Source organism: Notamacropus eugenii, chromosome 3 (genome assembly GCF_028372415.1).
Source record: "Notamacropus eugenii isolate mMacEug1 chromosome 3, mMacEug1.pri_v2, whole genome shotgun sequence".
Classification (NCBI taxonomy): domain Eukaryota; kingdom Metazoa; phylum Chordata; class Mammalia; order Diprotodontia; family Macropodidae; genus Notamacropus; species Notamacropus eugenii.
In genome coordinates, this window is record NC_092874.1 from 340,979,895 (window position 1) to 341,223,687 (window position 243,793).

Below are 243,793 nucleotides of genomic sequence, written 5' to 3' on the forward strand. Positions count from 1 at the left end.
TGGAAGAGAGAAGTAACATATATTGAATTCTTCATTAGGCTCTCTCTGAGTTATCTTGTGCCCAAAGCAAGTGGGTCAGTGTCTATTATACTTTATCTGTTCATTCCTCTGTCTTAAGGTCAGAATCTACCTAAGTTCTCTGATCCAGATGAAATTTATCCTAATTTTTAAAGGGCTTCAGGACAGATTATACAACTGATCTCTCCCTAAACTGTTAACAATGTTTAATAATCACCAACAGTCAGGAAATTCTTCTTAATATAAAACCTAAATCCCTAGTGCTTCTGCATAAGGCAGTTTTCTCTTGTTTTGTATTTGAGGCAAATGCATAACTATGCCCTGGATACTTGAAAGGTATTAAGTAATACACTGTGGCTTTTCAGTAAATGTGATGAACAATAACAAACATTCAAGGAGTCTATGACCATTATCACTATTAGCCTTTTGTTGATCTAAGTTTGGTATGTACTTGACTAGATGAAAGGAACAGGAACATGGCTCAGCATCTGCTTGACTAAGTCTACCAGATAGGGCAGAGTACCAGTGAGAAGGAGGCAGAATTTTACAATAGAAAGTACCCTAACTCAAGTATCAGAGGACTTAGATTCAAATCCCACTGATGAGTGTCAGAAAAGATACAGGAACCCAAAGACTAGAGTTACCTGTGTGGACCAGTTAGAAAGAATTCATGGACTCAAGCATTCTCGAAGTCAAGGTGGTACAGATTTATTATGATTTTCAGCAAACAAGAGTTTTTAGGGAACCTGCAACCTTAGAGGCATAGTTAAAGTTTATATAGGACATTCTATAGTAAAATATGTGCCAAATATGCTAACTAGGTGATTCAGGGTGGGATTAGGGAGTGGTTAAGGAGTGGTTAGTTCTTAAAGTATCTACTGCACAGGTATTTTACCCAGAGTTCATCAGGAAATGGTCCAAGGAGGGGCTACAGGAAGGTGTGGTTTTAGGCCCAAAACATCACTAAGAAGTCAACTAGAGGTCAGGGTTGACTGAGAAATACCCAAGCTGCTCCCATCAATGTCTTGTTAGAGAAGATAAATATAAGTGAGTATACACATCTAAATCTAGGATACATATGATTGGTGAGTAGTAAATATCTTTATGACCCAGTGCACAGCCAGTTCATCCAGTACACAGCTGATTCAAATTAGTAGATTCTGTAGGTGCAGCTGGCTCCTATATCAGGAAGAGAGATCTGGGGCAGACTGTCCTTGGATTGGGGAAAAACTTTTGGCACTTACTGTGTGAGTGACCTTGGGCAAATCATTTAGCCTTCCGGAGCCTTGGTTTGATCCTCCATAAAATGAGGGAGTTGGAGTAAATGGAGTCTGAGATCCCATCTCGCTTCAGCTCTATGATCATGTTTCCATGCTATATAGAAAACCCTAAATTGCCAGGATTTAAAGTCAATTCTTATATTTCACAGCCCTCTCCACAATGTAAATCTGGGAAGCTGAGGCTGACATGAACAATCTCATGGCAATTTAATGATTTTTTGCTTCTTCAAATAATTCATCTCACCTCTTCCTTTGCAAAGGCCCTATTTTTTAACATAAGATACAAAGCTATTGACTTCATATATGAGTCATAACAATTGTCATCTCTCCACAAAGCAAAAGATAATAAAGGACATATTAAATTCAGGAGAAATCATATTTATTCAGAGGCATTATATGTCCACATTTCCTTTTGGTAGGTAATATCGTAATACAACAGCCTATGCTTCCTTGGACTGGTAGAGGTAAACATGATTCCTAGAGCTTCCCAAAATAAAACCCCCTTCTCTAGTCTGGTTTCTTTGACAGTCCAAGAAGCTAGGAAACCCTAGTGTGTGAAAGGAAGATAAAAGAAGACCTGGAAGGAAGGAGGATATCCAATTTGTCCTTTTCAAGGAAGGAAGGAAGGAAGGAAGGAAGGAAGGAAGGAAGGAAGGAAGGAAGGAAGGAAGGAAGGAAGGAAGGAAGGAAGGAAGAAAAAGAAAGGAAGAAAGAAAGGAGGAAGGAAAAAGAAAGGGATAGAAGCTCTGAATATCTAATATATTCCCTTAGGTACATCAGGCACAGTCTACAGAGCACAAAGCAGTGGGTACCAAATGTGCTAACAGAATTTTAAATCATTACAGTTTTTTTAAAGAAATTCACATTTAAGAAAAAAAAATCAAACTAAACATTACTACAGAAAAGTTATCCCTAGAGAGAGCTCTTATCCAGATCTATAAATCATTCTGTCAATTAGTGCTTTAATTCTTCAAAATTTCTCAAGCTTCTTCATATCCTGCAGCCCTCATAATTTATTAAGCCATCCCATACTCCATAGTTCTGTTTTTTTATGAATACGAATGCTATGTATGTGTCTTTGCCTGTGTGCACATCTGTGTGTGTGCACTTGCCCATGAATTGAAAATAACTCCTAAAGATGTGATGAACAGAAAAACCCCAATTTCCATATAAAAGAAGAAAGCAATAATCTTCAAATATCCACACTTATGAAGCAGATAAATTAGTAATTATCTTCATTAAAGGATGGATTCTTCATTTTACAAAAAGATTTGCTGCAGCATTCTTCTAAATAAAGAGCTCCCCTGAAGCCTTTAAAAGTATGCTTCAATTTACAGAAATTCAAGCTACTCATAACTTTGCAGAAACACATCTGTTGCACAAAGCGAAGAACCCCTTTACTGCATCAGGGTGACAATCACAGAAAACATGTTGGCAAGCAGGAGGCCAACAAAAACTGATTGCAATTTGCTGGAAATAGATCATTTGATTAAAGGAGGGTTCATGACTGAACCCAAGACACCCATCAACACCATTTGTTTGATTTTCTGAACAAAATGCCAAGCGAGAAGGCAAGGGTTTAAAGACAATAGAAATGTATCTATCTAGGTTGCCCTCAACAGAAAATGCACATCAGGTCCTAAGCCTTTAAAATTCATCTTTCATTCCACCTTTCATGGTACACTAAATGTACCCAGATGAAGTGAAATTCGTTTTTGCAAAATACCAGTTTTGTCTTTTGATAGAAATTCTGAACTTCATTATGAAGACTGACCACATGGATTAGTTCACCTTGAAAGTAAACTCTTATACATATGCATGCTTGTTTTCTCTTTATGACACAGATTCCACTCAGTCAACTAGTATGTGTCAGTCACAGGGGACACAAAGATAAAAATCAAACCATCCTTGCCTTCAAGGACACTATTCCCCCATCAGTGGAACCAATGTATTTATGTGTAAATTAATATAAAATAAATAGCATGCAAATGCAAAGTAATGGGGGGAAGAAAAAAGAAATAAAGAGAGAAAGAAAGAAAAAGAAAGGAAGGAAGGAAGAAAAACCACATACACATCAAAATATTCCTAGAAGCACTTTTTATAGTAACAAAGAACTGGAAGTAAATCAATTGGGGAATTACTAAACAAGTTGTGGTAGACTAGTATGATGGAGTGTTGGTAGACTCTAAGTAATGATGGGCAACTCGGTAGTATATAGAGTGCCTGGAGTCATCTTTTTAAGGTCAAATCTGGCCTCAGACACTTACTAGCTTTGTGACCCTGGACAAGGGTCACTTAACCCTGTTTGCCTCAGTTTCTCATATGTACAATGAGCAGGAAATAGAAATGGCAAGCCTCTCCAGTGTCTTTGCCAAGAAAACCCCAAATGGGGTCATGACACAAGTCAGACATGACTGAAATGACTGAAAAACAATAAGTAATGATGATGTCATGAATACAGAGAAGTATAGAAAGACTTACTTGAATTGATGCAAAGTGAAGTAAACAGGCAAGAAAGCAGTGTACATCAAGATTACAAGATTAGAGTGTAAATGAAAGGAATAACAACAAAAAATAGAAACTAAATGTTACAAAATTACAAAGAACAGTCTTGGTGCCAAACAAGAAATATAAGAAGATACCCTTCCCTACTGCACTGGAGAGGTAAGGGTTCCATGGGTATGGAAGACTGTATATATTGTGTGATTTTTTTCAATGTACTGATCAGTTTTGTTGATTTCTTTTCCTGCCTTTTCTTTTAAAAATTATCTTGGGGGGGAGGTGCTTTATGGAATGGGTCTCTGGAGTAGAACTTACAGACTGGCTTAGAGTAATTATCAATAGTTACAGTTTCTCTTTCCCTCCCAGTTTGATTTTGTTATTTTTTTCTTTTGCTCATTAAAAGGGTCATTCCCTGATTACTTCTTAAAGAGGACTACTCACTCAATGGGCATTACCTCCGTAGAAGTGAGCACGTCAAAAGGCCTAACCTAAAAAAGCCAAGGTTTCCCATTGCATCCTGGGCCATCTCCAGTCATCCTGATGAATATATCTGGTCACTGGATCCAGATGGCTCTGGAGGAGAAGTGAGGCTGGTGACCTGCACAGCCCTCCCTCACTCAAAACAAAGTCAAGTGCAAGTCATGTCATCATTTCTCTGATGTCATGGTCTTCTTTGGAAATGGATGAACACAACAACAACAGTCTTTGGAGTGGGAAAAACAGGGAGGGTTGTTGGGAAAATTTTGTTGTGAAAACAAAATATATCTCTACAGTTTATTTTTTAAAAAAGGAGTGAGAATATCCATCTTTTGTATTCCTTCCTTTTCCTGTCTACCAAACATAGAAAAAGTTTCTGAGCCTTTCCATGGGTCTGTGTGGATGGAGCTGGTAATCTTCCACCATGGAGGACATGATAAACCATAAGCACATAGCCTAAAATATATGTGAACTTAAGCCTGAGTTTTGGTCTCCTAGTTGTCACTCCTATTTTATTTCTTTGCCTAATTACAGGTTGCCTAAAATCAATCCTGAGATGGGCATTTCCAGTTATGGAGGCCACTTGATGAATTTGGGAAGTGCTGAGCTCCCAGATCCTCAGTTGACATTAAATACTGAATTCACCCCCTATATTTGGCAAGCAGTATCTAATTTGGTCCCCAGCCAAATGTCTATGGATTTGTTAATCCACACTTGTGATTTCTCTTCATATATAGCCTTCAAGTTTCTCAGGAACTCCCACTATCTCACAAGGCTCTGCTGGTAAATCCAGCATAATTTTTTCTGGTGATGATTAGTCTCCACACAGGTCTTAAGCTATCCAAGCTGCTGTCTGTAGGCAGGACACAAGGATTGCTCAGGTTTGCATAGGTCAATTCTGGGACATGTATGAGGCAGCTTACCAATACTTGAAAGTATGTTCACATTACTCTTCAAAGAAATCACATATCTAGAGTTGGAAGTTACATTAGAAGCCATTGAAAACAACACCTTTGTTTTATACATGAGAAAACTAAAACTCAGAGGACTTAAGTGTTTCAGTGTCACAGTATGAGTAGGGGCATTATGGATCCTGAAACAACTTTATTTTTCACACACAAACACATACACACACACTTCTATGCCTCTTCTTTACATATGTGTGGGGAATAAAATTGTCCAAACTACAATAAAAGATACTGAGGCAGAGCTCTAAACCCATGGCACTTTATTAAAAGATCCATCATCCCCTCTAACAAAGTGGATCTCAGATCTTCCTTATGATCTAAGGTGCCCCCTTCTTCCAGGACCTTGTATTTATAGAATTTGGTACCCAAGTATGCAAAAGAGACATGATAAAATATAGCATCTCATTAGTTGCTAGTCCTTGCTCTTGAGAGCCAAAAAAGACATTAGCAGGGGTACCATAGATTGGGTGAAGCATGGGCATCTCCACTAAGTGTTCATAAGATGGTCACCTGCTCATGTTGGACAAAAGAAAATGTTCCAGAGGTACAAAAATAAATTGGAGGACTTTCCATGTAATTGAGTCACCTTCACCACACTGGGCTTGGTCACCATGGCAAGGAAAAACAAGGGTGGCAGACTTGTAACTAGTTTCCTCTGATTACACAAGTGATCTTACAATCTGCAGCTCACGGCTCTGGGACCTAATATACAGAACTTATAGTCACTACCCCTATGGAATCATATCAAGCTGATTGATACTCATTGGAGTACAGTAGAAGACCAAATGAATTATTTCTCATATTTGTTCAAGTGAGCTTATCCAAATGAATTATTTCTCATATTTGCTCAAGGAAGTTTATTTTTTAAAAAAACCCTAGAAAATGCCTTAGATTTTGAATATTCTTTGGATATGGTTAAGTCAGGAGAGCTTATATGTTTTCTAGGTGTTCTGCTCACATCTTGGTACAATACTATGTGATCCACATACTTGATAGATACTCTACAAAACTGGCATTTGTCCATCAAAAGCTTTAGGACATTTTTCTGTAATTGATCCAAATGCTTCCATTAGCCTTTCCTTGTGTTCTTCCAGGATCTTCCCAAAGACAATATCAAGTAGACACACCAACACTAGCAAGTAGTCTCTGTCTGCTTTATTCATCAGTCTTTGGAAAGAGGCAGGTGTCTTCAAGTTACCTTGAGACAAACCCTCAAACTACTAAAATCTAGCTGAAAAAGTTAAAGCTGTCTTTCCCTGTCTTCTTCTGTCTTAAGAATCTGGAAATAACCAGCACATATCTATTACTAAGAACCACTGGCTACCGGGATATCTTGAATTTTTCTAATGACAAATTATGCTATTTTGTTTCTTTGGTTAAAAGTCTGTAGTCTATTTATATGCATATTTTTCCATTCTTTTTCATTACTATCACTGTAGGTGATACTGGCTTTTTGAACCCTGTGATGATGACAATGACTAGTAAATTTTTGAGATAATCTCTGAGATCGATGGAGGAATCTTTCTAGATTGTTCCTCTGACTGCCAAAGACACAGAAAAGGTTAAGAACCCCATGTTCTAGAGGCCATATAGGTATTTCCTTCAAAATTTCTCATAAATGCCTGGAACATAATGATCATTTTGCCAAACTCTCTAGGAGAGTAGGACAGTCCAAAACTTTAGTCTTTCCCATCACCTCCCATCTGGAGTCCCATGCATTCAAGTACAAAAGACTCATTAGGAAATTCTGATGAGGTCATGCAAATCACTTTCAGAAAATGAAGCATACACCTTCCCTGATCCATCTTCTTTTCTCAAAGCTGGCCCTGTGGTTCTCAGCTTGTGTCCCATCATTGTGCATGTGATCTCCCTATGGGAATCTTTTACATAGTTGTAACAGAAGAATGTTCTGCTTTTCTGGCTTTCTCCTAATGACAGTGTTAACATGTTGGGCTGGTTTGGCATCCACTCCTCTGTTTCATTACATTTGTAGATGTAATACATCTTCTTTTGGATTCACTTCACACCATATTTTCTTCCAGTTTCTTCAGATGACTCTCCACTTGTGTGACTGTTCTTCAGTTTAATTTCTTTAGACCATGAATGAGTTTCCTGAGGTTGATGGGGTTGCATATCTATAAGAATGCACCTCTTGTCAGGACTTTTGCATTAACTTATGTGCTTTCACATGTCGTTGCTGTTGTTGTTTTATAATTTCTCCCATGTCCAATGTCACTGCTTCACTACATTATCATTTAGAGATACCATCAAATCAATCCAGATGGTTAGTCCTTTGGCTACTTGATTCCATAGGCTCATATCTTTGTCTTTTTAGGAATAACCATTCATTTCTGTAATAGGTGTCTGTCCCACCAATGCCAAAAATATCCAGCAGTAGTGAAAGGTCTGCTTCTTACCCTAAAAGATGATGGCAGCAGCCAGTGGTAGCTACCTACCATTCTCCAGGACCTTTCTCAGGTAGACCCCATCTAACATTCTCATCTGCAAGCTCCAAACTCTTGGAAAGGGCTTGTTTTCTATTTTCCTTCTGCCATATCTTTTTTTTTTTTATTTTAAGGTCAGCACATCTGCCAAGTCAGTCCTGGCCAAGAATAACTTCACCAGGACTCAAGGAGTTGAATCTTAGGGGTGGGAATAGATTTCCATCCTGATCAGCAGGACATGCATTTACAGATTCCTCTCTCCTTGGCAACTTGAAAGTGTGCTACAAAAGGATGACCAAAATCTGGTACCAGAGAATCAGAACTGATGAGGAACCTAATAATAGGCCCTAGACTATGTCAAGGAAAAGCTCATCAAAGCCCTTTGAAACCTGTCAGGGGTGAGGAAGAGACACCTGCAGTGTGACTTTTTAGCAGTCACATTCAGTTCATCCTCTATAAACACAAAGAGCTCTGGGACATTCTGCCAGTCTCCTGTTGTGACTATGTTTCAATGTGTGTTTTTGGAATGAAAATATATCTCCAGTACTTAATTTCAAAAGTTTGGAGAAAAAATACACCTCTTGTTATTGTGTTCACTTTATTCACTGGTCACCCTCTTCCGAACATCCGTCGAAAGCCCTGAATACTGCACTGACAGCCTTTCAAGTCTGTGGGATTCACAGCATGGAAGTAAAACCAAAGGACAAATGCAACTATTCACATAGACTTCTGCACTGTGAACACATTTGTATCTGACTAGCATGTGATGGATCTCACCATTTTTCTGCCAACTTACTGAGAAGCCCTGTGAGGTTTTGGTTTTGTTTGTTTCTTTTAGAAATTTAGAAAATTTTAGAAATTTCTAAATTCTAAGTTTACCATAACAACGTAGTTATTATTTCTGTCTTATTTCTTTCTTTAGTAAATCTTAATACCTTTTGTTCTTGCACATTTTCCTTTCCCTTCCCTTTTCCCTCTCAGAGAGCCATCTCTTAAAATAAAGAATTTCTAAAGGAAAGAGGAAAAAAACACTTAACAAAACTAACCAATCTATTGAAAAAAGTTTCACGTCTGTATGCAGTGTTCCATTCCCCTGGACTGGAACTTTATTTTCATGAAGAAACAAGGGAGAATGTATTCTCATATCTCTTTTTTGGGGACAAGCTTGGTCTTTATAATTTTGCAACATGCATTTTACATTTTTTTGTTATAATTGTCATTTCAATTTACATTTTGGCAATTATCATGCACAGTGTTTTCTTAGTTCTACTTATTTCTCTTTGAATCAATTCATATGAGTCTTTTCATGAGTCTCTGCATTCATCATATTCATTTCTTATAGCATGATAGCATTCCATTACATTCATGGATCACAGTTGTTTTAGTCATTCCTCAAGCAATGGGTATGTAATTTGTTTCCAGCTTAGGGCTGCTAAAATGGGCCACTATAAATACTTTGGTGCATATGGGACCTTTCTTTTCATTGGAGTAGATGATATCTTTGGAATATATATCCAGCAGTGGAATCTCTGGGTCAGAGGGTATAGACAATTTAGTAATTTTCTTCAACATTCCATATTTCTCTCAAAAATGATTGTACTAATTCACATTTCTACCAGAAATGCTTCACATATATTTAAATTCAACTGAGAGCAGAGACTTTGTAACCATCCTCTCAGCACCTCAGCATAATGACATATGAGAAAACAATGTTATATTACTAATGTCATGAAGTCACTGTACCAGGAAAACATGGTTTTGGAATAACAACAAGGGAATAAGTTGTAATCTCAAGTTTTATTTTAGTTATCATGCATCACTCTAATCATGTCACTCCTCTACTTAAAAACCTTCTGTGGCTCCCTATTGCCTATCAAATAAAGCATACATTCATGGATTGGAATTGAGGTTCTTCACAATCCAGCTCTAATCCAACTTTCCAATTTTATCTCAGACTATTCATTTTCATACTCTACTTTTCAGACAAATCATTCTTTTTCAATCTTATCCTGTCTCTATGGCTTTGCTCCACGTGCTTGGAATGTACTCCTCCTCAATTTCATTTTTCCCTTCCCTTCTTATATGAGTAATCAATTGATCAATCAACAAGCATTTATTAAGTACCTGCTATTATTATCAGCCAGGTATCAAGCTAAGTGTTTCATTTACAAAGACAAAAATAAATCATCCTCTGCCATCAAGTACCTTATGTTCTTTTGGGTGATACAATGTGTGTATACATATATGTGAAGATAGATGATAGAATATATGCCAGAAAATATAACTACTCACTTTTCCTTATCTAGGATGCCTCATCTCCCATCTCTGCCTTTTCATTGGTTGTCCTTCATGCCTAGAATTCTTTCCTTCTTCACTTGCTTTTGGAAGTCCTGACTTTCTTTAAGAATCAGTTCAATCATTTCCTTCTGTATAAACCCTTTAGCTCTAAAGTTACCTTTTTATCTATTCTATATGTTTAATTACATACATGATGTCTCAGAACGTAAGCTCCTTGAGGGCAGAGACTGCTTTCACCCTTTCTTTGTATATCCATCACTTAGCATAGTGCCTGTTACGTAGTTACCAGTGTTTAATAAACGCTTGTTTATTTATCCTCCTGGAATCTCACCTACCATGCTGTCTTTCTCCTATATATTTATCATATCTTATCTCTTAATATTTATAACTCAAATGTCTATTTATAACAAACATGTCAGGTTCTAATTGAGGGATTCTCAATGATGAATTCCTTCATATGACCCATGTGTTGCCTTTATCCAAAAAATTTCTCACTGTCTGTCACTTTAGAAACCTCTGAATTTGGTTTTTATGAGGTTAGCTGACTTTCTAGCAACCAAGAAACATTTTACACATAAATAAAATACATCTAAAAATATAACTGGGATTCAGCCCTAAGTCTGTTACAAAGGACCATATTCACAACATTATTAGAAAATGAATTAGAAAATTACTATAGCATGAATCCACAATTTCTCTCACAAGGACCATCCCCTCTGAGCCCTGGTCCACTTTAGTTCTGCTTTCCCCTTGGAGCACTGTCTTGCTTACTCTGCTCCCGAATGGCCAGTCTCTGTCCTTCAGCCCCTCATCTGAAAAGTCTAGTCAAGTCCCTATCAGTGAAAGCCTGCCTCCACTCAGAAAGTATCGGGAATAAGCCAAATAAACTAGCATTTCCACAACTGCCACTGCCACCACTGGTCATTACTCACAAATGCCTCTCACTGTTTCCATATGTATAGCTCCTCCCCCCAACAATCTTTCCTTTCCTCCAATCAGCATTGGTTCTTTGTACAGCCTCCCATGTGTTTTTAGCCCATAGCATTTTGGAAAATGTCTTTTTTCCTTTCCATATAATGCATGTATCCTCTTGCCTCAAGGGGCAAAAAGAAACAAGGACCAATAAAAACACAAGCACATGCCAGCCAAAATGTTGGTTTGTTTGTTTTGTCACATGTCTTAGCCCCCTTATTGGACTCACTGCTTTGAAGGTAGGACATTGTCTTATTTCATTTTTGTATCTGCAAAACTGGTCTATACTGTACAACAGCAGTAACACCTTGCGTATGGGGGGGACTTAAAGTATCTTTGAGGTGAAATAATCATTCTAGTTTATCTAGTCAAAATCCTTCATTTTATAGGTGATAAAAGAATCCCAGAAAATTTGGTCACTCAGCTAGCAAGTGACATAGCAATTATTGGAACCTATATTTATTGATTTAGTTAATGAACACTAATCACTCCACTATACCATGTTGCCTTCACTACTCTCAAACAAGTTTTTTTTTAAAAAAAGAAAGAGTAAATGCTGAAAGGCAAAATGGCTCATAATAAACCTAAAACACTTAAATTCAAATCATTGAAACTAATTTCAAATCTTAACTCTGCTACTCACTACCTCTGTGATCCTGAGTAGGTCACAACCTCTCTGGGGTCACAAAATCTTATATTTCTACAAGAGCTTAGTGCTGAAAGGGACTTTTGATGTTATTTTACAGATAAGGAAAGTCTCAAAGACATTAACTAGCTTACCTAGGATCACACATAAGTGACAGTGACAAGGCCCAGTTCTCTGACCCCAAATCCAGTGCTCTTTCCCTTACGCTGAGTCACAGGTCCCTAATCTAAAAAATAAGTTGGTTAGCCTCGGTGATCTCTAAAGGTCCCTTCCAGCTTACATCCTTCCATTCCATGGCAAGAAAACAGATTGATGATAAACTATGCATAAGATCTTTTTTTCTTTTAAAAGCATCACACTTCCAAATATATTTTCTCTCACTTTATTTGAGCTTTTTTTGTTGTTGTTGTTGGAAAAGGGAAGCAGATGCTTTGAGAGCAGGAAGGTTAGCAAAGCAAACTAACACTTTTTCTTTGTTTAGCTTGGAAGTAAAATACTTTCCCTAGGGAAATTGAGCCAACTGCTGAGACATAAGCAAACCTGAATGTGTTTTTTTAAATAAAGTTTTATTGATATCTTTTGTTTACATCTACAGAATTTCTCCCAATACCCCTTCTTTACTCCTCCCACAGGGCTATCCCATATAACAAATAACATTTTTTAAGAAAAAAAAAAGAGAAAGAAGAGGGGAAATATCAGCAAAACCAATCAACACATCAAAAAATCTGAAAATATGTGCAGTCTTCCATACTTGTATACATCCTTCCTCTGCAAAAGAATGGATGGGAGTGTCTCCTAGTATCTTTCTCTTAGGATATTCTTGTTCTTGGTAATTTTGCAACATTCAAATAATTGTTTTGTGGTTGTTCTTTACATGATTATAGTCTGTGTGTGTTGTTTAGCTGACTCTAGCTCATGTCTTTCCAGTGGATGTGGTTTTGATGCCAAGGGATCATTTCAAGTCGTCAAGAATTCCATACACTCAAGGTCTTAACTCAATATTAAGGGAATCAGAGCATTACAAAAGCATATTTTAGTCAAAGTCTGTGCATGAGAATGTTAACAGTTAAAAAGATTAGTAGAAAAGTACATATTACACATAAACATTTTATTTAAAATTGCTGGTGTGTATCACCTTTAAATATGGGACTTGGTTATTATTATTTGCAGATTTTTTGATAGCTTTATTTTTCATAAATTAAGTGTGAAGAATTCATGGCATGTGAGTCTCAGAAAACACCTACCTTCCATATCAGACCATGACTAAGGGCATACTGATACCAGGTGTGGGCATAATCAAATTGCAAATTTACCAAGAGGTAAATAAACCACTTTTAAAGGTTGACTCCAACAACACAAAGTTAATTTCAACAGATATCTACTGAGTATCTCCCCATGTACTATGCATTACAAGGAACACAGATGAGTAATACATTCTACTTGAAACCAAGGACTTTGGTTCTACCAGTATGAAAAGACAACAAATATCACTTACAGAACTAATAGAACTTATTTATAGTGGATTTTCAAAAGGAAGTTTGTTCTGTTATCTTAGGGATGTGTGCATGTGTATACGTGCAGAGAATTTTTGAAATTTTAAAAAATAATACACAAAATCTTTGTGTATCTCTGGATTGGACCTTTCCTGGAGACCAAGTGGGCAGTTACTTTTCTCAAACTTTTCAAATAGGGTTGGGAAAGGAACAGTTACTTCTGAAAATTTTGTCCAGTTGTTAGCGCTATGGAGTTTTGCCTAGAATATTCTATGACAGCAGTCCAGTCTGGATATTGTGGCATCTCCCAAGTCATCGTTAGGGATCAGATTTAAAAAATCTTTGGATAATTCAGCTTTCTAGAATGCATCAATGCATCTCTTCTCTTTTCTTCAACTTTCCAATTCTACACCTGGCATATTTTGATGTTTCTAAATTCTCGAAACTTAAATATTAATAAGATTTTAACAGATTTGTAAGCCCAGGGTACAGCCCCAGTCTTTTGATTACTTAATCCTTCCATATTTGTGCTATCTTTGAGAATCATAGATGCAAAACTCTAAGGAAACCTAGAGACCTTCTAATCTAAAACTTTCCTTTTATAGACAGGGGAAACAGATCCAAAGAGGTAAGTGATTTTCCCAAGGTCACACAGATAGCAAGTAAGAAAAGCAGGAAGCAAACTCAACTCCTGCAACACTGAATCCAGAATCCTCTCCATTGTACCATCCTGCCTCCAATCTTTAACTTCAAGTCTCATGGACCTATAGCATTTTAGGAACTTGACACAATCTTAGAGATTGACACCTTCATTTTACAAATCTATACTGTGCCATTCTCATTAGCACTTCTAATTAACTTCTCCTGGTTTTTCTCCTACCTGCGTGTTCTTCATGAGGTTCCTTCATTGGATCATCATCTATATCACATCCATTAATTGTGAGTATATCTGAAACTCCTGTTGTGAGCCCTCTTCTCTTTCCTTTCTATGATCCATCACTTGGTGACCTCATCATCTCCCATGCGTTCAAAAATCATCTCAATGCATGTGACTCCCAAAACTATGTTTTCTATCTCTAATGCTTCCCCCACTACCCAGTACGGGATAAAGAGAGTGAGGGGGTGTATACACACATAATTTAAAGTTTGATCTGCATTACTAACACTTTCTTAATTATAGACAATTAACAAAACAATATATCAAACCTGATTTGAAGGACTGAGTTAAATTCACACTGAAAAATAACAATTGGTACTCCCAAGCCAGTTAGAGCTAGTTCCAGCACATCTGTGTTTTATCTGGTAAAAATAAGACATTCTGAATCAGCCTACTATCATTAAAAGCATAAATGTGTGACCAATGCTGTCACAAAATGAAACTTTATAAAAATTATCTCTTGGTTCAAGAAATCCACATATAACTAAGATCAATATAAAATCTTCTGTTTGGCAATTAAAATTTTTCCTAATTGGTTTCCTCCTACATTTCCGGTTATCTTTCAAATTTCTCACATCCATACCCTGTAGGCATACTAGCCTATTCAATAATTACTAATGATAGTATTTAGATAGCATTTTAACATTTAAAAACAATTTTACATTTGATTCCCACAACAACTCTGTGAAGTAGGTGTTATTACTAGCCGTATTTTGTGGATGAGGAAACAGAGGCTGAAAAAAAGTTAGTGACTTGTCCAGGATCTCACAGGTAAGTTTCTTAATACATAAATTGTTTCATCTCACCTCTCTATGCCCTTGCATTGACTGTCTCTCAACGCCTTGAATGTTCTCCTTCTTAGAATCCCTGACTTCTTTCGAAACAATTCAGCTGACAACTCCCTAAGGTCAAACCCAGCTTATGCAGAAGTCTTTTCTAGATTCTTCCAGCTATTTATTTTTACCTTCCCCTCTAAGTTTAATTTGTATTCTACTTTATCGATATCTGTATCTACTCTCTCTCTCTGTCTCTGTCTCTCTCTGTCTCTCTCTCTTTGTCTCTCTCTCTCTGTCTCTCTTTCTATGTGTGTGTGTGTGTGTGTGTGTGTGTGTACACACACACACACACACACACATTCTCCCCCATGAAAATGTATGTTCCAGGGAATGTTTTCACTTATTCTTTGTATCTCAAGCACTTAGACCAATACCCAACAAATTATAAGTGCTTAATAAATGTTCATTAATTTATTGATTAAAGATCAATTTACATTATAATTACTCCTATCAGAGCCCAATGAAGCCATCCTGAATCCATATTTATTTCAATGCTTCTCACTGAAGTTCTAGAGCGGGATGAATACCTTCAGAGACATTAACCAGCACCAAAAAGCAAATAAAACCCCCTGCATTCCTCTGTGTATATGTATATGTGTTCATCTGTGTGGGTATCAATGTCTCTGCCTCTTGTCAAGAAGTTACCTCTATTTATCAGTGCAAAATGTTTGGAATTAGATATCTATTGTTCAACTTTTTTTTTTACTTTTGGCTAGATTTTCAGTAATACCTAAGGGTTCTGTTTTGGACACACACAGAAACGTATAATTTTTACAAGTGGACATTGTCTCAAATACACTAGCTTACACTTTATTGTTCAGTAGATTTTCACTCAAAGAGTTACTCTCTACAGGCTTAACCAACTCAACCAAAAGACATGTCAATTCTGTACTCTTAGGCTATTTTCTATAAAATCAGCAGCTATAACAGCTGTTCCAAAAGCCATGGGCTCTTTATTAACACAGCAAGGCTTCAACTCAATTCAGGATATGTAACTAGGAAGATAACAGAATAAGCCAGTCCTTCAGAAAAATAATCCAGCTCTCAAAGTAACAAGTAACATCATATTTATTTATAAATATACGTATTCAAATGAATAAGCAATGTCTCATTTATATATGCATACGTGTATATATGTATATAACATATTGCTTATTAATTTTAGGGTTAAGTTATTATTCTGAGGACTGATGTATTTTGAGATGTATAGATATAGATATGCATGTATATAAGAAGCATGTAATGTGGATACATAAAGCATACATATATGTGATATTTTGTTTATTAATTGGAGGGTTTACTTGTTACACATGCATGTGTGTATATTACACATAAAATATATAGATGCAAAACCCAATTTTTTAGCTGAGCTTTGGGCATTTTGCATTCTCATAATTGGTAGAGAGAATGTTAATACAATGCTATGTGACTGTGAGGGTAAAGTTTATACTAGAACTTTGGAGAGACATTCTGTATGGTGTTTTGGAGAGGGTATGTATGGTACTAGACTTTTTTAGGAACTGATTTCAGGCACATGAAAAGGGAGACAGACTTTGGAAGCAGTAGAGATATACAGAAATGTCTTCTACATGTCCCAGATTTCCACTTTGCCTCCATAAAGACTTTGGAGAATATCTCTATCTGTGCGTGCATATGTGTGTGTGTGTGTGTGTGTGTATGTCTTTCAGTTTAGATATCTTTGCTCCCAGTGAGATACCTCATTTATTCTGTGTCTTTCCCAATTAATTCTAATCTGTGTAATTTCTTTGATTTCAATTTGCTATACTCTCTTAGATAAATGAGTTTGCTTGTTATTTGTGGTGGTCTTCTCTGTAATTAACATTTGAAGAGAAGTCAAACTGGAAAGTATAAATTGAGGGCTCACCATGACTCCTTTTAAGAGCAACCAGGAAAGAAATAGGAGAGGGGGATGCTGTTGTAGCCATAGCTTGGCAATATATAGGAGGTCAATAGATATAATTCTAGTCCTGTACCCCTACCACCCTAGGTATTAAATTCCAATGCCTTTCTATTGCTTCCAGGAGCAAATATAAAATGCTCTGACTGGTACTCAAAGTTCTTTATGACCTAGCCCCTCCTAACTTTACAGTCTTATACCTTACTCCATGACATGTACTTTTTGATCCAGTGACACTGGTCTCCTGGATGTTCCACAAACAAGACATTCTATTTCTCAGTTCCAGCATTCTGTCTAGTCATCTCCCATGCCAGAATGCTTTCCCTCCTCCATTCCAATTATTGACCTCCTTGCCTTTCCTTTAGTCCTTACTAAAATCCTACTTTCTACAGGAAGACTCCTCCAACCTTAATTGTAGTGCCTTCCCTCTGTTAATTATTTCCTACTTATCCTGTATATAGCTTGTTTTGTATATATTTATGTGTTGTCTCCCTCATTAGACTTGTAAACTGCTTGAGGCCAGAGACTGTCTTTTGACTCTTTTTGTATCCCCAGTACTTAGCAGAGTGCCTGACACATAGTAGGTGCTTAATCAATGTTTATTGATTGATTGACTGAATGAGCACCAAGCCTCATGGCCCTTCTCTTGCACCACTCAAGGTAGAGGTTGCAGTCTCCCTTGGAGTGGGATAGGTAAGATTCCAGAAATATCTGTCCATATCTCTCTGAAAGTAGCATTCAGAGACATATTCAGAGAGACATACATATTTTCCATTGGTAGCAAATCCATGGACAACACATATCTAAGCCAAATATAAAGTAATTAAAATTGTAGCAGAAAAATAAGGTAAACACCACACAATTCAAGTTTTCTCAAATAAGAGTGTTGAGTGAAGAGCCTAACTATCCTATATAATAACTACCCCATGCCCTGCCAACCAATCAAAACAATCTCAATTTCAAAATCTGGCTGTGGTAGCTTCTATGATAACTTGTGGTAACTTACTTTTAGCAGAAAGTAAATCTGAACTTCCATACCCAGTCCCTAAATGAAGGTTCAGAAGATTTTTTTTAAATGACATTTTCCTGTCTTCAAGAAATTTATAATCTAATAGGGTGTTAATATGTGCATACAAATAGGTGTAATAGAAGATAGAATGTGAAGGTCACAGAGATCCACACAAACACCTAGAAAAATTTAGCACAGGAAAAATTATTTTCAGTTGAGAAGATGAGAGAAGGCTCCACATAGGAGATGATATTTAAACTGGGCCTTGAAGGAAGAAATCTTAGGTAAATCATTTTACCTCTGTCAATCACTATTTCTTCACCTGTAATGTGAGGGTATTGAACGATGTAATCTCCAAGGTATCTTCTAGCACTAAATTCCTTGAACCTAAGAAAATACAGGATGGAGTGGAGGTTTGAGGCACAAAGCTCTATACTACTAAGCCTGATATGCTCTTGAAATCCTAACTTCAATCTATACTTCCTACTCAAAGTGAGGTAGAGAAAGGAGGTGATAGAAGCATGTCCTGGCCAGCGATAACCGCTTTTGACAAGCTGTCAAAACAACTTAAATTCACAGGAATGAACAGATATAAGAAGGCTGAAGATAAGACTCCTAATTTCAGCTTTGCTTTTACAGTCTTTGTGACCTTGGATCTTCCCAGGAAGAATCAAAGTCATTGGATATGGGTATCACATCCAAAAAAAACAGTGTTTCTCATGAAGTAAGTAGAATTACATCATCCATTAGTCCATGGAAATGTTAAGTTAATTAAACCAACATCAAGGCAGTGCCTGATGTTTGTGGTGTACTTGGTTCTGGCTCTGCCTTATCCATACTTCCATCTATTATGTGACAGGCAATGTGCTAAGCTCCTCAAAAATATTTGATTTGATCCTTACAACCACTTTGGGAGTTTATACTATCTCCATCTTATCAATGAGGAAATTGAGGCAAAGGGAGGTTGTGACTTGGCCAAGGTCATGTAGCTTATTAAGTATCTGAGGTCAGATTTGATCTCAGCTCTTCCTGATCTGTGCAGCAGCAAGCACCCTGACACATCCAGGATGGCCTGCTAGCACAGATTCTTAGAGCTGTTTTTCTAAAAGGAAAGCAATTTTTGAGGGGTCAACAACAACAATCACATATATCAATAGAGAAAAGGCAAGCAAAGAAATAAAGACCAACAGACAGGGCTTCTGTCTGACCATAAACAATACATATATCACAGATCAACAGACAGATCCAACTGTCTGACCATTACATATATACTTAGTTACCAGGGAGAAAAACACCAGCATCTGGGTTTTCAAAGCCTGGGGATTAGTGGGGGAGCTCCTTAACAACTACCCGGAGTCTCATCTGGCATGTGGACCTTCTTCCAAAGAGAAAACCCCCAAAACAAAACCTCACCTCAGAGTATATGCACACTTTTCAGAGCCAGTGCCTCATTAACAGTTAACAAAAGGTGTGGGCCTTCCTATAAAACAAGCATCCCCTAATCAAACTTTCCTTAATGGGCTCCGCCTGGGGCCTATTAATGGGCAGAGAGGATCTTAAATCCCATTGTTACAGTTCATCCTTTACTCCATCCATTACTCCATCTACTGCATCACCTAGCTGCCATATACCAGAAGGAATTCTTTTTCTTAATAATATTTTTCCCCAATTACAAGTCAAGACAATTTTTAGCATTCGTTTTCACAAGATTTGGGGTTCCAAAGTTTTCTTCCTTCCTCCCCTCCTCTCTTCCTGAACTGGTAGGCAATTTGATATAGGTTAGCATGTGCTAACATGTAAGACATATTTCCATATTAGTAACAGTTGTGAAAGAGGAAACATCAAAAGGGAAAAAACACACAAAAAAATAAAGTAATTGAAAAAGTATACTTCAATCTGCATTCAAAGTCCATCTGGGGACAGCATTTTCCTTCATGAGTCCTTTGTAGTTGCCTTGGCTCATTGTGTTGCTAAAAAGAACTGAGTCACTCCTACATTCATACAACATTTATCAGTGAATTCCTAGAGGGGTGTGGCATGTGGCACCCTAAAATAATTACAATAGTAATATCACAGATCACAGACCCCCATAACAGATATAATAATAATCAAAAAATTTGAAATATTGTGAGAATAACCAAAACATGACACAAAGACATCATGAGCTTATGATATTAGAAAAATGATACTAATAAACTTGCTCAATGTGGGATTGCTACAAATTTTCAATTTGTAAAAACAAAAAAAACCCATAATATCTGTGAAGCAATAAAGTGAGACACAATAAAATAAAGTATGCCTGAGTAAGCCCAACCATTCAACCCTGAATGAATGAAACATTTATTGTGTTTACAATGTGCCTACTAAACCCTGGGGATACAAATAGAAAAAACAAGACTTTCAAGGAGCTCACATGCTAATTGGGGATGACGATAAAGAAAACAAAGTTTATCTTCAGAGCAGATGGAGAGGCCCCGGAGTCCTAAAGTTTCCATAGCAGGGAGGTTGGCAAAGTCTAGTGGTCTTTGGGTTACGTCATCAGATTTCATCCAAACCACATAAGCAATCATGTAGTCTATAGGGGTTCCGGACTCTGAAGCCAAAGGAGTAGGTAAGGAGGAAAGAGAAGTGAGGAAGGGTGCCCACAGTGGGAGTTTTCCCTCCACCCAAATGTGCAGAAATGATACTATATTTTCTTCATTTCTTCCGGCAATGGCTTTCAGAATAGTTGCTTCAGTTTTTTCCCTTTCATTTGGTAATTGGAACAACTGGTGTTATAGTGCTGATTCTCTATACCAATGATTTCGGCACAGTCATGTAGAGTCACATCACTGCTACCTGCTTTAAGTGCCTCTGTGTATGTGTATATTGTTTGACACACATGTCCACATATGTGTGCATATATGAGTTGGCACACATGTGTACATATGTATATGTATGTGTCTTGTCTCCCCACCAAGAATATAAGGTCCACAAGTGCATGAATATATTTTATACTTATTCTGTGTTCTCAGCATTACTGAGTAAATAGCAAGTATTTAATAAATATTTGTTAGTGTGGTTTTTTTTTTAAAGTATCCTTTGTGACTTACTTTTATAGTTTATAAATATTAGTCATTTCATGTGGCAGATGCCTATATGGGTGTGTATTTTACTAAATAAGGATTAAGATATTCAAGAAATGTGTTACTTTTCTTTAATATTATAAAAAATCTATTATTTCACCAGTTTAGGTACTCCCTGTAACAATTTAAATCATAATCTTTCCAAAGTTCAGTAGATGATTTCATTAGCTACTGTAAAAATTTACCTATAAAATTTATTACCTGGCAACTCGTCAGATGGAGCAGCTAGGTGGATATCACTGGGCTTGGAATCAAGAAGACTCATCTTCATGAGTTCAAATCTATCCTCAGACACTTACTAGCTGTATGACTCTGGGCAAGTGACTTAACCCTGTTTGCCTCAGTTACCTTATATGTAAAATGAGCTGGAAAAGGAAATGGCAAACCACTCCAGTGTCCTTGCCAAGAAAAACCTAAATGGGGCCACAAAGAGTCAGATGCTACTGAAATGACTGAACAACAACATCTCTAGCAACAACTAGTCTGGCTAAAAACCTTTCTGAATTTATCTAGTTTTTTTCTTACGTAACAAACACAATCCAGTGTCAGACTTATACTCAAATCCTTTACATTTTTGCATGTCTGACTACATACACTGGCATAACACTTAAGAAACCAGTATTACCTTCATACAACAATGAGGTATCGGAATAAAATGTTAGAGGGTAGTACATACTGTTACATCTAACTATATTATATATAAATATTTAATTAATGTATATATGCATCATGATATTATGGAGAAATGCATGAAGATAAATGTGGGCATACATATATAGATATATACATATATCTTCATATCTAAATCTATATCTATTCTGTAAATAGATGTAGAACTAAAAGTAGTGAAAGAGTGAGAATTGGAGATAATAGAGGTAGACATGAGAAGAGATAGAAGTAGAATCATGTGAGGATGGAGATGTGGTTATATAGAAGATCTCAATTAGAAGATTAACTAAAAATTCATCTCCAGGTTAGCCACCAGGTAACGAATTTTCTTGGACTAGGTGATATCATCTACTTAGGTGTAGAAACATTGTAAAATATTGGTTCAGGGAGTCCTTACCTTAGTAAAACTACAGATCTTTTGTAGTATTAAAGGCAAAGTCATGTATATGCTTCTTCAACACTTTTTAGTTTGCATGTATGTATATAACATCAACACGTGAAAGAAGATGGAATACTTAGATTTATGTCCTGCCTCTAACATATAATGACTGTGTGACAATGGGCAAGTCACTTTATCCCTCAGGCAGCTCTTTCAAACCATGAGTTACAAATGAGCTGCTGTTCTAGATAATTAGAAGTCTCCACGGTGGGGAGGTAGGTGGTACAGTGGATTGAGTTGCAAGACCTAGAGTCAGGAAGCCCTGAGCTAAAAATGAAGCCTCTTACTAGCTCTGTGACCCTGGGGAAATCACTTATCCTCTATTTTCCTCAGTTTCATCATCTGTAAAATAAGAGTAATAATAGCACCTACTTCACAGGGTAGTTGTGAGGATGAAATGAGGTAATATTTGTAAAGTACTTGGCACAGTGCCTAGAACATGGTAAACACTATATAAATGTATAAAAGCTATTATTACTATAATAATTATTCCTCACGCCACATGGTGTTCATAAGCCATCATTCTGACACTGTTCAATAAGAAGAGGCCTCCATCTCAGGCACATCATCTACTCCCACTAGATAGAAATGCTGAGGAGCCCTTGAGCTCTCTATGACTGGATGACTTTTAATCACTCAGCCATCTAGAATGTGTGCATTATTGTGAATTTCCCTCATCAGAATTAGCTCTTCAACAAACCCTGTGTCTTCCCTGTACTTGCTACACTTCAGTGAGTCTCAGTTACAAAACCTTGGCCTAATGGAGGCAATTGCCCACAATGGTTGACAAGAATTGCCTCAGTACTGCATACGGCACTTTGTTTTTTGTATAGAATTAAGAAAAAACAATACACAAATTAAAACAATACATACTAAAACATTCACCACTCACTTGTGCATGCACAGGTCTTCCCAGACTCAGTGTACTTACATAGTACACAAGCTGCTTTGAACTCAGGAGTTCTAGAAAATGCACCATTCAGTTTGCTTGACTCTCCCATCCTTTCCTCCTTTGAATAGGCAATGGAGTGTTCACAACATAACACAATTTCAAATCAGTGCTGACCTCAGGCATCCAGCAAGGCCAATCATCAAGTGAACACATAGGAATTTTGCAAAAATTCTGGACCTCATCTAACAAAAGGTGTTGAGTTGAAATCTGGTATGAATTGGAACTTCCAAAGGCCAGCAGTTTTCTTTTCAGTGTCCTGTCTCTGGCCCAGACCTCTATGGAGTTCCCATCAGGGAGCAAGCATCTAGTGCTGAACATTCCTATGGTGAACATCTTTTTGCCATCTTTAGCAAGGTTTCATATCTGAGATCTATTTACAGTGATGCTTCTCCTTTTCAGTGGATCAAGGCCCTTCATGATGTATAGGGAAATGATCTCTTTCCACTCTGTACACATTTATTTGTACCTTCTCGCAAGTGCTATGCCTGTAATGGACTTAAGGGAATTGGCCCTTCATCTAGACACAGGTAGAGAACTTTTAACTTTGGCATGGAAAATATCCCACATTAAAAAGTTTGATTCTGTGTATGTATAGAAACATATAAAATTGCATGCTGTCATGGGGAGGGGTAGGGAAGGAGAGAAAATCTAAGATTTATGGAAGTGATTTTAGAAAACTGAAAACAAATTTTAAAAATTTTTTAAAAAGAAAAAAATGTTTGATTCTAAAAGCAAAATCTTGCCTCAGCTTCCTTTGCAAATGAGAACTCTAGCATGTCTGCACTTCATCTGTTGCTTCATGTCATCCCTGGTGTACTCAGTATTATAGCAATTTTTCTACAATAATCCTCCACTACTGGGTAAGGATTGTAGGTCAGTTTCCATGTACTGCCTCTAACTAATTTCAGGAGATATTTTTGAATGGTCAAATAAGTTTGAAAAGTCACAGAGCACATTAATAGAGTTCTGACCTCATTATAGACTATTTTATAGCCCCCCAGCTCTTTTATTTTATCCATCAAAATCCTCTAACATCTTGATCTATAAACATGACTCTTTAAATATCAGTAATTCCCTATGAATGTTAACACCCATAGGATGACATATAGTACTTCTCAAGTACTGTTCTTATATTTCCACAATATTGAAGCATAATCATAATAATTAACCATTAATCAAAAGGAAAATGTATTAACTGATTAATTTCTAATTACATATATAGTTTAACCAAAGTTCCAAAATACTTTATGTGGAGCAAAAAGTATAGTAAATATCTAAATTAGTAGCAATAACAGACTGTTTGCACACTCAGACAACAACATGACAGGATGTATGGTAGCATCACCAAATAATAGGAATTCATATGCAGATACAGCATAGAATTGTAATAGATTCAAAATAGTGAAAACTGGTACATGACAAGGGAAAGAAAAACAAAATAATACAAAAGACATTAGGTCAAAAAATTTAAAAAGTATTCAAAATAAAAATCCAACTGTCAACCTTAGAGAGAGGGCAAAAAAAATTAGCATAGAATTAAATAAAAGAGCACATTGAAAGAGAATAAAATTATGCTTCAAATTTTTATATCATTCAAATATAGATTAAAAGTCTTCTCAAAAGTAACAAATTATTTAAATAAAATCAACTTTAACCATAAAATTTTCAAGAAAAAACTGAAGAAAGATAAAAATGAAATTTTAAAAAATAAGACTACTAAAACTCTTGAGAGAGACAGACACATAGAAAAATATCAATAGTATATATGTGTGTGTGTGTGTGTGTGTGTGTGTGTGTGTGTGTGTTTTTTAATCCCATAGACAACATCCCACAAGAAATAGGGGCCAGGCATTTAGCTCAGCAAAAAAATAGCTAATCCCTCCTGGATGGACTCTACATTCAAAATATAGACATATTCACACTTTCCCAACTCCTTTCAGCTCACCATGAGTGTGACTTTCCCTTAGTCAGCACAGGAATAGTCCAGCCAGAGCACAATGTGTGAGGTGAACCTTGGCTGAAGAGTCCTCCTACTAACCAAGGTTCTTTCTTGATCACCACTGTTTAACTTGTTCGTGTCCAAAGTCAACTGTGAGGTCTGGATTCATAGGATTTTTTTTACTAGTTTTAGAGAGTTTATAAAATGATTTTAAAATCAATATTAATAAGATTCTTCCTCTTTTAGGTCAAAGCACCCAGCCAAGATAGAAGCCTGGCAATGGGAACCAAGGGTTCCCAACCCATTCTTTTTTAATCTCTTTATTATATATCAGTCATTTCTGAAGTATACAACCAAGGAGTTCAGATCTCTTCTATGTCTAAAGTAGCACTCATTAAGTCAAAATATGTAAACACCTTTAAATGGACCAGGAATTTATTTTCCCAATAATAAAGCAAGATTGTCTTTTTCTACAAGAGAGGTGTGAGGTCAGAAAGCATCACCACCATCATCCATCTTAGCAGAATTAAGCAGGCTCACTTTCTTGTCTTGGTCCCAGGTGGCATCCCTATGGTTTAGCCCTTAATTATATTAACATTATCAAAAGCTGTAATAGCCAGTGTCTCCCTTCACCTCCTCTCCACATTGAAAGCCAAAACTCCTAACTGCTCACAGCTGCTGCACTAGCCTCCATCCCCAAAACTCCTTGCGCCCCATCCAACATGAACAGGAGCTTTGTCAGCCATAAAACTCTGTTCTGAACTACAGAATATCACTTACCAGCATGTGATTTTTGCACATTCTAGAGATACAAGTTACACATTGCATTGTCATTTTCACTTTCCCTGAAACTAAAAGATGTTTTCAATATTGATGAAGCTAATTGCTAAACATAGGAGCCAGTGTTGCATGGTAGATTAAAAGATGGACTTGAAGTCATTCTTACTTGGGTTAAATCATATTACATACATATTAGCTATGGATCCCTGGGAAAGTCATTTAACCACTCAGTGGCTGAGGAAACTAGGACCATAAATGGTAAAGTAGCTGCCAATCTGTATCAGTAGAATTGGTAGAGAGTTCCCTAACTGGGAGTTCCCTATATTGATAAAATCACTGGTCCGGATTTTTTCTAAGCTTTTTTTGGTTTTTAACTATGAAGAATGTTGTTTGCTCTGAGCAATGAGAAATGACGACCCAAGGCAATAGCAGGAAATATTGAGCCAAAGATAATGCTTGTATGTGTCTGAAGACATAGATTCTATCTTTGTGACCTTGAACTTTCCTGAATTTCAGTTTCCTCTGTAACATGAGAGAATTGAATTCTACCACTTGGTCTGTTTCCAGTTCTAGACCTATAATCTGTGCTCTGATGAACCTATTAACTGAAAATAATTGTATTTGCTCACTGATGGAGAAGGGGGAAAATGCCTAGGTGAATATTCACACTAAAATGCTTAAGGGGAAAGCATTTTGAATTGAAACTACTATGTAGCAAAAGTCAATAAATCTTCATTGTATTACTCTTCAAACTATATGCATTTTCTCACCAAAACTGTTAAAATATCTGAGCTCTGAAAGCAGAGACTATGTGGTGTGCACACACAGCATGCTTTGTACACAATAGACAATAGATTATTTTTGAATAGCGATGACAAAGATGATGATAATTGATGAGGACAGACAATCTGGCTTTAAGCCCATTTTATTGGCAGTTATGAAGCAAAGAAATACATCTTTCTGAGTATTCAGAATGCCTAACTGAAAAAATAATGAGGTTCACTCCACTTGAAGGAGGCAGGGTAGCTTAAGAGCCTTAGGCATCCTTGGAAGCCTGTATGCAGGGAAAGGGGAAATAGTTCCTCGTCTACCAAATAAATGGGCAAATAGACACATAGGATGCATGAGTTATGAAACCTCTACACTGAGATGTCTGCCAGGAACACTACACTGGCTGCTCTATCTCAACATGCTCTGTTGAAACCAGTCACTGTGACTTTACCTTTTCCTGTCTCCCAGTAACCACTTAGAGAACTAGTTCTTCCCTCCTGTTAGACATACCATTCTTCTGTACTCCCAGAAAGAGGCAAATTCAGTGTTCTCTTCTGTACAAAAGAAAGACTCTAACTCATAATACATTCATTATGTGTCCTCTCCCCATTTCAGAGGCACATGGAGAAGGACAGAAAATGGCTTCAATGTGGTCTAAATGTTCTTCCAGTATTCATATACAACATTTGTAAACTTCATAAATTTTTGCTTGCAAGGCTAGTCCTAAGTAGCCTATTACTCCCTCTAAGTCACTATTCCATTGGATAATGGAATAATTCCATTAGATAATTCCATGGATAATTGCCATCCAGTGAAAAATGGACAATGTTTTATGATTGTGTGGTCAGCCAGCTAGGTTTTACATTTGTCACGGTTGTTTAGTCATTTCAGTCATGTCTTATTCTTTGTGACCCAATTAGGGATTTTCTTGGCAGAAATACTGGAGGGGTTTGCCATGTCCTTTTCCTCCTCATTTTACAGATAAGGAAACTGAGATAAACAAGGTTAAGTGATTTGCCCAGGGTCACACAGCTAATTAGGTCAGATTTGGACTCGGGAACATCAGTCTTTTTTACTTCAGATCTGGCACTTTATTCATTGCCCCACCTAGTTGCCCATAGGCTTTACACAGTCATGTATAACTGAGAAAGATAATATAACATACAATTTAGTTATAAGGTAAGAGAGAGATGTGATTCTGCATCCCTACCCTGGCCTCATACACTATCTCAATTGATATAGTAACTTAGAATGCCTAGAATTTAATCGTGTGGTTTTAATGAGATGTCAAATTAACTGGAAAAGATAAATATATGCCCTGTTCTCTTTGTGAGATGTAAATGTCACTCTGATTGGATCAAAAGGGGAATTGTATGACCGAGCAAATGAATTGGCCACATGTCTGAGTGATTTAGATGTCTAAGCCCTAGATGAATCTCAATAGTTTACATTCAAGTGTTGGGGACGTTTAAAACTGGGGGCTACATCTATAGGAGAAATTCCTGCAAAGGATCATTAGTCACTTTCTCTTTCTTCCCTCCTCCCACATGTCAGCCATGGAGCTTTGAAGGGGAACTATTGAACTACCGGAAAAGACTACATCCAGCTAGGAGGAGAAATACATTCCAGACAAATTCTAAATGTGAATACAGACAGTGACCCAAGGAGGAAGCAACTTGAAGGTTATAGTCGTTGGAAATGAAGAGTTCCAGCTGTGTAGAGGAGCTGACCAGCATTAAGAGTTGCCCTACAGTACTGGGAGTTGTTAAGTTACCTTAGGCACATGTGTATCCTACAAGAGAGGCTCATACTTTAAGTTTGAGCCTGATCTTTTCCTAGACACTGAATTTGTGGGAAGTGAGCCCCAGATTTAAGGAAGGGGGAGTAGCTTCAGGGAATATTGTATAATTACTGTTATTGTTATGCCTTTTACATAAATGACTTTAATAAGAGCAAATTGAGTTCATTGGTTGATTGTTACTAGGAAGTATATTGGAGAGGGTTTATGAGTTGTAGTTGTAACTGGGCTTTGCTTATACCCAGATGAAGGTGTCCAGTAGAAAATGACAGGGACTTGCTTCTGTAAAGAGACAATCTGTATTGTCACATATGGATGACTTCATTTTTGCCTATATACCAGCTTCTTTCCATTAGCTGTATGAGTAGAACAGGCTGCATCTTTAAAACTATCAGACTGAGGCAGTCTTGCTCTCTCTTTCCAGTAACATACAAGGGTTCAGCTTATGTTTACCCAAAGCATGGGTACCATGCACTAAGTGGGTGAAGGGGAGGGACAACACGGGAAGGGTCACCTTACCCCTCTTGCTTTAGGTCCCATGTCCCCAAGAAATGGGTATGGGGTTTTGATCTGTTTAGTTTTTCCTTTCAGTTCTAGCCACCAGAAGGGGATTCTCTAGACTCTCGCAAAAGCTCCAGTCAGAGTAATATTGGAGTTAGTCTTCAAAGCCAGATATTGCTGCCAACCCAGCACAGAAGCCCTGAAAAGTCAAAGTACTAGGATATAAGGTAAGAAGGGGAGAGGGGAACAGGAGTATCTTTGGGCTTGAACTTGGTGCCGCTGTACTATGTAGGAATTGAGCTAAACTGTGAACCTAAACTCTCTCCTATTGATCAGAGACTGAGATAGGGTAGAGAGGTTATGTTTCTCATGTGTCAGGGATGAAATGCTTGAATATTTGTTTTCGTTATACTTTCGAAGTAAATATTCCTTTTTAAAGCTAATCTGAATAGGTAGTTAAATGGAACCAGGCTACTGAAGGTCCTTTAACATTCAGAGAACATAATAAATGAGGGGAATTTAGATCACTTCTGGAACACCATAGAGATTAAATGACTTGCCCTGTCACACAGCCAATGCATGTCCAGTCATCATCATCATAGCATTTATATAGCACCTAATATGTTCATTGTGTTAAGCACTTTACAAGTATAATTTCATTTGATCCTTTCAACAATCCTGGGAGATAAATACTAGCATTATTGCCATTTTACAATTTAAGAAACTGTGGCAAAAAAAGTCAAGAATAAATAACTTATCCAAGATCATATAACTAATAAGTGTCTGAGGTTAGATTTGAATTCAGGTCTTCCTAACTCCAAGTCCAGTACTCTATCCAGCACACCACCTCTTGCTGCTTGCTGTTCAGTAGTATCTGATTCTTCATGACCCTGTGGACCTATACTATCCATAGGGTTTTCTTGGCAAAGGTATTTAAATGGTTTACCATTTCCTTCTCCAGTAGATTAAGACAAACAGAGGTTAAGTAACTTGCCCAGGGTCACACAGGTAGTAGCAGCCTCCAGGATATCACTTAGCTACTTTTTAAAAGCAGTACTTGAACCCAGGCCTTTATGGTAGTAAGGTCAATTCTCTCCTATGCCATGCTGCCTCATTGTATGTATGTATGCATGTGTGTGTGTGCATATGTATATATATATATATATATATATATATATATATATATGGTAATAATATATATACATATATATGATAAAATACAATACATATAATGATAATATATACATATATATGTATTGCATATGTATACTCACATATTAAAAATTGAACTGTTCAACAACATTACAATTCAAACCAAAATGTAAATAAAAATCAAAGTCACTAATGTACTTTTTGAACATATTATATGTAATTCTCATAGCATTTGTTGTGGTCGATCTCCCCTGTATCTACTTTAAACAGGAAAAAAAAATGATTTCTACTCCAGTACTTTGGTTTAAGCTTAAAGGGGAGAAGAGATGGGCAGTGGGAAAGGCAACAAGCGTTTATTAAGCACCTATGATGTGCCAGGCAATGTCAGAAGTACTTTTTACCAATATGAGGCACCTAGCTGCCTTTAATTTTTCATTAGAAAACATGATTAGTCTACGTGAATGTATTTTTCACAGTGCCTTTGGCTGCCTTGCACATCAAGGAAAAATTTATCTCATAATTAACTTGGACATTGAAGCTGGAGATTGTCTAAAAGTCAATTTGCATTGAATTGTCTTTAATCTCCTTATTAGACCTCCAGATCACACCAGACTTGTGGAAGTTTATCTCCCCAACCCCCTACTTACATTTGAAAACATATTCATGATACAGTAGAACAGTGATTCTACTTGTAGGGAGAAGGTCTCAAATGCAGGCTCTGCCACTGTATAAATTTAGGCAAGTCATAAAGAACTACAGTTTCCTCATACACAAAATGATCAGGTGATCTCTAAGTTCCTTTCCTGTTCTGATATCCTATGATCCTGTAAAGAACCATTTTCAAATGGGGAAAGAATTGTAACTAGCATTTTTATGCATAGGACAAATTTCACAAAACATGCCCAAGGCAAACTTTACAAAATAGGCCAGGAACCTTCAAATCAATTTTTGAGGGTACAGAGACAAATATCTTGGAACATAGACTAGTAGGAGTCAGGAAAGAAAATCACCTAGGGTACAACATGGACAAAAGCATCTGATGGTTTCCTACTTTAATTAATTATTCTTGCTAACTAGGAGCTAGGGTTGTAAGTATTATTATCACCCTAAAAATGTCAGTGTCCTTGGATAAATCCCCAGTCATCCTGCCCTAGTTTCAGTTCTACAAAGATACTTAATAGTTTCTTTACAGACTAAAATAACTTTTCAGTATATAGAAAGACTGTTTACTTTAAAGACAGAGCCAGCATGTGAAGAAATGCAGATGGACAACCTTTATTTGTCCAATTGCCTTTTGCTCTAGTTTTTTTTTTCTCTAAATAATGAATTGTTGACTATCTTGGCTTCCCGAAAAAGGAAAGCAGCGCTTCCTGAAACAACCCAAAGTTCAAAACCTATATAAGAAAAAAAATGACTATATTTTAACACCCACTTTCCTGATTTCCTGGTCAGGTAAAAGATGAGAGTAATGGAGGAGGCCAGTAAATGTTGCTTGCTATAATATCAACTACCTTTTATTTCCAATGTTAATTCCATAATTACTTTCCTGCCCATTGCCCTCTGTGAAGAGGTACAATCATGACATAGGTTTTCTTTCTTTTTATCCTTTCCTTGTTCATTCTGGGGTCTTGTGACAACAACTGGGAATGAGAAGATTTACCTTTTGTGTACCCATGGATCCATTTCAGCAAGACAATTTCCAGCTTTTCCCAGTGTGAATGTGCAGGCAGGCTAAGAGACTTTGATTTTTATATTTTTAATATTCAGTACTTCAGACAACCTTCCCAGTCCATGGGGCATCACATATAGCCTACCTCATGTTTTGTCAACAGTTTTCAATCATTCATTTAAAATTTAATTATAACCCACTCTAGTACAAGTCAGACTACCAAAAGACAATGAAAGCTGTCAGGTTTTGTACCTCTTGTCTCTGTCAAATCATTAAAAAGGGAGATGCTTAAGAGCTTGGAAGAGAGGAAAGATGAGAAGAAGGCTGTTAATTTACAAACAGGGTTTGAAATAAAAGACTAAGTCCCCATGTCAGTCCTTGAACCAGCCAAGCATTAGTATTGAAAACTTGTTTTGATTCCATTAAGAACTTTCTCCAGTGGAAAATATATCATGAAAAGAAAAATATACAAAACATCAATTTTTAACAACAAACAAAGAAATTGTATTTTTGTGGCTGTTTCTTGGCAGAATGAATAAAGAAATACTTATGTTTTAATAATAAAAGTGAAGAAGTTTCTTTCTAAAAGGTTTTGGCTCCTAAATGAAGTAAATTTTTAGTGGTGGGCAGCCTAGTAAGCAAAGCTTCCCTGATTGGCCATTTTCTGTTCTTTTCAGTGACCCAGATCATTTAAGGGATAACCTGCAGCTGAACTACATGGAAAAGCTCCTGGTAAAAGATATCTATGGGAGGACAGGAAATTTGGGCAGAGATTCAGCTGCAAAGATAAAAGTCTCCAAATACACATATGATAATAGCTTGGGAATGTGAGCGCAACAGTGCCCCCAAATGACTGCAAAAGGGATTTCTTCTGCTTAGCCCTGACAACTTTGAAACTACTGGAGTATATTTTTGGTGTGTCAATGTTACAACAATGTGAAAAAGTGTTACATTTTCTGCTTGATATATTCATTCCCACTGGCTTGCATTTGTAAATTAAGATTTGGATGATCTCCAAACAACACAGAATAATGTTAGAGGAGGAAGGAAGTAAAGGGAGGAGGAGGGGGTGGGAAAGGTTACAAACAATTGGCATTTCTCTTTATGTTTTACACTTGTTTAACAGGTTATAATCAATACCGTGACTGACGCTGTATCAGTTACAGTTTGTTTGAGGCTGGTGCCAGTCCTGGGAAAACCAGCCTCTCCAGGAGGATGCTTTAGGTAGCTTAAGGAAATACAAGTCCTTTGCCTCTTTGAAAGCCATACCTGTATTTCATTAAGAAAGAACTCTAGCCTGTCTTTGAGGAGGAAGGACAAAGAACAACCTACATTTCATGATTGGTCTCTAAGACAAATCACTCAATTTCTCTTTTTATCAGTTTTCCTCCTCAGTAAAATGGGGATAGAAATGCTTGCCCCTTCCCTACCACCTGGAAGTTAAGGAGGCTGTGTTGGATGCTATCTTAAAAAGAGGCAGCATGGCATCATGGGTAAGGCACTGGCCTTGAAGTTGGGACATTTGTGTTCAGTTTCCCTCTCTCACCCATACTGACTGTTGGTATGACTGTAACCTCAGTTAAGTCACAGTTTCTCAGTGCTCTAAGCAATTCTCTAAGACTGAACACTGGGAAGATGTCATCCTGCATTAGTAAAGGAAGTTCCCTCACCTGTAAGTTCTATATCAGTGAAATTGCAGGTACAATCCCTATCCTTAAGACAGGAGTTATATAAATGTTTGGTGGATTAGGATTATTCACCTGAATTTCATCTGAGTGTTGTAGGGTTACTAACATCTAAGACTGGTTTTTAACCTGGGGTCTATAAACATTTTTTTTAAACTTTTGATAACTATATTTCAATATAATTGGTTTCCTTTTAATCCTATGCATTTTTTATGAACTTTAAAATATTCTTCTGAGAACGGAATTATAGGTTTCACCAACCTGTTTTGAGGATATGCAACCCAAAGTAAGCACCCCTGGGCTAAGGGGTGCCTACCAAGAGCAAAGTTTTTGGAGGCACACCTATTCTACTAGTTCTATACTGCCCACGGCTCCATGACTGGGCTTGGGATCCAAGCAAAAAACAAAAATGACATGAAAGAAATTATTAACTGAAGGCAATAATTTTCTTCTCTTGGATCCAAAAACCATGCAAGTGATTTAAGCAGTAGTTTTCTATATGACTATTAAAAAAACTGCAACCAATGTCTTTCTCTACAGTTTCTTACTAAACAAAATGGCACAGACTGTATTCCTCCCAAGTCTCTCATAGGTTTCAGGCTCCTTATTAAATATGTTCTTTTACCATTAAAAATATATGTGTAAGTTTACTTATTTATGGGGCAGCCTACTAGTCATGTGAAAGCGAAAGCAGCATTAACTTAATGCCTTTTTACATTAGACTCAAAATTTATTAAAAGCCCCGACAAGAAGAAGGCTTGACAGGATTGGGAGAATAACAAACCTGACTCTTCTGAAATATTCCCAAAGAGGATGAAGGGGTAGGGAAAACAGTTACTAAAAACAAATTGGGGTGGGGGTGAAATCTCTCATTTCCCAAAGAACTTTGGACTGTGTTTGTGAAAACTTCAAAGAAACAAAGCATCCTAATAAAAGCAGCGAGTTTCAAACATATAAAACCTTCTGGCTTTTACATTCCTTGTCAGAGACGCTGCCCCATGGAAGCTAAGTCAATTGTGATTGCTTGTGTAAAGTAGGAATACACACACGCACACATACACACACACATACACACACAACAACAACAACTGTGCTTTTTGTAACATGGTGTTAACAAAACACAATTGTTTTATTTTTTTCTACTTTTGGAAGGAAGCAAACACTCTCTTATTTACCTACTGCTCTTTGTAGCTGTCAAATAGAAATACTTTAAGTGCCACCTTCTGGCCATCTGACTCCATTACACTGGCCTACTTCCTTAGGAGGCCTGATTTTACTCAAACCTCATGAATTTAATTCGATTCCATTTAATTCAGCAAGTATTGATGAAGTAAAGTACATATCCAGACCTGAATGACCAGAAAATGAGGGTGGAGCAGTCACACCAGTGAGAACAAGGTAACATACATAAAGTGCTTTAGGAACCTTAACACACTATATGAATGCCAACTATTCTCATTATAGTGGATTATTATAGAAATAGTTATAGCGGGACAGATGGAGAATTGCATTAATATCCACAAAATATTAAAAGAAACAGGCAAAAGCCCCCAATAGATAAATAAACTATGGAGGATTCACAGAAAGATGTAGACAAAAATTATACATGACAAGCAGTCATGATTAGGTTTTGATCTGTACCAGTAGAAAAAAAAGGATTACACAAATCAGTGATTTGGAAAATCTCCAAAGGATGGAAATAATTAGAACATGTTTACATAGGTTATACCAAAAGTCTTCATGCAGTTTGAACCTTAAAAACAGCAGGTTTCCATATGGTCATTATGAGAACTAGTAAATATCTTTCTCTACAGCTTCTTAGTTAAAAAATGGCCCAAACTGAGCCTCTCATAAGTTTCTCAAAGGTTTTCAGGCTTCTTATTAAACGTTCTTTTACCATTAAAAATATATGTGTGCAAGTTTACTTTTTTATGAGGCAGCCTACTAGTTGTGTAAAAGCTACATTAATTTAACCTTCAAATTGCACTAAGACTTGGGACACTGTATATATCACTTTAAAGTTTGCAAAAATTATTATCTACATTATCATATTTATTTGAGCTTTATAATAACTCTAAGTATTACCATCTCCATTTTGCAAAGGAAGAAATTGCAATAACTTCCCTGGCACACATTTATAGCTAATAAATATCAGAGGTAAGATGTGAGCCCCAGTCCTCTTGATATAAAGTCTAATCTACCCATTGTTACACACGTTCTCAAAGAACCATAGAATTTGAGGTCTGGTATGGATGGATTTGTTGTTTGCACTTAAGAAGCTAGTAAGGAAAGTCTTAGATCTCTTACCTGAGCCTTACTTTCCTTACCTAGAAAAAAATAATGGATCTGCAAGATCCCTCCCGGTTCTGAAATGCTACAATTCTACATTTTCAAGCTTTCTATTGGGTTCTCCATGTGGCCAGATCAAAAGAGTTAAGAGATTAATTATGTCATCTGCTTGCCTCCCAAAGCAAGAGTGACTGACAACAATACAAACCATGTTTGCATTTACATCTATACTTATAAGGACCCCATCCCTTCCCCAACACACATGTACTCATTTCACAAAGAAAGATCTTATATTTCCTTGGACTACAGAGGGAAAAGAGAAAATAAGAGTGCTAACTGAGGAAAAAATTGCTTCCTACCTAGAAATCTCATACCAGAGAAAAGATAGCAAAAAATCCCTAGCTACTGTGTAAGATTTCCCTAGCCAAGGTGCTACAATATACAAAGTAAAAACAAGGGACTTTGGATTCCAGTGCTCAGCTGAACAGACTATTTGCCACACTTGTGCTGCTGTTGTCATTTCTGTTGCTGAAATCAGATACAAAATGGGAAGAAGAGGCACTCTCAGATGTTAATAAGAAAGCCATATTTAGCCATCCAGAAAATCCTAGGATAAGGCAAGAATTGTTAACCAAAAGCAAAAGGTGTATCTTTGTTTTGTCTCCCTAAAAGCGTCAGCACATACAGAACATGAGCAAGGAATGATAAGGAGGAGGAAAGATATTTTTAAAATGTCATGGAGGAAATATTTCAGAATGGAAAATTGCTAGTTACTATGAGGAAGTATACACATACACACACACATACACACTCATACATGCATGCATACATACATACAAACATATGTCTAGTTCTGATCTAAGAAACATTTGGCTTCCTGAAGAGCAAAGCTATTAAGGCTTTTATTTTTCCAAAACCATTGTGAACATCCATAGAGTTGACGTCAGCAAGCTCCAAAGGGAATTTCTGCCAGTCCTCACTGAGCATAGTAATACAAGAACCATCATGGCCTGGAATCCCCAATGGGAGGAAAAGGAAAGATGTTAGTAGGGATCCTCTGGGTTTTGTCAGAAAGGAAAAACTTGGATCCCCCAAAGGCAAGAAGGCATTTGTTTAAAAGAAAAATATGTAGATGGACTTCATACCCAAGAAAGTCAGCCAATGATGGAAGACACAAGCTTCTGACCATATGTAATATATGAATGTATTTTTAAACAGAAGTTGTGATTAAAAGTCTTCACAATTATAGGGTGGATTTGACTACATAAAATAAAAATTTGAAAATATACTCTTTCCTATAGTCCCTGACTTTTCCTAGAAATAAAAACTTATATTACTAATTCCCAATATTGGATCACAACCCAAATTATGTCCACTGTTTCCTCACAAAAAGATGGGCTCACCCAACTTTGTGCTATCTGTTTAGTGGGGAGACATTAGGGCAGCATAGTTAGAAAGTGCAATGAAAGCTAACAAGAGAAGCTTACCCTTTGGTCACTTGAAAGCAGTAGGCACAAGATCTTAGCACTAACCTCCATGCTGCTAGAAGATAATTAGAAATAGGGGAAATAGACACTAAGACTGGGATTAGAGAGTGGAGAACCAGTCATGATATTCTGTGAGTACCAAATAATTATGTGAAAAGGACAACGCAAAGAAAGAAACAGGTATGGTTTGAAGGAATGATCAAGGCAGCAAAAATCCAGCAGGTAAGTCCTTGGGAATTCTCATATGCATTTATTTAACTGCTAATAAATGTAAACACCCGTAATTAGGTTCCAAAAATCAGTTGCACAGATATAGGATGGAAGAGGAGAAAAAGTGTGATAACAATTCTTGTGGAAAAGACTTGAAGTTTTAAGTTGATTGCAGGCACCCCATGAACCAGCAGATTCGGACATTCCTGCTGCCAAGAAAAAATACTTTGATGCACAATTGGACTGCATTTATAGTAGTGTGTCATTCACAACAAGGGAGACAATAGTCCCACTATCTCTGCACTGACTACAATAGACTTTGAGTTTTGACATTATATACGACGTTCGTTAAACATTCAAATGCATCCAGAAGAGAAATTGATAACTTCATTGTGAAAGTGGACAAAGAAAAGATACGAAAAACTGTATTGGAAAATATGCTTTAGGATCAAGAAATGAAAGGACCAAAAAATTATGGAATACTTAGATGTCTTGCACCTATGCATCATAAATACTGTCTTCAGAAAAATTTAAAATGAGAGATGGCTGTATCACACATTCAATGATGGTTTTGTAATTCAAGCTTCCAACTAAGCATGAGGTGTTTTGGACACTGCTAGTTTGCAGATGGAGATGGGACTCCAGATTGGTGGAGAGATACTGAGGCAATGCTGTGGCTATGCTATATGCCTATATAAAAAGGCAGTGTTGATGGCAGAGTTTCTTGGGGAAGATACATGTGTGGTTTGAGAGACTCTTCAGGAGAGACAACTGGAAAGAAACAGAGACTTTGGAAACAGGAGACAAATGGGAAAAGCCAACTCTTCAACATGTGTCTGATTTCCAGCTTTCCTCTATAGACATTTCAGACTTTCCCTTGAGTGAAATTGGGCCATCTTCCTTGGTTTCATCTTGCTCTGAGCTAAAATAACTCTCTTTATATTATCTGATATAATGTAATTTATATCATTTCCTCAATTTTTGTTTGCTATTTGCTTGAATAGATTAGTCAAACTAATCTTACTATTTGCTAATTGTGATGATCATTTGTATAAAGAGCATTTAGTAGGAAGGGGCTAAGCATGAAGGTAAGAACTTGGGGACATCCCCCTCTTGCAAGTTACCATGGAAGTCACCTTTGTTCTGACTCTACTGTACATGTATGCCAACAATATTTGAGGGGGCAGAGATAAAATTCTAGTTTGATACCTCTCTTGGAGATTGGTAAGGCAAGGAGCAAGTATACAGTCACAGATTTTAACTGCAATGTCTCTTCAAGGTTGACTACATTTTTCAAACCACATTTAGGGAAATCCATACGAATACATCTAACTTCCATAGCAACAAAAAAATCTTATATTGTAAAAAATAAAGGTGACTATATCTTTAAAAATATGAAAAGAATGAATACAGACATGGAAATCATTTCAGAAGTAATTCTAAGATCATTGATTACAACAATAGTAAAAGCAAGCAACAAATTAAGAGGAAAGGCTAAATTTGAGATGTTTACAACACCTTTGAATAAACTTGTTTAAACAAATTGTCAACTCTAGAAAATGGGAAATGGATAAAAGTAAAGATATTAACTCCAGCAAAAAAAAAAAAATCTGAAGAAGTCCAAACTACTTCAGTCATTAAATATTTTATTACCTTTCCAACCAGAAAGCCATTACAGCTAAAGGTAGATATAAGCTTATTTGCAAAATGTGAAAGTAGAAAATGATATGAAAATGAGTTGAAAATATCACTTCACAAAGCAGTACAAGGAAAGAGAAAGGAGATTTGCAGAAAATTTATCATAAGAGGCTAAGTCAGAACAGTGAGTATTCTGAGAATATTTGCAGATGAAATTAGGAGGGGGGAAAAGACAACCAAAATGAAATGGAAAAAACAATGCGCCTGCATTTCTACAGTAACCTCTTTTCTACTATTATCAGTGATAATAGTAGAACCACCACATTTAAATTCGCTACACTATTAGAGCAGTTTTCTTAAAGATGATCTGAGGGTTTGAATTGATTGTTGGTCAGAGATTCTGACAATAACACTAAGGAAAATAATTTGAGAAAAGCACCCGGGCCTGACCAAATACATAAGGAAGAAATTCATGCTAGAAATGACACCATGTTAAAGTCCTCAGAGAACAGTTCTCAAAGTACTGCAGAGAAAGTGTTTCCAAACATATGGAAAGGATATCGGAAAATAATTTTCACCCTAAAAAAAGGTGAATGAGAAGACCTCAGCAACTGCTGACCTATGTTTCTTCTTTCTCATTTCTAGAAAATCTTTGTGAGAATTGTCTTTCTAAGCATCAACATTATCCTCAATCAAAATATGAAAAGGTTACAAGAGAAGGCTTTCATAGATAATTTTCCATAACAGCTATCTGTAGTTACACAGCTGACCGAAAAGCACAGAGAATGTAAAACCTCACTGTTTGTGGTTTATTTATTTTAATTCAATTAAATTTAACAAATGTATTAGATGGTTACTGTATAATAGACACTGATTTTTATAAAACACCTGTCTTCAGAAAGCAAAATGGAACCTGAAAGGTACTTCTCTTTTACCTGTATCAAAATCATATAAGATATATTAGTCATGACTGAAGAGATAACTTTGTCCAGCAAACCACTGAGTATCAACTTCTAACCTAACTTAAAAGGTAAGAAAGGTATAGGTAGATGTAGATGCAAGTGCACATGTCGATATAGAATATGACCTCCTTGAGAGCAAGGACTGTCTTAGCAGATGCTTAATAAATGTTTATTGACTGACTGACTGAGATGTAATGATAGACATAAATTTAGAAACTTGTAGTCCTTTATGGTTATGAACAGATCATCACATATGAAGAACAAAGCACTGCAAAGAACAAGAGTAAGAAAACATCAAGGAAATCTATGATCGAAAAATAAGATAAGCAGATCACATGTGGAAGGTGAAGAATAACAAATGGACAGTCTGAGCGCCCAACATCAGAAAAAAGTAAGGAGGATCCCCAGAGCACTGGATGAACACCCTACTCCCACCCAATGGCAAATTTATGGGAGGACATGAACAAGAGTCACACAGGATGGACAGACGTGAATGGTCTGGGTTCTGCATTGTTGAAGGCAACATCCAAATCAATGACATCACAGAACTACTTGAGCATTTTAGTATACATAACTACCTAAAATGTTTGTCAGTTTCCCATAAAGCTCAAACAAAAGAAGCATTCCAAATTCGTTGTGGAGATCTCTGAACGCTCTTTCAGAAGTGACATGGAACAAATTGCTTCTGACCTTGGAACACTGTAGTCTCCTTTGTGAAATTCACAGCAATGAGGAAGAGATTGGCTTAATCATCCATACCTTGGAAACAAAAGAAGAATTGGATGAAAAATGCATATTTCTCAGCTAGATGAGAAGCATATTAGATTAGTCCATCAATATGTGCGTTTTAGACAATCACTATAGTAGGAAAGGGGCTCAAACAGGATCACATTTGGAAAATTGCACAGAAATTATCCTCCTTAAGTCTGACCACGTCTAGCCATATCTCCCATACACACACCACCACCATTCAATAAATTCCAATTGTTCCTCCACCTGCAGGACCAAATATGAAATCCTTTATTTGGATTTTAAAGCACTCCACAACCTGGCTCTTTCCTACCTTTCCAGTCTTCTTGTATTTTCCTATTCTCCACATCACTTCAATCTAGAGATACTGGCTTCCTTATATATAATAATCCATCTTCCAAACTTGGTCATTTTCACTGGCTGACTTCCATGCCTAGAACACAATCCCTCCTTATCTCTGCCTCCTGGAGTGGATTTATTTGAGTGTTATCAGAATAAGAACAATTTAAGTGTGAATATGTCCGCCTATTTCTGGCAAAGTCTGGATTCCCTAATACTAGAGTGCTATATTTGAAATGGCTCAAACAAAGAATGACATTTCACTTTTGCAGTTTGATAGCACCTTGACTATTGAGGGATCATTCATTTAGTTACCCCACCTCTCTAGAACATTTATAAAAAGCAAGAAAGAAGCAAAAAAATGGCCTCTGAGTGATCAAAATAAATGCTCAAAATCAATTCTTTAATCTCTTCTTAAAGGAATGTCCCAGAGTATCTCACTAATAGTCTATCTATTCTTGTGCTTATTCCCAACACAACTCTTAAAATTTAGCTTAAAAAAATCTAATCTCTAAGTTCACAAAATATTAGAAACAACAATCTACAATGGAGTTGTCAGGCTACTGCAGTTCATCTCTCTTGGTTTCAGTTTCCTCATCTGTAAAATGAGGGGATTGGATTGAAAAAGGCCTAAGGTCCTCATTCTGCTAAATCATCCTATATTTACCTTTACACAGGCAGTCACTAATTCCTAAAACTCACTCCCTTCTCATCTCCATCTCTTGAAATCTCTAACTTCTTTCAAGCCTCAGCTATGGCCACCTCATACAAGAAGTCTTTCCTTATCACCCTTTATGTGGGGTTTTCCATTTAGCTTCAAATAGTCAGGTATATGCTTATATGTTTGCATGTTGTATCCTCCCCATTAGAAAAATTCTGGAGAGCAGGGACTATTTTCCATTTTTTTAAATTACTCAAACCTACTAGCAAAGTACTTTGCATATAGTAGGCACTTAAAAAGTATTGTTCACCTTGGATTGGACTGGATTACATTGTTGGATTTATCCTATGATGCTAAATGACAATCTGACAGGAAGGCAAGGGGCAGAACTATATGGAACAGTTCTAAGAACTAAAAACAACAGTTTAGGACCATTTAGTAAATGGTTGTCATGCTAGAATTTATGATTTGTAAGACTTATAAAGAGGATGATGGACAATTATAAGGATCACCTCATAAAGCCCAGAGAAACAGAAGAAGGTAGGGTCAGTTTAAAGAAAACTTGGCAAGATATCCAATTAAGCAAAGTTATCCCAAGGGTATCCAGGGATGAAAATGGAAGGAAAACTACAAATAGAAAAAAAAGTGGTGGGGAGAGAGAGGGAGAATTGGAAAAAAAAAAAACTTTTTAACAAACTTTTCTGCATCAATGACAATGGAACCTTAAACTGTAATATCACTGACCTAGATGTACTTATAAAGAGAGTAGAAATGCCATCTGAGAAGACAAAGACAGGAAAAATAGCTAAATTAGACCAAGTTTATATTGAAGACACCCACAATGGAGGCAGTATAGTTGTGTATGTTTTGAGAGACCAATATATAAGGTATATGAATGAGAAAAATGACAAAAATATTGAAATAAAGTGTTGGAACTTATTAATACTGAGTAAAGGTGACCAGGAAAACATCATTTGTTAGTGACCAAATGCATCTTCTTCCATTTATACAAAATCTTTTGAGAAGTAATTCTGTTGTGGCTGTATTCTGTCATTGATCTCAAAGAGGACCATGACATTAGGAAGGTGATGCCATGACATGCAAATGAATTGGATTTAAACAAGGGAGTGCTGTACAAAGTCACCAGCCTCACTCTCTCCTCTGGAGCCATCTGGGTCCAGTGTTGAAAGAATCCTCATTGACAATATTAATAAGAAATAAGCTGACTTCCACCAGAGAGCATTCCACAATGGACCATATCTTTTATGTCTCACAGTGATCTGAAAAATCTAGAAAACATAAGACTCTATTATTTGTATTCTCTGTTGGTTTTGAAAAAAGTCTATGATTCTGCAGAGAAAAGAAGAATGCTTTATTACAGGGTCATTTACAAGAAGGTATCTTCCTCAGTCATTTCAGTTGCATTCAACTCATTATGAACCTGTTTCGTCTTTTCTTGGCAAAGATACTGGAGCAGATTGCCATTTCCTTTTCCAGCTCATTTTTACCTATGAGAAAAGTGAGGCAAACAGGGTTAAGTGACTTCCCAGGGTCACACAGCTAGTAAGTATCTGAGGTCATATTTGAATTCAGATCTTCCCAGCTCTAGGCCAGGTGACCTAGCAGCCTTAAATAATGAATCAAGCCCTGATTTGCAGTTGCTGATTTCAGAGGTGTGAATGTTCACACTGAAAGTTTTACAGTCTCTCCTTGATTGGAGCAGATTCTAGCATACCCTGGCATCTGTCCAAGTGTGCACCTTGCTGGATGCCCACTGATTTTTTCTTTGCTTTCAATGCATTCAAGTTACCTTTGGCTCAAATTTTGGGCCCTGGAGATTCTTTATCTTGAATGTAAGGACTGGGACTGGACCTGTGATTTCATTGATGTAGGGAAGTGTCAAATGAGCAAATTCCTTTTCCAAGGTAGACCAGAACCTTCTCCGCAATTTATAGAGTTACTTGCCTACAGAAATAATTGTCTGGCACACTGAGGTGTAAAATGACTTTCTCAAAGGTTGATTGTGTATGTCTGACTCTTTGTGATCCCATTTGGGATTTTCTTTGGCAAAGATACTGGACTCCAAACATTCCTTCTCCAGCTCACTGCACAGATGAGGAAACGAGGCACACACAATTAAGTGACTTGCCCAGGGTCACACAGCTAGTAAATGTCTGAGGACATATTTGAACTCAAGATGATGTCTTCCTATCTTTAGGCCTGGCACTCTAGCCACTGAACCACCAAGCTGCTTCCAACAGTCTTCCCTTTATACAGTAAAACTCATTCAAGATTTCTTGGAAGTCATAATAAAATAATTAACTTTTTAAAATCCTTCTGTAACAATAAACATCAGACAAGGCATAAGCCAGGAAGATGTTTGCTCCCCAAAGGGATTTGTCACTGTGATGGAGGAAATGCAGTGCAGAGTTTAGATCAAAGAGGAATTCTCTGTGGATTGAGAGGTCTTCAAAATTTTCCTCTTAATAGATGATGCTGTGTTGATTGCATCAAGACCCAAGCTATTATAAAACCTTCCAGAAGAGATCCATAACATCCAAAAAATTTAGCCTGTTCATCCATAGATAGGTGGCACAGTGAATAAAACACCCAGGAAGTCAAGAAGACCTGAATTCAAGTGTGGCCTCAGATACTAGCTGTGTAAGCCTAGGTAAGTCACTCAACCCCATTCATCTCAGTTTCCTCATCTGTAAAATGAGCTAGAAAAGAAAATGGCAAACCATTCCAGTGTCTTTGCCAAGAAAACCCCAAATAGGGTCACAAAGAGTCAGACATGACTGAAACAACTAAATAATTACAACATGCACATGGTAAAAGCCAAATGGGAAACCAATGTCTATTGCCTAGATTTCAGTTTGCATTTGGACACGCAAGCTCTAGAGTCTGTCCAGTAATGTGTATAACTGAGACAAATGGTACAAAGGGACAATGAATCAGGCCAAGAGGAGGTGAGTAGGTTAGATTGAGTTAGACAAATTTCAAAGGTCATGTAGTGTCCCCAAGCTTCCTGTGAAAATGAAGACCCATCTTTTACTAACATTCTACCAAATCTGATATTTGAAAAGTTCTTGGCACAGTGTCTGGCATAGAGTAGGTATTTAATAAAATGCTTGTTCCCTTCCCTTTCTCTACCACTGTTACATACAGCAATGTGACATGGAATACCAGTTCCTGAGAAAGAACTAAAAATGTGGTTCACATGGAGGGCTATGGAATTGTGTATAATGAAAATAAACATGCACATGCCTAACCTGGTGAGGATATAACATACAATCATGAGAAACTAAAAAAATCAAATTAAATCAAACCAAGTATCAAAAACACCATCACAGAATTATATGATAGTAAGAGAAGACAGACTCGTCACAAATCAATAACAAGGGATAACGGGTGGACAGGATAGCCAATGTGCTCCATTGGCATCTTTGCAACATAGGGAGAAAGTGAGAAAGGTCTCCAGCACATGCTGGTAGAGCCCCCATCTCGAACTTCTGGATGGATCTGAATAAAAACTACACAGGATGTCCAGGTCCATCTGCATCATTGGAGGAAGCTATCAATATGAAGAAAGTATCAACATTAAATAGATCTCTGATCTGTTTCACTATAAAATAAGAAGGATCTTAAATCATCAAGAAAGGTTTAATTTGCTTTTAGTATACTTCATAAGCAAAGTAGTAAGCTGTAAGGAGTGTGATACATTTTACAAAAATTTTCATCCATAACAATTAAAATTAAATAAGTTTTGGGTGCAGAAAGGGATAAGCTTATCTGGAAAATTCGGTTGGGTTAAATACCTCATTCCTCCACAATGCCAGGTAAATGAAGTGTTATATAAATATACATTTATGGAGCAAATTAAACATGAACTCTTGCCTGTCAATCTGGATCCTGTTTCCCACCTCAGGCTGATAGCCTGAGGGTAATAATATCTCCTGAAATTGGAAGGCACATTGTCCCAAAAGTGTCCCTTAAGCCATAATAACAGGATGCATTTCTCTCACCTCCTTACATTTTTATAACTCCAAAAGCTAATGTATTTATTTCCCTTACACTTTCCTCACTTGTAACAAAGAGGAGCAATTTTCTCCATAACAGAGACACATTCCACAAATTCCAATGACCAATAATGGGAATAAAATGGGATATTAGTTGTAAAGTCAATTTTAGCATCCATGAGAGAAAATCCAGAACTTTGCTGCTCTCTGAATATTCAGTCCAGATATTTAATGAATAACTGTTCATACATACAAACACACACATGTGAAAATGTGTTGGGGTGTCTGTCTGGTTGAAAAACACTACAAAAGGATCCAATGACTACAAAATGCTGATGGAGTGTGAGGATTTTTTTTTTTTTTGAGTTGGCCTCAAATACATTTCATCCAAGATCTTTTTCAGGGCCAATATTGGGGTAACTACAGGCTTAGTCTAGTTTCATTTAGCTGAATCTAGTCTTTCCTCCTCTCCCTGCACAGCAAAGTTTCACATGGCATTGAGTTGAAGCATTGTTCCACAAGAAAAAGCTTTCAAAGTACTCCTTTTTGAATGGGCATAAAGTGCCTATTGAAATGAAGGATGCCCTTTTTGTGGTGGGCCTGAACTTGCCTTCATTTTCTCTTGCCCTCTGCCCACATTTCCCAGAGGTGTGGACAGTAGATCGGGCTAAGGAAATGTCATCCGGCAGTTTTTGTGAAAATGAAATTTGAGAAAATTGCGTGATGCATACAGGACTCATTGTTGGCATCCTGGTTTACTGGAATAGTAAGGGTTCTCTCCTGAGAACACATGAGATACAGAGAGTGCAAAAACAAAACTCCAAAAATGTCAAGGAGGGTAAGAGAAATTTGAGGTGTTACAGAGAGGTCATGTTACAACATATTCCATTTAATCGAGAGGCTTTAAAGGCCTATTTAAAACAGGACCCCAGGTATTTGCATACTTTCCCTTTGGCCTTAGGCTCCCTTGAGGAGGTTCGTAAGAGTGTGCTAATCTTAAGAAAGTTTTAATATTACATTTTTTTCCTCATAGGGCTTAGACTGAAAAGAACTTTAAAGAACATTTTATAGATGAGAAAACTGAGACCCTAAGACTTCCTAAAGTCCAACTACCAGTAGATAGTAATGTGTGTGCTCATCCTTCATTGCCGAAGAAGACCATGCCATCAGAGAAATAATGACATGACTTGCACTTGACTTTGTTTTGAGTGAGGGAGGGCTGTGCAGGTCAACAGCCTCACTTCTTCTCCAGAGCCATCTGAATCCAGTGACCAGATATTCATCAGGATGACTGATGATGACCCAGGAGAGACAACTGGGATTAAGTGAGTTGCCCAAGGTCACACAGCTAGTGAGTGTCAAGTGTCTGAGGTGAGATTTGAACTCAGGTCCTCCTGATTCCTGCACTGGTGTTCTATCCACTGAACCACCTAGCTGCCCCAAGATAGTAATGAAAAAGTCAATTAATTAATAAGCATTTTTAAGCACTTATATGTGGTAGGCAAGGTGCTAGATATTGTAGTAAAGTACATACATAAATCAATTCCTGCCCTCAACAAAGTTCCATTCTATAGAAAGAGGCATTATATACATGCTTAGATATGAACAAAATAGATAACTGGGCCAAGATTCAAATACAGGGCTCCAACTTCCACATCAAAGGTTCTTTTTATGATACTATTATTTGTCCATTTATTATTAATTTTTAATTGAAAAATGTTTTCACACCACTTAAGTTGGATTCTTCTCTTGCCTGAGTCTTTTGAATATTAATCATTTCTGTAAATGCAGTTCTACCTTTTTTTCTTGTCCTATCAGGAAATACAAGACTGTCTCAATGATCTGACATATGTAAATATTGTTCATCTCTAATACACTAATAGACTACTCATCCCTAGTTAATTTTGCTGGACACAAATAGTTGAGAGAATCTTGTGACTATAAATGTGGTAACCTTTCAATTGAGAGGCAGCCTAGAACAGTGGCCAGAAGGGAAAGAAGTGAAAGGAACAAGCATTTATTAAGGCTCTTTTATGTGTCAGACACTGTGATAAGCACTTTACAAATATCATTTCATTTGATCCCCACAACAACCCTGGGAGGTAGGTTCTTTATTATCCCCATTTTTGAGTTGAGGCAACTCAAGCAGACAGGTTTAGTAGCTTAATCAGGGACACAAAGCTAGTAAATGTCTCAGGGAGGATTCGAACTTGGGTCTTCCTGACTCCAAGCCCCGCACTCTCTCCATTGTGCCACCTAGCTGCCTTAGAAAGAGGAACCTGGATTTAAGCACTGTGTAACCATTGGGGTCCCAAAGGAACAGTCTAAGATTATAAATTGCAGAGAAGGTTGTTTATCTTCATTGGTTTCTCTCATCACCTGTAAGTAACTAAGTAGCCATCCTAGATGACAGTGTTGGACTTGGAGTCCTGAGTTTGAATATTACCTTAGATATTTACTAGCTGTGTAACTGTGGACAAGTCATTTAATCTCTTTCAGGCTTAGTTTCCTCATCTGTACAATGGGGATGATAATAATAACCTATACATAGCAATAACATATACATATACAACCCAGGATTTTTGTGAAGATCAAAATAAGATAATATATGTAAAATGCTTTACACCCTATAAAAACTCCTCCTGGTAGATTCCTTATACCAATGAAATCAACACACACACACACACACACACACACACACACACACACACTCCTACTTTTTTATTTGCAAATATGGAAGATAATTGGATCATGAATACACAATCACTAGGCAATAGGTGCCTCCACTGAAGTGTTACTCTTCACCATGGTAGCTCTGGGTTCTCTAAGATTGTGCCAGTGGAATTCAAACTCTGACTCCTTTCATGATGAGCAAACATGTCTGTATGTCTATTATAAGAGGATCAACCTAAAGATGAGGTGAATTCAGACAGGCTCCTTACCAGAAAGCTGACCTCCCAGTGAAAATTGTTTGGTCCACAGAAACTCCTAAAACTAAGCACTAAGGGGTAGAGATCTTCCAATCCACGCTAATGATTTGGAGCAGCCACAACAATAAAATGGCATGTCCTTGAAGTATAGCAAGGAGCAACAAATAATACAGTCCAACAGTCATTTGTATTTGATTGCAAACTTTCATGACCAAATTCAGTGTGGGCAAGTCTGGTATTTTGGAATTTTTAAGAAGGAATGCAGTGGGAAGAATATTGAACTTAGACTCAGAAGTCCTTGGTTCATATCCCAGTTCTCTATTATTTATTACCATTATAACTTTCATTAAAAATGATTGAAACTGATAACACACTGGTAAAGATTTAGCAACTGACTCAAAAAAATGCACATCGCACACTTTTAAACTTAAATTGCATTATTAATATTTCCCTCATCACTTTCCTAAGTTTAGAGAATCCACAAAATAATAAATCAAGCCCATAATTATAGCATTTGTCCATTTTCCAGATGATAATCTAACACAGTGTGGATCAACTCAGTTTAACAATAGAAGCATTTGCTCAACATGTATGCCATGTTCATCAAGAAAATGGACAATCCCTGAGATAGAGGACATAAAAGTTTACAATGCTAGAATTTCTTTCTTTCCCTTTGGCCTTAGTCTCTCTGCAGAGGTGGATAAAAATGTGTTATTCTTAAGAAAGCTTTAATATTACATTTTTTCCCTCATAGGAATTAGAACCAAAAAGAACCTTAGAAAACATTTTGTAGATGAGAAAACTGAGATGCTCAAGGTCCAACTACCAGAAAACAGGAATGAAGCAGTAGGGTTTTCTTCATTCTTAACCTCCTTGTCAGTTTTCTATAAGTGTACCCACTTTCCTCCACAGATAATAAGTACGTTGATGGGACAGTGTCATCCAGGTTTGTGTGTGAATTGTCAGGTATTTATTATTCCTATATTTGATTTAATATGGGAATACCTCTAATATTGTTATTGTAATTTATTTTTGCCTAATTGCTAAGCAAATGGTTGTGTCATTATTGGGAGTAACTGGTTTTACATAAACGAAAGTAGCAAAAATGATAAATAAGGAAAGTGCATACCTCTTCAACAGAGTTATCCCTAGGTACTACTAAGATATTTTAAGTGTAACTTGGCATGCCACTGTGAAAGCAGGTTGAATTGAGCCAGGCCAGAGAAAGCAGTGTGAGTCACTATACCATGAAGAGCCACGTCATCACACCTTACATATATAGATACAAACGGCTTTCCTTTTGTCTTTGTGTCCTCCAGGGCCTGTTGGAGTGCCTGGTGCATGATAGATGCTTGCAGAATTTAATTTGATCGAATTGAAATGAACTGGATTATTTTGCTTCCCCTCTGAGTCCTTGCCCTTACCCCACCCTAGGTAAGACTGCCAGAAAGTGTCATATCAAAGACTTCTTTCTCCTATTTCTCTGGCTTCCTTTCCCTGTGGCTCTCAGTTTGGCACTCCACCACAATGTAAGCACCGACTTGCCAGCTCCTGGGTTTGGGGCACAGAATACTTCCAAGCTATAAGGTGAAAGGTGTTGGTGAAGAAAGTGTCAGTTTGTTCCGCAGGAAGGGAAAAAAAAACCTAACTGTGTATATTGTAAAGCAGCAGCTCATTTAAGACTTCTTAAACATACTTTTTAAAAAATCTTCTAAATTCTTTATGTAATAACCCGAAAATCTGCCTTAATTTAACTGCACAAAGCTTCTCCAAATAAATTCATTAAATACACCAACCATGACCTATGATTTTGCTCTGAGAGCTTAGACTCCAGCATAGTCCTCCACTTTCTAAAGAGCTCTAATGTAGAAAAGACAAATAAGAAATGGCAGTCAATAAGATACGACAAAAGCATCCAACTAAATATGCCAAGCTAATAATAATTCTTTTAGAAAGGCAAGGAAGCCCAGAGTTATTTTTACCCCCATGAAAAGAAGTCCATATTTTTAAATAATGAGAAAATGCACCACATGAAAACTGCTGAAAAAAATTTAAATAACAGCTCAGACTCAGGCCCAGACCCAGAATATACATTTAATCTAATGGGAAGGCATGTTGGAGAAAAATAATTACCTATCACTTTTACTGTAAACCTATATACATATGCACACACACACACACACACACACACACACACAGAGGAAAAAAAATGAGAATTCTCATTGGAGGAAGTTTCAAAACCCAGGTTAATTAATTGTGCCCTGATTATAAAACCAACACATACACATTTTGTGGGTCTTCTCTTTTTTAAGTGGCAATTCAATTGTGTTATATTTAGTTTGGAGAAGGTTGGCAATCATGGGCAAAAAAAGAATATCTCTTAGAACAATGGTACCAGGTGCTAACAAATGCATTTATACTTGCTATTTGTGATTTAATTCTGTTCACAAATAAATTTACATAGGGAAACAAAAAAAAAGGAAAGGAAAGGAAAGATAAGGAGGTACCAAAAGACCAAGAAAAGAAAAAGGGGGTTCATTTTTTCAGTAAAGAAAAGAATGTGTGGAGTCATAAATATAGTACCATATTCTATCTGCATGTTTCAAACTTTATAGAATATTGCAGTTGTGTAAGGCCTGACCTTTTTGACACAGATTTAGAGCTGGAAAAGAACAACCTCCTCTAATCCCAGCATTTTGCATACAATCCTTGTGTCAGAGGCTCCCTCTATTTTTTTCCTTTTTTATTATTTTATTTTTTCCAATTACATAGAAAAAGAAACAACATTCATTTTCTAATTGTGAGTTCCAAATTTTCTACTTCATTGAGAAGGAAAGTAATTTGATATAGATTATACATGCACAATCATGGAAAACACATTTTCATATTAGTTATGTTGTAAAAGAAAAGAGACCTCCTCTCCCCCTACAAAAAAAAGCTTTAAAAAGTATGCTTTGATCTGTATTCAGACCTCCATCAGTTCTTTCTCTGGAGGTGGATAGTATTTTTATCACAGGTTCTTAGGAATTGTCTTGGATCATTGTATTCTTGAGAATAGCTAAGTCATTCACAGTTGATCATCAGTATTACTGTTACTATGTGAACTATTCCATGCTCCCCTAACTTGCCTGTGGTAGTACTCTTTATGTACCTATTTTGACCTTATCTTGGTATACAGTGTGAGATGTTAGTCTATACCCAGTTTCTGCCAAAGTATTTTCCAGTTTTCCCAGCAATTTTTGTCAAATACTGAGTTCTTGTCCCAAAAGCTTGGATCATTATCTTTAATGAAATCATTTATTGTTTCTATGATTTATTCTCTGACTCACTCATTCTTTAGGATTATTTAATTTCCAATTAATTTTTAATCTATGTTTCCATGGTACTTTATTGTAATTGTTATTGCATTATGGGGGGGGGGGGAGCAGCGAGGTGTTGCAGTGGCTAGAGCATCAGTGCAGGAGTCAGGAGGATCTGAGTTCAAATCTCCCCTCAGACCCTTGACACTCACTAGCTGTGTGACCTTGGGCAACTCACTTAACCCCAATTGCCTCATCCTGGGTCATCTCCAGTTATCCTGATGAATATCTGGTCACTGGATTCAGATGGCTCTGGAGGAGAAGTGAGGCTGTTGACCTGCACAGCCCTCCCTCACTCAAAACAAAGTCAAGTGCAAGTCGTCATTACTTCTCTGATGGTGTGGTCTTCTTCAGCAACAAAGGATGAATACAGCTAATACAGCTGTGTATTAGCAGAGACTAGTCAGTCATATAAGCTTTCTGAATTTCAGCTTCCCCCTCTCTAAAATGAGGGTTTTGGGGGAAAGTAATAGGATAAAGGAATAAGCATTTCTATAGTGCCTACTGCATAACACAAGTACTGTGCTAAAATATCACCTACCTCACAGAATTATCATGAGAATTACATGGGCTAATATATATAAAGAGCTTCATGAACTTTAAAGCACTGCATTGATGTAAGCTATTATTATCATTAATATTACAATAATTCCCACAAGGGCAGGTGAGCAAGGTTATTCACATCAATCTTAGTTGTTTAGTCAAACACCTCAGGGCCCACCCAGGCTACTATATTCCAGAAAAAAATTCAGTCACCACTGCCTACAGTAGTAGACAACTGACAGCCAGTACTAGAACTCAAGCCTCCTGACTCCTAGTTCAAAGTACTTTTCACTATACTAGGATGCTTCCTCGAGCTAATTTTTTTTCAATCTGCAATGTCTGAGTACAAACATATCTTTTAAGGGTCATTTTCAAGGATGGTCCCATTTGCAAAAAGACAGATCAAGCCTTGTGTGAGACAGGCTAATTGCCTGTTTACCTTTGGTTGTGGTTAGATAAATATGGAAGCCATGAGAAACCACGTTATTATGATGAAAACAGCCTATAACATATATATATACATAAACACATGTATATATGCACATGTACATGTACATCACTAAACTCTGCCTGCCTCAGTTTCCTCATCTTGAAAATGAGCCTGAGAAGGAAATGGCAAACCATTCCACTATCTTCCCCAAGAAAACCCCAAATGGGATTATGAAGAGTTGGACGTGACTAAAATGACTGAATAACAAAAAATGAATATATATACGTATATATATATATACACACATATATATACATGTGTGTGCGTAGACATACATATCTATGTGCACATATATGTGCATGTAGCTGTACATGCTTTCTATAGCTCTTAAATAATATAATAATATAATTCAGATCATAAGTGATGAAATATTAAGTAGATGAGAAAGTATTCTAGAGTATTGGGCCACATTCTACTTTATCATTTTGCAATTAATCACTTCATTTCTAGACAGCACCTAGAACATCATACAACTCAATAAATTCGTATTAAGTAACAAGTAATTTTAATGATGTTAAAGAGGATTATGTAGAAGCATGGTTTAACTGAACACATATTTTAATGCTGCCTTTCATATTCACCCAACAAATAGTAGTATAGCTTTCCATTTTGATCAAGATTTTTAGGGAGCATATTAAGTGCTTGTAATAAACGATTAGGTCAGAAGTTACATTTGCAAGAAGCCACCAGCCTCTTCAGCATTCAGAGCCACAAAGCTAAACAGAATAGCAGCCTGCAGATGATTTTTGTCAGGCTACAGTCAGGTTTCTTAAGCTATATTGACCTTTTCTGGGTAAAGTGTGAGATTTCATTGGCAATGGGGTACTACAAAAATTGAAAATATATTCTGAAGATAAACCATTTTTATCAAATTTGAGTTTGTATGAATAAAGTCATAGAAAATCTGCCCAGTCTTTAGAAAGACAGGTCACATCTTTTCATCCAGACATGGTAAATGGGCTGACTAAACAATACACATTCTAACATTCAATCAGGTCACCAAACAGGGATTTCTCTTAGTCATTCTTTAGTTATGAAATTTACAAGTTAGAAGGAATTTCCTAAAACACCTAATCCAACCCCCTTGTTCAAAGTCATTTGTTGGCATTTAGATAATTTCCTTTTCTCCTGAAGATAAAGAATGACAGACAATACAACAGAATAGTGATGGTCAGAAGAGCCAGTCAGAAGTTAATCAAATGCAAAAAAAAAAAAAGCTTCTGTAAGATAATCCTATATTTTTTCAGGACAATCAACTGCCTTGCTTATATAAAATTGACCTTTTTTTTAATTGACACATCCCATATTGTAGAAATCTCAGGTACTCTACAGATAAAAATTAATGTTATACTACCAAAAGCCAGATCCCTAATTACTCTGGTTCCACATGAGTGAGACCTCAATGAAGTGTGTAGATGTTTCTTAATCCCATCATAACAAGTCCTTGCTTTGAAAATCCTGAGGTGCCATGGATGAATTCTGTTGCAGAATCTTCAGTAAGGCACCCTGCTAAGACTAATTCTCAACTGTGAACAGAAAGACCAAACTGTCTTTGCATTATTGACAAAGATCTCAACTTGTTATTTCTTCCACTGAAAAGTAGATAGAGAGTAAAATAACCTTTTCTTCCAGGCACAAAGAAAATATGTCTATCCTTGAAAAAGGGAAAGTTAGACATTTCTAAAAGAGAACTAAGCAAACTGTTTCAAGGCAAAACTCTGAATATTTTCATTCAAACAGCTCCAAAATGAAATCCAACCCACATTTTTTCTCCTATTCAGCTCTAGGCTCAACTCATCATCTACTTGCTGTGACAATCCAAGATATATGTAACAAGCTCCCTAAATGATCCATCTAATTACATGCATATCATAATATGGACAATAAATATTCTTCACATACTTAGTTTTTCCTGTGTAGATAGTTAGGACAAAGTTTCAAGAAATTACGAATTTCATTTAGGAGACTGCAATGTTACCAGGTCTTGATATAATCAATACAATCATCCAAAAATGGGATTATCCAAGGATCTCTCCTTCTCACTTCTTCCATTTGTACTCTATCATATACATCCTCAATGACATTGGTATATGCACACTTGCAAAAATGATTTGTCTAATTCCTCATTGAATATTTATCTCTAGAGATAAATAACAACTTCTCATACCTAAAAATTTTGTTATATAGTCATAACTGAACCCAAAAGCAGCAAGAGAACTCTTTTATTCTCTCATAGATGATTTGTTATCATACTTCTTCCTCACAATGCTGTTCCAGATCTTCTCTCCTTAAGCCTCCTATACCAATCTGTCACCTACCCTCTCAGTATTGTACTTTGTTTCATTCTTTATGGAGAAAATTGAAATTTGCCATGAGCTTCCTCTTCTTTCTTACTGGATATATCAAAAATTCTTTACATCAGCCCCTGTGGTCTCTTTTACTTTAACCTCTGATGAATAGATGTCATCAGAGCCCATACTTGCTTATATCTTTGATCTCAGTCTCAACTCCTGCAGCAGATTGCATCTATAATCACTCTCCTCATCTTCAATCTCTCTCCATCTACTTATTCACTCCCAGATGTCTACAAACACACATATCTGAAAATCAAAAAAGATGTAAGCAAAATTGAAAGCTAAAAGCCACGAAGTTGATAAATTAAACCAGGAGCTGTTTTTAACCTAATAAAACAAATGAATAAAACAAACAAACTGTTCCATAATCTAATTTTTAAAAGAGGGAAATACAAATTGCTAACATTAAATGTTTTTAAAAAATTAAAAATTCATAAAGTTAAAAAGAAATAAAGGAAATTATTAGAAACTTATGTTGCCTAATTATATGCTAAAATGGTCATTTAAATGAAATGGATGAATATTTACAAAAACATGAAATATCCACAGGGACAGAAATGATAGGGAATTTTAAATAACCTAAATACAGAAAAGGAAATTGAAAAAGCCATAAATTAAATTAAACACACACACACATTAAACACACACACACACACACACACACACACATACATAATGAGTTGGACTAGCAGTTGTGTGTTAATTAATGGTGACAAAGTAATTAAATTTGTTGATATACAATAAACCTTGCAAAATGTTCACTTCTTTAAAAAAAAAACTTTATATAATACATTCTGTTCCTGAAATTGCCTGTTTTACATTCTTTGGCACTATGGTCATAAGATTTTGACATATGTTATTTAATTCCTTGTCATTAAACCACACATTACATTAGATATTAAGTGCACTTTTTTCTAACATTTTTCCAAATCTAGATTTGGAAAAAACCCTTTTCAATGGGGTTTTAATCAATTGTCCTCTCAGCCTTTTAACAAAGTTAAAGTTGGTTCAATATCATTCATCTAAGATCAGGAAAGAGTAAATACAAAAGAGACAAAGCAAGTGGCTGTCAGGTGGGCCACCCCATATACTACATTATAATAGGCAGCCATGCCTAAGATTAACTCTTCTAATATATGTAGTTTGGTCATCCAAGCTTAAAATTAATTGACCAGTAGTTACCCTTAAGAGATCTACAGGGCAAGAAGTAGTCAGACAATCTTGTGGTCCAAGGATTTTAGACTTTTCATCTGTAGTAATTATTAATCACAAATATTTTGATTGGGAATAGACAAGCTAGAACTTGTACAGATTCCAAATGTTCCAGTGCACAATTCCATATCCTTTCATCTAGGCAAAGTCCCCATAAGCAAATAAGCAACTAAACCTCAAATGAACAAGAAGATTAGAAGTCAAGGTAAATTCTAACAGGACCTAAGTTTTATACTGAGATAAATCTAGGTAATTTGACAGATGAGGATCAGCTTACTGAAATTGGAGCTGGATACACATTCTTCTGGAGCAGCTGCAAGGAAGGGGAGCACTGTGAAGCTGGCAAAGGTTTTGCAATCTAAACCAATCTAGTCAACATGCACGAATGCCTACCAAAAGGAGGGAAGAACAGGTTTACAAAAATGTGATTGCCACTTGCAGAGAAGTGTCATGCCACCATCATTAGTGCCTATGCTCCCACCATGACAAAACCTGATAGGGTCAAAGAAAAATTTTTGAAGACCTGGGGACTGTTATCATCAATGTGCTGAAAAAGGACAAGCTTATTATTCTGGGTGACTTTAAGGCAAGATTCAGCACAGACTACTAGATAAATCAGAGAGCCTTTGGAAGGAATAGTCTGAAACAGCAATAGCAATGGTCACTTACTACTGAAGACTTATACATCTCATGACCTCATCACCAATATTGTCTTCTGTTTACCTGAACACAATAAAATTTGATGGATGCGCTCTTGCAGCAAACATTAGTATTTAATAGATTATGTCACTGTAAGGAGAAGAGACAGACAAGATGTGAGAATGATAAAGGTGATGTGTGACTCAGAGTGCTGGACTGATCATAGACTTATCCTCTCCACACTAAATATTCACATTCAACAAAAGTAGTGGCCCCAAGGCAAGACTATCAGAAGACTTGATGTCAACAGATTAGGCAGTTTTTCCCAGTAGGAAGAATTCTTTGCTAAATTGGAGGGAAAGCTGAGCCAAGACACAGTTGGCAATTTTGCGTTCATCCTTCATTGCCGAAGAAGACCATGCCATCGGAGAAATGATGACATGACTTGCACTTGACTTTGTTTTGAGTAAGGGAGGGCTGTAAAGGTCACCAGTCTCATTTCTCCTCCAGAGCCATCTGAATCCAGTGACCAGATATTCATCAGGATGACTGGTGATGACCCAGGATGAGGCAATTGGCGTTGAGTAACTTGCCCAAGGTCACACAGCTAGTGAGCATCAAGTGTCTGAGGTGAGATTTGAACTTAGGTCCTCCTGACTTGTACTCTATCTACTGCACCACCTCGCTGCCCCAACAGTTGGCAACAGTGGAACAGAAAAGGAATAGGCAACTTTCAGAGACTTGGTGTACTGCACTGCATTTACTCACCTGGGCAAGAACACTTATAAAAATCAAGGTTGGTTCGACAAAAATGATGGGATGATTCAGAAGCTACTAAACAAAAAGTGAGAACTCCACAGGGCTTACCAGCAGAAAAGTTCATCCATTTCTAAGAAGGCAGCATTTAACTCCATCAAAACTAAAGTGCAAGCACAACTTAGAGAGATGTAAGATTCTTGACTGAGTAAGAAAGTAGATAAAATTCAGTTTTATGTTGATAGCAATAATTCAAAGCACTTTTATGATGTCCTGAAGGCTACATATGGGCCTATGATGCACATCAACTACTCAGTGCTGATGGAACTATATTGATTATTGATAAGGATATGATCCTAGAGTGGGCTGAACACTTCCATAGTGTTCTTAATAGATTATCTTCAGTGAACGCTGAAATCATTGAACATATACCTCAGGTTGAAGTCAATCCCTTTCTAGCCAAACTTCCAGCTGAAGAAGTGTTGAATGCCATTCAGTTCCTCTTGTGTGGGAAAGCTTTTGTGGGAGATTTACAAGGAAGGAGGTCTACTGCTTATACAAAGAATGAAATTTTCTGGGTTATAAGGCAAGAGGAGGTTATCCCTCAGGACTTTAAGGGTGCCTCCATTGTCCATCTCTATAAAGAAATAGATTGTCCTGTGACAGTCATAAAGGGGTCTGTCTCTTAGTCATTGCTATCAAGATTCTTGCCAGAGTACTCCTTAATAAGCTTATCTTTCATTTGGAAAATGATCATGTACCTATGAACCATTTTGGCTTCAGAAAGGACTGGGGAATGATCTATATATTTATATAGTGTTTGCTGCCCAACAGCTCCAGGAGAAATGTCACAAGCAGAACAGAGGTCTGTATACAATGTTCGTTGATCAGTTGTGAAGGCTTGTAGAGAATTGTGGCAAAATTTAGGTGCCTGGAGAAGTTCTTCAGTATTATGTGTCAGATTCATGACAGATGTTTGCCCCAGTTCTAGACAGAGGACAATGATTTCCCAGTCATCAATGTAGTGAAACAAGGATGTAGGCTTCTCCCATGCTTTTTAACATGATGTTTTCAGCAATGTTGTCAGATGCCTTCAATGAGTACCAAAACAGCACCAAGGTCAGCTACCACACTAATGATAAATTCTTTAACTTGAAAAAGCTGCAAGCTAAGACTAAAGTGTGTGGAGAGTTGGCACATGATTTTTCTTCATATAATTGTGCACTCAGTATTACCTCTAAAGCTGAGATGCAACAAAGTAGATCAGTTCTCTGCTTCTTGTGCTAATTTGGACCTAACAATTTACACCGGGAAAAGAGAGGTTCTCCACCAGCCAGCACCACACCATTCATATGTGGAACTATTGGTTACAGCAAATGAAAAAAATTTGAATACTGTGGATAAGTTCACTTACATTGGTGGTATACTTTCCTGGAATGTGTACGTAGATGATGAGGTTGATACATGAATGACCAAAACTAGCTCAGTGTCTGGGAGGCTCCAAAGGAAAGTGTGGGAGAGAAAAGGTATTAGACTCCCTACCAAATTGAACATTTAGAGAGCCAATGTGTTGACGTCACTGCTGTATGCCTATGAAACCTAGATAGCATATCAGTGACATTCCAGGAAACTGAATTCCATTTGAATCATCTTAAGAAAATTCTGACGATTACTTGGCAAGATAAGGTACCAAACACTGAGGTACTTTATGAAGCTGTAATGGCAATTTAAATGAGAAGATTATTTCCCATTCATTAATAGGCCCATGTGACCTGCCTAGGTCACATAGAAGTATGAGTCACATGAGTCTGAGTCACATGGAACCTGTGGTGGGAGGAGTTTGCTGAATGGGTAGAACCGGAAGAGGCAGATCTAGAGCAGAACTGAGAATAAATTGGTCAGAGTCTAGTCAGAGCTAGGAAGGATGTAGGCAAGCAGGCAACTGGCTAGTGGGAGTAAAAGAGCTTGTTTGTGATTTTGTTTAAGGGAGCCTGCTTATGATTTGTTTAATGGAGCTGGTTTGTGGGAAACCTAGCAGAGGGAAGGCTTGGGGATAGTGTTGTCCTCTGCATTTTTATTGTGTATAGACATTTGTTATTATGATGGATTTGGCTTTCTGGTGACTGAATAAATGTTTTGGTTCTGTCTTCCATGTGGAAAGTCTGCTGTATTTCATGATTCAGAATTATGCCAAGATATTCATAGCCACCATAGGCATTGTGAATATTGCATTAGCACTACAAAAGCTAAACTGCCAAGTATTCAAACTCTATTGCAAAGAGTGCAACTCTGATGGTCTGGCCACAGTGTTCAAATGCCAAATGTACTTTTGCCTAAAAGACTATTTTACAGAGAACTCATGCAAGGCAGGTGCTCACATGGCAATGAGAATAAGGACACTCTCAACGTCTCTATGAAGAACTTCAGAATCAATTGTGAGTCATGGGATATACTGGCACAGGACCATCCAGCATGGTGTGCCCACATGAAAGAAGTCACTATGTTCTATTAGTAAAGCAGAATTGCAGTAGTTCAAAAGAAACATTACATAAAAAATAGCAAGCAGGATGACTTCAGAAAAACCTGGAAAGACTTACATGAACTGATGCATAGTAAAATGAACAGAACCAGGAGAACATTGTAAACAGTAACAACAATATTGTTCGAAGAAAAATTGTGAATGACTTGTCTATTCTCAGCAATACATGAGCCAAGACAATCCCAAAAGACTAATGATGAAGCAAACTATCTGCCTCCAGAGAAAGAACTGATATTGTTTGAATACAGACTGATGCATGCTATTTTTCACTTTCTTTCATTTTTTTTTATTCTAATCTTCTTGTATAAACTAACCAATATGGAAATGTTTTACATAATTGTACATGTATAACCTATATCTGGTTGCTTACCAGCTCAGGGAAGGGAAGAGAAATAGAGGGAGGTATAGAACTTGGAACTCAAACTTTAAATGACAATAAACATAAACTCATGAGTTCCACAAATTTAGAATTATCTCTACTCCAAATGTTCTTATGGACTATTTGTGCCTAGCCTATGATAGAGTTTTCAAGTTCATATTATTCTGGTCAGCCACAATTAGACACATTGTACTTTGACTTCAACCTAGTGATGTCATTTTGTTCCTCTTTGAAATGAAATCAATAACCAGCCAACCAGATTTCAAGTCAGAAAAACTCAACTTCTAATCCTTCCCCAGACACTTACACACACATATATAAAAACACACACATATATAAAAACATATGTATAAACATACATATACATGCATACCTATAGGCAAATTTCACTACTGTAGACTCCAGCAACATTAACCATATTAACAAGGGCTTTTCAGTACCACCGTAGAGATATTCCTGTAAAGTTATTCTCATGTTGAGATAGCAGTTGTTCATATTTAGTAACCCAGTTGTACAGTAATCAGAGTTCAAAATCTGGTCCATATTACAGTTCAATCCCTAGAGCACAGCTCTAATCAAGGCCATAAGCAGCATCTAGTGGTCACATAATTGAGCTTTGTGTAAAATACTTCTCAAAAGCTAGTTCTGTCATGGCCAAATCAAACTACTCGCAATGTAAGTAAACAGGAGCAAGGTTCTAGTGAGTGAACTCTTGTGCATATGGGCCATCCAAAATGAAGGAGCTGTTTATAGTTGTCCACAATTAGGTCCAGTTTCAAAAGTATAACAGTATGAAACAGGAAAAGCAGTGATAAACCTATTGGGGCTGAAACACAGGCACTCTAAGCAGGAAGAACAATTGACTATATAGCCTACACAGAGTGTCTCATCACCAAGGGAATCATTTATCTGTTGTTTAAGTAGCTTCTTCACAATTTAAACTGTCTGTTCTAGAAATTTCATAGGTTGTTCATCTCAATTATTCAAACATATCCTTACTTTGTAGATGAACAATTGTTTCGCCACTGTTTATTTCTCAATTTTACCTCAACAACTACTTCTCAATGGAGATTAAAAATAGTAAAAAATAAATAATAGCATTTCACATGTCATTAAGTTATTCTTAAGACTTAAAGGGTATGTGTTAATGAAAATGAACATTTCTATCCTGGTTGCCACTGGTTTTCTTTAGAGTGTTATTTTGTATTGATGGCAAAAGCTTTCATTTTTGCTGAGATGAAGACAGAGCATACAATAAGTAGCTGCAAAGAAAAATAAACATATGTATGTATACATATATGGATGCACACATACACATATATGTGTGTACATTCAATATATGTGTGTATACACTATATATATATATATGTATGTATATATGAAATATCTAATCATTTGAGTCACTTTCCAGGGCAGTATTTAAAGATACAGTTGATGTCTCTTTCACCATAGTCAACTGTACCTTACAGAATCTGATAGTGCCCATAATCTCATAAGGTATGTTAGGAAAACAAGATTACCTACCTTTATGGAGCTGTTGAAAAGGACTTGATCTTGGCTCATTTCTGTTATAATACCATTTGATTCTATTTTGGATCCTTGGTTCTTCTCTGACACATACAATATGTGTTTTTGATTTTTCTCTTATAACATCTTTGAATTGTCACTTCTCTCTACATCAAGGAAAGAACAAGGTAATACCTATGCTTCAACTGTTACAGATAAAGGACATGTGATACATGTTAAGATTTAGAACACACGATAATTTTATAACTATTAAAATCATTGCAATATTTGTAACTAGAAACATTCATTTGAATAGCCTAGGTAATTAACTGGGAAATGTTAATAAGCCCTTTAATTGCTCATATGCTTTGTTGACTGAAGCACAGGTGTGATCAAAGAGAGGACTGATGGATTTCAGATCATATTGAATATTTGGATAATACCTGAACAACAACAGACTGGTTTTTTTTTTCAAATGCTGTAAAATATTAAAGTTAAAGATTTTCTTCCTCAGGCCTGAAATCTCTACTCCGGGCCAACAAAGAAAGGAACTCTCTGGAAGCTTGCTCATACCCCAGACCACCAACACTGCTATTGAATGTCAGGACCTTGGAGCCACAGGTCCCACTTGAAAAGATATTTCTTCTAGAAGTGAGTATCAAAACAGAGGAGTAACTTCTTCCTGACCTGAAAAATGAGATAAAACAATGCAGTACTGATAACCTCAGAGACAGCTAACTCCAGCAAGTATCTTTCTGGTCATCAGGGGGCAGCTAGATGGTGCAGTGGATAGGGCACCAGTGCAGGAGTCAGGAGGACTTGAGTTCAAATCTCACCTCACACACTTGACACTCAGTAGCTGTGTAACCTTGGACAAGTCACTCAACCCCACTTGCCTCATTCTGGGTTATCTCCAGCCATCCTGATGAATATCTGGTCCCTGGATTCAGAAAAATAAGACAGTCCCTGATCTCAAGAAAATCACATTTTAATGGGAGAGGTGATATATACAGAAAGTTCCAGCTGCAAGTGAGATGGAAAGGCTCCATGGTCCTTCGGGTGCAACAGCAAAGTAGATGGTAACCCCCATTATCTAATGTCATTTTCATTGATAAAATCATATCAATTTTTTATGTTGAACTATTTAACAGTCCCAAAGACTTTGATAATCAGAACTTTCTGAGTCTTCAGTAGCTGCGGCTGCATACTTCAGAAAGACTTTGCATAATAAGCATGATATGTACAAAAGATGAATGTTTTCAATGTCTTTCATATTACATTACAGCTATAAAACTACCCCAATGTCTTATATTATTAATGTTTACACAGCAATAACTACATCACACTTTAAACTGTGCACAGTGAAATTGACTCTCTAAGGTAGGACATTTGGGGAACTATAATTTGATTTGTTCAGTTTAAATCCAGGTAAAAGTGTTTACACTGCTGAGTTGATAGTCTTTTGCACAGGGGAAAATACCAACAGCTGTCCACAAAGAATGATGCCTGACACATTCAGGTATTATAGTTGTTAAGGAAACATAGAGAGGGCCTTATGAAGGCCACCAGGATTCTCTCAGTTCTGCACTGTGCTCGTCCTTCCTGAGCAAAAAAAGTTTCCCATCCGTGAGATTATACATCTAGCTCTTACATCCCTTGAGTAATGTGGAGTTGTAAATTATAAGTTTGTCATTGCAAATTATTTTCTAACCTTTCCTTGGGATCGAAAGAAATTTTTGTTTCACCTTGCTATGTGAAAGGTCAGTCTGCACTTTTCATATCCTGACCAGGTAGGAATTTCTTCTGTCATAGTGATGTCCCACTTCTCCTCTTTTAGTAAATTGGTCTGACTAGTGAATGTCTTATGACAAGTTCCATTTCCATTATGCATCCCTGACCTGTCAAGAATGGGAATACTAGGTTGAATTTTTACTTATAAGATTCAATTCTTACTGAATTTGTACTAAAATTTAATTGATCAAGGATATCAATGTAAAACTCATTAAAGAGAAATAGGAGGTAAACTAGGACTAGTTTGGAGTCAATTAACACTGATGTCGACATTTGTACCAAGTCCATGATACCTTAGTCCTGTCCTCCCTACAAATTCATGCTTTATACACCATGACTGAAAAGAGACATGATTAAATTGAAACAAATGAGGACTGTTGATTGCCTTAAATAACTTCTATCAGTTCATGAGCAATGTTCAGTCCCCTTGTCCAGGCCCATCTCTTCCAGACAGTGTCAAGAAACCAAGTCACAAATATAACCCAAGAGACTGTATACTAAGGACCAAGTCACAAATACAACCTGAAAGATTGTGTTCTACAGGACCTTATCTAAGAATGTGGAGCCTGAGTGCTTGCCAATCTCTACCAAAAGACTCACCACCTGCTCCTCAAAACTTAGTCAACATACTATGAAAGCATATTTTTAAACCACCTTTTTAGTTTTTCTAGAAATATTAAAAAACACTTTCTCTAGTCCAAAACTGTTTTCACAGAAGAATAAAGATGAGGGCTTTCCTTTGAAACAGATGAATGAAATTTAACTCTTTTAAGGTATAATTGCCTCCCCACCACCTGGAGTGATTGGTGTCAGGTTCAACCTAAACAGAGTGTCTGTTCTCTTGAAATTCAAGATTAAGATGATGGTCACAAGAAGAACTCTTCAGGAAAGGTGGTCCTGGAAGAAACTGAGTAGTGACTATTCTGAAATGTTAATCCCAAATCATATCATAAAATATGAAGACTCCTACAACTTTTAACTGAAATCGTCTTAGGACAAAAAATCATGTTGGATAAGGGGCTACGCCAGTTTCAACATCTCTCTCTCCAACTAGAAATGGCTATATATATAAATAATTATTTCTGGTAGATGACCCTAAATCACCAACTATGTTTTTAATAACAACTTATTTTTCTTGTGACCCAACTCCACGTTGGCTGCATATAGCTTTTACCCATTCTATAGGTCTCACTATGGTTTCAGCATCATGTGACCTTTGAGATAAAGCATCTATAACCATATTTTTCTTCCTTGGCCAATAGTTAATGCTAAATTCATAACTGGCTAATGCTCCCACCTATCCCTGGCAAGAAGCATCTAAATTGGAACTGGTCAAAATATAAGTTAATGGATTATAATCAATTCATACTTGTAATTTAGTTCCACACATGTAACTTTTTAGTGATTTAGTAATAGCACACTTCAAAATCAAAAATGAGTTTAAAAATAAGATGGAGAGTCTTACTCTCCCAAATTCTTTTATGGCACATGCAGTTGGTTTCTGATACCCATAATTACAAAAACCAATACAGGACTGCTACCAGATTCTCTTGGCCAGCACCTGTATGCAGAGGCTTTTACTGCTCTACCTGGCTCAGTCTGGTACAAGCATGAGGCAATTAACCAAGCTTTTAAAGCTCTTGAAAATATTTTGTGGATTTTAAGACAATTCAACTTTTCTTGCCCTTAGTCCTTTGATATCTTTATAATCATGTAAGCATGAAAGGAGTCATGCAGTATTTTAGAACTGAAGCACAGTTTTTAATGAATTTGTGACAAAAATCACCAAATCCTTGGGAAAATACTTAATTTCAAATATTTTTTTGAAGTTGGTTCTGATGAATAACTACACTGAAGAGATGGTTGGTGGGTCAGAGTTACAATGGCCATGTTAACACCAACTCTTCTTTAAGAATCTTCTAGCTTACTTTGATGCATCCCAAATGTGAGTAGTCTTTGTCACTCAATTTACCAAGTTACAGCACTTTATTAGGCTAGTTTAATGGTACTTTGTTCAGCTGTCTTTGACAGTCATCCTCACCTCTATGAATCTGGATAGCATGAACACATAAGCAAATGATAAAGAGATACGTACTTTTTAGTGACCCAGCGTGATCTTCTTTCCTGGTCTCATAGATATTTCTCAATACTGATCCCCTAGACTTCAGTTTCTAATAATAATGATATAATAAGAATAGCTAACATTTATAAACCAGTTACTAGATGCCAGTCACTATGCAAAGCACTTTACAATTAATATCCCATTTCATCCTCATGACAACCCTGGGAGGCAGGCACTGTTATGATCCCATTTTACAGTTGAACAACTGATGCAAACAGAGATGCAAACTGATGCCCAGGGTGGCAAAACTAGTAAGTATCAGAGACTGGATTTGAACCCAAGTCTTTCTGACTCCAGGCATGGCATTCTATCTGCTGTACCACCTAGTTCATCATTCCTAGCTTCTGGAACACTAAAGTTGTAATATCCTTATGAGTGTATCCAACTTGAATATGATCACCTTCTTAAAAATTGTAACAGAATGTAGTTCTGCCCTTTCAGTTGTTTTATGAGGACGGCATTCTTATATTACTCTATTATAGTCTCCATTCCCTTGTTGGTTTATCTTTCCAAGAAGAATTTTGTCCATGGGTCTTCCTGTCACTAGTTTGGTGTGTGAGCGTATGAATTCATGCTTTTGACTCCATCAACAATGGAACCCTTTTGTTTAATGTCCACAGTCCGACACATGAGACAATGTTCTTATGATGCTTGGGGCTGAGTTTTCTGGGGATGGGTTATCTAGAGTAACCTCTCCTAATTACTTAATCATTTTCATCTAATCTACCAAATCATCATATGCCCATAGCTATTTTTGTGCTATGAGAGTCTTTAGGGAGACCCTTAATCAATCCAATCTCAAAGTCCTTTAATCACTTGTGATCATGTCTGCTCTCTCAGGGAGAACTATTCTTCCAGCTAGTCTTAGTAGGTGGCTGTACACATATATCAAGAAGGAGGACAGCAATTTCTCTTTTGAGATGAATTAAATTGCTAAAGTTAGCAAATGCCATCTTAGCAATTAGGCCAAGACTACATACAGAACCACTTGAGTTTTCAAATTTGCAAGTATTCTTGACACGTCATTACAGAATTTCTTTTTCTCAGATACTTCTTTTCTTGGGTATTCAAAAGCTGATCATCTGACACTTTCCATCTTATCCTTCTGAAATGCCTGCCTTAGTGGTTCTAGTATGCACTCATCCCAGGCCTTTACTGAGCCTTCCTGGAGGATAAAGATTAATCCTCTGAAAAGTTCCATATCTTGGACCTGTAGATGTTTGTCAGCTATAAGATATTTAGTCTTGGTCCTGCATATAGGGGAGGCTTCTCTGTACAACTCAGGGTGTCAAGTACTTACTCACCTCATGCACAGATGACTCTGGGGAACTAGCACTTGACTTTTATTTCTTGCATAGGGAATATGATTTAGTATCACATACAAATAAGGCCTCTATTTCTGGTTGAAAGAATCTTGCATCAGTTTCCTTCACAGATGAAGTTTATAAGTCTGCCTCTAAACCAGTTTGGTAAGATACCCTCTTAGTTCATTTAGGCTGCAGATTTCCAAAAGAAATCCTCTTCTCAGAGGTTGGCAAACCAATTCCCAGTACTTTTCCCTATGGGATTTTTATAAAGAATTTTTGAATTATCAAATGGGTTTAGTAATTCACACAGCATTTTCTTAGTGGACTTTTTTGGTATTATTTTGCAAAAAGTATTTTACACTGTTTTGGCTCTTTTACAGTTTTCTTCAATACTTTAATAATATCTGCAGCTTCTTGTAAGACTCTAGTCAACATATAAGGAATTCCCTATAAATCTTAATGCCTTTTACATGCTAATATATTTCCCATACAGTTTCCATATTTTCAAAAGACTGATCTATAATGGCAGCATCTAAGTATGCAATAAAGCAGTTGTAAGCATTAAATATGCATTAGACATTTAAGCATGAGTTATATGTACTAACACAGTGAAGCAATTTATTGTGTAGTGCATATTTAGGGCATAATCAATAAAGTATGCAATTAATAATGACACAAGGCCACAATGATATACCAACAATTGAAATATAAGGAAATCATATTATTAAAATAAAAATCCCAGGCACAGAAGAATGGATTCAGCAAATAAATACTTTTGGCATTATTGGCAGCATTGAATAACAGACTTCCACATTTATATTCATTACATGAATGCAGCAGATTGAGTGACAGAGGAAAACACATATGAAAGGCTAAAAACAAAAACAATATGAGAAAACCAAAAATAGATAGGGGTCCGCTTTTTCAAATAAGGCTACAAAACTTTAATGAAAAAGGAGTAAAAATGGCTTTAAAAGAAAAGGCAGCTGTATATCAAATATTTAAGATCCAAAATCCCCAATTACCAGCCCCCTCCCCCAAAAAAATCAGAAAGAAAAGGTGAACTAACTTCAGCTCAATATTCAAAAGTACTTAAAGAAAAGTGAGCATACTGCATGTCCATGTGTAGTTGTAAGTGTTTGTGCATGTATAAATCAAAAAAAGAAAATACCTGAGAGACAGCATGGGACCATGGATTTGGAGTCAGAAGATATGAATTCAAATTCTTCCTATCATCATTGCGTCCTTGAGATCTCTCCAGACCTTAATTTCAGAATCTATAAAATCAGACAGTTGGATTAGATGATCTTTGTGTCCCCTTCTAGCTTTAAGTCTATGATTCTATAACTCAAGTTCCAGTTCACATGAAATTAACAGAAAATCACTCCCTCACTCCCATTCCAGTACTGGGTATAGTAGGTGCAGCTATGTCACTGACCTCAATCCCATTCAAACAGTCACACAATATCACCTGTTAACAAGGAATAGGTGAGGTAGGAACAGAGTTTTATGATAGGAATAATTATAATGCATCTGTTTTTAACTAGGACATTTCCAAACAAAGTGGAGCCCTTGGGATACTATATAACACTCCATTTATGCCCTGTTAGTGTCTATCATCATGCCCACCAATTTACCAACAATAACATTCTCTCTAGACTATTTCCCCAAACTTGTACTTATCCTCACTGGTTGGGCCCCATAATTATTCTCTGATAATTTTCAGGGATCTAGGGGTAAGCCTTGGCTTCACTTCTAACATGTAGCTCACTAGCCCCAACCACTATGCATTCTATTAACAATCATCCAGTAATTGTGGTTTAGCAAAGATATTTACAGTAAGAACCAGTGGTACAAAACATTCTCATAAAAACTTGAACTTCCCATACAAGTCCATGGGAAGAGTGGATTCATACTTACTTATATACTTACAGTGCAATAGTAGTGAGTCATATGTGAAGGATATATGTGAGACAAAGAGATAACTCACAACTCCCGGTACTGGAAATTCTTTCTCTTATCTTGAGCTCCTAGCTGACAATTGTCTCCACTATGAGGGGTCACACTCTCCCTTGAGTTGCCTGATGACTATCTCAGATGACTGTCATTTTGTATCCAAGACTGCTCACAGTATATGTCTCTCTCAAGGCTGAATACATTGACTGCTTCTTAGTTTTGATGACAATATGGCCAATGAGATTGAGAATAGGAGTGTATCAATTCCTCTAGACTCATGCCCATCTCTAACTCCTACCTTTCATGCCTTCTTGTATAAGCTGCAAATATCTGTCTCCTCAATACCCAAATCACCAATTCCCCAATTGACTAATAGCCAAACTTATCTTTATTATTATTTTTAATTTTAATTTTATTTTATTAATATTATAATTTTATTTTATTTTATTTATTTTATTTTATTTTATTTATTTTAATTTTAATTTATTAATATTATAATAATATTATAATTTATATAATAATAATAATAATAACAATAATTTAATATTATTTTTATATACAGGACCAGAAACATATCTGGTTCTCTCAACTAACCATAAGATGTTTCCTGTGTGGTGTCAGCTGTGTTTCTTGACATCAGGCAGATGGGATCCTAATGGATAGAGTTGGACTTGGAGTCCGGAAGATCTTAGTTTGAATTGTTCCAAGAAAAGCAACTTTGCCTCAGAAATTTACTAACTAGGTGACCCTGTGCAATTCACTTAGCCTTTTGGCCTCAGTTTCTTCATCTTTAAAAATGGAGGTAATAATAACACCTATATCACAGGGTTGTTGTAAAGATCAAATGAGATAAAGGTACTTGGTAAACTTTAAATCATTATGCAAATACTAGATTATTGTTATTATTATTAATATCCAAAGCCTAAAATTTTCTCAAACTGATAAAGGAATTATTCACACCTTGCAGTAGGGTTAAAATTTGTTAACTCCCAGTTTACTTTTTGTAATTACAATCTGAACCCTTGATTGACTGATTCTTTCATTCAATCAAAAAGTTATTCATACCTGATAAAGGTAAGAGAGCATAAGGCATCTCATTTATGCATTAAAACTTCAGCAACACTTTACACTGATTAAACTAATAAACAAAAAATGGGGGAAATCACATTCCTGCTCATTTGCACAAGGATGGAAGGAGTTGAAGAGAGACAGCCCTTAATACTTAGGAAAATCACCTCCCCTCTGTGAACCTCAGTTTCCTTAGCAGTAAGTTAGGAAATTGGGTTAGATGATTTCTAATGTCTTTTTTTCAGCTATAGCAAATTCTGGTTCTATGCTGCCTCCTACAGTTTTTAGAAGCTTCATAGCATCATCTGGTTTACTAAATGCTTCCATCCTCTTGTACTTTTCATACTCCAATGATCTTTTTACATTTTTTCCATGTAGCACCATTTAATTTAGCAAATATTTCAAGAAGAAATTAAGTTCTAATGTATCTAACTAAGTTTTTCTTTGGGGACCCTAATATTTGTGGGTAGGGAGTGATTTAAACACAGAGATAGGGATTATATATATATATATATATATATATATATATATATATATATATATATATATATATATATATATATATATATATATATATATATATATATATATATATACACATATATATATATGTATATCATCAGACTGTGGTATGCCATACTGTTTATGTTACCATTATGCTATCATTATGGATTGTTTTGTAACTAACAAAATAAGATAATCAGAATATTTTCACATCTTCATATTATAAATCTGAGTGGTTTGCAGAAATATAATCACTTGATATGATTTCATAAATAACATTTGCATAATAAGAGCTCAAATAATTTATTTTTAATTTCTCATGCAAGCTGATTAATGATTCAAAGATTCAATAAAAGTTGATGATTTGCTTGGTTTTAGAGATGAAAAAAGGAACTGGATACTTCTCTGCAGTTTGTAAAGGCTGTAATCAAAACTGAAACACCAAAGAGGACTGGATAAAGTACCATCTGCAGCTGTAAGCAGTTCTTTTCAGTCAGCTTCTTCTTTCAGAGAAGTCTTCTGAAGCCTATTAAATACCTTTTCACCCCAATTTTAATGTATCTTCTACATAAAGCTAGCTAATTCCCCAATTCTACAATGGACCGTTCCCAGTAAATTGATTTAGAAGGGAATGGAAGCAAAAAGAAAGGAGGTGAAAATGAAGAAATGCTTCTCCCCTTCAGGTCTTTATGATCTGAAAGTCAAAGTTGGGCTTTCCCAAATTACATCCCACAAAGACCCTATGGTGCTATGAGTGTGAAGCAGTGTTTCATGTACGCTCAAGGATAAACACAACTAATTCTGCCCACTTTGTCCTATTACCTCTTTGCCCTATTATTATTTCTTTTTCTGGATTCTAAGACAACCAGATGGGTATATTTGGGGAATTATTTAGTCTAAAGTCTTTCTCAGGAATTAGCTCAAAACTCTACCACTGAATTATAGGATTGAGCAAATATCACTATTTATTGAGAAAGGTGAATAGGTTTTTGTTTTTTATCCTTTTTTTCTAATTTGATAAAGTGCTTTGTGTCTTCCCAAATTAATCTTCTTCCAGTATAATGCTCCAGGTAACACTTAGAACATAAGTACTCAAATGGTACTCCACATCAGGATATGGATTCACATTCAAAATTATATTCAATCACAGGATTCAGGGAGCCTAGGTAGCGTGATAATATCTGTCACAGTGTCTCAGTAAGAAAGCAGTAAAATGGGCTTGTCTAGTATCTCAAATCCATTCCCTTTTTAAAGCAAGTATAACATCTGACTCAGTTATTAAATACTCTCTATGGCTTATCATTTCCATGTCCCCGTAGGATACCACTTTCTAATATCTTCTCTCAGGTTAGGTTAAGCCTTCTCATCCTTCTACCTAGGACAACCCATTAGTAGTTCTATCTTAACTACTCAGCCAGAGACAGGAATACAGAATAAAAGTCCAGAAGGAGCAATGGAGGAGTGAAAATTACGGGGTTTTTTTTAAACATCTTTAAATTTAAGTTTGTTATTTCACTCCAGAGGTAACATAATGCATAATATTTATGGCAGGCTTTCTTTTGTCTTTTCTTACTTAGGACATGGAGGGGGAAAGAGGGAAGAGGTAGAAAGGAGACAAAATAAATGCTTAATAATTGAAAACATAATTTTAATAAATCAGTGCATAGTGCAAGAATCGGTGTTTCTTTGCTCATTAATATAATATTGATCTAAGATGTATGTAATGAAAAGTTTTCAAATTATAGAGACTTGGGAAAATGATTAAAAATCATGTGAAATGGGATAAGGTACATATCATCCCTGTTGTCCTAGCTGACAAAAGCAAGTCAGATAGACACTCTGAGACCATCATGCCTCATATTATGATATGGATTTTGTCATCATTTCCCAGTAAAAAGAAAGCAGGATGCTACACTATGTTTAAGATGCTGCCTGCTAGAGAATGTTGCTGAATTTCAATGGGATTTTGAAATCCATCAACTAAAGACTGACATATAATAGAAACTGGCTAATTCCCTTGAGGGGGAAAAATGACTTTGATGAATTACTATATTTTTTTCAACTCAATGCAATAAGTTGAAATAAAAATTTAAGGCTACTGAATCAATTGCACTTTGTGATTTAATGTAGTATAAGCTTGACTGTTAGCATAATGCAAGTTATATATAATGAAAATTTTAATTGCTAATAAAGAAACTCATCGTAACAGCCAGTACCTTTTATTTTTAGTTGGAAATTATTATGAGATGGTGGACCTTACTAAAAGTTTTAGATATCTGCAATCATTAATATAGCATTTTAATTGAACTATTATCTTAGAATTAAAGTTAGGATGAGGCAGATCATTTCTGCAGTGTTTATGGAAATTTTTTTCTTTTTGGCTAATGCCAATGATTTTGGCAATATGGGAGATTCCCGAGATAGAAATTCCCTCCACTGAAGCTAATCACCAGCTCCTCTATAACTTACAAGAGAGTTGTCTCAGGCACTAAGTGGCCACAGTTATATAGCTAGTATGTGCCAAAGGCAGGACTTTGATGGAAGTCTTCTTGACTCCAGGAGAAGCTATGTGTATGTGTATATATGTGTGTGTACAAATATATGTAGACATATACACACACACACACATATATATATATATATATATGAAACTTATAGTGTGGGAATTATTCTTGAAATTTTCAATGGTTATTCTGTTTTCTTTTGATAATTCATTATTATCATTTTTAAAAACCATTCTTGTTTTGTTTAATAGAGTTCAAATAGTAATAGTTCTAGAATAAATCACTTTACTGGTATTTTTAAAAATTTAATGTTTTTCAAAGTATTGCATATGTGAATAAAAGGATTGCTTTTTATAAATTATCAAAAAATATATAAGAATGTAAGCTCATCTTCTACAGGCTCCCTGAATGCATACTTGGTATAATTATACCAGCAGACAAGACTGCAGGATAATATGTACCTCATCCTATTTCCAAATCATGATTTCTTCTGCTTTGTCTCTACATCTTGAAATTTTTTCATACTCTACAGTTTCAAGATCACAATTAATTGGTATGATGACATTAAATGTTATTTTTAAGTTTTTCCAGATCACTGTCATGTGTAGGAGACTGTAGCCAAAAGTTTGTTATATCTAATGGTTCCTATAATGTATAGGTTGAGTCCTCAAGGATATTTTGAGATCTATTTTTGTAGTATGGGAATTGCAGTCTGTCAGTCCATGAAATGGTAAGATTCTGATATATAATTCTAACTACTAAATAATCTCTTTCTAGGAATTCAGGTAGTAAATTTTCTGCCTATACTACTATATTGCCTAGTTTCTACCATTTTCCTTGCAAAATCTACATTGAATGCTTCCATGTCAGTAACTTGTTGGCCAAACTCATGTCACCCATGAGGGGCCTCTTGATTCCACTCTTGTAACTTAGACATTTCATAGATTCCATCTAGAGGATAAGTTTTATGTGCAATAAATCTAATGTTTTGTTACCAGCCTTTACTTTCATTTGGTGAAATGGTCTGTTTGTCAAAATGTATTTTTGTAGGTTTTAGGTCAGTTTGTCATATGATCAGAGAGTTATCAATCTTATGCATCCTTTTTTCATAAGGAAGCATTCATCTTTTTAAAGCTTTCTTTCTAGATAAGGCCTCATAATTATTTAAGATTTTACATTGTTTTTGTTAGGAAATATTCTAAATGTATATGTATATATTTAACTTACATATATGTAAGTTATAATCAAATAAATTTAATAAGATTGATATTGCAAAGGTGTCCATTGCTTTAATTATTTGCTGGATGTGTCCCTTCAGACTAAAAAATGACTTTTCAAAATTCCATTCTAGTATGCCCATCTCCTTTTCAAATTTACTCAAGATATCAGCACTGTTTTTGTCATTTTTTTGTCATTTGTTCTATTGTAGGTAATAGGCATTTTTTGTTAAGTATAGGTATTCAGTGCCTCCAGTTTCTTCAGTTTTTCCCTTTTCAGATTTAGGGTTCCTGTTGAGGGTCATAACTTCTCAATTTCCATAAATTTTATCTTATGAGATTAGGAAAGAAGTTATTTCTTATGATACCCTTAAACTGAAATACAATGCACTTGTGTGATTTGGAGCTAAAACTGTCATTGGCAACAAATGATACGAAGGCTTTGGTAGCAAGATGTTTGCAATTTTGTAATGATACACTAAAGCATTCCTATCTTCAGCCCAATTCCCCTGTGTTTCACAGTTCCTTCCAGGCCTTCACTGCTTGCCTTAGTGGTCTCTTAGTAAACCTTAAACCTAGTGCACTCTGAAGCCCATACATTGTACTACAATAAGCCCCTGCCCAAACTCCATTTAATGGCCCTTTTCTAGACCCTCCTGGCTTTGGAGTGATTATCAATAGTAACAGTTGTTCTTTCCCTCCCAGCTTGATTTATTTATTTTTTCTTTGGCTCATTAAAGGGGTCATTCCCTCACTATTTCTTAAAGAGGTCTATTCACTGAATGGGCATTACCTCACTCTAAGTGAGTACCTGAATAGAACAAGGTCTCCCATTGTATCCTGGGCCTTCTCCAGTCTTCCTGATGAATATCTGGTCATTGGATCCAGATGGCTTAGGAGGAGAAAGTGAGGCTGGTGACCTTGTACAACCCTCACTCACTCAAAACAAAGTCAACTGCAAGTCATGTCATCATTTCTCTGATGTCATGATCTTCTTAAAAAACAAAGGATGTTCCCAAGAGGAGATAAAAGGCATTTGTTCTCATATTCTTTGTAAAATCATTTTCTATGCATCCTTTCTCCCTGCACCCCTTACCCACCTAGAATCCTTCACAACTGGCTTTTTAAAACTGATTATCTGAACAAATTTTTTTTTTCCGTAGGACATATCCACCTTTCATAATATATTTTGAGACATTTAAAAAACTGTGGTTTGAAAAGATAGCATGCATCTTTAAATGGCATCTAGGAAATGAGTTTGTAAAGTTTAAAATGAAAATTATACATTTTAGTCTGTGAAGCAACTGAATTTTAGCAGATATTAAAAAAGCAGCATCACATGTCAAAATATGCTATTTGAAACTTTTATTTTAGAAAGAAACTACTGTTTAGGGCTCAGTGCTTCAAAGGAACAAGCATATAAAAAATTTCCCCATGTTCCTATAAATATCAGAACAATGGGATATCTGTAAATGTACTTCCAATTTTAGTTAGAAGTTATGAGTTAATACTAAACAAACAGGATATTTATAAAATCATCAATAGAAAAAAAAATTCCCAAAGGCTCCATAAATGCCATGGAATCAATTAAAATGACTCTAACATAAAACACTGAATTTTGTTTTATTTAATTTGGAAAATTAATGAAATAGTAATAATTTTATAGAGTATATTGATTAATTTAAAAAATACTTTAAGATGTAAAAAAAAGTAAAGGATGAACATAGACAGTACTGAGTACTTTGCTTTATATCAACTTGGCTGGCATTCACTTTCTTTGCTCTCCCTTTGCCCCATAATAAATTGGGTGATAGATTGGTCTTTAAAGTAATAGAATTATTATTAAGCAATTAACAAATATGTCTTAATATCCTATTATACTCTATGCACTATGCTAAGTAAGCATTGGGGATAAAACAAGAGTATGCAAAAGTCAATCTTTGCCCTTGAGAAACTTACAATCTAATGGGGGAAACAATACGCAAACAAATACATCCCAAGTAAGCCATGTACAGGATAAACAGGAAATAACTGAAAGAGAGAAAAGTCTTGGAATTAAAAAGGCTTAGTGGAGGTTTTTCCATAGAAGGTCAATTTTAGTTGAAAAGGAAGCCAGGGAGGTTATTATCAGTTTGGTTTTGTTATTTGATATAAGTAACTCCCAGTGAGGAAAGTCCAGTTCTACAAGTCAATACCATCAAAGGCTTTACAACTTATATCTTTAGAGTCACAATTGAGAGGTACCATATCTGTGTGTCTCAGAGAAGGGACTCAAACCCAGGTCTTGTTGACTCTGAAATAAGCTATACACTATGGTGATGATAAAGATGATGTTAATAATAGCCAGCATTTATATAGTGCTTTAAGATTTGCAAAGCACTTGACAAATATCTCTTTTGATCCTGAGACATAGGTGCTGTTATGAAGACACTGAGGCAGAGGTTAAGCGACTTCATTAGATTGTAAATTCTTTGAGGGCAGAAGATTGACTTTTTATTAATTGTATCTCCTGTACTTAGCACAGTACTTGGCATGTAGTAGGCACTTGATAAATGTTTATTTGATTGGACTTAATCAGGGTCAGAAGTCATGTTAGAACTCAGGCGTTCCTGACTCCAAGGCTGGCATTATAGCCACTGTACCACCAGCTGCGTCACTATACCATGCTGTCCATAATACACAAGAATTTGGTCATATTTTTCCATAATTTCCCAGCTTCTTTTCAAATTTTCTAAAAAATTCCTTTTTACAATGCACTTGTTCTAATTCCTGCATTGTTCAGAAGTATTTTCATCATGAAAGGAAAACACAGAACATGAGATTTGCATAGGAGGGCTGCTACCTCTGCATGTTCTTTTATAAATCATAAAAACAGTTTTTCCTGAGTTTCACTTTTTTAGGATAACTCGACATTAATGTCAAGTAATTCTGGTACAACATCAGACGTCAAGCTCTCAAAATCCTTCTAGTTCTATTTTAAACTGACTATTTTGACAGCTCTAATTGTGGAATATAGAAATGCCAGCCAGGAAGCTGTCTCTCAAAAGACTATCTTACAGAACAAACCTTATTAAATGTTAAACATGAGCATTAGGAATATCATGCATTTTACATAGGATAGTTTGGTTTCAACATGATTTCCTCATTGGAGTCACTGGTCAGTCAGCTCCTTGCTACTGAATTGTTTGAATTATTCATCAGGGATTTTCTTGTCAAAATCAGTAAGTTAACTGGAGCAAGCTGTCTACAGGAAAGCCCTGTCACAACATACGAATTTATTTTTCTGAATTAAAGTCTGATGATAATCACGTGGAGTAGCTTAAGAAATGAAAATTAATTTTCCTCATTAAAAAAAGAAAACCACGATGAAGCTTTTATGCCCTTCCGATAGGGATCTGCCACGTGGTAAGAGCAATAATTTGAGCTCAAGACGACAAATTGGATTTTGTTTCCTACACAGAGAGAGAAACGTGGTTTCTAAAAAGATAAATTACAGAATTAATTGCAAAACCACTAGGACTGAAGAAAGCACTTTAATCTGGACAAATGTGTATAAAATGTCATAGCATCCTGCATCCTAAAAAGTGGTTAAACAGACATGATAAAAAGGCAACACTTAAACCTCCTGACACTTACTACTGTAATTAAAAGAATATAATAAGGTCTGGGAATATAGGATTACCTTTCAACCTTCATAGAAGCCCTCTATAAAAACAAAGAGAGAATTAACTAGATGCCTGGGATTTTTTCTCCACTCTGATCTCTTTCTATAGCTTTCTTTTCTGCTGCATCCAGAGGGTGAAGACCCCACTTTACCCATAGCACAGATGCCATGAACTTAACCAGTGAACTTGTTCTTAAACAGTTAATAATCTTCTTCTGTTCCCTCTTTGTTACATCAGCTCCAAGAAATGGAGTAAAATCATACTTTTGGAAGAAAAAGCTAATCTGACTGTTAGTAACTAACTGAACTGGGGCAAAGGTGACCCATCTCTACCCTTGGAAAAAATCATCCGTAGGGAGTTGGAGTCATATGCAGAGTGCCTAGAAACCTCCTATTCCTCCCACACACACATAAATTCTTTCAATTGAAGTTGGTGAGCTTGGAAGTGGGGTGAAATATAACCTAACCGGTGGTGGTATTACACATATAATACTTCAGCAGAGATATATAGATTGTTCATCATATTGATAAACAGTGGTTAAAGTTATTTATTTATGTATTTAATGTCTTTCATTTTAACAGAAGCTCCATGAGGTCAAGGAAAAAATGATGGGTTAGAGGTATGAAGTGAGATATGCATTCTCAGACATTGTCAATGTGTTGAATTGTTTTGCTTAACCATGCCCTTTTCACCTTATCATATTTAATATACTTTATCCTCAAAACTATTTCTTCCTGGCTAAAAAAAAAAAAATAGAAAAATGTAGTAGAAAATGCTATATACATATACACACAAAAAATGTGTATATATATATATGTGTATGTATCTCATATGTATGTGTGATATATGCACATGTATGTGTGTAAATATATGTATACACATATATGTATATATATATACACGTGTGTGTGTGTATATACATATATATGTGTAAAGATACAGAGGCAAATGAACATAGTAACACGGTATTTGATAAACCCAAATAAATACTCCCACTTACTGGGTGAAGATCACACTATTCAACAAAGTTGTTGGGAAAAGCCAAAAAAATAGTTTCCCCAAAGTTGTTGTTACTGTTGCTGTTCGTCCTTCATTCTCGAGGGAGGACCATGACATCAGGGAGGTGAGATGTCATGATTGCAAATGAATTGGATCTAAGTGAGGGAAGGCTGTGCCAAGTCACCAGCCTCACTCTCTCCTCCAGATCCATGTGGGTCCAGTGGCAAGATATAGATCAAGACACCTGGAGATGGTCCTGGATGCAGTGGGAGACCTTAGCTTTTTTAAGCTAGAGTCTTCCCCAGGACTCAGTTTGTCTGAAGCATTACCCAGTCAGTGATTAAGGCTAGGTAAAAAATGAGGTAAAGAATGACCCCTTTTACCTGGTCAGGAAAAAAAATCAATCTGGGAGGTGAAGACTTTCAAGGAAGGTTTCTGGGCAAAATAGAAACAATTGACATTTACACTCACTCTGAGCCATCAGAATTCGAACAATGTGAAGCTTTGGGAGGGGTGGACCAAAATTAAACTTAGGCCAACACCTCACACTATAAATAATAGCTTTCAAATGGTTATGTGACTTAGACATAAAACAAATAAAAAAATTAAAGGAACAGGGAAGGGAATACTTTCTACATCTACAACTAGGGGAATAATGTTAATCAAACACGGGATTTTAAAAATCACAGAAGAATAAAAGGTCAATTTTGACTACTTAAAATTGAAAAACTTTTGCTTTTCAATTAAGAGCAATGCATGTAAAATTAGGAAGGAAAGAGTTAACTATGAAAAAGTTTTTACAGCAAAATTTGAGTTTTAAGGAGGACAAATAGTAGTTATACAAAGTTTTAAAAAAGGAGAAAGATGTCAATGAAAAATACCTAAAAACACAGGACAGAAGAGATTTTGGAGGGAGACAAACAGGACAGCTTTTGAATATTTATTTTTTATTGTTTTATATGTATTTATATTGTTGATATTTGTCAAGTTCAGAATAAAGCAAAATTAAGATTAGGATATTGAAAAAATAAAAAATATACTCCTGTAAAAAATATATTATTCTTCTACAAAAAGCATTTTCCCTCCATTGTGCTTTAAACTTTTTTGGGAGGTGGTGGTGCTTAAAAACACAGATAGTAGAATGTAGGACTTACAAGATATAATAAATAAGATTTCTCTCCATTTTATGGCACACAAATTTTTCTAATCCATCTTCACAGAACCATAAAAAAAGATGCCAGATCTTTAAAAGGAAGAAAACCTTCTATGATGCCACTAGTTAAGAGTAGCATCCCTGAAAATATGTCTAGAAAATTCTTATGTGTCCAGGATATTTGGGGGAGTGAGTTCTGTTTAATTGCAACCTTTAATGTAACATATATATTCTTGTATTAATATGATCTATCATATTTATGACTTTCCTAATATTCACTCATCTCATAAACTCCCATGAGTTGAAATGTAAGTGATTTCAAAGATGTTGTTGTAGCTTTTTTGCTAGGATTTTGCATTGTTTTTATATTAATATTCACTAAAAATATTACTCTGTAATTTTCACTCACTCTTTTATCTCTCTGGTTTAGGCTTCAAGATTAGATTGGTTTCATAAAAGGAATTTGGGAGGATTCCTTCTTTCCCTGTTTGCAAACAATGTCATCCTTTGAATGCCTGATGGAAATCACTTTTAAATCTATCTGGTCCTAGTTATGGTTTAGTTTTTTGCTTTGGATTTTCATTTATGGCTCTGTCAGTCTTTTTTAGAGATTTAGTCATTTAAATTCTCTATTTCTTATATTCCTAATATAGGTATTGATGTTTTTGTAAATATTCATATACTTAATCTAAATTGTTAATTTTATTAGAATGTAAACGGGAAAACAATTTCTGATATTCCTTTATTTCATCTTTACTTGTTTTGGATTATTTTCACTTTTGGTATTAGCAATTTGATTTTCCTCTTTCATTTAAAAAGATAGTTGACTTTATTTTTTAAAAAAGGCAACTCCTACTTCTATTTATCTATCTTATGGGATTTTTGTTTTTAATTTTTTTCATCTCTTTAATCTTCAGATTTTTTTTATATTGGTGTTTAGATAAGGTTTTTTCCTTGTTGTTTTTCTAATATTTTAGTTGCATTCCCAATTCATTGATCTGTTCTCTCTTTTCTTGATGTTTTAGAGGTATAAATTTTCTGCTAAAGACATATTTGTCTGTCTCCCAAAACTTTTGATCTATGCTTTTTTGTATTTTCTGTGGGTTTTTTATGCTGTACACTATGATTAGTATTTGTAAAGGTGCTATATATAATTAAGAAATATATGTATTCCTTTATGTAATCACAAGAGAGCTATCATATCTAACTTTTCTAAAATTCTGTTCAGGTTCCTAAATTCTTTCTTGTTTATCTTTTTGCTAGATTTCTCTAGGTTTGGAAGAAGTATATGACCATTAAAATCTAAATGTATAGTTATGTCTATGATTTGATTTATTTTCATGTAAATACATGCTATGCCATTTGAGGTATGTGAGTGTGTATGTGTGCATGTGGTATGTGTGTGTATATATATATGTATATGTATACACACATATATATATACACACATATATACATATGAAATTAATTCATTATCTATAATGCCTTTAAGGATAATATATTTTCCCTGTTTATCTGTTTTAACCATGTCTATTTTTTCTGTTGCCTTGCCTGAGATCATGATGGCTATCCCTACTCTTTTTTAAATCACCTAAATCTTAATAGATTTAGCCCTAGATTCTTCCTTATTTTAACTTTCTGGGAAGCTTAATGTCCGAAGGGTTGTGATCATACAAAATATGAAGGTCCTAACCCCACTCTCACTTGCATAGGCAGGCCTGATCTTCAGAAGGCAGTTAACTTCATCTCCCATGGTTCTAGGAGTAACTGATAACCATGCTTAGGATAATTCCTTTATTGCTATCAACTTGACGTCCCATTCCATTGTATTCTTCCCAATATTAATGATCAGTTAATATCTCTTTAATATAATTGATAACATTTACTGGCTCCCTACTATTAACTTAACCAGTTCATTTCTCCTCAATATCAATTAACCAATAAAAACAATTAGCTTTTACAGCAGGATATTTACTGAAAAGCTATATTTTAAAACTGCAAATACATCCCTTTCCCCCAAAATCAAACTCTCCCTTACATTACCTTGATATCTCAAATTAGTGGGTTCAAACTTAAATTGATTACTACAGTGCATTTACCTCCATAAAGTTTATGTTTGAATAAGGCAATACCTAAGGGATGGAGCCACTCCCTTGTCCTTGGGTCATAGCATTTTGGTACTGGTTCTCTGCTGATCTAGGTTAAGCAGACCATTCTTCAGAACTATGTGGACATACTAGGCTCAGTTGCCATCAAAGTCTTGTATGAAGTTCACTTCCTGGACTTATGGTGGTACACTTTTCTGACCTTTCAATACTCAGACTATCAAAGGCACTTCTAATGCTCCTTCATCCAAGATACAACAAAGACAGGAAAGTAGCCACACCATATGTCAGCCTGGGTAGAAAGAATAAATTGTTGATAGGCATTCTCTCTCTCTCTCTCTCTCTCTCTCTCTCTCTCTCTCTCTCTCTCTCTCTCTCTCTCTCTCTCTCTCTTTCTCTCCCTCACTCCCTCCTCCCTTTTCTCACCTGGAAGCCCTATATGGTTACATACCTCAATTACCACCAGAAAAAAGAGAGGTAATTTGACTACTTCATGCTTTTTCCATGTACCTTCAGTTCTGGCTCAACACACAAACAGAATGTCTTTTCTTCACCAGTGAGTCAGTCAATCAATAAACATTTATAAAGTACTTACAATGTGCCAGGCACCTTACTTAGCACTGAGAATACAAAAAGAAGCAAAAGACTGCCCTCAAGGAACTTAAAATCTAATAGAGGATAAAATAAGCAAATAGAAATGAACAAACAAGCTATATACAGGATAAATAGTAAATAACTTTAAAAGGGGAGGGATTAAGATTAACAGGTATTGGAAAATGCTTCCTGTAGGAGATGGGATTTAAATTGAAAGAAACCAGGGAAGCCAAGAGATGGAGATGAGAAGGGAGAACACTGCAGGCATGAGGGATGGTTAGAGAAAATGTCCAGAGCTGGTATAATATACAGACAGCAAACAATCAAAGTGGAGAGCTAGGCCCCTCCATTCCTGTCATCACAAATTTTAAGAAGCAGGCCCATCGGGAGCCAAGATGGTGGAGGAGAAAGACGCACATACACATAGCTCCGAACCCGCAACCCATAGAACATCTGTATAAAGTAACTCACGGCAAAGTCTGGAGCAGTGAGGCAACAGAACAGTGGAGCGAAGGAGATTTCTGTTCCAGAGGGACCTGCAAGCCTCTCGCAAAAGGTCCATCGCGCTTCAGACGCGGAGCCCAGCCCAGACCTGCCGCGGCCGCGGCACTGAGAGGAACAGATCCAAGCAGGCTTCAGGGATGGGATCTCCAGCAGCCACGCAGGTCCTTCCACCCACAGGTGACGGGGGTTGGTGAGAGGGTCTCTTTGGTGGGTGGAGAGGGGAGTGGGGTGCCCCCATAACTCAGGCCCCCTCGGGAGGCAGAAGCTGAGGCAGCAGCAGACCAGGGCTCCCCAAGCACGCAGGAGCCTGGATCCATTGTTGAATGTCTGTGCATGAACCCCATGAGGGAACTGAGCCTGAGAGGCGGCCCTGCCCCAACCTGAGCACCTGAAGTTAATCTCACACTGAAGAGCAGCCCTGCCCCCGCCCAAAGCCCTGAGGCTGGAAGCAGCATATGAATCTCAGACCCCAAACACTGGCTGGGAGGATCAGGAGGCGAGGTGGGTGTGAGGAGAATATTCAGAGGTCAAGTCACTGGCTGGGAAAATGCCCAGAAAAGGGAAAAGAAATAAGACTATAGAAGGTTACTTTCTTGGTGAACAGGTATTTCCTCCCTTCCTTTCTGATGAGGAAGAACAATGCTTACCATCAGGCAAAGACACAGAAGTCAAGGCTTCTGTGTCCCAGCCCACCCAGTGGGCTCAGGCCATGGAAGAGCTCAAAAAGAATTTTGAAAATCAAGTTAGAGAGGTGGAGGAAAAGCTGGGAAGAGAAATGAGAGACATGAAGTCAAAGCATGAACAGCAGGTCAGCACCCTGCTAAAGGAGACCCCAAAAAATGCTGAAGAAAATAACACCTTGAAAAATAGGCTAACTCAATTGGCAAAAGAGGGTCAAAAAGCCAATGAGGAGAAGAAGGCTTTCAAAAGCAGAATTAGCCAAATGGAAAAGGAGATTCAAAAGCTCACTGAAGAAAATAGTTCTTTCAAAATTAGAATGGAACAGATGGAGGCTAATGACTTTATGAGAAACCAAGAAATCACAAAACAAAACCAAAAGAATGAAAAAATGGAAGATCATGTGAAATATCTCATTGGAAAAACAACTGATCTGGAAAATAGATCCAGGAGAGACAATTTAAAAATTATGGGACTACCTGAAAGCCATGATCAAAAAAAGAGCCTAGACATCATCTTTCATGAAATTATCAAGGAAAACTGCCCTGAGATTCTAGAACCAGAGGGCAAAATAAATATTCGAGGAATCCACAGAACACTACCTGAAAGAGTTCCAAAAAGAGAAACTCCTAGGAAGATTGTGGCCAAATTCCAGAGTTCCCAGGTCAAGGAGAAAATATTGCAAGCAGCTAGAAAGAAACAATTCAAGTATTGTGGAAATACAATCAGGATAACACAAGATCTAGCAGCTTCTACATTAAGGGATCGAAGGGCATGGAACAGGATATTCCAGAAGTCAAAGGAACTAGGACTAAAACCAAGAATCACCTACCCAGCAAAACTGAGTATAATACTTCAGGGGAAAAATTGGTCTTTCAATGAAATAGAGGATTTTCAAGCATTCTTGATGAAAAGACCAGAGCTGAAAAGGAAATTTGACTTTCAAACACAAGAATCAAGAGAAGCATGAAAAGGTGAACAGCAAAGAGAAGTCATAAGGGACTTACTAAAGTTGAACTGTTTACATTCCTACATGGAAAGACAATATTTGTAACTCTTGCAACTTTTCAGTATCTGGGTACTGGGTGGGATTACACACACATACATGCACACACGCACACACACATAGAGACAGAGTGCACAGAGTGAATTGAAGAGGATGGGATCATATCTTAAAAAAATGAAATCAAGCAGTGAGAGAGAAATATATTGGGAGGAGAAAGGGAGAAATGGAATGGGGCAAATTATCTCTCATAAAAGAGGCAAGCAAAAGACTTATTAGTGGAGGGATAAAGAGGGGAGGTGAGAGAAAAACATGAAGTTTACTCTCATCACATTCCACTAAAGGAAAGAATAAAATGCACACTCATTTTGGTATGAAAATCTATCTTACAATACAGGAAAGTGGGGGATAAGGGGATAAGCAGGGTAGGGGGGATGATGGAAGGGAGGGCATGGGGAGGAGGGAGCAATTTGAGGTCGACACTCATGGGGAGGAATAGGATCAAAAGAGAATAGAAGAAATGGGGGACTGGATAGGGTGGAGGGAAATATAGTTAGTCTTATACAACACAACTATTATGGAAGTCATTTGCAAAACTACACAGATTTGGCCTATATTGAATTGCTTGCCTTCCAAAGGGAAGGGGTGGGGAGGGAGGGAGGAAAAGAAGTTGGAACTCAAAGTGTTAGGATCAACTGTTGAATAATGTTCTTGCCACTAGGAAATAAGAAATACAGGTAAAGGGGTATAGAAAGTCATCTGGCTCTACAGGACAAAAGAGAAGACGGAGACAAGGGCAGAGAGGGATGATAGAAGAGAGAGCAGATTGGTCATAGGGGCAATTAGAATGCTTGGTGTTTGGGGGGGGAGGGGATAAAAGGGGAGAAAATTTGTAACCCAAAATTTTGTGAAAATGAATGTTAAAAGTTAAATAAATAAATTAAAAAAAAAGAAGAAGAAGCAGGCCCATCAAACATCTGAATCAGTCACCAGCAAAGGTTCCCAGGTCCCCATTATAAAGTTTCCTATTACATTTCTTTAGTCTCTTCTAATTGCTCAAATTCTCTTGATCTTGTTTTCATTACAAAGTTTGTGCTAGGCTCTACTCTTTTCACCGGAAAAGTTTGAAAACCCTGTATTCCATTAAAGTCCCATTTTGTCCTTTTAAATATTATACACAGTTTGACAAGGTAGAGTGTTCTAATCTTTATGGCTGTATCTTTTTTCTTTGATTTAAAGATGTAGACTTTGGCTATGGCATTTCTGGGTCATAAGTTTCAGTTTGAGGTTTCTTTTTTTATAGTTGTATTTATTTATTTTTAGATTTCAACATTCATTTCGACAAAATTTTGAGTTCCAATTTTTCTCCCCATCTCTCCTCTCCCTCCACCCTATAACACCTTGCATTCTGATTACCCCTTCCCTCCATCAGTCCTCCTTTCTATCCCACTCTTCCCTTATCCCCATCTTCTCTCTTTTCTTGTAGGGCAAGATAGATTTCTATACCCCATTCCCTGTATTTCTTTTTCCCAGTTATATGCAAAAACAATTTTTAACATTCGTTCCCAAAACTCTGAGTTCCAACTTCTCTCCCTTCCTCCCTCCCCACCCATTCCCACTGAGAAGGCAAGCAATTTAATACAGGCTATATAAGTGTTGTTTTGCAAAAGATTTCCATAATAGTCATGTTGTGTAAGATCAACTGTATTTCCCTCCATCCTACCCTGTCCCCTATTTATTCTATTCTCTCATTTGATCTTGTCCCTTCCCAAAAGTGTTTATTTCTAATTACTCCTTTCTCCTATTTGCTCTCCCTTCTATCATCCTCCTCATCCTACTTGTCCCCTTCTCCCATACTTTCCTGTAGTGTAAGCTAGATATTCATACCAAATTGAGTGAGCATGTTAATCCCTCCTTAAGCCACATGTGAAGAGTGCAAGATTCACTTTTCCCCTCTCACCTCCTCCCTTTTCTCCTCCATTGAAAAAGATTTTTATTATCTCTTTTATGAGTGATAATTTGTCCCATTCCATTTCTCCCTTTCTCCTCCCAATATATTCCTCTCTCACCCCTTAATTTTATTTTCTATAGATATCATCCCTTCTGATTCAAACTCAGCCTGTGCTGTGTGTGTGTGTGTGTGTGTGTGTGTGTGTGTGTGTGTGTGTAATCCCTCTACCTACCCAAATACTGAGAAAAGTCTCAAGAGTTACAAATATTATCTTTTCATGTAGGAAGGTAAACAGTTCAGTTTTAGAAAGTCCTTTATGATTTCTCTTCCTTGTTTATCTTTTCATGCTCCTCTTGATTCTTGTGTTTGAAAGTCAAATTTTCTATTCATCTCTGGTCTTTTCATCAAGAATGCTTGAAAGTCTTCTGTATCATTGAATGACCATTTTTCCACTGAAGTATTATATTCAGTTTTACTGGCTAGGTGATTCTTGGTTTTAATCCCAGTTCCTTTGACATCTAGAATATCCTATTCCAAGCACTTTGATCCCTTAATATAGAAGCTGCCAGATTCTGTGTTATCCTGATTGTATTTCCACAATACTCAAATTGCTTCTTTCTAGCTGCTTGCAATATTTTCTCCTTGACCTGGAAACTCTGAAATTTGGCCACAATATTCCTAGGAGTTTCTCATTTTGGATCTCTTTCAGTAAGTGATCAGTGGATTCTTTCAGTATTTATTTTGCCCTCAGGTTCTAGAATATCAGGGCAGTTTTCCTTGATAATTTCATGAAAGACAATGTGTAGGCTATTTTTTTGATCATGGCTTTCAGGTAGTTCCATAATTTTTAAATTGTCTCTCCTGGATCTACTTTCCAAGTCAGCTGTTTTTCCAATGAGATATTTTTGCATTGTCTTCTATATTTTCATTCCTTGAAGAACTGTTTTTTTCAGTGAACTTTTGAACCTCCTTTTCCATTTGGCTGAGGTTTCTTTCAGTAAGTGATTGGTGTATTCTTTCTATTTCAATTTTATTCTCTGGTTCTAAGAGATCTGGGTAAGTTTCTTTTATGATTACTTGAAATTGTCTATTCAGGCTTTCTTGGTTGTGGTTTTCAGGAAATCTGGTGCTTCTTAAGTTGTCTCTCCTTGACTTGTTTTCCCATTCAGTTGTTGTTGATAGTAAATAACTCATGTTTTTGTTCTATTTTTCATTCTTTCTTTTGTTCTACTATTTCTTGTTGTCTCATTCAGTCTCTGAGGTCTGATTGTTCCATTTTATTTTTCAGAAAGTCAACTGCTTCGTTAAAGTTTCCACAATCTGTTCTGTTATTTATTCTTTTTTCAAATTTTCTTGCAGAACACTTATTTCAATTGTAATTCCATGGTTTAAATCCCTTTCTTCATTTCTAGAGCCAGTCTTGTAATTGTTGCCAAGCCATTTTCCTCTGTGGCTCCTCTTAACCCATACTACTTCTTCATTCTGTTCCCTTATGTTTACTCATTTTTCCCCAGGCAGTTTCTCTCAGCACTTGCAGATTTAAATTCAATTAAACAGGGTTTTTGCTATATTCTCTGATTTTGTCCATCTCCCTACTAGCTTCTGGAAAAGAGTGGAGAGAGGAATTTAACCATTTCTCTTTGTCTTCATCATTTTTTAGGTGACATGAGGGCTCCTCTGAACCCCTGCATGTTACCCCCTTAATAGGAAATGGGAGATGAGCTTACAAAGACAGATGCTCACATTTTTCATGGGATGATGGTGAAAGACAAAGTTCAGGGTGCTGATGTTTTGTCCCCATACTACTCTTCCAAGTCGAGTAGTGGATGAGTGGAGCAATACATAGGGATTTTGGATGAACTACTGCAGGCTTCTCTGGACTGGACTGGGAGTTAGGGAGGAGAAAGAGGGTGCTCACTTTCTCCAGACTACTGGGTCGTCCTCCATGATAAACTGTGATCCATAAAATGGACCACAGGTTTTAAAGCTCTTCTACAGAAAATCATGTCATACAGCCCTCTCATTTTATAAATAAGGGAACTGAGGGTTCAAAAAGGGAAGTGGCTTGCCCTAAGTTATATATATTCTAAGTAGCAGAGCTAGAATTGAAATCTAAGTCTTCTGACTCCAAATTCATTGTTTACTTAATTACATGAAGCAGCTTCTCTTTGAGAATTAAAATAATTGACTGCATTTTACCTTCATCAGCATTCCCTAATAGTATCCCTTTTTTAAAAAGTGGAAGTTTAAAGTTTCATTGATAAGCAGAATACTTTATCCTGGAAAATCACTATTAAAAATTACTAATGCTTAATTTTAAACTATTTAACCACCACTATTTTCCATTATAAAAGATATGTATAATATATTCTAATTAAAAATTATGACTAGCAGTTCTCTTGTGCTGAATGATTTCATTATATCCAAATGAAACAGCAAGTTATAGTATAATTTTGCCTAACATTTAACCAAATGAAAAAAGTACTTCCCACTTTCCCCCCCAACCATTTAATAGGGTTATTCTTTTTCCAAATGTAATTTGTTCTGAATGCAAATTTATTTCTACTAATCATTATTTTTCCACTTTTCAACAAATGAGTTTCCCTTTTCTCAGGGACAATTCAAAATTGCTGATGGTATCTGTTATGTTGTTATTAACTACTTAAAGGTATAAAATTTGCACAGTGCAATGCTTATTCATACATAACTTAAAACAACAAAGACTAAGTAATTAACCATTGGTAGAATTTAAATCCCTGAGTGTCCTTCCAACAAATTAAATACTCTAACTTGATAAATTAACAAACTTTGGTTTTGTTTTTATTTTAATTGCAGAAAAGGATTATATTAATGAATGAAGTCTGGGTTTAACTATATACAATTAAATGTACATTTAAAAATACATGTGAATTTACATGCAGAACTGTGTTTTATAGACACTAGAAATAAAACAACATAGAAAAATTAAAGCATCCCAACATAATCTCAAGCAGGGGGGTGGGTTACATGTCAACCAAGATGGGGGTTTATTTATACTCTGGAAACATCTCCAAACAAAGGAATTATGCAACAGAAATCCAATAATTAGAGATAAATCTGTGAGCTAAAAAGACAGAACTGTCTGAAGGGTAAAAATTATAAGAATTAACATTGAGAGCATTAAAATTCTTAAAATACTCACTCAATAATCAGTCCTTCACATCATTCTTACTTCAGGACAGCAGCACAAAGTCTCACAGGACTCTGCCCTAGGACAAAGAATGCTGCTGCTAAAGGAACTCTAACCAAATCTCTCTCTGTACTTTCCCCATCTTTCTAGAAGCAGCAATCTTCTAGAAGATTCTAGAAGAATCTTGCCACACAAAAAAGGGAAGAAATCAAAAAGGGAAAATAAGTGGATTGAAACTCCAGGGGAACTGAGAGAAATAGGACTGGAAATTCATATAATATCAATATATCACCCTGGTGATTATTCAAGGCAGTAATCCCCACAACAGCTTCAGTGATTCTCAGTGGAAATCTAAAAATGACTCAAAAAAACCTCAGAATGTCTCAAAAGGGAAATAAAACATAAAACAGGAAATCAGTAGTTAATTTAGGTGAGAAATCAGAGCTTTCAACACAGAAAACAGAGCATTTAACTCAGCATTAAAGAATACAATTAGCAAAGTAGAAAAATAAAATTGAACCTATGGATGAAGAATCTCTCTAAAGAAGTGAAAGATTAATAGATTTGGAATTCAAAATTAGTGACATAGTAGGAACTTTGTGAGAAAAGAAACAAAATAGCAAATAAATTCTAAACAGAAAAAAACAACTAACTTTGCATGAAAGTACAAAAACAGTTCAACAATCAGAAGTCTCCCAGAAGAACACAATTAATTTGAAAAAAACTAAATACTATAATACAAGGTATAAATTAATAAAACCATCCAGAACTTCTGAGTATAGACAATAAAGTACTGATTGTGAAAATATACAGATTGCTGCCAGAACAAAATTCCTCAATTCAAATTTCAGGTTACATAATGGTTACTTTAACAGTTTCAGTGACAATTAATTTTGAAAGTAGCTAAGAGAAAAACCTTTAAATATGAAGACAAGACAATTTGAATAACACAGAATTATTCTTCAGTTACAAGAAATCAGAGGAGGAGGTGGAGTCAAGATGGAGGAGTGAGAGCAACTACTCACCTAAGCTCTTAGACAAACTCCTTCAGATACCTCTAAAAAGAGAATCTGACCAAATTTTGGAGGTGCAGAATCCAATAGGAGACAGACTATGGCAGATTCACAGACCAGGACAGACTGGAAGGTTGACGGGAAGGCTCTGTTCCATGGGAGCGAGCCCACAGCACACAGTGCAGCGCCTCCCGCCACGACATGGCCAGCCAAGCAGGAAAGCCCCAGGGCAGCCTTAGGCAACATTAGCATGGCACAGTGGCAGCCCAGGGCAGGAGACCAGCAGAGCCAAGTGAATGACAGCCGCTGAGCCCCAGGTGACAGTGACTGAGCCACAGTTACTCCTGAGACTTTCAACCCACAGATTAAATATCTGTAAATCACTTACTTGAACTTCCAGGAGCCAAAATGGTGAAGTGGTCAGTAAATACTCTCTCCCCCTCCCCTTATCGACCTCGAAAGAACCATAAAATATTTCCCCAGAAAAATCCTGGATCAGTGGGATCAACAGAAGGGGCAAACTGTCTCGTAGCACCTGAGGCTAGGAAAATCACTAAGGAATATTCCTCTTACTGTGGCAGAGGTGAACTGGAAGGAGAAGAGCCCCAGGGGGGTGTAAACTCACACTAGGACCCAGGTATACCTCAGCACTCCAGGGGAAATGGGAAGACAATAGTGCAGCCAGATCACCAAGATCTGAGCTTGCCTTTGCTCTAGCTCAGCTGAGGAGAGCACCATGAGCAGACCATCCCTCCCTCACATTTAACAAGTTAGCTCCAGGGTTAATGTGGAGAAACAAAAAACAAAAAGAATGAAAGGCACCTGCCCTTTGCTTTCTCACACCAGCAGCTCAACACCAGGTTCTCCAGCTTCGAACTGAAAGAACCAGAGGCCACAACACACAAAGTCTCACTATCATGAGCAAGAAGCAAAGCAGGAAGGAAAGACCGTAGAACCTTTCTATGGGGACAAGGACCAAAACACAAATACCAAAGAGGTCAGTATTGAGACCCTACTCCCATCTGAAACTTCAAAAGGGACTATGAACTGCTTACATGCACAAACAACTCTGCTGGAACAGCTGAAAAAGGAAATAGAAGAGAAACTGGCCAACGATTTTAAAAGTATGAAAAAAGAATTCTATGAAAAGAACAGTTTTTTAAAAAGGAAAATTGAACAAATGGAACAGGAAGCACAAAACCTAACTGGAAAAATTAGACAAATGGAAAAGGAAGAACAAAACCTAACTGGGAAAACTGGACAAATGGAAAAGGAAGTACAAAAATGAACTGGAGAAAATAAATTCCTTAAAAGGAACAAGTGGACAGGTGGAAAAGGAGATGCAAAAGTTAACTAAAGAAAACAATTTGATGAAAATTAGAATTGGGCAAATAGAAGCTAATGACTCTATGAAACATCAAGAATCAATCAAACAAAATTTAAAGAATGAAAAGATAGAAGAAAATATAAAATATCTAGTTGGAAAAACAACTGACTTAGAAAATAGATCCAGGAGAGAAAATTTAAGAATTATTTGCCTACCAGAAAACCATGATGAAAAAAAGTCTGGACAATGTCTTCCAAGAAATCATCAAGGAAAATTCTGAGAAGTGCTAGATTCAGAGGGCAAAATTGTCATCAAAATAATCCACGATTCATCTTCCAAAAGGGATCCCAAACAAAAATACCAAGAAATATTGTTGCCAAATTCCAGAACTATCAAGTGAAGGAGAAAATGCTACAGGAAGCCAGAAAGAAATCATTCAAATATCAAGGACTTACAATAAGGATCACACAGGACCTTGCAGCTTCTACATTAAAAGATCAAATGAATTAGAATATGATATTCCATAAGGCAAAGGAGCTGGGATTACAACTAAGGATCAATTACCCAGCAAAGTTCAGCATAACATTTCAGGCAAAGAGATGGACATTCAACAAAATAAGGGATTTCCAGACCTTCCTGAAAAAACGACCAGAACTCAATGGAAAATTCGATCTTCAAATGCAGGTTGCAAGAGAGGCACAATAAAGGTAAACAGGGGAGAAGAAAAACTTGTTACTCAGTTTGGGCAAACTGTTTACCTCCCTATAAGGGAAGATGATACTTGTTAATCTTGAGAATTGCACATCTATTATGAAGTATAAAAGGGATATACATAGATAGAGGGAACAAGTATAAAGAAAATGAAGTGATGATAAAAATGTGATTCAAGCATGGAAAGGGATTGTAACAGGAGATGTGAAAAGGAGGAAGCAGAAAATGATAAATTACATCACAGGGAGAAGTGCAAAATCATACTATAGTAGGGGGGATGATCACTGTTTGAGAGGTACTCTCATCTGATTTGGTTCAAGGAGGGAACAATAAACTTAATTAAGTATATAAATATAACTAGTTCTATAGGGAGTGGGAGGGGAGGGGGAAGAAAGAGGAGGGGAAGCTTAAAGGGAAGGAAGAAGTAGGAAGAGTAAAGGGGAGTAAAATGGAGGGGGGCTGAAAGAAGAAAGGGAAGACTGCGGGAGGTAGTGGTCAAAAGTTAAAACTCTATTGAGGAGATAAAGGGAGACAGGAGAAATAAAAGCACAAATGGTGGGAAAGAGGATAAAAGGAAAAACACAGATTGTAGTAATAACAGTTAATGTGAATAGAATGAACTGTCCCATAAAATAGAGATGGATAACAAAATGAATTAAAAGCCATAATCCAACAATATGTTGTTTACAAGAAACATATTTGAAATGAGGGTATACACACAGGGTAAAGATAAAAGGTTGGAGCAGAATATGTTGTGCTTCAGCTGATGTAAGAAAAGCAGGGGTAGCAATCCTAATCTCAGACAAAGCAAAAGCAGAAATAGATCTAATCAAAAGAGATAAGGAAGGAAACAATATCCTGCCTTTTAAGGCACCATCGACAATGAAGCAATATCATTACTAAACATGTATGCTCCAAGTGGTATACCATCCAAATCTTAGAGGAGAGGTTAGGGGAGTTGCAGGAAGAAATACACAGAAAAACTATACTATTGGGGGACTTCAACCTCCCCCTCTCTGAATTTGATAAATCTAACCTTAAAATAAACAAGAAAGAAGTTAAGGAGGTGAATAACACTCTGGATAAGATAGATATGATAGATCTCTAGAGAAAACTGAATGGGGATAGAAAGGAATATACATTTTTCTCAGGGGTATATGGCACATATACAAAAACTGACCACGTTCCAGGGCATAAAAATCTCACAATCCAGTGCAGAAAGGCAGAGATAGCCAATGTATCCTCCTCAGATCATAATGCAATAAAAATTATATGTAATAACAGGCCATGAAAAGATAAACCAAAAAATTAATTGGAAATTAAAGAATCTAATCCTAAAGAAGGAGTGGGTTAACAACAAATCACAGAAACAATCAACAACTTCACTCAATAGAATGACAATAATGAGATAACCTACCAAATCTTATGAGATACTGCAAAAGCAGTTCTCAGGGGAAGTTTTATATCTTTGAATGCCTACATGAACAAAATAGAGAGAGAGGAGATCAATGACTTGGGTAGGTAGCTGAAAAAGCTATAAAAAGAACAAATTGAAAATCCCCAAGTAAATACCAAATGAGAAATACTGCAAACCAAAGGAGAGATCAATAAAATTGAAATTAGGAAAACTATTGAACTAACAAATAAAACTAATAGTTGGTTTTATGAAAAAATTAATAAAATTGATAAACTTTTGGTCAATTTGATTTTAAAAAGGAAAGATGAAAACCAAATTGCCAATATCAAAAATGAAAGGGGTGAACTCACCTCGAATGAGAAGGAAATTAAAACAATAATTAGAAATTACTTTGCCCAACTCTGTGCCCATAAATTCGACAATCTAAATGAGATGGATGAGTATTTTAAAAAATATAAATTGCCCAGATTAACAGAAGAGGAAGTTGAATACTTAAACAATCCCATCTCAGAAAAAGAAATTGAACAAGCCATCAGTGAACACCCTAGGAAAAAATCTCCAGGGCCAGATGGATTTACAAGTGAATTCTATGAAACATTTAAAGAACAGTTAATTCCAATATTATATAGACTATCTGGGAAAATTGGGGAAGTACTCCCAAATTCTTTTTATGATACAAATATAGTTTTGATACCTAAACTAGGAAGAGACAAAACAGAGAAAGAAAATTACAGACCAATTTCTCTAATGAATATAGATGCAAAAATTTTAAATAAGATTTTAGCAAAAAGAATACAGCAACTTATCATTAGAATAATACATTATGATCAGGTAGGATTCATACCAGGAATACAGGACTTGTTCAATATTAGGAAAACTATTAGCATTATTGATCACATCAACAACAAAACTAACAGAAACCACATGATTATCTCAATAGATGCAGAAAAAGCTTTTGACAAAATACAATACCCATTCCTATTAAAACACTGGAGAGCATAGGAATAAAGGGAACTTTCCACAAAATAATAAGCAGTATCTACCTAAAAACTTCAGCAAACATTATATGCAATGAAGATAAGCTGGATGCATTTCCAATAAGATCAGGGGTGAAACAAGGATGTCCATCATCGCCACTATTATTCAATATGGTACTAGAAATGTTAGCTATAGCAATTAGAGAAGAAAAAAAATGGAAGGAATTAGGCAAAGAAGAAACTACGTTATCACTCTTTGCACATGACATGATGATACGCTTAGAGAATTCCGGAGATTCAAGTAAAAAACTACTTGAAATAATAAACAACTTTGACAAAGTTTCAGGTTACAAAATAAACCCACACAAATCTTCTGCATTTCTATATATTAGTATCAAAATCCAACAGCAAGAGATAGAAAGAGAAATCCCATTTAAAGCTAGGGTAGACACCATAAAATATTTGGGAGTTTACCTGCCAAAACAAACTGAGGGACTATAGTGTACACAATTACAAGACACTTTTCTCACAATTAGAGTCAGATCTAAGTAATGCTTAGTTGCTAGTGGGTAGGCCAAGCCAATATAATAAAAATGACAATTCTACTTAAATTAATTTACTTATTTAGTGCCATACCAATCAAACTATCAGGTAATTGTTTTCTAGAGATGGAAAAAATAATATCAAAATTCCTCTGGAAGAACAAGAGGTCCAGAATAGCAAGGGGACTAATGAAAAGAAATGATAGAGAAGATGTCCTAGTGCTACCAGATCTCAAATAGTATTATAAAGCAGCAATTATAAAAACCACTTGAGGTTGGCTAAGAAACAGAAGGGTAGACCATTGGAATAGGCTAGGTACTCAAGACACAGTAGGCAATGAATATAGTAATCTATTGTTTGATAAACCCAAGGACTCCAGCTTCTGGGATAAGAACTAACTGTTTGACAAAAATTGCTGGGAAAACTAGATAACAGTGTGGTGGAAACTAGGCATAGACCAATGCCTGACACCATACACAAGAATAAAGTCCAAATGGGTACACGATCTAGGTATAAAGATTGATACTATGGACAAAATGGTGGAGCAAGAAATGGTGTATTTATCAGATTTATGGAGAAGGCAAGAATTTTTTACTAAAGAAGAGATAGAAAGCATTATGAAGTACAAGATGGATAATTTTGATTACATTAAACTGAAAAGTTTTTGCACAACCAAACTCAATGCAACCAAGATTCAGAGGCATGCAGAAAACTAGAAAAGAATTTTTGAAGCTAGTGTCTGTGATAAAGGCCTTATTTCTAGAAAATATAGAGAACTGAGTCAAATGTACAAAAATACAAGTCATTCCTCAATTGATAAATGGTCAAAGGACATGAATAGGCAGTTTTCAGAGGAATAAATTAAAGATATCTATAGTCATATGAAAAAATGCTCTAAATCACTATTAATTAGAGAGATGCAAATCAGAACAACTCTGAAGTACCACATCACACCTATCAGATTGGCTAACATGACAAAACAGGAAGATAAATGTTGGAGAGGATGTGGGAGAGTTGGAACACTAATTCATTATTGGTGGAGCTGTGAACTGATCCAACCATTCTGGAGGGTGGCTTGGAACTATGCCCAAAGGGCTACAAAAATATGCATACCCTTTGGCCCAGCAATATCACTTCTAGTACTGTATCCCCAAGAGATCATAAAAATGGGAAAGGGTATCACATGTACAAAAATATTTATAGCAGCATTCTTTGTGGTGGACAAAAACTTGAAATCAAGGAGATGCCCATCAGCTACAACCCAAATGACATACCTGCAATTCTTTATGAACAAAGGAAATTCAACAACAAAAATATGTGCTTCAGGCATCTAAAAAGATGCAGTGAACATATTATTTTATTAGAGTGATCAGAATTTTCACTAAGATGGAAGCAATCATGTGAGAACCAGCAAGAACATGTTTCTGCGAAAAGACAGAAAATAAAATGAAGAGATCAGAAACTACAATGACTAAGAATATAATAAGTTTCATAAGTAATTTGTCTTAAATGTTTTATTAATGGACTTAGGGAAAGGAGAAAATAAAGGACAATATCAGATGTACCCCTCTCAAGTTCATCTTGAACACCAAAAGGGGATATTCATTTTTATTTTCTATGGTCAAAAGTGGGAGAAAGGAGCTGTAGAAGAAAATGGAAGACCACAATGGAGGAACTGAAACCAGCAGGATAGGTGGAGGAGATCTTGCTCCAGAGAGTAGAAACAAAGAGAATTCTGATAGCTGAAGAAATATGAACATGTGGGAGGATATGAGGACCTTGTGATCAGTTTAATCTGGGGAAGGTATGCATATTCAGAGGCCACTTTCTCTGGAAGACTGGTGTACTTCTATGAGCAATTTTATATCCCTCCCTTAGGAGAGGAATATGAATGCTCTTATGGGCAGCTGGCATCCACAGTAGTGGGGAAAGTAGATCCAGAGATGGGAATACATGACCATGAGGATGGAGACTTGTCATAGATAGGTTAGGGGAAGGAGCTGTGACAAAAGATTAGAAACTACTATTATGGAACTTTGCTTCCTTCTGTTATTGCTTCCTGAACAAATCAATATTTCCAAGAATAAGGAGTACTGGGGGGGGGGGGGGGGAGAAAGGAAGATAGAACAAAATTCATAAAGACAATTACAGGCATTTGATAGAAACATGAACTCAAATCATATTTTTCAGAAGGTTTAACCCCATGAGAGATGCAAAGAAAATAGAGAAGGAATATGCATAGACCTCAAAATCATAGCTCTACATCTGAATTTACAATATCTAGGCATCTATGTGGCTCAGTAGATAGAGCATTAGCCCTGGAGTCAGGAAGACCTGAGTTAAAATCCAGCCTCACACACTTACTAGCCATGTGACCCTGGGCAAGTCACTTAACCCCTATTGCCTCCAAAACCAAAAAAACAACAAAAATTAACAATAGCAAGAAAACTCAATAGGGAAAACTATATTATTCTTTAAGGAACCACAGAGAATGAACCAATGTCAATAACAAAATAAACTTATACATACCAACTTGCATGTCATCTAACTTCATAAACAAAATTAAAAGCAAATATATAAACAGAGCTGGAAAAAAATAACAGAAAGAGAAAAAATAAAATATATAACACAACAAATTGTTGGACAATTTAGAGCTGAAAAACTTATGGAATCTTCTAAACAGAAACACTAAAGAATATACTTTTCTCTCAGTATCATATGAAATCTTTACCAAAAAAAAAAAAAAGACCAATGTGCTAGGGCGCCAAGAAAAAATAAATCAGTGTGAAAAAGTAGAAATACTAAATATATAGCTTAAAGATCACATAGAAAATACAAAACAAAAAGATAAATAAATGAGTACTTAATTATGATATCCTTAATAAAAAAGAGGGTCAAAAAACTATAGACTATTGCAATAATGATTATCATGATAACTATATACCCAAATTTCTGGGATGCAACTAAAGTAGTCCACAGGGAAAAAAAAAATCTCTAAAAATTATAAATTAATAAAATGGCAAAAGAGAGAACTGATTAACTGAATATGAAATTTAAAAATAAACTAAAAACAAATCAAAATAACTACAAAAGAGGAAATTTCAAAAACAAAAAAGAGATAAATTGGAAGTCAAAAATACTATTGAAGTAATAAACAAAACTAAAATCTGGTTTTTTGAAGAGCAAAAAAAAAAGAGTTAATTTGCCTTTAGCTAACCTAATTAAAATGAAGGAAAAATAACTTCTGAAATAAAAATTTAATAAGCAAAAACACAACAGACAAAAATGGAAATAAAACTAGTTATCAGAACCTCTCATATATAATTATATACCAGCAAAATTGAGTATTTAAAAGAAATAGAAAAAGATCTATAATGAGCTATAAAGCTATAAAGATCTATAAATCTATAAAGATCTATAAAATGCCAAAAATTTTTAAATATGAAATATAGATCTTAAACAATATAATTCCAAAAGAGAAAATTTAACTAGTTGTAAAAGACCTCCCAAAGGTGAGGGAAGAGGAAAAACCTGGTTTAGATGGTTTTACAGATAAATTCTATTAAACTTTTAAAAACAACAATAAAAATTATTCTCAAAAATTGAGAAAGAAAGTACTGTATCAAAGTCCTTTTGTGACAGAAATATATTTTTTAAATCTTAAATTAAGATAGGACAAAATTTAGAAAGGAGGAAACAAAAAAGTAAAGAAAGAAAATTTCTAAGAGACCTATAGATCAGTATAGTTGATTAATAGTAATTCAAAACATTTTTGAGGAAAATATTATAGCTCTGTGTGTGTGTGTTGTGTATACGCATGTGTGTGCATGCACTATGAAGAAGGGAGCATCTTTGTTTTATCCCTATACCTATTGAGGAAGCTTCTAGTATTTCCTTACAATGCTAGCTTCTAGTTTTAGACAGATACTTCTATCATATTTTTTAAAAGGTCCCTCTATGATTATACTTTGTAAGATTTTTTTAGCACAAATGTTGTACTTTATCAAAGGTTTTTTTCTTTATCTGTTAATATAATTATATGATCTTAGATGATTTTGCTTTTAAAATGATTAATCCATAAATTATTTGTTGAATAATGTTGAACTCTCTGTTATCCTTAATATAAAGTCCAAGTAGGAGGGCCTGGAGACTACAATCACTCCTCAACATAAAAACTATGTAAATCTAATAAATAACAATTTACTCCAGCTATCTTCAGTTTTAAACTTCTTAAAGGCAAGGTCACTAGTATTAAGTAACCACAGGCAGTTTAGTCTGTCATCTCCCAGGGATGATGAGGGATCATTTCTTCTTAAGAAGTCATCCTTGCTCATTATTGCTGATGCATCATGAAGGAGCATCACCAGAAGCAATTAAATTAGTCTCATCTTCCTCTGCACTATCCATTATCATTTTAAGGAGACTATTCTGAACCAATGCTACTATCAACATTCACTCATTAAACATTTACTAAGTGCCTACTATGTGCCAAGCACTGTACTTAAGTGCTTGAGATACAAAAAAGAGAAAGGAAAAAGGAAGGAAGGAAGGAAGTCTCTGCCCTCAAAGAGTTTACAATCTAATGGGGAAGACTATACAACACACACACACACACACACACACACACACACACACACACAATCTGAAAAGGAAGGAGGGGAGAAGGTACTCAACATTGGAGCATGGTAGAGAAGTTAATCAGAGAATTCCCAAAGTATTACAGTCACATAAGAAAAGAGGAGATATTTGAACTCTCTCCTTAAATGGAGGTTTGGAGTTCCGGATAGTACTAAGGAAGAGTAAGATGGGTGATGAGGTCTTATAGGATGATAAGCTTATCTCAATAATGAACTTCCTGGGGCATGATGGAGAAATCAGTCAGAGAAGTCCCAAGGTAGCAGTTTGAGAATGTGGTATAAGCACCTTCCTCATGGCAGTTCTGTTTAGGAATATTCTAGAAAGGGAATGGAAACTTGGGATCTGTGATACTAACCTGCCACATTGGTGGCTACAGAGACAGTACAGATTGCTATCTTCTACAATCTACCCAGTGCTAGAATGTTCCTTCATACTGGTTCCATACTAATCATTGGGAGCAAGAAGAAGGTATAAAGGTACTTGGGCTATCAATGGTGGCACAGCAGATAGAATACTGGACTTGGAGTTAGGAAAACCTGAATTCAGGCCTTACATACTTACTAGTTGTGTAACCATGGGTTCATTTTCCAAGGTCTTTTGTATGTTGAAACTTAATAGAGAAAAAAACTCATTTCTAAAACAAATTAACCACCAAAACACTGTTGCACAAATCAATTACAGGCTCACACAGAGTCATATGAGGATCTGGGCATTTAGACAACAAATTCACAGACTTTGTACCAAAAAAAAAAAAAACCCTTGAAAATATTCATGACACATGGGACAGTGACAAATCCTCAGACACTGTACAAGCCAAAATGAAATATACCTGGATTTATACCAGGCCTAACTTTCTTTCAATTTGAATTTTCCTTTCACTAGTGCTCTGTCTTCTCTATATTCAAGGGAAAAGATTATTTTCATTTTATTTTCTCTCTCCTCTGATACTACCCTGTCTGTTCCTTCTTGGAGCTATCCTAAATTCAGCACAATGCTCTGCTGAACTTTATTTATGTTGGGTCACTATTTCCTATAAGTCTTCATTTTGTGGAGGAATGATCTTGCCTGAGTTGAAGTAACCCTTAGGAACTCTTCCAACCTGAAATTGGATCTTCCCTCACTTTTTCCTATTTAACCTTTCACAACATCCCATTAAGAATTCATTTCCCAGACTTAGCAGCTGGTGAAAATTTTATGTTAGTCCAAGATGTTATGGTGATGTATAAAGTCTAGGAATTCAAAAAATAATCACAGCTATGTTCAGTCATTCAGTCACGTCCAACTCTTCAAGACCCCTATGGACCATAGCACAACAGACCCTTCTATCTTTCACTCTCTCTTGAAGTTTGTCCAAGTTCATGTTCATTGTTTCTATGTTACTATCTATTCATCTCATCCTCTCTCATTCCCTTTGCCTTCATTCTTTCTCAACATTATGCTCTCTTCCAGTGAGTCCTATCTTTTCATTATGTGGCCAAAATCTTTAAGCTTCAGCTTTAGTATTTGACCTTCTAGTGAACAGCCTGAATTAATCTTTAAGTACTGACTGATTTGACTTCCTTGCTACCCAAGTTTTAGGCAGGTTTTATTGCAAGAATACAAAGGCTGAGGATACAATCATATTAGTTATCAAATAATTCCAGGTCTCAATATTGCTCTATTTGGAGTATGAAGCAAGTTGTGCTAATTAAGTGGTGCTCTGCATTATTTGAGACAATCCAGATCTACATCACTCATTCTTACCTCTTTGAATCAAAAATTTTTTACTTCAGAGGAAGGGATAAAATGTTCTAGTTTGGGAAATAGGTGGAAACACTTTCTTATGTAATTGTAATCTCATAGCCATCTTGTGTGGGAACTTTCTTGTAAGGGAATTGGAATTTGAGGTTTGTGCCTACTGGTCTGTAGAGAGTACACAGACTTCAATCCTTCAGACCTCCACGAGAAATCCAGATACTTATTTTGTGAAAGGGTGTATTAAACCAGACTGCATCTTACCTTGTACAGATGAGTTCCCTTCAGATTCAAGTGGATTTTATACCTTCTAAAGGATATATAACTCTGAATAGGCTCATTTGCTCCTTATAAAGAATGTGAAATTTTACATAATTCTAAGAAAGCAGCTGAGCCTCAAGCAGAAATGTTGGACTTACCTGCTAGGGCATAGATTGTCTTTTATCTTTTCCCCACCCATTCATTTGCATAGACCAATGGAAAAAACTTGTATAGTCTTTTAAAGAGTTGTTTGATGATGATAAGGTAAATGGCCATTGACTGGCTGTGGCCTAGCCTAGAGGTGGGGAACCTGTGGCCTTGAGGCCACATTTGGCCTTCTAGATCCTTGGGTGCCACCTTTTGACTGAATCTAAGTTTTACAAAATAAATCCTTTTATTAAGGGGATTTGTTCTGAGAAGTTTGGATTCAATCAAAGGGCCACACTTGAGGACCTAGAGAGCCACATATGGCCTTGAGGTTGCAGGTTCCCCACTCCTGAAGCCTATAGAGATAAAAGTTTTAAGATATAAAACGGAGAGTCACTGTAAATTAGGGCAAGGTCTCTTGCAGAGGGAATTCACCCCTATACCAAGAGGAAGTGCCAACAGGAAAGGCTAAGCAAAAGGGAACTAGCTTCCCAAAACAACCAAGTTCTCCTGTCTCCTGCCCAGGAAATGGGAGGCCTAAGAGGCAAGTCCTTAAAGAAGCAGAGCTGAAAAGATTTCTGCTATGGGTCTCTGTTCTCTTTGAGAGTTCACTGGTACCCCAGGTGAGTCTGTGACACCTGACTGAGCAAAGAAAAGTTAGAATAGCTATGGTATTGCTGAAATCCCCTAAATTACAGACTCAGAAGTAATATTCTGCAATTTTCACCCTCTAGGCTCCCTCAGGAGAAACTGAAGTCTTTTCACCTTGGAAATAGGGGGATTTTACCTTCTTTTGCTTTAAATATTTCCTTTGGTTTTTTATAAACAATGGCATTTGCTAGTGTGGGTGTTTACTGGAGATGCATTTGGTAGGAAGCGATAGAGAGGAGCATCCCTAAAGAGAAGAATTTTACATTGAGGTATTTTGCATGAGTTCTAAATCTGGTTAGGGGCTCAGATCTAAAAAACAGTGAGATTATTACAGATACTTTTGCTATGGCTTCCCAGAGGGAGGAAAAAGTATTAATACTGGAAAACCATTCCCCTCCCTGCTGTGCTTCTGATTTTACAGACCTCATTGCTAGAGCTGCAATCTCACCCAGTCACTTCCATCAGTCCCGCCCCTTCTTGAAATAGTAAATTCCTTCTGGGATCTCTATTTTGAAGAGGGACGCAACCCAGTCAATCTTCATTCTCCTGCTGGCCATACTTCGGATTTTCCAGATTTCATTATCAAGGCTCTGCAGTCTAACCCTGAAGTACTCATCTCTAGCCTTCTCAAACTAGAATATTCTTCTGACAAGCCAGTTCCATTTTCTCATTTGTGAGTTCTCCCAGGGTCTCCTTTCAGAGGAGGGACCCAGGCAGCCCAAACCATTCCTTTCTCAGGTGTGCTTCTGAAATTCAACACCCTGCCCTTAAACTAGGTACCTACAGGATCCCCTTACCCACCTTCCAGCTTACTTTTGTAAACAGTCCTCTCACTGCTTTGCAAACTCCTTGATGGCAGGTACGATTTCTTTTTGCTTATACTTATATCCTTAACTTTAACACAGTGAATGAAACAAGGGTAAATGCTTAATAAATGCTTCTTGCCTTGTGCTGCCTTGTTATTTAAGCAATGAGTAAGTAGTAGACGGAGGGGAACAAAGAATGTGGTTGAGCCACCCTGCTCATCACATCATCCCATCAGTGCTACATTAACATTCTCCAAGTCTTCAGAATAGGGCTTTGAACATAGCAGCAGTCAATATCTAAATACCGAGTGATTTGATTGATTAACTGCTACAAAGTTATAGCTTTAGATTTGAAGCATACATTACAAAAGGAACTTTTTCCTAGTCTGTCTCTCATGATCCAGAAAGAAAATGTCTTGAGACACAAGCTATAACTGTTAAACAATAAAAATCACTTACTAAACTACTAAGGCAGGGATAGGCAATCTATGGCCACAGGTGGTCCTCTAGGTCCTTGGGTGCAACCTTTTGACAAGTTTTACAGAATAAGTCCTTTTATTAAGGGGATTTGTTCTGTGAAGTTTGGATTCAGTCACAGTGCCGCACTTTAGAACCTATAGGGCTACCTGTGACCTTGAGGCCACAGGTTCCCCACCCCTAGACTAGGAGAAGGGGTACAAGCATTTAAAGTCATCTTTTATTAAGTGCCTACTATGTGCCAGGCACTGTGCTAAGTGCTTTATAAATATTATCTCATTTGATCCTTACAACTCAGGGAAATCAGTGTTATTATCTCCATTTTATAGATGAGGAAACTGAAGCAGATAGAGGTCAAGTGATGCGCCCAAGGAAGTATCTGAGGCTGGATTTTAACTTGGGTCTTCCTGATCCAAGGCCAGAGCTCTGGTGCCATCCAGCATCCTTATTTATTACTATAAATTACTGCATGATTAACTTATTTTAGATAATGGCACCTAGTGTAATGGAAGTAAGAATACCTGTCTTGGAATACCAACAAGCTACAAGCTCTCTAAGGATAGTAATATATATACCCTTCTTATATAACAGGATTGTTATAAGGCTCAAATAAGATAATGTATATGACTATAAAGACTATACAAATGTAAGAGAAATTCTGGAGCCACCTTTTATTTCAACTTGAAAAACAATCTCAAGATGACTTTAATAACACCTGTGCTGGTACAAAACCAGAAAATTTTTCTTCATTTTAACCATCAACCAATCAATAAGTATTTATTAAGTAGTTACTATGGAAAGAAAGGAAAAGTGAAAATGATCCATGTTCTCAAGGAGTTTACATGTCAATAAAGTAGAAAATAAGTGCTTAAAAAGGTATTTACAAGATTTTGGGAAGATACCAAGTAACCTTAGAGAGGAGGACACTAACATGGGATGGGGTTGAGGGATGATCCATCAAGAAAGACTTTCTGAAAACTAAGATGTTTAAGCTGAGTCCTGAAAAAGTCCTGAAAAAGCCAGAGATTCGAAGAGGTGTAGGAGAGGAAGAAGGGAGAACAGCCAGGTATGTGAGAGCCTGTGCAAAGGCACAGTGATGATGCTGTGCAGGAGAGACAGTAAGGAGGCCAGTTTGGCTTGATCACAAAGTATGTGGAGAGGAGTAATGTATAAGAAGGGTGCAAGGAGAGGAAAACTGTAAAAAGTCTTAAATGTCAAACAGAAAAGTATCTATTTGATCCCAAAAGTAATGGGGAGGCACTAGAGTTTATTGAGTGAATGACATGGCCAGATTTGTGCTTTAGGAAAATCAATTTGGCATCAATGAATAGGACAGGTTGGAATGGGATTGGAAGGATAGAAAATCCTTGCCAATAACAGGGTAGTTCATAATATGAGTGGGTTTAGGGGAAAAGGTAATAAGTTGCTTTGGATTTGTTAAGTTTGAGATACCTACCAGAAGACATCCAGCTCAAAATGTCCAATAGATAAGTTGGTGATATGGGACTGGAGTTCAGGATTGAGGCTGGATCTATAGAGCTGGGAATCAAATTATTCCCAAATGGGAATGAGATGATAATTATTTCCATGGGAGCTGTGGTGTCAGAGTATAGAGAGAAGAGATAAAGTCCCAAGAGAGAACATAAGAAGGGTGAAGGGAAAGGGAATAATCATTTATACAATGCCTATCACATGCCAGGTATTATGCTAAGCACTTTACAAATATTATCTCATGTGATCCTTACAACAACCCTGGAAGGTACTATTATTAGTTACTATTGTGACCCCCTTTTTAACACTGAAGATACTGAAGCTGAGAGGTTAAGTGACTTGCCCAAGGTCAAACAGTTAATAAATGTCTAGGTCCAGATATTAACTCAGATCATCCCAACTCCAGGCCCAGAACTCTATCCACACTGAGTCATCTCAAGGGAGAGCAGTGTCATGAAAAATCAGTGCCTGCAGATTTAAGAAAAGTAGAAAACTTCTTTTGGTACATTAAAATTTCTAATGGCAAATAAAGCACCAAAACCCAGGGAGGGGAAAATATCCAAGGAAGAAGGTAGTCAACTATGTCAAATGCTGCAAAGAAATCAAGGATGAAAACTGAGAAAGGGCATTAGATTTGGCCAGTAGGAAGTCATTGGTCATTCTGGGGAAACCATTTTTAGTTGAACCTTGAGACTGTAAGCCAGGCTGCAAAGTGTTTAACAGAGAATGAAAGGAAACAAAATGGAGACCACTTTAAAACTTTTTCCCCAAGGAGGTTAGCTGAGGACAGAAGAGATATATGAAAGGTTAGTAATTAACAGGGATAGTAGATATAATGGGGACTTTTAAGCATGGGGAGACTTGGATGTTTTTGTAAGTAATAGGGAAAGACCCAGTAGATAGAGATTGAAGAACAGATATGGAAAAGGGATGATAATGGGGAAAATATGCTAGAGATGTTTGGAAGAGATAAGATAAATGATACTTGAACAGGATTGGCTTTGGCAAGATGGTCCACCTCTTTATCTGACTAAAGTGAAAAAGAAGTGGGAGATGATGTCAGGGGAATGTGGCATGAAAAGAAGAGGAAGGGGGCAGGTCATGGAGAGGAAGATCTTGAGTCACATTTGAAAAAAGAGGGACAACTCCCTAGGAATTAGTAGATCAGGGTCTAGATTGAGTGGGTGATAAATTTGCATAGTCCTCAGAGGAGGAGAGGACTGAACATTTTATTAACTAGAAAAAAATTTGAGATCATGCTGAAATGCTTAAGGTTACTGATAATTTAAAGGTGTTTTTTTTAAAACAACGATTAAGAAAATTAGTCTGGAAGTATAATGCCTCTCATGTTTAAACATATTTGACACTCAAAATTTCAGAATTGGAAGGGATTTCAGTGACCATTTAATATAATTCACATATTGAAAAAAATCCTTCTACAATCAACCAAACAACAAACAATCAAACAAAACAAAATTCATGATTAAGTGAGGAGGAACACACACTACTATACACCGTGGAATCCTAGTATTTTTTCTTAAATGGCATTTCCATTTATTATGGATTTTTATAATGTCTTTAATCCATCCTATGACAAAAACCTATAGACCTGAATAAGGGGGTAAAAATTATATATACCTTTTAATTCATTTACCAATTCCCAGAAAGTGACTTATCTACTTATCTAGTGGATAAGTCCATATTCTCTGGTGTGTTTTTTTTTTAATGTGAAGATTTGTGGCCCTTTAGAATATTATCAGAAACCAATAAAATGATATAGCAATATTCAGAAAGCATATATGTGTACCATTTTTGTCTTTGACAAAATATTAGATCAAAATAGGACTATATTAGTGGCAAATAGTGACAGCTATCTGACACAGGAAAAGTAATTAAAATAAAGTAAAATATAGGCCTTTAAAAAAACTTCCAAATACAATAATGAGACAATAAAATACATTTCATATACTCTATATTTATATGCCTTCATAATAAAGTATATAATCCTAGAGCTCTATTAATTTAAATGCCCAGTGTAAGGAAGACCATTGGAAAAATCTACAAATAGCAAAGCAATTCTACGGACCCAAGCACTAATAATCAAGCTTATTCATAACTTGCAAAAATAAGGAAACAATGTTGTTTTATTTTCAAAATTCACATACCTTTGCATATGACTTGAGTTAAATATAAATGTGCACACAAACATTTCTTCTAATGGCCTATTCTCTTAGATTTTTTTAAAAAATTGATCTTTTATATTCCAATGATCCTAATGATATTCCATTACAATGGCACATACAATACTATATGTTTTTTATCCAGCTTTTGTTACATATGAAAATTTCAACAAAAAATTTCAACAAAACATGGCTTATTGTCAGTCAACAAATCTGTCTAAGAACTATGAAAAAAAGAAACTTTCTCATTGAGAATGATTGCAACTGAAAATATACATTAATTTTCAAAACTATGTGAAACCCTAAAATATGAAATTACAGTATCTCCTATAAGTAAGTACTTAAATCCCACTATTGTGTCCAAGTTTAGCAAGAAAATGAATTTTCCTTACTCTGTTATAATTTTTATTAAAATAAAAATGCACAGATTTTAATATGCTGTAATTTACTTAATTGTTTCTTTTTAAGCTACTGACTAACATCTATAAAGTTCCTGTACAAAAGTGAAAAATTGATGCAGGCCTTTACTACTGCAGAATCTTAACCAAATATTACATAGTGTCTTAAACAATACTGTCTTAGTTGTAACAATTTTCCTCTCTTTATAAAGGGTAGTTCCTTGAATGGACACTGTTAATCTAGACTAGCAATTAACTATTTTTCATTATAGGACTTGCAAAAACTAATAGACATTTTTGAAAAATAAAATCATGCCTTTTAATGTTATTGTCACATTAAAAAAACTATTTGTTTCATTTCCCAACTCTGGGCAAGATTTTGGTATAATTTCTCTCGGTTCTTTTGTTGAGTCAGTCAGCAACTTAAAGAGCTGTTTCTAGGTTAAAAAATGAGCTTGGTGTTGTAAGTTGCAATTGAATATGCATCCTAACACCACAAAGATAATTTCCCTAAATTTTAACACTATTCATTAAGAGCTCCATTTTTCTTAGTTTGCGTTTATTCTTTGGCATGGGTTTAGGATATAGACCATTTTTCAAGAGGTGTTCTTTGCTGAGACGAATCTGAGCACCATGCTGAAGCTGGAAAGAACACAAAGCTTGAAGAGGTCGAAGCAATGTCTGGTGGAGAGAAAGAAAATGAAAAAGCCTTTAAATATGGGCATTACAAAAGTCATTGTATCTATACTTTTTCTAGCAATGGTTAAAATTACTCTTTTATATTGTTATTGATTCTTATACTTCTAATACTAGCACTAATAAATACTCTGACAAATAGATTTTTTATTTGCTATAATAATTTATAGGATAATTCATTCCCTATGTATCACTAGGGGAAAATTTTAGATTACTTCACAAGATAGAATAAAGGATATTCCCCTAAAGATATTGGAATTTAAATTTATTTTTACCTAATATTCTAGACAAAGGGGGGAAAAAAATCTCTTCAATCATCTATAATCTGTCTCAGTGATTCTAGACCTAGCACTCATCCACTGAGCCTCCAAGGAGTCAGGAAGACCTGAGTACAAATCTGATCTGGATACTTACTAGTTGCATGACCCTGAGCAAGTCACTTAAACTCTGCTTGCCTTAATCCACTGGAGAAGGAAATGGCAAACCACCCTAGTAAACCTTTGCCAAGAAATCCTAGTATGGTCCATGGGATCACGAAGAGTTAAACCCAACAATAATAAAAATCACCAAGGGTATGGAACAAATTAAACTGTAGCATTCTAAATTACTAGAATATATCAGACTATAAATTCTATAAGTACGTATGTCTTGGAATCCTCCAGCTATTAAGTTAAGAGCTGTAAGGAGTTCCTAACCTTTTTTGTGTATGTTATGGACCCCTTTGGCAATCTCATTAAGCTACGGACCTCTTCTCAGAATAATATTTTTAAATGTATATATTAAAATATGTTGATTTGCAAAGGAAATAATATTAAAGTACAATTACAACAAATCAAAATAATAAAAAGCCAAGTTGATGACAACCCTCCTTCCAAGGCCAAATGAGATAGGTATTCTATTAGGTATGATTGTAAAGTAGCAAAATGTAAAGAAAGTGTAAAAACATTTCTGGACTCGAACACAACAGAACATGCTGTGAATACTGCCAACACAACAAAAGCGTAACCAAATGAGAAACAGTCTGAATACCACTAACATACTGAAAGATGTAACAGTTATGTCAAGACAGGCGACCGAATCTCTAGCTTCCCTGAAAAACTGGAAAGCAGAAAAGAGAAAAGAGAAGGCATTGTGCTAGGCACCTAGGAAACAAGTATAAAAAAATGAAACGATATCTACTCACAACAAGCTTACATTGTAATGGGAGAGACAACAAATACATAGAAAATACACCTAGCATAAATATAAAGTTAACAAATGTAAATGTATACACAATAGTCAAATGTAAAGTAATTTGGGGTAGAGGGCACCAGCAGAGGAGGGAGTCAGGAAAGGCTTAATGTGGATCTTAATTAAGCCTCTTAAAGGAAAAGCAGGCAAATTCATTCCAGGCAAATGGAAGGGTCAGTGCAAAAGCATGAAGACAAGAGATGAAGTGTCACGTATAAGGAAAGAGGAGATTGACAATTCAGCTGGATCACAGGGGGCAGGAGGATAATAACGTCTAAAGAAGCTAGAAAGATAGGTTAGAAGCAGGGAATATTTTAAGATTTAAAAAACTAAATAGAGGAATTTATATTTTCTCCTAGAGACAATAAAAAGCCATCATGGTTAGCTGAGTCACATGATTATATCTGACCTTCAGGAAAATTACTTTGGCAGCAGTATGAAGGGGGACTACCTCTGGGAGACCCTTGAGAGGCAGGGAGATCAATTAGGTGACTACTGTAATAATTTAGGTAAGAGTGGGTAGGGTCTTGAACTAAAGTGGTAGCTGTATAAGTAGAGAGAAAGGGCCAGATCTGAGGTAGAAACAGTAAGATCTGGCAACTCTACCTCTGTGGAGTGAGGAAGAGTGAAACGAACAGGATACTGCCTTAATTATGAACCTGGAAGACAAGAAGGATGATACAGCCTTCTACAGAAATACAGAAGTAGGCAATTGGTCATATAGTAATTAATTTCAGGGAAGAGACTGCAACTAGATATAGATACCTAAAAATCATTTCCATGGTTAAACTCATGGAAGCAGAAGAAGTTACCTTGGGATTACAGAAGGAAAAAAGAAAAGGGTTCAAGATGGAACCTGAAGGAACATCTGCAGATAGAGGTTGTGTTTTGAATGATGAGCCAACAAAGTGGACTGAGAAGTCATACAGGTAGGAGGAAAAATGACAGAGAACAGTGTCACAAAAACCTAGAGAGGAGAGAGTTTCCAGGAAGAAAGGATCTTTAACAATGGTCAACAAGATCAAATCCACGAGATAGGTTAAGAAGGCTTAGGATTGAGAAAAGACAATCAGACTTGGCAATTAAGAGAACATTTGTAACTTTGGAGACAGCAAATTTAACTGAGCACCCACAGGACAGAGATTGCCTTTGAACCTTTTCCTAGCCACGCATTTGTATAGACCAACAGGAGAATATATCAAATTTAACAACAAAAGTATGTTGGAGTCAGCTCTAACAAGTTAAATGTAAAATTTTCACTATGAGTATTTACACCTGAGAAACTGGCAATTCTTACAAACCATAGCTTGATTTATTATTCTGTTAATTCTCTAGATTTAAAAATGTATTAGTAATACAGATTAAAATTAAAAGTGCATGTACATACTTTTTCCCCCCAGAGAGCACAGTTGTTAAATATTTACCAGCACATCCCTGTATTGCTCTATAAAGACTGCTTGTGCTCAGCAGAAAAGAGTGAAGTAGAAAGCTCAGGGAACTAAGTCATCACTAGGCTGGAGGTCTGGGAACTAGAGGCTAATAACCAGGCTAATAATAAACATTCATACAGCGCTTTAAGGTTTGCAAGGTGCTTTACATCTATTACCTCATTTGAGCCTCACAACACCCCTGAATATGTATAGATAGATAGATAGATAGATAGATAGATAGATAGATAGATAGATAGATAGATAGATGAATATATCTATATATTTATGTATATACGAATTGTATAATATATACACACATACATACATGTATAACCTATGACAACATAAAAAATATATCAAATATAAAATTCTCTGGCTTTTAAACTCTTCTCTAGAGCAAAGAACATACAAAAACAATAAACCCTTTTCTAGTTTTTTTGTTTTAATACCTTACTTTTCTCTGAATACTTTAAGATCCAGTAGCACCAGCCTCTTTGCTAATTCTCACACAAGACATTTCATCTCCCGACTGGGAATTTTCACTGCTTGTTCCTGTGCCTGGTGTGCTTTTCCTCCTTGTCTCTACTTCCTAATTTCTTTGGCTCCCTTTAAGAATCAGTTGTTATCCTAGAGCTAGATGGCTTAGTAGAGAGAGCTCTGGGCCCAAAGTCAAAAAGACCTGAGTTCAAAACCAACCTCAGACACAGTAGCTTTTTGTGACCCTTAGCAGGTCATTCTGTTTGCTTTAATTTGCTGGAGAAGGAAATACAAACCACTCCAGAATCTTTGTCAAGAAAAGCCCATGAACAGTATGGTCCCATGGGGTCATGAACAGTCAGACACAACTGAACAACAAGAAATATCCCACCTTTTTTAAGAAGCCTTTCCCAGTTTACCTTAATGTTAGTACTTTCCCTTTAAGATTATCTCCAGTTTACTTGAATGTTATCTTCCCCATTAGGTGGTGAGTTCCTTGAAGTCAGGGACTGTTTTGAAAGTTTGGGGCTTTTTTTGACCTTTCTTTGTATTCCTAGCACTAGCACAGTACCTAACTCTGGAGTAGATATTTAATAAATGCATGTTATTTAGTCTGTTGACTTGACTTGAAACAAAAAATAAAAACCAGAGAACCATGAACTCAAAAACCATTGGATGGATAGTGTGTGGTTATGGCCTAGTCTACAGAGAGGAAGATCTGGAAAATATAATGGATGGTCAATATAAGTTAAGATGAGTTCCCCTATTACTGAAGTGATCCAACCATCAACCAGGAAACATTGAAAAAAGGACAGACAGCCTTCTGCTTTCCTACTTCCTACCCCATAGCTGAGTGCCTAAGGGAGCAGATCTAGGGAGACTTCTACCAGTTTTAGTCTAACAGTCTTTGCTCTTTCTGAAAGTTTCTAGCAGAACCCCAGCATACACTGAAGCTGGAGGTAGCAGATATGTCTATCACAGGTCAAGCCCAAGGGACTGAGTGAACTGATCTATTTAGCAGAAATGCTGTATGTGCCCTGTGAGGAGAGGCCTCACTGAGCCTTGCCCTGTGCGATTCACTCAGCAATGAACTTCCCCTGGACTCTACAAAGAATGAAAGAACCCTGAGGCCCTATAGTCTGCAGTGAGGAGTTGAATTTGGTGACATGTGCTTGCCTATCATTATACTTTAAGTTTGTACCCACTCTCCCCATGGACATAGTCCATAAATATGGGAGAGTGTGCCCCTGGTTTGGGAGGAAATGCTTTGTAACTAGAATTCCTGCTATGCCATTGAGCATACTGGCATAATTATTAATATTATTTCACTGTAAGACTTCATGAATTATAGTTGTAGAAGTTTAGAAAACTTTTAGAAGAAGTTTTTGAAGTTTAGAATTCCACAGGGTTACCCCTAGAGCCTGAGGAAGTAGTCACTTAGGGCAGTAACCCAAAAAGGAAGTTACGTTGAAACATGGAGACATAGAGTACAAACCCTAGATCCCAAGGTAGCAGCTGACTTCTGAGGATGCAACCTGTGTCTTCAAGCTGTTTATCCTTCATTTTTGAAGAGGTCCAATAACATCACAGGGTGATGGGTGATGTCTTGACTTGTGAATGAATTGGTTTTAAGTAAGGCAGAGCTGTACGAAGTTATCAGCTTCATTCTCTCCTCCAGAGTCATCAAATCCAATGGCAAGACAAAAATCAAGACAGCTGGTGACTGGGACCCTATGGAGAATCTTGGTGTCTTCCATGTCTGACCAAGGTGTAAATCCTGTTTCAGCTGCCTTCTTGGGCACTGGATCCATCCATTCTGCTGGGGAAGTTTTCACATGCTTGGGACAGAGATCCTTCTAACTCAACAACAGGTTTGAGGCCTATAGGTTATTCTCAACCTGATTTAACATATCTGCCAAGATGGTTTTACCAGGGTGTTGCCACTGTGTATACTACAGCTTCTGGGAGCCACAGGTGAGAACTAGGTAGCAGTTAGGTAGATGAACACCAAAGGTAGATGAACAGCTCTGAAAAGCCTAGGCAAGCCTCACACCCTGAACACTCCATACACTCCCATAAAAGTTGGATAAGTAGCCAAAAAAGAAGTGCTACAAATCAAAATGATAATGCTTCCTTCATTAACATACAGATAGAATGCTATATTATCCAAATTACCAAAGGGACAGTAAATAGCTAGTAAAAATAATTACAAAAACAATTTGGAGAAGCAAAATATCTAAAATCTCCAGGGAAACGAAGAAGAAAAGAAAGAAGGGGGAAAGATCTCAAATCATAACACAAAGTGATAGGTATGAAAACAATTTGCGACTACTAGTAAGAAGTTTTTAACGTTGATCAATGTAATATATTAGACAAGGAAGAATTAGTCCCCACATGCCAGCCTGTTCTCAATCCGTCATTTGCATTCTGGTTTTACTTTCCTCCTTTCTCAGTCTTGATCAACATTATCCTTTTCTTTTGGATATCTTGCCCCTTACCCATTATCCTTTGCCTTTCTTTTTTTCAGACAGTCAGTCAGTCACGCTTGCCAAACAAACCCCAACCAAAGATTAGCTCAGTAATCTGTCTTTGCTGCTCTAAATTACATGCTGCTGGACACTCCTAGTAAAAGCCATCCTGTGTGTCTTTTTTTTTTGACAGAGAAAACTAAAATGTGTCGCCTTCATCTCTGTTTTCTTGCTGTCCTTTCACTTTTTAATGCTTTGCAATCCGGCTTCTCAGTTTACCACTCAAAATGAAGTGCTGTTTCCAAGGTTATAATAATCTTTGATTTTCCATTTTTTTTTCTTTTAAATTAGAGGCAAGGTGGGGTAGGCGGGAGAGAAAATAAATGCTTCTTAAGTGAAAAAAAGTTTTTAAAAAAAATTCAATTCAATGGCCTTTTCTCAGGCTTCATTCTACTTATCTGTCATCACTTGGCTTTCTGACATTGTTTTCTACTGGTTTTTCTATTTGACTGCTTGTTTATAGCTTCTTTCACTAGTTCAGCATCTAAGTTCTGATCCTAATGTGTTCCATGTCCTCTCCAATAGGTTTAATTACCACCTCTATGAAAATAATAGTTAAATCTTTATTTCCAGCCCAAAATTTTCTCCTTAACTTCAAGCTCACAATACCAACTGCCTGTTGTTCATTTCCACTTGGATGTGCTATAGGCAACTCAAGCTCAACATCTCTACAATAAATCTCATCACATCCTTCTCCTCAACTCTCACCTGCCACCAAGATTCTCTATTTCAGTTGAAAACATTACCAGTCACCCGAGTTACAAACCCGGAGTCAACTTGAACTCTTGCCTCACTCAGTTGCCAAGTTTTCTCTATTCTACTTCCCCAACACTTCTCAATCTGCCCCCTTCTTTCTACTCACACCATGTCTACTCTTCAATCAACACACATTTATGAAGTTCCTATTATGTGTCAGGCATTGTCACCAGCAAGTCTTAGTTAACACTATTACTATTGTCATGGCCATCTAATTGGTTCCCCTGACTCTACAGTCACTCTTCTGCTATTTCATAACTTTCAATGTTTCCCTCTAGGATAAACCACAAAATCCTCAGTCTGACAATTAAAACCCTTCACCATCTGGATCAACTTTTCTAGTCTTACTTCATATTACTACATTCATTCAGTCATACCAGTCACTTTAGTCCCCATTCTTTTCTAGTCAGTTATTTCAGTCATGTCTAACTCTTCATGACCCCTTTTGGGGTTTTCTCAGCAAAGATACTGGAATAGTTTGCCAGTATTTTACTTCTTCAGGTCATTTTACAGACGAGGAAACTAAGGCAAATGGGGTTATATGATTTCCCCAGGGTCACACAACCGGTAAATGTCTAAAGCCAAATTTTAACTCAGGTCTTCCTGACTCCAGGCTTGGTGCTCTAGCCACTGTACCACCTAGATGTCCCTAGTCTCCATTTACAATATTCAATTTGCTACTTCCATGTCATTGAACCCTCTCCTCATCTCAACTAGAATTTCTAGGTTTGTCAAAGTACAACTGGGGTTGCACTTCCTCTCAAGAGATGTTTCCTGTTCATTCTCTCTCCTTCTTGAAATTACTTTGTGTATATATCTATATCTTTATGTATGTATACATATATATGTACAAATATCTTTTTGTATTTATTTATGTGTAGGCATATAGGTATATATTATGTAAAAAACATGTTCTCTTCTTCCATTGTAGAAAGTAGGCTCTTTAAGGGAAAGTAACATTATACTACTGCATTAATAACCAATGATTAACTTGTAATTCACCCTTTTTTCTCCTATTTTTGTCAGAACCCCACTCCAGAAAAGGACAGGCAGTCTCTGAAGGGGATGACCAAATAATGTGATTACTCCTAGCCCCCAAGACATCTGCTCATTAGGTACATTGGGTTGGGTTCCACTCAAATGGGACCCTAGTTGTTTAAACAGGACCCAGTTTGAGTTAGATTTTCCTCCAAGGGAGTATGAGCTTTGTCCTTGTTCACTTCATTAAAGTTTGGGGCGACCTGGTCTACACAGGGGAGAATAAGCCAATGAAAAACTGAATGAGATGGTTTATGGTTTTCTGGTTAAGACTTCTAGCAACTCATATCCCTTAGGAATCAGAGAGGGGCATGATGGGCCATCTTCTCCCCTTCCCAAAGATAGGGAGGAGCTGAGAACTCATAGCCAACCTCCTCATTAAAACGTCCACCAGTCAGAATTGCCACATGAGGTCCTGATGATATACTGTCAAGTAAATCAGAAGAAGACACATCTATGTATAAAAGTCTCAGACAGCTCTCACTCAAGGACTTTGGTTCAAAGGCTGGCACAGATTTGATCTGTCTTTTATTATCACATGCCCCTATTAATATTATGCTCTGGGAAAGGACCCCATGTTACCATTGGTTAAATTTCCCTTGTGACATCTTTGAAGGAGGAGACTACTTTATTTTTGTCTTTATATAGCCAGGGCTTAGCAGTGCTTGTCTCATAGCTGATATTTTAATAGATATTTAATGAATTTTTAAGAAGGAATCTTTTGAAAACAAAAAAGATAAAATGGTACAATTTGAGATAGAGAAAAAATCCCTAAATTTACTTATTCAGGGATCTCTGGGGCACATTTGTCAATTTTACATGCCTATGAGAAGGGCTTGTCAATTGTTTCTGGAAGTGCAAGGACAGGAAATCATTTTGCTGTAAACACCTAGAGTTTGCTGAGTAGTATAGCTTTAGGGGATAGCTGCTTGATTTTCTGGCTGCATCTGCATGTAATTTTGTCTAAAACAGAAATTTCTCTCCACTATAGCCTGGCAGAAAACACATTCTTATGTACTCTTCCAAGATCTAATGGATCTAAGCTAAATAAGAATTCTTTTTTTCCACTAAGAAGACAAGTTTCTTCAGTTCCATTTAATATTTTGCTAAATCAACTTTGTCAAATTTATCATATAGTTTTGGTAAAATAAAAGGTTAAGGACTTCACAAAAATTAGAAAACAGTCACTGCTGCCTAACCACTCCTTGTTCTGCTCCTGACTTTCTGGACTTCAAAACTATGTCTCTGCTGCTATCTCATCCTGGAACTTCCCTCAGTGCCTGGGTCCCCTTGAAACATCCAAGTATGCCTGTGGTCTTCTTACCCTAGAATCTCCCTCCACTAGATCTGCCCCTTCCTCCAAACTGCCAATTCCTCCATTTTGTGGAGAGGCCCAGGCCTTCAGTCCTCTCCTGGCTTTGTTCCAGGCAGAGACCTAACCCTAACCCTCTCCTTTAGAGCCTGACGCATCCCAGCCCTCCCTATGGCTGCGCTGCCTGACTCCTTCCTTCCCTCCCTGTCTCCCACTGCATCAGGGCCATCTCCAGTTGTCCTGATCAATATCTTGCCACTGGACCTGAATGGTTCTGGAAGAGAGAATAAGGCCAGTGAGTCTGCACAACCCTGACTCACTTAAAATTAATTCATTTGCAAGTCATGACATCATCTTCCCTATGTCATGGCCCTCTTCAAGAATGAAGGACAAACAGCAAGAGCTTTTGCTTCTGACTTTTCAGATTTCAAAACCATACCTCTCACAGGGACACATTCATCCTCACCTCCTTCCCCCCAGGACCTCTCCCTGCTTTTCAACTCCTTTTTGTGTATTTTCTTTCCCATAAGAATTTGGTTCCTTGAGGGCAGTTACTTTCTTTTTGCTTGTACTTTTATCCCCAATAAAATGCTGGCACATTGTTAAGTGCTTAAAAAATGCTTCCTTCCTTTGCCCCTCCTTCCAAAGAATATTTTAATACCTCAAACAATATAATAGAATAAAACTTTTAATAACACAGAAATATTTTGGATATGGTGCATACTTGTGGGAGGGGCACAATGGTTAACTAAATTAGATAAAGTTGAATAGTTACATAGCAAAAATAGGGCACCCTGTGTAGATTATAGGAAGTTCCATATGGCCTTGTTAGAGTATGACACATTCCTTGACTAGATCATTTATATTTAAGTAGAGCTTTACAAATGATAGCTCATTGATCTAATAACAAGAAAGCTGAAAATTAAATAAGATATAAGAAGAAGAGCAAATTTAAGAAAGTTATAATGAATCTAAAAAAAAAAAAAAAAAGCAACCTCATTAGCTAATCTGGCAACTATAGGGAAGGTTGCGCCCAGAAACGCACACTAAAATTTTAAGGTATACATACGGTCATACTTCTCAGCAAGTTTTTGAGAAGCACAGTAGCTCCAATGTTATTTAATATGCTTTATTTCAACTATACTCAAGGAATCAACAAGGAATTGGAAGTTGGTACTTTTCAGATAGGAGAAAAACTTCCTTCTAAACAAGCTATAAATGGTGAAAAACATCCTTGAGATATTCACTTAAGACACACTTTAAGCTCATGATTGTTTCTGAAAGGGCTAAATGAGATTATGGATTGCTTTAGAGAATGACATGACTGATTCTGTACTGGGTGTGAAAAACCTCAACTAGAAACTGTTATTCCGTTCATTCAGCACAGATCCTGTGATACTATATGTCATTCATCGTATTCTTCAAAGTTGGGAAAATACTTAAATTTCTACACAAGATGGTTTTGATCTTTTACTTCCACAAATACTGTTGCCCAGAAACATAAAACTCGATGTCATGTGGAGCTGTATTTTGGTTGTTGTTTCTGTTTTTTCTTAAAGGCAGGGTATTTGGGCAATGGCAGTGAGAAGATAGAAACTGTTGCCAGCAGCTCATGTCACACTCTCACACTAGCTCTGCCTGCAGCCTGCACCCCTGCTGCTGTTGGAGAATGTTCCATCACAACAGTGGTGGAAAGCTTGCCTTCCTGGGTGCAAAGAGGAAAAAGAGAAAGCCTGGGAGATGAGTGTGCAAAACAGCAGGAGAACCTATTAGAATATATGATCTGAAGGGAAGGGAATAAACATTTATATAGCACCTACTACATTTTAGGCACTGTTCTAAACACTTTTACAAATATTTCATTTGGTTTTCACAACAACCCTGTGAAGTAGGTGTCATTATTATATCCATTTTGCCGTTGAGAAAAATGAGGCAGAGGTGAAATGACCTGCCCAGGGTCACAGTGTAAGTGTCTGAGGCTGGGTATAAACTCAGGTCAGCCTGAGACAGGGTTTTACCTGATGTACCACCTAGCTGTCCCTTGCCCACTACATTGGCAAGGTCATGAAGGACCACCACAACTGATATAACAACTCTATGTAGCTGCTGACAATGTCACCAGGTACCATCTACCTTCTTCACTGGCAATTTATATAGCAAAGTCTTTCAGCATCTGTCGTCTCTATGATATTGCACAGATGAAAAAACTAAGTCTGATAGGGTATGTTTCGTTTCTTCTTTTATTTATTAGGATATCACTGGCAGAGTGCTGGAAAGTGAGCAAAATTCAATGAGAGCTTTTATCATTGAGTAATTATTGCTAGCTGTACCAGGTATCCCATCACAAAAAAAGGGACAGAAATGAAAATGTGCTGATAAAACTGAGAAACAAAATACAGGCAATCTGAATTTATAATTGTATAGCACATTTTGAACTAATTACTTCTCAATCAATTTACACTTCTGACAAATGAGACTAAAGCTTTTATTAAATTACCAGACATAGCCTTCAAATAGAATACAGTAATGTACATGGCTAATATGGTCCATAAAAATATGAGTTAACACTAGATGCTTCTAAATAGTAAAAAATGTAGCAATAATGATCATATCACTAAGTACTAAAATGTCTATTCTGTGTCAAAGTAGAGAAAAAATCATATTTTATAATTCTTTAAGGGACTCAATTTTCTCTTTTCTACATTTTAAGTATGCTAGTATGTCCTCTGTCTTCTTGAAATATGTTTACAATAGGTTTTAGGCATCAAAAAAGATTGTGCTAGCATAAATAGCTTTTTAAAAACTAAGTGTAAAAATACAAAGCTTAAAAATGTACATCATAAAAAAACTTGGTGGATCATTATTTGGTCCTGGTAAATATTATCTAGACAATCATCAAGATTTCTGGATGTATGAAAATTAAAAAGATGATTACGTTTTAATTTTGGCATGTTTTCCTAGCATTTCTCTTGGTCACTACCAACTACAAAATCTCTATCAGTCTTTTTTTTTCCATACTCTAAACAATGTGGATAAAATACATGGACAACCTATAAAATGCTCAAAAAAATAGATCAAAATGAAATATGTATTTGTTGCAAATGTCATAATTCTTAAAAGAGAGATTAACAGAAAACTGACGTGAGCCAACCTGGAAAATACCAACAAGCAGAAGAAAAATTTTCATAAAAAGTTCAATGTAATATTTTGTTATTTGAGTATATTTTAATATGCTACAAGAACTACTTGCATAGCTCAATATAAAGTAATTAAAATGTATGGAAAAGCATTAGCAATCACAGGACTTTCTACCTTTTTACTCTATATCAAAAAGTGTGTAGTAGAAAGAGGTCTACACTCTGAGTCAAAGATATGGATTCAAGTCCTAAGCTTTCTCCTTTTACTAGTTGTGTAACTGGGAAAATCACTTAACCTCTCTGAGCCTCGGTTTAATTATATGCAAAATGAAATAATCCTATTTGCATTCCTATCTCACAGGTTGCTGGAGCGATTGATTTTACAAACTGTAAGGAACAATAAAGATGTGTTATTTCATCTATTACTTAGGTTATAAGTGCAATGGATTCTTTTCACATTTTCACAAAAATATAACAATTACATTGGATTAGTCCAATGTCCATTCTTTAGTCAAAACATAATTTTCTCCAAGGTACCTCTTGAATGTGATCATTTTTCTCCAAGATAGCAAGTGCAACAGCTGCACATTCTAGTGTAGAGAGGCACCTATTAGTTGGTTGTGTCCGAATCACATATTGACTAGAAACACTGGTTTTCAATTGCACCTGAAAGCAAAACATAAAGAAATTTAATTTTAAAATTACATACTTTTAAAATAGTCATTTTTGTGTCTTATTCATCATGCCACTAATATTTATTTACCCTGACAAAACATTCTTCTAGTATACAACATGGGACTTTTCATAACCTTAATTATATCATAATATCAAAAATGATGCTTTTTGTTAATATAGCATATTTCCAATATACAGATAATCTTGAATGCTTCAAAATTCAAATGATTGCAATACTCTTATGAAATACATATCATCTAACTCTTTGTTAAATTTAAACCATCTATGTCAAAAGCAGAGATCCAGGAAGGTTTTGCTTGATTCAATTCATAGATAGGTATAAGCCTATAATGACTTCTTAATATAAGACGATATGTTGAACACTGGGGACAGAAAGATGAGAAAGTCATTATCTTTGACTTCAAGGTAACCATATTTGGAGGAAACAAGATAGGGATGCAAATAACTATAACACAAATTACAAAGTAAAAAGCTTAGGAAGGGTGCCATGGGACAAAGTGCCATATGGGGTGGGACAAGTGGAGTTAGGGTAGAAAGAAATCAGGAAAATTAAAAGTAGCAGCATCTGTCTTAAGCCTTAAAAGGCACAAAGAATTTTGGAAAAGTTGGAGTCAATATAGCAAATAGCTCTTTCGACAGAAATGAAGAAATTATGGCCTGGAGTTGTAAGATAAGACTGAAATGGTAGGGTGAAGTAGATTGTGGAGTGCCTTAAGTTCCAGGATAAGGAATTTGGTCTTTATTCATTGGACAAAGGAAAAGAAGGAAGGAAAGAAAGAAGGAAAGAAAGAAGGAAAGAAGGAAGGAAGGAAGGAAGGAAGGAAGGAAGGAAGGAAGGAAGGAAGGAAGGAAGGAAGGAAGGAAGGAAGGAAGGAAGGGAGGAAGGGAGGGAGGGAGGGAGGGAGGGAGGGAGGGAAATTGAAAAGGGAAGGCAGGAACTTTTATTAAGCTCTATATGCTTAATGTGTTACCTGATAGTGCTACAAACACAGAAATGAGATAGTCCCTATCCTCAGGGACCTTAGATTCTAAATGGAGAAACAACACATTTAGGGGAGTGATGACCAGAGAGAAGACAGGATCTAAGGGATAGCGAAATGATTCAGTCAATTGCCACACCCTTTCCAGGAACCAGGTAGTACAGTAGAACTGCTCCATGACTGAGCCCAGAATAAGGCAGTGTGTGGGAGTTGTTGCTGTTGTTGATAGGGAGGACCAGTGACACGGCATGTTGAATTTGCTTTAAGTAAGGAAGAATTGTGCAAAATTATCCTTATTCTCTCTTCCAGAGTCATTGAAGTCCAGCAGTGAGACAAAAGTCAGGACGGCTGGCAATGGGTGATGGCTCAAGGTGTTGGGGATGACCTTGGCTTCTTTGACGTCTGACCAAGCACCAAATGCCTCATAGCTTCTGCTTCAGCTGCCTTCATGGCTACTGGAACAAATTGTTCTCATTTACCCATTCAACCAAAGAAGTCTTCACATGCTTTTAGTTAATATTGCATATTTCCAATACACAGATAATTCTGAATGCTTCAAAATCCAAAGTTTCACAGACATTCCCATAACTCACTGGCAGGTTTGAGGCTTGTCAGTTACCTTCAACCTGCTCTAGCACCTCTTCTAAGATGGTTTTCCTTGGGTTTTTCTTTGGCTTCTTGGAGCCAAGGCGAGAGTTGGGTGAAAGGTGGACACCAAGGGTGGAAAAGCAGCCCTGAAAAGGGCTTGGCAGGCCCTCACACAAGAGGTACTCATCTTCTCTGTACCCCCCAGTGTGTGGGAGTAAGTATGAGGCAGCAGAATAGATGGTAGGATGACTAATGGGTTTGCGCTCATTTAGTTACCAATGTGACTCAGGGCAGAAATTCCAAAGCTGAATGAATTAACTCTTCCAAGGACTAGGGGGCTTTTTTCTAGTGATTTGGTCCATTCTGGAGGTGATATCTTAATTTTGGAGAAACAAGGCAGCAGGTGAGCGGATGGTAATATAGGCAGGGTTGAAAGCTAGATGGGATAGGCAGCATGGCCTGGTCTGTCAATCTGAGGCTTTCTGGATATACTGAGCTACTTGAGTTTATGTTCACTCACCATTCAAGAAAGGATCTACTGAGAGACTAACAGAGTTGTCCAGAAGAATGTTAATGAAAGATCTGAGAATCAGATCTTTGACAAATGAGAGGGATTGCTTTCCACATATGTCACAGCACTATGCTTTTCCTTTGCACTCATCTCACAGTCCCTCGAGTCATACTTCCTAATGTACAGACTTTTCTTTATACCAGATTACAAATTCCCTGAAAGGAAATTTTATACTTTACATATAAAGAGAGACACAGGTTTAAATCTCATTTCTGACACTTAACGAAGCCTTACCATGGGCAACTCACTTAATCTCTCTGAGTCTCAGTTTCCTCATCTGTAAAATGGGATAAAGGGAATTGTGGTAGCTACCTCAAAGGTTCATTTTGATGGCCAAATAACTTAACATAAATAAAGCACTTTGTAAACCTTAAAGAATCAAATGTCATCTGCTATTATTATCATTAATTACACTGCTATATTATTTATGCCACCAAAGTCCAGCATATTACCTCATATGTAGCTGGTTGAACGGATGAATGAAAACCACTAAAGGTTTTTGAGCAAGGCAATGATATGACAAGAGCTGTGAAATAGAAAGATTACTCTGTATGTTAACAGATCAGAGCAAGTAGAAAATAAAGGCAGGGATAGTTTAATTAATTTAATAAGATAATTTAACTTCTGAATCATGTCACCAACAAGATGGACAATGAGACACTTTCTGTAATCCTCATAACCTCTGAAACCTACCTCTCCAAAACAGAAATTGTATGCCAGAGATCAAGCAAATTTGGCTGTCTCCACAATCTAAGACTTCAAGAAATGTAATGAGATAAAAACTGAATGAACTAACAGCAGAGAAGGCTAGCTTCTAACCATTAACTTATTCACTCAACATCCCTTCTCTCACCAGCCACCATGCTCAAGCATAAGTCAACCCACAAACTTGCAATAGAATTCAAATCTGTCTTGCCCTTCTCCCTGTACTGAAAAGAAAAAGAAAGGAAGGAAGGAAGGAAGGAAGGAAGGAAGGAAGGAAGGAAGGAAGGAAGGAAGGAAGGAAGGAAGGAAGGAAGGAAAAAAGCACAGAAGCTTATTCTAATTCAGACTGCATTTTGGAGAACTGAGAAACAGATGGAAGTGGGGCAGGATGCTAACAGGTACGGTGCTTCATTGGGCCTGAGGGAAAGGAGACTGACATCCATCTAGGGCCAGTTTTGTCGTCCCCAGAAGTCACTTGGGAATGTGAATTCCCCAGCATGAAGATGGCTGAACCAGCTTTGAGTTAACTGTGATCAAAGGAGAAGGAATCAGAAAATGAGTAAGAGGGGAACGTAAGAAAAACATAAAGAAAAAAAGACCGAAATTATCAGGAGGAAGAAAACTCAGTTATTGATGAACAATGGGGAATTAATAAGGGAATATGGCCTCCAGTTCATCTAAATGAGCCCAAATGTCTATAAATAAATATTGCAAGAGAAAAGAAAATGATTCATCCACAGAGGAGAAAAGGATCCTGTGAATTCCCAAGAAAGCATGGAGAGCAGGATGTTCCCAAATTGTCTAAAAACAAAACAAGAATGATGAAAGCAGAATTTATGACCTGAACAGCATTAAGCAACCAGAAGACTAGAAAACCTTGACTTTGTGATGGCGAGCCTCATCAAGAAACAAAGAAGTGACAAGCTTTTGGGGTGCAAACACCCCGAAGTGAAGCATGATCTGGAAGAAGAGAAGCGAAGCCACAAAGTTAAATGAAAACATGACTTCCATACAAGCAACATATATTGTTATTAAAGAAAGGATTCCCAGAGACAACTTAAGAGTCATGGGCCTCCCAGAAGAACAAGACTAGTCAAAAAACTTGAGCATGATGATGCAAGAAATGATACAAGAAAATTGCCCCAAACTTCTGAATCCAGGAAACAAGAGTACCAAGTGAAAGATTCCACAGATTGCCTGTAGGAAAAATAAAACAAAATGAAATGAAACTATGCTCCAACACAAAGAAACATTTAACAATTCCAATGACAAATTCTGCAACTAGGAGACTTTCAAACACAAAAGAAAGAAAACTCGAATAGTACAAGACTATTCTATACCCACCAGAAACAGCAGGAGGAAACAGAATAATGTGTTCTGAAGAGCAAAGGAGTTCGACATGTAAGCTAAGGTGACATAGCCTGCACAACTAACAATTAATGGGAAAAAAAAAATGGATTTCTAATTCTTTTTAAAGTGGAATTCAAAACATTCCTACAAAGAAAACTAGACCTGAACAATTTTTTTTTGCAAATAACACAGACAACAAAAATACAAAAAAGGCAAAGAAATAAAGCAACCAAGGAAGGCAAAGATAAAACTACTTAGCTCAGGAAAAAAGGGGGGAGGCCCAAAAAGAGAAAGACACTTATGGGGTCAACAACAAAATAACAGAAAAATCATTGAGGTTCTTGTTTTTTTTCTAAAAATACACAGAGACAAGGGTGAAAAGAGAATGCAAATGGAAGGGATAGTGAAGAAACAAGCCTTTAACATCATGGACTGAATGTCACAACACATTGCCTACAGGTGAATCAATGTTTTCGGAGGCTTTTGATTTCATTTTGTGGGACTAAGGTTGTTGTGTTCGTCCTTGGTTTTGAAGAGGACCATGACATCAGAGACATGATGGCATGACTTGCACTTGACTTTGTTTTGAGGGAGGGAGGGCTGTGCAGGTCACCACTTTCACTTTCTCCTCCTGAGTCATCTGGACCCAGTGACTAGATATTCATCAGGATGACTGGAGACAGCCCAGGATTCAATGGGAGACCTTTTAGGCTAAGGCCTTTTCAGGTACCCATTTAAAGTGAGGTAATGCCCATTCAATGAATAGGCCTCTTTTAAAAGTAGTCAGAGGGATGGCCCCTTTAATAGAAGAGAAAAAAAATTAATAAATAGAGAAATCCCACTGGGAGGGTCTCTTCTCTGTGGGACTAACCCACAAAAAGAGAGGCCATAAAAAGGAAGGGGGAAGAAGAAAAGAAAACAGAATATGTACCCTAATCAAGTCAAAGTTTAACAATGAAAGAGGATCTACTGGAGAAAAGGTGACAAAGCAAAGGGAGGGATTGAAATGGGGGAAAGAAAGGAGGAAAGAAAAGTGGGAAGAAGGCTTCCAAGGGGGAACAGAGATATTTTATAAACAGAAATGGAGACCTTAAAACGTGTATAATTTGCAGAGATTTGGTGCTCAGACCACTCATCTCACCTGAGGAGAAGGAGAATAAGAGCTCCTTGGAGCAACTGGCAGCCAGAATAATGGGAAGTCATCAACCAAGAGAGGAGATTTAATGGAAAATTTTTTCAAATGGAAAATTATCCTGGGGAATAGTCAAGGAAAAACAAGAATGAACTGTTCCATCAGGGACATAGGAAAATTTCTACTATGAGATAAAATTTCTGTTACTTGCAGAAATCGGTATTTCTAAGAATGAGGCACAACAAAAAAGTTCTATAAGATCTACAAAATAAACAAATAAAAAAAATTAGAGAAAAATGGAGGAAAATAGAAACCTAACTCTACAGATTAAACAGATCAATAAAATGGAAAAACAATGACAAATTGGATAAGAAAACCAAAACCCACAATCTGTTCCTTAAAAGAAAGACATGTTAAAACAGCAACAGACACAAAATAAAAATGAGAAGCTGGAACAAAATTTACCATATATCAGGTGAATCCAAAAAGCAAGAGTTGCTGTTGTGCTATTAGATAAAGCAAAATTAAACACAATATAAGAGAGATAAGCAAGGAAAACTGCATTATATTATAAGAAACCATAGATAAGAAATTAACATCAATATTAAACATATGTGTTAAAAATGTCATAAAGGAAATTCATAAAGGAAAATTAGCTGAATTACAAGAAGACACAGACAATAATACAATAATGGTGGATTTTAATGCCCCATCACAATTTTTAATAAATCCAAGAAAAAGAAAAATATAAAATTGAACAAATAGTTGGAAAAACTGAATCTAAAAGACATAGAAGCTTCTAAAAAAAGACTGCTAAAGAATATATGTATATATATATATACATATACTTTTATATATATATACTTTTATATACATAGAACTTTTATAAAAACTGACCACATATTCTAGCACAAAGATATTGCAAATAAATGGGAAAAGGCAGAAATACATCCTTTATAGACATTAAAGCAATAAAAATAGTAATCAGTTCAGGGAACACAAGATATAATTATAAGTCTATATAAGAGATAATGAGGGCCTGAATTAGAGTAGCCACAACAGAATGGAAAGGAGAAAAATAGGATGTTCCAAAAATTTAAGACATTTAGAATACCAGAGATAGAAGACTGAAGAAAGAAGGATCTGTCAGGTGGTGGGGATAAAAGTTAGATTACAAAAGGTAACAAAGTGGTTAGGAGTGAGTACAGATCAATTTTTTACAATTGACATTGAAGGGGAAGGATGACATGGAATGGCAACTTGTGGCTACTGAATTTGGGGCAAAGATTTTTCAACTGGAGGAATCTAAAGTTGGTAAGGTGAAAGGAAGCTGAAGAGGAAAAAGATTAAAGACGAATGAGAGAGGGGGGATTTCTGGTAGGTCAAGGTTTTGGAAGAATTGCAGAAGAACATGATTTAGTGAATACAGCTATAAACTTAAAGTCAGAAGAACAAATGTCTAATTCTGTCACTGATAATCCATATGATGTCGGGCAAGTCCTTTCATGTCCCTGAGTCTTAGTTTCCACGTAAAAAAAAAATTAGATTAGGTAATTTCTAACTTCTCTTCCATCTCTAATATTCTGATACACAACTGATTTTTAGTTCTGTCTTTCTAACTAGACCATAATAACATCTTATTTATATAGTTCTTTTAAGTTTTACAAAGCACTTTTTCTGCAATAGGTATATGAGGAAGGTAGTATAAGAACTATTAACTCCATTGTAGAGATGATAAATCTGTGCTTCAGAGAGGGTTTGACTTATCTATGATCACCCAGCAAATGGATATTGATAATCTGGAAAGAATCCAAAGAAGACTGAAGAGGATGGTGAAAGACCATGAAAGCATGCCATATGGCTAAAGGAATTAGAAACCTTTATACTAGAGAAGACTTATGAGGAAATGATAATTTTCAAGTATTTGAAGAGCTGCTTTGTGGAAGAAAGATTATCAAAGAATCAGCAAGCATTTGTTAAATGCCTACTTTAGTAATTGTGTATTGTGTAAAGCACTAGTGATACATAGAGAAAAGCAAATAATCTTGCTTTCAGGGAGCTTACATTTTAATAGTGGAGACAATGTATACATATAGAGGTCTGAGATAAAATAAGCACCTCTTTGGACTTCTCTATCATGCCTTTCTTGTCCAGGAAACTTGCTGTTGGGGAATTCATTATCCTGCAAGATTGAATCCTCTTGATACTCACTTCTCATTAGTATCCTCTGACCCTCTATTTGAACTCTTTGGTTGGAAAACAGCATCATCTCTTCATCTTCTCCTGAGCTAAGTCACCCTCTTGCATTCCTCTGGACTTGGCCATCATGTCCATCTTATATAATTTTCAGCTTCTCTTTCGTGAATTCTCATCCCCCATTAAATTGTAGGCTTCTTAGGGGAAGGGATTGTTGTTTTTAATTACTATCTGTATCTCTACGACTTATCACAGTGCCTGGCACATAGTAGGCACTTTTGTTTTCTGATTTGAATGTAACACAATATTATTACATCATAAGAAATGGCAGAAGATAAAAGTATTCACTAATCTTTTTAAGGAGAGTGAGAGGGAAAAGTTCTTTAATTTATTTCTGATTTTGAATTAAAGAAAGCTCATCTGAGATGAATCAAGATTTTCTTTCCTTCTAAGGTTTGAAACTATTTTTCATTTACATTAAATAATAAAACATTTATAATGAATAAGATTAGGCTCTGGAATGAATATATTATTTCTTCTAAGCATATTTAGCCTTGCTATGTTCTTATTATTAAAATTAGTTTATATATCAATTGGTGCAGGTAACACCAAAAAATAGTTCAGAAATGATAGGCGAAAGGAGAAAATCACCCTGTGGATTTAAATTGCTAAGGATAGTCTTAAAAAGTTAAATCCACAAGTCAATCTTTAAGAGACAACTACAGTCTCTAGAGGCTCTGAAAGTTAAGGGTGTAGATTCCATAGCATTCCTACATGCCTAGAAGCATATTCAATTCTACCTTTAAATGCCATTTCCATTCCTTCATTGGGAAATTTATATTAGTGCTATGATTAAAAAAGAAAAAAAAGATCATGAAACAAGTAAAGTTCACATTTTAGAATAAATTTGGCTATTTATTAAAATGATTCTATTTATCGGTTGACTTTCATTTCTCATTTTTAGCTTACAGCAGACTTCTCTTTCAGTATTTTTGCCATTACACCACAGCTCTTCCTTGGGTTTTAAGGAAATTCAAGTAGAAAAAAAGCATGACATCAAAAGTCTTTAGGCTAGTTTCACAAAGCATTTGAGAAGGGTACAGGAATAAGATGTTAGCATTCAAACCCATGGCATGAAGTAAGGATCTAATTTATGAGGAGAAGAGAAGAATACATTAAAAACAAGTCATATTACTGACATGTTCAGCAATATAAATGTAAGACTCTCTATTTTTTCTGCTCTGTTTCTTTACTCTTTCAACCGCACATATGCTTTAAAGAGAAGCACATGAAAGAAGTAGCTGAGGCTGTACTCCTCTGGACTTTACCACCCTGTCACAAGAACTGCATCATCCTACAAGTTCACTTCCACCCCAGAAACCCTACTTCATCCCTGTTCCCTGCTCCTAGATAGCCTCCCTCTAACTGGAGAAGACAGAGATGGAGAACTCCTCCTAGAACTTCTATTTACGGAAGGAATCCAAGCCAACCATCTCCTCATTGTTAGATTTTAACTTGCGTCTTTTTTTTCTCCCTCCATATTTTCTGAGGAACATGAATTCAATTCCATTCAGCTTATATTTATTAAGGGCTTATTATGTACAAGGCATTGTGTTAGGTGCTGAAACACCTCCTATGTCCACTAACATTCCACTGAGCTAACAGAAACAATTTATGGCTCCCACAGCCACTCCCCCAATCCTCCAGCCCCACCAGAAAGCCACCAAACCAAAAGGAATGACTAGTCAGTCAACTTCCTACTCCATGATCTCAATTAGAAAACAGAATGCAACACTATGTTATTTACAAGAAACACACATGAATCATAAGGATTTACACAGTTAAAGATAAAGGACTAGAGGAGAATCTGTTATACTTCAAGTGAATTCAGAAAAGTAGATTTAGTGATGATGATCTCAGAAAAGCAAACAGTAAAAATAGACATAATTAAAAGAGGTCACCAAAGTAACTACATTATGGATAAAAGTACTATAGATGAGGAAATAATTTCAGTTCTTAATACACATGCATTAAATGGCATAGCATCTAAATATTAAAGAAAAAGTTAACTAATTATAGGGAGAAATTGATAGTAAAACTATACAGGAACCTTAACATGCTTCTTTCAGGTCTACAAAAAATTTAACAAAATAATAAATAAGGAAAAAGTTAAGAACCTGAAGAAAACTGTAGAAACAATAGTGTTTATAAAAAAGGATTTTAAGGAATATAAACACATACACACACATAATATGTGCAGATACTCATATATTATCAGATAGGCATGACACCTTTACAAAAATAGATGATGTACTAGAGAATAAAAAACTCAAAAACAAATGTAGAAAACCATAAACAGTAAACACATCCCTTATTGACAAAAAAAGTAATGAAACTATAATCAATAAAATAATCTGCAAGAGGCTGTAAAGAGTATACAAATTTCATAGCAATGTGTCAGAGAATATGAGAGGAATGAACAACCTTGCCCAGGCTGACAGTGAATAAGTTTTCCTCTGGAGACAGCTAGGTTTCCATGAGTTTTCAGTGTTGTGTAAATGAAAAAGACTTAGGTTAAACAGGAGTTTGCTCCTATAGAGCAGGAGTTTGCAGAGCACACAGAAAAAGGGACAAAGAGAAGTCAAGAGGATCTGGGGAATGGTTAGGTTAGATAGGATTGCATGCAGGGAAGAAAAGAAGTAAAAAAATCAATAAAGTTAAAAGCACACCAGATCTCCATATGAGCAAAATTTTATCTCAAAAAAAAAATATATTGATCTCAAAGACAGGATGTTTAGAGATAACATAAGGATCATAGGACTCCCAGAAGAAGATGGTAAATCAGAGAACCTGAACACTATCATGCGAGAAATAATACAAGAAAAATGTCCCCAAATTCTGGATATGAAAATATAGACAACAGAAGACCAAAAAACATTCTCCAAAAGAAAAGCATCCAAAAGATACATTACACACAGTTCTCAAAAGAATTGCAAGTTACTCACAACCACATGAAAGAATGCTCCAAAAGAATGCTGATGAAAAGTGCAAGAAAAGGTAGCATAGTAGAGGGGTTTTTGCTATGACAGACAATAACTCTGAATTACAGTGATTCAAGGAGCATGTGATAGCAACTTGCTAGTCAAAGAATAAAGGAAACATTAGTTCCTCATGGTAATCAAGGGAATAGTTCAATATTGAGCACTTTATTTGAGGGGTTCAATTCAAAGTAGGGTTGAAAAGGTTGATGGTAATGATTATTGGACAGATCAAATGATGGAAGCAGTTATTAATCCCGAATACACAAATTCTGGCAACTATTTTACCATTCTGACACAACTGCCAATAATCCTTCAGAAACAGCCTGGTACCAGGGGCAAGAAGAGCACAGGAATACAAATTAGAACTGTGAGGGCCTTATAGTCAGTCAGTCAATTTGTCCAACCTCTTCATTTGACAAAAAAGGTCCTAAGCAATTAAGTGACTTGCCCAAAGATCACACATATGGTAAGTAAGAGAGCCAGAATTAGAACTGACATCCTCTGACTCCAAAACAAGCTCTCTTCCCACTATATTTCATTGCTGGCTAAGAAGACAATGTTATGAGGGAAGCATCTAGTCTCAGGAAGCAAGTAATACCTGAACTTTAACATTTTTTATCCCAGTGCCAATGAGGAATAGGGCATTAGTGTTGATTTGCACTTCCTCTCTCTTCAGCAGCCGTGGCCCTCCAATATATGTTGGTGACAGAAGCTAGAGTAGATGCTGCTTCTCTGACTAATGATGACAGCCAAGAAGCAGAGCCATATAATCAACGAGAAAGGCTGAGGGTAGGCATAGTGTGGAGAATGAAGAGGAACTGATGTCAAGGAAGCAGCACCTCCATGGGCCTTTATTAGAGGAAGGAGATTCAGTAGAATTTTGTAGGATGCCCTAGGAACCTAAGTGGAAGCTACCATTTGCAAGAGAAAATGTATTGTAAACTCCAGAGTTACAAACAAAAATGTGAAATATTCATAAATGCTAGGTCTGGAAAAGCTAAATTTATAGTTAAACTATTTAACAAAAAGTAAGTTATAGATTTTTTTTTTTGCCAACATAAGGTAGCTAGTAACTTCTAAATAAACGTCAGGACAAAAAAAATAACAGTTCTAAAATAACAACTGACGTGGTACAATGCAAAAAACACTAGCTCTAGACTCAAAGGAACTGAGTTCAAATTCTACCTCTGACACTACCCATTTGACTTTCTTCAAGTCATTTAATCTCTGAGTTCATATAATTACCAACATCAAAAAGTTAAAAAAAAATACTTATTTAAATAGTGACTATAATAGCAAGAAGATACAGGCTCTTCAACCAATGTAATCTTTGACATACATTGCTTAGAATAAAACTGTTATTAAGAGTTTTTGAAATTTAGAAAGGACCTTAAAGATCTATTCTAATTTCTCATTTGACAGATGAGAAAACTAAGGAAAAGAATGTTGGTTGACTAGAACCTTGTAATGTTAATTATGTTAATGAGAGTTAAAGATCTACCTCACTGGTTAATGGGCTCACCCATTACGGGAAGTTTGATTAGGGAAGATTTGTTTTGTAAGAAGGCCCACATTTTTTGTTAATTTCTAATGAGGTACTGGTTCTCAAGGGTTGTGATGTCCTCTGGCTTTGAAAAGTGTATATGTACTCTGAGGTGAGGTTTTGTTTTGGGGCTTACTCATTGGAAGTGTTTGTCCAGATGAGATTCTAGGTAAGTGCTAAGGAGCACCCTCCCTTTGAAAACCCAGAGGCTGGTGCTTTTCTCTCTAGTAACTATGTAGTATATAATGGTCAGACAGTTGGATCTGTCTGTTTATCTGTGATGTATGTACTGCTTATGGTTAGACAGTTGGAAGCCCTGTCTGTTGGTCTTAATTTCTCTGTTTATATTTTCTCTGAAGTTCAGGGTCCTGACTTTTTCTCCTGAATAAAGTGAATGATATATGTGCTTGAATAATTGTTGATCCCTCAATAATTGTCTTTCCTTTTAGAAAAGCAGATCAAAGAACCTGTGCAGCAGGCCCTCCTGTGTATGCCAGGGTCCTTGCTGCTACAAACCTGAATCTCTGACTTCCAAATACAAAAGGTTCTTTCACTATTTTGTGTTGTTCAGGATTAAAGGCTTCTTTTATTTCAGCCAGAATTATCAGCCTGGGAGAGCTATGGGGAGCGCATGATCCCAAACTTGGAAATAAATATGCAGGATTCTTTAAGTGACAAAAATAAACCTTATTGCAATAACTTTTACATATTGCAGGAGGATTTTCTGTTGCAAAATATGAAATTCTGAAGTTGTTCATGTTCTGGAAAAATGAATACCAAATTAATTTTCTCATTTCCATTCAATCATTCAATTATTCTTACTGAAGAGTATATGGTTCGCAAATTTTGTTGAAATTATTTCTGTTAAAGCTACCTGACACTGCTCATCAAGAATGAAAAATAAATTGATTATAAAATATCTAATTCTCATCTAATCTTTTCAGGGAAAAGTTTCTATTATAAGAACTACTTGCTTCTTACAGGATTTCATCTCATTTTCCAAAATGTAAACACTGATGCTCTTATCTCTAAGACTTTTTAACAGGTTCTTTTGTTAGAGAAGAAAAATTCAACCAGTCCAAAACTTATTACAACATTGAAATTTATATTAAGAACATAAATAAGTCCTCTCAAACATCAAGACTGTAATTTTGAGTGACATTTTTAGAGTTCTTTTCTTTGCCAAAAAACATTCCAAAGGAAATAAATGTCATGCAACTTTATTAAATGTATAGGCATAAAAAAAAAAAGTGGATGTTGCAAAAACCTTTAGCAACCTGTTCTTCTTACTAGGTTCTAATGTTCATTCTACTTCACAGATGGAGAGAACATGAATATACAAAAAACTAGACCAAGAAATCTAGATAGATAACATACTAAAAATATCTCCTCTATCATGTACATTTCTGAAACATTTATTACATAAGACAAATTAGAGATATTAGCTGTTCAACATGCAAAAACACTCACAGGTGTTCTGTGTGCATAGAACTATTTATAATTTTCTTTTACTTAACAGATAATAAGGGAGCTTGTAGGTACTTCTACCGAATGGCTATGATAGCATTCTTACAGTTAGTTACATTTTCTAACACAACTCTAGAGTGCCTCACTGGAAGAAATGTGTCAGAGACTCCCATGCCATTGGGGGAAGGAAGAATTCCAGGAAAACTGTTCCTCAGGAAGACAGGGCTATATCGCCATAGCAACACCTCTTCACAGTTCTATCTCCCAGCAACAGGACATGCCTTGCTTCTCTTGTATTTCAGATTCCAAAGTCTTACACTTGGTCTAAAAACTTGTCATTTGATCCAGAAACTCTACCTCTTCTCTTTAAGACCCTGATCTAGGAACCTGTCATTGTGTAGAAACTCCTCGGGTCCAGAAGTTCTGATCCTGAAATGATCAGTCACTGCTTCTCCGTGGGGCGGGGGTTGTCTTTTGTGGGTACTGTCATCTGGTTCCTAAACCTACTGCTTATTTCTCTAGTGGAGCGTCATCACTCTTTTATGAGACTGCCCAAGGCCAACATACCTGGGAACTAATAAAATACACTCTTTTGTTAGAAAAATCAATACCACAAAAATAAATTAATTAAGCTTATACCTAAAGGCACCAGAAAAGAAGCAAAGCAAGAGTACAAAGGAAAGGTGTTTCAGGTTTTTGGTTGTTTTTTTTTAGGGAGAGATTATTAAGAGTTATGAGCAGAAATTAAAAAAGAAAATGAAAAAATATATATTTATATATAGGTTAATAAACAATTAAACACCACATGTTCATTAAGCACCTAATGTATGTCAGACAGGGGCACCTAGATGGCATAGGAGATAGAGTACCAGGCCTGAGTCAGGAAGAATTCTCTGCCTGGATTCAAATCTGGCCTCAGCTACTTAGTAGTCATATGACCCAGGGCAAGTCATTTTATCCTGTTTACTTAATTTAACTCATCTGTAAAATGACCTGGAGAAGAAAATGGCAAACCAGTTCAGCATCCTGGCCAAGAAAACCCCAAATGGGGTAATGAAGACTTGGGCACAACTGAAAATGACTGAATAACAAAATATGTCAGACACTGTGAAAGGCATAGACATAAAAGCAAGGTAATCCTCTCAAGAAGCTTGTTTTACTGGAGGTATAAAACATGTTCAGAGACAGATGCAAAATAATACAAAAAATAAATACAAAGTGACTAGGAGAGGGTGATAACAACTGGGGGAAATCAGTAAAGGCTATCTGGAAGGAGGCAGCACTTAAGTCATGTTTCACTAACAATATCATTTTAATGCTACCTAACCACCATTAATAACAATAATTCTACAGGACTGGTTATTTTGACTCAGTGCACCAATACCTCAGCATACCAATATATATGGAAAAACCTATCTGCTGAAAGACAGAAATTCCTCAGTGACTGTGTACTAGAATCTCTGAGGGCCATGAGATTGAGAACAATAAGATGTCCCTTCCTCAGTAATGTGAGGAAAAGGAAAACTGAAATCTTAAGAGAGAAGTGTGCTAAGGGGCAGTCATCAAAGAGGTAATGAGGAAAGAAATGACAAATGAGATGTGATGTGAGGGTGATGTGAGACAACAACAGAGTCACTAAGAATAACTAAGAAAATATGGGACTAAGAAAATATTAGGTGACTCCTTTAGGCGCAGAAAATGTACACTTTAGAATGTTTACTTTTGTGGAATTCAATTTTTTTTTCAATTTTAGGGAATTTATTTCAAGGGTGTTGAAGTTAAGGTATTTATCCATTTGGGTTCTTTGGATTCTCCACAGGGAATAAAACATAGCACAATGTTCTACACATAGTTGGTACTCAATATATTTACTCATTAGGTGAGACTTAAAATCAAAAATTAAGTTAAATGGAATATTTCTTAAAAAGAACAAAAATTTAAGAGAAAAGGTCGGTAGGATAGATGCTATAGGATAGTTATTTCCAAAGTAAGAGTTTGGAATTATAATGCACAAGTGTAGGGTCAGAAAAGAGTTAGAAATTGTACTTTGCTCCTTTCCTCTTCATGTGGGTGAAATATCGTTATATATGTTGCTTTGCTGAAGCTCTTTCTTTGAGAATTCTTTGTCATGAATGACAGCTTCCTATGCCAGGAAGAGAGGAAGAATGTATTCACAAATAAAGATGATAGAACAACAAAATACATTAATACAATTTTAAGAGGTTAAAAGAATTTGCTAGACAATGATGTGTTTGGGATAACAAGAATAAGCATTTTGAACTTTAATAATTTTTTATGGGCTCTAAAAGGCTTTTTTTCCCCTATATAGTTGGGCTAGAGTAAATGTCCATTAAGAAATGGAGAAAGGGAGAACCTTAACTAATTATAATGAATTAGAAGACTGGATTAAAGAGACATTTTTAATAAATGTTTTAAAATTAAGGTGATTTTTTTAAAAAGTAAAACAAATATGCCATATTTATATTATGCCAAATGTTCATCTCCAGTCAGAAAATTCATCTGTACAAACAAAGTCATCTCTTTATATTTTGTTCAATCTTAAAGAATCTATTTAGGCAGGTAAATGAATAAGCTTTCAAAATTGGAACAAAGGGTTCTATGTCTGGGTTAGGAAATGAGTTTCTGCTAACTCAGAAGTTTGTGCCGATAGAAAATGTTTTTGTTTTTTCTTTAACTTACTGTGCCTTTTTCATTTTTCTTGTCTTTAGTTACAGATTTATCACCTTCAAAACAGGCTCTCTGAAAGTGAGCATGGCAGGGGAAAAAAATGTAGACTAGGACAGATTTCATTACTCTGAAATTAAATCACTACAAATTCATGGCAAACTGTAATTGACATCAGATTTTCCATTTCTAAAGAATACCATCAGACAGAAAAATAGTTCAAATCACTGTTTGTCCTTACAATTTCACATTTAATAAAAAGAGAAAAGAAAAAATAATTTCATTTCAAAGACAATGACAGGCCCTTTGTAAAAATAATTATTGAGAAAATAAAAATGAATACCTGGTCTTCATGGGAATCTTCTTTTCATGGGTCATAGATAATGCATTACTACAAAGTAAAGTTAATGAAAATGTTACTATTTCCAAGTGAAAAGAAAGATCATGGAGAAATCCAAATCAAGACCAGGATCCAGTAAAAAGGATCTGAGAAAGATCGATGCTAACACTATACATACACACAAGTAAACTCAAGAGTTGCACAAAAAGACTACTGGATTATTCAGCATGAGTTCTCCTAAACAGAGCTAAAAATAGTCAGACAGAATTTTTACATAGGTGTGAAATTCTGGGAACAGTGAAAAAAGATGAATCAATGTTACAGGCAGTAATCCTAAACCTGAAGCCAGATGCTGACCCTAACCCATCAAATTTTTAAGCATCTCTCATAGGTAGTGATCTACACAAGGAGACAAGGCCTGGTAACACACTCCTTGGAACACTAAGGGCACTAGTGACAAAAAAGCTGTGAAGGCCTGAAATCAATATGATCTTCAATATCCTGACTGAAAAATGTTAGAAACACAGCAAGAGACAGAAACAACTCCCTATTGGAGATCATGAGAGGAAAAAACAGCGTCTAGATAATGCCATATCCATAGTGGACAATCAGGAAACTGAGGCAGAAGTCAGGAATTGAGGCAGAAGGTAGAGCTTGACACCATCCACCAAACTGTTCCATCTAGTTTAGCATGGTGTTGAATATAGATTAAAGAAGAGCCAGGACAAAACAAGGAGTATCCAATCTATTCAAGAGTGCCAGAAAAGACTGGTCCAGTCCCCAAATCAAAACCCAAAGAATGAGGCTAAAAATATGAGGAACAAAGAAAACACTTAATACTATGAAAAACTACTATGGATAAGAGAAGACCAAAAGGTAAACACAAAGAAGGGATAACATACCTCATAACAATTATAAGTAGAAGCTAAGAGTTTAAAAAAAAAACTTAACTACAAAAAATACAGAAAATTCTAGAAAAAAATGGAGCAAAAGCTAGAACATGAAATTTTAAAGAAAATTACAGTGCAGAAAATAAAAAATTAATAGAATAAGAAAAAAGAAAAAAGTATGAAAAGTTATGATGGCAGGAAATACATAATTAGCAATCATGAAATTAAGGGAAATGCATAATTAATAAACGTAAATAGAGTAGGAGAGTACATGTATACAAGAAACACATGAAACAGAAAGTTTCATATAGATTCAAAATGAGAGGTTAGCACAGAATTTATGTTTCCGATAAATTCAAAAAAGCAAAAATCAAGCACAGAAATCAAGATTTCAGACAAGGCAATAGTGAAAATAGACACAGTTAAAGAGATAATCAGGGAAAGTATAGCATGCTAAAGACACCACAGATAATGAAATAATATCAATACCTTACAAATGATAGTTGTTACTTAAAATATATGTACCAAATGGAATGTACTTAAACACTTGGAAGAAAAGTTAACCAAATTCTAGGAAGAAACAAAAAGCAAAATATAATAGCCAAGGACCTCAATATGCCCCATTTAACAACAACAACAAAAAAGATATGTGAGAAATAAGATAAAATGTGAAGATATTTGGAATTAAAATGAATACTTGTATTTCAGAGAACTTCATAACACTTTTACAAAAATTAATCATCTGCCTGAGCATTAAACCACAAAAAACAAAGACCTAATCAGAAATATTAAATATATCCTTTACTGATCCAAATACAATAAAATATTCAAAAAAAAAATATTTGAAGAAAAGATTTAAAATTAAATAGTCTTTAATGGTTACATTCATACTGTTGGGGGTGTATGCTCAGTTTTCACGTGGACAGTGTCGGGCAGGTAAAAGTGAGGACTTCTAAACCTCTGAGTTCTCACGAGGCCCCCCCAGGGAACAGCTGGGGATTGAGGCGTGAAACATGGGCTATCTTGTGTATTTCCACCTCTTTTCAGTGGGAAACTTGCTGGGGAGAGCATCCCACCCTTGAGATTGGTCCATGGTCTGAGCACACCTGTTGTTAATTAGCTAGGGGCTGAGAGCACGCACAGTATTCATGTGCAAACTATGCGGCGGGAGAGCTTAAGTAGGCACAGGAAAGCTGGAATGCTCTCTTCTTGCTGTGGGGCCCTTAGAGGGAAGAGGGTCCCTCCCCTCTTCCGCTCCCATCCTCTTGCTGTATGATCCTTGCCCCTTGGGAGGAGGAGGATTCCTCTCTCCTGACGAAGAATTTCACCCTACATATGGATATGTAACTAAGACCCTGAATAAAGCCTAACCCTTGTTTGACTCTGGAAAGTCTCTTCTCTCAATACGTTTATCCGGCTGATCACCTAAGACCTGCAAAAGGTAAGAAGACTCAGGTAGCTCATTGGCCTCTAGGCCGAACATCATACACCTCTTTTATATGGAATATTACATTGTAGCTGGACTCGCAGATTTTGGAAAAGAATTTTTTTGACTCTTCCTTCTGATTTTTGTTGGTAATTTACAGAAAGAATGATTTTTTTTTTTTAGTTTATATTCTACAACTTTAATGAAGTTATTATTTCATTTTTTTAAGTTGACTTTCTTAGGGAATAAGAAAAATTAGGAAGGAGCCGCAGCTGTATTAGATCTCAAACTATCCATAAAGCAGTAATCATTAAAACTGTCTAGTACTAGTTTAAAAAGAAAAGAGAATTTGATTAGCAGAACAGCTTAGACACAGGAGCATAGAAAAACATAGAAACATAGTGTCACTTGCAAAGGATATTTACTTCAAAGAAATAACTAAAAGATAAATGTTTCCTCCTACATTTCTATGGCATACTCCCCTTTATATCACCGTGGTCTCTGGATGGCATAAACTCAGCTTAGCTCAATACCTACATAGCATTGGTTCCAAAATGTTCATGTCCCAACACAGCCTCTTTGATGCATGAATCCTCGTCTCAGCTTCCACTGGGTGGGACACTTGAAGATCTTCCCAAAGATCATTTCTTGTTCCTCTAGGCATCAATATTGAGCTGGCTGTAACACCAGATCTGGATTGTGATTCTTGGATTCCTATTATTTACTTTTCCAGCCTTTCAAAATTCCCAAAGTTGGAGTCTCCACTCCACTCACCTGATATCAAGAGCTATGCCACCAACATCCTCCAGAAGGTAATGAGGCAAACAGACAACAGCTGAGGCTGTATGCCTTTTAAAATGCTCTTGTACTAAATCAAAGAGCATCCTTTTCAAAACATTAGACAACCAGAACCATTTAGAGAATATCTATGCATGCTCCACAATCTGTCTCTCTAAGGCACTTCCCTTATATGACATCACAGTTCTCCCAGAAACAGACATTCAGATGCTGCTGGTATACTGTGAATGTACCAGCTACTCCCATTAAACTTTATATGGAGAAAAATCCTTGTTTTTATACTTTATGAGATCAATATATTAAAAAGGAAAATTTCTAAAAATAAAATGTTCCTAATATTGCCGTTTGATCAACTTATATTTTAGAAAGGAATATCTAAAAGATCAATATTTCATGAAGCACTGTTCTTTTAATAATTAATGAAGAAGAAAATATCTATAAAACTTTAGTGAAGAGAATAAGACTCTAGAGAATAAGGTCATGAAACAAAAAAAATTTAATTACATGTACTGTCAGAGTCATTTAATTTTAATTACCTATCAACATTAAAAATTGGAAAACAGCAGAAGGAAAATGAAATATTTCATGTCATACAAGTGTTATCTGTTCACCGACATACTTTGAAGCCTACAGATTACTTTTGTTCTCAATGGTTTTATTACTTATTAATCACATTATATGAATATATCCACTGAAAAGAATTAGGAGTTGTTGTAGAGGGTAATGTTTAGAAAAATATGCAAAAGAAATTGGAATATAAATCTTTAACTAATTTCCTCAAAAACAAAAGTATTCCAAATTAATATATAAAGTATCCTTATATAAACTACTATAAAACAAAAGCTACCTTGTCCCAAACAACTTACCAAAATATATCCGCATTTAACATGAGATTGTTATTGTCTAGATGTTATTATTATTAGTCTTGATTCAAAACAGAAATGATGAAACAACAAATAATATTAAAAAGTTTTAGATTTCAGACTGTCAACTAGCCAAAACATACACTCAGAAAGATATTTCTGGAATTTGGAAGCTGAGACCCTTTAGGTGGAGAGAAAACATAATAGTGGAAATAAATATTTTCAAGGATGATTTTATTTAAATATGGAGATAGTTTTCAATTGAAGTAAATTTCCTTGCCCAAAACCAACGGTCAGAGTTTAAATCTTCAAAGATAGACCCCAAACCATTTTCCTGGAACCTAGAATGTAAGTTACATGGCTTGACTTTCATCTGCCTTAACTGATATGTTCTATTTTATCTAGTGAAAACCAAGATTATTGTCAGACACAAATAAGACTCTTTATTATAAACCTTTTTAGAGTGTGTGGCAATGGAATAGGAGACAGACAGAACAGAGACAGAAAAGTCAGAACTAACTTATCTATAACCCAAAATATAGATATTTTTAGAATTTTTAGAATTATAATTTTTAAAAGTCCTCCTGTCAGATAAGTCTTAGTCATTATATTAAATAGGATTAACCAAAGCTTCTATTTTCTGTTTCATACACTAAGTATGGAAACTATTTCAAAGGCTCATTTCCTTAGCAATTAAATTATTGGACTTGTCTAATATTTTGGAAACAAAAATAAAGTCAATATTTCTATATTTTTAATTTATTAAGTATTATTATAAGTATTAAGTATTATTAAGTAAAACTTTTAGGAAGTTTAAGGAACTATTATTCATCAAGGATTTTTTGCTATTGTGCTGAACAGAGTATAATTCTTAAGAGTTAGAAGAAAACTTATTTCAACCAGTCCAAATCACACCTGAACAAAAATCCCACTCTATAACAGCCTATAATATGGCACCTGGCATATTTCAGTTAGAGCTAATTGTTAAACAGGGTTTTTTTTAAATTATTAAATAGAATCTAAATCTCTTTCTGCAACTTCTATTCATTATTCCTAGTTCTCTCTTCTGAGGCCAAAGACAAAAAATTCCTATCCCCTTTCCCTGTGACTGCCCTTCAAATACCTAAACACATATATAATATTTCTTGTAAGTTTTCTCTTTTCCAGGTTAACACTCTCAAATTCTTCAATCAATCTTTAAATATCATGGCCTTCTGTTCTCTCCATTGAACATGCTCCAACATGTTCAGAACCCCTCCTACAATGCGGTACCAACAACTGAGATGTTCCAGCTGCATTACTGACAAAGGCAGAGTAAGTAAAGTGACTGTCCCTCATTTCAGGCACTCTGCCTGCCTTAAGGCAACCAAGGACAATGGAAGCTTTTTCGGCTACTGTGTCACATTACTGACTCATGGGATGGAGAAAATATCTTATCCTTTGCCTCCATAAGTTAAATCATGTGAACAGGTGGTGTCACCACTAAAAAGTATAGCGTGAACAGAAGAGGCGGGATAGAACTTTGGTGCACATCCTAAGGTAAGTAAGTAAGGTAAGTAAGGGAGGGATATGGCTGATGATCCACCAAAGACCAAGAAGGAAGGATCAGATGAGTAAGTGGAGAACCCAGAGAAGAGCGTCATGAAAACACAAAAAAGAGAGTATGTAGGAAGAGAGGGTAATCAACAGAGATGGCAAAAAGGATGACTGGGTTACTTGGTATATGGAAATGTTTCTCTCTCTCTCTCTCTCCCTCTCTCTCTCTCTCTCTCTCTCTCTCTCTCTCTCTCTCTCTCTCTCTCTCTCTCAAATTCAGAATAAAAATAAATAAACTTGGTCAGGGAAAAAAGCAGCAAAAGAACCATTTGACTTAGCAATTATGAGATTGCAGAAATCATTGATAACTTTGTGGATCCAGGGATATCTGAGTTCAAACATGGTTTCAGATGTTTATTACATATATATTAGTTACATGACAAGTCAAATAACCTCTCAACCTCAGTTGCTTCATCTGAAAAATTAGGATAATTATAGCATGCATTGCACTGAATCGTTGGGTGACCAAATGCAGTGACGCATGCAAATGTTTCACAAACCTTAAAACACTATATAAATGTTAGTTATTATTTTCATCATTGTTATTATTATTAGACAGCAGGATGGACTGAAAGAGGTCAGAAGACAGACAAAAATGGGATGAGAAAAGTAAATGGAGGCAATGAGAATAGATGGATTGTTCTAGGAGTTTGGCAGAAAATGAGTGGAGAAGGGACAAAAGCTTGAGAAGATGATAGTGGGTAAAAGGAAATTTTTTTCAGGATGAGAGAGAGTTGGGCATATTTTCCCAAGCAACAAAATGTGGGAATAATCCTCAAAGAGACGACTGAACTCACTGAGGCTGAGAAGATCACTAAGAATGGACATAGAAAAAAATAGTCACCACAAAACCCCTGTGGTGAGGCATGAATGATGATTCGGTGAAGGAAACTGAACAGGAATGGTTAGACAGCAAGGATGAAAACCAATATGATTATTAACTATTATAATAGTTGATACTTAAACATAAGTTTAAGACTGTAAAGTGTTCAAATATATTATCTTATTTGATCCTCACTAAAATACTATGAGGTCAGTGCTTCTATTATCCCTATCTTATGGAGGATGAAATTGAGGCTCAGAGAAATTAAGTGACTTGCCCAGGGTGACAAAGTTATCATATATTGAAGGCAGGATTCAAGCCTACATTTTCTTGACTCCAAATTCAGTACTCTATCCCGCTAAAACAACACCATGGTATTCAAGGCAAGAGACAACATACAGGGGCGGGAGGTAAAGGGATGGAAGTGGGGAGTGACTGAGAGTGTCAAAAGCTGCAGAGATATAAATCAAAAGGGGGTGAAAACTCAGAAAGGGCTGTTGGATTTACCAGTTATGATCACTGGTAACTTTGAAGAGAGCAATTTCAGCTGAATGGTGCAGGTGAAAGCCAGATTGAATACATATCCAGGGTAGCATTTGCTCTATGTGTCTTTTAAAAAATCTGATTTGTTTGATGAGCTCCCTGGGCATCTACACTAGACTTTTTAGGCAACTCTCCCTTTGCTCCCTCATTGGAATTTTCTGTTTTTGGAATTTAATTTTTCAGACCTTTTCATCTCTCCTGGACTGACTTCTACTAAAGGATTTTAGCCCATGGGTTCCTAGATATCCTTCCTCAGAACTCTTTGCAATCTACTCTCCAAAAATCAAGGATTCATGACAACTATTATTGGCATTCTCTCCTCTATTACAAGCTACATTATGGAACAATCACACTCTCCCATGATATCCTTAGCTTTCAGTTCTTCCCTGATGTAAAAAACAAGATCCAAAATAGAATTTCCTTAAGTTGCTCCCTCCACTTTTTGAAGAATGAAACAATCATTAAGGCATACCATGAAATTACTGGCTTCTCTACCTTTAGAAGAAATAGAGAACTTCATCAGATGTTGGTATAATTCAAGTCTACCATCACCACTACATCAGGGTGAGAGTGAGACTCAAATGACATAAAGAATGTACAGCACTTGAGTGGGGGGGAGGGGGGCCAGAGCCAAGGTGGTAGAGTAGAAGGATGGACCTGCTCCAGCTCTACCCACATAGTCCATAAAATACCTGTAAAAAATGACTCTAAACAAACTCTAGAGCAGCAGAAGACACAAAACAACAGAGGGAAAGAGATTTGCAGCCCCAGACAGCCAGGAAGCCCAACAGGAAAGGTCTATGGCACCCGCACAAAGCAGAGCACAGCACAGCACAGCCTTGGGCACAGAGTATGGCAGAGAAAGGACTAGAGCAGGCTTCAGGGACGGAATCTCCAGCGGCCATGCAGGTCCCTCCACCCACAGGCGTCGGGGGTGAGTGAGAGAGTCTTTTTGGCTCGCTGGGAGGGGAGCAGGGTGTCTCCATGGTTCGGGCCCCCTCAGGAGGCAGCAGCAGAGGCAGCAGCAGACAAGGGCTCCCCACGCAGCAGGAGCCAGGATCCATTCTTGAAGGTCTCTGCATAAACCCCCTGAGGGAACTAAACCCTCTGAGGCAGCCCTGCCCCCACCTGAACACCTGAACTTAATCTCACACTGAATAGCAACCCTACCCCGCCCAAAGCCCTGAGGCTGGGAAGCAGCATTTGAATCTCAGACCCCAGGCACTGGCTGGGTGGATCTGGAGGCAAGGAGGGTGTGGAGAGGACATTCAGAAGTCAAGTCACTGGCTGGGAAAACGCCCAGAAAAGGGAAAAAAAAATAAGACCATAGAAGGTTACTTTCTTGGTCAACAGATATCTCCTCCCTTCCTTTCAGATGAGGAAGAACAAGGCTTACCATCAGGGAAAGACACAGAAGTCAAGGCTTCTGTATCCCAAAAATCCAGAATAAATATTCAATGGGCTCAGGCCATGGAAGGGCTCAAAAAGGATTTTGAAAATCAAGTTAGAGAGGTGGAGGAAAAACTGGGAAGAGAAATGAGAGAGATGCAAGTAAAGCATGAAAAGCAGGTCAATACCTTGCTAAAGGAAACCCAAAAAAAATGCTGAAGAAAATAACACCTTGAAAAATAGGCTAACTCAATTGGCAAAAGAGGGTCAAAAAGCCAATGAGGAGAAGAATGCTTTCGAAAGCAGAATTAGCCAAATGGAAAAGGAGATTCAAAAGCTCACTGAAGAAAATAGTTCTTTCAAAATTAGAATGGAACAAATGGAGGCTACTGACTTTATGAGAAACCAAGAAATCACAAAACAAAACCAAAAGAATGAAAAAATGGAAGATAATGTGAAATATCTCATTGGAAAAACAACTGACCTGGAAAATAGATCCAGGAGAGACAATTTAAAAATTATGGGACTACCTGAAAGCCATGATCAAAAAAACAGCCTAGACATCATCTTTCATGAAATTATCAAGGAAAACTGCCCTGAGATTCTAGAACCAGAGGGCAAAATAAGTATTCAAGGAATCCACTGATCACCGCCTGAAAGAGTTCCAAAAAGAGAAACTCCTAGGAACATTGTGGCCAAATTCCAGAGTTCCCTGGTCAAGGAGAAAATATTGCAAGCAGCTAGAAAGAAACAATTCAAGTATTGTGGAAATACAATCAGGATAACACAAGATCTAGCAGCTTCTACATTAAGGGATTGAAGGGCATGGAATATCATATTCCAGAAGTCAAAGGAACTAGGACTAAAACCAAGAATCACCTACCCAGCAAAACTGAGTATAATACTTCAGGGGAAAAAATGGTCTTTCAATGAAACAGAGGACTTTCAAGCATTCTTGATGAAAAGACCAGAGCTGAAAAGAAAATTTGACTTTCAAACACAAGAATGAAGAGAAGCATGAAAAAGTAAATAGCAAAGTGAAGTCATAAGGGACTTACTAAAGTTGAACTGTTTACATTCCTACATGGAAAGACAATATTTGTAACTCTTGCAACTTTTCAGTATCTGGGTAGTTGGTGGGATTACACACACACACACACACACACACACACACACACACACAGAGCACAGAGTGAATTGAATAGGATGGGATCATATCTTTAAAAAATGAAATTAAGGGGTGAGAGAGAAATATATGGGGAGAAGAAAGGGAGAAATGGAATGGGGCAAATTATCTCTCATAAAAGAGGCAAGCATAAGACTTTTTAGTGGAGGGAAAAAGAGGGGAGGTGAGAAAAACATGAAGTTTACTCTCATCACATTCCACTAAAGGAAGGAATAAAATGCACACTCATTTTGGTATGAAAACCTATCTTACAATACAGGAAAGTGGGGGAGAAGGGGATAAGCAGGGTTGGGGGGAGGATGCAAGGGAGGGCAATGGGAGGAGGGAGCAATTTGAAGTCAACACTCTTGGGGAGGTTCAGGATCAAAAGAGAGAATAGAAGCAATGGGGGGCAGGATAGGATGGAGAGAAATATAGTTAGTCTTACACAACACGACTATTATGGAAGTCATTTGCAAAACTACACAGATATGGCCTATATTGAATTGCCTTCCCAAAGGGAATGGGTGGGGAGGGAGGGATGAAGAGAAGTTGGAACTCAAAGTTTTAGGGTAGTTGGAGAGATTATATACATATAAACGGAGAGCACAGGGTGAACTGAATAGAAGGGATGATATCTAAAAAAACAAAATTAAGGGGTAAGAGAGGAATATACTAGGAAGAGAAAGGGAGAAACAGAACGGGGCAAATTATCTCTCATGAAAGAGGTAAGAAAAAGCTTTTTCAGTGGAGGGGAAAAGGGAAGAGGGAAGAGGGAAAAAGTGAAGCTTACTCTCATCACATTTGGCTTAAGGAGGGAATAGCATGCACACTCAATTTAGTATGAAAATCTATCTTACAGGATAGTAGGGGAGAAGGGGATAAGTGAGGTTTGGGGGAGATAATAGAAAGGAGGGCAAATGGGAGGAGGGAGTAATTAAAAGTAAACACTTTTGGGGAGAGACAAGGTCAAAAAAGAGAATAGAATAAATGGGGGGGCAGGATAGGATGGAGGGAAATAAAGTCTTTCACAACATGACTATTATGGAAGTCTTTTGAATAACTACACATGTATAGCCTATATTGAATTGCTTGCCTTCTAAATTGGGATTGGTGAGGAGGGAGGAAGGGAGAGAAGCTGAAACTCAAAATTTTAGGAACATATGTTGAGAATTGTTTTTGCATGCAACTGGGAAATAAGAAATACAGGTATTGGGGTACAGAAATCTATCTTGCCCTACAAGAAAAGAGAAAAGATGGGGATAAAGGAAGGGAGGGGTGTGACAGAAGGGAGGGCAGACTGGGGAAAGGAGTAATCAGAATGCATGGTGTCTTGGAATGGGGAAGGGGAGAGATGGGGAGAAAATTTGGAACTCGAAATCCTGTGGAAATGAATGTTGAAAACTAAAATAAATAATTAAAAATGGAACGTAAAGCATTTTGCAAAATATAAGCATTGTATAAATTGATTGTTATTGTATTATGCCTCTATTTCAGTCTTCTGATCTATTATCCAGACTCCTATTTATTTCTACCAACCAGGTAATCTGAAGCACACCTTCAAATTGACAGTTCCCTCATATGTAAAATGAAAGGGTTGAACTCAATGAACTTTAAAGTCCCTTCTAACACTAAATGTAGGATCCTATGATAATCTCATATTTACTCCATTTTTTTAAGGTGTTATTTCCTTCAGTATTTTTTGGTGCCTCCTTTACCAATCTGTTCTCTCTTTTTTCATGATTTTCAATATATAGATATTTTGGAAGCAAAGATCAAAACATTTCAAAAGGACTAACAGTCCAGTACTGAAATATAATATTTTCCAATATTTGTTCTAAGTTAAAAATCAAAGACTGAATATTTTATCAGCTACCAAGCATTTTTTGTGTATTTAACTAGCAACGCAAAAACATAACTGACATCATGTTGATCATTACAGAGGGCATAAGAAAAATTTACAAAATGGCCATTTTTCTACAATGAGATTTTTCACATTTTCTTCTATTTTTTTATTCTTTTGATTTTGTTTTATCTTTTCATGATGTCACATAAAGTCATAGGCTTCCACTTTCCTAATTCTAATTTTTAAGGAATGATTTTCTTCATTTGGCTTTTGTACCTCCTTTTCTGTCTGTCCAGTTTTACTTTTTAAGGAGTTGTCTTCTTCAGTGAAGTTTTGTTCTTCTTTTTTCCATTTGATCAATTCTGCTTTTGAGGAATTCTTCTCTCCAGTGAATTTTTGTCCTTCTTTTTACAATTGGCAATTTGATTTTCAAGGCATTTTTCTCTTCATTGGATTTTGGTGCTCTTTTATCATTTGGCCTATTCTGTTTTTTTAAGGTGTTATTTTCTTCAGTATTTTTTGGTGCCTCCTTTACCAATCTGTTCTCTCTTTTTTCATGATTTTCTCACATCACTCTCATTTCTTTTCCCAGTTTGTCCTCTGCATCTCTTACTTGATTTTTAAGCTTTTCAAGCTCTGGTTCCAGGGCTAGGTGGCCAATTCATATTTTTTATGTGAAGCTTTAGACATAGGAGATTTGACCTTTTTGTCTTCTTCTGAGTTTGTGTTTTGAGCATCCTTATCACCAACTTTCTATAGTCAGGATCCTTTTCTGCTCTTTACTCATTTCAATCCTATTTCTTGAATTTTAACTTTATGCTAAAGTGAGGCTCTGCCTCTGGAATGGAGGGAGCACTGTCTCAGCCTTTAGGATTTCTGTACAGCTGTGTTCAGAGATAATTCTGGGGACATGTAACTATTTGGTTTTTTCAAGGTGGCATGATCTGAGGAGAAGTGTGTTTACTACTCCCCTGGCCTGTGCTCTGATGTGTCTGTGAGCAACCACAAGTACTCTTTTCCAGCCTGAAACTGGGACCAGGATCTCTGCTGCCCTGTAGCTACAAGTTTTGATGTGCTAGTGTTCCTCTGTGCCTTGGGCCTGAGACCCAGGACTATGATCCAAATATGGACAATGCAACAGAGTCCTGTCCTGAGTAATCTGCCCCTTGTAATCTCTTTCTGACCATTTGTCTGATTCCCTCACCATCTGGGGACTGAGAGGTCCAGAAACTGCCACTGTCACCACTAATTTAGTAGCCCCCAAGGCCTACTGCTGATTTACTGGGCCACAGCCTGCACTCCACTCTCACCTGTTGCAATAGACCTTTCCTGCTGACCTTCTAAGTTGTCTTGGACTAGAAAATGTTTCACCTCCCATCCTTTCCAGAATTTGTTTTGCGGCATTATTTAAAGTTGCTTGGAAGGGTTTTGGAGAGAGCTCAGGCAAGTCCCAGCCTTTTCTTTGCCATCTTGACTCTGTGTCATTATTCTCAAGGAGTTTACAATCTTTTAAGGATAATATCACCAAATACTAACTGATTTGGTACAGTCCACAAGGGCAATAAGTATCTGAATAAAGGAGAAGAGTGGGATTAGATTTATAGAGAAGGCTCCATGAAGCAAGTGGGATTTGAGCAGATCCTTAAAGGAGAAGCAGGATTTGGTTAGTTAGAAAGACAGGAATAGTACAGGAATAGGCATGATAGGAAAATAGAAAAGAAAAAATGAAATAATTTTACCCTCAAAAAGTGATATTAATAATGCTAACATTTATATACAATAGACTTGGCAACAACAGGACCAGATATTCTGTGAGGTCAATTCTTTATCCTATGATTTTTACGCAAAATAATAATTGTTCAAACAAATGTAACAAGTCTCAACAATTTTACATAATAAGACACTTCAAATGTCAGAATTGAAAATAACATTTAAAACATGAAAAACAATAACCCCATATGGCATATTTCAGCATCTCACTTATTATTAAGTAATCCCTATAGATTGCTCATTTCTGATACAGTAACATTCTTCTTGGCATACATGGAGATATTCATTAAAAACAAATCATATTAAAAATTCAAAGAAAAGAAAATATACTGTAAGGAGAACCATTAAAATATTAACAAAATAGTATCATATTTTAAACTTTTCCAGAAATACTTAAATTAGAATATCATAAAATCACAGTTTAGAGTCAGAAGGGACTTCAGAGGCCATCTATTTCAAACTCTTTGTTTTACAAATAAGGAAACTAGACCCAGAAAGATTGGGTGATTCTTGCCCAAGGTCAAACAGAAAGTAAGTGTCCAAGGTGGGATATGAATCCAATTTATCATTGGTTTTCTTGCTTCATTTAACTGTAAAGCCCTTTCCACCATAACAAAAGCCATATTTTGTAGTATTCCCAAATCTGGAAACATTCCATACGGTTTTATTGTTGTCCACATTTCTAATGTCCACCTTAAAATTCTCAATAGATTTGTCTCCACATGCTACAAGTTCCTACCCTCAAATACTCGCCCCTCTTCACTGACCAGGATGCCACTGCCCATCTGATTCCATTACTTTATTGTTTCACTAGCACTGGGAATGCAACATTTTCTACTTTAAAAAAGTCGCAAATTCTTTGAAAGTACTTTTCAGTCATGAAGATTTTCACTGAAAATGCATGAGCAACATGCTAATGCTAATTGTGTGCATGTTTACATATCCATCAATATAAATATGAAAAGTTTTGTCCCAAGGAGGAGGAATTTGAATTTGAATTGAATCTTCAAGAGAAAGATTTCAATAGACTAAAATGTGGGAGAAATCTAAGCACAGATGAAGGAGGAAGTAGGATGAGATTAGTGAAAAGCCACTATCCCAGTTTGGACTGAATATATAATTAATAAAGGAAAGAAGTATGAAATAAGGTTCAAATAACAGATTGAAGATGGATTATCAGATCCCCTGAATATCAAGATAGCGAAGTCATTAAAGTTCTAAGAAGAGGGATATGATATCATCATACCTGCCCATGATGAAGGTTACTATGGAAACAGTATCAAGGATGAATTTGAGAAATGAAAAACTTAAAGCAAGAAAACCAGTGATAAAGCTATTACCAAAGTCAAAGCAAAAGGCAAGGAGAAGCTTGAGTTAGAGTGGTTGCAATGGAAATCAAAAGGAGAATATGGCTTCTTTTGTACTAACCAAATATTCAGGATATCTCAAAAGTCTTAGTGTAGTTTTTAAGCTATTAAAGTCTTAAGTCACTGAGTTTAAATTTAAGCTATTAAAGTTCTAAACTGTACTAAGACTTTTGGGACACCAAATGTATTAACATAGAGCTAAGGATTAGATCTGAATTCTAATTCTATTTCTGTATCTAAAAAATGAGTAATTTGTATTAGATTATTTCAAAGATCCTTTTCATATCCTAAAAAATTTATTTCAATCATTTTCACTCTTCCACTATGTGCCTTTAGGCAAATCAGTCTCTCTGTGCCTTATCATCTTCCTTTGAACCATAAGGATAATACTTACAGAGAGAGAAAGAGACAGAGAGAGACTGAGAGAGAGAGAGAGAGAGAGAGAGAGAGAGAGAGAGAGAATCATATTATCTGGATAGGTATATCAAGATAAGGGGATTATGTTGATGATTATAGTAACAATAGCTAACGTTTTAAAAGGGCTATACACACTCTACTGCATTCAAGCCTCATGACAATCCTGTGAAATAGGTGCTATAGGAATTATTTCACCCATTTTATAAAATAGGAAAGTGATCAGAAAAGTTAAGATGAGTAAGGTGAGTTACCCATAATTATATGACTAATGTCAGAAAGGAGTTTTAGACCTAGATTTTCTTGAGGAAGCCCCACATTCCAGCTACTATCTCACACTCGAATGAAGATAAAATAATAGATGTGGAAGTACTTTTGAAAAATTGGAAGGATTATCTAGATATAATGTATTATAAAATATTTTACTTGAATGAGAAATCATATTCATTGGATATCATCACAAATACTTGTCAATTTAAGCAATTCATTTATTTAGTAAGTATACTGTCTCTCCATTAAGAGGGTTACACAGAACTGCTGGGGTGAGTGAACAGAGAGCTGACCTCAAAGTCAGGAAAATTTGAGTTCAGGTGAAACCTCTGACACATCTTGGCTGCATGACCCTGAGGGAATCACTTAAATTCTCAAAGCTCTGTAAGTGTGAATGTTGTGCAGAAGGTGCCAACTTTCAATGGTAGAGGGAGTTTAAACATTTGAGAGTTCTATATATCAATGAAATTATAAGTCCAGTCCCTATCCTATTTAGGCACAGCAACTTATTATAATAATTTTTATTGATAAAGCATTGTATAATTACACTATACTTTGATACACACACACACACACACACACACACACACACACACACACACACACACACACATAGTGTCCCAAAAGTTTTAGAGCCATTTTTAAGTTTTAATAGCTTAAAATGGCTCTAAAACTTTAAGGACACACTATATTTTTTAAATGTGTTTCAGGTAAGGGCATTTATAAATCATTTTTTCTTTGTTCATGTGTTTTATAAAAATGGTTCCTTTGGGAGTTAGAGGGTTGCTAACTATATTGGAGTTCCAAATATCAGATGAAATTTTTATTCTCAGGGTCCATCTTAGATTTGGCACCTATCACTTGAACTTGTTTTAATGAAATGGGTAAGAAGTGGAGATGCAGATGAAGAAACAATTAGAGAAGACTTTGAACACCTACACATTTGCATTCCATCTTATCTAAAAGTGAAAAGAACACTAAACTTAAAGTAAGAAGACTAGGGTTGAAATCCCAACTCTATTATTGTTTCCTTTAGGCAACTTACAACTTCTTTGGGACTCCCTCAATTTTCTTTAAAATGAAGTGCCATGTTCTCCAAGGGTCCATAGGATTCTATTATTCTACACCAACTATGTTTTAGACATTATTTATCTGTATCTAAAATCCTAGCCTCTCTTAAGTTCCAGGCCTATTTATCTAACTGCGGCCAGGACATCAGTAAGTGTTGCAAAATAGTGTATTTTCCATATTTTTGTATTCAATTGACAATGAAGAAGATGTAGTCTGCTGTCAGAAATCAATTGTGAAAGCTAGTTTCCTTTTCACTTGTTTTCCTCAAGGGTACTTTAACATATAGATAGATACGTAGATACATAGATACATAGGTAGGTAGATAGACATAGATATAGATATAGATATAGATATAGATATAGATATAGATATAGATATAGATATAGATCATTCTAAAAAAAAACTATCATAGAGATGAAAAGGCAGGTACATTGGCTGGTATTTTTTGACATTGTCTGAAAAGACATTTTTCAGCAGGATTTTCCCCACTCATTCATTTATCTTACCTTTCAGATATCTTTCCAATGATCTAACAGCTAAATTAAACAGTTTTTTCACAGTATTCATTCCATTTGACCTCCCTGTATATTTTGACACTGTTCATGATCCACTTCTCCCGGATACTGACTCTTTGCTTTTTTAGTTTCTATAGTCCTCCACTTCTCTCTGACTGTCTCTCCCCTTTTGTTTTCTATTCTCCTTGTCTAACTACCCTCTCTCCTCTGTCTCTCCCCTTTTGTTTTCTATTCTCCTTGTCTAACTATTCTTTCTCCATCTCCTTTGCTGAACCATCACTGATGGCCTATCTTCCAACCCACTGGAGTTTATTGATAAGGGCAGGGATATGTCAGACCTGCACTTTAAGAAAATCAGGGACACAAAAGTGAATTAAGTGGAGAGGTGTGTGAAATGTTACCTGTTTTACTAGTTACTTCCTTGAATTCTTCACTCTTGTTCTCATTCTTTAAAATAAGGACTGTATATTCATAAATATATATATGCATACATATGTATATGGTAATTTTATTGTACTGATTGCTAACATAAACTTTTTTCAAAAGAAAATATTAAATTCAATTGAATACTAAAGTTGCTTCTTTTCCATGGGGGATAACATTTATTATAAATACCAGTAGATAAATTACCACCTAAAGGATCAGTGGTCAAGTCCGCTGACAGGTCTTAGCAAACAAGTGTTGGCAGGTGAGCCTGTTGCACATTGTCAGAAAGTCCAGCATGCATTGGCAGGAATATGTGTGTGTAACGACTTGTTCACAATACAATACTATATAGTTACATGATGCAATATTGTGCCATCAAAATTTTAACACAGGAAAAAAACACAAATTTAAATAAATTATTAAATTTAAGATGTACCATTTTTTAATTATATTTTTTTTGGAATGATGTAAATTTTTTTAAAAGTTAAAGGGTTAAGGTAGATTTCAGGGGGGCAGGAGCACTGAGTAAAATTTTTATAAAGGGGGTAGTAGGCCAAATACGTTTGTAAAACTCTGTTTTAACAATTAAAAAGAAGTTTATTTAGCCAAATCAGGCAAAGGATACGCATAGCAGGGTAAGGATATTCAGCCAAGGATACAACATTAATTCAGTTGAGCATGGCTTCCCTAGTATTAATTATGGTAGCCTGCTGATGAAGTTTCAGGGCCCTACTGGAGCTACTTATGGTTTTTTTATACTTCAGCAACCAGAAAGCCACATCAATGGTCTGGGCCCTACTGCCCTGAGTCATAGCTTTTGAGGAAAAGGACTAGGCCAGACCACACAGCAGGGGCTGCTGCTAAATATTTATTTTACCACTATTTTATGACACTAGTTTAAATGTCTATGGAATATTTACAGAATTAAATGGACAAGAATTGAAAAGGATGAGAAAGGGAGGAAAGGGTCACCATATGCATCTTTGGAGACATATACATTCTAATGTGCTAGTCACTTAAGTAGTTAAATGTTGATGTGGTTCATTGAAAAAAGCACTGGACCTGGAATTAGAAGACCTTGGTTCAAATTACTACTCCATCAATAATTACCTGCACATTTTCAGATACATTATTTCACTTTTGGGGGCTTCAGTTTCCTCAGCGATAAAACATGGGGATTGAACTATAGGCTTCTAAGGTTCTTTCTGGCTCTAAATTTATGATCCTGTGACTTACAGCTAAAACTAAAATCTGAACAAAATCATAGAACATAGGTTCTCTGACACCTAATTGTGTGTTCTTTCCACTATATCATAGGATATGAGTCCCTTTATGTGCAACTTTCAGATCACATTATTACAGCTTTCATGTGAAAAATTTATTGTTTTAGGGATAAGAATTTTTAAAATTAAATACATCTCTAAATATTTAATCCTAAAGGAATAACCCCAATTATACCAAGCCTTTAAGTAGAAATAGAATGCAAAAAATATTCTAAGGATGACGACATATAAACCTAACATTGTTGTTGTTTTTAAACCAGGAATTCAATTCCTTTGACCTTTTGTTAAGTCAGTCAAGAGACATTTATTAAACACCTACTATGTGTCAGGCACTGTGTTCAGAACTGGGAATATAAATACTAATACAAAAAAATACAGAATCTGTCCTCAAGGAGTTTACAGGCTAATGGGGGAAGACAACACTCAAAAAGAATCTTAAAAGCAGAGGAAGGGAATGGAAGGGGAAAGAAAAAAACCTGGAGCATGACAGATTTCCAAAGAAGTCCAAAGCAATAATGTTGTTCATGACCCCATTTGGGGTTTTCTTGGCAAAGACACTGGAGTAATTTTTTGTCTTTTCCTTCTCCAGATCATTTCACAGATAAGGAACTGAGGCAAACAGGGTGAAGTGACTTGCCCAGGGTCACACGGCTAGTAAATATCTGAGGCTAGATTTGAATGAAGATGAGTCTCCCTGACTCCAGGTCTGGCGCCCTATCCACCGCATCACCTAGCTACCTGTGAATATCAAAAAGCTGTGTAGTTGGTAGGAAATGTGAAGAAAAAGAACACTGAACCCCCTCTTTAAATAGAAGCCCTGGAGGCCATGACCCTGCCCTCCAGTTAAAGGGTTCAATCAGAGTGGCAAAGAGAACTGATGAGACATCAGATTGAGTCTCTCAGAATAATGAAGCTTCCCAGTGATGAGATTCTCAGGGAAGTAAGACATGATGGAGGATTTCAAATAAGTCCAAAAGCAGTATAGTTGGGAGGAATGGGGATTCCTAGAAAATGCTCCTTTTCCATGTTCTTATAGGAAACATTTAGTCTGTTTTATGTTTAATAGTTTTAAACATATATTGTTAATCACTACTATCTGCATAATTTACCACAAGCAAGCAATTTTTGCTACATGAATTATTGTTATAAAATTTTTCTTGTATGAATATGTAACACATATTCTATGTATTTCATTAAGCTCTGATTATATTCTTGCTATTGGATTTAAAACACAAAAATATTTATAATTGTACCTTACCCAGTTTTCAAAAAGCTTTTCCATATTTGCTTTCATATGGGTTCATGACAACCCTATTACACTGACAGAGAAGATATTACTTCCATTTCATAGTTAAGGGAACTAAGGAGCTTAAAATGAAATTATCTACCTCATGTCACATGTCTAGAATCTTAACTTGATACCATACTATCTCTCCCTTAATATTAAAGCAAAAAATACTATTTTTAAAAGATGGCATTTTATATTTATGTTTATATGTATATACATAAACATGTATATTTATAAAAGACAGAGATGGTATAGTGGATAGAACATCATTCCTGAAGTTAGGAAGACTCATATTTATGAGTTCAAATCCAGCCTCAGACACTTACTAGCTATGTAACCCCGGGCAAGTCACTTGATCCTGTTTGCCTCAAGTTCTTCATCTGTAAAATGAGCTAGAGAAGGAAATGGCAGATCATTCCAATATCTCTGCCAAGAAAACCTCAAATGGAGACTGAAACAACTGAACACACACACATATCTTATACAAGTGAAAAAAGTCATATTTATATCCTAAACCTCATCTATATGCACAGAAATGTTAAATATATGCATGTTTGTAAATAATTCTTCAATTCTCAAATCTCTAGTTATTTTTCTAGAAACATGAAGTCTACTATGATACATATATTGCTATTAGTTACATTTTTTATGATATAGAACATGAAGTTCCCATGATGTAATTTTAAAAAATCTTTACTAGTTATAGAAAACAAGATTTGCACTTGTGAAAATTAGTATTCACTAGAAATGTTCTGAGTTGCGAAAAAAAAAAAAAAAGATTTTCCACAAACAGAAAATAAAATTTCTGTCTAATGAACCTCAGAATGATAACAAAATTTTAAATGGCTTCTTAGAAGCCTAAATCTTTGTTTGGAAAGTGAGATGGAAGCTCTATCACTGTCAGTGTAAGAAAATAAAATAACTTCAAATGATATTTTTAAAAGATAGAAAATAAATAAAGTTGACACATGATGACACTTGAAAATGTTGGCACTATGAATTTCACCAATATTTATGCTATCGTAAGTAATGAAAAGGAAAGATTGAGAGTGCTACAGTTCAGAGCTAGACATCTGTAGTTTGTAAATATATAAAGATTCACACTCCTTAGATATAATTTACCAGATTAAGCTGAACTAAATAAAGGAAAACAGAGAGACTATGATAAACATCTCCCACTCATCTTTACTCAAACCTACAAACTCACCTTTACTGAAACCTTCATTCTTAATGAATTTTTTTCCAGGACTAGCATTTTATAGCAAAGTATATTTCCTGCTTCACAGATGGATCTCTATGCATGTACACAGCTCCACTGTAGCTATGAGTTTCAAAAAAAAGGAATACTATAAAGCTACATTCCAAAATAGTACCAAGTCACTGAACAGCAGACAGTCATTTTAAGAAATAAAATAAAACATATCTAGTTTTCATTTTTATGTTATATTTGGCATTGAAATATTAATCACTCAACATATTTTAAGGTCCTATCTTTTTCAGAAAAGTAAATTCAAGATCCATCTCAATAAATCTGAAGGATAATTTCACTTAACAAATATTTGCCCAACTAAGAACAAACTAAAGCTTCAGCCTCCTCCTACATCAAATCCAACACATCTCAGTGTTTATATAAGGGCAAAAAAATCACCTGTTATTGCTTTCCCTCCAATTTCCATTCACCTACTTCCTCAAATCCATCTTCTTTTCTTCAAGGAAAACATGCTCATTTACATTGTTTCAAGTCAACTCATTATCCTAGTCACTCCTCTTTTCACAATTCCAGATTATCAATCATCCTCATAAAAAAAAAGAGACTAATAGTCTCTTGCAGTCCACTAGGCCCTTAGGTTTGTAATTCATGGACTGGACCTAAAGCTCTGAGCTCACATGGACCCAAGTCCATGTCTTAGGAACTTTTTGATAACTAACTAAGCAATATCAAAAGAAAGGAATCAGCTTTTCCTTGGGAGTGGAATAAGATAATAGAAGGTTACTTTCTTGGCGAGCAGGTGTGATACAATGAGGGTGTGATAGAAGGGAGGGTAGACTAGGGGAAGGGGTAATCACAATGCACGGTGTTTTAGGGTAGAGGGAGGGAAGAGATGGGGAGAAAATTTGAAACTCAAAATCTTGTGGAAATGAATGTTAAAAAGTAAAAAATAAATAAATTAAAAAAAAAAAAAAAAGAATCCACTGATCACTTCCTGAAAGAGATCTGAAAAGAAAAACTCCTAGGAATACTGTAGACAAATTCCAGAGTTCCCAGGTCAAGAAGAAAATATTACAAGCAGCCAGAAAGAAACAATTCAAGTATTGTGGAAATACCATCAGGATAATACAGGATTTAGCAGCTTCTACACTAAGAGATTGAAGGTCTTGAAATATGATATTCCAGAGGTCAAAGGAGATAGGATTAAAACCAAGAATCCCCTACCCAGCAAAACTGAGTATAATTCTTCAGGGAAAAAAATGGAATTTCAATGAAACAGAGGACTTCCAAGCATTCTTGTTGAAAAGACCAGAGCTGAATAGAAAATTTAACTTTCAAACAGAAGAATCAAGAGAAACATGGAAAGGTAAACAAGGAAGAAAAGCCTTAAGAAACTCATTAAAGTTGAACTGTTTACATTCCTACATGGAAAGATGTTATTTGAAACTCATGATACCTTTTCTGGTTTTAGGGTAATTAGTGGGAATAGATAGATAGATAGACAGATAGATAGATAGATAGATAGATAGATAGATAGATAGATAGATAGATAGATAGACAGACAGATAGATAGATGATAGATAGATATGTAGGTGTGTATGGTTATGTATGTATGTGTGTATTATATACGTGTAGGTATGTATATGTACATGGGTGTATGTGTGTATGTAAATATATATATGTATATATATACAGAAGGCACAGGGTGAGCTGAATGTGAAGGGAGAATACCTAAAGAAAATAAAATTTACTGTTAAATGGAATATACTAGAAGTAAGAGAAAGGGAGAGGTAGAATGTAGCAAATCATCTCACATACAAGAGGGAAGAAAGAGTTTCTACAATGGAAAGGAAGAGGCAGAGAGGAAAGGAAATAATCGTGCCTTACTCTCATGGGATTTGGCTTAAGGAGGGAAAAACATACACTCAGTTGGATATGGAGATCTATTTTACCCTGTAGGAAGACAAGGGGGAAGGGGATAGGAGAGGGAAGATAACAGAAGGAACAGAAAACTGGAGAAAGGGATAAAAAGAAGAATCATGAAAGGCTTTGAATAGGAGTTAGCCAAAAAACTGAGAAGAAAAGGTTGGGATTCTAAAAGCAAATGCGAAACAGGAGAATCTTTTAGGCAGGAGGCAGGAGATGGAATGTTGAAGTCAGGAAATAGCTAATAGGTCAGTTTGACTGGACAAGACAGTGCATGCATCATAAACATATTAGAGGAGCAAGGAAGCAATTTCTTTTTGGATCTATGTCCAGGGGAAGAGTTCATGACCAAACAAGGGATAAAGAGAATCACAGAAGATAAAATGAAAAATTTCAAATACATAAAATTAAGAAATTTTTGCACAAAAATATCCAATACAGCTAAAATAAGAAGGGAAAACATTTGCTGCAAGTTTCTCTAGCAAAGCTCTCATTTACAAGATGTATGAGGAACTGATTCATAGCTAAAGAAATTAAGAGCAATTCTCCAGCTGACAGTCAAAGGATATGATCAGGTAGGTTTAAAAAAAAAAAGTAATACAAGCTGTGTGGAAAAAAAAAATGCTCCAAAGCTCTAGTAGAGCGACACAAATTAAAACAATTCTAAAGATAACTGAAAAGAGAAATGACAAAAGTTGGAGGGGATTCGGGAAAGCTGGTGCCTTGATGAACCATTGGTGGAACTGTGAAGCAGTTTGGAACTACACAAGAAATCTCTAAACTGGGTATACTGTGACTAAGCAGTGTCACTACTAGGCCTATGCCCCAAAGAAATCAAGGAAAGGAAAGATCAAAGACCAATTTGTACAAAAATATTTACAGCAGCTACTTTTGTTATAGCAAAAAAGCTAAATACTAATAGACTGTTCATCAATTAGAGAATGAATAAGATATAGTATATTAATATGATTAATTATTTACTATTATACTACTATGTACTATTTACTACTAATATTACTATATATATATATATACATATATATATATTACTGTTTGCTATTATACTACTATTATACCATAAGAAATAACAAAAATAACAAAGAAGCCTGGCAAGACTTCTACGAACTGATGGAAGAACGAAGTGAGCAGAACTAGAAAAGACAATAAAAACAACATGGTAAAAACAAATAACTTTGAAAGGCTTAGGAATTATAATCAATACAGTGTTCAACCATAATTCCAGAGGATAATCAATCAGTAAACAAATGAAGAAGAATGCCACCTATCTCCTGACAGAAAAGGAGTAAACTCAAGAGGAAGAATGAGGCTTTTTTTTGGCCACAGTTAATACAGGAATTCTTTCTGTCTGATTATATATATTTGTTACAGAGGTATTGTTTTTCTTTTTTCTTTTTGACCCAATGATAGGGGAGATACAAAAGAAAGCAACTGAAGGCTTATTAATTGAAAAGGAAATTAGATTTATACAAGAAAGGCAATAAACTGTTCATACCATCTGATCCAGAGATTCCCCTCCACAGTATAACCTCTAAGAAGATTGACGATTTTAAAAGGTCCCTTATACAGCAAAATATTAATAACAACACTTTCTGCAGTAGCAAAGTAATTTAATTTTTCGTTACAAAGCAATACCATTAATAGACATGCTCCAAAGATAAAAGAAAAGCTTCTACATTCCAAAATATTTGAAGCAATACTTCACAGTAACAAAAACAAACAACAACAAAAACCGTATAAACAAATCGGGTATAAATCAGTTACAGAAAATCCAAACAAACTGTGGTATATGAATGTAATAGTGCACTACTGCACTATAAGAAATATCTGTCACCTAAGAGTTTGGCTCTGACAGGGATACTGCAAAGATTGCTCTAATTTTCACACCCACCCCAGTCATGCTAACAAAGGTTCAGCCGATGGTTGGCAGAATCACCTCCTGCCCTTAGATAACTGAGCACAAGAAATCTCAGATGGTCCTGACAATAACTTCTGAAAGGGCCCTTATGCCAACAGGTGCAGCTTCATCCTCAACTTCCCACTGCCCAGTTCACATTGGCATTCTCTATGACAGTAGCTCTCAAAGTAGGATCCATAGACCCTTGGATATTTCTGAGACTCTTTTCAAAAGGTCCATCAGGTCAAAAGTATATTTATAATAATACTAAGATGTTACTTGTTAATTAAAATACTCCTCCCTTTTCTAAATACGATCTGAGAAAGGGTGAATTTTCTTCATATACTTCAACCAAAACAGACTGAATGCAGAAACAGATCTAGTGGTTTTCTACTAAGCCAGGTATTAAAAAGCTTGGCACTTCTTTTTGTTTTAAAAAATAGATTTTTTTAATAAAATATGGTATTTATGTTAACATATAATGGTTTATTATTATTATTTTAAATTCATTAAGGCATATTTTAAGATTTATCCATTTTAATTTCTAGTATGATATTGATGTAATCCACATAAACAAAAGGTCTTTGTAGCTTTCAATAACTTTTAATTGTATAATGAGATCCTGTGACCTGGAACATTACTACTCTTTAGTCCTTGTATGTTCTTCCAAGCCTCAACTCTCTACCTTTAACTTAGCCTCCAGAGTCCAGTAAAACTAATCTTAGGCCCCTTCTGCCTTCTCTTCTTGACTTCTATTTTCCATTCCTAATTTGTATTCAAGTCACGTAGAAGACACAATTAAACCCACTACTTTCTCAGGTGTGAGTGTCAATGTCTGAGGCTAGCAGGGATGCAAATATCCCCACCTATAAACAGTGACTTATTAAGTGGCTATTTGATATTACCTTCTTCATTTTAGATTATAAGAAGTCTCTTCCTCTCCCCCTTCTTTTTGCTTTGAACAGTGGCATGGCCTTGGCCTGGGAGCCCCACAATCCTACTCAGCTACACCAAGTGTCACCCATGGAGATAGGTCTGGGTTCAAACAACAGGAACAACACAAAAAGGGGAATCACAACAAAGTAACAAAAATAACTTTTATTAAAGCTGATTTTTGAAAGATTAGATAGAGGAAATCACACTACTAAGATGATAGCAAAGCTGAGGCAAAACCCTGCAAAGTGACTTAAAGTATAACTGTCTTGATCCAGATGAAGGTTTCAACCAAGCCAACGAGCAAAGAATACTTTATGCAAAAGATATTTAGGAATTTAACAATTTAATTTAGGAATTAAAACATTAATATACTACTTCTAAAAGTAGAATAAGAACATTAAAATCAGTCATTATTATAGTAGCGGAAAGTTCAACAAGGACATAGAAAAGTAGATGTAGAACATATGGATGTGTATGTACATATATTATATATGTAAATATACATATATGTATATATATACATATATGGAGAGAGAGAGAGAAAATACAAATAAATACAAAATGGTTAACAGAAGGTAATCTGAGAGGGAAAACATTAACAGTTGAGATGATCATGAAAGCTTAATGTAGACTCAGTGTTGCTTAAGCTGTGCTTTGAAGGTGCCTTTTCTAAGGCCAGGGTTAGGAGGGAATGAATGTTAGGCATGAGGGACACCCAGTGCAAAGGCACAAAGACAGGAGTGTCCAGTGTGAAAACACAGAGGTGAGAGGTCATTGGAATTAACTCAGTGGGAGAATGACTTGGTCAGATCTGCCCTTACAGAAAATTACTTTGGCAGCTGTGGAAGACAGACTGGAGTAAAGAGAGACTTGAGATAGGATGACTAATTAGGAGACTATTGCAATCATCTAGGCAAGAATGATGAGGCCCTGAACTCAATCAGTGCCTTTGTGAGTGGAGAGAAGGGGTCAGATACAAGGGATATTGGAGAGGAAGAAATGGCAAGATTTAACATCTGAGGTGAGAGAGATTTAATAGTCAAAGATAATGCTGAGGATAAAGAGCCTTAGAGACAGGAATAAAGGTGGCTTCTTGGACAGAAATAGCCAAATCTAGCAGGGCTTGGGGAGGAAGAAGACACAAAGATAATGAGTTCTGTTTTGGACATGCTGAGTCTGGAATGTCACTGGGGCATAGGCTTTAAAATAGCACACAAAAATATTTATAGCACATTTTTTGGTAGTTGCATTTAGGAAAAAGGGAGTGTCCTAGTATTACTTAGGGAATGGTTTAGCAAACCGTAATTTAAAATGGAAGTTTTTCCTAGAAGAAATGAAAAATACAAAGAATTAAGAGAAACTTGGGAAGACATGCATGAACTGGAAAAGAGTAAAGCAAGCAGAAACAGGAATGCAATTTACACCACAACAAGAGTAATATAAAGGAAAATAGCAATGAAACTTCAAAACTCTGATCAATTCAGTATCCAATCATGGCGAGAGAATCCTGGGGGTGAAGAGTGTCTCTTACCTCTCCAAAGACAAAGTGGAATACAGGTGTGGCTTGAAGCATACATTTGAAAATTTTTATTTATTAATTTGTTTTTGCAAGCATTATCTCTCCCGCTGCCCCCACCTGAACATTAAAATAAGAAAAAAACCTTGATAACAAATGTGCACAGTTAAGTAAAACAAATTCCCACATGGACTATGTCCACAAATATGTCTCATTTGGTATTTTAAGTTCATCATCTTTCTGAAAGGAGGTAGGGCATATATTTAGCCCTCTGGAGTCATAGTTTCTCATTATAATGATGAGAGTTCTAAAGCCAATCAAAGTTGTTTTTCTCTCTAATATTGTTCTGAGAGTACAAATTGTTGTACTTCTGATCATTTCACTCTCTGTTAGTTCATAAAAGTTTTCCCAGTTTCCTCCGTTCCTTTTGATATTTTTTATGACACAATAATATTTATATATTGTGTTGTTTAAAAAGTTTGAGAGACATAATTTCTGGGTAGTCGATAGCACTCTTGAATAACAAAGACCATAATGGCTGTGGGTCCAAGGCTTATGTGACCTTGGAAAAGTGTGTTCCAGAGGGTGGCAATCAACTCTGATTGGTTAACAAGTGCCAGGCCTAGAGGCCTGTGTGGGCTACCCGAGTCTTCTTACCTCACCTCCGAGGTCTTCGGTTGGACAAAACCGGATGCTCATATGAGAGAAAGGACGTTCCAGAGTCGAACAAGGGTTGAGCTTTATTTCAGGGTCTCGGTTACAAGTGCAGGGGGGTCTTCCTTAGAAGGAAGAGGGGGAGATTTCCTAAGGAGGCTAAGATCTTAAGGGATTGGAAGTAGAAGTACAAGCGGGGAGAGAGGGGGAGGGGAGAGAGGAAAGAAGAGAAGCGGAGCCTACTGTCCTCTTGGCTCCTCACGTGCTAAGAGAGCTTTCAGGCTTCCTCAATCCTACTTAACCTTCAGCCGCATAGTTTGCGTCTGAATACCGTGCTGTTAGATAACTAGGTGTGCCCAGATCCGGGACAATCTCGAGGGCGGGGAGATCTCTCTCCCATCACGTTTCTCACGGGAAGAGGCGGAATTACTTGAGATAGCTCGGTTCACCTCGATTCCCTGCCGTTTCCTGGGGGGGTCTCGTGAGAGCTCTAAGATTTAGAAGCTCCCACCTTTACCCGCCCGAGACTGTCCACACGGAATTGAGCTTCCAATCCCAACAAACAAGTAATGAGAGAGAATGAATATTACAATAAAGGGGTGGACCTATTATAATGAACTTTGATTATGTCACTTACTCCCCAGCCTTGGGCAATATAATCAAAGAATTCATCCCAACCCACACCAGATAGAAACACAATGGGATTAAATTCCGTGTGAGGCTGGGTGGGATCTGACCAGGACTGAGGAGAGTTAATTCAGTCCCATCACCAGTAATGTCCTTCTAAAAAGTGAACCTTGAAATGAGGACTAAAGAAAAAGAGAAACTGAATCTCCCCAAAATTTTGGCTATTAATAATCATTTCTCTCAATACCATAATTTGTTTAGTCATTCCCTAATGGGAAGACAACCACTTAGTTTCCAGTTTTTTGCTACCTCAAAAGATTTTCTATTGACAGTTTTAAAATAGGGTCTTTTTCCACTTTCCCTACTCTCTTTGGGATATAGACCTACTAAGCTGTATGGCTTTGTCAAAGGGTATATACATACTGTCTAGTACATTTTGGGGAATAGTTCCAAATTGCATTCCAAAATTACTAGACTAATTCATACATCCAGCAAAAGTACGATAGTATGCCTACTTTCCCCAAGCTCCTCCAACATGTGTCATTTGGGGTTTTTTTTGTCATCTTTGTCAATACAATGGGTAAGAGATGGAACCTCAGAGATGCTTTAATTTTAGGTATACATTTTAGACATCTCCAATGTGCTGATTTGTTTTGCTTATTTGAACTTATTTGTTATAAGGAGGGGCAGGGAGTCATTGGGAAATGACAGTGTTTTTTTTAAATCAATATATTTTTTAAAATTTTTAAATAAAATTATTTTAAAAACAAACAGGGAAAGCTACAGCAACTAACAATCAAATATTTACTGAGTGCTGTCTAGTATGAAAAATAAAAAAAAAAATTATTACAAAGCCCAGGTCGGCAAGGAATTCATAGTCAAGTTGGTGAGACAAGGTTAGCATTTGTGAAATTATATATGATATGCCTATAAATAAAAGCTTGAGGGAATCTAAAAGCATTAATAATCCCAACAGAAATTCAATATTTAGTTATAATGTCAAATCTAATTTGTTTTTTAATGATTAAAAATTGTGTAACCTTATGAACTTTAGATAGCAATCTGAATAAAATGTATAACATTTTAAAGATAAAGGTAGCAGATTCATGAAATACTGATTGAGCATTTATTGAAGAAACAAATATTACTCTTACCACATAAAATTAAAGCAAGTTTTCTTAAAATGAAAACATTTTAAGTGCACATGGATAATACAGTAATCACAACAAAAACACTAGCAACTAACAATTCAATACAACCGATGTGGTTTTTTCTTAGCTGATTAATCTGAATCTCATTCCCTTCTTTTCACTGTAATTTTTTTATAGTAGTTGGGGGCCTTAGAAGAATCTTCAGTTATTTTTCAAAGTTATGCAAATGATAATCATTTATACTCCCATCTCATTTACACTCCACTGGAGGTAATAGCTAGGGATTTTTGTTAATTCATTTCAAGGAACTGAGCCAGTAGGCCAAACACTTTCTCAAAATAGTATTAATAATGCCTGTTGCTTAGTGATGAAGGAACTATTCAAGGGAATTTGAAATTAGAATGAATTTTATTCACTACAGTAAAATTCTATTACAAGTAAAGAATCACTGCGCTGCTCAAAACCCTTCTATTTCATCCCCCTGAAGTCCATTTGACCTATACATTCAGAGAACATGTTCTCTTTCATTTTAGTCATTTTTGTTCAATTTGAACCCCATTTGAATAAAACAGTGGCAGGCACTATGAAAATCATAAAAGAGAATAAAGGTAAAAATTCAACCATGGAAATTACCATTATAAAAAAAGAATCCTGTAATAGAAGGATATTTTCATGGTATAGCACACCACCTGGAGGGTGGGAACTGCCAGTAGTAAGGGGTGCCAATACAGATATAACAAATCTCCTACAACAGAAAAGCCCATATCTGGTCACGTTAACAGACAATATTCATAATAGGAATGTTTGATCATGTATTGTTTACTCAGCAGGCAAGAGGAGAAGGGGGAAAGTATGCTCTTTAAAAATTAGCCTTCAAGTTCTTTCAATCCTACCCATCCCCAAAATTGCAACTAACCTACCTAGACTTTCAACCCACCTACTAAAACAAAACAAAACAAAACAAACAGAAAGAACTAGGAATTTAGGAGAGCAGTGAAGAGGGAACGGCATAATATTCTGCCTCCTCCTTCCCATAAAAGGACCACTTTTTTCACCTGTTAAATCGCTATATTTCCATTAATAACAAAATTTCAAAAACATAAAATAATCTGGATTTTTAAATGGAGTCCACTTCAATCAAAAATTTTAGAAAACCAAAATTCAATTTTTCCTAAGTGATGATTATAGAGAAATAAGTATTCTTTAAATAAAATAATAGCTGAGGAAAGAAAAGAAACTCACAGAGAAACTAAGCATCCATTTGATTCTAACAGTAATAATCTCATTTCAGTATTTCAAGGGTCTGTGATTTCTTTAGTGTAGGTACACCCCTCACAGAGCAACCCACAAGTATTAATATATATATATATGTACCCAAACTGATATACAAGCTCCTAGCACCTATCATAGCGGCTTGCCTTTAGTAGATGTTTCATAAATCTTTACTGAAAGAAATTACTTAACAAACATTTATTAAGTGTCTACTAGTATACCTGTTAGTGTTTTCTAGCACAAAGCAATGAAAATTACATGCTAAATTCAGACAAGAGATATCATGGACTCAGAGTATAGAGTGAAGCATATTTTCTTTCTTTTGTATTTTTTTGGGGGGAGAGGGAGTAGAGCTATGTATGACTAATACAAGAACTTGTTTTGCATGACTACACAAATTTGTAACAGGCTATTTGGGGGTTTGTTTTTTTGGGGGGAATGCCTTCTCAATGGATAGTGGAGGATAAAAAAAGGAGAGACTTTGGAGCTAAAAATAAAATAAAATGGATTTTTTAAAAAGTCTCCTCTATATGAAAACTACTGGCATAGCATTGCTATTTATACTATCTTTTGTTCAGGAGTGTCTGACTCTTCATGACCCTATTTGGGTTTCCTTGGCAAAGACACTGGAGTGATTTGCCATTTCCTTCTCCAATTCATTTTACAGAGGAGGAAACTGAGGCACACAGGGTTAAGTAACTTGCCCAGGTCCCACAGCCAGTAAGTGTCTGAGGTCAGATTTGAAGTCAGGAATGAGTCTCTCTGACTCCATGCTTGGCACTCTTTCCACTGTGCCACATCAGTGCCTTAGTTTGATTTTAGTACATCCTTAAAGCATTTTATCTTTTGTGATTTGAACTGCTGAGTGTGTAAGGCTACACTGAATGTTTCTTAGCTACTGTGATTTTTGAGCTCTTGAGCTTTAAAGGTTTTTCTCTCCTTTGCTATCAGTTTGCCACTTGTCACCTTTTGCTGCTGTCCATCATGCCTGGGATAATTATAAAAATAGGAAATCACATTCACATTTTCCTAATGTTCATGTCTGTAAAAATTAACTCTTGTGAAGACTCATAGTAGGGAGGGGGTATACATAAAGAAATGATGATAAAATAAAAGGCAGCACTAAAATATTCTGTTCAAGAATAATTTCCACACAGTTTAATCCACTTGCAGATATACAGCAATATGTAATGAAGAAGCAATATATCATGAAGGCAAAATTATTACATGAGAGGGCTGCCTTACTTTCAAGAGAAATCACTGGCAGGTAGAGATAGTAGATGATAGTTACGAAAATCACCTTTCTGAAGTCTTTCACATATCTAGTACTGGTATTCTAGAAACTGTACATCCTTCAGAGACACTGGAAGGAGAGCAACAAATTAAATTAAATAACTGAAATTAAATTCTGTGCTTGAGTGACTAAGCTACTTACTCTCATGATTAAACTAACTTTTTTTGAACATTATAGACAAGCCAGTTTAACTGAAGCAGCAACACACTTTGAGAGGAAGAGAGGGGATGAAGCATATACCAGGAAAGTGAGGCCACTACTGGAGTTAACTGAATGAGGGGATAGGGTATGTGTGCCATGACTGGAAAATCACTTTAGTCACTGAACGGAGGATGACTGAAGTGGGGAGAGACTTGAGGCAGCACTCAGCTTAGTGTAAGTACTTAATAAATGCTTTCTTCATTCATTCACCATTAAGAAGATAAAAAATAAAAGGAGGAGAGGTATTATTAGTTATTCTAAGCATTATATACCACCATCCCCAATTGTAACAGGTTTGAAGTTTAAAGGTGTTTTTAGGTGCCTAAGCACTACCAGAAAGATGTTCTTGCCATATGTAAATTTTTAGCTTTTGAGGAAGGGTTTAAACAAAGCAGGCATTATATGCAAATATAAACTTAGAATATAATGTCTGGCGCATAGAAAGCACTTAATAGTTTATTCATTCACTGAATAATTGATCGGTCAAAGGATATAAACAGACAGTTATCAAAAAAAGAAAACAAGCTATCAACAGTAATGAAAAATGTTCCAATGCACTGATTAGAAAAATGAACACTTTTATAACTTTGAAATTCTACCTCACACCTATCATACTGGCAAAGAGGACAAAAAAAAAATAATGATTATTGTAGAGGCCAGAAGATTGACACGCTGTTGGTGGTGATGTGAATTCATCCAGCCATTCCGGAAAGCGATCCAAAACTATGCCCCCCAAATTCTGCATGCCCTTTTACCCAACAATATAACTACTTGGCCTGTTGCACCAACAAGACCAAAGAAAGAGGAAAAGGACCCAAATGTACAAAAATATCTATAGCAGCTCTTTTTGTATCAATTAGGGAATGCCTAAACAAAACGTGGTACATTAATATAACACAGAGATTCTTCATCATTTTTGCGTCACATAGACCCCTTTGACAGTCTGGTGAAATCTGTGTATCTCTTCTTATTGCTTCTGTTTATATATGGAGGAAATGATAGTTTAAATCAGTTTTTGCTACAAAGGTTAATGATGTTTGAACTTGAAGAGACAGAATAGAACTTGTAGGTACAATAGTATATGCACTAACGAGAATAAACTAAAAATTACACTTATTAACATAAGTCCTTCAATAATAAGAAAAAATTCAACTGAGGCAAACAGAGATTGAAGTGATTTGGCTAGGGTCACACAGTTACTAATGTCTGAGTCTGGATCTGAACTTAGGCCATCTTGACGCCAGGCCCAAAGCTCTACCCACTATGGCACCAGCTGCTTGTGTGCTTTAAGCCTAAAGGCAACCTCAAGTATTATTCATATTTTTCTTCTCCCACAGTGCCTGTTACACTTGTGCTTAATATGTGTTAGCTGAAATGAAATTAAAATGCTTTCTACAGATTATAACAGGTGAAATAAATGAAAGAGATAAAACTAAATTTCTGAATTTAGGTTAAAAAAATTCAAATGTGCAAGACATGAGAAAACTGGATTAGAAAGAGCTCCTATTAAAAACATCTGAGAGTTTTAGTCAACTGTGGGGTTCAACATTGTAATAGTCAAAAAAAGTAATGGAAACAGGATCCACATACAGTATCCACATCACAGTTAGTCAGCAGTATGTACCACTAACTACAGTGGGGAGAGGCTTGAGGCTATAACACTTCTGAGAAACATTCTTCATTTCTATGTGTTGTATTTTAAGAGGGCCATTAACAAAACTGAAGTGTAGCTATCTAATGAAAGGTGGCTAGAATGAATGGAAAACTTTTAACTGAAAATATATGCACCATCAACTTTGTTCATCAATCAACATAAATTAATAAAAAGGAAAATGAGATTTCTATAAAACAGGATCAAATGGGTAGAAAATAGAAACACAAATTTAAAATGTGAATTAGTAAGAAATGGGTACTTCCTGTATACTTAATAAAATTTAAACTGACAATTAATAAAAACAACCAATTGCAGTGGCAATGAACTTCAAATTTATTATTTTATTTCTGGCTATTTGGGTTATATTTTCCCATTTGTATTCCAGTTGGGGCCAAATGTATTTAAAAAGAACTTTTCTGCTGCTTCTTTTTTTTAAATATTAGTATAGTAAAGTATTCGAAGGTCAAGTGCTTCTTAGCCATCTGTTCCCACTATGCCATACACTTCAGTTCATAAACAGAGGCAGTTTTACCCACCGTGCTCTTTGATTGCTTCATACAAATGTACCAGCTGCCTAACTGTGCTGAGCATGCTTGCTGTGCTTTTTTATGAACTAATTGCATCCATGGGGCTAACTTAATGCAGTATTTCTCTGGCATCACCTTTGCCAACTATGACAGCTGTTGTAAGAAAGCCTGTAGAGCATACCCAATTGCTTGTGTGGCCTTCCTTCAAACATGGCTATGCAAAGCATCTCCGAATAACGTGTTTTCTAATGAAGTGTCAGCACAATAAGAAGCCTAAACAGAATCAGTATAATCATACTGCTCACTAGAAAAGTCACTGTATTGTATATATTTTAAGTTTTTTTTATTTTAAGTTTTTTTAACTTGCATTCTTGTTTGCAGAAATTCTTGAAATTCAATTAAGTCTGCCAATGAACTAATTTATTACTATTTAACATGCAAGTAACATGTCTTACATAAATATACATTCTCAATAAAGGCCAAGGAAATCAAAGATTTAAGATTTATTTAAAGTAGAAAATACTTCATAAGACAAATAATAGTCTCTAAAATATAGGCAAGAATATATATTTTGAATAAAAATCACTATTTAATTTATTCATAGAACTATCACCACCAGATAAAGCCAGACAGATAAGAAAAGCCAAATAAGGTGGTATCACGGAGAAGACTCAGGACAAGTTAATAGTAGCCTAAAATATGTATTAATCAATCAATCAACAAGTTTTTACTAAGTGCCTACTCTGTGTCAAGCTAAACATGGAGGACATGTACAAAGAATGAAACAATGCCTTCTTGAGAGGAATTTCTGTTCTAATGGGAAGCCAGTTATTTACATAAAGGCATAGAGCATAAATATAAAATGAAAACTACATATAAAAAGGAATTAAATACAAGACAGTTTGGAAGGGAGGTCATTTGTGTTTGCAGGGATTTGAAAGGCTCCATGCAGAGGATGGTGCCACTGCTGAATTTTAAAGGAATAAAAGGACTCTATCAGGTAGAGGCAATGAAGGAGTACATTTGAGGCATGGGAATAACTGGTACAAAACAGCTAGTATGTAAACTAAAGATGACGTCCCATGGAAAGGACAAAGGAAAGGCCAGTTTGGCTGGATCACAAAGTACAAGAAAGGGAATAATGTCTAAAGAGGCTGGAAAGTTAGGAAGGGTCCAAATTGCGCAAGGTTTAAAAACCCAATAGAACAGTTTATATTTTATCCTAAGACAACAGGAAGCCACTGGAATTGGCTATATTTGGCATTTGAAATATTTTTTTCCCTGCTGCTTGTGGTATTTTTTATTTGCTATGGAAGCTCTGAATAAAATTAAAAAGTAGAATTCATAATAAATAAAGAAGAAATGAAGTTTAAAATTGGAAACTCCTTTGACCAACTAAAATACCAATAAAACCAATGACAAATGAAATTAATATTTAGAAAAGTATAAGATATTCAGATTAATAAAATAAGAAATAGTTTAAAAAAAACCAAATGAGCTCTCAAAGAAAAATGAGACCCAGACTAGTGAATTTTATCAGACGTTCAATGACCAATTCTTATACAAATTGTTTACAAAAATAAGAGCTCCTACCAAATTCGTTCTATGATAGAAACATGATCTTGATAATTATACCAAGGAGAATCAAAGCAAAGAAAACCATAGATCAATACTCTTAATGAACATTAAAATTTTAAATAAAACAGGAGCAAAGAGGCTATAGTAACTTATCACAAAGATTACACACCATGTCTGATTTATGCCAAGAATGGAGGGTTGGTTTAATATTAGGAAAACTAATAAAAGAACAACAAAAAGCATAAGATTATATCAATAGATGCAGAAAAAGTTTTGAAAAACTGTAATACTCGTTTCTGTTAAAACACTAGAAAATATAGGAATAAATGGCCTTTTTCTTCACATGGTAAATAATACATATCTATAACCAAGGACCATATTGATATGTAATAGGTATAAACTATAGTCTTTTTCAGTAATATCAGGGGTGTCCATTGTCAACACTTCTATTTGATACAATGCTAGAAATGCTAAGCAAAAAATAAGACAAGAAAAAGAAATTTTAGATAGGTAAAGAAGAAACAAAATTTTTACTTTTTGCAAAGGTATAATGGTATACCTAGAAAATCCTAGAAAGTCAACTAAAATAAATTAAAACAATAGTTCCAGTAAAGGTACAGGGTTAAAAAAAAATCCACATAAGTCCCCAGAATTTCTTTATAACAGCAATAAAATCCATCAGGGAGATATATAAAGGGAAATTCCATTTAAAATAAATACAAAATGTGTAAATTTATTTAATACTTGGACTCCATCTAGTGAGATACACTTAGGAACTATATGACTACAGGTATAAAACATTTTATACAAATAAAGACATTTAAATAGGGAATATGAATTGCTCATGTGTAGGTTGTGCTGATATGACAAAAATGACAATATTTATATAATTTAATATATTTATTCAGTGCTCTAGCAACCAAAGTAACAAAAGATTACTTTATAATACTAGAAAAAAGATTAAATTCATCTGTAGGTACAAAAAATCAAGAATCTGCAAAATGTCAAGAATCTCAAGAGAAATAGCAAAAAAACAAAAAAGGGTGGGAGGGGAGACAGGGTCCTGGCAAAATCAGGTGTAAAAGTGTCCTATAAAACTATACTATACTATGAAATCATTCTCAAAACAATTTGGTACTGGTTAAGAAATAAGTCAATTGGTGTAACAGATTAAGCATATAATTCTAGTGCCTAGCAAATCCAAAGATATCAACCATAGGAATACTCACTATTTGATAAAAATTGCTGGGAAAAATAGACAGCAGTACAGCAGGAATGAGGTTTAGACCAATACCACACATCACACCAGGCTAAGTTCCAAACAGGCACCGTTATTATTCAGTCATTTCAGAGCTGCTCAACTCTTCATGACCCCATTTGAGGTTCTCACAGCATTTTCTTCTTCTGAGTTTAGGTCTTGGTCTTCCCAGACACCATGGTAGCTTTTTATGGTCAAACTCTTTTTTGTTGTTTCTGTTTGCTCCTTTTACTAGCCTATTTCTTAACTTTTAACCTTGTGTTAATCTTGGCCTCTGCTCCCCTGGGAGTCGGCACCATCCCCAGCTTTAGGCTTCTTTTTGCTGTTTTCAGAACAAGCTGTGAGGGTCGACAAGTTTTTGGTGCTTCCATCTTTCTTTTCTTCAGCATCATTTCCATGTCCCCATATACCACATCTGGTACTGTGATATTATAATCCAAATGGGGCAGCAAGGTGTTGCAGTGGATAGAGCACCAAGGCAGGAGTCAGGAGTTCCTGAGTTCAAATCTCACCTCAGACACTTGACACTCACTAGCTGTGTGACCTTGGGCAAATCACTTAAGCCCAATTGCCTCATCTTGGGTCATCTCCAGTCATCCTGATGAATATCTGGTCACTGGATTCAGATAGCTCTGGAGGAGAAGTGAGGAGCCCTCCCTCACTCAAAACAAAGTCAAGTGCAAGTCATGTCATTATTTCTCTGATGGCGTGGTCTTCTTCGGCAACGGACGAACACAAATTATAATCCAAATATGGTGGCTCCACTGACTTTAATTGTGAAATGTATTTGTCATAAAAAAATAAATCTTTACAATTTTTTTGTTATTTTTTTATTCTGAACTTTAAATGCTCTACAGATGGCTTTGTTTTATTGGATCTATTACCAAATTTTCTCCTAATTCATTTTTCCTTCCATTGTTGCCCACTGTTTCATGAGGTAAAACTGTTCCTATTCTTCTACCATGCTCCTTTTTAAGACTTTATAAACAAGTTTATAAACTAAACTAGTGTTGTCCTTAGCCACCAAATCTCCGAGGTTAGGAAAGGGGTCAAATGTTTGCTGGTTGAAACACTGCTGGTTCCTGGCTTCTTTTTGTCTCATAATTCCAATTCCACAGCTCCAGTTGCCTGCTGGACACCTCCAGTTGGATGTACTTATGACACGTGAAACTAAACATATCTATAACCAAACTCATTAGCTTTGTCCTTACACCTGTCCCACTTAATTTTTTCTTTTTTTATTTTCATAAACGCATTTAATATATTTTTATCGAGAAATTTACTATCTCCAATATATATCACAGTACTTTGCAAACACAAGACACTTTTATTTTGGTTTGGCTATGATTTCATTGGTATAGGAAAGTCTGAGTGAGGAAACTTCTCATGCAGATCAGTCAGTCAACAAACATTTATCAAAGTTCTATAAGTTCCAGGCATTATGTTAGGTCCTGGCAATACAGAGAAAAATTAAAACAGTTCCTTTCATCAAGGACCTTACATTCTATCAGGGTACATGACAAATGCATATTCTGCTGTCCATAAAATAGATGCAAGGTAATTTCCAGAGCAGAAGACAGTTAATAGCTGGGGAGATAAGAAAAATGTTCACGTAGAAGTGGTGCTTTAGCTGAACCTTAAAGGGAATAACAGATTCTCAGAGGTGGACGTGAGGCACATTTTAGGCAAAGTGGATAGCTAGCCCAAAGGCAGAGGCAAGAGATGGAGAGGTACATGAGGTCAGTCCCCAGAACAACGGGTGGGGCCCTTGGGGAGACTGAAGGGATGAAAGGACCAGAATAAAAGAACATCAGAAGCTACGGAGAAATTGCCATCTCCATCGACTGGAAGCAGTTCTTACAGGAATGAAATGGCAGCTTCATCTTTTCATAGATGGTTATGAATGACTATGATACATGCAATTGCAAAGCACTTATACCTTTAAAGGTATCAAATATTGTTATGTCAAATAACCTATCAAAACCTGAAAACAGGCCAAATTTCAGATGAATAACATTTTGAAGTAAGATTTAATAGTTTATTTTATGACATATTGAAATACATATAATTCTCTAGAATTATCTTGATTTTACAGATATTCATAATAAATATATGTACATATATGTGTATATACATATATACGTGTATGTATGTGTGTTAAAATGTGCTTTTTTTCATTAACACAAACTAAAACAAGGATATCTTGTTTTGATGCCTTTAAATAGTCATTTGGGACAAACCTTATTGTCATTTTCTGTGCTACATTTTTTCACAATAAATGAATAATACTTCTAACTCCAATCATTCAGTGCTAGCTATTGTTAAAAAATATTTGGGGAAATATATAATATGTATACACACGTGATTGCCATATGGAGCTTGAAAATCTGATTGTCTGCAATGCTGATAATGACATCAAAGAACCAGATGCCATAGGATTACAAATTACAAAGATGTTTTGGATAACCTGTTAAGTGACGTAAATGACTTTTTATATTGCTGCATGATCTTTCTGAGTCTGTCACCTTATATTAGGCAAGAACTGGTTAGATTTCATTAGGTATGTACTATCTATGCACATATTCATTAGTTTCCATTATGGTGAAAATCAAATATTAGTTCTAATTAATCTCCGTACAATTACCTCAACCTTGGAAGTGTTATTTTAACATCATTTTTATTGTGAAAAGAATACCCCCCATCTCAATAATTTCCAGACCTATTCCTTTAAATTTTAGTAGTAATAATTCTAATTTCAATGACAGTTTATACTTGAAATCTACAGTTACTTCAGGTAAATGTTTTACACAATATAATTCATTCCTGAAAACTTGCTTATTATTGTTCAGTTGCATCTGACTCTTTGTGACCCTACTTAGGGTTTGCTTGGCAAAGATACTGACGTTGTTGCCATTGCCTTCTTCAAATCATTTTATAGATGAGGAAGCTGAGGCAAACTAGGGTCACACAGCTAGTTAAGTGACTAATTTGTACTCAGTTGTCTTCCTGACTTTAGGTCTAGCACTATCTACTGCGCCACTTAGCTGTCCTATGAAAAATTTTACATAAACTAAATTCATATTTTCTGATATTTATAATTAGAAAAAATGTTTTATTCTCATTTTAAATTGATCTTCACAGTAGTACAGTAACTACCAAAGTTTTTAAGTTTCTTTGTCCTTTGCCTGTTAAATAGAATCCCTTCTAATTAATTCCTGATTTAAATTTCCCCCACTTTATTAAAATATACATGGATTCTAGCAAAGTATCTAATAAAATCTCTCATACTCCACACAAACATAAAAGGGAGAAATGTAGGTTAGATTACAGTTGGACTGGAGAGTGTGTGTTCGTCCTTCGTTGCCAAAGAAGACCATGACATCAGGGAAATAATGACATGACTTGCACTTGACTTTGTTTTGAGTGAGGGAGGGCTGTGCAGGTCACCAACCTCACTTCTCCTCCAGAACCATCTGAATCCAGTGACCAGATAGACTGGAAATGACCTAGGATGAGGCAATTGGGGTTAAGTGACTTGCCCAAGGTCACACAGCTAGTAAGTATCAAGTGTCTGAGGTGAGATTTGAACTCAGGTCGTCCTGACTCCTGCAGTGGTGCTCTATGCACTGCACCACCTAGCTGCCCAAGGACTGGAGAGTAAGAAATGAGATAAGAAAAAATGTAAGGCTGGACTTTAGAGAGAGGTGGAGTCAAAAAGGCAGACTTGCTAGGAAGAAATACAGCAAGTTTCTCCCCAACCCCTAATTCCATTGAAAATAATCTAGAAAATGCACAAGACTAAATCCTGCTTGAGAATCAAAGAAAAAAATAAGTCATTTTGTCCAGATTAGCACAGGAAGACAGAGAGAGGTTAGCTGACACTGGAGACCAAGTCTAGACAGGAGTATACAAGACACAGCATTCCAATACAAGGAAAGGCTGTGTAGCAGGGCAATAACAGGTCTCCGAACCAATATGAAGGGACCTAAACATGTGTAAGATGCTGGAATAAATGCAAACTGTTGGCTCTGTTACTTACCACCCATTCCAGGTCACAGATCCAGGGCTGACTGAGGAAGGGACCTGCTCCTAGGGATAGCGTTCCAGACTGAGAAGTGGTTTTGAGTCTTGGTTTGTATATCAAACAAGAAGCACATTTATACATAAACATTGTTCTCAGGCCAATAATCCATATAAAATATAGATTTAAAATAAATCTCCCCCTGTAGGAATCTCTAGGACCTCTGTCCCAGAATAGGCTTTGACTTCAATTAAATAGATGGATAGATAGATAGATAGATAGATAGATAGATAGATAGATAGATAGATAGATAGATAGATAGATAACTGGTTATTCATGGATCTCCTACTTCTTGGTACACAGCTTGTCTATATAACATGTTGATACTACTATGTCACTCACTCAACTAGCATCTGTTAAGCAGCTACTACGTGTCAGGCACTATGTTAGGCTCTATGGACACAGACACAAACAGAAATAGGTACTGCCTTCAGAGAGCTACAGTTTATTGGGGAAGGGGAGTCGAACATGGACATAAAGAATTAAACACAAAGTAATTTTAAATGGAGAAAGCTAGAAACTGGAGAATGAGTGTCAGAATAGGCTTCCTATGTTAAGCTTAAAGAATGCCAAGGAATCACTGAGATGCAGGTAAGGGGAGGTGGGGGCATATTCAAACATCAGAGCCATTCTATGACTCAGGGAGTGGGGAACCTGCAGCCTTGAGGTCACACATGGCCTTCTTGGTCCTCAGGTGCAGCCATTTGATCAAATCCTTTTATGAGGGGGATTTGTTCTGGGAAGTTTGTAATCAGTCAACAGGCTACATTTGAGGACTTAAAGGGCCACATATGGCCTCAAGGCCATGGGTTCCCCACCCCTTAATGTAAAGGTGCTCCTTTGTTGGCCTGTTACTCATATCACACATCTTACCTGTGAGTACATTTCTCCTTGGACCTCTACTCTCTATACACTCTTTCATACAGTAACCTCATCAGCTCCATATCCAGTCTCAATCCTCTTCTTCTGCTGAATGTCCCTTAGGCATCTCAAACTCAATATGACCAAACAAAATATATTATCTTTCCCACAAAAAAAAAAACCTCTTTTATAAATTTCCTATTTCTTTGAAGGGCACCACCACTCTTCTAGTCTCCCAGGTTTATAACCATGACAATATCCTCAACTCTTCCTAATTCAGCATACAAGTGGTCAAATCTTGTTTCTATCTTACAACAACTCTGGCATCTGACTCATCACATTCAAACATATCAAACAGTCATCTCCTTAGTACAGGCCTTCATCAACTCTCTCCTTCAAGTCTCTCCCCTATCCAATCTATCCTTCATACAACTGTCAAAGTAATTTTCCATATGTGAAAGTTTAACCATGTCACTATACTAGTCAATAAACTCTAGTGTCTCCTTGTTGCTTGTAGGACAAAATATTAATGCAGTTTGGCCTTTAAGGCCTTTCATAAAGTTTCCTTTCCAGTTTCATTATATGTTACTCTCCTTCCCAGACTCTACCTTCAATTAAACCAGCTTCTTTTTCCATTTCTCACATATAAGACTCCATCTTCCATCTCTGTACCTTTGAACTGGTGTCCCTCATTCCTGGATGCATTAGTTGCTTATCTCTGGTTCTCGGAATCTTTTACTTCCTTCAAGATTAAGCTTTTCTGATAGGTCTGACTGCTAGTACCCTTACTTCCCAAACTAACTTGTGTTTATTTTGTGAATGTTCTGTACATACTAATTATTTTTATATATTTTATTTTTCCCCAATTACATGTTAAACAATTTTTAAAATTTTGAGTTCAAAATTCTGTCCCTCCCTGAGACAGAAAGCAATCTAATATAGTTTACAAACATGCAATCATGTAAAATATTTCCATGTTAGCCACTGTGTACAAGAAGAACTGAATTTTAAAAAAGAAGGAAAGAAAGTGAAAAATAACTTTCGTCAGTCTGTATTCAGACAGTTATCAGTTCTTTCTCTGGAGGTGTATGGCATGTTTCATCATGGTCCTTTGGGGCTGTCTTGGATCACTGTATTGCTGAGAATAGCTAAGCCATTCACAGTTCTTCATTTTACAATATTGCTGTTACTGTATACAATATTCGCCTGGTTCTGTTCATTTCACTTGGCATCAGTTGATGTAAATCTTTCCAGGTTTTTCTAAAATCATCCTGCTTGTCATTTCTTTGTATATACTAATTATAAGCAAGTTCCCTCTTCCCACAGAATGTAAGTTCTTTATGGAACAGTTAAACAACAAAATAGAAATTCTGAAAATCAAAAACTGAAAGCAAAATAATCATCCAAATGACAAATAAAACTAGGAGTTGGTTTGTTGAAAAAACTAACAAAACAGACAAATTATTAGGTAGTCTAATTTTACAAAGAGAGAATAAAATCACACTGGAAGCATCAAAAAAGAAAAAAAAGAATTCACAGCAAATGAAGAGAGGAAAAATTAGAAATAATTTTACTTAAGTGCTAACAAAACTGATAATTAAAATCAATGAATATTTACAGAAATGTCAAATACTCAGATAAACAGAACAAGAAATAGAGAATTTAACTAGATCAATGCTGTAAAAAGAAATTGAACAAGCTATAAACACCCAAAGAAGAAAACCTTAATACCAATGGATTTGAAGTGAATCCTATCAAACAGCTAAAGAATAATTAATCCCAATATTTGGCTAACTTTGCTAAAAATAGAAAAAAAAAAGAAAAAAGTATATCAAATTCTATCTCTAGTATAAACACTGTCTTGATCTAAGAGAAACAAAGCAGGAAAAGAAACTATCTCTAATAATGATCCATACAAAAATACAGTATTAAATGCTGCATTAGCAAAAAGACTAAAGCAACATATTACAAGATCATTGAATATGACCAGATTGATATGATACCAAGAATACAGGATGTTTAATACTAGGAAAACTATACACATAATAGACTACAATAAAAATGAAAAATATAAAAATCATGTAATGACATCAACAGACAAAAAAAAGCTTTTTGACAAAATTTAATAACCCTTTTCTGTTAAAAAAAAAATAATAGAAAGCATAGAAACAAATGGGCCTACTCTTAAGATGGTAAATAGTTTCTAAAAGCAAGAGATATCTTTATATGCAAAAACAGCCTCTTCAGTAAGTTCAGAGTTAAAGCTAGAATGTCCATTGTCATTATTATTTGAAGAAAAAAAAGAAATTATAGGAATAAGCAGAATCAAAGAAGAAAGAAAATTGTCACTTTTTGCAGATGGTAATGATAATCTAATTAGTTAATTCTAAATATTCAATTAAAAAGTTAAGTGAAACATTTACCAACTACAGCAGAGTAGTAGGATATAAAATAATCATCATTCTTTCTATATATTACCAACAAAAACCAATCAGAAGAATTAGAAAGTGAAATTTCATTCAAAATCACAGAATGGAAAACAAATTGATAGTCTACCTACAAGAACTACATGAGTACAATTTAAAAACACCCTATGAAGAAATAAACAGACCTAAAAGACATATAAACTGCTCATACTTGTGTCATGCTAATAAAATATAAATGACAACATTGCTTCAATTAATTTATGCATTCAGTATATATCAATGAAACCAAAGACCTAGAAAAAATAACCACAGAATTCATCTAGTGGAACTAAAGGTCAAGAATCTCAGGGGAAATAGGAACAAATGTGGGAAAGACAGGAGTCTAGCAATATCTTATCTCATGCTGTATTACAAAATAGTGATATTTAAAACTAACATTGGTGAAAAAAATAGACAAACTGATTAGTGGAAGAGATTTGATGCATAAGATGCAAACAGATATAGTAACATAATGGTCAATAAACCCAAAGACTACAAAAATTTAGGTAAAGACTCCATAGTTAACAAAAACTGCTATGAAAATTGAAAATTTACACAAGTATCAAGTGCAACCTTTATGAAAGCAATAAGAAGATAAATTATGTTCTACAGCAGACTGTATCTTTATAGAAACACAATTTACCTAAAGACATAGAGAACAAAGATTACACTATGCTTGTATTTGTTGACTACAAAAAAGCATGTAATTCCATGAAATTATCTAAAAGTTGTCACCCACATATATTTTAAAATCATACAAGATAATTCTTCTTACAATCCTCTGATAAATGTCAATCAAGTAAAAAATGGAGAAATATGCTTGCCAAAAGAAATTGCCTCTGTGATAGAAAACTACCAAGGCAGAGTGATTCCCTATGGTTGGTGAGGTCCTCCTGATGTTCCTGTATACCTAACCCTAAATACAGATGGCATTGTGCCAACTGCATCAAATCCTGGAGCATTAATGACCCTCTTAAATTAGATCTGCAATTACTCAAAAAGATTTTGGCCTAACTATCTATATAGGAAAAGCAAAGGTGATATGGAATGCTTATTTTCCATACTAAAAGTATTACTACATAGCTATCAATAATTACAGTAACTCCTCATTAGAGGAGAAAAAAAGTCCCTATAAAGTTATATAAGTAATAATGGATTAAAGGTACTTAGCAGAAAATAACAAGTTACTATATATCTATGTATTAAAAGTAACAGAAAAATCATTCATTGAAAATATTAATGTTAGAAATACTTATAGAAGCCTAACACACATATTATTATGTGTTAGAACCATGTGTTCAAATCAGAATGTTACAGATGTAAATTTTATATAGGTCCCATTTAACAACAAAGCAGTCCATTTAAAATACAATATTTTAATACCACAACTTTATCATTAAAATACTTTAGTTTCTTCTTTGGAGGATGTGGCAACATACATAGTTCTCACATATAAATATGCGTGTGTATAGTGTGTATATACACACAGTGTGTATACAAACACTCACACAACCATGAACAAATATACAGATATATAAGTATACATATATGTGTATAATGTACATATATTATGTACACATATATGTACATACACACATACATATGCAAACATATTTCATTTACCTGTCTAGGAAGTCGAAACAGGGAATTCTTGTAGAAAATGTCTTTAGCCTGGCTCCATGTCCCATCAATGATGATGATAGTGGAAAGATGATTAGGAGAATTTGATATCAATTCTTCCAAATTAATTGCTTCAGCACCAGGATACAAAATTAAAGTGCCAGGATTTCGGCAAATAGCTGAAAGTTCAGGATCTCTAAAATGAAAACAAGGAGAAAAAAAGTTCTTTAGTGGTTTGAAGAAACATTTTGTACAATATTAAATTTTCTGACACCCCCCCCTATTCATGAGTCTATCCATCCAAACAGGATAAAATAGCAACTCTAAGAAAGATACTGTGCATTGGCCAAACAACAGTCATACCTCAGTCACTCTCTGGTCTTTCTCATCTCTACCATTATTCCCTTTATGGTGGAACCTCTCTCCTGGCAGTTCTTGGTATTTTGGTTCTAACTCAAATCACAACTCCTCAAGCCCTAGCTGTCAAGCATAGGCAGGCATATGACACAACTAATTGTACTCTATCCCATAGACAACTTCATTTTACTGAGAGAAAAGCCCCCAAATAGGCTTGAGTCACCTAAGTTATGGATAGGCAAGCACCTCAGACTCCATCGAGCTCCATTCTGGAATAGACTGGCATAAGCCAAGGTTCATGGCCCTAAAACTACTAAACCAACTCTACTGTCAAATATAAGGTCAAGGTGTATCAGATACTGGGTTCTTCTAAGATGTTGAAAAGAACAGACATAAGGCATTTTTTTAAAGGAAGTACTACATAAACTAATCAGTTAACTCTCCATTATAACGCTGACAAAGATCTATAATATTATGTGTGTACACATACACACACACATATATATGTGAGTATATATAATATTTTAAAATCCTATGCATTTTAATCTAGATGGATTATATTCTTTTGAATAGATATACTTTTTTGATTATGTCTCCCTCAAGCTAATATCAAAGATGGCTTTGACAGTCCTAACCACATAGTATATGACTAAGGGTTGGAAGTAGGGTGGTGTGGGCCCAGAAAAAATATGACTTTAAAATATGGATCCAGAAATTACTTTCAAATATGATGAATGATAGCTTGATATTGAAATTTCATAGTATATAATTCATAAAACACATAATCTCTAAGGTGGGTACAAAACAAGCCTAGAGAGATCAGAAAAGCCTAACTCCCCTTTGGGGTCAGGCCACATCCAGAATAAATTCAGCCCTGTGAGTACAGAGTCAGGACTTCTTGGTGGAGGAAGCCCCCTAGATCACAGGTAACACATGCATGAGTGAGATGCAAAACAAAATATTAAGTGAAATGTATGGAAGACCATCATTATAAAATAAGGGGCTCAAAGAAGACTTCAAGGAGGAGATAATATTTGAGTTGGGTGAATGAGAGTTTAACAGGTAAAAGGGCATGCAGAGGACATTCAAAACATAGAGAATACTGTGAACAAAGTAGGAAACCAAAATGGGTGTTTGGGAGCCAGAGTCATCCAGTTGGATCATCAAGTCATGCCACTGCATCCTGAGCCATCTCCAGTCATCCTGATGAATATCAGGTCACTTGATCCAGAAAGCTCTGGAGGAAAAAGTGAGGCTGGTGACCTTGCACAGCCCTCCCTTACTCAAACCAAAGTCAACTGCAAGCCACGTCATCATTTCACTGATGTCATGGTCCTCTTTGAAAAGGAAGGACAAATAACCTGTGAGCAGACCAGGCTGCCTGAATGGGGAGAGAAGAGGTTGAGGACCACCAATTAATTTTGCTGATTTGTTACTCTTTTTTCTAATTTGTTTAAGTATTACTTATTATACAGAATGACTGTCTGGGAGAAGGGGGAAAGAGACATTTGAAACAAATCTGTGATGTGAAAACAAAAGCTATCAGTAAAATATATTTTAATAGGAATTGCAATCATACTATCAAACAAAGAACAAAGAGAAATTCATAATACAGAGATAAACCACAAAATGACATTTTCCAAAAAGGAACCATAGATAATAAATCAATGTTAATATTAAATTTGTGTGCTCCAAATGCCATAGTAACTAAATTCATAAAAGGGAAAATTAATTGAAGTGCAAGAAGATGTAGACAGTAACACAATAATAGTAGGACATTGATATCCTTCTCTCAGAGTTGGACAAATCTAACAGAAAAATACAAAATGAGAAATATAGAATTTAACATTGCTGGAGGAATTAAAGCTAAAAGACTTATAGTGTCTTCTAAATGAAACCATTAAAGAATTATATATATATATATATATATATATGTATCAGAATTACGTGGAACTTTTACAAAAATTACCCACAAATTAGGGCACAAAGATATTGCAAATAAATTTTAAAAGGAAAAAATCCTTTACAGACTCAATTACAATGAAAAATAGTGAAAGTATGCTACCATACTCCTTTAATAAGAAAAAATATTTCTAATATTTAAAATGATAAACACTAAAGTAAATAACTGTAGACCAAAATCATTAATATCAACTCAAAATTTTAAAATAAAAACCTACAGTCAAGGAGAAAATATTGCAAGCAGCTAGAAAGAAACAATTCAAGTATTGTGGGAATACAATCAGGATAACACAAGATCTAGCAGCTTCTACATTAAGGGATTGAAGGGCGTGGAATATCATATTCCAGAAGTCAAAGAAACTAGGACTAAAACCAAAAATCACCTACACAGCAAAACTGATTATAATACTTCAGGGGAAAAAAATGGTCTTTCAATGAAATCAAGGACTTTCAAGCATTCTTGATGAAAAGACCAGAGCTGAAAAGAAAATTTGACTTTCAAACACAAGAATGAAGAGAAGCATGAAAAGGTGAACAGCAAAGAGAAGTCATAAGGGATTTACTAAAGATGAACTGTTTATATTCCTGCATGGAAAAACAATATTTGTAACTCTTGAAACTTTTCAGTATCTGGGTAGTGGGTGGGATTATACACACACACACATGCACACACACACACACAGACAGCACAGAGTGAATTGAACAGGATGAGATAATATCTCAAAATGAAATTAAGCGGTGAGAGAGAAAAATATTGGGAGGAGAAAGGGAGAAATGGAATGGGGCAAATTATCTCTCATAAAAGAGGCAAGCATAAGACTTTTTAGTGGAGGGAAAGAGAGGGGAGGTGAGAGAAAAACATGAAGTTTACTCTCATCACATTCCACTAAAGGAAGGAATAAAATGCACACTCATTTTGGTATGAAAACCTATCTTACAATACAGGAAAGTGGGGGAGAAGGGGATAAGCAGGAGGTGGGGATGATGGAAGGGAGGGCAATGGGAGGAGGGAGCAATTTGAAGTCAACACTCTTGGGAAGGGACAGGATCAAAAGAGAGAATAGAAGCAATGGGGGGCAGGATAGGATGGAGGGAAACATAGTTAGTCTTACATAACACGACTATTATGGAAGTCATTTGCAAAACTACACAGATATGGCCTATATTGAATTGCTTGCCTTCCAAAGGGAATGGGTGGGGAGGGAGGGATGAAGAGAAGTTGGAACTCAAAGTTTTAGGAGCAACTGTTGAGTATTGTTCTTGCATACAACTAGGAAATAAGAAATACAGGTAACGGGGTATAGAAAGTTATCTGGCCCTACAGGACAAAAGAGAAGATGGGGACAAGGGAAGGGAGGGATGATAGAAGAGAGGGCAGATTGGTGATAGGGGCAATTAGAATGCTCGGTGTTTTGGGGTAGGGGGAGGGGACAAATGGGGAGAAAATTTGGAACCCAAAATTTTGTGAAAAATGAATGTTAAAAGTTAAATTAATTAATTAATTAATAAAAAATAAATAAAAACCTACAAACAGATTACAGCAACTTATCTAAGAAATCATTCATTATGATCAAGCTGTATTTACACCTGGGATAGGGGGCTTAGAAGCATAAAGGGCCTTGTTTTCCAATATCAAAAAAATATTTACCTAAAACCAAAAGGAAGCATCATACACAGTGAGGAAATACTCCTTAAGCAAGGACTGTCTTTTGTCTTTCCCTCTATGCCACTGCTTAGTGCCTGGCACAGAGCAGGTGCTTAATAAATGCTTGCTGACTGATTAGAAGTGTTCTCAGTGAATACTGGGAGTAAAGCAAAGAAACTCATTCTCTCCACTATTATTTAATATAGTTCTAAAAATGCTAGCAATAGCAAGACGAGAAAGAAATCAAAGGCAGAAAGATGAGAAGGAAAAAGGAAAAGGACTTTTATAATGCCTAGTATGTGCCAGTTTGTCTCAAGTGTTTCACACATATTATTATCTTACCTAATTCTCAAAACAACCCTGTGACGTAAGTGCTGCTACTATCTTTATTTTACAGTTAAGGAAAATGAGGCAGTAGTTAAGTGATTTGTCCAAGGTCACATAGCTAGTAAGTGTCTGAAGCCATATTTGAACTCAGGTCTTCTTGACTTCAGACACACTGCTCTTTCTACTACTGCCACCTAGTTGCCTCAGGTGATAAGTAGGTAGGTAAATATAACTAAATATAAATATCATAGGGAATCAGCAAAACAAACTAATTAAAATAATTTCAGGACACTTGAAGGCTACAAAATAAGTATACAAAAACCAATAGCTTTCGGTATAATAATAATAATATCTACAAGGCAACAATAGAATGGGAAGTCCTACTCAAAATAACTAGAAAATGCATAAAATATTTCTGAATCTGCCAAAGTCCAGTTAGTGCTTATATAGAATCAATTAAAGAAATTAAGAACTTTAATAGTTGAAGGAATATTCAGTACTCATACTTGAGTGCTGATAATATAATAAAAGTTACAGTAATGCCTAAATTAATTTACCATTTTAATGCTATACCAATCAAACTATCAAAGGACACTTTATATGACACTATAAAATAATAACAAAATTCATTTGGAGGAACAAAAGATATAGCATATTATGAGAAATAATGATAAAAGCTGGAAACGAAATGAAGAATGGTACTTGTAGACCTTACACTATATTATAAAGTAAAAGTGATGAAAATAATTTGGTTGAATTTAAAAAAGAGAAGTAGATAAATGGAATGGCCTAGAAAAAGGAGAATTAGAATTGATGAAAATTAGGAAAGAACTCCATTTTTAATAAGAACTACTGAGAAAACTGGAAAGTCATCTGGGAGAAATTTGGTTTAGAACTAAAACATGCCACATTACACAACAAATTGGGTATGAGACCCAAAATGAATTATAAGGTTATTTTTAAAAAGTGAAAGGAAAGGAGATCAACAGGTAAGAGATACATTCTTAAGCAAGCAAGGAAGAGAGAGAAATACAAAAGATAAAATAGATAATTTTAATTACATAAAATTGAAAAGCTGCTACACAAACAAAATTAACACATATTGGATTAATAGGGAAGCAAATGAACTGGGAAAAAAATCTGCATCAAATTTCTCAGATAAGGTCATTCATTAAAAAAAGAAAGGTTCCATAAATGCCAAAATATTTATAGCAGCATTTTTGTAGTAGCAAAGAACTGGAAATAAAGTGGATCTACATCCATTGGGGGAAGGTTTACCGTGCTATAAGAAATAACAAAGAAGAAGAATACAGGAAAGCATGGAAAAATTACATGAACTGACACAAAGTAAATTAAATAGAGCCAAGAAAACAATGTAAATAAGAACAACAACCATACAACAATCAAATCTGAATTATAAAGAACAAGTTGGGCCCCAGAGAACAGATATAAAAAGACATTTTCTCCCTGATCTTTTGAAGAGGTTGGGGTCCACAAGTATGGAATATTAAATATGATGTCAAATTGTTTTGAAGTGATAATTTGTTTTACTGATTTTTTTCCTATATTTCCTCTTTTTCTTTTTTTTTTATTTTTTAAAGAAGTCCTTGTTATAAGATTCCCTCCCTGAGAGAGGTAAGAGTAGGGAGGAAAATATCAGAGATTTATAAACAAACCAAAAAATCAATAAGACACTTTAAGAAAAGAAATTACTAGCTGCTCTATATATGTAAACTCTCTCCATATGTATGTATGTATGTATATATACATATATGTATACAAAATTATTAAGAAATTATTCTCAAGTTCTGAAGGATGTCTTGATAATTTACATCTCCTGTCACTGAAACAGCATGCCTCTGTGCAAGGCTTACAATTTGTTTGCAGCACTCTTTATCTATTTCGTTTCTATTCAGGTCTATAATATTGGTTGGTTGGTTCGTTAGTTACTGTCCTTCTTCCTCGAAGAGGACCAAAATGACATCACCATGATAAAATGAAACTTGAGTGTGTATGATTGTGGCTGATCAGATCGATACAAGTTCGGAATTCTCTGCCATAGACTGGGCACAGATAATCCATGTGAACATTTGGGATAGTAACTCCAAATCTGCACATTCTACCTTTCCTTTGTTCAACTTTGCTTGGCTCGTATAGCACAGCACCTTTTCTGATGTGGGCACACCATGTGGAGCGGTCTTGTGCCAGTGTCTCCCATGTCCCATAATCAAATCCAAAGTTCTTGAGAGTGTCCTTGTATCGCTTCTTCTGACTACCATGTGATTGTCTGCCATGTGAGTTCTCCATAAAATGGTCTTTTTGGCAAGTGTACATTTTGCATTCAAACAACATGGCCAGCCCATTGGAGTTGCACTTTCTGAAGCACAGTTTGAATGTCTGACAGTTTAGTTTGAGCAAGGACCTCAGTGTCTGGTATCTTATCCTGTCAAATGATCTTTAGAATCTTCCTAAGACAGTTCAAATGGAAGCGATTCAGTTTCCTGGCATAGCGCTGGCAGACTGTCCATGTTTCATAGGCATACAACAATGACGTCAGCACAATGGCTCTGTAGACCTTCAGTTTGGTAATCAGTGTAATACCTCTTCTCTTCCACACTTTTCTTCAAGCCTCCCAAACACTGAACTAGCTCTGGCAATGTGTGTGTCAACCTCATTGTCAATGTGTATATCGCTGGAAAGTACACTACCAAGGTAAGTGAACTTATCCACAGCATTTAAAACTTCTCCATTTGTTGTAACCGATGGTTCCATGTATGGATGGTGTGGTGGTGGCTGATGGAGCACCTGTGTTTCCTTGGTGTTGATTATTAGGCCAAAATTAGCAAATACAGCAGAAAAATGAACCATATTTTGTTGCATCTCAGTTTCAGAGGCTACATTGAGTGCACAATCATCTGCAAATAGAAAATCATGCACCAACACTCCCTCCACTTTGATCTTGGCTTGTAGTCTTTTCAAATTGAAGAGCTTACCATCAGCATGGTAGTTGACCTTGATATCTTGTTCATCTTCATTGAAAGCATTTGACAACATGGCTGAAAACATCATACTAAAAAGCATGGGAGCAAGCACTCAGCCCTGTTTCACTCCATTGCTGACTGGGAGGACATGAGAGCATTGTCCACTATCCAGAATCCGGGCAAACAAGCCATCATGAAATTGACATACTATACTGATGAACTTCTCTGGGCAGCCAAATTTTGACATAATTTTCCATAAGCCCTCATGACTAACAGCGTCAAAGGCCTTGGTCAGATCTACAAAGGTTGTATACAGACCTCTGTTCTGCTCCTGGCATTTCTCTTGGAGTTGTTGGGCAGCAAACACCATGTTGACTGTTTCTCAGCCCTTTCTGAAGCCACACTAGTTCTCAGATATGTGACCATCTTCCATCTGATAATTGTACATCTGTAATGTATACTAGTGACAATGTTACTTCCATTCAGTCTCTAAATAATTTTATTAAAATGTTCTCCAACCAGTTTCTTCCTTCTGGTTTCTAAATTTCCTCACATAAATTAGTCTCCTTAATATATAATGTTATATTGTCCTACCTCCTACATACAGACACTGATATCCTTTTACCTCACCTATACAAAAGTCATTCCATTCTTCTAATAAGTATACAAAGATCTCACATTGATACACACTGTATGTGTTTCTAGATAGCCTACAGCAATTCATCGTATCCTCTATCCCCTTTGTCTACAAAGACACCATTACCACTGTGGAAGCAGAAGGGGCCCACGTAGTACTAACAAGCATTTTGCATTTTACTTTGTTTCGTAAATTGCCATGATCAAATTATTTATCACCTAGTGGCCCACGCTAGGGGATGAATCACTTTATTCTTGTATAATACATTCAGACTATCCCTAAGATCAGGCTCAAAGTCCTTCTAGCTTCCCACTGATGCTTACTCTTCACCAAAATTGCCTTACGAATCTAGGGTCACCTCCTCAACAGGATGAAGCAAAAGAGGGCTATGCTGATGTTGAGCTAAATATATTTCCATTCATAATATGGATGCATGATGAATACATCAAAGACCTATGAGTTCATTGGAGTGCTAACGGCAAGTGTAGGAATGTACTCCTCCAATGTAGGTCAGAATTGATACATAATGTATAATCACAGAAATTTGCCTAGAGATCAGTGACTTGCCCATGGTCACCCCAAAGTAAGTAGCAAGAGTGAGGAGTGAACCCAAAATTTCCTGACTCCAATCCATCAATTTATCTATAATAACATATCTCTCATAGATATGTATACCAGCATTATTTCTAATTCAATGCAACAAATATGTATTAAATACTTACTATATTCAAGTCACCATGCCAACTATTAAGAATACAAAGGCAAAATACAGTCCATGATCTTAAGGGGCCAATATTCTACTGAGAAATATATTTCTATCTTACACAGATTGTGGATGGGCTGCACTTTGGATGGGCTGCCTGATAAGGCAACATAGTAAACAAGACAACACTGAAATGAAAAGAAGTAAATTCAGTTAACACTGAGAGAAAAGGCCAGTGAAAATTCTCTCCGTAATCCTGGGCTACAGGTAGATTCACAATAGAGGAGAGGGAGTAAAGTCAGTAGGATCAAGACAGCAGATCTATGCTCTGAGAAGGATGGTGAGTCAATACAGTTATAGAGGAGAAAAAAAATAAGATTGAAAATCTCTTCGCCTTTCAAAAACAAAAAGGTTATACCGTTTTTATGACAGAACAAATTTTGGGAATGGCTGCTACTAAACTTTTAGGCTGGTTAAAAATATCAACTTGTCTAATTTATTTTACCTGTTTTTAAGACCCCTTCGAAAATCTCTTTATGTAATTAAACTACACTATAGTACATCTTCATAAGACACAAGAATTCATATTACACCGATTTAGTTAAACCACTCACCCTGAGGTGTAGTTGATGGACAAATTCAGGTCACAATTCTGAAATATCTAAAAATATAACAGTGAAACAGAAGTTGAATTAAAAGAGGATTTACCTTTCCTCACTGAAGCGTCGACCAATCTTGACCTTAACCTTGTCCTGAGGAAGGCATGCAGCAAGGAGAGGTACTGTCCGTAATACTTTGTTTTCCTTTAATTAAAAAGCTAAATCAATTTCACACGAATAAGCATACTTTTCTAAACTTTTATAATGCACACATTTTATTTTAACTTTTCCTTTTTTAAAAAGACTGCCAAATGAAAAACATCAATCAAAAAACATTTATCATGTACCTACTGTGTGCCAGGCACTGTGCTTAGTCTCTGAGATTACCAAGACAAAGAATGAGACATTCTCTCATGAAATTTACATTCTATCTGGGAAAAAACAAGTATATAAATATATATATATATATACATACAAATATGTAAAATAAATATAAAGAGAATAAATACACTAACTAGAAGAGTATACTAGCGATTGGGGAAGCAGGGAAGATTTCATGCAGGAAGTGGAATTTGAGCTGCATCTTAAAAGCTGAATCTATGATATGAGAAGAAGGTACACTCTAAGCATAGGGATGGTCAACACAAAGGCATGAAGAGAGGATATGGAATGGTTTGTGACTGATCTATAAAGTGTAGGAAAGGAAGTAACGTATATAATGAGGCTGGAAAGATAAGGTGGGTGTAAGGCTACAATAAACTTTAAGAGCTAAACAAAGGAGTTTATTTTTATCCTGAGGCAACAGTATGGAAGAGTTTATTGTGTAAGATAAAGGAAAATCACTTTGTTTAGGCATGGTGGCACACTCCTAGTGGGAAGGCTCAGGCTAGCTTGAGTTACTTGATGAGGTTAGAAAACAAAACGCAAAGGTTGAGGGGATGAGTGAAAAGTAGAAAGCACCTGATATAGACAGCTTTTCACAGAAACTTGGCTGTAAAAGGGGAAAACATATAACAATAGCTTCAGACGGCAGTAGGGAAATGTTTAGTAAAATTGAGGGAGACTTGGGAGAGAGAGATCTGCTGGAGAGGACAAAAGGGGATAGGATTCATGGCAAATGTAGAGTTCTTCACCTTACAGTAAGGTCAAAAACTCTACATTTGCCAAGGCGAAGGACTACATTGTAGCTTGTGTATTCATCGTTAGCTGCCAAAGAAGACCATGCCATCAGAGAAATGATGACATGACTTGCACTTGACTTTGTTTTGAGTGAAGGGGGGTTGTGCAGGTCACCAGCCTCACTTCTCCTCCAGAGCCATCTGAATCCAGTGACCAGATATTCATCAGGATGATTGCAGATGACCCAAAATGAGGCAATTGGAGTTAAGTGACTTGCCCAAGGTCACACAGCTGAGTGTCAAGTGTCTGAGATGAAATTTGAACTCAGGTCCTCCTGACTTCTGTACTGGTGCTCTATCCACTGCACCATCAGCTACAAAGTAGGGGAAAGGAGAGAGTGGGAAATGATGTCCAGAAGTTTTGAGATGAAGAAAAATGGGAAAAAAAGTGCACCTGTTAAATGGTCTCAATTTTCTCAGTAAAGTAAGTCTTCAGGTGAGACTACAGAGGGGTGACATGGAAGACTTGAAAAGAAAAGAATTCAAATTCATTTCAAAAACCTAATTTAAAAAATTATTCGATTTTAAAGGGGGAAAACATATTTATCTACATAGAACAGGTGGAATAAATTGGTTTTGGATTCAGATACAGATTAAGTTTCTATGCTATAAAAGCAATGCTTCTCTTCATTTATAAAAAGCTCAAAAAGTCTCACCAGATGACATGAAATTTTCAAAATCAACTAAAATTCCTATGATCACAACTTTGTTAAATTATCAAATGGTTCTTAAACAGTATTGTTACTGTATTATATACCACTTATAAAATATTAACAAATGAGAAAAAAACAGACACTACAAAGAGAAAATAATTTCCCCAAAGAGAATACATTACAGACAGTTTCAAAAGTGCTAATAAGCTAATATCCACCTGCACCATAGTCTTTCCTGTTGCTTTTTTCATACTATATTGTTTGACTTTCATTATTTCCCATTTCCTTACTTACCTCTGCTGGATGCTGAATTATATACAGGTTGGTAGAGATATTTAGAGGATGTACTGGCAGAAATGGACATAAGCAGACCTTCTGTGGACGGCTACAGAATTATGGGGGGGGGGGAGAAAAGAAAGCATATCAAGAATTAAGACAATTTAATGGCATTTTAATGAAGTGAAACATTTATATAATCTCAATTGGCAATTGTGGTGCTATTGTTTAGTTCAGATAATACTGAGTTGTATTCCTTTGTAAAAATTTCACAGTTGTTATTGGAATATTCATTTTTTTAATTTAGTCTTTATTTCTTTTTTGTAAAGTAACTTTCATGGATCTTTTGGGGTTTTTATATCAATCATTTCTAGCTATACACCACAACCAATCTATTACCACCTGGAACTGAACCCTCTCATAAAAAACCACAATAAAAACAATTAATCAAAAACAATTGGACACGTCTAACTTCATAAATCTCTACCTCTCTGCCAACAGCAAGGAAACGTGTTCACTTGCACATTACTAGTGTCTCAATTACTCAAAGTTAGTAATTTTTTTCATTGATATTGTTAGAGACATTATATTTCATCTCCTGCTTATTTCAACGTGCACCAGCTCATACTCTGTTTTTCTGCATTCCTCATATTCGTCACTTCTTGCTGAGCAATAACATTCTATTACAATCATATCCCAATTTGTTCAGTTGTTTCTCAGTGAATATCTTACTTGGTAAATGTTTCCTTGTTGCAACAGATTATATATATATATATATATAGTATATTTTGTATTATATTTAATATCATGCATTTGGTATCATGTGCCTAAATATGTTGGCATATATTGGGCTACAGTAAACGTATGTGATTCTTATTTCTATAAATGATATGTCTCTTATAAAGAATACTTAAGACTCTCTGGAACTCACTGTTTGGAAAGACATACAAGCAGCATCTTAAAATTCTTTATGAAAATTACACTGTACTGTTGTGCAACAGATTCACATTCATAGGATATATCAGGGACCTCAACATTATTTCTAAAATTGTAATCAAAGAACATGCTATATACATGTGTAAATATGTATATTCATATACATCCTCTACTAAAGATCTGCTCTAACATCCAATCCTGGAGAGAAAATGACTGGTTTTTAACCAAAACATGCAAATAGAATAAACATTCTAACAGTTATTTTCTACCAAGAGAGATCATCTTTGGGTCAGTCTGGTGATGGACCGACTTGTCTGTTGTCTGAGAATCACCCTATGACAGTGTAGAGCGTCCTCTTCAGGCTTGTAGCAGGGTAATGAATTTTTCAGCAACCACTCTAGATCATTGGATCTGCCAATTGTGGAAGCAATGCCAATGAAATTACAAATCTTGAAAGTATTGAAGTGACATTAGTCAGACAAATCAATTGTATCAAACCATCACATTTCCTCCACAAAAGTGCTTTACTGCCACATTGTGATAAAAAGTAACCCTAAGTTCTCAAAGGTTATTTTAGTGGAGTATATATTCTGTCAAGTCTGATCAAGCTAACAAGATTTTAAATATAAGACTAACAAACTGTGTCTTACTCATCTAAAGATCAGTCTAAGAAATTTCAGAGAGGTTCATCATCAGAGCTGGTTACTGATTGATATTTATTTCAACTACAAGTTTCATTAAACAACATATTAAAGTACAGAGTGGGTTTTCATAATAAGTATGAGTAGATGGAATATCAACATTCATAAAATCATAGACACTTGATTTAACAGTACATCATGATTAGCTCAAATAAATAGGTGCTCAGTCCTACTATTTACTGTAAATCTGAATAAAAATAACTGTGCATGGTTGGGAGGAGAGGGAGAGTGCAAAACTGCACAAATTTCTATGTATCATGAGCCTTTTTGTTGTTCAGTAGTTTTTCAGCCATGCCTGACTCTTTGTGATCCCATTTGGGGTTTTCTTGGCAGAGATACTAGAATGGGTTGCCATTCCCTTCCCCAATTTATTTTGCAGATAAGGAAAGTGAGGCAAAAAAAGGTTAAGTGACTTGCCCAGGGTCACATAACCAATTGAGGTCTGATGTCAGATTTAATCTCGGTTCTTCCTGATTCCAAGCCCAGGACTCTATCCACTCCGTGATCTAGCTGCCCATCAGAAGCTTTTAAAAGAACAAAATAAAACAAAGAACCCAGAGCAAGAATATGCTGGAAGATTTGGGGATTCTATATTCATTCTGAGTAGCTATTATTTTGTAATACAATCCTGTAGCAAAAATTCTTCCTAATGTATATTGGATAGAAGTAAGGATACACTTAAAGTGACAGCCTATGAAAATCATTTATAATTAAATGAAACTGAAATGAAAATAAATGGAATTAAAGAAAATTGTATTAGCAGAGAAAGTAATAAATTTATACAGGATGATAATCATTTTAGTATGCTAACAATTTGCCTATTTGAAAGTTATTATATTTATACTGTCAAAGGAAGTTATCAAAATTCAATTTATAAATATTTTTTAAATAAAGACTAATCTAGCTAGGTTAATTCACAACAATGGATTGAGAAAAATTAGCATAAACACAGATTGTTCATATGAAATATACAAGGAGATAATAGTAAAGGACCATAGCAATCTAATGTCTGATAAACCCAAAGATCCCAGCTTTTCAGACAAGAACTTACTATTTGACAAAAACTGCTGGGAAAACTAGAAAGCAATTTAGCAGAAACTAAGTATAGACCAAGATCTTACACTACGTTCCAAGATACAATCAAAATGGTGACATGATTTAGACATAAAGGATGATACCACAAGCAAATTAGGAGAGCAAGGAATAGTTATTTATCAGATCTATGGATGAGAGAAGAATTTATGAATAAAATAGAGAATACCCCTAGACATAAATGGATAATTATGATTATAATAAATTTAAAAGTTTTTGCAAAAACAAAAGCTATGCAACCAAGATTAGATGGAAAGCAGAAAGCTGGGAAACAATTTTTACAGCAACTGAATCTGATAAGAGCATCATTTCTCAAATAAATAGAGAACTGAGTCAAATTTATAAGAATACACATCATTCCCCAACTGCAGCCTTGGTTCTCAACACACAACACATGCACTTTGCACCTCACCACACAATGCAATGCCAACTAAACTTGCCAGAAACACCTCAGCTCAGATTTGAGACTACTGTGTGCTACAAATTACAGTGTTTTTTACTGTATATACAAAGTTTTCTGCTCTTACAGAAACATAATAGTTTAATTACGGAAAATTAAGTCCTACAAAATTCCTTTGCAGGTACCTCTATTCATTGTAAGTAGAATTTCAAACTTTTAAAAACCTCTTTAGAGAGAAATCCAGCTACGTAGAAAAAGGCAACTAAGTGATACGGTGGAGAGAATGGAAGACCTAAAGTTAGGAAAACCTGAGTTCAAATCTGGCATCATACACTTACTAGTTTGTGTGACACTGACTAAATCACTTAAACTCGGTCAACTTGGTTTCATTAAATATAAAATGGGAATAATAACAGTACCTACCTTTGGATTGTGCAGCACTTCTTAAACTATGGATCTCGACCCCACATGAAGCTGTGGAAACTGAAGGTGGGGATCATGAAAAATTTGGCAACAGTAAAAGATTTCTGAACACGCAAAGACCAAAAATTAATTCAAAATTAAACACATAATGAATCTGAAGTGTTTCTGACAGTCATGCCCATGTTGCATAATGTGACTGCACTGCATGCAGTCTTGTTTTGCAACATACAACATATGCATTTTGCACTATGTCACACAATGCAATTCAATCTAATGCTGCCAGAAACACCTCAGCTCAGATTTGAAACTATTGTAAGCTATAAACTACAGTGTTTTTTACTGTACATACAAAGTTTTCTGCTCTTATAGAAACATAATAGTTTAATTATGGATAATTAAGACTTTTAATATTTTCCTACAGTCATTCCTCAGCATGTAAGTATTTGTATATGTTTGGATTGTATTGGGTTGGAATGTTTGATTTTTTACATTGCTGTTATCTCCTTCTTTTATAGAAACATAAGTATTTAACTGCAGCAAGTAAAAACAAAATCCCTTTAATGATATTTCTCCAACATCACCACTGTATGTGTACCTAAGTATGAACATTAATTTTTTTTAATTAAGCACAAACAAATGTAATTGCATACACTAAACCGAGTATTTATCTGAGAAATTATTAGCACTATTCATTTATATTTTAGGACAAAAATATTTTTCAGTTATGGATAAGTGGCTAAATTTAGACAGAAGAGGTAAAAATACTTATGATGATATAGCAATCTTTACTACTAATTGTAGTAGATTGTAGTACACCTAAACTGACAAGAAAAAGGAAATATGCTGAATCATTTTTGTAATATAGATTTACTTGTAATAATGATGATGGTGTGGAAAAACCTCTTCATTTGTAATGAAATTTTGGCTGCATAGAGCATGATACCAGTCATGCCAAAATGACACCTTAATAACAAGCATACAGCATACTGCAATAAACCAAAGGAATATTTTGAATGACTTTTAAAATCTCCAAATAAAGCAAAACGTTTTGAGAAATTTGTTATGTCAGTGAGAAGTATTTACTTGCAACTCATGAAACTTCTTATTTAATTGCAAAAACTAAAAAGTCCTATATGAAAGGAGAAGATCCCATGTTACCTTCTGCTATTAAAATGTCAGAAGTAGTTCATGGAAAAAAAAGGATGGGGATGAAATTTGTAAAATTTCTGTATCAAATGATACTATTTCCAAAAGAATTTCTGAAATCAGTAATGACCAATTCCAGCAGCTTATCACCAAGTTTACAGGAAGCCCAAAGTTTGTAATTCAGACAGATGAAACAACTGATATTTCTAACATGGCACAGCTATTACTTAATGTAAGATATGTTTATGAAGGAAGCATATATGAGGAATTATTGCTTTGTCACCCTCTGGAAGAGCACACAAAAGGAGAAGATATATACATATGTGTGTGTGTATATGTATACATATATATCTTAAAGACAATGAATTTTTCACAAATGAAGGTTTACAGTGGAAAAACTGTTGGAGTCTATACAGACAGTGCTAGAGCAATGATGGGAGAGAATGATGGATTTGAAACATGTTAAAGCTGGTGACAATGAACATATCACTTTTACTTACTGCATGATCAATCAGGAGGCAATCATAGCCAAAAACACATACGTATATCACCAGAGTTAGTTGTTGTGCTTTGTGATACTGTCAAAATCATTAACTGCATTGAAAGTCATTAACAATTGGTTGTTTTCATACCCTTGGAAAGACATAGACTCTAATTAAAAAAGCTTACAAGCAGAAGCAAGGTAGTTCTCAAGAGCGTGAAGTTCAAACAGATTACTGAAATTGAAAGATTATTGAAATTGTTATATTTTTCACTGAGCAGATATCTGATTTTGTTAATTTTTTCATGATGACATAGTTTTCAAAATTGTGTTGTCAGATATTTTAGAAAATGATTTAAACATGTTGCTTCAAGGGAAAAAATTGTAACATATTTATGTTAAAAGATACATTGAAAGTTTTACTTAAAAAGTTAACATGGAAGAATAGGGCAGAAAATGGTTCTATAGAAATACATGCATCTACAGATGATTTTATAATTGAAAATAACTTCCCTAAGATTTAATTGTAAGAGTTATAATTGATTATCTGAAATGCCTGGAGACATAGTTTCAGAAATACTTCACTTCAAAATTTAATTCTGAAAAACTAAGTTGGATTCATAAATCATACTCAATTGAAATAAAAAATGTCAATCCTCTGACATTAAAAGCTGAGTTATCAAGGGGCACAGTTTTAAAACTTAAGTTTCCTTAAAAATTATTAAATGAACTTTGGCTTGGGATTAGGCCAGAATTTCAGAAATGGCCCTAAACATGATTCTACCATTTTGTACTATGCATTTATGCAAAGCGGAGTTCTCATCGTTAATAATTATAAAAATCAAAATATCACTCAACTCACAAAACATTGTAGATGCTCTATGTCCTGCAGTATCAAATATTCTGCCAAGATTTAATTCTTTATGAAAAAATAAACAAGCACATCCATCTCATTAGTATGCAAATTTGCTTTTGACTTTAATAAATGGTAAAATTATGTGTATACTGAAGAGTTGCTTTAAAATAAATTTCTTTATGATTTATTATCAGTAAATGTTTGAAATGTGTTTCTATGTATATTTTATATACCTACATGCCCAGGGTAACATAGAAATTCCTCATGTGAAAAGGGGTCACAAGTAGAAAAAGTTTAAGAAGTCCTGGGATAATGCACTGAGCCTAGAGTCAAGCAGACCTGAATACAAATTCAGCCTGAAACAATTCCTAGCTGTTAGATCCTGAGTAAGTCATTTAATCTCTTTGCCTCAATTTCCTGATCTGTAAAATGGAAATGTGGACCCCTGAAGAACTCTATACCTGACTCCAGTGACCAGCCTAAATAAACACAATGACTCATTACCAGAAAGCTAATTATCAAGGGATGAATTTTTTGCCCACTGTAACTCATGGAAATGTAACTAAACCCATAAAAAATAAAATCACAGGTATTTTAAAGTTTTGAAGAAGTATTTTATAAGTAAAGAAGCATATTTCTCTTCTCCTGACAGGGAGCTAGCTGATGGATTAGAAAGGTAGAATAAGATGTGCATTTTCAGACAGTAAATGTGGGGACTTGTTTTGCTTGACTGATGCAAAAGAAGACTTCTTGAGAGGGAGGCAGACATTTAGAAAGGGGAGAATGGGATGAATGAAAATTTCATCCTCCCAAAAAAAGGAGAGTCAACAAAAAAATTTTTTAATGTACAAAAGATAACAGAAAGGAGTGAAGGGGGAGACAAACAGTACTGTATTGGAAATGATGTGCTGAATTTGTTTATGTATTTTAAAAATCAAGCTGAATGGAATATTCATAGTTTCACATGTAATTCTATCCTTTGTTCTTTGTATTTGGAAATATTCATGCCTTTTGATGTTTGTCAAGTTCAGAATTTTGTTAAGATTATGTTTAAAAGACAGAGGAAATGTACCTAAACAGAAGTCTATCTGAAAAAAGACAAAATTTTTCATGGTCTGCAAATTCTACATCAAGTTTCAGTTGTGACTCCATTTGAGGTTCTCTTGGCAAACATACTGGAGTGGTTTGCCATTTCCTTCTCCAGCTCATTTTACAGATGAAGAAACTGAGGCAAACAGGTTTAAGTGACTTGCCCAGAGTCACACAGTAATAAGAATCTGAGGCCCAATTTGAACCCAGGTCTTCCTAACTTCAGGCCCAACACTCTATCCACTGTGCCATCTACCTGCCCATACTGATCTATGGTGAGCAAATTTTATTCTCTTTTATAACCAGAATATTTGTCCTTCAGTCTTATAGTACCACTGCAGTTCTCCAGGGTCTTTCCAAGGTCAATTGATAGTGATTCAGTAGTCACGTACATCAGTTTCAGTAGCTGATCAGGGATATAGTCCATCTGAGTCAGTGTCAGCTCCCTACTAGACATTTTGGTTCTGTCATTTTCAGTCCAAAATTCATACTCCTTGGTAGAAAAAGCCAAAGGAAAATAAGAGCCTTCTCTTTGTCATACTTTTTCATTCCCATTCCTTACCCTTCTGATTCCTTCTTTGACCTTCCCTTCAGCAATACAGGGGTTTCTTTTTAACTCTTTAGTTGTACAGAAAGTTCTTTACAGATCACAAGAAAGGAAGTAAGCCTAGGGCAAGCAGCTAGGAATTCAAGGGGCAGATTTCTAGGCTGCATCTCACTTCAGGTTAAGTAGATGAAAACACTGGAGTCAGAAAGACACAAATCCAAATCTGACCTTAGCTGTGAGACCATGGGCAAATCACTTAAGCCTCTGTTAGTTTCCTTAACTGTAAAAAGGAGATAATAATAGCACCTACTTCACCTAAAACAAATGAGAAAATATTTGTACAATACCTGGCATTTAGCGGGTACTTATTAAATTACCCTTTCCTTCCTTCCTTCATTTTTTCCTTTCTTTTTTGTGTTGTAGGTAGACTTTCCAAGAGGAAATTCCCACTCTATAGAGTAGATAAGGTTATAAGCCACCAGGATTTGGGAACACTTGTGGATATATCCTTGTAGTCAGTCGATAATCATTTATTAAGCTTCTTCTATATGTACTAAGCACCTTACAAATATCCTGTTTGATCCTTATAACAAATGGAGGTAGAAGCTATTATTGTCTCCATTTTACACTTGAGGAAACTGAGGCAAACATCACAGGCAGCTAGAGCATGAAGGTTTCTTTATTTCACTTATAATAGAAGTGGTCCCTAGCATCAACATGACTCAATAAAAAGCTCCTGTCTAGACAGATTCCTGCCTCCACAGGCCTGAGGATTTTCCCACAACATATAGTCTATAATAGTCACTATTGTTAATGTTGTTCTCTGGGGGGGAGATAGGGAGATGAAGGAAAGTCAATACTAACCAGAAACAGGATTATCAACATGTATCCTTATTCTGTACTGAACAAATGGATCCTCAAAGTTAAGAAAACCTACTCTTTTATATGTCTTGCTTGTTCCAGGCCAGTAATTTGTATTATAGGTAACATTTATAAAACACTTTTTTACAAAGTGCTTTACAAACATTATCTCATTTTATCCTCTCAACAACCCTAGAAAGTAGGTGCTATTATTATCCCTATATAAAAGATGAGAAAACTGAGGCAGAAACATGTTAAGTGACTTGCCTAGGGCAACAGAGCTAATAAGAGTCTGAGTCTGCATTTGAACTCAGGTCTTCTTGACTCCAGATCCAGTACTACATCCATTACATCACCTAGCTTAAGATAGCTTCCTAAGCCTCCCAGCAGATCTTTTTTGCTTTTCTCATCAGCTTTGACCCATTCAAAGTAAGTGAGTTCTCCAACTCCCTGTATATCTCTGTACATGCACACTTAGTCTCTTTCAATGACTCCCTTTACCTCCTCATCTGAATTGTTTAACTTAGTGTCTTCAGAATTATTTAACTCAGGAAAGAGTCCTAAATCATGTGGGCTTATATCCCTAATAGGGCTGTCTAGGAATTTCTACTTATTATTTCTCTGAGTCCTGAAAAAAAAAAGTAGGATATGCATGTAATGGAATGTTACTATGCCATTCAAAACAGGAAATGTGAAGAATACAGAAAAACATGGGTAGACTTGTATGAATTAAAGCAAAGTAAAATAATTGCAATCAAAAAAATATATACACATGGCCCGTGATAATAGACATAGTAGAAGTAAACAGAAGTCTGAAAAACTGAAAGAAAGGTGATGGTCCCATAGAAGAAACAGTGAAGCACACAACATTCCTTCTCATGAAGAAATATGGACTACTGTTAATGTTATCAGATGTGGCTACAACATTCCAATGTTTTGGCTTGATTGCTTTCCTTTGTTACAAGGAAGTGTTAAGTTTGGAGAGGAGGTAAGCTATTTGCAGAAACGGCAATGGTATTTTTTTTAAAAAGGCATCAAATTTTTTTTTTAATCTTGGCTGTATATTAGCTGCCTTCTCCTCTATCACAAATTCAAAGAGGCAACAGGATCTTACCCTAAGGTTTCCATCACTTCTATCCTAACAATCGTCCTTATTAGTGAAAAATCATATCCACAATATAATTCAAGCTGATATTTTGATGAATAAAATCATTAAAATATATTTATATAAAATATATACTTATATATATTTCTAGAATGTAATTAGATTAGTCAGAATAATATTTAATCATTTAATGACTGAATCAGTCAGTTGAAAACAAGACTGGGAGTTGAGAACTACCGAAAGGGTATTGTCTTGTTATGTAACCTTGAGAACACTGCTGAGTTTTATCTTTCCTCATTCATAAAAATGGTAATCAAAATGGCCTAAAGAAATTTTTAAGGAAGAACTAATGAATTATTGAAAAGTATTGTGAATATTTAGAAATTGTAGGGGCACAATTTTTCTAGTAGCTTATTAGACAGGTTAGTCTTGCATATATATGTGCCTACACACTGTTAAATGCTGTTTTCCTATTCATTAATGCTTTTCCAGAAATGTACTCTACATTCAATTTTAATTATGCTCTGAAAGTAAAGATGAAACCTTCTCAAAATTTCCTTGGGGGAAGTAATGTGTTTTTCTCTTCTTCTTTCATCTCTCATTAAGGATACAGGAATAAATATGGATGCTTTCTGAAAGACACAAATTTACTTGCTCAGTAAGTGGGTACTATAATAGAAGGATAATCTGTCACTCTTAGCAACCTATATTTGACAGCATGTAGGCAATCAAAATTACATCTGAAAGGGGACGAGTGATGCTAAGACCTTGGGAAAATGGGTTTTTTAATTAAACAAGATGTTTTTAACACTTTAGTGAGCAGAAAACATGCATTGAAATAGCAAGTATTTATTCCTGGAAGTTTTTTTTTTTTAAAATGGTTTTAAACCAAATAAGGCCATATAAACAGGCAAATGTGAAGAATCAGTGAATGATTTTATTCATGCTAAAGTATTTCTGTTATGAAAAAGAATTTTATTTTTCTATCAAATGACTGTAAAGAGATAAACCATCTTAACTTTTTCAGTATACAACAGAAATTTTAGGTCCCAAAATTGTGAAAAATCAGTGAACAGTGAAATAGTCTCATATCTTTCCACTGGACTGTTTGAATAGCCACACTACATGACACATCAAAATGTCAATAGCTTTCTGGTTATAATACAAACAGATATGAAAAGGTAAATACCACAGTGCCCTCTACTGACATTTTTAAAAACTCTAAATCTTTTGCAATGATTTTTAATTTGGGTATATCTGAAACAATATCCTGAACTGTATGTAACACATATAAAATGAAAAGAAAAAAAATAAAGTGCTTTTTCTACGGGTTTTACATAATCAAAAAGGATCAATTTTTAAAATAATAACTTTAATCTCTGGGAAAAGTGGGGATAAAAATTTGGCTACATCATCAATATCTGTTTGGTTCTGGGATAACAGTCAAAGGCATCATTACATTCAAGAAAACCCATTCATTACCACCTTAATGCACTAGGGATACAAAGTCAAAAATGAAAGTGCCTTGACCCTCAAAGAACTGAGAGCCTAAACACCTCAATACTTAATTTCTCCACATTCCACCCACTTTACCAGAAGTAAGGTAACTGAATGTAACTACAAATATTAATTTTATTTTCTCAAATTCACAATATAGAATATGCACAAACATGCAGCCCAAGATGGTTTATTATTTTTTGAAGTCAACTAGGAAAAGAAAAAAAGAACATCAAAGTAGAAATTCACAAATAAACACAGAGTTCTAGGGATGCAGATAAATTTTCAATTTGAATATGACCCATATATATGGGAGGGACAAATAAAAATAATATGTTCTGTGTTAAGTCAAAACTAGCGAGGCTTTTCCAGAAGAAAGGACGTCTCCATGAAGACAGGAGACAACTTTAGGTGAAGAGAATTTGCTTGGAAAGGCAAAGTCATTCCTAAAATAGCATTTTTCCTAAAACAGAAAAACTGGAATGTTCTCATTCATAAAAATGCCACAGTAGCATTCCTTGGATGGCAAGGGCCCCATTTTTAGTAAGACAAATATCTTAAAGAGTGTGTCTAAATGACCTTGAGGGAGCCAAGGACAAAACAACATGCCATCTATAGTTAACTATACAAATGATTATCTACTAGATTGGGCCCCCAAGCATAGGTTCAGTAGTTTATCTGTCAAAAGAGCTCAAGGGACCAGTCAGTCAATCAAAAAGCCAGAAAACATGCCAGGAAAAATATCTTACATCCTTACTACCATAGCAAGCACTCTGGTCTCCTCATACAGCTAATCAATTGACCTTTCACATTTTAAAGAATAATAATAACTCATATTTACAATATTAATAGATAAGGTTCACTTTCTTCCAACTTTACAAAGTAAATAATGCCAGTGTTACTATCCCCATTTTACAGTTGAGAAATCTGAGGCTCAGAAAGGTTATTTTCTTGCCCATGGCCATTCAGCTTTTAATGTTTAAGTCAGAGTTCAATCCCAGGTCTTTCCTGGCTCCAAATTCATAGCTCTTTCCATTATATCATACTATGTCTCTAAAATATCAGGCTCAGAAGCAATCTTTTAAGGCTGCAGTTTATCCCAAGTGTTTCCCTTATTAAAAGCATCTTACAGGAAAATACATCATGAGGACTTGGAGTCAAGATGGTGAAGCAGCAGGAAAAAGTACAATAAAATTCCTCCGAACTGATCTAGAAAATAAACCAGACTGAAACCTGATGGGGAAATCCAAGAAAAAGTCACAGTGAGTAACTTTCCAGTCTTTCCAGTCCAAGGTCAGCATAGGAAAACAAATTAGGCACTGCGGAAGTGGTCTGGCTGGGAACACAGAGCAGAGGACTGCAACACATGGGGAAAGGCTCTGCACTAGGGTAGAAGGAGGTTCCGGGCCCATACCAGGACACTGTATTATATATGGATAGAAAATGGTATGCCATCTGGCAGCTCTGTTACCACTACCCACATCAGCATCACAGATTTCAGGGTGGATAGAAGAAAGGGTATACAACTGAGGTAGCGCTCCAGGAAAGGAGTGATAGTGGGTGCTAGGCTGGTTTGTTAGCAAATTTGTAAGCAAGCAGTAGGGATGTGGCTTGGATCCCAAGAGTACAGCAGGGTGTCAGTTCTGGCCCCTAGCCTAATCTAAAACCTGCAGAAGAAACAAGAACCAAAGCAGGAATCCCAGACCAAACAAGAGTCAACAGCTCTGTTACTCTGAACCAACAGTCTAAATAGCTGACAATGGCTGAGTCCAGCCATCTTCTACTACTGATCAAACTCAAATCCAGGTCAGGAATTTGCATGGCTCAGACCAGAAAGATGGCAATTAAACTCTGCACTGAATCAGACCACTTTGTGAATACTGAGTACTTTCAACTCCCAAGCCTTAGATGTCTCTGAAATCCTGGAATAATACAATACTCAGTACCCAAGAGAGCAACAGGACCAGCCCCAGGCCTTACCTCCAGAAGTGGTCAGAACCTTGTCCTAATGTCAAGTCTAATGTAAAGACTGAGACTAAAAGAATGAGCAAACAAACAAAAATCCCAATCTCCACCCCAAAAAAACATAACTATTTTGGTGAAAGTGATACTCAATAATTTGGAACTATGTCCAAAGGGCTATCAAACCATGCACATGCCATTTGACCAAGCAATACCACTTCTAGGTACAAAAAGGAAAAGGACCTATGTGTACAAAAATATTTATATAGAAGCTCTTTTAGTGGCGGCAAAGAATTGGAAATTGAGGGGACGCCCATAAATTGGGGAATGGCTGAACAAGTTGTTGTATATGATAGTGACAGAATACTATTGTGCTTTAAAAAATGGCGAGGAAGATGCTCTCAAAAAAAACCTGAAAAACTTAAATGAACTGATGCAAAGTGAAATGAGCAGAACTAAGAGAACATTGTACACAGATACAGCAATACTGTATGATGATCTACCATGAATAACTTAGCTACTCTCAGTAATACAATGACCCAAGACAATTCTGTAGGACTTACGATGAAAGGTGCTATTCATCTCCAGAGACTAGTAGAGTCTGAATGTAGATCAAAGATATTTTTTCTTTACTTTCTTTATTTTTCTTGGGGGTTTTTTGTCTGTGTTTTCTTTCCCAGAATGACTTACATAGAAATGTGTTTTGCAAGGCTACACGTGTATAACTATGTCAAATTGCTTGCCTTTTCAATTGGCGGTGAGGGGAGGGGAGAAAAGTTAGAACTCAAAATTTGGAAAATATAAATGTTAAAATTGTTTTTACATGTAATTGGGGAAAATAAAATATTAAATAAAATGAAAAAAGGGATGATCAAGACATAAACTTCAAAAAAGAGAATGACCCCAAAACATCTATAAGCAAAGCCTTAAAGAGTAACACCACTTGGGCATAAGCTCAACCAGAATTCCTGGAAGAGATGAAGCAAGCATTTTTAAAAAGGTAAATTTTATAAATTAAATTAAAGTTCTAGAGGAAAAAAACTGGAAAAAAATGAGAGTTATGGAAAAAAGAACTGGAAAGGTAATTAATAATTTGCAAATAAGAGGTACAAAACCTTGCCCAAGCAAAAAACTTCCTAAAATTTGGAATGGATCAAACAGAAGACAATGACTCCAAGAGACAACAAAAAATATAAAAATAAAGTCAAAAGACTGAAAAAAAATTAAAGAAAACACAAGGCATCTATCTCACAGCAAAAAGAAATGACCTGGAAAATAGAGAAAAAAATTAAGGCTACTTGAATTCCATTATTAAAATAACAGCTGGAAATTCATATTTCAAGGGAGCATAAAAGAAAACCAAAGGACAAAGTAGAAATTGATAGGATCTACCAGTTACCCCCTGAAAGAAACCCCAAAATAATACTCCCAGCAACATTATAGTCAAAATCCAGAGCTTCCAAGTCAAAGAAAAAAAATACTTCAAGTAGCTGGAAAAAATTCAGGATCACAAAAAATTTAGCAGTCAACACCATAAAGTAGCAAAGAGACTGGAATACAATATTCCAGAAGGCAAAAGTATAGGTTTACAGCAAAAAATAACTTAGCCAGCAAAACTGAGTATAATCCTACAGGAGGAAAATGGAACTTTAATAAAACAGAGGACTTCTAAGAACTCCTGATGAAAAGACCAAAGCTGCATAGCAACATTGAAGTTCAAACACAGGAGTTAATTTAAAAAACATAAAAACAGTAAACACAAACAATCACAAGAATGAATTTTTTAAATTCAGATATGAATTGCATGTATTTGCTTGTATTTATCTCACAATCAGGATTCACAAATAAACATCCATAAAACAAGGAGGAAGGTATAGGGACAGAGAAACAGCTGACACCTGAACGTCACTCTCATCTGAAGTGGTCAAAAGAGGAAAGAATACACATAAATACACACACACACACACACACACACACACACACACACAGAGCCTGTACAGAAATACATTTCTCCACAAGGAAATAGAAGGAGAAAGGAAGAAAGGAGAAAGAGGAATTAATAGGGAGACATCAGTCCTAAATAAAATAAACTCAAAGGATGTACAAAAATATTTGTAATTCTTTTTAAGGAATCAAAGAATGTGAATCTCAAGGAATAACCCAAAATTAAGAAATAACTGAAAAAGTTATAGTATGTAAATGTGATGGAATACTGTTGTACTATAAGGAATGATGAAGGGGACGGTTTCAGAGAAACCTGGAAAGATTTCTATGAACGGATAAAAGTGAAGTGAACAGAACCAGGAAAACAAATTATACAATATGGTAAAGACTAAAATATGGTAAAGACAAACAACTTTGAAAGAACTGAGAACTGAGAGCTGTGGTCCCCATTAGTGACCAACAACAATTCCAGAGGGTTAAAAATAAAAAATTCTAGCTACTTCCTGATAAAAAGATGAAGAACTAAGAGTACAGAATTAGATATGTATTTTTGGACATCATCAATATACAAATTTGTTTTGCTTGATTAAATATTTTTATAACAAATTTTTTGCTTTTATTCTCATTTTTTAGGGGGAGGGGTATTGGGTGGAATGAGAGGGGATGGTTGCTGATTGAAAAATAGGTATTTCAGGTTGGGGAACATGTTCTTAGAGGAACTCCTTACTCTGCTTTGATTTTCTATTTTTTAGCCTCCACCTCTTTCACCTCATCTACCACAATGGCATTCTTCTCCTATCCCATAAGCTTCCTCTCACTTTCCAAAGTTTTTACATTTATAAAACCAAACCAAAGGTAGGCCATGGAGAGTAGTTAGGAATGATAAATAATGTAGACCATGGAGAGAAGATACATCTTTAGAAAATGTGTTCTTAAAATTTGTATAAATCAAAGCACGTGTATAAGTACGTACAAACACACACACACACACGTACACACACACAAGCACCCTGGGGTGGTAGCACTGAAAAACCAGTGAAAACTGGGCTTTCCATACTATCTACAAAAGAAAAGACAGAAAAAAGATCAACTAAACATGAACATATACACATACGTATGCATACATATATCCTTTCAAAATCAACCAAAATAAAAATGAGGAAAGCAAAATATACAACAAATAAATCTAGAAATAAATCAATTAAGTCCCAGAAATAATCAGTCAATAAACATTTATTAAGCTCCTTTGTGCCAGGCACTGGGTTAAATGTTGGGTATACCAGAAAAAGAGGCAATTCCTGATCTCAAGGAGTTCACAGTCTAACGGAGGTAACACACAAACAATTGTGCAAAAACAAACTATATGCAGAATAAATTTGAGATAATCCACAGGGAAAAGAAAGCACAAAAATTAAGGGAGGAGTAGTGCAAGTAGACAAAGAAATAATGAAAGATATCCAAAGAGATACACAAAACATTTGAAAAGAAAATTGATGAACATATGAGATTAAAGAAAGCAAAAATTACAAGAGTAAATCAAGTGAAAATTAAAAGATACTGAGAAAGATCGTGAGGAAATGAAGCAAAATCTGAAAAAAAATTACAATAAAAACAACTTCACAAAGAAAAACAACTAAGAAATACTAAAGAACCATAATCAATGAAATGACCACACACAACTGCAAAGAACTGGTAATCAAACATTCTATGAGTATACGTATATATGTATGTATGTATGTATACAAATATGACTAACTTATACATAGTTGGTAAGCAAGTTTAGTTATTTGTATTGATGTTTTAATAAAACACTTTTAAGGCAAAAAAAATTAAGAGAAGCAAATGAAAGGTCAGAGATTCAAAAGCTTCTATCACTGATGAATGCAAAATTCAATTTCAAGAAACTTACATACATATTACTACAAGGCAATATAATTTTGTTTAGAGTGATTTTGCATTTGGATTAATAGAAATAATAAGGGTAAAAAATAAATGTTCCTATTTAATAGAATGATTGAAGAAAGGATAAACTTAATAATTTTTAATACAAACTATAAATGGACTCTCCAATAAAATTACAATGTGTCAAAGAGTAAATTAAAAATCAGACCCCAACAATATGCTGTTTACATAAATCATATCAATTCATAAAGATCTCAAAAGATTAAAAAGTAAAGGATGATCGAAAATTTGTCATGCTCCTACCAAATCATAAAAAGCAAAAGAGGTACTAATAAATAAAACAGATTTCAAAACAGAAAACATCAAAAGAGATAAAAACAAGGTTTTTATATTATTCTGAAAGGCTTGATAAAAAAGATTATATATCAGTTTAAACATGTATCAAACTAATAATTCTATAGTAAAATTAATGCAGGAAAGCCTGGATCTTATAAAAAATAAACACAAAATCAAAAACATGAGATTTTTAAACCCTAATATCAGAATGATATAAATCTAACAAAAAGATAATAATAAATGACAGCACTAAACTAAGAATTAAACAAGTGAAATCTAAAAACTACGTGAAAAGAACTTAATGGAAAAATCAAAGTGTTCATGAAACAATTCAAAAGTCAATCTTACGTGCTGGGTCACAATTGTCTATCCTTCATTTTTGACAAGGACCACTGACATCCTGAGTGATGTCTTGACTTGCCTGTGAATTGGATTTAAGTGAGGCAGACCTGTGGAAAGTCATCAGTTTCACTCTTCCTCAGTCATCAAAGTCCAGTAGCAGGACAAAAGTCAAGACAACTAAAAAGGATCCAGGATGTGGTGGATGGCCTTGGTAACTTCAATGCCTGATCAAGCTCTAAGCTCTCCATAGAGCCTGTTTCACCTGCTCTCATGGCCACTGGAACAAATTGTTCTCATCTGCTCATTCAGCCAGGGAAAGTCTTCACATACTTGGGATAGACCTCTCCCTAAATCACCAACTTATTTCTACATAATTCCAGTTATCCCATTATAAAGTCTGCAGAGGATAGTAGCAACAACGAAATTTTAAGGCAAAGGTATAAATGTTTAAATAGAAGACCCTTGCCACATACACTATGTTGGCGTTTATTTGAAAATAAACCAATTTACAAACAATCCTCAATATTTGCATATTTAACTTTCGCAACTTAAAGCATTTGTATGATTTTATTAATAACCTCATTTTCACTTTCACATTGGCAACCATACATTTGACAATATTCTCAGTAGAGAAAAGAGAGGCACAATGCACAAAATGTGTGGAGCACTTGATATCCTACTAGGAACTTCACAGGTCTTGTTTATCCCATCATTGTAAAGTTAACTGGGCAACCTGTGGCCATGAAAATTTACCTTCCTTTGGAGAGGAGAAAGAAGGGGAGAGCGAGACAGAAGGGAGATGAGGCAAGTTACCCAGCTAGCGAGGTCCCCAACTCAGGCAAGTAAGAATACTCACAAGTTGTGTTCATCCTTTGTTTTCAAGGAAGACTATGACATCAGAGAAGTGATGACATGACTTGCACTTCACTGTTTTGAGTGAGGGAGGGCTATGCAAGGTCACTAGCCTTACTTTTTCCTCCTGAGCCATCTGGGTCCAGTGACCAGATATTCATAATATTGGTGACCTTAACATTCTTCCTTACCCTATGTATCCAAAACGTTGTCAAATCTTGCTATTTCTACCTCCACAACACCTCTCAAATCTGATTCCTTGCCATTCATATAGCTACCATCTTAGGTCAAGCACTCATCTCCTCTTGCCTAAATTATTTCAATTGTCTCCTCGTTGGTCTCTCTGACTCAAGTCTCTTCACTTTTCAGTCCTTTTTCCATACTATTACCAAAATTATTTTCCTTAAGTGTATATCTAATCATGTCATTCATCCACTCAATAAGCTCCTTTTTGTCTCTAGAATGAAATAAAACCTTCTGTTTAGTTCTTAAAGCCCTTCACCACCTTTCCCTAATCTATCTTTCCAGATTCAACATACATTATTCTTCATCCTCCACTGTGATCCAGCCAAATGAGCCTTTAGTCCATCCCTCACAACACACTAACTCCTCTCTCTGTGCCTTTATACTTGATCTCTCAGGCCTAGACTGTATTCTCTCCTCACTTCCACCTAACAGAATATGTCTCTTCCTTCAAGTCACAACTCCAGCATAACCTTCAACATGACACCTTTCTTGATTGTTCTCTTTAATGTCCACAGCCCTGCCTTCTCAAACGCTCTTGAATTTAACTACTTTGTATTCATCCTCTGTATTTATTCTGTACATACTGATATTTTTTTCTCCCTATCTCTTTCATTAGAATATAAGATCCTTGTAAGTATAGATTGTTGAATTACTTCTATGTGTACCCCTGGGACCTAGCATACTGCATGGCACACAATAGGTGATAAATACTTGTTCATTGCTGATTAGTAGCATTAGCCCATATGACTCTGGTTTTACCATTCTCCATAGTACTGGGTAACTAACTTCCTATAATTTCATACAACTAATGCCAGAGGTGGGATTACAATTCAGGCCTCATGCGTCCATTTTTGCCACTATACCACTCACTCCCTCTCAGTGGGTGTGGTCTGTGTCCCCCATTATAAAATAAAATGTGAGTTCAAGGACAGTGGCTTGTTTCCTTTGTATCTTCCAGAGGGTCCTGGGCACACTATAGTGGGTGCTCAGGAAACAAGAGTTAGGGGTTAAATAGTTCTTAAGGGAACATGGCAAAATCTTTCTTAGGGTTAACTGGCTAGATGTCTTTCTCTCTTTTTCCTTTCTCTTTCTTTTACCTGCTCTTTCTTTCTTTCCTTCTCTCTTTTTTCTTGACGTTCCCCAGACCTTAAACTCAGCACACTCTGAAGTTGAGAGATTGCACAAGTCCCTGCCCAGGCTCCACTTAATGGCTGGCTTAAAGTGATTATCAATACTAACAGTCTCTCTTTCTCTCCCAGCTTGATTTAGTAATACTTTTTTCTTTTGCTCATTAAACAGGCCATTCCCTGACTACTTCTTTATTTTTTTTTAATTTACTTACTTAATTTTAGTTTTTGACATTCATTTCCACAAGACTCTGAGTTCCAAATTTTCGTCCCATCTCTCCCCTCTCCCTCCACCCCAAGACACCATGTATTCTGATTACCCCTTTCCTCAATCTGCCCTTCCTTCTGTCACACTCCTCCCTTCCCTTATCCCCATCTTCTCTCTTTTCTTGTAGGGCAAGATAGATTTCTATACCCCATTATCTGTATTTCTTATTTCCCAGTTGCATGCAAAAAATATTCTCAACATTCATTCCTAAAACTTTGAATTCCAACTTCTCTCCCCTCCTCCCTCCCCACCCATCCCCACTGAGAAGGCAGGCAATTCAATATAAGCTACACAAGTGTAGTTATACAAAAGACTTCAATAATAGTCATACTGTGAAAGACTAACTATATTTCCCTCCATCCTATGCTGCCCCTCATTTATTCTGTTTTCTCTTTTGACCTGGTCCCTCCTCAAAAGTGTTTACTTCTAATTACTGCCTCCTCCCATTTGTCCCCACACCCCACTTATCCCCTTCTCCCCTACTTTCTTGTAGTGTGAGACATTTTCACACCAAATTGAGTGTGCATGTTATTCCCTCCTTAAGCCAAATGTGATGAGAGTAAGCTTCACTTTTTCCCTCTCGCCTCCCCTCTTTCCTCCATTGAAAGAGCTTTTTCTTGCCTCTTTTATGGAGATAATTTGCCCCATTCCATTTCTCCCTTTCTCCTCCCAATACATTCCTCTCTCATCCCTTAATTTTATTTTTTTAGATGTCATCCCTTCCTATTCAACTCACCCTGTGCCCTCTGCTATATGTTTATAATCCCTCCAACTACCCAAATACTAAGAAAAGTCTCAACAGTCACAAATATTATCTTTCCATGTAGGAATGTAAAGTTCAACTTTACTAAGTCCCTTATGATTCCTCTTTCCTGTTCACTTTTTCATGTTTCTCTTGATTCCTGCGTTTGAAAGTCAAGTTTTCTATTCAGCTCTGATCTTTTCATCAAGAACGCTTAAAGTCCTCTATTTCATTGAATGACCATTTTTTCACCTGAAGTATTATATTCAGTTTCGCTGGGTAGGTGATTCTTGGTTTTAATCCTAGTTTCTTGGACTTCTGGAATATCATATTACAAGCTCTTTGATCCCTTAGTGTAGAAGCTGCTAGATCTTGTTTTATCCTGATTGTATTTCCACAATACTCGAATTGTTTCTTTCTGGTTGCTTGCAATATTTTCTCCTTGACCTGGGAACTCTGGAATTTGCCTATAATATTCCTAGGAGGTTTTTTTTTTTTTCAGATATCTTTCAGGAGGTGATCAGTAGATTCTTTCAATATTTATTTTACCCTTTGGTTCTAGAATATCAGGGCAGTTTTCCTTGATAATTTCATGGAAGATGACGTCTAGATGCTTTTTTTGATCATGACTTTCAGGTACTCCCATAATTTTAAAATTGTCTCTCCTGGATCTATTTTCCAAGTCAGTTGCTTTCCCAATGAGATATTTCATATTGTCTTCTATTTTTTCACTCTTTTGATTTTGTTTTGTAATTTCTTGGTTTCTCTTAAAATCATTACCCTCCATCTGCTCTATTCTAATTTTTAAAGAATTATTTTCTTTAGTGAACTTTTGAACCTCCTTTTCCATTTGGCTAATTCTGCTTTCTAAAGCATTCTTCTCCTCCTTGGCTTTTTGGACCTCTTTTGCCATTTGAGTTAGTCTATTTTTAAAGGTGTTATTTTCTTCAGCATTTTTTTTGAGTCTCCTTTAGCAAGCTGTTGACTCACTTTTCATAATTTCCTTGCATTGCTCTCATTTCTCTTCCCAGTTTTTCCTCCATCTGTCTTACTTGATTTTCAAAATCCTTTTTCAGCTCTTCCATGGCATGAGACCACTGCATATTTTTTGGACGTTTTGGATGTAGAAGCTTTGAACTTTATGTCTTCCTCTGATGGTATGCTTTGTTCTTCCTTATCTGAGAAGATGGAAGAAAATACCTTTTCACCAAGAAAGTAACCTTCTCTAGTCTTATTTTTTCCCCTTTTTTTGGGCATTTCCCCAGCCAGTTACTTGACTTTTGAGTCCTTTGCCAAATGGAGGGTATACTCTAGGGACCTGTAAGTTCTCAGTTTCTTCAAGGTGGCACAATCAAGGGACAGGAGTTTGCTCCCCTCCTGGCCTGCACTCTTGGTCTGGAAGCAACCACAAGCTTTTCTTCCCAGGTTCCCTCTCCAGAGCCTCCACCAGCTCCACCACACCAGTGCTCCTTCTCACCCCAGGACCGTCACTCAGAACTGAGACCCAGACTGGCTGCTCAGTTCCCCAGGGTCTTTAAGCAGAGGGCTCCAAAAATGGACACTGCTACAGTAGTGGCTACCACCACCATGGGGCTGGGACTAGAGACCCTGCTTTCTTCTCACCCAAGTGAAAGAGCTTCCTTACTGACAGCTGAAGCTGTCTTTGGCATTTGTAGGTTGGGAAATCTGGGAATCACAACTGCTACCTGTGATTCCACACCCTGAAGCCTGTTCCAGTCCTGTCCCTGCCACACTGCATGGCCAAGGCTAGGCTGCACTCCACTCCAAACCTGGAGCAATAGACCTTTCCTGTCAGCCTTCCAGGCTGTCTTGGCCTGGAAATCTTTTTCACTCTGTCATTTTGTGGCTTCTGCTACTCTATAATTTGTTTAGAGTCATTTTTTACAGGTATTTTATGGGCTATGGGGGTAGAGCTAGAGCAGGTCTATCCTTCTACTCTACCATCTTGGCTCCACCCTCCCTAACTACTTCTTAAAGAGGTCTATTCACTGAATGGGTGTTACCTCCCTCTAAGTGAATATCTGAAAAGGCCTTAACTTAAAAAGGCCAAGGTCTCCCACTGCATCCTGGGCCATCTCCAGTCATCCTGATTGAGTGGGATAGGTTTAGTGAAGACTTCTCAGACTGTAATTCTTCCCCCAGGGGTGAGGTAAGGCCTAAAGGCTCAAGGTTACAATATTTTTAGAATAGAATAGTTCCATATAAGGATATAAAACTGTGTAGTGTATTAGGGTCTCAATGATTGGACAAAACTCACATAATTCCTCGATGTCTTCATTTCATAAAGGATTGGTTAGATTTCGTGTCTAGAATGTAATATCATATTCTCAGCTAATGAGGATAATGGTCAGTGGGGGGAGGAGGGACTTGCGTTAGGGTCTATATAAATCACTGCCCTTTTCTGTGTCTTCAGCTTTCCTACTCCTACAGGTTAGCCCCACTTCTCGAGAACTGAATAAATCTCTTTTCTGTCATCACTTTGAGAGGCCTCTGAGTAACTGATTTATGTAGGGACCTGAGCCATCCCACACAGTTTGGGGGCTTTCGCTCGGGATCTGTGACCTTTCTGAGAGACGGCTGACAGCTCAGTTCAAAGACTGGGTGCCCGTGGGGAGATTCCCTCATGGTCCTTGAAAAGGGCTGCCGGGCCTCCCTCTCTGCAAGGTAATGACCCAAAGCAGAGGAACCCAGTGAGGACAGAAAAGAATAGAGATAGGGACTCCAAAGACTCCGAAGCTGTGAAGTGTGTGAAAATGCCAACCGGTTGGTGTTGAAGTTTGCAGTCAGGCAACTTGTACGTGTATACGACCCAGAGGTAAGCACGGGGGGGAGCCTGGGGGGTCAATTCGTTGAGTCTTAGATAGACTCGGGGAGAAGGTGACAACTCCCAACCAAATTTAGTGGACTGCGGGATCCCACGGTGAAGGGCCCCCCCAAAAACGTTTGCTGGGTGACTGCTGGTGACAGGCGACCCTCACCTGAGAGCTGGCAAGAGAGCCTGCAGGAGAGCTAGCAAGGAAGCTAGCAAAATTCGTTGAGTCCCAGACTCGGAGGTGTTGGTGACAACCCTCGACCAAAGAAGCTAGCAGGAGAGCCAGCAGGAGAGCTAGCAAGGAAGCTAGCATAATTCGCTGAGTCTCAGACTCGGAGGTGTTGGTGACAACCCTCGTCCAAAATGGGGCAAAAGCAGTCCAAAAATAGAGCTTCAGAGTGGAGTCAGGAAGAAATACTGGTAAATAGTCCCTTGGGAAACCAATTACAAAATTGGCATGAATTACCAAATTATAGAGAAAAGAATGTAGAAGAAGATGATTAAGTATTTTTGTTTCATATGGGGTGAAAAGACATCAGAGGAGGAGGCACAATCTGGCCCAAATATGGTTCCTCTGAGGATTGGGTTTGCGAAAAATTTAAACCTATATGTACTTATTCTATTCTGTTAAATGTTTTGTGTGTATATGTTGTGTTGGTATTTCTGTGTGAATGAAAGTCTGTGTGTCTCTGTTTCTATCTGATAAGGTTGTAAATTTAGCCAGCCAGCCAGCAGGAGCAGAAAGGCTGAGCTGAACTGTCCTTGAAATTCCTGTTACTCCCTTTCTTCAACCCCTCCAGACTAGTTTGGGACTAGGGACAAGGAGGGAGAGAAAGGAAAAAAAAAAATCTTTTTCCCTCAGACCTAAGAGGCATGCTAGCAACCATTTAACCATTTCCTGCCTCGCCCAAAAGAAGAAATTTTAGTGTAATGGGAAATAACAGAAAGTTAATTGAATTCGTTCTGGTCGTATTTGGAATTGTGAATAGGTGAAATGTGTCATTCTTAATTTAATGTTTCAGATAGGTTAGAATTTATTAAAGTTTGGTGGAAGTAAGCAGAAGATTAGAAAGTAAAAAACTCTCAAGTAAGCAACTTAGACCTGAGAGTTTTGAATTTAGGTTTAATTAGATCAATATATTTGATGCCAGACAATGTATTTAAAGTAAAAAGATAATAAGTTTAGGTTTTTCTTTTTCTTTGCAGAGTGGGAGGGCCAGGAAGTGTAACCTTGGGAATCCTGGCACAAATAAGAGGAGGGCAGAGACACCCAGTAGCATTTCTGCCAAAAATGTTAGATCCAGTAACAAAAGGATAGGTATTTGTTAGATGCAACATTAATCTAATGTAACTGTTACACGATTTTAAATTTTGTAATTTATTGCATATAGATTGGGGTTTTAAAAAGATGTGATAGAACTTTGATAATTTGAAACTTACATTTGGTTAAAAAAAAGAGCTGAATAGATTAATGGCTTCTTTTAAGTTTTAAGTAAACTTAAGTTTAAATTTTTAGGTAATTCATCTAAATATTGTATTAGAAATTGCATTATTAAGTTAATTAATGAATTGGTTAAAAAGAGCTGTTATGAATTTTTTTATGAGTTTCCTTGTTGTAGCATTCTTATTAAGAAAATGAGAACGCTTTAAAAATGTACATGTATATATATAGGTGTGATTTTCAAGACTGTTCCATCTGAGGATGTATTATGTTAAAAGTTTATTTCTGCTATTGAAAAGGAAATTTTAGCTAAAATTGTTTTTGCCACGAATCAAGTATTTACTCTAAAGTTATGTTTGTAAAAGAAAGTTTATGGGCAAATGTGAAAAGGCTTTGGGTTTAGGCCTTTTCTTGTGATTTCTGTCAATTAGTTTCAAGGGGATTGTGATAAATTGCAAACTTCGTAAGAGAGAAAATATTTGTTGTATTAAGAAATACTTTGTAAAATCTTTTGTATGGTTTTTTGGAAGGCCTACCTATCCAATTTGTATTTGTAAGTTACAAAAGTGGGAAGAATTTAGTTTCTCTAATAGGATATGAAAATGCAATTGGTGTCATCTGAAATTTATTGTTCGGGTTCATAGCTAAAACAATTTGTTATCACTTATGAAAATTATGTTTGCCATTTGTAATTCTAATGCTAAAACCTAAAGCTGGTACACTGTGTGAATACGTGGGGGAAAGAAGCAGTCCTCAGGCTAGTAACAAGTACAGCCCCAGCAGCTGAGGAGATTGTATATAGAACTTGCTTTGGTGAGAATTTGAAAATGTATAAGAAATGATCTTCAGTGATTGGCTCTTTAGGGCAAATTTAAGATTTAAGAGGTAAATAAAATCCCTGGGAACTTTCTTTCTAAATCTAATGGGAATAAGTAGATATTGTATCATTGTTACACAGAACAAAATTGGGATTTAAAGTTAACTGTAATTGTATTTTATTTACAGAAGGATTCAGGGAAAGGAATCACTTACAAAAAAAAAAAGAGGGGGTGGACCCAGGTGGTCTGGGAGCTCCAGGAATGGTCTTGATGGGAGTGGCCAGTAAACTGGAGGTCTGGACTGATAGAATTAAGAGTGGGAAGTAGAATAGACTTGGGCATAGTGATAGAGTGGACCTTAGGAGAGCTGGTTCACATGGGAAAAAAACCAAGGAGTTTTCAAGGTGAGGTTTTCCAAGGCCTTTAGATAAATGGGACTAAAACTCTTTTGGGGTAATGGATAAAGGTCCCAACTTGGAATGAGATCTTTACATGTTACAAAATGATGTAAAAGCAATTAATATTAAAACAATTGACTGAATTAAATACTGAGACTAAATCAGAAGCATCTTCAGTTTGGGGAAAAGAATTTCAGTCTAATTTTCTTAGAGGTAGGTAGCCTCCGGTAATATTTGGCATTGAAAGTTAAATGATTGTTTTGATTTGAATTCATTACATGAACATAAAAATTCAAGTTAGTGTTTGAACTTATCACATGAGGAGCTCATTCTTTTAGATTGAGCAGGGTTAGAAAGGGATAAAGTAGTTTGGGAAACAGATATAAATCTATTAGAGCAATGACTTATGATTGTTATTCAATCAGGAACTAGAACATGTATAGAAAGACATGTAAGATACTTGACTTGCTTCAAAAGATGTTCCTTGACCAATGTCAAATTAGTCATGTTTGAAGCTGATTATTGGAGCTTGCTATTTTAAGATTTTTGTGGGACTATTAACTGACTGTTCTTCTGAGTCTAACTCCAGGTGTGGATAGCAAGAGAGGCGGTCTGAGCCACTGATCCATGATGCCAGTAAGCCTGTGAGATGCTGGTATGAACTGCAAAAAGGTGATCTCATGGGAAGGTCGGGAGAGCGGCTGTTCAGCCTGAGCTGAGGTAGGATTCTCCTGACTCAATTTCCCCACTGACACCTGGCAGACTTGAAGCCTGGCTGAACGCCAGTTGACAATCTACTCCTGCCTGGAATTGACATGAAGTGAGAGAGATGTTGTTTCCCTGCAATGTCCCTACTCTTAGTGGCAAATTCCTAAAATCAGAAGTTTTGTTAAGTAATAATACCAGATCCTTTGAATAATAGATTGTTGGTAGGGGAACATCTGAGGTTAAGTCTAAAATTGAGCTAACAGGTTTAGGACTTTAGACCAACAACAATAAGTTAGGGTCCTCTAATTCCTAGTAATAGTGTGGAGATGATTAGGTCAAGGGCTTGTGAGACTAGCATGCATAGTTATTATTTTGTCCTAGTTGGTTAATGTTAAATGAAAAATGGTTTGTGGACTATACTGTAAATGCTTTAAAAGAAGCATCATATGATCAGAAGTTGGAATTGTTTTATGATGTGATATGCACTGTGTTAAAAATGATTATTTATTGTATTTATATAAGTACTGGAGCCTGGTATTGACTCCTTAGTGAAATCTCATCTTCCTAATAAGGGGATGAATAATGACTTACTGTGAAATGTAGGAGCTGCATTTTAATGTGAATTTTCTTTCTTTTCTAAAAACAAAAAATGACAATTTGTCAAAGTTTCAATTTTGATTTTTGTAAGAATGATAGGAATGGTAATCTAAGATGGTATTAAGTTCAGTTCTGTAGGAGAGTGGACATCTGGATTTCTACAAGAAGATAAAGAAAAGAAGATGCTGAGATGCTGTGCTGACGACTGTTTAAAGGAGCATCCAGATCAGAAAACTGCATAAGATGATATTTCTCCCCAGACTGCTGTATGAGATGGAACCTCTAAATGGTCAGTTCATTAATTTAAATCTCTGTATCTGTATTTATGACAAGGGGACTGCCCCCTGTAATTTGCTAATGTGTCAGTCAACTTTGCTTCCTTCCCATATTCATATAAAAGGAAGATAGATGAAGGAAAGGATTCATAAGGGAAAGAATGTGAAGAGGTATTTATTGATTGGATTTAGGTGTGGAAACAGGAATAAATAAGAGGAGGGGAGGAATATGGGTAAGATTGAACCTTGAACTATCTATTCTCCCATCCCAATTCAGAAAATGTTTAGCATGATTGGGAAGCCAGTAGACAAAGTTATGGAAGGTTATTGCATTTAAAAAAATTTTAAAGTTGTTTACTGTCATTTATAATTATTGCTATTAGTTATTAAACTCTCAAGCTTCATGCTTGGAGACACACTTTGTCAGTATTAAAAGCTCCATTTGAAGTGTGTGTGAGAACACACAGAATTTGGAAAGGGACAGCCAATGAGATATATATATATATTCATTATAAGTTTTGTTATTTGGGGAACTATACTAGGATTATTATTGTTTGTTCTTAACAGGATTCTCTGTTCAGCAATTGTCCTAAGCCATTAATCACAATATCTAAACAGGACTCTTCTATTAAGACTGTGTGGACTTGACAAACTGTGGGAACAATGCAACCAAAATGTAATACCCTGGGAATGTCCCTTTTAGGCATGATCCTGTTCCCACTGCTGGGACACCAGGCCCCAGTTATCAACCCCCCTCTTGAAAATAGTTTCCTGGCCCTAATTCAGACCAATGCATACACCTTTGAGGTATCCGACTGTTGGATTTGTGGGGGGACCTCAGCGGTTAAGCCAATGGCCATGGGTAGCAGTACCGCTGAGTCCAGCCTGGATTTTAAGTAATAGATCTGTAGTACATGACGGAACAAGATTCTGGACAAGCCAAGAGAAACACCAATGGTCTTTTTTCGAATCAGTTCCAGGTGAACATTGTTTAAACCAAACAGGACCTGAATTGCAGGAGACATGGCTGGGAGAAAGTAATTGTAAGTGGACATTCACACGAAGGCCAGAAACCCTGGCTCGTATTGATTGTGCCCAGTATGCAAACAGATGGGATCAGAATGGTATCACCTGTTCAGATGGTAGGGTGATTCCCTGTATCCATTCTCATTTTTCTCACCCTCTTCATACGAAGAGAGAACAAAAGGGGAATATCACAAAAGTTGTGGGTATAAGTTTTACAACCTCTCTGATCCCAGAAAACCATGTGAAGGGGGTCACGACCATGACTATTTGTGGAAATATATATATATATATATATATATATATATATATATATATATGAATAGTACTAAGAATAACACAGAATATAAAGAATGGCTATGGAAGTGGGAGAATGGAACACATAGGATGATGTTTGATACTTTCTGGAGTGTAATCAATAGAACTGGGGAGAATTATCAACATTGTATATGGAAGAGGAAACAACAACTATGGAAGGGTAAGTCAGAGATCATGAAAGGGGGACCATTAGGCCCAGATATATCTATTAAATAGATTAATCAGACTCCAAGCAGTAGTTGAAATTATTACCAATAAAACAGCAATGGCTTTGGACTTATTGGCTGATCAAGCCACACAAACTAGAAGAAGCAGTACTGCAATATAGATTAATCTTAGATTATTTACTTGCAGAAGAAGGAGGAGTTTGTGGGAAACTCAATTTATCTACATGTTGCTTAAAAATTGATGATAATGGAAGAATAGTGAAAGAGATCACCAAAAATATCAGGAAGGTTGCTCATGTTCCTGTATAAACTTGGAACTCCCTTTTCAATATGTCTTGGTGGTCCTGTTTTGAAGGGAGCTGGTGGAAGAGATTACTGTGGTTTGGCATCATAGCAATTAGTGGTATCATATTACTTCCTATTTGTTTATGTTGTTTGATTTCACTTATTACTAAAATAGAAATTCTCTCCTAAAACTTGCTAGAGTAGAAGAGAGGACCGAAGGAGCCATTCAGTTGATGATACTAAAGAAGGAAGGGTGGGCACCCTGGGAGACAAAAGACAGGAATGATCCTGACTGGGATGAGGAGATTAATAGACAGTGTGAGATCATGTTATAGAACTGTGGTTGAAATATCCATGAGAAGTCTTCAGGTTAATAAATAAGAGGAGGGATTGAGTGGGATAGGTTTAGTGAAGACTTCTCAGATTATAATTCTTCCCAGGGGTGAGGTAAGGCCTAAAGGCTCAAGGCTACAATATTTTTAGAATAGAATAGTTCCATATAAGGATATAAAATTGTGTAGTGTATTAGGGTCTCAATGATTGGACAAAACTCACATAATTCCTCGATGTCTTCATTTCATAAAGGATTGGTTAGATTTCGTGTCTAGAATGTAAATTATTACAGCTAATGAGGATAATGGTCAGTGGGGGGAGGAGGGACTTGAGTTAGGGTCTATATAAATCATTGCCCTTTTCTTTGTCTTCGGCTTTCCTACTCCTACAGGTTAGCCCCGCTTCTCGAGAACTGAATAAATCTCTTTTCTGTCATCACTTTGAGAGACCTCTGAGTAACTGATTTATGTAGGGACCTGAGCCATCCCACACACTGATGAATATCTGAACCCAGATGGCTCAGGAGGAGAAAGTGAGGCTGGTGACCTTGCACAGCCCTCCCTCAAAACAAAGGCAAGTTCAAGTCATGTCATCATTTCTCTGAGGTCATGGTCTTCTTCAAAACAAAGGATGAACACAACAACAAAGTCAGTTTTGCAGCTTAGTGAGAAAATAAAAGTGTTAGATAAACTTCCTGTGGAAAAGTCTTCAGTCACTGTCAGTCACAAGTTTGATGTTAATGAATTGACAATTCATTATATCCACAAAAAGGAGTAAAGTATTTATGGTACTGTAGATTTCATGTGTTATGGAAAGTGCTTATCTGAAAAGAATGTGTTTTTTTAATTGAGATACTAGAATAAAAGTCATAGAATTCTAGGGAATTACTAGCAAGAAGAAATGTTTTGCATGTTACCAATTTTATTTTGTGTACTGTATTTTAAAAGTGTATATTATCAGAATTAAGGTTTTGTTATAAAGAATTGTATGCAGAAAAGTGTATTTTCAGCAATCTCTAGTGAAAGATGGCAGTTATTGGCAATTGCGGGAATCTAAATCCCTATTTCCCTTAGATTCTACATATCAACATGTCTAGCACAATACAAATTCACTTAGTTTAACAGTGAGAGCATTTGTTCATACAAAGGCTAAGTTCATTGTGGAACTTTTCTGGATAGTTCCTGAGACAGAAAAAAAAGATATAAAATTATACAGTTTCAAAATTTTCAATTGCCCTGGCAACATAAATTCCCTACCAATGTATCTTACCACCCAGGTGCTTTAATTGGGTGCTTATTCTACCCATGAGCACTGGTGGGAAAATGTAATTCAAGTTTATGGGTATAATATGTAAACACTGCATATTTACCTTGTATTTTCAGTAAGGTTTTATTTATAGTTAATTTAGCATTAGTATATGATTTGTTTTTGGAAAATATAACTGGGGATTCATGAGCTACAGTGTAAGTAGGAACAGCCATTCATAAGGATTACCTCTTAGACCCTAAGAACACTAAGTCATAGAAGCCACCCTTCTGAGAAAAACCTAACATAAGGTGAGGCAGTATCAAAGGAAAACGAGGCATAGAAAGTAAAAGAGTGAGTGGGACAGAAGGAGTAGAGTGGGGAAGCTATGAATGAGAGGCATTCCATATAAAATAGGTGGCTAACTGGCACAGTGGATACAGCACCAGGCCTGGAGTCAGGATAGCCAGCCTCAGACACTCACTAGCTGTGTGACCTTGGACATGTCAGTCAAACCTTATTTGCCTCAGTTCCTTATCTGTAAAATAGAGACACACTGGAGAAGGACATGGCAAACCACTCTAGTATCTTGGCCAAGAAAACCCTAAATGGGGTCAAGAAAAGTCAGACTTAACTGAAACAAGTGAACAACAACAACATATAAAACAGTTTTTATGTGCATAAATTATGTCTTCAAAGTGTTTTATATGATTGATTCCTAAACAGTACTGACTTGTCCTTTCTCTATCATGGTAGTAATTCCTTTAATCTGTGAGCAGTAGTAGCTGCCCTGCCAAGGATCCAACTGGTCAGTTCCAGTTGGGCAATGTTCATTCCTTTGTTTCTTCCTCCCTTCCTTCGTTCCTTCCTACCTTCCTCCCTCCCTTTCTCCCTTCCTCCCTCCCTCCTCTCTTTCCATCCACATGGGAAATCATGCCCTTACCTGTGTGTATTCTACTCAAAGGAATATAAATTTTGATCACTGAAACCTCACAAGCTATCTTGGGGTTTACAGGCTAGATTTTTTTTTCTCTTCCCTACGTATTTATTCTATAATTAAAAAAAAAAAACAAAACTGTGACAACTCTTTTGCATGTAGTTTCATTTATGATTTCTTGAAATACAGCACTGGAAAACCAGCTTGAGAAGGCCCATTGGGATTCAAATGGAGCTAGTTGACCATAAATCTAAATTACTCTAGCTCTCACAGATTGGTCACATCCAAGCTTCACTTGGTCATTGTTTGGGTTTTTATGGCTCAAAATGAGTGTAAATATCAATTGTTTCTGTTCTGGTCAGAAACCCCGAGGGTCTTCTCCTCCCAGTTTTATTTTTATTTTTAGTAGGCTTACTAGGTCATCTTTTGCCTCAGTTCATGCCTAAGCCTTAAATCACTAAACGGGTGTTGCCTCAGACAAACTGAGACTTGAGAAAGACATTAGCTTAAAAAGGCCAAAGTTTCCTACTGCATCTGGAGTTATCTCCAGTCATCCTTATCTATATCTTACCACTAGACTCATGACTTTGGAGGAGTGAGGCTGATGACTTTGCACAGCTCTGCCTATTAAAACCAAGTCACTTGCAAGTCAAGGCCTCACCCTCCTGATGTCATTGGTCCTCTTTGAGAATCAAAGACCAGCAACAGCAATAATTGGGCAGCTAGGTGGCACAGGGGAATGAGTCATCTTCCTTAGTTCAAATCTTGCCTCAGACACTTACTAGCTATGTGACTCTGGTCAAGTCACTTAACCCTATTTTCTTCAGTTTCCTCATTTGTAAAATAAGCAGAAGGAAATGACAAACCAATCCAATATCTTTGCCAAGAAAACCACAAATAAGATCATAAAGAGTAGTACACAACCAAAGAATGATTGAACAACAATAAGTTTTATCCACCTTCCCAAAGTGATGATTTGAATAAGCTGGACTTTTCTGCTAAGGAAGAAAATGAAGGAATAGAAGTCTTCAAGAGCAAATGAAAAAAGAACACTGAGAACTAGAGTTTAATTTAATTTACGACCCTTCTGATACAAAGAATATATATTTCCCAACTGTTTACTATGCAAATATCTATTTAGGAATTTGGAGTAGGAAAGAATATATATATATATATATGTATATACACACACAAACATATGTGTGTATATATACATGTATGTGTGTATATATGTTATTTCCCCTTCTACCTCACTATGCGTAAACCTTAATCCTTTCCAGGTCTGAGGACCATGTCATAAAATAGGAGCACTTTCAATCAATCACATCCTTACATCTAGTGAAACAAGAAAATTAGCAATTATACAAAATTGCATAGTCTTAAGTACCAAAAGCAGTAAGACTTTAAATCATGTAAGTTTCTAATTATCATCTACTTAGAGTATATGTTTCCTCTAAGTAAGCACTCAGTCTACACTTATTGAATATCATCTAAAAGGTAATTCAAACTCGAGTTATGCTAAAGTTATATAAGATATGGCAGCTAAGTATATGTATACTTATACAGTATATGGAGAACACCAGGCATTAAGTCAGGAAGACCTGAGTTCAAATGTGACCTCAGACACTTAGTTTTGTGACCCTGGGAAAGTGATTTAACCTTGTTTGCCTCAGTTTCCTCATCTGTCAAATGACCTAGAGAAGAAAATGGCAAACAATTCTAGTACCTATACCAATAAAACTCTGAATAGAGTCACGAAGAGTTGGAAACAATTGAAAAACAACTGAACATCAAATACAAGACACATGCCTAATTACAAATTCTTTAATCTAGAAATGAAAAATAAAACCATTTCTTTATAAGCAGTCCTTCCTATTGAAATAAAGATGCAATACAGAAAATCAAAGATTAAGATGAAGAGTAGTTAATTAAAAATATGTAAATAATCTGTAAGATGGTCCATTTTGTGAGGGTCTGTCAAAAAATCATTCAGGTTTTTTCTTTTGGTACCAGTTTCTTTCCTTACCATTTCTTCCCTCTCATTAACTTAATAGGATGTTTTAATTATCTTAAACAAAAATGCATTCACTTGCAACATGCAGCACAGAATAAAAATGCTAAGTATTTAGGTAGTATTTAATTCGCACAGTTAGAGATTATTTTTCCATTTATTCAAAATTAAATTATGAAACAAACTAAATTAAGACATGTTCTTAGTTCTGAGCTTTTACTATAATGTTTAAGCAATAATTACATAAGTAAGAAAACCTACAAGGTGCTCTGAACTCTGAGTACAAGAATCTAACTCTGTCCTTGTTTCAAAAAAACATCTCTTTGTACTACTGAATGCTAAGGAAACAATACTGAAAAAATGGCTCCAAAAATCAAGGTTACTAGAAAACATGAAATAATAACTGTACAGTAAGAGAAGCATTTCAAATCCAGTAACTTTTTAAATATTATAACAAACTACTTTTTAATAGCTGGACAGGTTCAGTGGATAGAGCACTGAACTTAGAGATAGGAAGACCTAACTTCAAATCTGGTCTCAAGCACTCACTAGCTGTATGACCCTTGGCAAGTTACAACCTATTTGTTTCAGTTTTCTCACCTGAAAAATAGGGATGATAATAATAGCATCTACATTCCAAGGTTATTATGAGGACCAAATGAGATAATATTTGTAAAACATTTAGCACAGTGACTGGCGTATAGTGGGCATTTTATAAATGATAGCTATTATTATCATTATCATTATTCCAAATAATATTGACTGCATTATTAGATGGACTGAACTGTTAGTGTATATTTGTGGCTCTTTTGACAGTTCAATCACAAAAAAAAATGTTATTGAATGCTAAAAGAAAGACTTGAACACCTACCTCCTAAAAATAACATAATAGCATTATTAAAATCAAATAACATATTATCATAATATCTCATTTAATCCTTACAAATTCGTGAGATCAAATGAAATAACATATTTAAAGAGCTTTAATTTTAAGTCAACAATCTGGTGTGAACTAGGAACTACTGGAAGATATATAAAGATGAGGTACCTAATTACAAATTCTCCAATCTTCAGGGAAAAAAATCCTGTTGTTTCCTAACAAAATCGTTCCTGATGAAATAAACTTGCAAAAGAGAAATTCAAAATTTAAGACTTTTAATGGCATGAGGAAGAGGTAACAATATTTATCACTAATCTCTAACTACACTAATTTATTTTTGAAAGATCTGCTTTAAAAAATCATTTAGTTTTTTTTTTTTATTACTGGCTTTTTTTTCCCTTTTTTGTTGTAATTGACTCACACTTTCTTCATGTGGTTAGCTTCATTTCATTCATTTAAATTTCATTCTATACTTTACTCATAGTAAAAATGGTTATTTGATTTGAAAATGCATTAAATATTATCTCAACTATGTAAATGTCAGTTGTTATTATTAATGCTATTATTCTAAAAATTAACAGCCCATAAGAAGATAGCCCAGATTTTCAAGGACCTCCCTGACTTCAAATATTCTTTATTTTTGTAATCCAAACCATAAGAATTTCATTATTTTTAGCAAATATTAACAAGATTAAAGTGTCAGTAAGCATTATAATAAAAAATAAACAAAAGTAACAAAAGGTGACAGCCATAAAAGATGACATCACAGGCTAAAGAAACATAGTTACTCATGAAGATTCATGAATATTTGCTTATATTATTTACAACTATCACTAAGTAGAACATACGAATGTGAATCATATGTGTAGTATATCATTAATAATAACTGCTTGTAATGTCTGTGTACTTAAACCATATCTTAAAGACAACATGCTAAATAAATGGGAAAAAGAGGTATTTACAAAACAGAGAAAGTTGAATTGACTTAAAGAATTTCAACTGGGAGACTAGACATACTCCAAACAAAGAGAAAATAAGAGTATTCACTTTCTGTATTTGTTGAATTTCATATTTATTTTCAAATTACTTTGTTCAATAGAAGTATTTATTAAATGTATAGTACAAATAAAGTGATTTGTGTTTCATACTTTTGTAAAATTTCTCATGAATAAGTTCACAACCGGAAAAAAAACTTTTATCAGACCATATGTACCAATTTTGGTTCAGGAAATACAATCACCGTAACTAATCACAAAAGATTTTCTGAGCAACATATAACAGAAACACAAACCAAGACAAAACTGACAGTTTATTTTCAGTGCTTTTCCAACATCATTACAATATTGCCACTTTAGACAGTTATCTCAAAAATCCTGGTACTTTGTCTTCTTCCATCCTTTGACATCTAAAACTTCATCTCTGTGATATTCTTCCTGAGCAAAACTCCATGCTCCAAATCCTCCCTGACCACCCCAAATCAATCAGACATTTGTTGATCTCAAACTAACTATTAGGCATTACCTAAGAGATACTGACATATGAAACATCAGTGAGAAAGGTTCTGATAGCTAAGTGGCACAATGGATAGAGTGCTGGGTCTGCAGTCATGAAGACATGAGTTCAAATTTGGCCTTGGATGTGACCCCGGTTTAAATCACTTAATTTTTGTTTTCCTCAATTTCCTCATCAGTAAAATGGGGATAAAAATAGCACTTATCACTCAAGTTCGTTCTAAGGATCAAATGAGATGGTGTCTGTAAAGCACTTAGCACAATGCCTGGCACATAGTAGGCCCTATGTAAGTATTATTATTAGTCACAGATAAGACCAAAGGCTTTTTTAGCTTCTTTCTGCTCAGTTGGAGGGAACTGGGAATTTACAGGAATACAAAAAGTTCAAGAAGATGAAATTCATTTTAAAAACTGAAGACCATATGTAGAATTAGTGCTTCAGAGCTATTTCTCAAAATGATATGACAGTTCTAGCACCGAATGGTGAGACAAAAGTACCACATTTCAATCTCAATGCTGACACTCCCCAGCCAAAAGACCAAGGACAAGTGAATTAACTGCTGAGACCTCATCCATAACAGCAGGACAATACTAATTGTACTGTCTCACTTGACCATTATGTTAGCTTTGACTGTGTTCTCAAAGATGACTTTGTGATACAGTTGAAACTTCCCATTTTTTCCCAAATTTGTCTATAATTTATTAGGAATAAGGACTGGACTTATGATTTTATTTACCTCCCTCTCTTTGTGCAGTTTGGTACCTTCTGTGCAACTCAGAGTCTTAGAGTAAAAGTTTATAATCTGTGGTCTGTGAACCTTTTTTTTTAAGATTTTGATCATTTTATTTTCAGATTTGTTCTTTTGTAATCTTATTTACTTTTATTTTGTACATTTAAAAAATTTCTCTGAGAAGGGGCCTAAAGGCTTCTCTCAGCCTGCCCAAAGAGCCCAAGACACAGAAAAGGTTAAGAACTCCTCAGAAAGTTGCCTAAAAACTGAGAAAGCAACTTTCCCAGTCACACAGATGTGTGTCACAGATCCTCATGACTTTAAGACCAGTTCTCCATCTACTGCACTAGCTATTCTCAATTTTTTTGGTCTCAAGACCCCTTCACATGCCTGAAATGAATTAAGGACAAAGAGCTTTTGTCTTTATAAATCTGATACTTATCATATTAAAAACTGAAACAGTATCACTATGAAAATAGTTTTGACCTTTCAGAACTCCAAAAGCATCTTGGGAAGGCAGACTACACTACTGAGAACCACTGTATGACACCATGCTTCTGCTCCCATGTTAAAATTTTATTAGGAACTCTGATCAACATAAGGACTAACCATGAAATCCAGAGGACTAATGATGAAAAACGCTAACGACCACAACAGACAGCACTAAGCTTACAGCACAAAGATTGCAGAAGAAAACACATTTTTTTTAATGTGGCCAATGCAGAAATTTGCTTGACTATTTATTTGTTAATTTATAAAAAAGGTTTTGCTTTTTTTCTGTTCTCAATGGAGGGACAGAGATGAGAGTGAAAATAGGATATTTTGCTGAGAGATTTTTTTAATTTTTAAAGAGCCCAACTAGGTAACAATCCAAACAATTAACAGCAGAGAAGGCAAAAGACCTCAGTCAGAAAAATGAGGAACTGGGGTGGGACAACTTCTGTGCCTCTGTGTCACACTCTTCTAAGCCTGAAGGAAAGCGCTCAGGCTAGTTCTGTTTCCCTGGAAGTCCCTTAAAGGCAGAGACTGGGCCTGTGAAACATGAATTGCCCAGAACAGGAAAAGACTGAGACAGCTTTGAAATTTAGCCCTCAGGAAAAAACATTCAAAGAAAAAAGGGTAAAGAATAGAGCAATAATGGAATATAAGAGGGAAAAAATGACTGAAATTACCAAACATCTCAAGAAGAACTCAAATAACTTGAGCATAAGTAGATTAAACAAACAGGAAACAATCCAAAGACACAAAGTGAAGGACAACCCGAAAGAAGAGAAGCAACAAGTAGTAACTCTAAAAGACACCATGATTTCCATATAAACAAAACAAGCTGATCTCAGACAGGATAAGATATGGCAACTTAAAGAAGAAAATGATAAGTCAAAAAATCTATAATCACTATAATGCAAGAAACAGTTCAAGAAAACTGGCCAGACTTTCTGAACACACAAAGTAAGGTACCAACTGAAAGAATTCACAAATCAACTCTGGGGGAAAAAAAATCTATGCTACAAACTCCTATGGTTAAACCTAATTGTAAGGTGGATTTGTTATTTTCTCAGAATTAAGTTCCCAGGGTCCATGACCATACCAATCTCTAGTTTTCAAATGTTAGATAATACTTCCCAGGCTCATGACTTGTAAACATCTCCACCATGCTTGTGCAGTGAGATATAGGAACGACATAAGTAATATTTACTATCTTTGCACTGAATGACAATATTGCTAAAGTTAACCTGTGATCTTAATGTTGCAAGATTTCCTTCTTTGTCTGTTGCCCTATAAAGCAAATGGGCACTGGTCAGTAAGTGAGGAACCCATTTAAATTTGGGTAACACATAGAGGAATGCATGGACCTGCCTCAACCAGCCCCCACTGAGGCTTGAGGGGATTTAAGGGAGTGTGCAAGCTAGAATGCTGTGCATGTCTCAATTGACTCCATCAAGGTGTAGGGGTAATTACTCCCACTTCTCACCTACACCTGTGAAAAGGGTGATTAGGGAAGCTGTAGGAGTTGGTGCTCTCGTTATCAGCAACCCCATAGAGAAGGCTAGACTAGAATAAAGTAAGTGTATTAACCCCTTATTATGACTCTGCTCCTGTTTTCCTTTCTGTCTGGATCAAGAGTGAACCTGTGCTAATGCTAGAACACCTGCTAGCAGCCCTCCCTCTCTAACAATTGGCATGGTCAGTGTGTTGGAGGCTGGAGTCCAAAAGCTCCTGTGCCTCCTGTGAAACACTTAACAACCAATGTCAAACAACAAACTGTGCAAGTGACCAGGTGAAAGACCTTCTAAAATAAAGGAAAGGAAATCTGAATAACACAAGACTATTTCTGTACCTACCAAAAACCACAGGAGGGAAAGGAATAATGTCTTCTGAAGAGCAAAGAAGTTCAAGATGCAAAACCCAAGGTGACATACCATGCAAACCTGAGTCTAACAAATAATGGGGAAAAAACGAATGTTCAATAAAAGAGGCATTTAGAGCACTGTTAGAAAGAAAACAAAGCCAGAAAAAAAGTATTTGTTTGTCAAACACCTTAGACAACAAATATAAAAGCAAGGATTGTTTCATTTATTGTATTTGTATGCCCAGAACAGGCACTTAAGAATGTGTATTGATTGACTGATATTTGGATATATATATATATATATATATATATATATATATATATACCCCTAACGTTTTAGGTCAGGATTTATAAATGTTTTTATGATTCTTATCCATAATACAATATGATAACTTCCTGAAGCAAGAGGGTTTTGTTCACCTCAGGGTCAATTAGGGGCTTGAAATTAAATAAATTTCAAAATATAGTTAACTTTTGCCTGCATTAACAAAGAAGGAAGTAAAGTAGTAGTATTTCTAAATATAAGGAATGCTGAACAATGGTGAAATCGTTGCCTATCCTGATCACATAGCAATTGTTGACAGGGAATGGCAGCTCAGAAGTATTGGTGGAATAAAGAAATTGGTCTGGCATTAAAAATTCACTAAAGATAAACCACATAAAATGGATAATTTAGAGTTAACTGTACTTACCTTCTTAACAGGGGACTTATAAGGAATAACTTAAAAGGTGTTATTTTAAAGTGCTATGTAAGTGCTAAGTTATGTAAAATGAATATGTAGGAAATGTTTTAAAAAAACACTCTAAAACAGGATAGAAATACAGCCATTTCTGCCAAAGACTACTCAAAATCCGTACACATTTAAATTTTTCTCTAACTAGCTAACTTTATTCAGAATAGCAAACTTTGAAGAAATATCTCTTTTAAAACCAGTTCAGAAAATGACATATATTTACACATATTTCTATGTAAGTAGAATTGATTTGTACAGTAGGACTTTGCCTTCTTCATAGCTAATTTAAGTCATCTATATTTAGGAACAGATGTTCGTTAGCCTCATTACAGTACAAAAGCTAAGAATTTTTTGAAGGGGGAATCTCATTTTTCAAGGTAAATTCACTAGAGGAAAGTTAGGAAAATTTTACAAAACCAAAGTTCAGGTTCATAAGAATCAATGAATCTCAGAGCTGGAAAGTACCTAGAAAACATATAGTCTAACCAAAAAAAGAATTCCCTCTAAAACATTTTTGAGCATCAGTCATCTGGTTGAGTTTAAAGATTTCCAGGAAGGAACCTATCACCTACCCCAAGAAAGCACACTGCACTTTTAGATGGATTTAATTATTAGGAAGCTTATTCTTACCTCAAGACTAAATTTGTTTCTCTGTAATTTCTACCTGTTGGTTCCCTGTTGGTTCCCTAGCTCTGTCTTCTGGATGAAACAGAGCGTGTTTACCTTGTCAACTTATATTTCTATCTTATCATCTTACATTTGATAGCCTTTCAAATACTTGAAGACACATTTTATCTTCCTCCCAAGAGGAGATATGGGTTCAAATCTAGCCTCTGACACTTACTAGCTATGTAACCATGGGTAAGTCATTTTAACTCTCTGAGACTCAATTTCTTCATCTATAAAATAGTGACAACATCTATGATACTTATATCATGGAGAAACTACAAGGCTGAATTGAGTTAATTTGAGTAAATTCAGTAAATTAATAAATTCAGTAAATTGAGTAAATTAATTGAGTAAAGTCATTGCAAATGTTAAAGTGGTACACATAGCTATTGTTTTCTAGTTACCTACCTCTAGACATTCTTCCATTTTATTTATTGGTAAATGTCCTTTCTAATAAAGTAATTTTTGCTTAGCCACATGCAGCAATCCCATGAAGATTACACACACACACACACACGTAGCAACCACTATTTATATTTGAGTGTGATGGAGGTATAAGTCATGCCTCTCTGATGCTCTTGAGTACAAACATACCAAATCCTTCCTACTGCTAGTTTTTACCTTATTCTTTCACCAGATTCAAAGGAAGTCTAGTAGGTATGAATAACAACCCAAAAAGTATTTAAAATCCAAAATCTCTTATTAACTAATTAGTTCTACATTCCAACCCTGGCTTATAAAAACTGGAGAAATCCTCTTTTCCTATAAGCTTTCTTTCTTCTTTCAATCTCAAACTCTGAATTCATGGGCTTATGCAAACATCAATGTTAACTGCCCATATTATTTATCAACAATAACAACACAAAGTTATGGATAAATATTTTTATTTATTATATTAGCTCTATATATTAGTTTTAATATATTAGATATACCACAATATATTAGCTCTAAGTACACAATCAGAGTTACATCTTTACTGTGGGAATGAAAGGGGTGAGCTCCCAACTAAAAAGTCTCTTCCCAATGGCAACAATTTCTGACTCCTTTAAAATACTGGAACCAGAGAACCAGCAAAGGTGGAAGTTGAAGGAAGCGGTACAGCCCAATTCTCCCCAATAGCTACTCCCTCAAAGACCTAGAAAGAGCAGCAGAAAAAGTCATGATTGGGAAATCCCAAAGGAAAAATCAGTCATTTTTTTTCCTGAGGTCAACAAAGGGCAAATAGAAAGAGGTCTGTGGGCACAGCGGGGCTGAGTCCCAAACTCTGCAGTGGGGGCCTGTTGCTGTGTACTAGAACCAGAAAGGATCATAGATCCAGAAGGGGCAGGCCAGATGCTGAGCAGGGAGCAGGAGAAAGAGGCAACTGGCAGCTCTGTAGATCTGACCACAAGGTAGGAAACTCTGACTAAAAAGTATGAATCAACTATGCCATACGGAAATTTACAAAGCTGATGGGATCATAGGCTATATTAAGAAACACAGTGTCCAGGACATTCTGAAAATCTCATTGCAGGAAGCATATTAATCAGCTGGAGAACATTCAGAGAAGAGCAAATGGAATGGTGAAGGTCCTTGGGCAATTTGAAGAAATTATGATGTTTTAGCATAAAGAAGACATAACTAAAGAGGGAACATGGTGGACTATTTTCAAGTATTTGAAGGGCAATTATGTGAAAGAGGCATTAGATTTGCTCTGCTTGATGCAAGATCAACAAAAAAATATATATATATATATTTACTTGGCACTTACTCTGATCCAAACACTATGCTAAATGCTAAATAGGAAAGATGGTCTCTGACCTTAAGGAACTTACATTCTGACAGCAAAAGATAAAAAAAGAAAAAAGTATAGAACTGGGGAAGGGTAGAGGTAAGGAGAATAGACACAGGAAAGGAGGTGCGACATAGGCAAAGGTCACAGAGTGATTTCCAGCAAGAAAACACAAAATCTCACTATAAAAGCCAGAATACCTAGAAAGAGTTCAAAGTTTTAGGGCAGGAGGAAATGGGGATGGTGCCCAGAGTGTAAGCCACACGGTGAGGAGAGGGCTGGGAAGTAGTTCTCAGAAGATAAAATGCAACTCACTTAGCAGAACGGGGGACCCAGGAGAAGATTCCAAGATCCCAGTGGAAGAGATGAGAGGGTGAGGGGATGGATGTGTTTAGCCGGCAAGGTGGCAAGACCGCAGGCAACATGTTAGGAGATGGCCATCCTGCTGAGACCTAACTCCTCTCCTCCACTAGCAGTTACCACTTCAGTCCAGGTCCCCATCACTTCTTACCTAGATCGTAGCCACAGCTTCCTGCCTCAAGGCTCTCATCACTCCGGTCCATTCTATGCACTGTGGCCAAAATAATCTTCCTTAAATGAAGACCTGACCATGTGACTCCCTTCCTCAACCTGCTTTTGTACTTTGCTGCCAACTGCAGGTTAGACAACCTGGCCCCAAGTGACCTTTCGAGGTTCTCTAGACATCACTTCCCCTTTCACACTGTGTAATAAAGCCAAACTGTATCAGCTGTGAATGACTTAGCTATTCTCAGCAATCCAATGATCCAAGACAACTGAAGGACTCATGAGGAAAAATGCTGTCCATCCCCAGAAAACCAACCAATGGTGTCTGAATACAGAGGAAAGCATACTTTTTGTAACTTTAGTTTTCTTGAGTTTTTTTGCCCATGTCTTCTTTCACAACATGACTATTATGGATGTGTTTTGCATGACTACACACATACAACCTCTATAGAATTGCCTGCTTTCTCAATGAGGTGCGGTGGGGAGGAATGAAGAGAAAGAATTTGGAACTCGAAGTTTTAAAAACGCGTGTCAAAAACTGCTTTTACACGTAACTTGGGAAACATGATATACTAAATAAAAAGAAAGTAAAAAAAAACCTTTAAGTAAATATCTTTTATAAAGGCTAATTACTGCTAGGTACTTAAACAACTGGGGTGCAAGAAGTTTAAGCCAACGGTGGAGAAACTAAGGATACCAGAACCTTGTAAAATGTGGCCTTCAGGAGGGGCCAGGAAAGTAATTATTTACATATATATGTACATATACACATACACATACGCACACCTACATACGGATGTCAGACTATTTGTATACCGTGTAATTGTAGGTATATACATGTGCGTGTTGGGTGTATGGGTACATCTAGATACAATAGTAAATATAAACGTACACACCTAGTGACACACCACATACACTATTTGGGGATTACAAATAGCCAGAGAATTAGAACCCAATCAAATTCATTTGGCCTAAGACCGTGTTATACACAGTTTAACGTGTAATTTAAATTTCACAGCATTTTAGAATTCAAAAGCGGCAACCTGAAGTGAAGGCACTTCTGCTCCAAGACTAAAACAGGCACTGACTGGGTCAATTACTGACTGATCCCTCGTATCGAACACGGGTTTAAAACTGCACTAAGACTTCTGGGGAACCGTGAGTTCTAATCTGTGGCTGGAGTCAGGAAAACGGAGAAGGAAAACCTGCACCGAACGAGCTCTCTTGGCTCTGGGCTCTCACACATCAAACGTCGGACTCCTGACCGAGCGCTCGAGGACGCGGGGGGCAGTGGGGCAAGGCCCGGGCTCTGGAGTCCGGAGCCTGGGCACAAATGTCGCCCGTCGCTTCCTATGTGACCCTGGGCAGCTCACGTAACGACCCCGGGCCCCGGTTTCCGTCTGTTAAATGAGGGGGTTAGGGGGACAAATGGCCTCCGAGATTCGTTAAGGGCTAAATCTCCGACTCTAGAACTAACTGATGACTGCCCTGGCAAGGCCGCGGCCGCGGGTTAGGAGGCGGTACGCTGGAATCCGGGTAACACAAAAGAGTAAACGTCTCCCCAGACAAGAAGTACTTCCGGAGGTGGGCGGGGCGGGGGAGGGTTGGTGACCCCGAGGGCCTGCGCCACCACGCACGCTCGCCGACGCCACGCTTTCCCTCCGCAGGAGGCGCGGTGCGCGCACCGCCCTCCCAGACCTTCCCCCCGACCGCGCAGGCCCCGCCCATGCAACTCGCTTCCCGGGTCACCTGCAGCGGTCGCACTCAGGCCTCCTCGAGGCGTGCTCTACCGGCAGCTCCCAGAGCCCGTCTGCGCAGCTGCCGCCATTCTCCGGGTCCGGGGAGGAGAGCGCCGCTGGGACTGACTCCACGGCACTCTCGGCCTCCCTTGCCGTCCCCCGCGGTACGAGGGGCTCCGTTGCCCCCGCGCCAGACCCGGCCAACGCAGCCTCCACCGACCCGCCAACCGCCGCTTCCGTCTCCATGACGTGCTCCGGCTGTCGGACCGCGACGACGCGGGACTGGCACCGCCGGGTGGCGCCCGAGGGCCGAGGAGAGCTCTCGGCCGCGCGGGCTCAGTCACGTCAGCCGCGGGGAGGCGGGTTCTTCGGGCCGCCCTCGTCCGGCCCGCGCCCGCCTCCCGGCCTCGCTCGGGCGGGAGACGCGCCTCCGACGCCGGTGCTGGGAAGACTGGGAGAGGAGGCAGGCTGCACCGTCACAGATCGGTGTTGGGAGAGACCCATGTCCAGACCTCCTCCACGGACCTGGGAGCTGAAAGGGAACTCAGCTGTCCGCCGTCCCAGACCGAGGCTTACAGGCGGGATGTCCCCAGGGCCCCCGAAGGACCGCGCTCGTGGCTTTTGTACCAAACAGAACCCTTACTATACCAGGATACGAAACAGAAACAAATAGCAGTCCTCTCCTAGGACTAGGAAGAGGCCATGGAGCTGTGCGTAACCTGTGGAAGCGAGCTGGACCCCAGTGGTATAGTGGGGGAAAACCACTGGACCCCTTCCAGGAGAGCCGGCTTCTAGGCCACGTGTACTGTGGGCGTGAAGTAACCCCTGCGCCCGGAAAGTGTGTTTTGTGGGCGGCCTTGTATTCCAGTCTCCCGGGGTTCTATAATGGGGTTTGGGGGACACCGCTCTCTCTCCCCTACTTCTCAGTCTCTGGCTGATTCAAGTTATTTCTCCCACTTGGTGATCTCATTTATTCTATATATCTAAGCCTAGTATCTCTTCTGAGATAGTCACATACATCTCTGACAAGATGTTCTCAAACTCAACATGTCCAAAATAACTTCCCTTGTTTCTGAACTATTACTGTTAAGTAAACCACCTTTCAACCAGTCACCTTAGGCCATCCTCAATGTCTCACCATACATCTTCAGTCCTTTGCCAAATCTTGTCTTTTCTGCTATCACATCTCTTAGGCATCTCCTTTTTTCCACTCACACAACCATAATCCCAGTTTCCTTATCACCATTTCTTCCTTGAGGAAAGGGATTTTCATTTTTTTTCTACATAGTTCCAGCAATTAAAACTACCGCAATAGCCTTCCAACTAGTCACTCAACTTTAGGTTTCTCCCCACTCCATCCTGAACTCAGCTGGCAAGGTGATTTTTCTCAAATGTGAAGTTTAGCCCTCTTCAGAGACCAGTACTTATCCCTCCCCCACCAAAAAAAAAAAAATCAGCTTCAGTGACTTCCAGTTTTCTTCCCCAAGTCGTCTCTGGCATTTTAAGCACTTCATAACATGACCTCTCACTATC

At 36.2% G+C, this 243,793-nt stretch overlaps 1 protein-coding gene and 1 long non-coding RNA gene across 2 annotated transcripts; both read right to left on the minus strand.

The window, feature by feature from the left end:
* Positions 1-38,893: 38,893 nt before the first annotated feature.
* LOC140496837 (uncharacterized) lies at positions 38,894-69,952 on the minus strand. Its single transcript, XR_011964414.1, has 3 exons — positions 68,732-69,952; positions 62,359-62,507; positions 38,894-43,122 (listed from the first exon to the last, which is right to left on the minus strand). It is a non-coding gene; the product is annotated as an uncharacterized lncRNA (long non-coding RNA).
* Positions 69,953-108,355: 38,403 nt separating this feature from the next.
* Positions 108,356-242,596, minus strand: DTWD2 (DTW domain containing 2). The gene is made up of 6 exons (XM_072597124.1): positions 242,271-242,596; positions 197,125-197,215; positions 195,109-195,203; positions 185,792-185,984; positions 122,543-122,671; positions 108,356-110,082 (listed from the first exon to the last, which is right to left on the minus strand). The coding sequence occupies exons 1-6, from the start codon at positions 242,504-242,506 to the stop codon at positions 109,912-109,914; spliced, it is 915 nt and encodes a 304-aa protein (XP_072453225.1). The 5' UTR covers positions 242,507-242,596; the 3' UTR covers positions 108,356-109,911.
* Positions 242,597-243,793: the final 1,197 nt, after the last annotated feature.

Bases quoted from the DNA above. Each gene is read 5' to 3' on its own strand.
- DTWD2 (XM_072597124.1), bottom strand. From the start codon at position 242,506: ATGGAGACGGAAGCGGCGGTTGGCGGGTCGGTGGAGGCTGCGTTGGCC. The intron at 195,204-197,124 runs GTAAGTAAGGAA...TTTTAATTAAAG, and splicing joins TAATTCAGCATCCAGCAGAG to GAAAACAAAGTATTACGGAC. The intron at 122,672-185,791 runs GTAAATGAAATA...TTTTGCTTTCAG, and splicing joins TGTTTCGACTTCCTAGACAG to GTGCAATTGAAAACCAGTGT.